The 288,358-nt window shown below is 33.1% G+C and overlaps 1 protein-coding gene and 1 pseudogene across 1 annotated transcript; both read left to right on the top strand.

Moving 5' to 3' along the window:
* Positions 1-73,392: 73,392 nt before the first annotated feature.
* SI (sucrase-isomaltase) lies at positions 73,393-179,265 on the top strand. Its single transcript, XM_074298125.1, has 48 exons — positions 73,393-73,451; positions 88,293-88,410; positions 91,193-91,302; positions 93,389-93,506; positions 93,602-93,711; positions 94,827-94,978; positions 97,635-97,806; positions 99,140-99,239; positions 101,174-101,286; positions 103,448-103,573; positions 104,262-104,393; positions 104,481-104,600; positions 107,270-107,383; positions 109,212-109,296; positions 110,624-110,741; positions 113,424-113,595; positions 114,412-114,528; positions 118,705-118,859; positions 121,676-121,760; positions 123,131-123,187; positions 125,478-125,602; positions 130,359-130,447; positions 132,717-132,766; positions 136,084-136,254; positions 136,625-136,777; positions 138,470-138,676; positions 140,832-140,986; positions 145,299-145,467; positions 148,396-148,492; positions 148,602-148,714; positions 148,817-148,942; positions 151,063-151,191; positions 152,670-152,780; positions 154,271-154,333; positions 156,948-157,064; positions 157,680-157,767; positions 158,516-158,654; positions 162,122-162,255; positions 165,715-165,749; positions 165,843-165,959; positions 167,758-167,906; positions 172,044-172,128; positions 172,211-172,267; positions 172,986-173,110; positions 176,434-176,522; positions 177,535-177,584; positions 177,903-178,070; positions 179,055-179,265. Exons 2-48 carry the CDS (start codon positions 88,293-88,295, stop codon positions 179,124-179,126), a joined length of 5,457 nt encoding a protein of 1,818 aa, XP_074154226.1. The 5' UTR covers positions 73,393-73,451; the 3' UTR covers positions 179,127-179,265.
* Positions 179,266-209,286: 30,021 nt separating this feature from the next.
* On the top strand, positions 209,287-209,989 carry LOC141564802 (serine/arginine-rich splicing factor 3 pseudogene; annotated as a pseudogene).
* Positions 209,990-288,358: the final 78,369 nt, after the last annotated feature.

Genomic DNA, 288,358 nt, shown 5'->3' with positions numbered 1-288,358 from the left:
ATATTCTGCAAACTTGAGCCTAATCATCAATGGGGGGAAAATGTTCAAAAAGAGAGCTTTTATATTATTCCAACCACTAAAACAAAACAAAATGAAACAACATTGTTACTATGTGCATCTGTAAGTCCCTAATTTGTTTGACTTATCTACTTTTCTATTTTTAAACTAGTATCACATAATTTTGTTGATTACTCTTTTGTAATATAGTTTTAGATCTGGTATTAGAGGATTCTATTCCTTTCTATTTATTTCTATTAGTTTTCCCTTGATATTATAAATCTTTTGCCCCCTTCACATCAATATAATTATGCTTTTCTAACTGTATAGAGAAACTCATTGTAATCTGAATGATAAGTCTATAAATAAGTTAAATAAGTTAGATAATATTGCCATTTGTATTATATTGACACAACTTGATCAAGAGCAATTAACATCTCTTTATTTATTTATTTCATATATTTTTCTATGAAAAGAATTTAGTAGTGTTCATATGATTTCTATATTTTGGTGAATACCCAATTATTTGAAATATTTTTTAGTTATTTGAATGTACATTTCCTTTCTAATTCTTCCTGGTGGGTTTTATTGGTGATATCCTGAAAGGCTGATGATTTCTATGGATTCGTTTTATATATTGTTTCTTTGCTAAAGTTGTTTAAATTTTTAGATAACTATAGGGTTTTCTAAGATCATTATGTCATCTGCAAAAAATAATACTTTTGTTATTCTTTGCCTATGTTAATTTCCTCAATTTTTAAAAGTTTTTTTTTTTAATTATAGCACCTTATCAAATAATAGTAGTGACAGTGGATACGCTTTAAAAAAAAAAGAAAAAAAATCTTATTTGTATTTTGACTTCCAAACTGTCTTCCTCCCTAATTTTAAAAAATTTCAAGTCAAATAGACACATAACTAAAGATTTGAATAATGAAATGATATATAGTGAAAAATTTATCCTTGGTGCTGCCATATTGTGTAGAGGGTCACAGATAGTGAGGAACCTGGGCAAAGTATATGACCTTTTAGTCCAGTAAAAGCAACCCTGCTGATATGTCTGGTTTGGGTCTCCATTCCCTTAGGGAAATCTTCAGTTCCTGAGAAGTCAGGGTGTATGATAACCTATGATGTAATTAAAGCAGAGTTATATTAAAGTGGCAAGGAAACATTTGCACACAATAGCAAGTTGTTTATGTGGTCCCACATGGGTAGTATATAGGTAATACATGCACAGTGTGCTATAGTTGTGTAAGTGTATGAGTGTATATAAGGTTGAAAAAATTTTGAATAAATGTTCACCTGCTTGACCATCTTGGTGAGTTCCATTCCTTCACTCTTTAGCCATGATCATTTTGGTTGGAACCAAAATCCTCTAGTGAGCAGGTCCAGATATGTAAGTACTAGTAAGTGGGCTGAAATAATTTAGGTTTTTCTGTGACTTCTGTTGGCCTTGAACAAGCCCATCAGTATTGCCATGGACTAGTAGGTACTCAGTATGATACTCACTGTGCAAGTCTATGAAGACATCACAACTATAGACAAGATATAAATATCTTTGTAAAAGCCACACTGATCATAGATAAGATACTGGAATTATTACATCCATTTACCCTGTAGTCAAATTGGTCCCAGTTGGTTTCTGTTTTTCATAGGTGATTTATGAGGAATAGTACCAAATTTGTATGGAGGTCCAGGCATTGCAATCGTTGTCAGTAATTATATTGTTTCATTCTCTTCAGAAGAAGGATGTCAGCACTCCACAAGACTCTATATGTTTGAAAATAGGACCATGGTTCCTGAAACAATTATTTAGCAGGCACTTATTGAGCAATGAGAAACACTGGTAGACGTTCTGGGAAAGCAAGTATCAATAATAAAATGAAAGCTATTTCACTGGGACTTTCTATCCTAGTGAGAGAAACATGTACATATAAAAATATGTGCAACATCAAATTCAAGCTATTAAATACAAACATATACAAAATAGCTAAATAAAAGACATTTTAAGAATGAAGGCATTAGCAGTGGTGGGAAGAGGAATCAGGAAAGGTTTCATGGGGAAGTTGGTACCTGAGAAGAGAAAGATTGTAAGACAGAAATAAGAAGGAAGAAGATTTTAGACAAGGAAGATGCTCAGAGCCGGGTGATAAAATGTTTATATGAGGAATGGAGAGGTCAGTTTTCCTGGATCCCAGAATGTGGGAGGGAAAAGTAATATCCATTAAGTCTGTAAAGACAGTTTGGGGCCATGTTGTGATGGGCTTTAAAGGCTAAATAAAGGTGTTTACATTTGATCCTCCAGGCAATAGGAAGTAACTGCACTTGGTTGAATAGATCAGATCTGCACTTAAGGAAAATTACTTTGGAAACCATGTAGGATGAATTGGAGGCTTGAGGCAATGTGAGTCTGACCTAAAATGTGAGCTGTGTGAATAGAAGGATGTATTGTGAAAACAGAATGCATAAGAGAATTTTCTTTAACTGTCCAGCTATGGAAAGTTTGATTGTTTGAGGGCACAGTTGGTATCAGTTTATTAATTCTGATTCTATCGCTAGTTCTGTGGATTGCAGGAAGAATTTAATTCTATCCTGTCTTTATAATCTTCCATCTCCATCACTTACTAACAGTGTGACCTTGCAGAAGCAGATTAACTTTCTTGGGCACAGTTTCCTCATCCATAAAATGAAAAGGTTAGACAAGAGAGCCTCTGAGGTTCCTTCCAGCTTGATATCTATGAATTTATAATCTCATGACCAGTTTTCTCCACTACCCCCAAAGAATCTAATCTAATCCAATCCAATATTCATTTGTTAAGAGACTACTATGTATATGACAATGTAAAAGCTAAGTGGTCAAGTGATCAGTGTTAAGCTCGGAGGTAAGAAGACTTCCAAATCTCTTCTCTGACAATAACTATGCTGTCCATCTAGGATAAATCACATAAATTTTATGTATCTAGAATAATTATCTAAATCCTAAATTGTTTCATCTGTCTAGGCCTGAGGTTTTTAATCTTTTCTTGCATGTGTGTTATGGGATTCTTTGGCAGTTTGGTGAATGGGCCCATTGTCAGATTTTTTTTGTTTGTTTGTTTGTTTTTCATTTCAAAATATTTTATTTTAATTCATGGAATAAAAAAAGAATTTCCATAACATAACATGATAATAAAAAATAATTGCATATGAAACTACAAATCTGTCATGTACAACTTGCTATTCCTTTTAAATATATAATAAAATTATCTTGGAAATTTATTTTTTCTTTTCTTTTTTTTTTCTTCCCCCCTATGCTAGAGATGGCTACCATTAGATACACATTGGTGTGTGTATGTGTGTCTAGATAGATAAATAGATAAAATCATTCTCTCACTATGCGTACATACACACACATATAAAATCATTCAAAACATACTTCTATTTATCAGTTCATTCTCTAGATGCAGATGTCTTCTTTCTTATTTCCTTTGCAGTTAATTTGGTTATTTATGAATTATTCACTCAAAGTTATTTTTCAAACAATATTGCTGTTCCCATGTATAATATTTTCTTGGTTCTGCTCATTTTGTTCTTCATTATTTCATGCAAATCTATCCAAGATTTTTCTGGGCTCATCAAACTCATTTTTTATGGCACAACAGCATTTCATCACAGTTAGATACCACAACTTGTTTAGCCATTCCCCAATTGGCAGCCATTCCATAATTTCTAGTTCTTTGCTACCACAAAGAGAGCTACTATAAATATTTAAGGACATATAGCTTCTTTTCTTCTTCTTTATATATGATATATAATATGTATATATATATGTGTGTGTGTATATATATATGTGTGTGTGTATATATATATGTATATATATATATATATATATATATATATATATATAGTAAGGCTACGACAAATTAAATATTCCTTGTTAAGGTGGAAGGAGTTTCACAATGAGTTCTTCAATATGAGAAAATAACAGAGCTTTTCTTATACACACACGTGTAAGACACTTTGCTAAGCCATGAAGATAAAAATATAAATGGAAAATGATGCCTGTTGTAAAGGAGTCAACATTCTCCTTTGAAATGTGTGAAGATGCAAGAGAATAAGAAGGACAGTTTTTCCTTCTCTTCACCTCTTAGAGTGCATTAGAACAGTGAAAACAGTGCGAAATTGTGAGGCTAGAGGGCTGATTGAATCTTGGCTCTGATGCTGACTGCTTGTATGACTTTGGGAAAGTAGCTTAATTTCTTTGAGTCTCAGTTAATTTCCCAAATGGCATGGTTGAACTAGATGTCCCCTGATGTTTGTTCCATCACTAAAGCTATGATCTGATCATCTTCAGCACCAGTTGCAGCATTGGATCTAGGCAGTCAAAAGCTTTCTATACAACAGTTATATGAATTCCCTTCCTTTGACATTTATCTCAATTCCTGTAGAAATGTTTTAAAGACTATGGCTCCACACATACACTCTGTGTGTGTGTGTGTGTGTGTGTGTGTGTGTGTGTGTGTGTGTGTGTGTGTGTGTGTAACTAGATCTTTGGATAAAAAAGGGAAATCAGCTAATTATTTGGATTTGTTATATTCCTGAGGCTAAACAATTTAAATTTACTCAACCTCCATATTACTTTTTAAAAAAAATGTTTATTTTAAATCTAGAAGTTTTATGTCATGCATATATACCCACAAGCTGTACAACTTTAATGCATTTATAAGTTGGTTTGATTTTCTTATACCAAACATTAATGCATTAAATCACTCTGCAAAATAGTAATTGACAAAATGTCAATTTGCAAGAATTATAATCACAAGAAATTTTGTGGGTTTTGCCCTTAATTCTAAATGAAACCTTCAAATGATTCTGTCAAATTTGAATGGTGTCTAGTACTTGTAAATTAGATTTTCAAACACCAGAGGGTACTGCTATCCACTTAACTGATTCTGTTAGTAAAGCAGAAGTACTAGCTATCCTATGCTTAACTTCAAAATTACATATGTTCTAATGATCAGCAAAGGATTCTCAGATAAAATGTCAACTTTTCTATGATTCCAAGTCAGCAAAATATTTAACTCTGGTCTTTTTATTGAAGACATCATTGGACTTATTAATTTAGGGCTCTGGTCTCATTGGATTAAATCAATTAATCTCTTGATTTAGCATCTGGCATTGGAAAACTCTGACCTATTCCCTTCATATAGATAAATAGATACATATATACATACACATACATATAGATAAGATATATAGATAGTGTGAAAATCATATAAATGTGTATGTATATGTGTATGTGTATATGTGTGTATACATATATATATATAAATAATTCTCCTCTAACTATATATATAAATACATACATATATATATATATATATATAAATAATTCTCCTCTAACTATATATATAAATACATACATATATATATATATATATATATAAATAATTCTCCTCTAACTACATATGTATATACATATATATATATATATATATATATATATATATAAATAATTCTCCTCTAATATATATTTTTAATCTTAATCACATAACCATCATATAATGGAATCAGTCACATAAACACCATTTGGCTGGATACAACTTTTTACTGTTGACCAATCAAGAAAAACTAATAAACAAAAATATTAAAACAATTAGCACATGATTTATGTGCTTCTAAATACAAATGATTCCAACAAAGTCCATAGACACATCAGGAGAGTTTAGGAAACAGTTTTTACCCCCTTATTTTTTGAAACTTAAATTTCCAATAACTGTTTCCATATAATACTGGAGAGCATCATCCTAATGTGCTTTTCACTCATGACCTAAGCTTTCCTCATTTACTTTTCTATGTAACAGCTCCTGAAGAGTCTGGGAAATTTGGAAGATGGCAACAGCTAATGATTCTGCTCTTCTCCATGTTCTCTCATCAGCAGGACTCTTTGCTCTTGTTCTATAGCTGACACCTGGGGAGTTGTTTCTTTTATGAACTATGCAAAATGTCTTTTAATTCTCATTTCCTTTCTATCATCTGGTGGAAATGTGCACAGGGGTAAAAAAAAAATGTAATGGGAATCAAAGCTGCATAAAAGTGACTGTCTAGAAAAGAATTTGAAATCTCCTGCTTTCTGTGGAACTCTGATTTCTACTGTTATAACCATCTAAATTTTACTTACCCAGATTAATACACATGCCAAACATAATGGGACAATTTATTAAGTATGGCTCTTTTGATCAACTATGTCTATATCTGGGGCTCAACCTCCCCAGCTATATAAAATGGGAACATTGCACTAAACAGTCTCTGAACATTTACCAGTTCTTTCTCAATGTCCAAATGCTTCCACAATTGTGTGTCTGTTAATCTTTCCTGGTCTCGGATTTTTTAATTTGTAAAATGAGGATTAGATGACAATTAACTTTGTGTTCACTCTAAATATCCATGACGCCCATTCATATAAGACATTATTAGTGTAGACCTTTGAAAGAATTTTTTTTTTCTACCAGTGCTAAAGTAAAAGGATCCAGATGCTCTCTGTTGATGTTAGTACCTTGTTACTTTAATTCAATGCTGGAATGACATGCAATACTTCTATTTTTCTTTTTTTTATTATTATTTAATTTTTATTTTATTTTATAATTATAACTTTTTTTTTTGACAGTACATATGCATGGGTAATTTTTTACAACATTATCCCTTGCACTTACTTCTGTTCAGATTTTTTCCCTTCCTCCCCCAACCCCCTTCCCCAGATGGCAAGCAGTCTTATATATGTTAAATATATTACAATATATTCTAGATACAATATATGTGTGTAGAACCAAATTTCTTGTTGTACAAGAAGAATTGGATTCTGAAGGTAAAAATAACAGTTTACACTCATTTCCCAGTGTTCCTTTTCTGGATGTAGCTGATTCTGTCCATTATTGATCAATTGGAATTGGATTAGCTCTTCTCTATGTTGAAGATATCCACTTCCATCAGAATACATCCTTGTACAGTATCATTGTTGAATTGTATAATGATCTCCTAGTTCTGCTCGTTTCACTCAGCATCAGTTGATTAAGTCTCTCCAGGCCTCTCTGAATTCCTCCTGCTGGTCATTTCTTACAGAGCAGTAATATTCCATAACCTTTATATACCATAATTTACCCAACCATTCTCCAATTGATGGAGATCCATTCATCTTCCAGCTTCTAGCCACTATGAAAAGGGCTGCCACAAACATTTTGGCACATACAGGTCCCTTTCCCTTCTTTAGTAGTTCCTTGGGATATAAGCCCAGTAGTAGTATGGCTGGGTCAAAGGGTATGCACATTTTGATAACTTTTTGGGCATAATTCCAGATTGCTCTCCAGAATGGTTGGATTCTTTCACAACTCCACCAACAATGTATCAGTGTCCCAGTTTTCCCACAGCCCCTCCAACATTCATCATTATTTGTTCCTGTCATCTTAGCCAATCTGACAGGTGTGTAATGATATCTCAGAGTTGTCTTAATTTGCATTTCTCTGATCAATAGTGATTTGGAACACTCTTTCATATGAGTGGAAATAGTTTTAATTTCATCATCTGAAAATTGTCTGTTCATATCCTTTGACCATTTATCAATTGGAGAATGGCTTGATTTCTTATAAATTAAAGTCAATTCTCTGTATATTTTGGAGATGAGGCCTTTATCAGAACCTTTAACTGTAAAAATGTTTTCCCAATTTGTTACTTCCCTTCTAATCTTGTTTGCATTAGTTTTGTTTGTGCAGAAACTTTTTAATTTGGTGTAATCAAAATGTTCTATTTTGTGATCAATAATGGTCTCTAGTTCTCCCTTGGACACAAACTCCTTCCTCCTCCACAAGTCTGAGAGGTAAACCATCCCATGTTCCTCCAATTTATTTATGATTTCATTCTTTATGCCTAAATCTTGGACCCATTTTGATCTTATCTTAGTATGTGGTGTTAAATGTGGGTCCATGCCTAGTTTCTGCCATACTAATTTCCAGTTTTCCCAGCAGTTTTTGTCAAATAATGAATTTTTATCCCAAAATTTGGGATCTTTGGGTTTGTCAAACACTAGATTGCTATTTTTGTTCACTATCTTGCCCTGTGAACCTAACCTATGCCACTGATCAACTAGTCTATTTCTTAACCAATACCAAATGGTTTTGGTGACTGTTGCTTTACAATACAGTTCTAGATCAGGTACAGCTAGACCACTTTCACTTAATTTTTTTTTCATTACTTCCCTTGAAATTCTCGACTTTTTGTTGTTCCATATGAATTCTGTTGTTATTTTTTCTAGGTTATTAAAATAGTTTCTTGGAAGTCTGATTGGTATAGCACTAAATAAATAGATTAGTTTAGGGAGTATTGTCATCTTAATTATATTCTCTCGGCCTATCCAAGAGCACTGAATGTCTTTCCAATTATTTAAATCTGACTTTATTTTTGTGGCAAGTGTTTTGTAATTTTGCTCATATAATTCCTGACTCTCCTTTGGTAGATATATTCCCAAATATTTTATACAATCGACCGTTATTTTGAAGGGAATTTCTCTTTGTATCTCTTGCTGTTGGATTGTGTTGGTAATGTATAAAAATGCTGAGGATTTATGTGGATTTATTTTGTATCCTGCAACTTTGCTAAAATTCTGAATTATTTCTAATAGCTTTTTAGCAGAGTCTTTGCGGTTCTCTAAGTATACCATCATGTCATCGACATGCAATACTTATAAAACATTGAACAGTTAACAAAAGTTTGCTTAACCCCAACAAAGTAAAAGTATGCCTGAAGCATACCATAGCACCTAGCTTCTAGACAATCAGTCATCATAGTCATTTCCATTTATAGATGGGTCTGGTTATCAATATAGTGATAGGTATAATGTTCAGATAATCCACTAAGTAGTGGAAAACTCCTGACTTGACATTTGAAGGACTATTTTATCATCTCCATTAACCAGGATACTGTCATTACAGAAGGACTAATCTATTTCCAAAGATAAATTTATTTTGTTTTAGGAAAAAACCCAAAAAACTAATCTGGGTTAAGGGAAGAAGAGGGGTTAGGGGATGGGATTGAGGGTGAGGGTTCTGTAGATATTGGTTCTATCACACTATCATTAGGATGGGTCCTTCAAATGTGCCCCTGAAGTACCAACAAAGATGACCATACAAAAGGGATTTGAAAATCTGGAAAAGGCAGACCCAAAACATCCTCTCTTTTCTTCAATCACAAGTGATTTATTTTTGGATAGTAGTTTTTCCTCTTCACTTTACCTTTCCCATATCAAGCCAGATGAAGAATTCTGAGTGGTGACGCTAATGTCTCTATATTGATGTTATATAAATAGTAGGAGTAAGTTCAGTAATATAGGTAGCAATCTTCTATCTTGGGAATTTTCTGGATAAGCGTCTGCGGGTTCTTTCTTTGGAGTCATAGAGATGATTTTAAAATTTTATTTTTAATTTATTCTTCCTCACTTTCTTTTCCTTTCTGTTTCTGGTACCTAAATGTCTCCAACTCCTGCTTTTGTTTATCAGCAATTTTAATTTAATTTAATTTTGTTGTTGTTGTTGTTGTTGTTGCAGAGTATTAAAAAAAAAGTTGCATTTTCTAAAGTTGTGTGATGGACAACAAGCTTTCTTTCAAATAGTGGACTAAGGATTCTTGTTAGTAGGCCTGGTACTCATATCAACTCATCACCCATATCACAAATAGGCATTTCTTGCACATTCCTATACACTGGGAATACAAACCCCTGCCTTCAGAGATCTTGATGATAATAATAATAAAAACTAGCACTTATATAGTATAGCTTTTTTTTTTTATATATTAGACACACACACACAAACACACACACACCTATAGCATTTATATAATGTTTTAATGTTTATAGAGTGCTTTATATATGCTATCTCATTTAGGCCACATAATGATCCTCCATGGCAGGTATTATTTATCTCCATTTTATTGATGAGGAAACTGAGTTTGGGACAAATCATCTCTTTTTTGCTGGTGTCAGATTCATACTCAGTGACCATAACTCCATTCTTCTATCCATTAGGCCACCAAGTGCCTACCAACTTAATTGCAGCATTTGATAAATTATTGTTCTCTTCTTGACTGATAAAATAAAAGAATCCACAGTCCCAGAAGTGGATGAGGTAGAACTCAGTTGCTAAAGCAATCAAGAGGCAATTAGAAGGGAAGTTCTGAGTCAGCTGCCTATTTCAGGGAAGGGGCTGGATTTGGATTTTAAAAGATCTTGATTTGGAATTTGGGCATAATCATTTACTACTATCTGATCTAGGCTAAGTCTTTTCAACTCAGCTGTAAAAAAATGAGGGGTTGTAAATGAGAAGGGATGGTCTTCATAATCCCTTTAAATTGAAATCTATGAGCCTATGAATATAGGACCAAGCTTGGTTTCCTTTTACCTAGAATCAGCAACATATTAAGACATTAGAATCTAAAGCACAAAGTCTTTCCCCTATTTCCTAAATTATTTGTTGATTGCCTAAACAATTGATAGGATTAAGGGTCCTCTTAGAACAACAACAAATACCCAGAAAATCTCCTGGAAAGACCACAAAATTGGATAATCCCTATCTACTCTTCCTCACATTGTCTCCTAGTCTTAGATCCTGGAAGTGTTAGTAATCAGTATTTTCTCCAGTGATAGCTGGGGTTGAAGTGTGTGCTAGGATTGAAGAACATTGATTTTTTGAACTTCACCATCTTCCTTGAAAGTTTTTATACTACATAAAGAAGACTTTCAGCAAAGAAGAGATTTGGATTTCCATTGCTCTATCTTGCTTGCACATGGCCATTGGGAGTGACTTTTTTGGGGGGGATCCAACACAACTCAGGATGACCTCCATTAAGTGACCCATACTGATACTTGTGACAGTTACTTTGCTTTATTTCCCTCTTCATGGAGATGTAGTCATAGGTTCATTGATTTAGAGGTAAAAATAGCTTAGAGGTCATCAGGTCCAAAGTATATCCCCTAACTTTTTTTTTTTTTTTTTAGCAAGTGAGGAAACTGAGGAACAGAAAAACGATGTGACTTATCCAGGCTCACATAGCTACTAAGAGTCTGAGGTAGGATTTTAATTCAGTTCTTTATTCCAGGCCAATTCACCATGCTATTGTTCACAGATGCGTTTCTCCTTCTAAGTCTGCATGAGGTCAAATTAACCACTCATGTACTCTCCAAAAAATATTTGAAAGAAAAGATTAATTATGATTCTACTCTAAAAAAGACCTTCAGCTGGAGCATCACTTTATGGCACAGTTATAATTATTAGAAATGTAGTAATTTACAAAGTTCTCTACACATAAGAATATGCTGATGATGAAATAAATGCATTTAAAGTCTAACTACTCTGAGAAATAAAATGTTCATTTAAATAGATTCAGTAGAAATAAATTATGAATACCAGTTCAAATTCACAGTTTAGATTATCTATATACATGTAATAGATACACATCTATGTATATACATATGAATACATACATGGACTGTGTGTATCTATGTGATTTCATGTATATATATGTGCACACATACACATACTCTAGTATTAAAAAGCCTGAGGTTCAACATAATTTAATGGGAGGGCTCAAAAGTATGATTAAGGACATAACTATTACTATTCCAATAGCCAATCTTTTGGCTTACTCTGTGCCTAAGACCTCAAACAGTTTACAGCAAAACCCAATGTATAACATTTACGATATTTAGAATGGAAAGAAACCTTAAAGGTAATATATTACAATCTTAACATTTTTGAGAGGGCAAAAAAAATATCAATGAGCATTTCCCAAATCACACAAATAGTACCAAAGATTGGATTTGAATCCAGGCAGTGAGTAGCAAAATTGGAATTTGAATTCATTTCCTCTGACTTCAGATTTAGTTCCATTTCCACTGTAGCAACATAAACAAAGGTGCAATGTAACTCTTGCTTAGGTAACCAAGGCCTCAGATCAATACAGATCCTCATCAGTCTCTCTCCCTAATATTTTATTTCATCCCCAATTACATAGAAGAAAACATTTTAGCATTCATTTTTTACAATATTTTCAGTTCCAAATTTTTTTCCCACACCTTCCTCTCTCCCCTCTTCTGAAGATGGTAGGTATTTTGTTATAATTTATACATGTACTTTCATGTAAAACACATTTCCATAATATTCAGAGTTGTGAAAGAAGAAACAGATTAAAGGGAAGGAAAAAAAAAAAAAACATAGGATAGAATAATATTTTGCACTTAGAGTCCATCAATTCTTTATCTGATTATGGATAGCATTTTCCTTTTTGAATCCTTTGCACTTGTCTTGGATCATCGTGTGGCTGAGAAGAGCTGATTTACTCATAGTTGATCATCAAACATCAAAGTTGATCATAGTTGCTGGTACTATATACAATATTTTCATGGTTCTGTTCATTTCACTTAGTGTAAGGTGGTATCCCAGAGATGTTTTAATTTGTGTTCAAAAGTGATTTAGAGCACTTCTTCATATGCCCATGGATAGGTTTGATTTCTTCCAATCCCTTAATGTTGAAGCTGACAAATCCTATGTAATCCTGTTTGTGATTTTATATTTGAATTGTTTCTTTCTGCCCACTTGTAATGTTTTTCCTATGACGTGATAGTTCTGAAATTTGGCTATAACATTCCTTGACATTTTATTTTGGGATCTCTTTGCTGCAGTAATTGGTGGATTTTTTCAATGATTTTGACCTGTGATTCTAGGACATCAGGAGAGTTTTCTTTGTTAATTTCTTTAAAAAAAAAGATGCTGTCCAGATAATTCTTTTTTTAGTATGACTTTCAAATAGTCCAATGACTCTGATTTTGTTTCTCTTGAATCTATTTTCCAGGTCAGTTGTTTTTTCCATGAAGTATTTGCTTTTTCCCATTTTTCTTCATTTCTTTTAATTTGTTTGATTCTTGATGAATCATAGAGTTATTAGATTTCACTCGCCAATTTGTAAGTTGTTGTTTTCCTCAGTTTTTGTATTTCCTTTTGCATTTGGACAGTTGAACTTATTAAGGAATTGTTTATTTCAGTGGATTTATGTATCTACTTTTCCATTTGGCCAATTTTACTTTTTAGACAGTTTTCCAAGCTGTTGCCTCTTTTTTCTTTTTTCTTTTTTTTCTGGATATTTATTGACTTTTAAAATTTTAGTTTTTTTTTTTTAATTTTCAAAATATATGCAAAGATAGCTTTCAATATTCACCCTTACAAAATCTTGTGTTCCAAATTTTTCTCCTTCCCTCCTCCCTCCCTTAGACAGCAAGTAACCCAAAATATGTTGAACATGTGCAATTTTTCTATGCTTATTTCCACATTTATCATACTACACAAGAAATTCAGATCAAAAAGGAAAAAAAAAATAAGAAAACAAAAAATAAGCAAACAACAAGAAGAAAGGTGAAAATGGTATGTTGTGATTCACATTCAGTTCCCACAATCCTCTCTTTGGGTCCAGATGGTTCTCTCCATCACAAGACCATTAAAACTGGCTCAAATCACCTTAATGTCAAAAAAAAAAAAAAAAAGAGCCATGTTCATCAGAACTGATCATCACATAATCTTGTTGTTACTTGTAATCAATGTCCTTTCTTAACTTAGCATCAGTTCATATGAGTCTCTACAGGCCTTTCTAAAGCCATCCTGCTGATCATTTCTTAAGAAACAATAATATTCCATGACATTCATATACCATAACTTAATCAGCCATTCTCCAACTGGTGGCCATCAACTCAGTTTCCAGTTCCTTACTCCTACAAAAAGGGCTGCTATAAACATTTTTTCACATGTGGGTCCTTTTTCCTTTTTTAACTAATTTATTTGGAATAGAGGCCCAGTAGAGACACTGCTGGATCAAAGGGTATGGACAATTTGCTAGCTCTTTGGGCATGGTTCCAAATTTCTCTCCAGAATGATTGAATCAGTTTACAATTCCAACAACAATATATTAGTGGGTTGACTTTTTTTTCCTCCCCATAATTTTCTTTCATCACTCTCATTTCTTTTCCTGATTTTTTCCTATGTCTCTTATTTAATTTTAAGCTCTTTTTTGAGCTCTTCCATGAGTTCTTTCTGAACTCAAGACCATTTCCCCTTTTTCTTTGGGTTTTGACCACAGGTGCTGTGGATAACAATCACATTGTTGTCTTCTTCTGAGTTTGTCTCTTAGTTTTCCCTGTCACTATAATAAGTTTATTTGATCAGATTCTTTATTTGTTACTTTTTCTTCATTTTTTAATTGTTGTTTTTTCCCCCATTTGAGTTTTGCTTCCAGAATAGGAGGAGTACTATTTCAGGTTTCTTGTCACAGTGACTGAAGACCTTGGCACATATCTTGTGCTGTACTAATAGTGCCCTGAGGCATATAGGAGACTCTTAGAAGAGGTGTTGTACTAAAGGGATGGGGTAGGGGTGGCTGGTGCTTCTAGAGGCTGTAGTGGTTTGTCAGGGTATCAGGTGCTGAGATGAGTTCCTAATGGTGGTGATTAGTGTATGTTGAAGCCCCACCAAAGCATGTAGAAGTCTGGCCACTAACTGATGTGTTTGGAATCAGTATCTCCTCTCTTTTGCTAAATTAGGACTTGCTGTCATCTTGCTGGGAAGCTTCCTGTCCTGGACTGCACTGCAAATCCTCCTCCCATTATCTGGGTAAGAAATACCCCTTCTGCTTATCATCTAAGTTTCCTGGCCTAGCAGATTATTTCACTTGATATTCTTTCTGGTTCCACTCTTGGTAGTGAATATGGGAAAGTTACAGCAATTCATTGCTTACTATTCCATCTTGTCTTCCAAAAGTCTCTTCTCATTTGATTCTCTTGTTCTCATTCCTCCAACTCACATAGTTTCATAAGATTAGAGAATCATGGAATCAAAGAGTTTGAACTAATAATTGTAATGTTATCATTAAGTGAAAAGATTCTTAAGTGTGGAATCATAATTAATCTTTCCTTTCAAATAATTTTTGGAATATGTATTAGTTTATTTTAGGATCTCAATGGCCAGCAAGGTCAAGTCTTTCCTTTGAGATATGGGGGGAAAGAGGAGCATGGGTATTAAGTGACTTCAGTGGTATAGATAGTAAGCAGCAGAGCCAAAAGTTCTTCAAATGCTGTTCTACATTATGACATCATGGAAATGGGACAGCCTATTCTCCAGTCCAGAGGGCTCAGCTCTTCCTGTTTGTCTTTGTCACATTTGGATAGAATGGGAGACAACTAATGCCCTCCTCAGAAATATAGCTAGCATCTGCTTCTTTCTTTGCTGAAGAGTTCAGATGGTTTCCCTCCCTCATTGAGGTAAATTTATTGCATATGGATGACTAGGGTAGACTAGAAAAGATGACAGTTATAGGTGAATATAGCTTAGAAATATGCAGAATAGGTTTTTGAGTATATACCATGTCATCAACCCTCATACTGAGTATGATAAAAAAGCTGATATTTATGCAGTACTTTAAATCTGTAAAATGTTTTGAATATAATATTGATCTTTACAACAACCTTGAGAGATAAGTGCTATTATTATCTTCATTTAGCAACTGGGGAAACTGAGACACAGAGAGGTAAAATGGCGTGCCCAGGAACCTTTAACTTAATAAGTGTCTAAATCAAGATTTGAATTTGTCTTCCTCATTCTCCTGAAGGCAGATTGCTTTGCCATTCTGGATGCTGTTTGGCATTTGTCAGACCAACTTAATTATTGAAATAAGTGGAGGGAAGATGACAAGAGGATAGGCCATCTTACAAGGTAATAGGTAATTGATTTAACCTTTTTTGTATGTCTTCAAAATTGTGGCATAAAATGAGTCAGAAGAAAATGTTAATAAGGTGATTAAAGATCTTAAGACTGAAGTCCTTGTTTAAATACCCAGAATTATTATATAAAAATGAAGTCTATATACAAAAGAGCTCTTCAACTAATAGGGCCCTTTATTCTGAATTCCCCAATGAGTATAATATTCAAATGAAGCTCACCTAACTCAAAATATTCCTAATAGTATTTATGCTATACTAGTATAATGTAGAAATGAAAAAATAGAAGCACTTTTGAAAAGGAAATAGAAACAAGAAGATGGGGAAAAGCAGGGTTTCCTTATCCGTGGAAGGTTTCAAGCATATTGTTTGCAAGTATCTCAGCCATTCTTGCTTTTTAGGTGTGCATATATTTTATTCATTTGATGTTTAGCTGAGAATGAAAGCACATTCTTTGTTCTGTGGCAACTCTGAAGAAACTGCTGATTGCATGAGTTAAACCCAAGGGAGGTCTGAAGCTCCCTAGCCACCAAATCCTCTGCCAGTTTAGTAAAGTCATTGTTCCTTGTCCCAACACTAACAGGTTCCCCAAGTACTTAGATCTTACTGATATAAGCATGAAAAACATATCCAGTATATTCAGTCGTGACTGGAGAATACATATAGTGTTAATAATGATTTTCTTTTTTAGATTTTGTTTACCTTCTTGCTTCCCACTAGTATATCTTGTTTTTACTTCCTCTTAATGATTAACTATTTTAGTTCAATCTTGATTTTGGTCTTACCCTATGACTTTGGTGAACCTATTTTTTGAATAAGAATTGAAAGAGAGCTGAAAGTGAGGTATAAGTAATATATCAGCAATAGTTAGGTAACAACAGTTCTCCTAATTACCTCCAATGTACCTCTAAAAGATCACATATTGAAGGATGCTGAATTGGTAAGCCTTGTGGTAAAGTGTGTGGTAGTTTGTTTGACATGGATCTCTTCATCAATATTCTTAGCTAGGAATCCACTTTTCTCTGTGAGCATCCAGACCATACTTAATGACCTGGCTGGCAAAGTTATTGTGAAATCTTTTGTTAAATGTCTTACAGAAATGCAGATACATTTCCTGCATCATTCATCTGACCTAATTTAAAAATCTACCAAAAAAAATATTACTTTGACAGATTGGTCCCTGTATTATTAATCACTGTTTCTCTTCACAATGCTTTCAAACTCTATTTAATAATCTCTTGTGAACTGATGGTGAACATCATGGTCTATAGCTTCTACCATTTGCTTTTATAAAAACTGAGGCAACATCTCAATTTGTATTTTTCTCTTCTCTATGATTTTTCAAAGGTAATTTTTAGTGGTGTCTGAGAGCTTAATAATTGAGGGGAAAAAGGTAGCAAGGAAAGCAGAGTGGTACCTATATAAAAAGATAATTATTTAAAGCCTTCTTGTGGGTGACAAGTTATCCATCAACAATGTTTTGTTCTCCCCCCCTCATATTCCTCTTATTAATTATGTTTTCTTGATTAATTTTCTTTGTCACTCAGGAATCAAGGTATTACCCACAGAAGTGGACTTGCAAAGGACTCCCTCAGGGAACATCTAGACTAATTCATAACCCTAAAACAGTTCTCATTGGGACATACCTAATAAATGGTCAAGCAACTTGTACCTGAAAATCACTCTATTCTAAGGTGGTCCAGTCTACTTTTAGATTGGGATCTCTAGTGGATAGAATGTTTTTCCTTATACCAAGCCTAAATTTTCTTCTTTGCAACTTGTACTCCCGATGGCCCTGCACTTGAAGACAACTTTCTGGTCTTTCCTTTTTTTTCTCTTATCCAAGAAAAAGGCCCCACTTTCTCCTACTGATTATCATTTGCCATTGACTCAAGCTGAGTTCATTCACCATTCTGATTGCCTTCTTAACATGTTTCATTTTATCAGTTGTGCAGCTAATAGTTCTAATTGAGTGACTTTATGCTTTAGTCAAGTCTGACTTAAGATTTAAAAGAAAATTCAAAAGGAGAATGGAGAGAGAAATGTACTCATATTTATAGAATAATAGGAATAATAAAGGATTAGATTATGGTTCACAAAGCAGTCTGGGTCTTATCTGTATCTACCTTATCTGTAGTCCACTTAATAGGTGGGTGAATAGAAGACCTATTTTCAGAACTTAACTGGAAGTTTTTCTGAAAAAAAAAAAAAAAAAAAGGGGTTAAGTTAAAAATCCCCAAACCTAGGGTATTTGTCTTCCTATAGAATTAATTATCCCTTCTCTATATGAAAGTAAAACATAATATCTTTTGTACCACATAGAGGATTAACCTATCTCAAAGATACTTTAAAGAGAGTAATGTTTTGTGATAATAAAATTTAAGTGCTTTTAAAATCCTATTGTAATACAGATAGTAGGTACGTTCCTAGAGTAAGGAAGAAGACCTGGGAGTCAGGAGCAGACATTAATACATATTGCCTGGGAGACTCTGAGTAAATTCAATAACTCTATTCCTAGGTTGCAGAGAAGGTGCTGGCTTATATTTATAAAAGATGTTTCCTCATGTCGAAGTTCAAGATATCAATAAAATAATGAGTCCGGCCTATTTCCCTATTATTAAATAACTGCTTTCAAGATCACATAGAAGTCACGTAACAAGGACTTTGATACTGATTAGTGCTCTGAGGTTCTATATTTGAATAACTACATGCCAAAGACAAGGATTTATTGTTATTGTTTTTGTTGCAATGTAGAATCATTATATAGAATGGAAGTCTTTAATTTCCACTTATTGATTTTAATTCTACTTCTTTGATTTTGAGCAAAATAGGTCCAATTCTTTTTTTACATGACAGAATATTACATATTATAAGATAGTAATCATGTTCCTAATGATTTTTTTTACTTCAGGCTATGCATGATGTTCCTTCACCAGATCTCAATATGACATGGTCTTCAATCCCATGACTATAATGGTTGCTTTCCTTTGGATACACTCTATTTTATCAGTATTCTTATATCATTGCAAGAACAACTAATCATAAAACTCTGAGTTTGTTCCGGTCAGAGCAGAACATGATGAGATTGTCACTTCCTTTAACTCTGGATACTATATCATTCTTAATATAGCTCTAATATCCAATAAACTTTTTATGACTCCACCCTCTCTCAGTTCTGACCTTCTTTTTTTTCACTTTCTCTATAGTACCATGCTACTAGGTTTGCATCTCCTTTCTGAACTGATAATTATATGTTTCTGTAGTTTTCTTTTTACATTGTAAATTCCATTAAAGCACAGAGTATTTTATCTAACCTTTGTTCCACATATCTACTATCATGTACTTCCTACGCAATGGACACTTATCTTGTCATAATCACACTTTCAAACACTGCAGTGTATTATGGGATGTATTATGGAACATAAAGAGGAGTACAAAGAGCAGTGTGAATTTCTAAGGAATTAAAGAGGATTTTTATTGATGGGAATCAGAGAAAGATTTATGGAAGAGTTGATATTTGCCCAGGAAATCAAAGAGCTTATATTTAACTAGTACTTTATTTAGTACTATTTCAATTTTACAATTTTATATAAAACAACTCTTTTTGGAAAAGATTAACCAAAAATATTTTTTTAAATAGTTGGCTAAGCTGCGGCATACTACTTCCTAAGAAGCGGCTACAAACCCTAAAGAATTTAAATTCTTTATATGTATATGTGTATGTATATATATATATATATATATACATTTATATATATATGTATATATGTATGTGTGTATATATATATATGTGTGTATATATATATATACACACATATATATATATACATATACATATACATATATATGTGTGTATATACATATATATATATAAAATGTGTGTATATATATATATAAAATGTGTGTATATATAATTTCCTCAGAGTCACACAGTTATTAAGTGTCTGAGGCCAGATTGGGACTTAGTTCTATTTTATTCATTTTGTCATCCAACTACCCAAAATTAAAGTATATCACTTGGACTGTTTTCTAGAATCACACAATACTTTATAGGTGTTATTTTATGTAATTCTTTATTTTATGTGATTCTTTCTCCTCTGAATTATCTGAGGAAACTGAGGCTCTGAAATGATCAGTGACTTGTCTACTATCACAGATGTGAAACTGTCCTCCCTAACTTTTCATCCAGTGTTCTTTTCACTAAATTATTTTTTGTTAGATTCTGACAATATGAGAAGGGGAAAGAATTTCACAAATAGAGTGTTGTCTTTAGGTGGTCCTTGAGAAAGAACCACATCATGGCTAAGGTTTTACATTTAGAAGTACATGGAGACTTTAGGTAATTATGTTAATATCTCAGGAACCGCACCCACCTTCAACAAAAATCCCTTTTCATTCAGATACTTGCTTGAATTATCTGGGTAATTGCCTTTGTGGATTAAATTTTATAAAAAGAGCAGACAGCTCTGTGCGTCCTTCCATATTATGAGGCTGCAAGTAGAGGTCAGTAAAATAATGGGTTTTGTTGGCAAAATAACCACATAAATTAAGTATGAGGATAGGTAAAGTCTATTATATCAATTATGAAAATTAATATCTATTGAAGTCCAAATAAAACAGATTAATCTTCCTGTCAACATAATGATAAATAAATGAGATGGTGAAATTTTTAGAAAACGAAAACATCTGTCATTGCAATTGGTCTGCATTAGCAAGGGACCTTCATTTAGATTTAAGTTTGTAAACAAATTGTTCAGAGTGTGATATTTTAAGCAAAAAAAAAATGTTCTTTTCATCCTACAAATGTAGATTTGTGTTCAATCAAGGGTATAGAGAGAATTTGTACTTTTCAAAAATAAGCATATAGGTGAAGAAAGTTAAAGAAGAAATGTCCTTCCTAAGGATGTAGACAATTGAATAAGTGCATTATTAGTCAAAATGACTAATCCTTTTTCTCAAAGCTTGTTTATTATTACATAGACACATGCAAATCTGTTTCACTGAGTTAAGGATTTAATGGATGACTTCCAAGAGGTGAATGTCAGCTTCTCTGATGATTGCCTTCTTCATGATTTAGGCTTTCTCTATAGGAGAACACAATTGAAGGAAAAGGGAAACAACTGTTATTGATCTAAAGAACTGGTATGATATCTACACAAAAGTGACTGAAATACTATATTAACTAGTTATTTTGATGACATCTAGACTTAGACCTGAATTAGGTAATTCCTATGCAAATGAGAATTTAACTAATTTATTATACCATATTTCCTCACTAAAATGACCTGTAGAAAAAACAAACTATATAGAATTAAACTCATCATAGCCTAATACTAATAATATTCTTCATATGCCGTTATGTGACTGGACATCATGAAACACCATGATTTAGAAGTAAGAAAATTGGAAGTGATACAAAGCACAATGAAAAATATATGATCGCTATATATGTTACCAAAATTAATTTGGATTCAGGAAGCAAAGTAAAAGGCATAAAAAAGAATGTGTACAAAACAAAAAATGGATTTGACTAGTCTTGAAGTAGGAATGATGTTTGATAGCTGGACAGCCTGAATACTTCATTGATATACATGAAAGATTATTGTTGTGTTGTTTGTTCTTCATTTTCAAAGAGGACTAATGACATCTTGGGGTGGTTTTTTGATTTGTGCGCATTTAAATGAGGCAAAAATTTCATCAAATTAAAAAAGAAAAGAAAAGAAAGAAAGAAAGGAGGAGGGAAAGAAGGAAAGTTAAAAAAAATAAAAAGGTTGGAAGGAAGGGAGGGAGAGAAGGACAAAGAAAAGAAAGAAAAACACAAATACACCTTTAGATCACTAGGCAGATAATTTATGGAAAATGTGAGATTGACACTGGCAAGAATTATATATGTGTGGTACGGAAATGGTGAAGGGTCACCATTTAATAAAAAAAGCTGGAGAGAGCTCTAGAGAAAAGCAAAGTTTATTGTACATTCTCGCGAGAAGGGCGTCCCACTCTTCGAGTAGACTATCGAAGAGAGGAAGCGCCTCCTGTGGGCAGGACAGCACCTTTAATCCCTAACGCAAAACGCCCCCTCCCACCACTGACCCTCATCCTCATTGGCTGAGAGTCTTACATTCTAAATGCGAGATCTACCCATGAAATTGAACTTGACCAATAAGTACATAGTTGCCCATATTTGGATGAAATAGGGAGATGTCATAGGAGGGGAAGGCAATGCCCTTCAGAGTCCTTCAGGCCTACTCGAACTCTGAAGTAGATGAAGCCTTACTCGATTTTCACAACTGTCTTGAAAGATCTCACCTCATCTCATTCAGTCCCTCCTCTTATTTTGTACACTGAGATCTCTTCAAATATTTTTGTAACATATTTTCACATTCCCTATTAATTCCTCACTTCCTTCTGATTCCTGTTGGCCTTGGGCCACCGGCTCCACCCTTACCCTTTTAACAGCATCTATTTAACAGACCCTTCAGCTTTCTCTTCCAACCTGATCATTCCAGATGATGAGTTTTGGACAATTCTGGTTATTAATCTGATCAAACATGGGATGTAGATAGGGAATAATATAACACCACTAAGGGCTATAAAGCCAAGCCAAAGGAGCTGCTTCCACCAGCTTCCCAAACCAGGACCATCAAGAAGTATTGAACAGTGAGGTCCAAGTTTATACAGGAACATGAGCAAGTTTCCTAATGTTCTTAGTGATTTCCTTCACTAGATTACCATTGTTATCAATCTTTATACAACATGTGGATAAATTTAGTTTAGCACAAACTCTCCCTTCCTCAGCCAACAAATAATCCAGCACAAGTCTATGTTGTAAAACAGCCTCTCTGGTTGAGTAGCTTCATCAGCCAAAAGATCTAGTGCCTCAGCTGTCTGATTGGTGATAATCTCTACAACTGCCTGAAGCCTAATTATCCTGTTCAATATGTATATTGGAGTTCTATATCCCCAATTTCCATCTTGAGCCCAGGTCACTGGCCCATACTCTTTGACTATTCTTTCTGGAGGCCAGGCCTCACCCCAACCATTTGCATCTCCAGTCCAAGTGATGGAGGTATCTAAACTCCGTTTCCCCCTTCCCAAATTATCATACTACTGAATCCCTAAATATTGGTTTGCCTGTTCGCAAAGAAAGAAAAATTTTGGCCTTATTAGTCCAATATAACAATTCCCTGTCCAATTGAGAGAGGCAGGTGATTATAGGCAGTTAAACCACAGATCCAATAATGACCCTTTAGAGCAGGTTGTTCCCTTTCCTATCTTCTGTCAATGACCACTGATGTTTCTCTTCTCAATTCCGGAAACCGGTCCCATTATGAGTTTGGGATCTGTTGCTAAGGATCCAGGCTGGGCTTAAGGGGACAGGTACCCATGGCCATTGGTTCAATTGTTGGGATCCACCACAGATCCAACAATTCGATAAGTTAAATGTGCTCCCTATATTCTGCATGAGCAGGAGAAATTGGTTCTCTAGAAGGTCATAAGGAAATAGATAAACCCAAAGCTTAGGGAGAGCCTCATAATGTTCAACTATTATAACACCGTGAAGTTAAGGTGAACTTCCCAAAGGAAAATATATCAAATCACAAACAGGCAAAGAGACCCAAAGTAAGAAAAGTCATACAGTTACAATTCCCATTCAGTGGAGGTCCCCTCCTCTTATGTAATTGGAGGTCTCCCCTGTCTTCAACTGTCTACTCTGATAAAGGTGGCGCCACAGGTCCTTTTGTCCTGGTGTGGTGTGTCCAGCCTCGTTCCTGGGTGCGAATCGCAGTATCTGAGGTCAGTATCACTTGGTAGGGTCCGTCCCAGCACGGAGTCAGCTTCTCGTCCTTTCAGGAACGGATCAGCACCCAATCACCAACCTGAATTCTATGAACAGGGAAACCTAGAAGTCTGAGCTATTAGCCCTTTTTGTTGAAGTCCTTGCAAATGTTCCAGCAATGATTTAACATATCTCTTAACAAACAAATCCTTAGTTTCTAAAATAGGGTCCCAGTTTCCTTTAGGATAAGCCTGGAAAGGATGACCATACAATAATTCATAAGGTGAAAGCCCAATATCTCTACGTGGCTTGGTCCTGATTCTAACCAGAGCGAGAGGAAGGCATTTCGTCCAAGGTAGTTGGGTCTCTAAAGATAACTTAGTCAGCTGCCGTTTTATTTCTTGGTTCATCCTTTCTACGTTCCCAGAAGAGGGAGGATGCCAAGGGGTATGGAGATCCCAAGTGATTTCTAAGGCCCTAATCAGATTCTGCAATACCTGGGCAGAAAAATGTGTTCCCTGATCCGAGTCTATCCTCTCCACCATTCCATATCTAGGAATAATTTGTTCTAATAAGACCTTACTTACTGTCGAGGCAGTTGCTCGGCCTGACGGGAATGCCTCCACCCATGAGGTCAGATGGTCCACTATGACCAGCAAGAACTCGACCCACTGGTGGCAGCTCAGTAAAGTCCACCTGGATGCTTTGGAATAGTCTGATTCCAGGAGGTCGTCCCCCTTTTGGAAGATGGCGTTGGGCAGCCCTGTTAGTCCTTCGACAAACAAGACAACCGTCCACCAGTTGTCGAGCCATAGTATATAGGCCGGGGGAAACATACCTTGTCAGTATAGCATCACACAGGTTTTGGACATCCCAATGGCTGCCCTGGTGCAGTTGCTGAAGGACTTGCCTCATACTTGCTTTGGTCAGTACCTCTCTGCCGTCAGGTAAGAGCCATCGTCCTTCCGAGTTCTCAACTGCTCCGAGAGTTGAGGCTTTCTCTTTTTCCTCCTGAGTAAAACTAGGAGAGGGTAGACTAGGGGGAAGTACAGGTATCAAAGCCATTATATGAGAGATTTCCTGATCTCCGGCTCCCTTGGCCTCCCGGTCTGCTAATCTATTTCCCCTTTCCTCAAAAGAATTTCCCATCTGATGTCCCTTTACATGTATTACTGCTATATTCCTAGGAGTCAGAATATTTTCTAGTATCTCTCTGACTAGTGTATGATGAACCAGTTCTTTACCTTTACTGTTTACATATCCTCTTTCCTCCCAAATCCTCCCAAATACATGCACCACACCCCAGGCATATTTAGAATCAGTATATATATTCCCATCTTGGTCACGCAATAATTTTAACACTTGATTTAAAGCATACAATTCACAACAATTCACAAGTTTGAGCCAACTAATGGGCAGGTAGACTGCCCTTGGTAACAGTGGAAGTTCTAACAAACCCATTTCTTTTCCCATTTACCATCCTAGAAGAACCATACATAAATTCTAAACAAATATTTATCATAACCTTGTGTTGATAACAATAAGGAATTTGTCCCAATGAGTTTATATCCAAGTAGATCTTTCATAAGTGAACATTATTCATACAAATCAGTTTGTTTTTAAAAACATCCAATGCAAATACAATCATATACAGAATGTCTAATGACACACAAGAGAATTCAAGAAGTTTTGATAAGAGATTCCCATTAACTTGTAATGGGAGAGACATTCTGCTATTCTGAAACATAAGGTCTTATCAAGTATTCTGATAAAGAGGCAGGGGGTTTTTTTTGCAGAACTAAGAGGCAAGGAAACTGAGGCAGGACTGAGTCAGGACAATAATTCAAAGTTAAAACATAAGCTAGCCAATCATAGTCTAGCAAATTTTCAGCTAGAGTCCCCTGTAAAGGCCTTTTGTCTCTGCAGCCTTCTCCAAACCCAGCATCTGCTAAAATCAGGTGTGTCTAGCTAGTGGACAGGTAAAGAGCTTTTTCAACTTTTTGCAGCCTCTCCCTTATCTGTAGAGACAAGAGAGCGAGACAAAAGGAGACCTTTTGTCAATCGCAGCAATTCTTAAAAGAATTAAAAGAGCATAGAGCTCTAACAACGATCCAGGCCAGAAGCAGCCTGGATGTCCGGTGCAAAAAAGAAAAAAAATCTTTTACCTTTTCCAGAGTTCCATTCAGTACCCAAATTATGTCTATTTTCGAGGTCCTTCATCAGGGAACCAAAATGATGAGGTAAGCAAAGAGTAAGTAGTTTCCAATTAGGCCTGAACTGAAATAAGACATCAGTTTTTCCCAATTTTCTGACCAGTTGAAATCTCAGTTTCCCTTCCCCCCTGTTTACAGAAATTATCATATTATACACAACAGACTAGTAAATTTCCCAAAATAGCAATAGTCATACAGTTTTATACAGCAATAGTTCTGTTCTCCAGGGGACAAAAAGGAAGCAGGATTAAAATTTTTGCAAATAACCCTATCAAATTACCAGATCAGATTAAAATAATCTTTAAACAAGGAGACTATCACGCATGTAAATAAATATTGAATAACTTGTTTTCAGAAAACTTCAGTTCCAACTCCTTAGAACAGTTATAGACTTGAAAAATAAAAATAAAACATTCAGTTATCAACACCATATAAATGTAGGCTTTTCCTTTAAACAGTAGAAATAATTAATATCTAAATCAGCAAGGAGGTGCAGTTATTAAAAACAAAAAAACCCCACTATACTTAATGGGAGGGACCTCTCCACGTGGTCACCCTTCCCCCACACCACCATGCTTCCCGACCCAATATATCATAGCTCCATTTAAACTATTAATTACTTTTACAAATCAATCTTTCCTGTCCCGCCTTTAAGTAAATATGTATGTATATATTTTTAAACTTTACACTTCAATGTTTGCACGTAACTGACCCAAATTTCATAAAACTTAATACATGCCCAACAGAGCTGACAAACACTTAAGGCATAACTCAGTTACAATTTACCCAATACCTCTAGCAAACATAGCATCTAAGTAGGGAGATACAACCACAACCTCCCCTAAGTAAGCTACCAGCATTGTTTTAAAAACCTATGTTTTAACTTAAAATCCCAAACACAGCTTTAAATTCCCAATAATATAAAACTACTTTGCTATCATATTTAAAACAATGAACTCCACTAAATAGCGGTTTCTTTCCCCCAGCCCCCGTGGCCCTGCTGCAGTCAGGACACGTGGGAGGAAGAGGAAGGAAGCCAACATCTTCACTGGCTCAATCCCACATACTTCCCCGTGTACAGGGTTTCTGATCCCAAATGGGATCTACTAACAGCTATTTCTGGTCAGCTGAACCGACCCCTGCTTCAAAAGACCTATTTCTCCTCCCGGCCCAAAGGCCCCTGGAAGGGCTAATGGAATTAAATCCTCTCAGGTCCTTCCCTTCAGGTACCATTTAATCCTTTTGGCACCACCAGTCTGCAACAAAACAACAATACCTTATCATCTTTTTCTTGCTTTTTATTTTTCCTCATATTTTGGCAGTTTGTTCCAATTACTTAATTTATCTCCCAAGGGACTATCTACCGGTATTTTCTGATATTTTTCTCATTTCTCTCCGCGAGGGCTGGCTGGGACTAGGCCACACCCATTGAATTTGGAAGGAGTTTAACAGACTCCTAAACGCCCAAACACGCTAACTGTCACCAGTTAACTCAGTCACCCAGGAAGGCCTAGCTCTCTTCCTGTCTACCGTCTACAGCCCCCTCCAGAACCTATAACTAGACTCAAGGGGCTTCACAGGATGCTTACCTCTGGGTTGCTGTGCAACAAATTACTTGACTGATCTGTCCTCCACCAACCGGTTGGGATTTTCACCGCGGAGTTTCCGTTGCTTTTCTCTGAGTTTCTCCACTTCGGGTCCACTCTACGTCAGGGAGCAAGGAGAAGCCCCTGGAAGCTGGCGGGCTGCCTAAATCAAGGCAGGGCGCCATCCCACTAGCACCCAGGAGTTCACTTACTCACCGAGTAAAGCATCCCGGACGAGCCCCCAAACTGTGTGGTACGGAAATGGTGAAGGGTCACCATTTAATAAAAAAAGCTGGAGAGAGCTCTAGAGAAAAGCAAAGTTTATTGTACATTCTCGCGAGAAGGGCGTCCCACTCTTCGAGTAGACTATCGAAGAGAGGAAGCGCCTCCTGTGGGCAGGACAGCACCTTTAATCCCTAACGCAAAACGCCCCCTCCCACCACTGACCCTCATCCTCATTGGCTGAGAGTCTTACATTCTAAATGCGAGATCTACCCATGAAATTGAACTTGACCAATAAGTACATAGTTGCCCATATTTGGATGAAATAGGGAGATGTCATAGGAGGGGAAGGCAATGCCCTTCAGAGTCCTTCAGGCCTACTCGAACTCTGAAGTAGATGAAGCCTTACTCGATTTTCACAACTGTCTTGAAAGATCTCACCTCATCTCATTCATATAGGATAAGAAGGCATCTAGATTGGAGATATTAAATTACCATCGATAAATCCAAAGCTATTTTTTTGATTGAAGTTAGTTATTTTTTTTAATCCACTGAATCTAAAATTTGTAAAATCAAAAGCCATAGTGATTTTTGGCTTCCTTCAATCTATGATATAACAATTTAACATTGTTTGTAGAGAAGCCATAAGGATATGAAGCCCTTACAATTTTAGTCAGAGTTTTTCATCCTTTTGTTACATGTACTCACAAGTTTTTGTGATATATTTGGTATTTTAAAATTAGTGCCTATATTTTCATATAAAAGCTCCTATATACACTGTGCTCCATGTGACATATACCCTCTCCCTCTCTCCCTCCAAAAAAACACCAGAAATAAGGACTTATTTTTTCATTATCTAAGAGACCACTAGAATCAATCCTGAACAATAATAATTTTAAAACATTGGAATTTCAACTTTGAATCTATTGTAAATAGAATGTAAAGCCAAGAACAATTTTCTTTTTTCTTTTAATCTCTATATCATGTACCACAGTGCTTTGGCCAAAGTAGGTACTTAATAAATGTTTTCTGAATTCGATTCAGCCCAAAGCTTTTAATATACACATATATTCACATATATGTATATATTAAATGATCACCCAGTTAGATATAGTCATTTTGTATAGAGTAGCTATGAACAAATCAGCCTGATTTGACACATTTCTTTATTTTTAGTTGGTAAATTTTGTTTTGACAAATCAACACCAATTTAATTTATACATAAATAAGAACAAACAGTTAAAGAAAACATTAAAAAGTGGTTGTTACTAATTAAACATTAGGCCTTTCAGTTTTATAGTATACTATTTCTTAAACAAACAACAAACAAAAACAAAAAAAAACAAAATAATGCATTTAATAATTAATATTATGAATAATTAATAAGTTTATTTATGCATTTAATAACAACATTATCCTGTGCTCTTTGATTTGAATTTTAATTCCATGGAACATTGTCTTCATTTACATATTTGTGATTATTATATTGATTGTTTTCTGTTTTTTTTCCTCACATGTGATTTTTGTATTCATTGTATCCTATTACCTATTTCTAATTACCTATTTCTAATAGATAGAAGTTCTTAATATCAGGAGTTTTTTTTTGCTTTTTTTTTGAATCCCTAGAACTTAACATATTCTAAACATTTAGTTAAGATTTGTTGATTGCTTTTGCTGCTTCATTCTTCATTCTATATCATCATTGTGTATATCTTAACCAAATCTCTTTGAACTCTGTATATTCCTTGTTTCTTTCAAGCCAATACTATTTCACAACAATTAAATATTGCAATGTTTTTACATTTTTTATTAATTTTATAATTATAACTTTTTTTGACAGTACATATATATGGGTAATTTTTTTTACAACATTATTCCTTGCACTCACATCTATTCTGAATTTTCCCTCCTTCCCTCCACCCCCTCCCCTAGATGGCAGGCAGTCCCATACATGTTAAATGTGTTATAGTATATCCTACATGCAATATATGTGTGCAGAACCAAATTTCTTGTTGCACAGGAAGGATTGGATTCAGAAGCTAAAAATAACCTAGGAAGAAAAACAAAAATGCAAACAGTTTACACTCATTTCCCAGTGTTTCTTCTCTAGGTGTAGCTGATTCTGTCCATCATTGATCAATTGGAACTGAATTAGATCTTCTCTATGTTGAAGATATCCACTTCCAACAGAATAAATCATCATACAGTATCGTTGTTGAAGTGTACAATGATTTCCTGGTTCTGCTCATTTCACTCAGCATCAGTTGATGTAAGTCTCTCCAAGCCTCTCTGTATTCCTCCTGCTGGTCATTTCTTACAGAACAATAATATTCCATAACATTCATATACCATAATTTACCCAACCATTCTCCAATTGATGACATCCATTCATTTTCCAGTTTCTAGCCACTACAAAAAGATCTGACACAAACATTTTGGCACATACAGGCCCCTTTCCCTTCTTTAGTATTTCTTTGGGATATAAGCCCATTAGTAATTATTGAATTTTTTTTAAAAACCATTTCTAAATTAAACAAATCACTTTTGCAACTTTATGTTATGGTTCATATAAATAAAAGATGAACAAATATAGAAAAAGATTGTTCCCAAGATACCAGAAGTAATTTTTTACTAGAATTATAAAGCTTATTGTTTTAGTAGGAGAGTCCAAAAGAGGTAGGCAAGAATTGATTGTGGCAGATTTATACAGCTTTAAGGATTCCAGCTCTTAGGGGGATATTCCCTATGTATCTGTGTTTGGATCATATGTGTCCTGGGAAAGGATTATTAGCTGGACTGACAAGAAGCCTGAAGTCTCAGGCCCAGAATATACCAAAGGATAAAAATGAAACTTCATGCTGGACTGTGAATGACAGCTATGTCCCTGATAATGCCTTCTAAATTTTCCCCTATTCTTCTAAGAATACCTGTATCAGAGGTGAAAGAACCTATACAGTCAATAATTAGTGAGCTTTGGTACAATGTATGTTTAATTCTAGGAAAATTAATTGAATATTCAGTGGGGAAATGCCTAAGTTCATATATTTCATCATGGTGAGAGTTGGGTAGCTAAAGGGAAAAGTGAGTTCATTTATCAGGTAGGTGAGATATTAAGGAGAAATAAGAATGGAGTGAATTGCCAAACAGCAGGCAAAATGGAATGGAAAAGGAAGATGAAGATGGAATGTAGATCAAGATTTTCCTTTCTTGTCATGAGAGAGTTTTTCATTTCTAAAGCTTTTGTTAAACAATTGATATATATGTACCTGTATCAGACCCTGGAGATAGGAATTTAAAAACAAAGCATCCCCTTTGTCTAAAGAATTTATTTTCTGCTAGACTGTTACATTTTCCCTTCTTTTTTGTCTTTTTTTTTTTTTTTTTTTGGTCAGGACAACAAAAGTTATTGCCCACCTACTGCTCATATGGCCTTACAATATAAGTGTCTATTTTGCTATGAAATATGAGACCCATTGCTCGCACTGATGCACACACACACACACACACACACACACACACACACACACACACACACACACAAAGGCAAAAGTCCTGCTTTTGCAAACCTTAGATACCACAAGCATATTTCTACCTTGTTGTACCATTAGACTTTCAATAAAATTTAGACCCTGAGGTAATGGTGGGAGATAGAAAAACACTCAGTCCTGAAAAAGAAAAGAATAACTCCATTTGGGCAACCAATGAAAATTAGAAAATGGTGGTACCAGGCTGAGGAATAAGCCTAAAGGTCATCAAAGGATTTTCAGGAATTCTGGGAGAGACCAAGTTACCTGGGATATGTAAAAAGTGTGTGAAATATGTGAGCAAGTAAAAAATAGAAAAAAAAAAATTTGGTCGGGAAGGGTGAATGTATGACAGGAAATGAAGATTAGAGTTCATAGGCAAAAGGGAGTAAAATAAAAAAAAAAGTAGATGATGAAGATAAATAGGAAGAGGAAAGTTAAAGGGGAAAATAAATGGTTAGGAGTAAAGAGCACAAGGGGAAATGATATGTATCTTTTTGTTTAATATATATTTTTCTGGGAAAATCTATTTGGGATTTCCTTCACTTCACATTTGTTTCAGAGACTGCATGTGAAGAACATTAGGTGTAATCATTGACAGAGTTGTTTAGGTGGGGCCAATATCCTCAACTAACCTTCTTATTCTCAATCAGATTCCTAAAAGAAGTTGGATTTCAGGATATTTTATGGCCCCAAGAGACTGTCATGAATGAAATTATGATCCTGTTTCTTAAAGGAAAGATTTGGAAATGGCAACATGGGCTCACTGGACCAATGTAAAAAGAGGAGGAAGATGCTAAAGATGGAAAGGTTTGGAACACAAAGGGAGGATGACTACTATAAAGAAGTCAGAGGCCTTCTAAAACTCATTGGACTATAATGTGAAAGTTCAGTGCAACAAGGAACAGGGAAATCTGCCAAGAAGTATCAATAAAAAGTGAGGAATTTATAACCAGAAGTAGATAAGCTTATATCCCAATATATTTATTCAATTGCAGAAAAATAGTACTTCTCCAATATTTGGAAGAATATTAATTATAAAAAAAAATTATTGAAGAATAATGACTTATTTCAAGACTGATTCTGTCAGAAGTCCATCAAAAATAAAAAAGAATGAGAACAGAATCAGAGCTCCCATTTACATGATGCTTTAAGGTTATAGTGCATTTTACCTTCAATGTGTCATTTGCTTCATGTAGTGATGAGGGTCTTAATTTTATTCCTATTTTTCTGATGAATGATCCATCAGGATCACATAGCTGGCAAGGGTCTTCAGCAACAATTAAATGCAGATTTTTCCCACTTCAAGTAAGCCAGGAGCTGAGTTTTGAAGGAAGCTCAATGAATATGAATAATTCTTTGTAGCAGGGAATAAATAAGAGTCTTTCATATCAAAGATCTTGATGTCTTGAAAAAGGATGCCACAAAAGTTCTGTTGACTTATTTGGCTTTTACTGATTTGCCACACAACAGGAATAGCTTTAGAATAGATGGAATTATTGAATGTTAAACTTGAGAAACACCTTAGAAGTCATACAGACTTGGCAATTTTCAAAATGTAATCCAAGGATCATTGGAGTGTCCTTGAGTATTAGATAATACTGAATATATAACATATGTATACATGTATACATATACATATATATGAATATATTATGTATTATTTATTTATTTATTATATATTATATGCATGTTTTAATTATATATAGTAATATTATATTTATATATAACAAATTTATGATTTATTACAAATCTTAATTTATAAGTTTACAAATACAGATATAATCATTATGAAACAAAAGCTCTTTGGGAATTTTTTGAAAATACAAATGGATCCTATGACCCAAAAAAAGAAAGAAAGAAAGAAAGAAAGAAAAGAACAAAGGAAGGAGGAAAGAAAGGAAGAAAGGAAGGAAGGAAGGAAAGAAAGAAGGAAAGAAGGAAAGGAAAGAAGGATAAAAAAGAGAAAAAGAAATAAGGAAAGACAAAAGAAAAAAAAAAGAGCCATTCATCAGCTTACCCTCTTCATTTTGTAGATGAAGAAAATGAGATCCAGAAAAATGATGTCATTTCCAATGTCACCTGCCTAGTTGGTGTCCAAGCCAAGATTACATGCTTCCCATTTCTGAAATCTGTTTGTTATAGGTATCAAGTGAGATAGCAAATGTTAAAGCACATTGTAAACTATACTGTTTAAATAAGTGTAAGTTATTATTATTGTAGGCAATTGAGATTGTTATAGTTTATTGGTATTAAAGTCTCACTGCTACCATGTGAAGAGCACATTGGCTCTTTCTTTTTGATTTGTGTTTATAACCTCATTCTAAATCTGGATTGGTTGAATTGGTAACATTTTATCAAATGATGATAAAAAATGTTTTGATAACTAAGATGCTATTTCATTTTATGGGCAACGGTTAATTGGTCCTTGAAGTTCAGGTTGGTTAAATTTTGCTTGTAAATGGCAGGCTTATTTTTAACCTGATATTTAAGTAGGCCATTTCTAAAAATTCATCAAGAACCAATATTGAGTTAGTTTTGAATGACTTTGGAGTTTGCTTAATTAAATTTCACTCAGGAATTAATTTAACTGTGCTATCCAAATATATCATTTTAGGCAAAGAAAGTGATTCTTTTCTGTCTTTTTCTTCCTCCTTTTCTTCCTCTTTTTTTTTTTTTTTCCCTTTCTCTCTCCCTCATTCTCTGACTATATAACAGTAGATTGAGAGCTGGGCCTGGTCTTAGGAGTTTAACCTCAGATTTGAACTAATTAAGGTTATTCTTATTAGCTATATAATCCTGGATAAATTAGTTTCCTTAGTTATAAAGTAGTGATAATAATAAACTCTACCTTTTACTGTGAAGAGCAAATGCAAGAATGTTTGGAAAATCTTAGCACAGTGCTTGACACTATAGGCCCCTTATTTCCTTCTCTCTGCCTCAATCTCTCTGTGTTTGTGTATGTCTCTTTCTATGGGAGTCTCCTCCCTCTGCCTCTCTCTTCACTCTCTCTGTGTCCTATTTCCTCTCTCTCTCTCTCTCTCTCTCTCTCTCTCTATCTCTGCTTCTCTGTCTCTGTCTCTCTCTTTTCCTCCCTCCATACCTCTCTGTATCTCTGTCTGTCTCTTTCTCTCTGCCTCTGTCTCTCTGTCCCTCTCTGTCTCTGTCTCTCTTCCCTCAGTCAAGGATATCTGGGTGCAAGTTTTATCTCTGTGTAAACCTGGTCAAGTCACTTAACTTCTTAGTATCTTATTCAATTCTACAGAAATTATAGAACAATTGAAAAACTTCATCCAGAGTATGTATTTCCTCTAGGAACTGCCTGTGATCAAATCACAGATTTTGTCAATATGATTTTCCAATATAGAGATCTATTGATGAGTAAGATCCTCAGCAAGCTTAAAAGAGTCCAAAGGAGGACAACTCAGAGCAAGAATGATACAGGCCTCAGTATCATGCTATATGAAGATTCATTAAAGGAAATGAGATTGTTTGGTTTAGAGGGAAGAAATCTTATGAGTGGGAGGAGAAACAGGACAGCTCTCTTTAGGTATATAATGAATTTCACATGGGTAACATAAGACATTTACTATTTGGCTCCAGAGAGAACTACAGGGGCTGTAGAGAAGCACCTCAAAGTTTGATGTATGAGAAGACAAAAGCAAAAACTGACACAAAAAAATTTTCCTAATTGCCCCAAAGTAAAATGAGGTCCCTTCAGACTTTGTGGGCTTTACCAAATGCTGGACTAACAAGTGCTCCAAGTACTACAAATATTGAAAAGGATTTCTGGTCAGGATTGTTGGTCTATACTAGAGGTATGAAGTCCCTTCCAGCCCCCATTTAGATTCTATAATTCTGAGAAGATGGTTGATCTTAGGTAGATCTAAATTTTCAGATGGTATATTAATAAGTTATAAATTATGTGTAATTATTTCTGCTTAAAATAAGCAAGGAACCTGTAGAAGTTGCTTCTCGATATTACTCTTTGGTTAAGGAGAGGGAATACATTGAGCTCTCAGGGGGAGAAAAGGTACGAGGAGTAGGGATTCAGCAAAGAAATAATTGATTGGATTTGTGGATAACTTCCAATAAATTCCCAGAAATAGAGCATATTCTGTTAATCATGAGAAATGATTTACAACTCATTAACACACAACAGGCATCTATCTCCATTTCTAGGTTCTTGAAAGGCCTGTTGTTCCTTTGTGATTGTGTTGGTGAAAGTTTTAATTCTAGGAAGAATAATGGGATTTCATCAGGATGGGATTTTAGAAGCTCAGTATATCTGGTGAAGCAATGTGTTGCAGCTTCATTAGAGAAAAACTCTGGATTGTTCTACAATCATGGCCCTAGCATCCTTAGACACAGGAGGCAGCTCTCAACAGCATCAATAAAAGCTAATCAGATGAATCTGCTGAGAACATGGAACCTTCAGATGAGACTGAGTCAGGGGCTGAAAGGAAGGAAAGTTACCTGTTTTGTAATGGATTCAAAAAACAAGATAATTCAGTATATTCATTTTGATATTAATTTATTTTTAAAATAGTATTGTATTTTCCCCCAGTCATGTGTCAAAATAAATTAGCATTCATTTTTAGAAGGTTTTTAGTTCCAAATTTTTCTCCCTCCCTCCTTTACCCTCTTTTGAAATTGATAGGCAGCTTGATATAGTTTATAAATATGCTATCATGTAAAACATATTTCCATATTAGTCATCACTGTAAAAGAAGAAATGTATCAAAAGAAAAAAAAAAAAAAAACATGAGTAAAAATAAAGTGGAAAAAATGCTTCAATCTGCATTCAGTATTTAGTTCTTTATCTGGATGTGGATCCACCAAAATTTGATTTCATATGTTATAGCAGTACTCTGAGTGCACGACAAAATAACTGCACTTATCATGCTGATATCAGTTGCTTTTCTAACCCTCCATCTGATGCATCAGTTGACCTGAAGAACACATAAACTGTTTTGTTTTTTTTTTAACTTAAAAATAAAACTGGGCAAAGATTGATTGCAAACACTTAACACTCATTTTTCTTCCTTTGTGAAACTAATATGTAAATTTTATTGATGCTCAATATGACCTTATATCGTGACTGAACTCAGATTTACATTTGGAACTCCTATCTAAGGACTGCTAAAGTCAAAGTCCTATCATGTGAAAAAGGCTTGATTTACAATTGTATATGATAATAAATCAGGCTTTATGACAGTTATTAAGCAAAAAAAAATCTCTTGAATGAAGATTGGTTTGAAATTATTAGCTTGTTTCTTCAGATATAACAATGTTATATGGTTGAATCTTTTTCCCATCATATTTTGAAATGTTTCACCTCTACATCTTCATACTGAATGGGTGCTCAGAAGTCTTTTATTCCAGCCCATAACTGACTATGAAATGTATCCATATCAAATGGCTGGAAGCTTTTTGAAGAATTTTCAGCATAAAAAGCCTTTATAACATTCATGGTAGTTTATAAGAAAATAAGTAGACTCGGAAAATAAGGAAGCCCTTCTCAAACTAGAAGAGCTTCTCTACTTCAAGGATCTCTGACTTGGTGGGTGATTATGTTTCTCATACCAATGCAACTTGAAACTCTTATTTGCTTTTATTTAAGTCTTTGGAAGTTCCTTGAGCCCAAGAATTCATTTCCCTTCAGCCAATTGGATGATGAGTTTCTTTGAACCCTTCTAAGCTAGTCTTCAGGTAATAGACACTAAAAGGGAAGAAAGAGAACAAGAATTCATTGTCTACCATGTTCCAAATATTATGTTAATCACTTTATAAATATTATCTCATTTGATCCTTATAACAACCCTGTAAGGTAGATTCTATCTCATTGACAGTTGAGGAAACTGAGGTAAAATAATTTGCCCAGGATCCCACAGCTAGTAAGTAAATAAGGCTGGATTTGAATTTAGGCTTTTTTTAGTCTAGGTACATTGCTCTATTATATCACCTAAATTTCCCTCCAAAGCTTTGGGACCTTAGGGCAATTAGGTGGGGAAGTGGATAGAGCACTAGTCCTAAAGTCAGGAGAACCTGAGTTCAAATCTGATTTCAGACACTTAACACTTCCTACCTGTGTGACCCTAGACTAGTTATTTAACCCCAATTACCTCAGGGGAAAAAAATCGTTGGGATCTAAAAATAAAGTGATGACAATGTTGATCAGTGAAGAACTGAGGAAAGGAGGTAAAGCTGGACTAGAGATCAGAGAGAGAAAGAAAAAGTCAGCAACTGGAAGGGGAGAGAAAAAAGGAGGAAAAGGAACAATTATAAAGAAAACTGACATTTTGAATGTTAATGAAGCATAATATTATAGGGCAAGTTGCACAAACATTAAAGACCTCCCCAGGATCTGTTATATATCCCTAAAAGCCCCTAACCCCTGCTTCTGACTGCTTGGGCAAAACCTTCAGAGGTCCAAGAGGAACACAAATCTTTGTGAGGAAAATAAATATTGAGGTAAATTGAAGATAAAAGAAAAGCTAAGCATAAGTCCATGCTGAACAGGTAATTTGAAAGAAACTTTTAGAGGTAGTGAGTGAGTTTGAAGCAGCTGTAGAAAAGATTCCCTACAGCTCAAGTCCTCCCAAAGTATGTGTTTGAAGCAATTCACCTGGTTTGAATCAAAGACTTTGGTCAGATTTTGGAAAAAAAGTGTTTTTCTTCCTTTTGATAGAAGAGAGAAAAACAAATTATTTTCAGGTAATTACCTGAACACCTGTTGTTCTAGTCTGGCCTCAGAAAACACAAAGAGACACAGGGAAGCTCCTTCAGATTTAATAATCACCACCTCAGCATCACAACAACCAGAAAAGTGGAAGACAGGAGACTTATGTTCCCCTTGCTTCCTGTAATGCCATCTGATTGGCCACCATCTCTCTCTCTTTTAGTACTTTTGGAGGGCCAAGTTATTTTTCTATCCCAAACTTTTCAAATTTTATTAGTCATTATCCCTTTGTGAAATTTCACTAATCATAGATGTTTTTAGCTCATGAGGCACAGAAAGTATTATAAGTAAGAAGTGAAATTGTGGATTTGCTTGACAAGACCTGACTCTCTTTCCTGAGACTAATATTCTTAATGGCCATGTTCTTGAGTCTTGCTATGCTTTTAGCACTTTTAAAGCTTCAGTATTTTATGATATTAGCTAGCCTGCTGTATATGATTGCCCAGTGAATTCCACATGTTTTCAAGGGTTAGTTTTTCTAGAATCCAAGACAATTGATTAAGAAGACAATATTGGGATGGAACTAGTCTTCATTTTGAGAAACTCTGAGCTTGAAAAGTTACTAAATCAAATACAAACCACTAAGCCTGTTCATCAATCACTAGTGTTAACAATTTTTTTAAGTGTTTACTATGTGCTAGACACTGTATTAATATTAGAAATATAAAGTGCATAATCTGTAGTTTTAGGAAGTTGTGGGGCTGTGAAAGATTAATAGTTCATATGAATAGAACTGGACCTTGGACCTTGAATATAGGTATTCCTCACTCTAACATTTAACCCTTTTTGAGTGATGTGATCACTCATTATCATCTCAAAAATTTAGATTGACCTCAAATTCCCTATTAATTTGTTCCATTTTATATTCTAGTAAAAGAGATCAATAGTTTCTACTTTTACTGAATTCCTCCTCTTCCTTCCTTCATTCATTATTGGGACAACAATAAGTTTTCAGGGATTGTTGCTTTGTGCAAGCATATTCTCTTTATCTGTGTTCCCACGGTTCTTTTAGGAACCAAATACAACCAACTACAATTCTCCAATTCACTCAATGATCATTGGAACAGCTCTCATTGATACCTGAAGGATACTCTCGTAAACTTGAGATGACATGATTAGAGTCTTCATGGGATTACTGGATTAGAAATTGACAGGTATCATCTGTTCCAAACTCTAATCTTTCAGATGAGAAAAGTGATTTAGGAATGACTTCAAAACTTTGCTCCTCAGCTATAAAATTGAATCATATCCATAAGGAATAAGCATGGTGCACAAGTGGCATGGATCCCTGTGACTATACAGGTTTGTCCATAAAAATGTTGAAAATTAATAAATAAAAAAGAAAATTTCCATATTTTTGTTTCTACAAAAGGAGATACTACAGTTTTGTATGTCGGAACAAAAAGTTTTTTTTTTTCTTCCCTATATTCATAACCCTATCAAAAAGTCTGAGCAATTATTTCCCTTTTAATAACATTTTAAGGGTTTTACCTAATGCCTTCTTAGCAAATCTTTGTGCTGAAATTATTTCCATTTTACACCCAAGGAAACTGGAGTCAGGAAGACCTGAGCTAAAATATTCCCTCTGATATCTTCTAGCTCTATGACCTGATATGTTCTAGCTGGGTGATTTGATATTATCCTTCTGATATTTTCTAGCCGTGTGTTCTTGTGCAAGTCAATTTACCTTCAGTTATAGAATGGAGATAATAATAACACTCTCTGCAGGATTGTTGTCAAGAGGATCAAATGAGATAAAAATTGCAGGATGCTTAGCACAGAGACTGGCTCATCATAGACACTAATAAATATTATATATTATTATTACTTTCTTTCTTTAGAAAATCTTCATAAAATTCCTTATTAATAAATTTGCTATTCAATTACGATGGTTCTTTAAAGGACATTTTGTCTCCACCAGATTTGGCAGATTGGATGGGTTTTGTCCTCCATGGTTTTTTGTTTGTTTATTTTTTGTTTTGTTTTATTTTGCTTGCTTTTGTTTCAATGGGCCAATCTGATTCAGAAACCAGGATCCAGATTACAGAAGTTGTGATGCGTCTCCCCCAAGCTTTTTGCCATTGGGTAGATTTGTCAATAGCAATGGTGCTTGATAGGTGAAGTGGTCCTAGAATCTCATTTGGTCAGAATTTTGGGAAGATTTTGTCTTTTTGTGTATATTTACCAAGATGGTCATCCAAAATAGTCTTCCCCTTTCCAAACCATCTTGTTCCAGGATTAAATACCTGTCTCTTAGAAATACTATCTATCAGGTACTTTGTCACTGGGGACATGAAGATTTAAATGGAATATTTCCTGCCATATTTGGAGTTTATATTCCATTGAAAGAAAGAAAAAAAGAGAGAGAGAGAATGAGAGAGACAGATAGAGAGATAGATAATTGTCAGAGACAGAGAACAACAAAGAGAAGAAGACAGAGTTTACTTTCATTTTTTTTTTTTTCCCTCTGAGGCTGGGGTTAAGTGACTTGTCCAGGGTCAAACAGCTAGAAAGTGTTAAGTGTCTGAGACCAGATTTGAACTCGGGTCCTCCTTTATTCAAGGCTGGTGCTCTATCCACTGTGCCACCTAGCTGCCCCCTACTTTCATTTTTTCATTTGTTTTGTCGTTTTCATTGTGCATATAGGTTTGTGGGTTCTACTTATCCCCCTCTACCACCATTCCACATGAATTTTCCTCATTTCTCAAAATCCTCATATTTTTCAATTTCCTACTGCATGGTAATATTCTATTCTATTCTATTATACACTGAGGTTTATTCAACTGTGGTATAGGAGCAATCAATAGTCCCTCACTTTATTTCTAGTCCGGTGCTACCACAGAAAGTGCAACTATGAATATTTTGGTGCGTATTTGACCTTTCTGTCCTTTAAAATATAATTATCATTATAATTATATTTGAGAACCTGTTTTTTGTAAAAAATACTTTAAGATGTCAAAGCTTGTTGGTATTTTTTCACTTGTCAATCACAATAGTCATGTGCCTTCATTATCACTGCTCTTTTTTAGATGAAGAATCCAAAGCTGAAAAAAGTTAATTGGCTTCCTCACAGTTATATAGATAGTAAATTTCTAAGACAAGATTTGGAATCTGTATATGTCACTTCAAGATCCAGTCTACTCTATCATACTTCATCTCCTGTCTTTAAAAAACAGGAGATAGGGAAAGACAGAGAGATATAGAGACAGAGACACAGAGCCAGACAAAGACACAGGGACACATAGAGATAGAGAGAGGCAGAAATGAGATATTTGGATTCACAGATAACTGTGGTCAAGTCCTATCTTTAACTCATAATGGCTATGTCATTCCAGGCAAAGTCTCTTACCCTTTCATTGACCTAGGCACCCCTCATACTATCTGCAGAAAAAAAAAATGCCCTTTTTCATCGAAAAGAATGGGTTTCTTTTCCCTTTTTCATTGATAAAAATGGTTTTCTTTATTTCTGCTCTAACCCATGAAAATCCAGATCCAGTCCTTCTACAAGATAATTCTGAGGATTATATTTATGTAAAGTGTTCCACAAATTTTAAAGCCTCATTTAAATGTCAATAATTCTTATTCATAAAAGATAGTGGGTGATAGGTAAAGCCAAGATTTTCCTCTCACCAGTTATCGAGATGAAAAGGTGCTCATCCTCCATTTTGGAGTCAGTGAGTGACTCAGGAAAATTTTCTTGGAGCATGCTTGGAACTAATGTATATTCTATCAAGGCTTCATCATTTTCTTTCTTTCAATCAATGTTTTGCAATGGCAGATTTATTAGTGGAAAACTGATCTTACTATATCAGGTGCTGTCATGCAGATGGTTCTTCAATAATCTTTGATGGTACTAAATAAGTAGAAAATTTCCTTGTAATTATTTGGATTCTTTATACCATGGGAGTCCCAGACACTGAGTTTAAAAGATTTTAAACAGCATTTATATCATGATTTAGATTTGCAAACTGTTTTACATTGGTTTTCTCCTTTGGTCCTCACAATAATCTTGAAAGGTAAGTGCTATTATTATTATAATTTTACAGATAAGGAGACAGAAGCATATTATTACACTCTTTTTATGAATGACAACCTGAGACCCAGGTTACCTGATTTAACCAAGATTGCCCAAATGGTAGGCTTGCATAAGAACGGAAGTCTTCTGATTCTGGGTTAGTGATTTTTCACCAAATTGACACCCAAAGTCATACAACAACATTGACTGAGGCAGGATTTGACCTTGGATCCTCCTGTTTCTAATCCATCATCCACTAAAGCATTCTTTGTTTTAAATAGAAGATAGAGAATACATTGCAAAAATAAAAAAAAGATGAAATCAAGTTCTAAAAAGGTTGGAAATCACCACTGTAAGGTCATAAAAGTTAATGCAATAAAAATCACTTTGACATTTAAAGAGTATTTACTTATACTGGTTGTGTTGTAATCATATCTTTCAAATCTCACTTATTGCCTAATCATGCTCATCAGAATGTCCATCCCTTCTGTGGTACTTTCCATTTCCCTTGATGGGCTTAAGAACAAGTATTGCTTTCTGTTCCTCTCATTTCTTTTTCCTTTTAATCTTTTGATTCTTTTTTTCTTTTTAAGTTTTTTTCCTCTACCCCTTTTTTACCATGTTGCTAGGGAATTATCTTTTGGGAAGTACCTCTTGAACACACATGTAGCTCATGAAAAATGCTGATGCTTTTGGGTGACAATTTGTTGAAAAATCACTAACCAAGAATAAGAAGACTTTCATTCTAATACCCAGATTGCCACTTTACTCATTTAAAAAAAAAAAAGGATAATAATTATTATTTATGGTGAAGCAGCATATCATGGGAATGAAATACCATGATTACAGATTAGAAGGCCTAAATTCATTCAGATCCCATTCTGAAACTTACTAGCTTTATTAGCTAATTTTCCCAGTTTTGTGGGCAAGTCATTTGCCCTCCTGAGCATCTATTTCCTAGAATAAGATTATTATGCTGTTCTGTGCTCTGGGCAGACTACATTTAGAGTATTGTGTTCAGTTTTAGGTATCAAAGTTTAGGAAGAACAATAATAACATGGAACACACTTGAGTAAGGTGTAATGGATGATGAAAGACTCTTAGTCTATGTCACATGAGAGGCAGTTGAAGGAAGTCTACAAGCTTAGCCTGGAGAAGAGAAGAGCTGGGATGGGACTGAGTCTTCAATTATTTGGGAGGATATCACTTGGTAGACTTCTCTTTGACCCCAGTAGGAGCACTAGAAACAATATATGGAAGTTGGAAAGAGTCAAATTTAAATTTGATGTCAACAAAACCTTCCTAAAACTTAGAGTTGTATAGAATTTAAATGGAGTGATTTGGAAGATAAAAGATTCCTCAACATTGAGGTTTTCTTGCAGTGATTGATTGATCTATTTGTCCAGTTATGTGAGAAAGAAGGTAGTTTTTTGGGTATCATTTAAATTTGGCGACTACTCAGGTCCCTTTTAACTCTTAAAATCCTGTGACATTTTTGCAATACTATTGTTCTATAAGAAATGATGAGCAGGCATATTTCAGAAAATTTGGAAAGACATATAAATTGTTGCTGACTAAAGTGAGCAGAACCCTGAGAGTGATGAGGAGTAAACTGAGGGTCTAAACTGAGATGAGTCAGTTCCTTTCAAGATGTCTAATTATCTCTCTCCTTCCCAAAGTCCCAATGGGCAGGTCCTTTAGTGAAAAATTTCGCTACTCAAGGCTGTGCAGAAACAAAGTCTTTATTGATTAGAATGGGAACACCAGAGAGTTGGTGGGCAAAATGGCTGCATGGTACAAGGCCAATTTTGCAAAGAATAGATTTTTGAGGACTCTGTTTTATACAAGAGCACAATCATTCAGATGCAGTGATGTAAGGGGGTTCTGGAGAGTGATGTAAATAAGATAAGGATTCTCTTGTTATCTTTTGGGTAGAGACAGAAGTCTCTTCCCAAAAAGGTATTTCCTGCTGGCATTTGGTTTATCTGAGCAGATTAGAATGGGGGCTGTAAAACCCCAGCCAGCTCAGATAGCCCAAACTAGTTTGACCAGATCTTGTATCAAAGGTCCAAGTCCCAAAGGAAGCTGGAGATCAAACAAGGAATATCAAGGGGCTACCGCCCCCATCATGAGCACTATACATAATAATAGCAACATGGTTAAGTAATCACCTATGACAGATTTAGCTCTTGCCAATAATATAGCAATCCAAGATATTTCCAAAATACTTATAATGGAAAATGTTAACCACATCTAGAGAAAGAACTATGATGTCAGATTGAAGCATCTATCTTGCGTTTTTCTTTCTTTCTTGTGTTTTTCCCTTTTGTTCTGATTCTTCTACAACAGGACTAATATGGAAATATGTTTAATGTGATTGTACGTGGGGAACTCATATGGGATTTCTTGCTGTCTTGTGGAGGAGAGAGTAAAGGGAGGAAAGAAATTGGAACTCAAAATTTTGCAAAAATGAATATTGAAAACTATCTTTATATGTAAAAGGTACTATTAAGAGGATAGGAAAAAGAGCCAGAAACAGAGGAAAAAAGGATAATATAAAACAAAATTTCAAAAAATTCTGTAGCATTGATGTTCACGGACAATGATAGATATTTAGAGATGAGTAAGCAGATGACAATGGGGAACATGGATGTTATGGTTTCGTTTTCTATGCAGGTTAATTGTAAATTTTTATAAGACTAATGAAAAACTTCATTCCGCTTTGTTGTTGTTCTTCATCCTTTGGACTTAAAAGAGGACAATGGTATCATCATTTGGGGTCAAGGTACAATATAATTGTGGCTGATCAATTCGATGTAAGCTCTGAGGATTCTATCACAGATCAGGCACAACTAGATTTGTTTGACTTTCTGTTTTGCTCATAGAGATAATGCCTTCTTTGATGTGGAAACACCACACTGGCTAGTCCTGTGTTAGTAACTCCCATGTCTCCCAATTGATACTGCCAGACTAATCCAAGACTTCATTCCTCTAAAAGGACCTTTGTAGGAGCTACTGAGGGCATCTAGCTATCTCACCCCAGAATGCCTGAACAAGTTGTAGCATAAGATTTTGAGAAATTGTGAGTTCAATGATCTTAGAATGTTGTGCTACAGTTCCCTTTTATTGTCCTGACTCACTTTCCCTAATTGTCTTGACTTGGTTTCTAAAGTATCCTGCCTCAGTTTCCCTGAATTGTTCTGCCTCAGTTCATAATTGTTCTATTCAATCCTGCAATACCATCTGTCTTTACTAATCATGATGATCCAGATAAGGAGACATCTATCTATCTTAGACATCATCAGAATGTCTGGTGCCTTTCCCCATCCCGACTTAACAGAATGTCCAGTGCCTCCCCCAAACCTGTCAGAACCAGATTGATAGTTTGTTCCTGCTCTCAGTGCTCTGACTCCATCCCTGTCTCGGCCTATCCCTGTAGCTGAGCCAAGAGTATATATGCTTCATGGGAAGCACACATTAGTGGCTGGATGCTTTGGATATCAGCCCTGGGGATGGCATGCCCCCAGCACAATCTCCATTTCAAATAAAATATTAAAAACTCTCTAATCTCTATCTTGCCTCAGTTTCTCCAGCATTACAAGAAAAACATAAACTTGCATAGAATAATGAAGTGTGAAATGATCAGAACTAAGAAAATGCTGAATACAGTAACAAAACTGTTTTCAGAACAACTTTAAGTGAATATGTCATTTTAACTGTTATAAATTCCTAAATTAATGACAAAGGACATATGAAGGAAGTACTATCTTCATTTGAATAGAGTGCTTTTTCATATATACATACATTCATAATATGTATTTGTGCTTAATGGCATCCATTTCTAGGATGAGGAGGGGGAGTGGAAAGATAATAAAGAAGACAATTTAAAAAAAATATTTAAAAGGAATAGAAAGTTGTATACAATAGATTTGCAATTTCATGTACAATCATCTTTTTTCTATTGTGTTATTCAAGTTTTTAAAGTTGGAGTAAAACAAACAAAACTAAAAATTATATATATCTATACATATATATATACATATATATATCTATACATATATATATATATACATATATATATATATATATATATATATATATGTATGTATATATAATGGATTTTCTTATTGGAACTTATTGAAGGTATGGCTAGTAAGTTCATAGCCAAAGACTAAGTATAGGGAAAACTCCTAATTCTTGATTTTGAAAACTTTTGTATAATCATGCCTTCTCTACTTCCATTAAATATATATGTTATATAACATATATATTTAATGGAAGTAGAGAAGGCATGATTATACACATATATACACACACACACATACACACACCTCTGTGTGTGTGTGTGTGTGTGTGTATAAAATGTTTCCAATTTCTAGGAATAAGAGACTTTAGGAGTAAAACTATCTTAATCATGGGCTCTTTGATCACAGTTTTGTCTCTTAATTTTAAAGTCATCATGCTATTTGGGACTGGATTATTTGAGCCCCTATTTAATAAGTTGACTTTTTTCATCTACATCAGAAGTTTCTTTAAAATGTATGCAGATTATCCTCAGTTCTATTTATCCAGCACTAAACTTCCTCTTGATTTTCAGTGTCATCATCTCCAACTACCTGTTAACTATCATGAGCTAGAGGGCCTACAGATGTAATAAACTTAACATGTCCCAAATTAAACTTAGATTGTTTTCTTCAATTCTCTCCTCTTCTTAATATCTCTCTTACTTTTAGGGTGTTTCCACTGTTCTAGTCACCAAGGCTATGATCTTCACTCTCACCATTCCCATTTCCAATCTATTGCCAATTATGTTGATTCTCTTTACAACTTCTTATATCTGCTCCATCCTCTGTGCCACTGCCCTGGCACAAACCATTATCACCTCATACTTAGACTGGTTTTTTTGTTTGGATTCTCCTCCCTTTTCACCTCCCCTCCTCCAAACTCTAGTATTTCCTCATTTCCTCTTGGATAAAATATACTATCTTATGTATTTTAATGCCCTTCCAAACTTGGCTCTTTCCTTATTTTCCAATATATCTTTTTATACCTTCTTTTCTCTTTTCCCTCTTTCTCCTTTTTCCCATATTTTACATTCATCAATTTTGTCACTCTGGTCTTTTTGCTGCCCTTTTCACAATGCACTTCATTTTCCAATTCCATGCGTTCTTACTGGCTATCTCTCCAGTTATAGAATGTTCTTCCTTCTTATTTCTACCTCCTGGCTTTCCTAGATATCTTTAAATTTCACCTAAAATTTCACTTTCTACTACAAGTATTTCCTGTCCCAGTTACAGCTTGGATTTCCTTGGGAGATTACCTCAAATTTAGTCTCTAAGAGTCTACTTTGTGTATCTTTGCTTGCACATGATCTCCACCTACCCTTGGGAGGCAGGAAATACTTTGACCTCTCTTTGTATTTCCAATGTTTAGCATATTTTTTTTAATCTAATAAATACTTGGGTAAAGTTGGCTGACCTTTTGAATTGATTGGTAGACTCTGCAGTCCTTGTAATAGTATGGGGAGGTAGGGGAAGCATAACCTGGAGTTCTGGGGTGAGTCTAAAGACAAGAGGAGTTAACTCACTCCTCCAGGGTTTCTTTGCCTTTGGAAGTTTCAAGATTTGAGTGGATTAAGTTCTGGGTTGGAGGTACTATGTCTAAAGGCCTAGATTTAGAAGGATATGGGTGCTGATGGGAAGGTATCTAGCCCCAGAGAATCATAAGATACTTAAGTCCTGATGATATTAAGCTGTGAAGGTATTGAGAACAGATGGATCTGCGGGTAAGAGGGACTTTACAGGTCATCTAGGTCAATCCCCATCTGAGGTGGTTGTGTTTATTCACTTATGTTTGACTCTCCTTGACTAATTTTGGGTTTTTTGGAAGACACTAAAATGGTTTGCCATTTTTTTTTTCTCCAGCTCATTTTACAGATGAGGAGACTGAGGCAAACAGGGAGAAATGACATGACCAGACTAGTAAATATCTGAGTCTGAATTTGAATTCAGGTCTTCCTGATTCTTGGCACAGCACTCTATCCAATGTACCATCAAGTTGCTATACATTAACAAACCAAAGCCTCATATAAATTAAATGATAAAGCAAAGGTCATTCACCTGTAAATAACAACACCAGAATTTTAACTTGTGTTTTTTGATTCTAATACAAAAAGGTTTTTACTGTCTATTCCAGCTGTGTCTTGTAGAATGTAAGCTCATTGAGGACCAGAACTACATTTTTTTTTTCCTCATTCTGTATTTGTTTCCTTAGAATTTGGTATAGTGCCTAAGACATAATTGGAACTCAATACATTCTTCTCAATTGAACTAAATAAGAGTCCTGAAATAGCCTTCAAGAAGTAAGAGAAACTTTTATTTGGCCTTAGAAAACTTTTCTAGTGGTTCTGATATGATCTATGACGTGGGGTTTGTCACCAAATGATGGCAGTCACCAAATGTTGAGGTTCATTCATGTGAAGAATTCCCAATGACCATTCTCTTTGACAAAAGATAGATTATTTAAGGAATCATTTACAAACAAAATAAAGTGATACAGTAGGCACAAGGAATGGAAAATAAGAAATAGAATTGGCTTAACTTGAATTTCAGGTTGGACCACCTCCCTCAAAGTTGAAGGATCATGGAGTTAAACTGGAGTTCTATCAGAACTTTCTGTCTGCCTGCTGGCTCAGGGATTAGTATTCAGGGTCTCATCAGTTCTGATATCTTGTCACGTGGAAAATGTGTGCTTCCTTCATGGACTCTATATTAAATTAATGAGAGGAGATAACAATAGACAAACATTACCTGCTGAGCTCAGAGATGTTGATCAGTAATGCACAGAGCAGATTAAATGTTTTGCCACCTGTGTGACATTGGGCAAGTCACTTCACTTTTATGAAACTCAATTGTCTCATTTTTGCAAGAAGGAAGATAATCCCTAAATTCTCAAAAGGGCCTTTTATTTTGGAAACTGATTTAATCAACACTTCATTCTTAGAAACTCCGATTGGCCATAAAATACTAGTTTTCCCAATTAAAAAAATACCTTAACTGCTTTCCTTGTCAATAAATCAGGAACCATGCTGCCAATCAAGAGTTTCCTGATTTTCTTGACACAGTTCTTTTTCATTTTCTTGGAATTATACTTTTTCAGCTTTCAGAGTTTTGTCAGATTTGCTTTTAAAAGATGACTTCTTATAAAGCATGCCCAGAAGTACAGGATTTTTTAAGGGAGTTGATTTGTTAGTAGAAGAAATACTTGAGTTTTTACCATGGCAGAAAAATCATCACAAGATAAATTTATCTGCTTTGTAGTCTGGAAATATCGAGAAATGGCTTGCCGATCTTCCATGCATATGTCTTTCTTTCTGTTTCTTAACTTGACTATGAGCGCCTGTGTCCCCTGATTTTTAGCCTTTGCTTTCAAAATTTCTGTTTCTCTCATCCTATTTTTCTTTTAAATTACTATGTGATTAGTGGTCTTGGGAATGAAAATGTAGTCTTATATAATTTCAAAACCAGCTCACCTGGGTTTTTTAGGATTATAGTTTCGAGTGTCAAGGTAGAAATGAAAGTAAAAATCTGCTCCAAATAAACAAGGTATTCTCTCTCCTTTTCTTTCTTCTAAGTTCTTCAAGCACTCTTCAAGGCTTTCACATAAGCTACTTAGTACAGGTTGGGAAAATGTTTAAAAGGGAGTTTACATTGAGGTTTTAATTGCAAAATCCCTGGCACAGAAAATAATTTTAAGCAACTTTTAGACCATCTCCACTGAAAAGTATTTAAAATCCAGAATGCAGTTCAAGATAAGTGACTTCCATTCCTGAGCTTTTTTGTTCTATATATTTTTCCTTCCTGTACTTTTCTTAAATTTCCTAGGCTTCATCTATGTAATCTTTAGAGGTTTTAAATAAATGTACATTAAGAAAATGGATTCAAATAATATGTTGTATTATGAAGATCTTGGAAATCCCTAGTCTTGCTTTCTTGAATTATACTCTAGGGCAAAAGTTGTTAACCCATGGAAAGAGTTAAAGGAATCTGTAATTAAAAAAACAAAAACAAAAATAAAAAAAACATAATTAAATATAAATGGTTTCTTTGTAATCTTGTATTTCATTATAATTCATTCAAAAATATTATTCTGATATAGAATATATGGGATTCATCAGACTGCCACAGGTGTCCATGAAACAAACAAATGTTAAGAACCCCTACTCCAGCAGTGTAGGTTACAGTTCTGAGTGAATTAGGAATCTCTCTCTGGTTGGGGTCAGCTGATCAGCTTGGTTGAGCTCTCTTTAGTCATAATCTGCACATTTAATTCTCATTGCTATTAATATCATAAGTATATCTGACCCACATCTGTGAGCTTCCTAATCTATACCATGTTCAAAGAAGAATAATAAGATATTATTGGTATCACCCTGCCCATCCCCATTCATTTTTCTTGATATTTATGGTAATTTTCTTTGCTTCATTTGAGATTTTAGATAACTGGCATCTCTGTTGTGGATATTAGACAAGACTGAAAAGGAATGGTTAGTGAGAATCATGGGTAATACAGAGAGAAAGAATTTAAAAATGTGGATTTCTGGTTATTTAGGGACAAAAGGAGGGGCAGATAATAGCACTTCTCTGAAAGAAGGTATTTTATTTAAATAGGAGTGAGTTTATTTAAATAGGAATGATGGCCAACTCAAATTAATAATTTAACCAGATTGCCAAAACATGTTATTTATAGATTCTACTTAAAAAAGGAACACCAAACTTTCTAATTATCTAATAATACAAGTATGAAAATAGGCAAGTTACATGATCCCTGACATCTAGAGAAATAATGAAATTTTCATTTATGCAAAACATTGTTTGTATCTCATTTTTATTATGTGCATCTTCTTGCATCCTCTAATTCAAGGTTAACTAGATAGATAAAAGAAAGAAGGGGGAAGGAAGAGAGGAAAGAAGGGGGAGAGAGAGAGAGAGAGAGAGAGAGAGAGAGAGGACAGAAAGACAGAGAGAGAGAGAGAGAGAGAGAGAGAGAGAGAGAGAGAGAGAGAGAGAGAGAGAGAGAGAGAGAGAGAGAGAGAGAGAGAGAGAGAGGAAAAGAGAGAGAGAGAAAGAGAGAAAAGGAAAGGAAAGGAAAGGAAAGAAAGGAAAGGAAAGAAAGGAAAGGAAAGGAAAGGAAAGGAAAGGAAAGGAAAGGAAAGGAAAGGAAAGGAAAGGAAAGGAAAGGAAAGGAAAGGAAAGGAAAGAAAGGAAAGGAAAGGAAAGGAAAGGAAAGGAAAGGAAAGGAAAGGAAAGGAAAGGAAAGGAAAAGGAAAGGAAAGGAAAGAAGGAAAGGAAAGGAAAGGAAAAGGAAAGGAAAGGAAAAGGAAAGGAAAGGAAAGAAAGGAAAGGAAAGGAAAGGAAAGGGAAAGAAAAGGAAAGGAAAGGAAAAGGAAAAAGGAAAGGAAAGGAAAGGAAAGGAAAGGAAAAGGAAAAGGAAAGGAAAGGAAAGGAAAGGAAAGGAAAGGAAAGGAAAGGAAAGGAAAGGAAAGGAAAGAAAGGAAAGGAAAGGAAAGGAAAGGAAAGGAAAGGAAAGGAAAGGAAAGGAAAGGAAAGGAAAGGAAAGGAAAGGAAAGGAAAGGAAAGGAAAGGAAAGGAAAGGAAAGGAAAAGGAAAGGAAAGGAAAGGAAAGGAGGGGGGAGGGAGATAGAGATAAAGACAGAGAGACAGAGAGAGACAGAGACTCAGAGACACAGACAGACAGTAAAAGAGACATAGAGAAGAGAAGAAAATAATAGGAAGATCTGTGAGAATCACCATGATAAACTTCAGGGTTGCAAATAGAAGTAAAGTAAAACTGTCCCTTGTCCTTAAGAAATTTACAATCTAATAGGGAAAGAAAACACAAAAGAGAGGTTGGAAAGGGATAGGTTATGTACAACATGACATGGCATAGGCCATTTCCCAACATTTGGGAAATCCATTGGAAACTTGCAAGAGAGTGTGGTAAAGTCAAAGTTGATCTATCAAAGCCTAGTATAGCTGAAGATAGGAAAAGAAATTCTAGTATCTTTATTCTTCATTGAAAGGATTTTGAATTTATGGTCAAAAAAATTATCACTTGGTGGCCAGCCATCTGGTAAATATCTACTTAACTTGACTAATTTGGCCTTTAATTTATGAGAGGGCACTCCTATTTCTCTCAAAAGTGATGAACCTAACACTGAACCATGAGTTCTGAAAAACACTGCAGAACTGGAAAGAGACAGCATTTTTCAAGTGAATGAAACAACAAAAAACACAAAATAAAACATTTTCTCCCCCCTAAAGCTTTTTCATGAAAGTGTGTTGGATTCCTTTCTTTTCTTCTCCAGATATAATGAAGATATAATACAGCATGTAACTGCTTGGCCCATTACCTTTTTGCTTTTTCTATATGATCAGAAAAGCTTTCTTTTTGATCAAAGATTGATAATATTTTTCATTCTTCCTTCTCCTGTGTAGTTATTATCATTATCATTATTATTTTTTTGCCATATATTGCAGTCTTTTTGTTCTTATTATATAGCTTTTTTTTTTTTTTTTTTTTGGCCTCTTATATGATCCTCAATTTAAAATCTTTAAAGATGGTATCAAAGCAGCCTGGTGTAGTATATTGAGTGCCTGATTTGGAATCAGGAAAATGTGCGTTCAAACCATGCCTTGGACACTTACTAGCTGTGTGACACTGGTCACACCCTATACTTCAACCCTCTTCTGCCTCCCTACCCCCAATCCCTAGCTACTTTTGACCCAGATAAAAATATAAGTAAGAACTTCAGTGTAATATGCTGGGGATATGAAAACAAAAATTATCATCCCAGGCTTTTAAGAATTTCATGTCCTGCTGTTTTGTGTACAGGTAGGTCAATATAATACAGGCACAGATAAGAAAAATCTATGTAATTGAAGAAAGTTTGATTAATAGAGAGAATGTAAGAGAATATTTCCTAAAGAGCGTGAAATCTAAAGTAAACTTTGAAGAAAAAAAATATTTTAAGTCAAGGAACAGTTAGAAATGTAATTTTTTACAAATTCATCCTAATTCTGATCTCATAAAATTTAAATCAATTTCAATAAACTGGAAAATTTATTTCCAATAAATATTTGTCAACAATACAGGAATGGTCACTGTGTATACCTTAAAATTTGCTCTCTACTCTGCCTTGTTAGATTCCTTTCAAAGTTTAAAAAAAAATCCAATATGGAAATATATTTTCTATATCTTCACATGTATAAATGATATCATATTGCTTGCCTTCTCAGTTGGTTAGAGGAGGGGTGGAGGGAAGGAGATAATTGGGAATTGGAAAAAAGGGAATGTTAAAAATAAATAAAATAATACATTGGAAAGGTTAAAATATGGCTAGCATTTTGTTTCATAATTAATGTTCATATTGGTTTATTTTATGGCAAGGGCTTAGGCTGTGATCTCCTGTTACTCTCTTACTTTGAAAAAAAAAATAAAACAACCCTGTAATAAAATATATTTAATGGATAAGAGAACATTTAGTGTTGTACTCTGGACCTCTTATCAGTCTTTACTCTGGGCTATTAATGAATTTTTGTCCTATACTTTCCCCTTCCTTAGGTCTGTTTGAAAGAACTACTGTGGCATTAGCTGCCTTATTTGAAACTTCATTTTGAGGAAACATGAAGTTAAAATGTTTAATAATAATATTGTATATAAAATAATTGCCAAAAGAAATAGGCCTGAATAAAAGAGATAATTAGGAAAATTACACTTTGCTAAAAGATACCATAGACAAATAATATTTTAAAAATTACAGCCAATTTCTCTGATAAAGACCTTATTTTTTCAAATTTATATTAGGTATAAAACTTTGTGAAATGTATAAAAACAAGACCAATCAAATCACCAAAGAATACATAAACGGTTTCCAGAAGAACTCAAAGCTATCTCTGGTCACATATTTTTTTTTTAAATGTTCTAAATGACTATTGATTAGAGAAATGTAAGGAAAGTAGCTCTGAAATGCTACTTTATACCTTTCAGAAAAGACAAATGCTGGAGGAAATTAAATAAAAATAGATATACTAATATACTGCTACTGGAGTAGTGAACTGGCTACAATCTCTCTTTTCATACAGATTTTATATTCTTCCCTATTTGCAATTCTATACTCTAACTAAACTAGCCTACTTTATGTATCTCATAATCAGAATTATATTTCCTATCTTTGTATCTTGGCACATGCTGTCAACCTCATAAAAATGTGCAAATAAAATAAAAAGGAATACAGACAATATTCCACATAATGTAAAAAAAGAAAATAAATACCTTGATAATTGATTTAGGTGGGGGAATGGTGATACTTGAATTATTTATATTTTTATTCTTTCCTCTTATGTCAGCAGCATCTGACTATAGTCTCTTTATTGTTTGATTTCGAGATATAATTTGAAATTATGTACATTTGTAATGTTTATTAGAAATAGCCAGAAGTCAGATTTCTTGAAAATAACATTTCTACTAAAAAAAAAAAATAATAATAATGTGGAAGAAATTACTATGTTAGCAAATATGAGATTAATTATAAAAAATCATTAATGAGAAAAATGGTTGAAATTTAAGAGTCATGCTTCTAGAAATAGTTCTTTTTCCCCAGTAGTGAAGAGAGCATAGTTTTTTTGTTTGTTTGTTTGTTTGTTTTCCTGAGGCTGGAGTTAAGTGACTTGCCCAGGGTCACATAGCTAGGAAGTGTTAAGTGTCTGAGGTTAGATTTGAACTCCGGTCCTCCTGAATTCAAGGCTGGTGCTCTATCCACTGTGCCACCTAGCTGCCCCAGAGCATAGTTTTGTTTTTTTTTTTTGTTTTTAATTTTATAATTATAACATTTTTTTTTGACAGTACATATGCATAGGTATTTTTTTTTTTTTTTTTTTTACAACATTATCCCTTGTACTCCCTTCTGTTCTGAGTTTTTCCCCTCCTTCCCTCCATCCCCTCCCCTAGAGGGCAGGCATTCCCATAGGTATTAAATATCTTATAGTATATCCTAGCTACAATATATATATGTGCAGAACTGAATTTTGTTGTTGTTATTGTTGCAAAGGAAGAATTGTATTGGGAAGGTAAACATAATCTGGGAAGAAAAATGAAAAAAAAAAAGAGCATAGGTTTTTTAAGAAAAATATTGCCTAACTATTGCTCATAGATTATCCCATTAATTGGAAATTGATGATTGAACAATGTTCTTATATACTATTCATGAAATCCAAATTCTTAAGGTATATAAGCAAAAAAAAAAAGTTCATTTCTGAAGCTTAAATTTTCTTTGAAGATATTACAAATTCATACAAGCAATTCCTGATGTGAGAATATATTTACATTTTGTTGCCCATCAAAAGTGGAAGTTGTGCAAAAACCATGACTAATGTAGTCATTCTGGAGTGATTCCATGTTTTAACCTTGTTTGATTCTGGGGAGTCATCCTACATCACAGGAAAGAAAAAGGATCAAAGAATGGAAACTATTAGGCATGGGAAGACAACTTGTGCAAAACTTGTAAGGATGGATTTTTGTATGTAAGGAACAGTAATGAGGCTAGTTTGGCTATACTATTGAATGTGTGAAAGGGTCTAATTAATATATGCCAGAAACATAGTCTGGAACTAGCCAGTGAATGCCTTTTAATGGCATACAGTAGCAGGGAAGCATTGGGATTTCTTTAACCAGGAAATAATATGGTCAACTATTTTAAGGAGGGATTATTTCATTCTTTGACATACTATGCCTAGTGCCTCAAATAGTATCTCGGAAATAGTAAACACTAAATAAATCATTATTAATGGGGATTGAAAGGGAGGGGAGAGGCTTGACATCCAGAGACTTTTGGAAGACTTGCAACAATCCTGGATTGAAATAAGGTAGTAGTTTTGTGAATAGAAAGAGAGGCATATATACCAGTATCATGAATAAACCCTTAAGAGATAAATTGATTGCCAGTACTTTCTCTTAGTAACCAAAGACCTCAAGGGAGTCTCTAAAACACCTTAAATCAGAAATGGACCTACTCAAAGGGAACCCTGATAAGTGAAACTCCACACTGATTGGTGAACCTTTAATGAAGAGGTAGACTGAAAATCTGTACCTCTTCTGCTGAAAAAGTGTCTTGATTGTGAAGCTGCAGTTTCAAGGCATTGGACAAAGGAAATCACTTCCATAAGGACTTCTCTGGTTAGTTTTCTCCTAAAAGAGTGGAATTGTCCTAAATTCTTTTTTTAAGGTAGAATTTGCATTTGTTAATTCACTTTTAGGAAAAAAAATACTAAATTTAAATTCTTGGATTGATTATTTTTCAATGGTTTGGAATGCATTTTTTGTAAGTTTGTTAATTTGTAATACATATTGCTTTATGAATCATGTTGAGAGGGAAAAATCAGAGCAAAAGGAACAAATCATGGGAGAGATTAAAACACAGAAAAAAAGAAGTGAACATAGCTTTATGTTAACTCTCCTTAGTTCTTTTTTCTGGATGCAGATGGCATTTTCTGTCAAGTCTTTTGGGATTATTTTGAATCTCTGACCAGCTGAGAAGAACCAAGATTTTCATAGTTGATCATTTTATATTCTTGCTGTTATTATGTACAATATATTCTTGATTCTGCTTGTTTCACTCAGCATCAGTTCTTGTAAATCTTTCCAGGCTTTTTATAATCAGCTTGTTTGTTCATCATTTTCTATAGAACAATAATATTCCATTATCTTCATATACTTGTTTAGTCATTCCTTAATTGAGGGCATTCACTCCTTTTCCAATTCTTTGCTACCACAAAAAGAACAGCAACAAATATTTTTGTACAACCCTTTTCCCTTCATGATTTCTTTGGAATACAGACCCAATAATAACATTGCTGGGTCAAAGGGTATGCAGTTTTAAAGCCTTTTGGGCATAGTTCCAGATTACTTTCCATACCCTAAATTCTAAAAAAAGGGATCAAGGACTGGGATTTCCTCCCCCAGGAAAGGATTTGTCCAGATTGGATTTTGTTTATTCTCTAAACAGAAATAAGTTTTCCAAAGTGGTTGAGTTGCAGCTAGCCCAGTTAAGGAGCATATTACTTGGGGCTAGGAGTAATTTCATTATGCAGACATAGCCTTCAGAGACTGACCTTTTCAGGAATTGAGTCTTAACAGAAATAGAAAAGGAAAATGCTGCATCAGAAATTAATAATTAACTATTAATATAATAGTATATTATTACTTTTTCTCACCTGAGAGATCACAAAGATACAAAATTGGAAGAGTTGTTTGGGTGAGGTAGTTGTGTTAATATATGTAAAATACTGAATACCTATGACTATTAGATCTTCATTAATTATCATTAATATTGCAATGCAAAACATTTTCACAGATTTGGAGTGAGAAAGTAAGGAAAGAATATCAAATACAATGTTATCATTTTAGAAAAGAGAAATTTAGGCCTACAAATGGCCTGTAGTGGATCTTCAGGAATGGTGAGGGGAAAGTTGAGATATTTTCTAGTTGGCCAGAAACTAGAAGGCGAGAAAATTTTGTGCAGTGTAATTGTTATTATGAACATCTACAGATATATTACTACCATTGGAATAATAAATTTGATAAGATGATGAATGTCAAAAAAAAAAGGGGGGGGCAGCTAGCTGGTACAGTAGATAAAGCACTAGACCTGATGTCTGGAGGACCTGAGTTCAAATGTGACCTCATATACTTAACACAAGTGACTGATAAGAAGGGATAAAGTCCTTAATTAGGTGGAAGGGGAAGCTCACCTCCTTACTTTTAATCTTCACTTAGTCTATCCTTTCTGTTCATTCAATAGGGGAATTATTGTGTCATCCCCAGAACTCTCAGATCTTTCAGTGTTATGTCATACAAGTGTAGCTCAAAGAATTTGGCAACCTTGGACTTCTGTAGTGTACACGCTCTTTTATAAGTATTAGCTCCCTCTCAACTAAACATTTTGCTCCTCATTTCTGTTTGTCTGAGCAAGGTTGAAGATCAATATTTAGCAAGTACAAAGAACATTACGAAAAAATGTAAAGGAGAGGTAAGCAGAGGAAAAAAAAAACAAAAGAAAAGATTAAAAAATGGGCCTTCTACTGGTAGGAAATAAATAATAATAAAGAAGATTGACTTCATCCAGGATTCTGTTTTTTTTGTTTGTTTGTTTGTTTGTTTTTTGGGTTTTTTTCCTTGTTGTTTTTCAATTTCAAATAAATATATTTGCTTTGATTCTCATTTAAAAGGTGAAATGGGGGATGAAGTTGATGCATTTGGCAGTAATTCAAAAAATGACCAGAAACACACTCATGTGATAAATGTACTCTAAGTGGATCCATAATTCATCATTTTAAATGCCTTTACCATTTAAATATCCATCAACTACTCAAACATACTCATTAGTTCCAATAAACTCTTTTTCTGGTCGATTCTGAAGACATATATTTGATCAGTTATGTAATTAAGTTGATCCTTTCATGCCAGCTTTTGAGAGAGCTACATTTACATCCTTCCAAGTTCTTTGTAAAGGGAAAAACTGCATAGGGGGAGAAAAGTAAATTCTTTTGCTCCAAAAAGAAGACTTCTTTAATGACCATATATCATCTTTCCTCACAAAAGACATGAGCTAATAGATTACAGATAGCTCTAGACCCCTTGCAGCCTCCCTTCAGCATATGGTCATATCAAAGAAGAAAATTCAAATTTAGCATATTCCAATCAAGACATTGTATTTAAGACATGGAAGATCATAATGACAGGATCATATATGGAGTGATAGATGGGACCACAGAGGTCATCGAGTCAATATTCATCATTTTACCGTTATGAAACTGAGGATGAGAAAGAGTTATTGATTTGCTCAATGTCACATGAGAGTCAAGATTTGAATCCAGATCCTGCCAGAGTTATGATCAAATAGTATTTGGAATTTGGTGGTTGCTTCCAGGTTCTACAATTTAGGAATGACATCGACAAACCTGACTTCATTTGGAGAGCAGAAAGAACAATGGTGACAGAATTAGAGATTGGGCCATTTGAATGTCATCTGAAGGAATTGAAGATGTTTGGGTTTAAGAAGAGAAGACCAGGGAATGTATGACAAAAATCTCCAAATAATATAGAAGAGGGATTAGATTAATTCTATTTGGTTCCAAATATTAGAAATAGGAGACATGGATGGAAGTCTCATAGACATTTTTTAAAAAAAGCTAAAAAATAGCTAAATACCTAAAATAAAAATTCAGGATGCTCAAAATTCCCTGCTAAATAATGAATGGTTCTGAATTTAAAATTTTTGGAGTGGGCGCTATCAGTTTCTTCTGGAAGAAAGTGGAAAAAGAATGCTGCTTTCATCTGCTCACTGAGTTTCTATTATTTTTAATATACAGGATAATCTATTGCTGAAGCACTCATCGATTTTCATGGGTCATCTGCAATATGGTGGGTTATATGAATTGCTTAAAGGTACTGATCTTATTTACTAACTTTATTTTCTTTGCTAAGATATTGGCAGAGCATGAAGTGGAGAAAACAAGGAGTTTGCTTGAATGGAGCCCATGAATCTGAAAATGTTCAATGGCAAATATCAGTTTGCTAAGCACCCATTAAAATGCATCCAAAGATGTTTAATTTAAAATGTTAGTTTGCTGAGATTTTGTAAAAATGTGGGTCCTATAATATTTCAAGTGGGAATGGGTATTGACAGTGTACGTGATTAGGAGTTAAAATGGACTGAAGTCACATTTATATTTTAGGAGTCAATGTCAAAGATTTCAGGGGGGAAATGTTATCATTACTAAGACTTCAGTATTCCTAACAATGTATAACTTTTTAGAAACACTCATAAACAGATGAAGATACTGGGAGTTCAGAAATACGTTCAAAGACAAAAAAACAAAACCAAAACAAAACAAAACAAAACTAGTATGATTTTGCTTTATTGGACCACTTTGGAAATTTCTGGATTGAGTGATTTAACTAGGCCTTCAAGGATCTAATTAACTGGCTCTCACATGTAGCAATGTTCACTTTGGCTGATCCAAGCAACCCCTCTGTATAACACACAGATGCCATCCTGGATGGCCTGGGAACAGTTTTGAGTTAGGAAAGTGATGGCTGTCATAAATCCATTGCTTTTGCCAGCTGGGGATTCACTGTCAGTGAGAACTATAATCCTTTTACAACTTGAAGTTTGGCACCAGAAAAATGCTGTCACTGAAAAGTTCCAAGATAATGCTTATAGAACATAGTTTCAGATCAGTATAGACAACAACATTTCAACAAAATGTTAAGAAAGGCTAAATTGGATATTACCAATAAGAATAAAAGATAAGCTGATCCAATGATAATTTAATTTTTAGTATATAAACCAGAAAAAAAAGCAATATGGATACAAATGCCTTTGTTCCTTAAAACTCAGGTATCTGGGACCATAGTAATTCTTAATAGAAGAGTAAGATATCTACAAAGAAAAATGTAGTAAAAAGTAAGGGAGATAGTATGATTGATAAGAATATAAAAAAGAGTTGTCTGAATTCAAATACTATTTCTGAAACTACTTGGGGACCTTATAAGTCATTTAATCTCTCTGGGCCTCAGTTTTCTCATCTGTGAAATGAAAGACTTGAACTATATGGATTCTACAATCTATGTCAGTGCTATTATTATATGATGACATGGCAAATCTTTGATATGTCTAATAATAATAAGTGATATCATATTGCTGAGCTGATATTCTATTTAGATTGAATGGAGATGACTAGTAAAAGATTCTTTCCTAGTATGATGATCTAGGATTTTTACTGTCTATCAAATGGGGGAAAAAAGGGAAACAAACAATGTAACGAGCTGTCGTCTCTAGAAGCTGCCGGATCACTCTCTGGGAAGAGATCTGCTGTGTCTTCTACTCAAATCTCTCCGACAGATTCTTCTTCCTGTAACGAACCGTTGTCTCCAGGCAGTTGCTGTTAACTCTTGTCCAGAGAAGTGACTTCCCTTCCTGCAGGGAGCCCCGTCAAGCCTGATGCAATGCAGAGTCTTCTTCTTGAATCCTGGCTCTGAATCTCCTCCAGCTCTTATCCTTCTCCAGGCCGATCTGCTCTCTGGGCCCAATGCTGTCTCTTTTATCCTCCCAGAGAATGGGCATGGGATAATGCAAGGGCTTCTGGGAAGAACCACCCCAGCCAATGAGCTTGCCCCCTCTATCAAGTCAACCTGAGTTCTCACCTTGTAATTATCCAGACAACCTGAATTCTCACCTTGTCACTGTCCAGACAACCCGAGTTCTCACCTAGTAATCCTAACAAAACAAAAAATGAAACCAGCAGCTTGTCTAAAAAAGAAAATTGAAGATTTGAATAGATTGCAATTTCCATGTCAGGGAACTGTAAGAAATGGTAGCCAAAAGCAAATGCAATTTATTTTTACTATATTAATAAAATCTTTGTTTCCATTAATAAGGAAGTGATAGTTACACTGTATTCTGCTTTTGTTAGAGAATATCTGTAGTTTTATTTTTACCATCGATACTAGGGACATTGATTAAAGATTGACAAAAGAAGGCAATCAAAACAGTGAGGTCCTAATGTTCATAACTTATGAAAATTACTGAAAGAAACAAGTTCATTTTGTACAGGAAAAGAACAAACAACATAACCTCACAATTATTAAGATAGATACTTTCAAGTATTTGTAGGACTGTCATGTAGAAAAGAGATTTGACTTATTCTTTTAGACTTCGAAGATAGAACCAAGAGCATAGTCTTAAAGTTGTCATTCAAATAGAATCACAATGGAAACTAAAACCTTGTTAAATAATTAGACTAATCCAAAAGTAGAGGGAACTGCCTTGGGAGATAGTGGGTTCCTCTCACTAAAGGCTCCTAAGTCAATTTAGAATGACTGCTTATTAAGTGTTTAAAATTACAATGTTTGCAAAATGAGGCATTCTCTAATGCAAGGATCCAATATGGTTGCTCATAATGAATTTGAGCTTTATCTAAGTGATGCTGCTTCTTTTGATAGTTTTTGCTTTTGTCTAGTTTTCCATTGTAAAATTAAAGGAAATAGGATATAATTTTGTAATATAATTTTGAATTATTTTCCATAATCATACTATAGCAACCTCTGAATTGACCAAATGTACCAATTTCAACAATGTGTTCAAAGTTCATATTTAAAAAAAGGATATTGCTAAACAACTTAGTCAATTCCAGTAATGGTTTTTAATTAAAAAAAAAAAAAAAACTTGTAAAGCATATTCATATATATTTATGTATTACATATTTCTTCCATTTAATAAATTTTATTTATGTCTTTTTATATCAGAATAAGGGGTGGCTTGGTGGTGTCTTGTGTTGGTCTTGAAGTCAAGAAAACAATTTCCTGAATCAAATCTGGCTTTAGACATTTATCTAGCTCTATGATCCTGGCTGAGCAGTTACTTAACCCTGTTTGCCAGGGTTTCAGGTCTTTGGAAACAGGAGGAATTTATGACCAAACAGGAAATAGAGAAAATTATGAGATGTAGAATGGATAATTTTGATTGCCTTAAATTAAAAAAAAAATCAGAAATAAAACTAATACTGCCAAAATTACATGAGAAACACAAAGCTGGATTTTTTTTAACAGCCAAAGTTTTTCATAAAGGCTTCATTGATCAACTACATATAGAACTGAGTAAAATTTATAAGAATATGAGCCATTACCCAATTGATAAATGGTCAAAAATATGAACAATTTTCAGAAGAAGAAATCACAGCTGTCTCTAGTCTTATGAATAAAAATACTCTAGAGCTTGATTAGAGAAATGTAAATTAAAGAACTCTGAGATGCCCACTCATAACTATCAGTTTGTCTAAGATTATAAGAAAAAATAATGATACATATTGGAGGGAAGAACTGGGAATCTAATGTATTATTGGTGAATTTGTGAAATGATCTAACTATTCTGTAGAACAATTTGAAACTATGCAAAAAAGTTTGTGGTATCTGCTTCAAATGGAATACTATTGTTCTATAAGAAATGATGAGCAAAATGATTTCAGAAAAGCTTGGAAAGACTTTTATGAACTGATGCTGGGCGAAGTGAGTAGAACTGGAAGAACACTGTACACAATGATAACAAGATTGTATGATCAACTATGATAGACTTAGCTCTTCTCAGCAATACAGTAACCCAAGAAAATTCCAACAGACTTGGTTGGGAAGGAAAATGCCATCTTCATCCAGAGAGAGAGAACTATGAAGACTGAATGTGGATTAAAAAAATTCTCATAACAAAAAATTTGTTCTGATTTTTCTTTTATAACATGACTAATATGGGAATATTTAAAAAATTATTTTACATTTATAACCTCTATCAGATTTCTTGCTATCTTGGGAGGGGGGATGGTAAGGGAGAGAAAAGGGGAAAAAATCTGGAACTCAAAATCTTTTTTTTTTTTTTTTGCAGGTTATTGAATGTTTATTTCCTTATCTTTATTTTATTTTTATTTTTATTTTTTTTAAATTTAATTTTTATTTTATAATTATAACTTTTTTTTTGACAGTACATATGCATGGGTAATTTTTTACAACATTATCCCTTGCACTTACTTCTATTCAGATTTTTTCCCTTCCTCCCCCAACCCCCTCCCCCAGATGGCAGGCAGTTTTATACTTGTTAAATATATTACAGTATATTCTAGATACAATATATGTGTGTAGAACCGAATTTTTTGTTGCACAGGAAGAATTGGATTCAGAAGGTAAAAATAATAGTTTACACTCATTTCCCAGTGTGGAACTCAAAATCTTAAAAGAAATGAACAGTGAAAACTATCTTTACATGTAATTGGAAAAAAATAAAATACTATCTGTAATGTTCGGGCTAGCTTTCTGGAGGTTCTCCACAAGGCCTTGATCTCAGCAGGATAGACACCACAAGAATGGACAAGAATAAAGATGAAAGTCTTTATTGTCTTTTATACAGTCTGCATCTATCATAGTCTGACCCAGTCTCTCTTTCAGTAATCTGCCAGTCTGCTAGTCTCCCTCATAGGGCAGGAGGTAGGTCAACCACCAGTCTGGTCAAAGATAGAATGTCTCTTCCAGTCCTTCTTAGCCTTTATATACCTGACTGTAATTACATAATTACAGCATACTGAATATGTATGAACTAGAAAACCATTATATCACTATGCTAAGTACTAAGTATATATGTGAACTAGAGAACCATTATCTCATCAATTCCACTGAGTTAACACCTTGTTTCAAGTATATTTCTTTCAAATATACTTCTTCAATGTTCATGCTCTCTACAAACTATTGGTTGAAAAAAATGATCTGGAGAAGGAAATGCAAACCATTCTAGTAATTCTGCCAAGAAAACCCCAGATGGTATTATGAAGAACAGAACATGACTGAAAACATCTGAATATCATAATAAGCTTTCTATTATAATCACATTTAATTGAATACTTCCTTGATTTAAAAAAAGGGTAATTTTGAACAAAACCAAACAGGTAAAGTAAATTTGTTTGACAGTGTTCAACAGCATTTAATACTTGTAGTCTTACAAATTATATTTGAAAATAAATGTATTGCAATTTAGAATAACTTCTATGAAGGGGTGATGTAAAGGTGACTGTCTCTTGAAGGTTTTGTCAACAGAGAATAAGCTATTTCAGATTCTACTGTGCTGAATAGATTTCAAATATGGACAAGGAACAGAATGAATTTGCTTTCTGAGGCTCAGTTGAACATCCTGTGCTCAGTTCTAATACTCAATATGATGAATGCTGAATAACAAGACAAAAAATGAAATTGATTGTTTTAATGGATAAGACAAATCTCATTTTTGATATGTACATCATCTCTGAATGAACTGTGTATACAGTATATTTGTTAAAGCAATGTCCAAAATAAGTAACACCTAGAAAACTTGTCTTTTTTTTTAAGTTTATGACTGAAAACAATTCAATCCTCATCTATTTAAAGAAGTTTGTTAACTGATCTTAAAAAATAAGTAAAAGAGAGCAAAAATCACATTTTAGTCAAGTGTTCTAATTTACACAGAAATATAACAAATGTAAATAAGTTGTTAGAGATGCAAAACTTAAAACCTACTTTCATTATCCAACTCTAAAATTGCTTGCCAATCAGATAGAGATGGTAGCCAAATGTGAATGCTTTGGAATATAAACTCAGTTGTAAATTATATAGTGAGTGATGGATGATTATATGCAAAAGAATGTACAATTCTGTGAGATTCCAGATCCAATGTAATTTTTGAATGAGAACAAACAGAAAACTCAAATGCATATAATTTGAATTATGCAAGAGAGAACAAACAAACCCCCCCAACAATGAAAACAGAAACAACAACAAAAAAAGGCTTCTTAGATTAAAAAAATTCAATTGTCTTTTGCTGAATACAAATGAAATTTATATAAATTATGAATTTATATAATTTATATAAATCTCATTATAAATTTAGTTATAATGAGAAAAATAAATATACTTTTTAATGCTATATAGAAAATATTTTCTTTTTTTTGGGTGTGGACAAATAATCCTTTTTAATAATAATTAATATTTACATAACATCCAGGTTTGCAAAGTCTGAACATGTTATTTGATTCTTATGATGACCCTGTGAGGTAGGTATCATTATTAGCCTCATTTTGCAGAAAAGGAAACTGAAGTTGAGAGGTTAAATGACCTGTTTAGGCTCTCGGAGCTACTAAATGTGGGAAGCAGGATGTAAATTCAGGTCTTCCTGAGTCTATGTCTTGTACTCTTATTAGTGCAGCACCTCACTCCTCAAATATCCCCCTGCCACATCCATCCTAGTTTCTTAACAGTTCAAATTAAATTAATCTAGTTTTTCTTGGAAGTCAGAAGGAAATGGAAAATAAATACCAGAACAGGAGTGAAGAGGCAGTAATTAAGCCAGCAAGGGGCAGAAATTTCTTTTCTAAGTAGAAAGGGCTCTGAAATCAGAAGACCTGGGTTTAAATGCTGGCATTTCGTTTACTGGTATGATGAATTTGAGTAAGTCATTTTTTTAATTAATTTTATAATTATAAAATTTTTTAGAAAATATTTTCTATGACAGAAGAGTTATTGAAGTTTAAATTTCACACAGGTATTCCTACTGCATTGGATTTTTTTTTTGGGGGGGAAGACAATTGGTTGAGTGGCTTGCTCAAGGTCATACATCTTTTAAGTGTTTAGTGTTTGAGCCCAGATTCCAATTCAGGTCCTCTTGACTCCAGGACCTAAATTTATCCACTGTACTATTTCTCACTGCTCCCACTTATTGATATTCCTAATTGCTACTGAAATAATAAAATGTGAAAACAATTGAAGATTATTTGTAGAGTAAAAGTTCCTTGGTTTAAATCCCTCCTCTGATATTAGCTGTATGACCTGAGTATGTCACTTAATATTTCTCTCCTTCAGTTTCCTCATTTCAATGAATTATCTTCAAGTTCTTGGCATATAATAATAGGTGCTGATAAATCTTTATTAACATATTAATATGGAAAACATATTTTTTTCTACTTCAGAGCAGGTGTATCAAAATCATAATAATACAATTAAATAGCTACTGAGTTGTGCTAGATTTTTTAAGCAAGGTCATAAGATCATATATTTAAAACCAGAATGGAACTCAGAGGTTGTTGAGTTCAATCCTCTCATTCTATAGTTGAGAAAACTGAGGCATGGAGAGATTAAAATGCCTGCCTAAGCCATATAAGTATTAAGGGTCTAAGCAGGATTTGAACTTTGTTCTCTCTGTTTTCCTTAAGATTGTCAGCTTTTTGAAGGCAGGGATTGTCTTTTGCCTCATTTTGTATCCCCAGCCTTTAGCAAAGGGCTTGTTAAATAGTAGGCATTTAATAAAATAATGCTGTCATCATTAATATAATGTTTATTACCCAGAAGTTTATATCTTTTAAACCTTTTTTAACCATCCCAATAGTTAGGAAATATAATATAATGGTGAAGATAATTTGATCTCTGAAAAATGAACTCAGTCATAGAAATTGAGATCAAAACTTAGCTTTGCCACTTGTCACCTGCATGATGTTGGACAAATAGTTTGATTGGACTTGATTGCCTTTTGAAGTTTCATCTATTCCAAACTTATGATTTATGAACTTTATCATTTTCCTTTCATTTTTCTTCTTGGGCTATAGTCTGAGATGAGAAACAAGATTACCTGATGTCAGGGAGCTAGGGAGATTAGAAATTAGTGAAAATGGTTTGAAGATGTGTCATCCCAAAAGATTTGTGGCAGAAGAAAACAGCTCTATTTTACACTCTGTTATAAATACCCTTGGGATGTGGTTCATTTCTCTTCATAGGGTAAGTTTTTATCTCTACTGTTAAGAAGCTCTTCATTGGAAAAGATCATTGGTCTTTCCCAGAGGACTGAAAATGAGATGCTAGGTTTGTTTTAGGGTATGAAAATTAAAGGTTAATGGAGAGAGGGACTTGGGGCTTGTGCTCTTTCCTGAGCTGGCTCCCATTTATTGATCTTCCTGCTTCCTATGAAATATGAAAACAATTGGAAGATTATTTCTAGAGTAAAAGGACCTTGATTTAAATCCCTCCTCTGATATTAGCTGTTTGTTTGACTTGTGTATGTCACTTCATATTTCTAATCCTCAGTTTCCTCATTTGAATGTATTACCCCCAAGTCTTTAGCACATAGTAGGTGCTAATAAATTTTTATTGACTAAGGGAGAACATCTTTCTTCTATTCAGAGCAGGTATATTAATGTCATGACAACACAATTAAATGGCTACTGAGTTGGCATTCTCTGATATAAAGAAGCGATCTCTGCTCCATGGTTCTCCTTTCTGTTGGCTTTAAAGTGTAAAGATGACTCTCTGATGTCCACTGGGGTGAAGCCTTTTTTCCCCATTTGGATCATTTCCATAAGCACATGGTTTGTATCCAGGGTGAGCTGCGCTTCTCCTTTTCTTGTGAACAAGGTCATGTAACATGTTAAAAAGCAGCTGTATCTTTCTCCTCTGTCTTTGGCATCATAGCAGCACTATCATGAGAAGACAGAGAGAGATAGACACACAGACACACACACTGAGAAAGGCAAAGACAGAGAGAGACAGAGAGAGAGAGAGAGAGAGAGAGAGAGAGAGAGACAGAGACAGAGAGACAGAGATACACGCAGAGATAGAAAAAGAGAGTTTCACTTGGTGCTGATTGATCCATGAAATCAAATATAAAATATCTACCTAGTGGCGCTGCAGTGGTCTTCAACTTTTTAAATAGGGGGCCAGTTCACTGTCCCTCAGACTGTTGGAGGGCCAGACTAAAGTATAAACAAAAGCTCATACTCTGTATCTGCCCCTCAGCCTATTTGCCATAACCTGGAAGGCCTCTTAAACGTCCTCAGCGTGGCCTGCAGGCCGTAGTTTGAGAACTCCTGCCCCACTGTAAATATCCCAATATTGCATATTAAATTGTCAATTGCTTATAATAACTGTGATATAATAATTGTTTGATACACACACAGACATACAAATCAATCCATTAATTATTTTTTTTGCTTGATATTATTTTTGTTGTGTGGGATTATAACCGGGCCTTTTATATCTAATTCATAGTTATGCTATAGCACCTTTTTTTACTTTCCTGCTCCTTTGCTGAAGAAAACTTCTTAGAGGGAATGATGATAATAATAACTAGCATTTATATAACTTTAAGATTTGTGAAGTACTGGACAGATGTAATCTCATCCCATCTCTACAATAACCCTAGAAAGCAGATGCTATAATTGTCTTTGTTTTACAGATGAAGGAACCAAGGCTAACAAATGTTAATTGACTTGCTCAATATCATACAGCTAGTAAGTACCTAAGAGCAGATTGATTTAAAATCAGGTTTTCATGACTCCTGGTCTGGTTCTCTATTTAGTGTATTAACTAGGTTCCTTAGATGAAAAAGAAAGGAAAGGAAAGGAAAGGAAGAAGGAAAGGAAATGAAGAAGGAAAAGAAAGGAAAGGAAGAAGGAAAGGAAAGGAAGAAGGAAGGGAAAGGAAAGGAAAGGAAGGGAAAGGAGAGGAGAGGAAAGGAAAGGAGAGGAAAGGAAAGGAAATGAAAGGAAAGGAAAGGAAAAGAAAGGAAAGGGAAAAAAAAGGAAAAAGGAAAGGAAAAAGGAAAGGAAAGGAAAAAAAAAGGAAAAAGGAAAGGAAAGGAAAGGGGAAAAAAAGGAAAAAGGAAAGAGCAAAGCAGTGAAGGGAAGAAAAGGAAGAAAGGGAAGGAAAATCTTTATTGACTGCTAAAAAACACCTTTCTTCTATTTCAGAGTAGGTGCATTAATGCTATAATAATACAATTAAATGGCTTCTGAATTGGCATTCCATGATATAAAGAAGGAATCTCTGCTCCATGATTCTCTTTTCTGTAGGCTTTAAGGTGTAAAGATGACTCTCCGAGCTCCACTGGGGTGAAGCCTCTTTTCCCCACTTGGCTCACTTCCATAGCACATGGCTTGGAAAGAAAAGAAAAGGAAAGGAAGGGAAAGGAAATAGAAAAGGGAAGGGAAAGGAACTAGAAAAAGGAAGGGAAAGGAAGAGGGAAAGGAATGGAAAGAAAGAAAGGAAAGGAAAGGAAAGGAAAGGAAAGGAAAAAGGAAAAGAGAAAAAATAGGGCTAAAAAGAAAGTTGCTCCTCTATTATCTAGAGTGAGAGAAGGTCCAGCTTCCTCTGTTCAGGAAATAGGCAAGCCCAGATCAAGGAGGAAAGGGATAAAGATCTAGTAATAAATTATGACCAGCAGCCTTATTTGCCACTGTATTAGATAAAACACTAAGGAGTTACCCTATATGGCCTCCGACGTCCTTTTCATCTCTACATTCATAATTTCAAGAAAGAGAATAGTACTAAAAATGAATGGATAAAAAGGATCACTAGTATAATTTTTCAAAGATAGAGATAATGATAAAAAGAATCAGAAATAGCAAATTAAGTGCCTTAAATTTTAAATGACCCAATGTTAGTACTGGTGTCATGGGATGACTAAAACCAAAGTGAGTTTCTTCTGAGAAACTAGAGGCTGAAGTCTTTAGCTGGCTGTACTTTCCCCTTGGGGTAGATTTATTTATTTATTTTTTAATGCAATTGCTTCAAGCCCCCAGTGAATTCTCCCTAATTTTAATTCCTAGTGACTAATAACCTAATTCCAGTTTACCAAATAACCTTGATTAATTTTTACAAAAGGGTATTTACTTTGAAGGTGTAGCAAGAATAGAAGTATAAACAGGATTCCCCATATCTGGGAGCCACATTCTTCTCTATACCAACTAGTACTTCTGGTAAAGAATGACAGAGGAATATAGCCTGTGTATTCATGGGCTACTACTGTCGGTTTCAGGTGTGGAAGAGTTGAATTCTCTTACCTTACAGCATTATCTCTCTTCTCTCATTGCAATGTAGTCAGGCAGGAAGGAGAAAGACCAAAGAGGGGCTCTTTTTTTATTTTATTTAATTTTTTTTTTTTTTACTATACCCGCTTCTAGCTACTCAGTCAATCCAAAGGCTTCTCTTCATCATGAGGTCAGCAGAACAGAATTAGTCACAGAATATCTGTGTGTATTCCTGATCCGCAGAGGGATTATGTGAGCCAAGCACTCTCTACATGCTCATAAGGATTGGGCTCCTAGGATAATCCTGGCTATGTACAGATAAGGAAACAAAAGTTTATTAAGGTTAAGTAACTTAGCCAATAGCATACAGGCAATAATATACTCTGATGTTCATGTTATCCTTTGAAAATTTCAAAACTTTCCCAGAAAAGATCTCATTTGATCCTTATCATAAGTCTGTGAGGGTAGTGTTCCAAGTTATAGTTTACAGTTAAGGTAGTAACTGAGAGAAGTTGCTTTAGTATCTTTTCTTGGCTCACACAACTAATGTGTCTGAGTTGAGTTAAATTCATGGGAATCTCAGGTGCCCTTCAACTTTTTATTCATTTCCCCATACTGCCTTTCTGCAGTAAAGTATCAAAATTCAGATGCTAGCTCCCCATCCAACTCTCTTTCTAAAACACTCCAGAGCCATCTCTCTGGCCAGAATTTTATAATAACTTAACCATTACTATGCTTTAGGGTAGCTAGGTAACTCAATGGATAGGGCTGGGCCAGGAATCAAGAAGACCATAGTTTATTTATTTATTTATTTATTTATTTTTATTAATAGTTTTTATTTACCAGATATTTGCATGGGTAATTTTACAACATTGACAATTGCCAAACCTTTTGTTCCAATTTTTCCCCTCCTTCCCCCGCCCTCCTCAGATGGCAGCTTGACCAATATATATTAAATATGTTAGAGTATAAATTAAATACAATATATGTATACATGACCAAACAGTTGTTTTGCTGAACAAAAGAATTGGACTTTGAAATAGTGTACAATTAGCCTGTGAAGGAAATCTAAATGCAGGCAGACAAAATTAGAGGGATTGGAAATTCTATGTAGTGATTCATAATCATCTCCCAGAATTCTTTTGCTGGGTGTAACTGGTTCAGTTCATTACTGCTCTATTGGAACTGATTTGGTTCATCTCATTGTTGGAGAGGGCCACGTCCATCAGAATGGATCATCATACAGTATTATTGTTGAAGTATATAATGATCTCTCCTGCTCATTTCACTCAGCATCAGTTCCTGTAAGTCTCTCCAGGCCTTTCTGAAATCATCCTGTTGGTCATTTCGTACAGACCAATAATATTCCATAATATTCATATACCACAATTTATTCAGCCAATCTCCAATTGATGGGCATCCATTTAGTTTCTAGTTTCTGGCCAATACAAAGAGGGCTGCCATAAAAATCTTGGCACATACAGGTTCCTTTCCCTTCTTTAAGATATCTTTGGGATACAAACCCAGTAGCAACGCTGCTGGGTCAAAGGGTATGCACAGTTTGATAACTTTTTGAAGACCATAGTTTAAATGAAACCTCAGACCCTTACTAACTGTGTGATCTTGGGCATATTTCTCAACTGGGTTTTTTTTTTTTGTTTGTTTGTTTGTTTGTTTGTTTGTGTTTTTTTTTTTTTTTCAGTTCATCTGTAAAATGAACCAGAAAAGGAAATGACAAACCCTTCCAGTGTCTTTACTAAGACAACCCCAAATGGGTCCTTGAAGAATGGAACATAACTGAGGACATAACTGAAATGACTGAACAAAGAAGCACTGACAGAGCCCTCTTCCAAGAGTGTTTCAGTCCAAATGTGAGAAAATCATATTCACTTAATAAGACAAATCTTTATGAAGCAATCAGTCAAGAAAGCCCTTATTTAGTACACACTGTATGTCATTCAATAAGTTGACAGGTAAGTACAAAAAGAGAAGCATACATAGCTCCTATTTTCAAGGAGTTTACATTCTCCTCTTCCTCCTCCTTCTCCCTCCCCTCTTCCTCTTCCTCCTCTTTCTCTTCTTCCTCCCCCTCCCTTTTCCTCATCCTTCCTTTTCCTCCTCGTCCCTTTTTTCCTCCTCCTCCCTTTTCCTCCTCCTTCTTTTTCCTCCTTTCTTCTTCTCCTTCTCCTTCTCCTCTTCTTCTTCTCTCCTTTTCCTGTTCCTCTTTCTCCTTCTCATGCTTTTGTTCCTCCTTCTTTTTCTTGTTCTTTTGGTTTCAAGTAATAGTACTTCCTTTTTCCAATTACATGTGAAGATGATTTTTAACATTCATCTTTGTAAGATTTTGAGCTCCAAATTTTTCTTCTTCTCTCCTTTTCCTTCTTTCCCCCAAAATAACAAGCAATTTGACATAGGTTATACATGTACAATTATGTACAACATTGGTCATGTTGTGAAAAGGCTCAGAACAAAAGGAAAAAAAACTAAGAGGAAGAGAGGAAAACAAAAAAAAAGGTGAATAGTATACTTTGATTTGCATTCAGACTCTATAGTTCTTTCTCTAGATGTAGTCGGTATTTTCCATCATAAGACATTTAGAAATGTCTTGAATCATTGTATTGCTGAGAAAATCTAAGTCTATCAATGTTGATCATCTTATAACGTTGCTATTGCTGTGTATAATGTTCAAGATGCTTACATTCAAATGAGGGATACAACATATTAAAGATATGTACCAGATCTGGGGCTAGGTATTTATAATATAAAAACAAATAGGAAAAAAAAAATTTGCCCTCAGGGAACCTATTTTCAACTACATGGTAGTTTGGTGAAGAAGAATCAGTTTATAACCAAGCAAGGACAAACTTAATTGATACCTGACAAATATCAGCTGAAAAGTAATTACTGGCAATAAACAGCGATCATGTCAAAGAAAGTGATTATTAATTAACTAGCTGCTCCCAGGTGGATATATCCATGACAACGCTTTTGGCTGCTAACTTGTTTTGCAATGTGTGTTGGATGCATTTCTGCTATCCTCCAATAGGCTGGTTCTGGGTGTCATAAACCCACAGAAATAATTCAATATATAAAGACAAGTGGTTTTGCTGGTTCATTACTGAGGGACTGGGAGCCAGCTTCTAAAGAGAAGACTACAGGGGAGAGACAACACAGGCTATGAGGTAAGTCTTGGGCTCAGCCTTGGTTTCCATTCTAAACTTTTTCATGGACAGTTCTGATGCAGTCCTTAGTTCATGTTAGTCTGGCTTTCTTTGCAACCATCTAGATTCAGGTTAATTAATGTCCAAGAAGGATACAACCTATGTGACTTTGAGCAGATAGCTTAAATTCTCTGGGAAGTCTCACTTCTGGTTTTGTGACCCTGGAGAACTTTATAACCCCTTTGAATCCCAACACTCTATTGACACGGTTCTATATAGAGGGAGTTTCCTCATTAGAATTCCTTACTGAAATTAAAGCACAATTCTTCTCCCATCCCATAATTAAAGCATAAATTTCACCCTTGTGAAAACTAAATTGGCTTAATGAGTTTTGACTTTTAAAAGCCTTTCCTTTCACTCATGAATGTTTCTTAGATAAGTTAACTGACAACTAATCAAAAGTCTTAAAAATGAAAATAGATATACAAATACATAAGGCAAAAAAGGCATTTGTTTACAAATTCTAAAATAACTTTCCCAATTCATTATTGTAAATAATAATCAATAGTATCAAAATAATTATAATGCCATATCACTGTAGGTACTTTCATGAATGATTCATTCTGTGAAGTTTGTTGATAGTATTGTGATTTTCCTACTCAATAAAGGGATTGTTTCATGGTAATTATTGATTTGTAAGGCTAAGGCATTATTAACATAATGAAAACTGTAGTGACTGTTATTTGATTAGTCTGAACCTGAGGATTAGTTGTATTGGAAAGTGAAATGTTTGAGTGGTATCATGTGGTTTTTTGGGTGAGATAAAAGTAGGTTGTTCTATAGATTTATATTCTAAACATCAGGTTTTTGATGGCTTAGTTCCCAAAGCTAAAAAAACTAATTTGCCTTCTTGCTTTTGCTTTTTCAAAAATGAAGAGTTTCTGCATTTCTAACAGCCAATGTGATGTCAGAAATTGACTGACCTTTCATTCATGTCCATAATTAAAGTGATTATGTATTTTGTACATACAGACTGTGCTTTAGTGCCTAGTGGACATTCCTTGATTGCAAATATATGCACCATTCTTAACTCTGACATAGTTTTCAAATCCACATCTGCTTCTCCATTACCTAAGTGCAAGTACTTATTACCATTTACCTCAAATGTTGAAGTAGTTTTGTAACTGCTCATTTGGATTTCGGCTTTCCAAAACGATTATGAAAGATTCTGATCCATTTATTTTATGCTTCAGAGAATTGATTTCTTTGCCATGTCCCATACAAGTCCCGTACTTTCTCTCCTCCCTAGCTTTATTTGCATGAGTTATTTACATGATTACCACAATACCCTCTTGCAGATATCTTAAATTGAGCTGTTCCTTCAAAATTGTGATCAAATGTTCCCTCTTTCTCCTCATTTAAGTATTTATTGGTTCAGTTAGAAATAAGTGCACTTATTATGTCCTGTTTCATGATATAAAATAATGTCTTATGAATAACACAAATTGCATGTTATTATTATCATTCTTCTAAGTTTTTAAAGCACTTCCTAAGATCAATTCTTAAAGTTAAGAAGTACTAGAATTGTCTTCATTTCACATATAAAGAAATCAATGATGAGATATACGATTTGTTCAATTTCATACAAGTAGCCATTAGAATATGTTCAACATACAATTTCTAGACTGTAACATTCAAGAGGTCAAGAATCATGGAATCTTCACCATGTTTATACCACATAGTCAATTTATATTGACAAATTGCACAATGCCCAGATATATTTGATTTCTAAAATAATCTTATGGAGGCAGCTAGGTGGCGCAGTGGATAGAGCACCAGCCCTGAATTCAGGAGGACCCGAGTTCAAATCTGGTCTCAGACACTTAACACTTCCTAGCTGTGTGACCCTGGGCAAGTCACTTAACCCTGGCCTCAGGGGGGGGAAAAAAATAGTCTTATGAAACTAAATGAAATCATCTATCAGTCATTCCTAGAAGAAAATGAATTGTGAAAAAGTTCTTCTCCTGGTACAATCAAAAATGTTTGCTTTAGTTAGTGATAAAACAAATTTTGAGTGTGCTCATGTTAGAGAATAGTGAATGATTGAGTGGATAGAACAAATCTAGATTGTACATGTCATTAAATCCTTAGGTGATTAAAGACATTGGACTATCACTGAGGCAATCTAGAGAAACTGGAAGTTTTGAAGCCAGGGGGTGATATGTTAAACTAATAGGAAGAAGAGTAGACAAGTCTAATGAACATTAAACGATCAAGTAAAGTTCATGTTTGGAGTTAGATTCTGACATCATCAACTATCCTTGAACAGATCATATAATCTCTTGACTTCTGCTTTCTCATCAATAAAATGAGGCTAATAATAATAAAATACCTTTATCATGAGCCTATCACAGACTTAGGGTGGACAAAATATTTTACCAGCTCCATATTTGTGATAATGAGAATTTTATGATCCAGGAAGACCAGTTGATCATTTGTAAGTATGACTATGAAAGGAAGGTGGGACTGCAAAGAAAGAGACCAAATATTAAGACAATAATCTGGGCACTGGGTTTGGATTAGAGTGGTGGCTGCAATTATGACAAAGCAGAGATGGTTGTGAGAGACTTCAAAGGAAGAATCTTTAGGATTTAATGCTGGTTTGACAGTGGAAAATCAGTCAAATAGCAAATACTTAATGAATTACTTCTAGCTCTGTATGATACTAAATATATATTTAATCTTTTATTTGAAATTCTTGATTTTCTTTACGATTCAGTTCAAGTTACCCTTTTTGGAGAAATTTTTCTTGAGGCCTCTAGCTGTTGATGCCTTCTCCTCACTGGACTTAAGGTTACCTTATATTTGCTTTCTTTGGGTCTATGCCCACATACTCAAATAAAAATACGTATATTCACAAACACATGTGCATACACACATATATGTATATATATATATATAATTATAAATCTACAAAACATCTATAAAATATGTAAAAATAAAAATAAACATGTATATATGTATACATGAACATACACATGCTTGCATACATATAAACACATACATGTATATGTTGTTTCACTCTTTACAGTGTCATCCCTTTCAGATCTAGAACTGTTTGCTTTTGTCCTTGTATTACCACCATTTGATTCAGTGTTTGATACATAATAAGTGCTTAGTAAATGTTCACTGATTTATTTGGGCATTCAACTAATTAATAATAAATAATTTCAAGATAGATCAATCGTTTTCTCACCATAGCCTGATGAGGTAAGAGATTACAGTATGATTTTTGCTCAAATGAATTTAAAATGAATATAATAAAAGTGAAACAAAAGTAGGAAAAGAACTACATTTAGAATCAGAGAATCTTGTTCAAATCCCAGGTCTTCCACTTGTTGTTTGATCATAATCAAGACATTTAACTAACTTGGGCTTCAATGTTCACATTTATTCAATTAGAGATTTGGACTTTGTGACTTTTGAATTTCCTACCTTCCCTACCTACAATATGAATCAGATTCAGGTCCGAGCTAAAATAAAACACCAATTGTGAAACAGAGACTAATATGTGTACTAGATGATTGAAAATGGAGAAACCAAGGGGCAGCTTGATGACGCAGTGAATAGAACCCCAAGCTTAGAGTCCAATCGATTTTCAGACATTTAATACTTACTACTAGCTATGTGACTGAACAAATCACTTAACCCCAATTGCCTCTAAAAAAAGAAAAAAGAAAACAAAGAGACCAATATGGTCTAAAGCTATTGGGGAAGATTTCAAGTAAGGTAATAGTAATTAAGATAATTCCAGCAGAGAAAAAGAAGAACATCATAATCCTTGTTTTGAAAAATTAATGGAAATAGATGGTGTGCAATTTTACCTGCCATAATGACCCTCATAAACCCTCATACATTCACTGGATCTCTGCTGCCTGGACAAGGACCTCCAAGAGATAGTTGTTCCTCCTGAGAAAACTAACTAGAATAGAAAGTTTAAGGCTTAATTAAAAGGTAAAGTTTATCTTCAAGGCTGCAGTAAATAATAACACATTAGATATTCCTGAAAGCTATTTTACTATGTGTAATTTCCTCCAAATCTTAAATATAATGAGCACATTTGTACAAATTAGAAGTTAATGATAGCTGCTAGAATATCTAAAGTAACAACATCACAGGATATATCAAGAACTCCTTACTGAGGTGCCAAATGAAAATATAATAAACAAAAAGGAATAGGCATTAGTTAAGTAGATGAGAATATTTCATAAGATACTAGTCAGGATAGAGAAATGCTTTTCTAAAAATATTCTAAGACCTAAGGGAAGAATGAGCAGTGGTAGCCTGGATAAATTTAATGGATGCTATGAAATAGTGTATGATCTTAAAAGAGAAATCATCTATCTTAAAATACATTAATTAAAATATTTTTTAAATTCATAAGAGTCAAATTAAGAATGTCTCCTAATACAGTTCAAAAACTGAACCTAGATTCTTTTTTATTGAAACTCAGTGTTCCATCCTAGAGTCTGGTTTGAACAAGTAAAGCCCATTAGTAAATATTTTTTGTATTATCATTTTTAAAATTCAGGATAACAATATCCAGCTCAACTACTTTCATAAAGCTGAAAGATAATCTCAGGGACAAGATCCAGGATTAGGCTAATAGAATAAGTTAATGTATTCCAGTAATTAATTAGATCATATCTTTAGAATTATCTTCCTCTAAGGGCTCTGTCAGGAAAGAAGAAGTTCTGGGTTCTAGAAAGTTATATCAAAAGAACATAATTTCTATCAGATGAAAAGCCTCAAAATCTTACCATATGTTAAAGAATGGTAACAAGACTTTCAGAAAATCATAATTTGTATTTTTATTCCCCAGTAGCCAGAAACTATCATTTAAAAATAGTGCAAATAAAAATAGATCTCTTCACCATATGCCTATTTTATCATATCTTAGATGGGCAGTAACCCATGACGAAGATAATTTGGTCATCCTGTTAATGTTTTTAAATTGTATGCTTGAATAGTAGATAATTTCATATATCCAATGTGCTATTTACTGCACTGGGCATATGTGTGATTTTGTTACTTAGTGAAGACAAGGTCATTGGGAAGATCATTATAACGTTAACTAGAAAAGGATAATGATGATTGAATAATGATGATAATGATTGATAGCAGTAGTAGTAGTTAGTATTAGTTGTCATTCAAGCAATAAACATTTTGAAAATACTTATTATTTGCTAGTCACTGTGTTAAGTTCTGGAGCAACTAGCAAAACATAGAAACTAAGGAAAACTATCTACTAAGTTGTAGAGGAGTTGTATTCAATGTTAGGAAGCAACAAGTCCAGTGGATGGAAAAGTGGACTTGGAATTAGGAAGTATCATCTTCCTGAATTAAAATCCTGCCTAAGATACTTATTATCTACCTATATTTCTATGCCTTCCTTCCTTCCTTTCTTCCTTTAAGATTTAATCATTGTATTGCTATTTTACTATGGGCAAATGTTCACTGATTTTTATTTGGGTATTCAAATAATTAATAATAAATAATTTCAAGCTAGATAAATTGTTTTCTCACCATAGCCCAATGAGGTAGCCTGCCCTCCCTCCCCCTCTTCCTTCCTTTCTTCATCCCTCCCTCTTTTCCTCTCTTTTTCCCTCTCTCCCTTCCTTCCTTTCTTCCTCCCTCCCTCTTTTCCTCTCTTTTCCCCCCTCTCTCTTCCTTCCTTTCTTTCTTCCTTTCTTTCTTCCTTTCTTTCTTCCTTCCTTCCTTCCTTTCTTTCTTCCTTTCTTTCTTCCTTCCTTCCTTCCTTCCTTCCTTCCTTCCTTCCTTCCTTCCTTCCTTCCTTCCTTCCTTCCTTCCTTCCTTCCTTTCCTTTCTTTCTTTCTTTCTTTCTTTCTTTCTTTCTTTCTTTCTTTCTTTCTTTCTTTCTTTCTTTCTTTCTTTTCTTCCTTCCTTCCTTCCTTCCTTCCTTCCTTCCTTCCTTCCTTCCTTCCTTCCTTCCTTCCTTCCTTCCTTCCTTCTTCCTTCCTTCCTTCCTTCCTTTCTTTCTTTCTTTCTTTCTTTCTTTCTTTCTTTCTTTCTTTCTTTCTTTCTTTCTTCTTTCTTTCTTTCTTTTTCTTCCTTCCTTCCTTTCCTTCTTCCTTCCTTCCTTCCTTCCTTCCTTCCTTCCTTCCTTCCTTCCTTCCTTCCTTCCTTCCTTCCTTCTCCTTCCTTCTTCCTTCCTTCCTTCCTTCCTTCCTTTCTTTCTTTCTTTCTTTCTTTCTTTCTTTCTTTCTTTCTTTCTTTCTTCTTCTTTCTTTCTTTCTTTCTTTCTTTCTTTCTTTCTTTCTTTCCTTTTCTTTTCTATCTCTGCTCTCTGTCTCTGCCTCTATCTCCCTCTCCTTCTCTCTTTTTATATGTAAGTCATTTTTAAGGATTTATTATTTACCAAATATTGTATTAAATGCTGGGAATACAAAAAGAAACAAAGGTCAGCCCCTCCCTTAAAGGAGCTCCCAGTCCAATGAGGAAGAAAAAAATACAAATATATTCAAATACATTATATAGAGGAGAAATAGAAGCTAATTAAAAGAGGGAAACAGCTAGATTAAGAAGGGTTGTGAAAAGCTTCTCATAGAAGATGGCATTTTTGTTGAACTAAAGGAAACCAGGTAAGCTGGCAGATAAAAATAAGGAAAGAGAGCATTCCAGGCATGGCAGGCAGAAAAAAAAATGCCTGGAGTTTGGAGATGGAATGTGGTTTTATTAGAACAGTAACTAGGACAGTGCCACTTAAACCAAGAGAACGTGGTGAGGCATAAGGTGAAAGGTGGTTGGAAAGTTAGAAAGGGATAGATTAGGAAGGACTTTGAATGCTATACAGAGGATTTTGTATGTATTCTAGAGGCATTAGGGAGCCACTGGAGTTTATTGGGAAGATAATATGATGGGATTTGTGCATTAAGAAAAGCACTTTCTCAACTGGATGGAGAATGCATTGGAGTGAGAAGAGACTCAGGGCAGGAAAAGCAAAAAATATCCATTGAATTTTCCAGGCATGTGATGATGAAGATCTACAGCAGTGTTAGAGAAGAGAAAGGGACATTTAGCATAGTACTTGATACTACTTAAATATTAGGTATGATTGTTGTTTTTACTAGTGCTATTACTGGTATTAAAAAATTGAGGAAGAGCATGAATTTTTCAATTCTAAACAAACATTTTTGCACATGACCATGTTGATAATGGTGTGTGCTTCCAAACATAGGCACTGTGCATATATGCATATACATACATGTGTTCACACACAAATATATTGCATTGAGATTGATTTATCACTTAAAAACATTTTTAGTAATGCCTCAAAATCCCACCCGGTGTTAAAGAAAGATAATAAAACTATCAGAAAATTAGAATTTGCATTTTTATTTCCTAGTAGACAGAAACTATCATTTAAAAAACCGTGCTAATAAAAACAGATCTCTCTACCATATCCCTGTTTTATTGTATCTTAGATAGGCAGTAACCCATTACAAAGATTGTTTGGTTATCCTGTAATTGATTTTAAATTTTATGGTTGAATAATAGGTAATTTCATGTGTCCAATGTTTTATTTATTGCATTGGATATATGTTGTTTTGTTACTTAATAAGTATACCATTAAGGATATATCAATATTGGAACATTAATATGCTGAAGTCCAGGGCTTTAAATTATTTTGGGTTTTATGGATATATCAGTTTTAAAAGTCGGCTTCCATAGAGCTATTTTAATGGATCCCATCTATCATATTGCTTATTGTCCTTTTCTGTGCTCTGGGAGAACATGTGTCATGAAGACCAATGAGATAAAATATGGAAAGTACTATACAAACCTCAAAGCAATATCTAAATGCTAGCAATGCTAGTGATGATGATGATGATGATGATGATGATGATGATGATGATATATTTATGAAGACCTCCTTAAATAGAATTTCCCCATTGTGTTAAGAACAAAAAAGCAAAACAATTACCTTAGAGATCATGTCTTTGCCAAGAAATTCATCTAAAGTCCAAGACTCTTCAGGAAAAGAAGTAGGAGTCGTTGCTAATCTATGTTGTTGCCCAGGCAAGCTCTGGTGACAAGGTGAAATATAAAGTAGGTGGTTCCCAATTCACAGATATATTTTTATTGTCATGATTGTCACCTATTTAGCATTTGATGCTTAATTTCTCATATTGATAGTGGCTTAAGCTGTCAGACTACCCCAAAAAAGACAATTTCTGCCCTATGCCCATTGCCCCCCTATATGTATAGTTTCTCCCATATGTATAACACAAATGGTATACATATGCAAACACATTTCCCCCATACTTTGCTTACTAGATAGCATCTGCATGATCTTTGACTGCTTTTCATGACTAATAAAATTTCAAGTACGTTCAGGGGCAATCAGTTTGGGCAGGGAATTGTCTTTTTTGAGGTAGTCTAACAATTTTGTGTTTGATCCTGAAATCTGAATAAGAATAGATTTATCTCTCTATATACACACTTACTGAAAATAAGTGACTAGTTAGAAGGATTTATCTCAAATTAGAGGGATAAATATATTCTTCATATTCCATTTTGAATGTTCAGTTACTAAATCAGAAAGGGTAATCAGTTGACTAAGTAATCTGTTTGATTGAATATTTACCTTTTATAACATAATGGAAGTTTAAAGGAGTTGGAGAAATGATTTAGAGTTAAGAATTTAATAGGGATTGAACATAATGGTGAGGTACAGTGAAAAGGAAAAAATGGAGGGCCATCAGAGTAGTAAGATGAAAAGATGTCATGGTTCGCCTATTTGCCTCCACTAGCATTGAAGGAGATTATGGAAAAGGTATACCCGATTGATCAACCTTAGGCTAACTGATAGGGAAATTGAGATTCAGGAGATGAGAACAACACCGCAAGGGAATAGGTTGGAAAAAGGAATGAAAATAAAAGGGTAAGAGAGGCAGTTAATACATAGCCTCATCAAGTGGGATGAGCATAGAGGACAAATATTGGGGAAAGGAAGGAACTATATTCTGGTGATTTGTGGCTTTTCAAGTTTTGTTGAATATATTTATAAACTACTTATGTGTAAGAGAGGATATACCTAAAATGGAAAATGGTGAGAATTGGATTATTCAGAAGTTACATGGTTTATTATTTCTTTCAGGCTGATAGGATTTTATATTTAAGGCAGAAATATAGAGAGTATTACCTTCTCCTTTTAGAGAAGAATGAAATCTCAGAGAGGTTGTAAGTGACTTGTCATTATTCCACAGCTAGTGAATATATGAGGAGGCTTTTAAAACTAAGCTTTCTAGATTCCAAGTCTAGCGCTCTATGGATATTGTACTACAAGTCACAGTAATAGAAATAACTGCCATTTAGACATACATGTTCTCCCTTCCTTTTTCAATTTTAAATAATTACAAATTTTCAGGATTCATTAGGGTGGTAAGAATTAAAATTGTTTCAGCATTTCCACAATGCTAAGAAAGGATGGTACAAACCTATAGAGGGGAGTTATGAACTATCTAGAATTTAATAAAAGATAAATATTACGGATGGTTGTTTGAAGGCTCCAACTTTGTTTTTTAGTAGTAAACCTTTATCATGGCAGAACTGAAATTGAGTGACTTGATATGAAATTACATAGTACAACACAAGCTGAATTATTTATAATAAGTTCTAGCTATTATTATTGTTAATTTTATTATTTTATATTTTATTATTATAGATTATATTGAATTTTTTTGTATGCACCAGGAAGCAATTTTAAGGATATTGTGGTGGGATCTCAAAGCAATGGATACTTGGTCTTATAGCGAAGGCAAAAATTTATCAATATCTTCCAAAATACTGATTCTTCTCCAAGTCCTCAGGTATATCTTCCACAAGGTTTCAACTTCTACACAAAGGCACACCTGAACAATATCATCTTTGGTATCCTTCACGGTACTACCAAACACTTCTAATGAGCATCACTATCCCAGATTTACCATTGACTTGGAACAATAATAATCAGAGTCAAAAATCAATTGTATCTCTCTGGTTACATGTTTCAAGGCATTTCATACAACTGTTAACAAATACCTGGTGAAGGGAAACTCTTTAAGATATTTTGATATATTAAGTCAAGTACCTTTTCTGTTTCTTAGTGAAACAACACAGTGATATCTCTTTTACTCCATTCCTTTCAGCCAATTTTATGATTGCAAAGGGATCATCTGTTACAGAATATTTATGAAAACCTACTAGTTTTTCTCTCATACTTCCATCAAATATGCCTTCAATAGTGCTATAGGTTAATCTCATGATGCTTTTGGAAAAATGAGGATGTAGCATATGAGTTTGTAATCTTTGGTATTTGGGACTCGTTTTTTTCATAATACTTATAAGACATTGAATTTCCCTCTCTACCTCCAAACTTTTAGCATTCCTTCTCCTTTTCAAAGATTTCCTTAATCCTCTTTAATCCTCCATTTCCTTAATCCTCCATTTTTGAAAACTTGTATTAGGATTCCTATCTGGATGTTCTTGTTCTAATCCATCTATTCTTCTAATTTTTGTTTTCTTTAGTGTCATTTCTAGTTGCTCATGCGAAACATAATTTTAGAATACAAATATGGCAGCCATTGGGAAGCAACTTTGTTTATAGATTTAAAAATATATTATGTATTATGGCCTCCTTCCAATTTTATCTTAAAATCTCCCAGATGGCTTTGTTAGTTCTGTTGCTAGGTTATTTGTAAACTTATTTTTTCTTCCTCTTTTTTCACTGTTTTATGAGTTGATATTGCTCACAAAATTCTGTTCCCTACCTCCATCTGAATTTACAAATGAGTTTCTATTCTATATTGGTGTTGCTCTTGGTTGCCATATCTTTCTTCTTGACTAAAGATCAAATGTTTACTGACTGTAGTAGTACTAATTTCTTTTGGCTTCCTCATTTACATTAGTTAAATTAGCCTACCTTAGTTAAACTTCCTCATTAAACCATGATCATCTCACTGTAGTGAAATCTTTTCTTTTTTGAATGTTTTTCAAAGTCAATAGCTTCTTTAAACACATCAGGTTTGATTCCCTGCTATTGTTAGATACTATGTAAATGTATATTCCCTTTCCCCTTCTTCTTATGAGTATTGAGGATATAAGTAAAAAGCAAAAAGAACCTTCTCACAAGGATCTAACCTTCTCATGGAAAAGTCAACATAAACATTTTAAAAATGGTGTATATATATATATATATATATATATATATATATACATATATATATATATATATATATATATATATATGTAGGTGAAAAGCAACCTTGGAAAGATGGCACTAGTTCTGTGGGGGCTAGCAAAGATCTAAAGTGGAAAATGCCATTTGAGCATCTTGAATGAAGCTGGTTATTTTAAGAGGCTGAGGGAATGAAGGGGAAAATTGCAGGCATGGTAGCTAAGTAGTGGGAAGACAAAGAGGTATACAACAAGACTGTGTGAAAGGACCTTCAGGTTGTTCATTGTGACTAGATCACTTTATGAAGACAAGAAATATTAAAAATATTAGGATAGTAGCAGTGTCACTAGCATACAAAAGTTTGAGGGATATCTATTTTTATTGTTGTTGTAGAGGAAGATAAACTCTGTAATGTGCTCTCCTGGCAGTTACAATTACTAGTCTGTCCTAGACCCACCAGAGTACCTTTGACCACTGTCCTTTGCAGTGTGAACTCTACCCGGCTCGCCTCCTCTGAGGCCTTCAAAGGTCTCTGGCCACAATCTCTTGAATCTATAGCTTAATAACTGGTAGTACACTCAAGAACAGCCACGTGTAATCTTAAAAGCCTTTATTATACCTACTCACATAATGCCCTGACTGATGCCCTGACTTGTTGGTTCCCAAGTGAACACCTGGTCAGAAGACCCACGTGTTCACTACCAAAATTCTTACCTCTTTTGGCTATCCATCTTGGCTAGGCCACCCAGGCTAGGGAGCCAGGGTGAAGAGCGCCAGGTTAAAGAGAGCGACTGCTGCCTGAAGTGGGCTTATAAAGGGCCTGTGAAGTCACACACACACAGCCAATCAGCGAGAGAGTCACCCATTACAAAGCTATCTCAAAATGGACAGGATCCCACCTACAAGGCAGTCCTAATATCCACAGAAATTACTTCTGGACCACTCAATCTCCCGATGCACTGTGGCGCCCATTTAAAGGGCTCTTACAAAACTCTTTTTGTGATCTATTGAGTTTGAAATGCCTTTAGGGAATTCTAATTAAAAATATTTAATAGGTAGCTAGTGATGTGGGACTAGTTGTCCCACATTCAAATATTGTTCACAGAATACTATGTAGAAGACTAGGGTAAGGGGAATATTAGGTGACAGAGCAGATGACAAGCTATATGGGCAAAAGTGGTTTCTAGTTGTTTGCTAGTTTGGATTCCAGGCAAATCTGGTGCTTCTTGTATACTATCTGTTAGATGAATTTGTACTCATTCATTTTATCATGTTAGGACTAGAGCCAAGGTGAATTAATTATTCATTGTTCAAAAGAAAGTTTTTTTGTCATTTATTTCTAAGATGAGGATAAAATTTCAATGTGTTTTCCAGCCCAGATGTGTACAGAAGAGGAAAGGGGGGGTAGATATTAATTCAGGCAACCTGGGCTTAAAATCTGACTTTGGATACCTAATGTTTATGTGTCCATGGAAAAGCCACTATATCTTAGAGTAGTGGTCCTCAAACTTTTAAAATAGGGGGCCAGTTCACCGTCCCTCAGACTGTTGGAGGGCTGAACTACAGTAAAAACAAAACCTCACACTTTGTCTCAGCCCCTCAGCCCATTTGCCGTAACCCGACGGGACACATAAGCGTCCTCAGTGAGCCGCATCTGGCCTGCAGGCCGTAGTTTGAGAACCCCTATGACTTAGAGCCTTAGTTTCTTAATAAAAAAATTAATTAAATGATAAATGATAATAATAAATTATATATTCATATGTATAATATATATTAATATATAGAATTTTGTTAACCTTAAAGTACTATAGAAATGTGACTAATTATTACTCATCTGATTTTATATCCTAATAACATATATTAGAAATCCAGGACTATACAGTGATACACTTCTTTTTATATTTCCTTGCTTGATTAATTTGTTGTTTCCTGGTTTATGACTTTTCCCCTTTTTAGATTAGGTTTTATTTAGTTGTCAGGATTGGCTTGCTATCTTATTCCTCCTTCAAGGTTAAACTCAAATGCTGATTCTTTCATAAAGACTTCCAAGATTTTCCCAGCTAAAAGTGATTTCTCCTGAATTTGTTCTCATAAACCTTCAAAGTGCTCTTATGTAATTGTGTGTTTTATAATTCACATAATACACACATGTATGTGTTTTGTATTTATACACATAAAATGCAAATTACTCTCATTTCCCCAAACAAGATATGAAGCTTTCAAGAGCAGGAATTATGCTTAATATTTCTTTTTAATCTCCTTTCATATCTACCAGTGTAAAAAGTAAATAGTATGCTTAATAAATTAAATGAGACTATATATGAAGAATATGACATACATAAGGTACTCTTTACCTATTAGCTATTATTATTGAGACGTTTTTTATTCTATGCAGGAGACTGTAATTCACTTTCATAGTACTCAAAAGAGAAAAAAAAATAAAAATCTATACCTTAAATAATTTTATAATGACAGTATAGGGAATCCTTATGAGAATCCCAGTGAGTCTTGAGCATGCCTTTAGATAAATTTGTTTTCTGAGAACATTGGAACATGTTCACAGTCATCTGATAGAATCTCAGGAAACATAAAAAAGATCGGCCATCCTTCTGGTGCTTTCATTCATGAGTATCCTTTATTGCAGGCCTGTGTTTACCCCCTGGACCTGGCCAATTTCTAGAGTAAACATAATCCTCCTAAAGGAATGGACACATATTCTTCTTGGTGATGGAATATTCTCTTATGATGGAGCATCTTGAACCTGATGGAGATGCTTGTATCAAATGAGAATACTTAGCATAGTGACTTCTTTGCTCTTAGCCTATAACAATCCCTTAGTGGAAAGGGATTTTGAAGATCTGGCTAAGAAGTATTATGCAGTTTGTCTAGCCATGGCTCCTACTTGAGACTCTGAGTAGCTATGACCATGTGTCCTTGCAGCCAAGGACTTAGGATATTTGTGATCCTTGGAGTACCATTGATTATCATGTGTATGTTGGTTGTTTGTTATAGTGTCTTTATGGGATCATTGTGTTTGGTAATTGTGTATTACTTTTATGCTTTGACTTTCCTCTTCCCTTGTGTCTTATTAAAATCAAGGTTATGAGCTTATTATTATATATAATTATATTAATAATCATTATAGCCATCAACTATTAATTATGTCTCATGATTAATAATCAACATTTTTAATTAATATAATATATAACATATCAACATCAATAATTAATGATTTAATTATTTATGAATACATGTTAATTATTGTTATATATTAATTTTATCACATGTTATTATTAATATATTAACATATGCATATTAATGTAGTAATATATAATATATATAACTATTATATAGTAATAATATATTATGCCAGTTGAAATGAGAATTCTAAACTTAGATTACTCTTACAGGCAATAATGATGAATTGTATCAAATTAATAAACATTTCAGGTATGCATGTATGTAATATAACATGTAGCTATCTTCTAGGACTGTGGCAAGTTCAGTATGGAGATCCAGTGCCAAAAAAAAAAAAAGTCTCTGCTCTCATGGAGTTTATATTTTTTTTGGAAACTTCACTATTGTTATGAACAGCGACTTTAAAAGCTTATCTTTTCTTTCAGATGGCAAAAAAGAAATTCAGTGGATTAGAAATCTCCTTGATCGTCCTATTTGCAATCGTGTGTATAATTGCTGTGGCCTTAGTTGTAGTATTAGCAACAAAAGGGCCAGCCATCAAAGGTAAGGACATAGACTCTGAAACACAGTATCTTTTTAAGCCTTAGTATTACTCCCCACACATGCAAACACATGTACATGCATGCATGTGTACACATACACATAGTATACAAATAATTTATTGACACAAGGTCCAAATAAAAAGTATACACAAGCATTAACATCTGTGTACTTAGGTAAATAAATGTCTTCTCATGGAACCATATAGAACATATTTGATCCATAATCAAAACATACAAGCAGATATATATTGAGACCTGAAGTTTGAGATGGGAGTTACAGAGAAACACACATCAGCATCTACAGTTGAAGTTAAAAGAACATAAACACACATCCATTCATACCTGAGATATGGAGTAGTTATGAAGAGATAGACACACATTTTGCTTGTAGGCCAGTTTAAAGCATACACATATATAAAGACAAAGTTCTTGTAACAATTACTTATCTGGTTTTGTATTCCAGTGTCATGAATAAGGGCCAAGACCACAGGCCTCTTCTTCAGTTCAAGTTAAAAGTTTACATATACACTTATAGACATACATACAAAAGACCCTCTACAGTCTTAGTCTGGTTAGTACAGACAAATGTAGATGACTACCTCTAATCCAAGTTGAATGGTATCTGAGTTTAAATGCTTTTATACAGACAAGCACACACTGTAAAGAGACACACTAAATATTGTGGTTCATGGATTGTTTAGAAATACCTGAAATCACCAAGACACATAAACAACACATCTAAGCCAATATATAAGACTTGGGTTTGCACATGTCGGTATAATAACTCCTTCAGTTAAAGATAAATGTATACATTGCCATACAGACAATTAGCAAAGGGTATTTCCCAAGTGACAAATAGTGTAAAGGGAGAGAAATGTGTATTTTGTGACAAAAGTTAATCTTTTTTAAAGTTTATTTATTTTTCATATGCATTGTTTGATGAATTTTGTTGGGAGAGAAAATCAGAGCAAAAGGGAAAAACCATGGGAGAGTTAAAAAAAAAAAAAAACAACAGAAAAAAGAAGTGAACAAAGCATAATGTTGATTTACATTCAGTTTCCTTAGTTCTGGATGCTGATGACATTTTCTTTCCAAATTCTATTGGGACTGTTTTGGATCGCCGAAACACTGAGAAGAACCAAGCCTTTCATACTTGATCATCACACATTCTTGTTGTTATCATGTACAGTGCATTCCTCATTCTGCTTGTTTCACTCAGTCTCAGTTTATATAAATCTTTCCAGGCCTTTCTACAATCAGCTTATTCATCATTTTTTATAGAACAATAATATTCCATTACCTTCATGTATCACAACTTCTTCTATCATTCCCCAATTGCTGGGCATCTACTCATTTTTCAATTCTTTGCTACCACAAAAAGAGCTGCTATAAACATTTTTGCACTTGTGGGTCCTTTTACCTCCTTCATGATTTCCTTGGGATGCAGACCCAATTGTGGCACTTTTGGGGCAAAGGATATGCACAGTTTTATAGCTCTTGGAAGACAGGCCTTTATTTAGTGTCTACTGTGGGATATAAAGACAAGCTGAGAGAGATCATCCCTGGACAGTCTCAGAACCATAGTTAGATGAATATGGAAACTGACTCAATAGTCAGATCCAAGGAGGAGTCATTATTATCTTGACTTCAGCTTAGAAAGAAAGTTCCCTTTTAGAGAACCTCAATGATCTCCCTGCTGAAAAATTTCATCAGTGGCTCAGACAACAGTGAAGGTAAAAGCCCTGTTAAATTCACAGATGGTGAAAAACTAATGACAATGTAAACGGAAATAAAAGGATTATAGCACTTTCTAAAGTTGTGACGTTCATGAGATAATGTTCATAAAGTACATAGTGTAGGGGCAGCTAGGTGGCGCAGTGGATAGAGCACCAGCCCTGAATTCAGGAGGACCTGAGTTCAAATTTGGGCTCAGACACTTAACACTTTCCAGCTGTGTGACTCTGGGCAAGTCACTTAACCCCAGCCTCAGGGGGGAAAAAAAAAGTATAGTATAATGGTATAATGTATTATAAAATTGTTAATTACTATTTTTTCATCTTATTTTTCCCTTTCTTATGTTCTCTTTTACCATCAACTTTCCCTCCCTCACATCTTCCAGCTTATACCAAATTGAAGGATATTGCAAGATGAAGTTAGGATGGATAGTGACTATGAGAAAGAACATTTCTATCTCCTTATTTCTTTTTATTTCAAGATCAAGTGAGGGGTTATGGGAGAAGCCCTTGAGGGGGCTCTGGCTATGCTATCAAGGGCAATTTATGAGTTGTATGCTACAAAAATCTGGACCTGGAAAAATTACATTAATTTCTCATCTTGGTATTTTTTGGATATGATATTTTGGACAAATAACTTACTTGTCTGGCCACAGTAGTATTCTCCTATGGAAAATAAATTTATAATATAGAGTATCCCCAAAGGCTTAGTATAATATTAAGTTTCAAAAACTTAAAATTGCTCTAAGCTTTTTTGAATACCCTATCATATAGTTTCCTTACCACAAAGAACTTTCATGACACCCAAAGCCGATCACACACAGAAAAAAAAAATGTCAAGACTCACTGTGTGATAGAGATATCAGTTAATTTTTGTCACTTCTTAATAATCAAAATATAAAAATAGAACTCAGCTATAGTGTATGCCTTAATTAGTATGCTATCAATTAAGTCAGTGTTTTCATTAATTTAAGATTATATTACTTAAAAACTGCCTTGAGCATGGCATATGAAACATTGGAATAACAAGGCATCTGTTTTTTATTTTAGAAATTGTTTCAGGAGATGTAAGCCCACCTACTCCAGGAAAATGCCCAAGTGATGTGAATGTCAATATAGATGGGAGAATAAACTGCATACCAGACCAATTTGCAACAGAGGTTTGAAAATATTGTTCTCTTTTCAATTTCATTTGTTCTTTCAATCAGGGGTAATCGTACTATTTGGAGGCTATACATTTCTTTATGGAAATATGTTATCTCTTTGGGCCTAGATCATAACATATCTTGCCTATCGTAGGTATTTAATATATCTGTGTGGAATTTATGACTTTAAAAAATGGCCAATTCCATATTTCATGATATCTGTATATAAATTAGGCTGCTTTTGACCTTTTACTGTGAGGTTTTTCACTAGCACTCTATCAAAAATATAAGAATGAGAGCAAGAAGGTTATGGTTTAACCCATCCATGATTGTCCTTTAAATTTCAGGGAAACTTCTGTCACTTAATTGGATTGTTGGACAGTGTCTATGTAGGAAAACAAATGAATTTTTATTGTGACATTTTTTTTTCCTGGGAAAACATTGAAAAGAATGCTAGCTAAATATCAGCAGACTGTTTAAATGTTGACTTTGAACAAGTCACCTTACCTACTTATAAAATGAAGGAATTGGATCACCTGACCTCTCAGAACATTTTCAATACTTAATCTATTGTCCTTTGATTTAAAAGATAGAATTCAGTCTTTACTGTTTGTTTGTTGTTGTCTTTTTTTCCCCATTCAATCTGACATACCTGGAAATATATTTAAAGCTCTCTTTTAAATATTTTTACATTTCTGATACCAGAATCTTGAGAGAGCTCCTCCTCAAAGGATAATAATGTTGTGTTTAATCAAAAGAACTCACTGATGTCTAATAAAAAGGATATTCCTACCTAGAAGTATGAGAAAAAGTATTGCCTTATTCCTGGAGTCATATGTGAAAAGTAATATTGGATATAGGCAGTGAGAGCTTCTCTGGAACCAAGCAAGTTAAAGTTTCTCACTTTAACTCTGAGGAGACTTTGGACTCTTTTTAGGTGATCATTCTCTAATCTTTTCCCCACCATAGAAATTGGTGTTTGAGAACCTTCAAATTCATTAATTTTCCTTTTTGTAATTTCTTTTTGATATACCTGCACTATATTTGTCCATATCATTAAGGAACATCAGTCCCATTCCTTTGCATCATTCCATAGCTCACCACTTCTGACAGATAAAAGTAATCCCCCTTATAAATAAGGGATTTGTATAGATAAGATAAAAGCATATAAATTGAAGGTCAGGTGCTCATGACTCAAGGTAAAGAGCCATCTAACAGCTTTTGAGCTAATAGTTCAAAATATATTAGAAGATAAATTGTGGAGGGATGAGCCATCTTCCTTGAAGCTGATCCATGACCTGCAAAATAAACTTGTAAAGGTTTAGAAATGTTTATACAGTTAAAATACAGCTTTGATCTTTACTTTTAAAAAATTAAAAGTGAGAAGCAAAAAGGAAAAAAAAAACAACACAGATTTTGTAAACAATCAGTTGTCTTTCTGGCTAAGTAATTAAAGTTATACAATTCTGCATGGAAACTAATCATATTCATAAAGGAAGTCATGTAACAATATAGTATGATTTAGACAAAGATGATTATTGTGTAAGAGATTTTTCCTGGCTTCAATTCTGTTATACTATAATATTACAATTTACAAGTGTAAGGCTATTTCAGCTCTCATCATTTCACCTTCCCCCCATAGCAAGCAGGTAAAGAAAAGACCATTATTATGGAATTCTATTTTAAATTTAACCTTGGAAGCATGTTCACTGTGACGAGAAATATTCCATATGCAATGCGATATTTGAAAATGTTCATCAGGAATGTCATGTAACATGTCTTTGTCTTTTTATCCTTAAGTCAAAACATTGAGAATGAATTAAATTGGAAGCATTTGCAAGGAAGGGAGCATCTTTTTAACCTCCTTGTAACTCATTGAAGGAGAACCTTTCAGTGAATACTATTGTCTAAAAAACAGTCTAAAAAGTGCTGAACTCCCAGTATCTACATACATCAGAAATCAGGGAATGAATTGAATTTATGCATAAAGTTATTTGGGGGAAAGAAGAAACTGGAATACTCTTAGGGAGGGAGTTGGACATTAACGTTAGAAATGGAAATAACTAACCTCACAAATGACATTTATTTGATGTTGGTCTAGACTTTATGTATCCAGCGTGGCTGCTGCTGGAGTCCACTGGACAGTACCACCCACCCTTGGTGTATCTTTGGGGACAATCATGGCTACAAGGTTGACCATCAGGAAGAAACTAATGCTGGTAAAGACTAGTTTACTTTTCAAGCTTTAATCTATTCATGAAATAGATAGTTCAATAACTCATAGTTTTTTTTTTTGTTTGTTTGTTTGTTTTAGGAATAGAAGTTAGATTAAGCAGGATACCTTCACCTACCTTATTTGGAAATGACATTGACAATGTCTTGCTCACAACAGAAAATCAGAAACCCAGTCGACTTCGGTTCACGGTCTGGTTTTTTAACTAAGCTTTGGAATTAATTTTTTAAAATTTTTTTTAAAGCTTTTTATTTTAAAAATTTATGCATAGATAGTTTTCAATGTTCACCCTTGCAAAACCTTGTGCTTCATTTTATTTTCTCACTTCCTTCTCCTCAACTCCTCCCTAAGATGGCAAGTAATCCAATATATATTAAACATATGCAATTGGAATTAATTTAAAAAGGAAAACAATAGACACGATACTCCATGAATAATTTTTTTTCTTTTGAAAAAAAAAATGAAGGTTATTTCCTAACAGAGAATTTAAAATAATTTTAAAATGAAAGATCTTAGAGGGCAGGGATTTTTTTTTCTATGCTATCTTTTCATTCTGAATGTCTAGTACTATACTTGCATCATGAACCTTATTTAATGAAATTTATTGTTGCATAGACTACAAGACCACTTTATCAAATGTTAGCTGTCGATAGATGCTGAGTCAGTTCAAAGTTTAATACATTGTTATTGTTTTAACTTGTATAATAATAGTAATGATAAGCTGTGATATAACATTTAAGCATCCTTTCAATTTGAAACGCAAATTCTTCTTAGAGTAATGAATAGTTTGAGCTAAACAGTCCTCTGAGCTTTACTTGTTTCATTTGTAAAATAGATGTAACTATACATTTATAGCTTTGTGCTTCTACCATTTATATGGAACTCTGTGGCTTTTAATGTTTTATACAAATGACCTTTGATGATGTTACTATGATGTTTCTGCTACATGTAGTATGACCCTCATTTAATAGACAAGGAAAGAGGTTCAGAAAAATGAAGGGACTTAATCTTATGGACCTACTGAGGAAGGCTCAGAAATAGGATTCAAGCCTCATTCTCTCATGAAATGTAATTATCCTATTCATTCTAATATATCAAATCATTTCTATGTATGTGTAGATATATGCCACAAATGACTTCAGAAAGTTGAAAATAAACTCGTTCTCTTTATTTTCTTAGTTAGACAAGACTTGTAGCTCATTATTGATTTGATACCTGGATCATCAGAAAGAGCATTTTCACTAAATCTTAATTGGTTTCATATCAAACAATTTTAACTTGATTTAAAAATCTTAAATCCTTTCAGATTACTGACCCTAAAAACAAAAGATTTGAAGTTCCTCATCAGCACATCCAAAAATTTACTGGACCAGGAGCAGTGGATACAAAATATAAAATAGAAGTGACTGAAAATCCATTTGCCATCAAAGTAATTCGAAAAAGCAACAACAGAGTTTTGTAAGTGATTTCTTTTGATATCTATATGTCTCCCTACAAGATTTAGACCTTTTTATTTTCATTACAAAGATCATGAACAGAAAAGACTTAATTTAATCATTTATCTAGTAGTTTTAAGCTTCTTTTTTTAAGTTCCATATGTGCTTACCTCCTTAATGATATTCATATCATGTTATTGGTATGGAATGGAATGGTACCATATTGTATTATTAGATTTTCTAAACATAAAGAGAATAAGTTCTTAAATGTTCTACATTCTATTATATTAGTATTAGATAACAAAGTAGTCTTGGAAGTAAGGGAGATTTGAGTTCATGTCTGATCTCTGCCCATAAATAGAATTTCATAACCCTTGAGAACCAGTTTCTTCTTTGTAAAATGGAGATCTGTGTTACCTAACTAATAGAAGTATTATGAGGGTTGAATAAGACAACATGGAAATCATTTTGCAAAATTTAAAGCACCATTTACATATCAGTTATTATTACTTTCCCTACTTTGTTATTGAGATAAGAACAATGATAATAATACTGATAAATAACCTTTATGTTGTAAACAGATTTACAAAGAACTCTATGTATATATTGTATACATAGAAAAAATCATTTATATGGACATGTACACATAAGCAATATATATATATATATATATATATGAAATATATAAAATCAAGATATCATGCAAGAAAATAGATGATAGTCTCTTTTGTGCTTTACAACTTTACAACTTTAAATTAGGTGGTATAATTATCTCCATATGAAAGATTAATAAGCTGAGTGATTTAAAGGGACTTATCTAGAATCATGCAGTTTGTTAGTGGCTGAGGCAGAATATGGAAGAATTCACAATAGGTCTCTCACTCCAGTCTAGTTTTCTAGACCTTATGGGCAGGCAACTGTCTATAATCATAAATATAAATATTGACTAATTCATATTCAATTTAAAAAATGAATTTATTTATATCTGTAAATTTTAAGTACTCCAAATCACTAATAGAAGTATTAATTAAAAGACTGATAAAGTAAATAAATAGCAGGTTATTAACAATATCTTAATGGTTCAGGATATGATTTTTATTGAAGAGATAGATTAGTCTATGCACACAAAGTAGCTATCTGTGACTGTGCCTTGGCTCCTTAATAAACTGTAACTCCATGAATGAATGAATGGCCAAATTTGCATATACATATATATGTATATATATGCATGTATATATATATATTCCAATAAGTGATTACTAGATACACATTTTATCTATAATGAGAAATATTTTTTCAGCTAAGTTAATTTATATAGCTAGCTAACTCTTGTACATATTTTATTTATTTATTTATTTTATAATTATAATTTTTTTGACAGTACATATGCATGAGTAATTTTTTTATAACATTATCCCTTTTATTCATTTTTCCAAATTTTCCCCTCCCTCCCTCTACTCCCTCTCCTAGATGACAGGCAATCTCATACATTTTACATGTGTTACAGTATAACCTAGATACAATATATGTGTGTAAATCCAATTTTCTTGTTGCACATTAAGAATTGGATTCTGAAGGTATAAGTAACCTGGGTAGAAAGACAGTAGTGCTAACAGTTTACATTAAATTCCCAGTGTTCCTTCTCTGGGTATAGCTGTTTCTGTCTCTTGTACATATTTTTTACCTAGGGATAGAGTCATGGTTTAAATGATATAAGGAACTCCCAAATGAGGAAATTTTCCCTCCCATTGCATATCAGTATCTTTCTATTTTATAGTTTTAGGAGCAACAAGTCCTAAGAGTCACCAGATAAGTTGTTTTTTGTTGTTTGTCTTTCATTCTTAAAGAGAACTGAGACTTTGGAAAGATGATATCACGACTAGCAAGTGGACTGAATTGAAATGAGCGAGGGCTATGCAAAATCACTGATGCTCGCTCCTCCAGAGCCATCTAGATCCAGTGGCTAGCTATAGATCAGGACATCTGGAGATGGTTCTAGGTACAATAAGCCTTGACCTTTTTAATCATTGTTCTAGTGAACAATGAAGTGACTATTCTAGGGTTGTACAGGCAGTATATCAAATACAAGACTGGAGCCTATACTTTCTAGTTGAAGCCATCTAGCTATCTACTTCATCATTCTGTTTCTATTTCTACTTGCTTTGTGTCTACTTGTGAGCACAGATATATGGCTCAAGTGACACAGTGAATAGAATATTGGATTTGTGTCAGGAAAAACTGAATTCAAATCCTAACCCTCACTAGTCATGAGATCCTGAGTCACTTAATCTCTGTCAGTTTCAATTTCCTCATCTTTAAAATGGGAACAATAAGAACACCTATCTCACAGGATTTTTGTAAGGATTAAATAAAATAAAGATTGTAAAGTTTTTTACAAACCTTAAGTTGATATATTTCTATCTCTACCTCTATTTTCTCTACACATCTGTCTATCTATCTATCTATCATCTATTTATCTATCTATCCATCTATCCATCCATCCATCCATCTATCTATCTATCCCTCTATTTTCTCTCTACATCGGTTATCTATCTATCTATCTATCTATCTATCTATCTATCTATCTATCTATCTATCTATCTATCTACCTATCTATCTTTCTGTCTGTCTGCTGGTTGATCTATCTGTCCATCTATCAACACTATTATATTTTTTAGGTTTGACACAACTGTTGGGCCTCTGGTTTACTCAGACCAATACTTACAAATCTCAACCAAACTACCTAGCAACTATTTCTATGGAATTGGGGAGCATATACATAAACGGTTCCGTCATGATACTTACTGGAAAAACTGGCCCATCTTTACCCGGGATGAACTGCCTGGTGATGTAAGAAATCATATTCTATGTCTTTCTATAAATAGTGAAAAGAATGTTAGAGAAGAGTACACATCTGTGGGTTTCCAAGCTTTATCTGCTGTTGTAAATTTCCAATGAAATTTCTTAATAGCCAATAATATCTAGCACAATCATTTAGACATGAGGAGCATATTTGCTACAAAATTATAGGATGGTAACCCTCAGCCTTTAGAGGTAGCTTGTTTTCTATGATTATGAGTTCTGTTGAAGTTTGATGTTTCGTAGTAATAATAGCCAGATTCAAGCTGATTGTGCTATAGAGAGATCATATATCACAGAGCCACAGAGGTAGTCCTACAGAGCTAAAAAATGTTAATGTATACACTCATAATGGACTATGTATGAGAAGCTCATCAGTAGGAGGGTGGATAATTTGGTCCTTGGATTGACACATATCAGCATTACATAATTCCTTTATAACATGTTGGGATCAATCTAAGTTAAATGGGCAACTAGGATGGCCTTCGAGACTCTAGACTCATTTTCATGGCATGATGAGGCACCTAAAAGAGGCATTTTGGGGACATAAAGTTATAGTAAAGGTTCTATGCATAATGGTCAGAGAGCACGCTAAAGTAGAGAAGACTTGCCTTCAAATTCTACATTTGGCATACATACTAGCTATGTGATCTTGGCCAAGTAATTTATCTGGACCCCAAATAGACATCATTTTAGCTTCTAGGAAAGCCCTCTAAGATTATAAGTTGCAAAAAAAATTGCTAAATTATAAAGGGAGAGAGAATTCTATAACATATTCTATATGTTAATAAGATTAGAATTAATTCATTATATATCTTAAATATACATCACAATATATAAAGAAAAATTTCCAAGATAACATGGATTTGTGCTTCAGGTGGGCAAAAGCTTATATCCTGCAGCTACAGAGGTTTGAGCAAAAATATTTAAAAAGCACAGTGAGATTGGAAGTCATTAAGCAAGGAGGCTTTGTACATTGGACACTGGAACTCTGAGCCCTTTCCTGTGACAGAGTTCCTTCTAGTCTCTGTCTTAGACTCAGCCTGAAAATGAAGCTTTTGAATCTTAAAGGGGATTTCCAACATATTTTCAACCCCTTGATTGTGGCTGGTGCCAGCTTTATGGGGATTTTTTTTTTGGATGAAGTTAGGGTCTAAATTGTAGAGTACCTGGGAATGAGGTAAAAAGACTGTAAGACTTTCAGGTCCTTATTATGAAAATTGAAAGAGGAAAAACAATGTTTTAAATGTTTCTTTAGCATGTCCATTTTTTTACTTTCACTAGATTCTAACATTCCATGAAAAATATTTTGGTTTTCTTATAGAACAACCATAACTTATATGGCCAACACACATTTTTCACATGCATAGAAGATGATACAGGACTGTCATTTGGAGTTTTCCTACTAAACAGCAATGCAATGGGTAAGGATCCTTGGTCTGAACACATGCACTATAAAATCTCTGATTTTATCATGGTGGACATTCTTTCCAGTAATAAAGACTGAAACTTTGTTAGGTTTGCTCATATTGATTGCCCTTGTCCATGTCCTCCCATATTTTAAGAACCATATGGAATCTCTTCAGCATGTAATGGGATTTTCCTTGAATTTTAGAATAGTTGAGGATGTCAACAGCCAGCCCTATCACCTATTCCTTATTCTAAAAATGTGACCATGCTTTCTATTTTTCTGTTTTGGTAATTTTGTAATGTACTGCACTTCCCTACCTGAATGTTCTTCAACTGCTATCCTTTGGATACTAGAGTGCCTTGATTTCTAAACATATTATATCTGAATATTGATACTTGAAAGATAGGGATATTTAAAAGAAAGAATTAAAGTAAGTAAAATAACCATGTAATTTATTAAAAGCAATCTCTATACTACATATTTGCTAAATAGTACAGTAGATAAAGTGCCAGGCTTGGAATCAAGACGACAAGTTCAAATTGAACCTTAGACATTTATTAGTAACGTGATTCTCAGTTTCCTCATCTCTAAAATGAATTGCAGAAGGAAATGGAAACCCCCTCTGGTATCTTTCTCAAGAAAATTCAAATGAGGTCATTAAGATTTGTACACAACTGAAAATGACAGAACAATTGAAAATATATATGTATACACATAAAGAAAAAGAATGTTCCTGCTCCCACTTCCACTTTCTCTCTCCCCCTCTTTCTGTCTATCCCTCTGTTCCTTGTTGGAATAAGGGAGCCACCTGCCAATGGCCGCTGGAGGTCTAACTCAGATCTGTAGAATGAATCTCTTCCTGTGAGAGGATGATGATACAATGAGACTAAGAGGCAGTTGCTGTTCTCTGACCTCTTCACTGAGAGGCAGTTACCTTGTCTGACCTCTCTCCTCTTCCCTCTACTTCCAATTTATTTCATTCCCAGTCCACAAGCTACAGCTGTGTAGCTGCTTTGCAACTCCTTCAGATGTTATGATTCACAGCTGTGGAGGCTCTCAGAGAATTGACCTGCCCCTTCCCTTTAGGCATGGTCCAAACAGTCCTTTTCTGTCTCTATCTCTTTCTCTTCTCTCTGTATATGTCTTGTTTTTCTCTCTCTCTCTGTCCTCCTATATCTGTCTCTGTCTCTCTCATATATATATATATATATATATATATATATATATATATATATATATATATATATATATATATGTATATATATATGTATGTATGTATGTATGTATGTATGTATGTATATATGAAATTATATTTTCAAACTGCACCTGCTGCTCTAAATTGTCAATAAAATCTCTTAAAATTCAATAATTTCTACTACAGAAATTTAGGTACTTGAAACATACTAAATGTAAAATCATGTGATGATAATCTTCATCTACAAGGAGTATCTTTTGATATAATGTATATCCAGAAGAAATGTATTTAGCCTAGATACAAAGTTTTGACTTTTATGTGAATATTCACAACATTCAAATGTATTGAATCTGTAGCCTTGTCCCCTTAAAAGTTCTCTATCACTACAATACTTGCTTTCAATTTCCCCCCAAAAAAAAGTATGTTTTGGATGTAGATAGGTTTTGTGTCATTTTTCTTTGAGGGATTAAAAAACAACCAAACCAAAAAAAAAAATAAACAATGCCAGAAAGAAATTATATGAGCAATGGTTTATTAGTGTTTATAGTTCTACTCTACATAAGTTGAAGTATTTGGTGAGAGGTACAAATTTCTGCTTTTTTTTTTCCTTAAAAAATATAATATGAAAAGATAGAAATCTATGAATTGCCTATTTTGCATTATTGTATTATCTAAATTTTATGTAGTGATTATTTTAGTTCTGCATATTATTTTACTGTTGACATTTGCTTTTTCAAATTTTATTTCAACAGAGATTTTTATCCAGCCAACTCCTATAATAACTTATAGGGTTATAGGTGGAATTCTGGACTTTTACATTTTTGTAGGAGATAATCCAGAACAAGTTGTCCAACAATATATTGAGGTATGTCTAAGGCTTCCTTTACAGGACATAGAAATATCTTCTTTTCTTTTTTTCAAAGGTATCAAAAGATTGTTTTCTCTCTGTGTGTCTCTCTGTCTCTGTCTCAGTCTCTTTCTCTGCCTCTGTCTGTCTGTCTGTCTGTCTCTCTCTTTATAAATATATATATATATATTTATATATACATTCACATATATATATGTATGTATGTATATATTTCAGATTTCTGCTGCCTTATAATAAATATGATAATATTTATAATATATAATATATAATATGTATTATATATAATATCATATAATAAATATGATAATAAACATATGATACCTCAAAACAATATTTTCCTGTAGAGTCTATAGAATGTTAGACATATATAAAACGGGTCTTAGGAAACATCTAGTTCAATCCTTTCATTTTGGTGGTGGGGAAATTGAAGTTCAGGGTCATAGATGTAGTATTATAGCAAGCCTTCAGTCCAAAGTCTTTTAATTTTCCCATTTCATTCAACAAGCATTTATTGCCTACAATTTGCTGGGTTCTGTTCTACGACTTAGAGGGACAATGACGAATGAAATAATCTTTACTATGAAAAAGATTACATTTTATTGGAAATCATATAGGTAGATGTAAATATATAGAGAAAAGTCTAGATAGTTACCATGTGTCAGGCTCTATGCTAAGTGCTAGAGATACAAAGAAAGTGGAAATATTTGTGATTTTATATTTCTTGCCTCTGGTATTACATTTTACTAATGTTGAACACTTCAGAGTTCTGAATCTCTAGTCACACTCTTTGAGCTGGCTTAAAATTGATCTCTTGATTGTGGCTGTGATTTCATCTTGTTCATTTTTGGGGAGAAATTCCCACATAAGAGAGAAATGTGAGGTTACTTTAATGCTATTATAGTTTTCCTCTTTTCCATTTTTTTACATATTCTATTCTCTACTTGTCCTTCCCTATTTGAAAATTTCCATACAAAAAGCCAAGTATCTGTAGGTTCTCTACATTTTCCTTACCAATAGATGATCCTTAAATTTTAGCTTGAACTCGGTGTTAAATAAAACTTAAGTTGAATATAAATCACATTATGAGCAATCAAATAGGAGTTTTCTCTACACAATTGTTAATCAATCAGGGAGCAATAACATAGTATGAATGAGAAGAAAATACTGGTTTAATTGGTTCCTCTTAATCAGTAATTCTTTTTACACTAAAATTATATGCCAATTTTTCTCCTTCTGAAATATTTTGGTAGTGTTTTATTTACATAGACTAAGGGAGATGGATATATTGTTTTGGAGTTTTCTTCTTTTTTAAACAAAATGTCATCAGTGTAAATGTGTGATCAGCACAATTGTACAGACTCTACATTTGTTTTCTGTGTGGGGTTTCCCTGGGACCTGGGGGTTAGAGGAACAAGAACTTCATTTGGATCTTAAGAAAAGAAATTGGGTCTTTGATCTTTCATAGTGACCTTATATAAGTAACCAAATAAATTTGGCGATCTCAGAATAAAACAAAGATGTCCATTATAAAATTATTCAACTTTAGCCATGATCCATATTATGACAATCATTGTTGAGATGGGATGGAATGACTGTCACTATTAAACATTTCTCTTGATTTTAACTTTGCAAATGTCTTCTTATGTAATGTATTGCTGTCTTCCTCCCCTAAATATTCTTTTCAATACTTTAAAATTATTGTTCTTTTTTAATTCTCTGTAGTAGTCTTTTGTTCTATTTACTGGAACTTCCTATGGTATCTTGTTCCTTTTCAGGTTATTGATCCTTGGTTGATTATTTTGGAAAGATGAAAAGGAGATAGGGATAGAGGCAGGAGAAAAGAAGAGAAAAAGGGGAGGGAAGATAGAGGAACTAATGGAATGCAGGCTAAACACTAATTTTTTCCCCATGATATATTATGATATATAGAGAGAAAACTTATGAATAACTTCCCAGAATATTTATAATATTTATGTTATACAGTAAAAGTTACTTTAAACACACTGCTTCCCTCATTTCCTTCTTCCCTTCTTTCTTTCCTCCCTCCTCCCCTTTATCATGTCTATATTTCTTTTAATGCTAAGAAAAAATAGTAACATTGCTGATAAAAACGAGACATCTTTCTCTTTATGACTAATCAATATTTTGCATGTCTTAGCTTATTGGACAGCCTGCAATGCCTTCCTATTGGGGTCTTGGATTCCAACTGAGCCGCTGGAATTACCTAACTCTTGATGAGGTAAAAAGAGTGGTACAAAGAAATCGAGAAGCAGGCATTCCTTTTGTAAGTAGAACAATTTTTTTCATATATAGATTCCTGATATATATATATATATTAACAGTCCTAAACTGAATGAAAATATGAAGAGTTTTATGATATTTCTTTCTTATATATCCTGGAAATTATACTCATTTCTCACATTTTATATACACTCTGAATTATAATACATTCATGCAATAATTTTACTATTTCAGTCAGCATTTTATGTGGTTATATGTATACATATATTTTTTTAAATCACCCAACATATATATCATAAGTTTTTAAAATTGTGCTGCATTGATTTTAAGTGATGACCCCCCAAAAGTAACAAGTGATAGTGACAATTTAATTATATAAAAAGAAAAAATAATATCAATGTCATAATGAACAAATAGAAAAAAGTTAGATTTTAAAAAGCATCATTTTAATTGGTAGATAAAATGATCTTAATGTAATATAGACAATTAAAATGGAAAAGTGAGATTTAGAAAAAAATTATTTACTTTTGATTATGTTATTGCTTATAAAATCATATAAGCAATTATAAAATTGCTTAAAATATTTATAAAATTCAAATATTCCTCATGAATGTAATTGAACTTTCAGTAATATTATTAATAAAAATTTTGATCTGTAATTTAAAAATTTTAGTGTCTTGATACCCATTCTTTTTTTACTACTTACTAAAATATTTTTTATTGATTTCTAGGATGTTCAAGTCACTGATATTGACTATATGGAGGAAAAGAAAGACTTTACTTATGATTTGGACAAATTTGCAGGACTCCCTGAATTTGTTAAAGATTTGCACGATCATGGGCAGAAATATGTCATCATTCTGGTAATGATTAACTACATATAATTTTTCATAATTTTGTATTGTAAAAATTAGTAGATTGCCCTAATGTTTCTTCTTTTCTGTTGTTAGGATCCTGCCATTTCTATAAACAAAAGACTTAATGGAGCTCCTTATGAGACATATGATAGAGGAACAGCAAAAGATGTGTGGGTAAAAATGGCAGATGGGAAAACACCACTTATTGGAGAGGTAACTCTTGAATTCATAGACATTAGGTCTCATTCTACTATCCCTTCATCCTATTATTTAATACCATAAAATTTACATCAACAGATACATCTGATTTCAATAGCAGATTATATGCTCTCTCATTCACAAGGAAATAATGGATAGTATCATAATAATATCTGAAGTTGGAGGGAATATTAGAGATTATCATGGTCTCACTTCCTCATTTTACAATGAATAAATTTCCAGGAATAGAACTGTGATGTCTTCTTGACCAAGATCACACCAAATTAAGTGGCAGAGATAAGGTTTAAACTCGGGTCCTTTTATTCAAGACCCCCTACTCTTTTTATCATTTAATATCATCTAAGTCTAACTCCTTTTTTAATGAGGAAACTAAGGTCGGGAAATTTGCCTTAGATAACCTAGAGAGTCAGGACTTGGATTTTGGTCTTCTGATTCATTCATTTTAATTTTTTTTAACTAAAATATAGAGCGATAACTAGTATTAACATTACTTTATTATAGTTTTACCTTTTACTTTCATTTATTCTCTGATGGAGAAATTAAAAAATATCATAATAATTCAATAACAACAAAAAACGGTCAACAACTAAAATAACTGATTTAAAGGGAGGAAAAGATAATTATTAGATCATATTGAAACTGCATTATTCAGAGAACTAAATGACAATATATGGTTTCACTGTTTTTTTTTTTTTGTGGTCATCCTCTGAAATCATAAGGATCAAATCACATATCATTTATAGATTTGCAAATACATGATTAAAAGTAGCTCTTTTATTTTGTTTTGTTTGGCTTTCCATATCTCACATGGACTATCTATTAGAGGGTAATCAAGATGTGATGGCTAGGTAGTGCAGTAAAGAAAACACAGGATTTGGAGATAATCTTAGCTCAAATCTTCCTTTATACACTTACTGGCCATTTGATCCTAAATGTGACTTAACTTAGCTTCATTTTTGTCATCTGTAAAATGGGTGTAATAATAACACTTGCTTCTCAAGATTTTTAGGAGGATTAAATGAGATGGCACATGTAAATGCTTTGCAAAACTTAAACTGCTACAGAAATGTTATTCACATTATTCATGGGCTTGAGTTTGTGCCATTTGAGGGTTCTTTAGAGACAATGAATTAATTCTAGACTTTTTCCACTATATCACACTGCCTCTAGCATTTGGCATGAAGCAAAAATGCTTTGCTCTCAATGGAGAGTGCACTGATAAAAATAATAAAAGTTACCTCAGTATAAAGTGGTTATAAATATCACACTGAAAGACCATGCAGCTGATCACAGAGTTAGGCTTACATCTTGGAACACATGGTTTTTCCTTTCTTTTTTTTGGAGAGGGATGGGACTATTTTTTATATCATTATTATCATTTGTTTGAATCATTAGATCTTCTGTCCTTGGAATACAGCAAATACTTGTCCTTTAATTGAATGGAAAAGTTCTAGAATGTAAAAGAAAAAAAATAAATTTCCTTGCTCAATGACCAGAAGATTTAATTTTTAAATAGCAAATACTGTTTCAAATATGTATCATGGTAATCATGTCAGTTGAGGGATTTTTCCATAGTAAAAAGTACCAGGTATTGGCTGGGCTTTTGCACTATTGAAAGGATACGGCAATGATAAAGCTATCATGGAACAGGTCAAGCAAGCTCATAAGATCCCCTTCTTAAATTTACACTGAGAATATTTGCATATTAGAAATCAGCAAATGATACAAACCAGAGCTTGATTTATTAGTCTGTTGATTATATAGATGTCAGAAGCCAATGGAGAAAATAATAATGTAGTTATAACTTAAAAGTGTGTCAATTATTTTTTTTGTTGTTGTTATTGTTTTGTTGTTTTGTTGTGTTTTTGTTGTGTGTGTGTTTTTTTTTTTTTTTTGGAGAGCTAGTTGTTAAACATTTACTAGAACATCATTTCTTGCATCCAATGACCCATGATCACTGAGCAGAGCTTTAGTGAGCTATGCAGACTGGATATACATGTTGAATTTGAATAAATATAGTGAACCAATTGGAGCAGGGGGTGGGATAACCACATTGTCAAAGAAGGGGTGAATTAGTTAAGATCAGAAAGAGTATCATTCAGAGCTCCAGGCTAATCAGCTTGGGTGAAATAGGGAAAGCCAATTTAAAACAATATTAAACAAAATAAAAGAAAACGTTTTTATCTTGTATTTGCAAATCTATAAATAACATGCATTTTGGTCCTTATGATTTTGGAGGATAATCACAAAGCATAGTTGAAATCATCTAGTGTAGCTAATAAGACAGAGCTATTTCTGGCCATACTTGTCAGATTTTTTCCTGTGAAAACAAAAAAAAATTTTCAGGGTTAAAGCAAAAGAAAGAAAAATAAGATACAAAGAAGATAGTTAGCATGTGTAATCTGACAACTAGATTTAACTGACTTCTACCAGATTTGTTTTGATGATATTGTTCTGTGTTCCACCCAGAAAATTTATCCAATGAAATAATAATGTGGAATAATATTTTAATATATAAAACCCCAAATAAGAGTTAGATACAGTATAATTATTATATATATCCTGGTTATGAACTGTTTTCTTTCCTAATATATCATAAACTCACTCACCCTATGTCTATGTATAGCTGTTAATAACTTCATCATTTAACCTTTGACATTTAGGTCTGGCCTGGTTTAACTGTGTATCCAGATTTCACCAACCCCAACTGTACAGACTGGTGGGTAGAAGAATGTCAAATTTTTCACAATACAGTGCCCTATGATGGATTATGGATTGTAAGTAATTAAAAAAAAAAAAACTCAAATATCTGAAAGTTAAGTTAAAGTGATTATTTAATCATAGTAAGAACTTTGGATTACTAGGACGTTTTTCACTAATATAGAAGTTTAGACATTTCTGTGATACATATTAATAAGAAAATTCAGGAATACAAATGAAAATATTTTTGATTCTACCAGTTTACTGGTAATTGTCATTTTTGATATGTCCATTTTTATTCTCTATATATAGTCTAAAAATGTGGAAACTGAGACACTGGCTTTTAAAAAGAGCAACAACAATAATCAATTTTTTTTCTGTTTCATTTTGTTCCCTTCTATCTTGGCTGTTTAAATATATTGTCTAAGTCATGAATCCAATCACCAAAAGGTCCAGAAATACCTTTTGTACCACAGCCATACACATACACCTCTGTTCTATTCTATCTGTTTCACAAGTATAGACTATTGATTGACAAGAGTAAGGGAAAGTTTATCCTCCTGAAACTTAGAGTCAAAGGGAGATAAGCTATACAAGAATATAATTTCCATACAGGCAAGCATGATAAGTGCTTTAAGAGAGGTATGGACAGTATCTCATTGGAGGAGAAAGAGAACTTTTTTTTCAGGTGGAGTAATAAGAAGAGTTTGTAGTGGTGATGATGTTTGGGCTGCACCTCAAATTATGGGAAATAATTTGATAGGGTGAAAAGATATAACCAAACACAAACTTGGGGGAGATTAAGTGAATAGGAAGGGTTTACAGAGGTAGGGGAAAGTAAAAAGTAACGTTTGAGGAAGGGGAAAGAGAATGTTTCCCTTATTCATTAATTAGTTTTCTCTTTTGGCTAATCTTTAGAAAGAAAATCAACAATAATCATTACATTTTAAAAGCTCTACCCATATCAATATTTTTTAATCGAGTTGATATTTCTTTTGTAGGGAACATCTAGTATGAAATTTCCTTTTCTACATGCTCATAGCTCCAGTTTTAGAGGACTGATTCAGATTTGGAAAGATAGTGACTTGTCAAGGATAACACAGACATTATTTATCAAAGACAGGACTTGACTGAACCCATGTCTCATTGTTTGAGACTATTCTTTTGTGCCATGTTGTTGCTATCTCAGTGGAATGTATCCTGAAAATAATTAAGCATCTACTTTTCTGGAATAATCACCAAAGCTCTTGTCTAAGTAGTATCTCATATCTTTGCTTTCTGTGATTATTTCTTGTTGGTGGATTACATATAAAATAAAATAAAAGTTCTATTCGATATTCATATGTATCTGCTGAACAGCCATTTGTAAAGAGAGAAAGGTTTGCCCAAAGGTCATATAACTAATATATTATCAGAAGCATGACTTGAACCTTGATAGGTCTTCCTGGATCTTAGGTTGCCCCCAAATTTACTGTTCCCTTTTTCAAATAAAATTAATGATGATGATGAGATGATGAAGGCCATAATATATAGAGAGTTTATAAATTTGAAAAGTTTTCTCATATTATGTCATTTTAACCTCACAATAACCCTGTGGGACAGTTGGCTCATTTTACAAATGTGGAAACTGAGGCAGTTAGAGGTTAAGTGACATGTTTAGGGTAACAGATTACAATAGAATGTTGGACCTAGAAGCAGGAAGACCTGGATAAAAATTCTACTTACACTTAAATCATTAGAACACCATTAATCACACTCTATAAGTAGACTATTGTTAGAGAATTCAAAAATTCTTCCCAAAACAATAAAGCAACCAAATTGCCTTCCTAAAATTGGGAATGTGCATTGAGGATCTTATGATAACTTTTACAATAAAAGATATTATCTTTTACTGTATCTCTTCAGGATATGAATGAAGTTTCCAGCTTTGTTAAAGGGTCAAAGGATGGATGTATGCCCAACAAATTGAACTACCCACCTTTCACTCCAGGTAAGTTTGAGACCTTTTATAATGTAAAACATAATCCCCCCCCCCCATCCCAAAGGAATTGCTCTGAATTAAAAACTTTTTTTTTTGGTTTACTACAAATCCATACCTATGTTTTGTTTTGTTTTTGCCTTCAAAGGCACTAGTAGAAGAAAGAGAAAATCTATTGGATTATTATTCAAAGAGATATTTTTTCTTATTCATAGTTGAGATGATCTTAACAACAGAAGCAATGCTTTTAATGTACTCTACGTACTACTGACTTCCCTTTGCCATAAATCTCTTTGCTATTATCATGAAATTAAAAGCCAAATCAAATGAAAGAATGTTTTCCAAGAGTACTTTAGAAGTTGCTTTAAAAAGTCTTACAATGTAGTCCATGCAAAATAACAGCATAGCTCATTGCATGTCATTACCAGAAAAGCTGGTTCTTCTTATTGCAGAAGAAAAATGAACTCTTGCTACAATTCATTAATGGAAAAAAATAGCACTATAAAGTTTACAAAACATTTTACAAAATTTATTCTTATCACTATTGTCTTCCTCCTCAGTAGATAAGAATTATTACTAACTTTATTTTACAGAAGAACAAATTGAGGCAAAGAGATTAAATAATATGCCTAGGATCACACAGCTAATAACTGATTCTTCGGACTCTTGGTCAAGCATTCTATACCCTGTGCCACTGAGTTGCCTCTGCATGAAGCTTGAGATGTCTTTGGCAATGATCTGCCAAGAGAGGCAGGGCAATGGAGTAGGCACATTGCTTTATTCCGAGTCAGGAGAGCTAGATTCACATTCTGTCTCTGACACAATCTCTGTGATCTTGGACCAGTCAGTTCTCTTGTCTGATTATCAGGTTCTTTATCTGTAAAATGGACTTCCTGAAATTGTTATGATTGAAGTTTTCTAAAGATTTAAAATTAATATTATTTCTATCTCATTGTTATTGAGATTAGAATGATGAATCATGCTATCATCTTCTCAACTAATCTAAAAGTCTATGAAACAACATAAGTTCTTAAAAGTGACAGCCATATTTAAAATTTAATTCCATGCAAACTTCTTATGATTTATGATTTTATATGTATGACAATGGAGGATGTACTATAAAAAGACGAAAGTCACAAAACAGTTTCATATTGGTATTATGCATGATGAAAAAACAAAAAAAAATGGATCTTCATCGAATAGAATATATGTTCTTTGAGGGTATGGACTGTTTAGTTTTTGTCTTTATAATCCTAGTACTATAAGTAGTTTATTGATATGAATTCATATTTTAAAATGAGAAAAACTTTTGTGAATAATTTTGTTTTGTATTTTTAAGAAATACTTGACAAAGTCATGTTCTCAAAGACCCTTTGCATGGATGCTGTGCAGACCTGGGGGAAGCAATACGATGTCCACAGTCTTTATGGATACAGCATGGCAATAGCCACAGAAAAGTAAGGGAGGAAAGCATTGTTTGCTGTCTTTGTTAAATAAAAATGAGAAAATAACTCATATTATCAAACCACACAATGAATGTATAAAAATTAAAATGAACTACAGTATAGGTTACCATTTACTGCCTAAAATTTTCAAAGCATTGTAGGAAAATTCATGAAACTTTCAAAAATAGAGAATTGAAAGATTCATCACCAATTGCAGGTTGGTATCTTCTCTGTAACTTAGTGAAAGTTGCATAGAACACTCCCAGGGTAATAATATCCAGAGCTCAATATATTATGCAATAAAAAAGTTGGAATATTTATTTGACTTTACTATTTACTTTTTTCCCTCTCCCCTTTTCTTTTCTCCCCTCCCGTCCCATTTCTCCTTTCTCTTTTCCTTTTCTTTCCTCTTTCCTTTCCTTTCCCCTTTCCTTTCATTTCCCTTTTCCATTCTTTTTCCCTTTCCCCTTTTCTTTCCCTTTCCCAGTGTAGCACATGGGATACTCTTTCTTTCATATTGGTTCGTAAAATAGAGGTACTTCATGGTTGAGATGCTTTGTCTGAGAATTTACCATATGATCAGCATTTGTTAAAATTTACCATGTTTTAGGCACTGGACTAAGCATTAGGGATACAGATAAGAAAAACCTTTCTTCCCTCAACAACAATCTAACAGGAAAAGCCAATACACAAAAGAAGTTGAAAAGTTGGTAGGAAAAAGTTGGAGGCAGATTGTTAGGGTGTGACCAGCATGTGTGGGTGCTTATTAGGATGATGGTGGAGTCAAAATCAGGCAGAAGTGCTGATGGCAAATGAGTCTTTTTGTCATTTTTAGTCTTTTATAAGATAAATTAGGGGAAGGGATTTTTTTCTTTGCCATCTAGCCTCCAATCAGAGAATTTGAAGAAACTGAGGATACTGATAAGCTGAAGTTTTATATATATATATATATATATATATATATATATATATATATATATATATATATATATATATATATATATATATATATATATATATATATATATATATATATATATATATATATATATATATATATATATATATGAGTTTCTTGGTTATGACATCCTGATTATGAGTTTATACCAAGTAGAGCACCATGAAGGTGATAGTAGAATAGAAACCCAGCAGAGCTGCTGGTTACAATCACTTGAAACTGCAGCTTGTACAGATTAGTACATTAAGAATTCCTTTGGAAAAGGGAGTTGGTGTAGTGATTGGTAAATATAAAGTCAAGTTAAACATAGTAGGAAAAAGCTCTGGCTCCTAAGTCAAAAGAGGTGAATCTTAAATCCTTCTTAGTCATTAGGTAGCCAAGTATTATTGGGAAATTCATCTCTTTGAACTTTAGTTTCATCCTTTGTGTATCAGGAGACCTCAAAGGTAATTTCTAGTTCTCACATTTTCATTGTGATTCTAAGTGGTTATTACAGTTGTTAGGAGGCTGGAAAAAAGTAGGTTAGCACTTATTTGTAGGAAAAGTAAATGATGATAGTAGATGGTAGGGAAAAGTCCAGGGATAGTCTACCTCTCCCTCATTTTAAATTATTGATACCATTTAATGAGAACTCATGTAGAAATGCAAATACTATTTTTGGTGATTCATCCTATGGAAACCACGAAGAAAGCTGCAGAAAAAAAATGATTTCTCATACTCAGATTTAGAAGAGTATACTACCAGAGATACAAGACAATATACTCCAAGAAATAAATCATTTCATTCCTTTCAACAACCATTAACTCTGAGCCAGGAACTGTTCAAGATACTAGAAAGACAAAGACAAAGACCAAAGTCTTTCCTCAAGGAGATTACATCCTATTAGGGGATATAAAATGTACACAGATAAGTAAATTGAAATTAAATAAAAGGTAATTAGAGAGGCACTAAAAGCTGTAAGGCATTAGGGAAAAGCAACAGCTGTAAGGGATTAGGAAAAGTATCTTTTGGGAGTTACCACTTTATTTTGAGCCTTGGAAGCAGATATTGGGTACTTGGATAAAAGCATGGAGATAGGAGATAGAACTTCACATTAGTTTTATGGCAAATAGACCAACTGGACTGAAGTACAGTATGTATAACTTGAAGTAATGAGTAATCATCTTGGAAAGTAGGCCTTAAATCATATTGTAAAGGGCTTTAAATGTTAAAAAAAATTACATTTTTCTTTCTAAGTTTCATAGCATCACTAAAGCAAAATGGAACAACAAAATGGTATGACAAAATAGGCTTTGTGGTTTTAGTGTATATGTATGAGCATATATGTGTGTGTGTGTGTGTGTGTATATATATACATATATATGTATATATATGTGTGTGTGTATATATATATATATACATGTATATGTATATATATGTGTGTGTGACATACATATATATGTATATATATGTGTGTGTGACACACATATATATAAATAACTTTGTTTCTGTATTACATATGTTTAAATGTGTTTTACATTTATACATATATAAATATATATGTATATATGCAATAGTATGGATTTCACATCTAGCTATCTATATAGAGTGGATGGGTACTAATGGGGATATAATTTGATAAACATTTTTATTCTTGATAAACATGCCTGCATGTCCATGAAAAACCTTCACCAAACTCATAAATTTCCATTGAAGTTTTGAAAATGTACTTATTCATTAATCTTCTCACATTTTAGGGCCATTGAAAAAATATTTCCAAATAAAAGAGGCTTCGTTTTGACTCGATCAACTTTTGCTGGCTCTGGGAAACATGCTGGCCACTGGTTAGGAGATAACACTGCTTTCTGGGAACACATGGAATGGTCAATCACTGGTTTGCTGGAATTTAGTCTCTTTGGAATGCCTTATGTAAGAACATTTTCCCTTTTTGCACAAAATATCCCTGAAAATGTTTTATTTAAGTTTATTGAACTAATGCCATCTTAATGGTTATATGTTTAGAATACCTGAGAACATGGAAAGAACTACAGAATTTGCATCCTTGTCCTTTGGCTCTAAAATGGGGCGCCATATTGAACTATTTTATACATTTTTACTTGTTATATTTATTCTTTCTTATTCAGAAGAAAGACACAGAGAAATAATTAAAGGAGAAAGGAGCCTAAGAAGAACATGTTTTAAGAAAAGCAGCTAGGGAGTATTTCTTGGTGTTAAAAGTTAAAGTTAATTCTTTGCAACTACTACTAAGAGCCGCTTTTTCTATAAAGGGCCTAATAGAACTAGTCTAATCCATAGCAGCAGCCCTCTAAACAATTCAAGACAGTAATTATGTCTCCTCAGGGTCTTTTCTAACTAACCACATTCATTCCCTTCAATAAACAGCAAGACCTTGAGGTCCTTTACCACCCCATTTGCCCTTCTCTGGATATTTTCTGATAAAATCAGTGTCTATACCCAAACATAATATTCCCAATGTGAGGTGACAAAGGGTTCAGCAGCACTTTCATAACTCCCTAGTCCTGGATTCTAAACCTTTCTGGATTCTGCTGAATACTGAATTTGGTGAAAATCAATATGTGGTGATATTAAGAGAGAATGAACTAACAAGGAGATGAAAACAAGAGGATATAAAACAATAACTCATTAAATGGAACAGAAGCTTGACATGGGAAAAAAGAATTGAGGAAATTTATAGCAGAGAATGTGAATATGTGTGTTTTTTAGGCTGGAGCAGACATTTGTGGCTTCATTTTTGATACCACAGAAGAGCTGTGCACTAGATGGATGCAGCTTGGAGCATTTTATCCATTTTCTAGAAATCATAATGGGGAAACATTCAAGGTAAGTAAGCTTCTGATAGTCATCCTTTGTCCTCAAAGAGAACCATGAAATCAGGAGGTTATACTATGACATGCAAGTGAGATTTAAAAACAGATTTAAGTGAGATTGGGCTGTGCATAGTTACCAATATTATTTTTTCTTCCAGAACCACCTGAGTCCGATGATAAGAGATGTATCAGGACAACTAGAGATGGTCCTGGATTCAGTGAAAGGCCTCAGTCATTTTGAGCATCTCAACTGACTGAGGCAATGACCATTCAGTGATTAGGGCTAAATAAGAATTGAGGGAAAGAATGGCTTCTTTTACCCAGTTAACAACATTTTGAGAGGGGAAGATTTCTGGCCAAAACAGAAACAATTGCTATTTACATTGATTCTTTGTCAATTGAGGACCAAACAATTAGGTCTTGATCTGAGGCCTGTTGTTGGCCAATCAATGAAACCCAGAGAGATTTCAGTTTAAGGCATGATCCTCAAGAAAGAAATTTAGCTGTCAAAATGCAACATATATTGGGAAGTTTCAGTGATCCTCCCAAGAAAACAAACAAACAAATCCAAACAAAAATATTCCTTTGGACATAGCACCCACAGGTAAGGCTATGGTATCTTATGCAGAAAGAAAGGAAGGAAGGAAGGAAGAAAGAAAAAAGAAGGAAAGGAAGGAAGGAAGAAAGGAAGGAAGGGACCAATGAAGGAAGGAAGGGGCCAATGAAGGAAGGAAGGAATAAGTAAAAAAGAAAGAACTGTGTTACTGAATTGATCAGCTAAGTTTTACCTCCAGTGGGCCAGTTCTACTCACCAAAGTTATTGTTGTCCTTGATTATTAAAGAGGACCATAACATCAGGGAGATGATGCTATGATATGCAAGAACATTGGATTTCATTCACTCTCAAAGTGAGGATGGGTCTGTACAAAATCATCATCCTCATTTTCTCCTCCAGAACCAACTGGGTCCTGTGACAAAATATAGATCAGGACAACAAAAAATAGTCCTGTATGCAGATTCTAGTGCCTTATTGGGTGACGTTTATTATATTCTCCCATCATTTGATGATACTGAAAATATATATTGCTTTCTTATACAAATATGAGGCTACAGAAGTAGTCTTCAGAACTTTTATATCTTTAGGCAAATGAATTAAAGGGGTAGAACTTCTCAAGTCAATCTTGAAGAGCTAGTGTAGAAGTAAAGTTGGAAGTCTTAAGTCACTTATGAGCTAATTCCATAATCTCACTTTAAAATGACTGTTCCTTAAAGTTTTGAGTCACTGCGGTACAATGGAAAGACCATTGAGTTTGATGTCAGAGGATATGAATTTGCCACTTTGACCCTCATAAAAGTAGCTTTGATACTTTCTGCTTGCATGACCTTAAGCAAACCACTGAACCTCCCTAGCCTCAATTTATCCTTCTGTCAAACAAATGGATGGGCTAAATGGACAATCACTAGGTTTCTTTTTAGATTTAAATCTCTGATCCCATGTCCTAGTTTAATCCCGTTTTTATATATGAACTGGATTTTACTGGAATCAAATGATTTCCTAAAAGTCATTCATTTATTGAGTGTCTTTACTAGGTAGATAGATAGAGTGTTCATAACGTGCTTAGTTTGTATCAGGCACCATATAATAAACACTGGGGATATAAAAACCAAAACCAAAACAATATCTACTGTCAAGCAGTTTGCATCCTAATATAGGAAGATAACATATAAAGGGCAGCTGAAAAGTTGATTTAGGCTGGGCCATCAACGGGCATTTAGAAGACTCTAGAGAATGAAGCAGACGATTATTATTAAAAGATTAGTATGGCCGGATTTTCTCAGGATACATAGGTTCTATTCAAGGCTTCATTGATCATAAAGTTAACCTCAATATAGAAATTCTTTGATTCCTTCTATCAAAACAAAATATTTTTTTTCTTTAGAGGAAAAAAAAGTTTATAAAATAAATCAAATATAAGAAAAGAGCAAATGTTTATGCATATTTGTACAAATGTGCTCACACATTTACTTACTATTAAGTCAGTAGGTGAAAGGTTTGGGACAACATTGGTGTGAGTACTCTACTGTGATTACAATCATTCCTCTCTTCAACAGAGTTTAATGAGTTTCGATAGTCCATTCTGTCAAGAAATCTGATGACTAAGCCATTAAGGCTGTCTTTCTATACCTAGTTTGGTTGGTCCTTAGATAATACGAGTTTAGTCATCACTGGGCTTATGTTAGAACTTGTTACAGATCAGTAAGACCAGCCAGACAATAGAATCTACTGGTTTCACACTCATGATTACAGTCATATCTAGCTCATGATGAGATAAGAGAGTAGGATATTAGAAATACATAGAAAATCCTTTTGAAATCAGACACAACCATATTTTTGCTTAAAGGTTTTTATCATCCTCTAGAGACTAGTAATTTTAATACCAAATTCTAATGCATTTAAGGAATATTCTTACTGTTTTCAGTGTCTTTATTGAATGAGGTCAATGTTCTATTTGAAAGTCATTTCAAGGATATTTGGGTATGTTCTTTATAAAGTCAGTGTTCTGTGGTGGGTGCAGGAAGTTGGGAGACAGGTATTAGTTTTTCTCTTCTAAAATGGATTTCTCCAATAGTTGAGTTTTGTATTTGACTGAAAAGATTCAATATAACAAGAAGACGGCTGCTGCAGAAGGTTGGGTTGCAACGCCCCCCCCCCCTTTTTTTTTTTTTTTTAAGAAAAGACAGTGTTTAATATATTGTTGGTGGAGTTGTGAAATGATTCAACCATTCTGGACAGCAATTTGGAACTATGCCCAAAGAGCTATCAAACTGTGCACACCGTTTGACCCATTAGTTTTTCTACTGGACTTATATCCCAAAGAGATTTTTAAGGAGAGAAAGGGACCCACATGTGAAAAAATGTTTGTGGCAGCCCTTTTCATATAGTTGCAAGAAACTGGAAACTAATTGGATGCCCATCAGTTGGTGAATAGCTGAATAAATTATGGTACATGAATGTGATGGAATATTATTGTTCTATAAGAAATGATCGGCAGCATGATTTCAGAGAGGGCTGGAGAGACTTGCATGAACTGATGATAAGTGAAATGAGCAGAACCAGGAGATCATTATAAATGGCAACAGCAAGATTATATGACGATCAATTCTGATAGACATGGTTCTCATCAATAATGAGATGATTCAGGTCAGTTCCAATGGTCTTGTGATGAAGGACTGTGAGAACTGAGTGTGGATCACAACATAGCATTTTCATTCATTTTGTTGTTTGCTTGCATTTTGTTTTCCTTTTCATTTTTCCCCCTCTTTGATCTGATTTTTCTTGTGCAGCATGATATTTGTGGAAATATGGATTTGCACATGTTTAACATATATTGGATTACTTGCCATCCAGGAGAGGGGATGGGGGGGAAGGAAGGAAAAAAATTTGGGACGAAAGGTTTTGCAAGGATGAACATTGAAAATTATCCATGCATATGTTTTGAAAATTAAAAAAAATCTTTAATAAAAAAGAACAGTGATAATTATTAGTGAGAATAGTATTAATAATAAACTCATTCTTTGGATATATTGAATATAATCTTTCCACCTGCATATGTACAGAACATTTTCAAACAGCATCCAAATGTCATGTTCAGAACATGCTACCATGTCCTGACAGAAGATTGGACCTTATTGGTTGAATCTTGGAAATATTGAACTTCAGATCAATCAATCTTTCTGTCTTATAGCTGATCTCTTCTAATGTACCTGAATTGTGCTTCAGGGCCACTTTTCTACTATTAGATACTCTCCCCTCAACTTTGAGAAATTTACTCAAACTTTTAGAAAACATTTTTTAATTTCACATGATGAAAATGTAAATGTTTGCGTGCATGGTATAGGTCACACTGTCTGTCTCCATTCCTTTTCCATATGTCTCTCTTTCCTTTTCTCCTTTGCCCAGCTCTAAATAGACTGTCCTTAAACTTAAATCTAAAAAAAATAGCTTAAAATGGAAAAGATTATGAGTCACCCTTTACTCATTGGTTATAAGGTTTTTGCTACATTCAGCTTTTTGTCAACTCTCATGATGAGATAAAGAAAAAAAAAAAGAGATGTGTTAGAAAGACAGCACATTCCCTCACTTTCACGCTCTAGCTTACTAATAACAATATTATGAACTTTTTTTCAGCCTCAAGATCCAGCTGTTTTTGGACAAGATTCTATTTTGGTCAAATCATCACGACATTATTTGTTAATCCGCTACACTTTGCTGCCCTTCCTCTATACCCTGTTTTACAAAGCGCATGTGTATGGAGAAACAGTATCCAGACCATTCCTTCATGAGTGAGTACATTATTAAAATATTTTAATTTGTTTTTAAAGCATTAAGGTAAGAGTTGGATTTGTTGTCTAGAGAAGTGACAATTTGTATATCAAAATTTTATGGAATTAATAACAATTATGGCCAAAATATGATCATCAAAATCATCTAAGAAATTAGAAAGATGAATCTTTAAGAACAAGGAACAAGCAGTATAGTATAATATTCAGAGGGACAAACTTTGGGTACAAAAGACCTTTCTTCAAATTCATCAATATGACTAGCTGCTTAATAACTCATAATAATAACTCATAATAGTGCCTTATTACATTGTAAGCTCTTTAAAACAGGGATTGCTTTTTTTGTATCCCAAGGACTTAGCACATTATCTTGTGTAGACTAAGTGCTTAATAAATATTATTGATTGATTGGTATATGGAGTTAACAAAGCAGTTGCAGTGACGTAATGGGTCCAGATCTTCACCCTGACAAAAAAAAATACTACCTACTCATTTTATATATGAAAAAATTGAGATCAGGAGAAGTTAAGAAGCTTGGTTGATATTACATAAGAAATAAAGAGCACAGTCAAGACTATACCTCAAGTTCTTTGACTTTAAGTACAATATTATTTATGTGATTCAACAAAGTTATGTGCTGCTGATCTCTACTTGCAAATCTCTCAGTGCTTGCCATAAGAAACATCTTAGATACTTATGTACAGAATATATAAGCATAAGAATTATAATTATAGGAGGTATAAAGCAACTAGTGGAAATATGATAACACTAATTTTATTTTCAGAAATACATGTATTTAAATTCTACTTTTGTCCCTTACTATCTGTATGATATTAGAAAAAAAGTCATAACTGTTCTAGGCCTTTTCTTCTTCTTCTTCTTTTCTTCTTCTTCTTCTTCTTCTTCTTCTTCTTCTTCTTCTTCTTCTTCTTCTTCTTCTTCTTCTTCTTCTTCTTCTTCTTCTTCTTCTTCTTCTTCTATTACTACTACTACTACTACTACTACTACTACTACTACTACTACTACTACTACTACTACTACTACTACTACTACTGCAAATCCCAGGATATTGCAATAGATACCCTTTAAGTTCTTAAGCTCTAGATTAATGATTCTATGGCTGAATTTCAAACTATAAATAGGATAAATAGTTGAAGAATAATGCATTAGTGAAGCTTCTGTTAAATGACAACTTGGACTTTAATTAATAATTGCCTAGATTGTTTTTATATAGAGAAAGGACAGAAAGAATATAATTAGGAGAAACTTCTCTGATGTTTCTGGTGTGAGAACTCCCTTCACCAAAACAGAGCACACAATTAAAGCCTTGACTCAATAGTTAAGTCCTAGGGCATAGCCCTAAATTTCATTGAAGTAAATTGACTGAGCCAAAATTCAAAAAGTTTGTAAATGTTAGGAATTGATCCCTGGTCTTTCTGATGTCAACTTCTGTACTCTTTTACATCAATCTGCCCAAGTACAGAGTTCTTTTTAGGATACTAATTTCTCACAGAACATTTCCTCCTAAATATGTAGTTGCCAGAAATATTTGTTTTTGTAGATTAAATAATAGATTTGCAATTTTTCCTTTTACATGTCATGTATCTTTAGCAATTTTAAAACCAGATCAAAATTTGGGGTCATAAAATGAAAAGTTGAAGATAGATTGGTAGAATTTAAGAGAGATATGGTAAATTTTTCCTTGAAAAAAATGCTGAACAGCTGTATTGTGTATGAAATATAAGTTGACATTTATGCTGTACTTTAAGGCTTCCAAATAACTTTGCAAACTTCTTCTCATTTTTCCTCCCCCAAATCCTGTGAAACAGATATGAATATTATCTATATACCAGAAAGGTTAAGTGATTTCTTCCTGATCAAATACATATTCACTGTTAGAAGAGGGATGTGAGCTCATGTTTTTTCTTCATTCAATATTAAGTCTTTTTCCATTACCATGCCGGTTCGCAGTGATGATTATATAATGCCATGCTGTTTCTCCAAGGGTTTTGCTTGAGAACCTTATTTCAGGAAAAAAAAAATTAAGGTTGTAAGAAATATTGCTCATTAGCATGTATGAGGAGAAAATAAAAAAATTAATAATATCACTAAGAAAGAAAAGTCTGATGTGGAGTCTCACCCAAGGACTGTATTAAGTCTTTGATGTAGTGTTCTTGTTGGCTTTCTGGAGGTCTCTGGACCAGTCTTCATTTCAGTTCAATAATAACCACGAGAATAGCCAGGTGTTGAAGTCCAAATTCTTTATTGTCTCCTTGCCTGGGACCCAGGCTAGCTTGGTCTCAGTGGAAAAAATGTAGTGAGATGGAGTTCATCTCTCTTCTTGGCTCTGAGAGCTTCAACTCCTGCCTCCAGTCCTCTGTCTTCTCCTAGTCTAATCCTGGCTGAGTTTGTCCCATTTATATGCTCTATTTTAATTAGATCATTTATAGTATACTGAGTATAAACCAATCATTATATCACTAGGGAACATTATTTGTGGTAAGATTAAGTCAATCATACTGAACTAGAGAACTATTAATTACCATGCTAAACTAGATAACTATTGTCTCATCAATTCCACTGAGTTAGCACCTTGCAAGAATCTTTGTTTCAATTACAGAGTTCTGGCCTATAACACTTTGAAATATAATTATAACAAAATTCCCATTCCTTGTAAAGTTTACCAAAGATTTTAATTAACAAATTGATGAAGTATGAAAAATACAATCTCTATTTTATCGATTAGGAAACAGTCATTTGGCTGACCTGGTATGTGTTATATATTGTTTTTTAGAAATTTTTTTTTTGCTTTACCTTAGGTTTTATACAGATCCAAACAGCTGGATTGAGGATACTCAGTTCTTATGGGGCCCCTCCTTACTTATCACACCTGTTCTGAAACAGGTAGGTTTTACACTTTGGTCATCAAAAAGGCTGACTGTTCTGCTCAGATTAAACCATCCCAAATATATTCAACCAGGTTATAATGAAAAGCGGAAATAATTAACAAAATACATAATAAAAATACAAATAATAAATACAAAAGAATAAAACTGTTAATATTTGGTTTTCTTAGTTAATATGTGATCTTCAGAGATCCTTATGTATGGTTTGGCAGTCCCATTTCTATTATGACATTAACATCACTAATTTAAAGAAGGTCTTTCATACATAAAGTTTCACAGTACATTTTTAATATTGTGAGCAATGAATGTTATAGAATAGTCTTAACACAATCTTTTGACTATCTCAATGATTTTTCCATACAAAATCTGTTATTGCCAGAGCAGAATATGACAGGAAATATAAATATTAAAATGATTAAAAACAAAAGAAAAAATAATTTTTATTTAAACATGTAGTGATGTCATAGATTAACTCTAAATAAAATAATTTAGAAATACAACACAATAATTGTTACAATATTCAATTTTTTTAAAAAAGTAAATTGTAGGCACAGAGATATTTTACCATTGATATTTGCTTTGCTGCATCTCTTAAAACATGCCAAGACATTTTAGTTGTTTATAAAAGGAAAAATAGGACATGCATCACATCTTCAGAGGGAAAAAAATCTCCTTTAATTATAATGATCCAAGTTAACATTATTCTAGGCATGTCTCTTATACAATTTCTCAATATATGATAATTGTGTGGGCCTCTCAAAAAATCACTCTCTTTTACTGTGGATTAGTATTTCCTGAAAACCCATTCTGGCTAATTTGCTTCCCTTTCCCTCGTTGAAGGTGATTTCAAATCATCCCTCATACCTAGTTCTCTGGACATTTGGATCAAAATGTCCTTAGTTTTAGAACAAATACTCTGCTAACATTGTCAATTTTGATTACAGAACCTTTCTTTTATCACATAGAATGCAAGGACAAAAGAATAGGACTCACCATAGACAATTAACAAGCAAAACAAAATGATGGTCCTTTCCCATCCCTAGTCGGTCTTACCTTTTTTTCAAGGGCATACACAGTTATACAGACTCATACCTTTACTTGAGCATTTAGTATTTGTCTCACTCAAGTGAGGGAAGAAAACTTCAATTATCAGAAGATTCTTTGAAGGCCAGAAGGGAAAATATTATTTTTATCTTCTTTTCCTCACAACTAGTATAGTTCCCAAATACATGTTGAACACAGACTGACTAGCCTTAGTAAGATTGTTGTGGGCATCTGAACATTCTTAGAAATTCAGGTTACCAACATTCCATTTATCTTTTGATAGCTAATTTTTTTTTTTTTTTGTCTTTTTGGATTTTCTTCTAGGATGCTGATAAAGTGAGTGCTTATATTCCTGATGCAATCTGGTATGACTATGAAACAGTAAGTATCATTAGCAGGTAATATTATACTTAGAGCAAGTCATGAATTTAAATAAAAAAATATGAGATTTTTTTCATAGTTTATATTCAAAGCAATGTTTCATGTGAGTAAAGTTGTTCTATTCAGGAACTCCCAAAGTTTGAGTATATATGAGGCGATATAACCTTGGATCACAAACAGAAGCTAACTTGTTGCTTAAATGAGTTTGGATACAATTTAATGAACCATGTAATGATGTATATTCTTGTCATTAGCAATTTGGATTAAGAAAGTGTCAATATTATATTTATGATGGAAAGATGCCTTAATTTCATGACATTTATCTGTTTATCAAATTGTGGTACTAGAGATTAACTTTCAAGGGCTTTTCTAAAACCTCTAATCATATGTTTCATTAAAAAAAAAGATTGAACTTTACAGAAAAGCATATTTTTTATTGCCATCTTAATGCACAAAAAAGCATTCTTGTCAATACTCTGGTTTTCCTTTTTTGGTATAAGCCAGTACTTCTCATTACTATATTATTTCTAATGAAAAGACTTTAGCATATTATTTTAATAAAATTGATAATACATTCTTCTTCAAGAGATTTTATACAGGAATTTTTTTAGTAAAATAAATATTTAAGAATATTTCTAAACTTCTAGGAGGAAATATAACACTTAAAAATTTTTGTGATTTTATATGAATTTATCTATATCCATTCATCTAATATACACACATATACATATACATATATATCCTCTAATCATGTGTTTCGATGAGATCTATTCAACTTCATAGTAAAGCACTTTTCATTACCTCATTTTCATTACTATATATATATACATATATATATACATATATGTATATGTATATACATATGTATATTCCTGATTTACAAGACCTAATAGACTATCTATAGAAAATATATATCTTTATAATACATATATACGCATATGTATATATAAACATACATGTTAAAGTTAACATGAGGCAGATATTTACTGTGCAAGCTTAGGCTTCACTCTTGTGGAGCTATTGCTATTATGCACAAGTAAGGACACACCCAGTCCTTCCTAGGGGGCCCTATACACCAATGATGTCACAATTTGGACTAGACCTGTGATTTCATTGGCTTAAGGGACTCTTAGTGCAAAAATATTTTCAGCAATTCAAGTCAGTCCCTAGGCTTCATTTAGAGATTTGTTTGACAATAATAGGTATCTTTTCCATGGTTAAACATGTAATGTATAAATTTATATAACTAATTAAATAAGGGACAAAATGACTTTCTGGATGGAAAACTCTTCTTGGAATCAGAAAGACTGGATTAAGAACTGCATCTGAACCATATTTGTAGTGTGATCATGGGATGAATACAACCTTTCAATGATTCAGTCAACTCTGAGTTTAAATTATCCAAGAAAAGACTACAAAATAATAAATCTTGAGTTAAACATATCGTTGAGGTACTCCAGATTAATTTGCTGATTTGTACTATCTTAGAGGATGTTTCGATACTGGAAGTTGTCAATGATAATATGACTTCTGTGGGACAAACTGCATAATGTCAATATTTTATGGAATATAATCTAATTGTACATTATTTGTAATAGGTTAATAATAATAATCAACTAGTTTTAATATGATCTTTATTTCTTTCAACTTGTGTTTTCTAAGGAGATTAGATCCTGAATTTTTGAATTTGGTTTTCTTTACTTCAAAATAAGGGAGTAAAATGGGAAAGTAACAACAACACAACAACAACAGTAATGATAGCAGATTTAAATAGCATTTTTGAGATTTTATATGACAACTTTTCATGGTCATATTATAAGGACTTTGTGATTTTAATAAAGAAAAATAAATTGAATTTGAGAAGGAGAAATTGAGGCACAATACAGAAAAGTAACTTACCCAGAGTAAGATAATAATTGTCAGAAGTGTAATGAACACTCAGGTTGTCTAGATTTTGAGTCTAGTGTTACATACAGTGCATTACTACTTAGAGAATTAACTTTTTCTACTTTATAATATATATAATTCGGATATTTTCCTTCTAGTTTAATTGGTTTCTTTGAGAGATGGATGGAACATAATCTCTTATTGGATGATAGCTTTGGAAAGCTCCTTCTTATAAATTTCAGATAGATGTATTTTGTAAATATTCACCCAAGTCTTATGGACATTTAAAATACCAATTGGTTTTTACACATATAACCTGATGCCTCTGCTATCCTATGAGGAAATAGAGATAGATTCTGCGTTACTAATGCCAATTTAACTTTATTTTATTCACTAAACACAGGGAGCCAAAAGACCATGGCGAAAAGAACGAGTTGAAATGTATCTCCCAATAGATAAAATAGGATTACATCTGAGAGGAGGCTACATTTTCCCCACTCAGCAACCCAATGTAACCACAACTGCCAGGTAATGTTGTGTACTACATTGATTTTAGTTTGAAGCATTGGAAGGACATGAATCGGAATGTTGAAGATGGAAATGGTAATAAAGGGGGAAATGGGAGGAAAAAAAAAACAAGAAACAGAAGTCAGGATGTTAGTGAAAGTAAATTATGAGTCAAACTATATACCATTCGATCAATAACATCACTGATCCACTTTTAAATTTTCTCTTAAAGAAATGAATCAAGTTTAAAAATTTCTTCAGGGAAATCAACCATGTCAATCATCTAGCTCTGGCCTAAATTTTTCTTTGGCATTCAAAAGACAGTTGACTTGCTTATTAGTAGACAATTTAGTACCATTTCATTCCATAGTACCTAAATGTTATCATTAAGATGTCTTTATTCCAATGTTCTAAGTCTTTTCCCCATCTTGTCACTTCCCTTTATAAATTAAGCATTGATTAGAATGCACTATGCTTGGAAACTTTACAAGCTTTTTTTTCCCCCTCAAATAGCTATACCACTAAAACAAGATTCAAGTACTTCATAATATTTTTTAGAATAAATAAGTGCCAAATCTTCCCTCTTGACACATAGCAAAAATAAGCAAGTATGCAAATAAACTGTAAGAAAATCCAGATAATAATGCATGAGAAAATTGCAAAAATAAGAATTTAGAAGCAAAAAACTTCATCATTTCTATGTGCTCGATATTCCCTCAACCCCAAATGAAGAATAATCCTTACTAAGGTGATGTTGGCAAGTTAATTTGGAAATCATAGCTAATAATAACTGGAAACAATAGCTAATAATAACAGCTAACACTTACACAGTGCTTACTATGTGTCAGATATTGTTTTAAACACTTTATAATTATGATTTCATTTGATCCTTATAACAATCCTGGGAACAACAAAATATTTGATATATGCTGGGATTTTAAAATAAATTATAACATTATATAACCATGGATGATGTTTGAAAGGAACTTAGAAGCCAGCTAGTGTAACCACTTTTACATTTTATATTTTATGGTTGAAGAGAATGAGGAAAAAGAGACATGAAGTATCTTGCCTAAGGCCAGACATATAGTAAATAGTAGCACTGTAATTGAAACTCAGATTCACTGACTCCAAATATAGCACTCTTTAAATAGAAGCAAATTTTAAAAATATGGTATGTTATATTGATAGACTTTTGTGAAGCAAAACTCTACAAAACAGCAAATAATTACAAGGATTTAGATCTTTAGGTTTCTAGAAACTAAATACTTCATCACTATTCTGATCGTTTATGTGTCAAAGGAAAAACAATCTTTGTTGTTTAGATTTGTCTCTCCTCTTTCATGAAACTATTTGAACAGTATTGGTGATGTTCTTGGCTAAAATCCATCTGCATATCTTGATACTCTTCCCCCATTATTTTTGCATAGAAACAAATATGGGAATTGGTTAATAATAGTTGTTGACAAAATGAAAATACTTGACAGAGTCCTTGACTTGGAGTCACTGGGTCAGTTAATAAAAAATTTATTGTCTCCCATGTGCCCATATGTTCATGTATGCTAGGGTCTAAAAACTAGGGATACAAAGAGAATTAAAAGATAGTCCCTACTCTCAAAGAACTTATAGTCTAGTGTGGGACAGAAATGAAAATCAAAATATATATGGTAAAAATGGAAGAGGTTAAACACCAGCATTGAGATAGGTCAGGAAAGGCTTGCTTCAGGATGAGAAATTTTAGCTGGGACTTGAAGAAAACTAAGTACATTAGGATGAGGTAGGGGAGAATTTTAGGCATTACAGCAATAAAATAAAATGTGTGGGGTCAGAAAATGGAATTTCTTATATGAGGAATAGCAAGGAGTCAATTACACTGGATCACAGAATACAAGGCTGAAAAAGAATGGATGGTGAGGGGGTGGAGTGGGGAGTATTAAAAAAGTTAGAAAGATAGTAAAAGCCATTAAAATTTTATATTTTTAATATTTGAAGCTGGATATAATAAAGAATAATAAAGGGAGGTGACAAGGTCAGATGTATTTTAGGAAGATTAATTTGACAGCTGAGTTGATAGTGAATTGAAGTTTGGAGAAATTTGAATCAGGGAGAGCAAGTAGAAGGCCATTTCAATGATTCAGGCAAGAAGTGATAACTGTATACTTCAGGATAGTTACAGTATCAGAGAAAAGAAGGGAGGAAATAGGAGATAGGTTGTAAGAGTAGGATCAACAGCCAACAGATGGGATTTGGAGGATGAGGAAGAGGGAAAAGTTGAGGTTGAGCTTGGTGCCTGAAAGGATGATGCTACTTTTGATTCTAGTAGGGAAGTTAGGAAGAATAAAAGCTTTAGGGGAAAGATCATGATTACAGTGTTGAACATAATGTAAATTCACTGGTCTAAAAGACTTCCACTTGGAGGTGTTCAATTTGTATTTGGAGATGTGAGACTGGAGATTAGGTATGAATAAATAGATCTTGCAATCATCAAAATAGAGATCATCGATGAGTCCACTAAAGCTGATGAGATCATCAAGTAAAATACTATACTGGGACAAGAAAAGATGGTATAGGACAGAGCCTTGGGAAATGCTCAGGGTTGGGATAAGAACCTGTATGTAGATCAAACAAAGGAGCCTGAGAAGTATATGTCCAACAGGTAGAAGATCCAGGGAGAGCAGTGTTACTATAATCTTGAGAAGAGAGACTATTTAAGCAGAAGTAGGAGAGGAGGCAATAAATAGTGTGAAAGGTTATAAAGGAGTAAGGAAGGATGAAGACTGAGAAAAAGGATTAGAACTGACAATAAAAGATCATTGGTATTTTTATAGAGAAAAAAAATCTGGAGTTGAATCCCGATTCAGTCATTTATTAGTTGTGTATGATGGGGAAAACTATTTATCCTTTCTGATTGTCAGTTTCTTCATTCATAAAATAATGGCAGTAGAATCAGTTATCTCACAGTAAAGTTCTTTGCAAAAGTTAAAGCACTTAAAGAATAGGTTGTTTTGGACCAGATCTGTGATTTAATTGTTTGAAAGAACTCCCACTGATGAAATTTCCTTTACCAAAGCAGATTTGCACTTTGATTTAAACTTACATTCTGAGAGATTTACATGAGGATATTAAGAAATTAAGTCATTTGACAAGGATCACACAGCCTATATATTTTAGAACAATTACTCAAATTTCAATTTTTGTCTATGTATCTATCTAAATCAGAAAATCCCAATTTTTCCTTCAAGAGCCATTCCTCCCCAGCTACTTTGTGTGTGTATGTATATATATACATATATATATGCATACATATATGTGTGTGTATATAGCTATATGGATGTATACACACATAATATACACAACACACATGGATATACATATTATTAAATGTTTTATATATACTATGCAATACCATACCCATATGATATATATATTTCCTATGTGAAATATACATATTATATGTGTGTGTATGATTGTGTGTGTATGTATATTTATCTGTCTTTTTATATATCTATTCATGTATCATCTTAAAAACAGATTTGATCACAGGTCCTCCTAATTTCAGGGCTGGTGCTCTATCTATTATACCAACTAGCTGTCCCAGAGGGAAACTTTAGAGAGAGAAAAGAAAAAGGCCTACTTCAAAACCTGGGAAAACATTCACATTTAGGAAGCAGGATAAAGGTCATGTTAGTCTACAACAGAAACAGAAGTATTCAGACAGATTAATATCATAAATTCAACAATAGGGAAAGTCTCGAATAGAAGAGAGAGGCAAACAGTAGGAAATTCAACAGAGAAGGATGAAGACAATAAAATTTGGCATTTAAGAGATGGTGACTTAGGAGAGAAAAGTAATTAGATGTGTGGTCAGGGATAAAGAGTTACTGAAAAGTATGAAAGATAGCTAGTGAAAGTACCTTATTCAAGGAGTTTGATTAAGAAAGAGAGGAGAGATATACAATGATAACATCAAGGAATGGTGAGATCTAATGAATATAGTTTTTTATAATGAATGCATATAGGATATATTTGAAAATAATAAGGAAAGGATCAATACATAAGGAAAGTGTAAAGATGTGAGAGAAAGGGGGGTTATTCAGATTGTAATGTGCTAAATCATAGGAGAGGGAATGAGATTATGTATACCTGTGGAAAGTCATATCTTTGAAAAGAAAAAAGGACCATTTCGCTGTTAGAGACTGAGGGAAAGGAGATTAGTATAAAAACTGAAATCAAGGAGTTTGAAGATAAAGAGAATGGATAAAGAGGGAGCTCAAATCAAATGTCCTCAATTTTCCCAGTTAAGCAAAATGCAAAGTCATCAGCTGAGAAAGAAGGAAGAAAATCTGCGTGAGACTTGAGGACAGAAGAGATGTCTTAGATTAGTTTATATGGCAAATGCTTAAAAAATCAATGATGGATGATTAAAAGGATTGCCTTGCTGTAGCGAGGGTCCAGCTGTAGTTGGATAATGTGAATTGATATTGTGTCTTTAACAGGATTATAAGATTTTGTCTAGCTTTATTCAGTAATATGCGACTAGGGCATAGGAAATAAATGGTGAGAGTAATCGATAATAGAGGTTTGATTAAAATAATAGCAGCAGTAAAACAAAGGAGCAAGTGAAAGATCAATTCTGAGTATAATTGGGTAACTATGGGTCCATATAAGAAAGGGAGAAAAATACAGTCTGAGTGAGAGTAATGACCTAACAACGTACTTAGAAGTTGAGAGTTTATTACTTTAAATAAATATTATCTCTAAAATTTTCTTGTTTTAGCCGTCTGAATCCCCTTGGCCTCATCATTGCATTGGGTGACAATAACACAGCCAAAGGAGACTTCTTTTGGGATGATGGAGAAAGTAAAGGTAAATGATAATGAGATTCCATGATGATAGTAATCGCTAACAATACAAAGACTTGATAAAGAAACATATTAATTGGGTTGGTGGTGCAGTGGATAGAGCACTAGCCCTGATATCAGGAGGATATGAATTCAAATCTGGCTTCAGACACTGAACACTCCCTAGCTGTGTGACACTAATTCCAATTGCCTCAGCCAAAAAAAAAGGGAATTACTAATTGTATGATTAAAAGACAAATTCAATATCAGATGATTATACATTGAGAGCTGGATTGAAATCCAGAAGCTATCTGGTTCAATGACGACAATTTAAAAGTAAATAATTTAGAACCCAGGGACATGGCCAAGGTCAAATTTGAAAAAGTTTGAAGCCAAGGTTGGACACAGGTTGCCTTCTCTATTTTTTCATGCTGTTTGTGTGAGAGCATGAAAAAATAATCCCCACTAAACTCTGCAATCAAGCTTTGTGCTTTGTTAACAAAATACGAAACCATCTAGATGATAATTGAAAAGAAATGTACATAAATCTTCATATTTAGAATATATGGAGCAAAGTCATGAAGCAAACTGAGGTTTTATTTTGTCTTGCATTTCATTTCTGAAAGACACTAGAACTTAGAAATACAAACTTGGAAATAATTACCATAGTTTTTAGTAGACAGAGATGGGAAGTGACGCAACACAATGAAAATTCATTTCAATTCAATTCAACAAAAAGCAATTAAGCTTCTATTACATTCCAGACACATAGATGCATAGACAGAATAAATAAGTTCTTTCATTTGATGCAATTATATTCAGCTGGAAAGTGCTTTGGATTTGTAGTTAGATGATGGAGGTTCAAATCCTTAGACTGCCACTTACTACCAGTAACTCTTGGATCTCCAATTTTATCATCTCTAAAAGGAGGGAACTTGTAAACAATTTAGGCCCTTCTAGCTCTATATTTATGATGGTATGATTAATTTTTAAGGACTTTTTTATTTTTGGTTTTGGAATTTTAGGAAACAAGACAATTTAACTCCTTTAAACAGGCATGATTTTATATATATATATAATATATATATATTTATATATGTTATATATATAATATATATATATTTATATATGTTATATATATATATATTTATATATATATAATATATATATATATATATATATATATATTAGACTATAACTTGACAATGAAATTGGAATCTTTGGTCAATAATTATTCAATATTTATCAAAGACATAAAGTCACTTTTAATATGTTCTCTCCCTTCTCCTGCCAATTGAATATAAGAATATTAGCTCCTTGAGGAGAGGAATTGTTTTGCTATTTTTAGTGTATCTTTAATGCCTAGTATTCTACAGATATAATTGGCACTTTATAAGTGTTTGTTGATAGCTTGATAAATGCTGTCTCTACTTTGATTCACTTTTGGTGGAATATGTTTCATTTAAAGAAATGGTACAGATAAATATGTGCAGCTAGTGGTGTTATAAGTAGAGCACCAGGCTTGGAGTCAGGAAGAGTCTTCAAATTTAGTCTGAGACCATTATCAGCTTTGTGACCCTGGGAAAGTCACTTAATCCTGTTTGCCTCAGTTTCCTCATATGTAAAATGAATAAGAGAAGGAAATGGCAAATCACTCCATTTCCAAGAAAACCCAAAATGGGATCATGAAAATTTAGATACGCTGAAAAATGTGTAAATAATAACAAAATAAAGCTATATCTCTTCATTGATGATTCTCTGCCATGTGCCTGCTGAGGCTATACAGGATCCAAGATTTATTCTAAGCCAATTGCCCCAGTTTAATGTTTCTTGTCCCTAGCTTTATGTAATCAATTTTAGTTGTGTCTGACTCTATGTGAGTTGATTTGTTTTTTTCTTTGCAAAGACACTGGAGTGGTTTGCTCTTTCCTTCTCTAGCTCATTTTAAAGTGAGGAAACTGAGGCAATTGGGATTAAATGATATGACCATGGTTGCACAGTTAGTAAATATCTGATGCTGGATTTGAATTTAGTTCTTTTTGACTTTAGGGCCAGCGTTCTGCCCACTTTACCACACACCTGGATATATTTTTAGAATCAACAAATTTAATTTAATATAAAATCTTTCTCTTATAGTAATACTTTCATAAAGGCTTCCCTTAAATTTTCTCCATATGTTTTTCTTATGCATTAGTAATCACCTAATCTATTGTTAGCATGATATTTTGTGGAATTCCAATGTGTTCAGGAATAACTCTATTTATTTATGCTTTCTTTTTAAAAATCAATTTCAGATTCAATAGAAAAAGGAAACTACATCTTCTATAACTTTTCAGTTGCTTCTGTAAGTATCTTCCTTGGAGACACAGTGAATGTCATTTTCTTTTCTCTAATAAGCATAGTGCTTAGAATTGTGAATTATTTGTGTCATTATTTTAAATTATCATATGCTTATCTTTCAAACTTTATATGAATGTAATAAACTAAGGGTCTAGGAAAATCTATATTTTGACCAGCTATATAATCAAATAAATGCAGAGACATCATGATATGCCGAATTGAAAAAAGGCCTGATTTCAAATTAGGCAAATAGTATCATATGACTATGGGTCAAATCACAAACTCCTTGAGCCTTAGTTCCCTTAAGTTCTCATGGTTATCAGCTGAGAATTGTTATGTTTGGAATAGCTGCCTCTCAGCTCCCAAAAAACCAACAACAACTGACAATTGGATATTTCAAACTTGATCTCATATCAGCATCTCAAACTAAATATATCCAAAAAAGAACATTTTCTTTATCAGATCTTTTCCAGATGCTCTTTTTCTGAAATTATTTCTTTCTCCAATGCATAATACCTTGGACTCACAACTTCCCATCAACACACATATAGTTGTTAAATTGTGTCATTTCTTTCTTCACAGAATCTCATAGGTCAACCAGTTCTGTCCATTCACAGAATCACTCTTCAAGTCTTTCACCAATATACTTTGTCCTATATACTGCTAGCAATTTTCCTCTAGCATAGATATGATCATGTTTCCCCCCCCCCAGTCAACAAACACCAGTAGCTTCCCATTGTCTCTATATCAATTTTAAACTTATACAATTTTCAGTTGCGTTTGAAAGTTTTTTCCAACCTAGTTAACTCCTCCTACTCCTCACATGCCTCATCCATTCTTTTTGTTACCCAATCTGCCCTTTTCTCTGTTCTTTATACTCCAATACTCCATTTCATACCTCTGTGCCTTTATATTGATCATCGTCTTATCTGAAGTCTACTCCCTCCTGACCTTTAACTCTGTGGGGTATTTTTGTATTTATACTCTTTCCATTTATGTTGTATATACATGAATGTGTCATTTTGTCTCCCTCATCATAATGTAAGCTAGAACAAGGCTTCTTAATTTTTTTTTACCTCCAACCCCTTTATACTTAAGAAAATTTTACATAACCCAGGGTATACAGGCATATAAAATAGTTATACAAATAAAACATTAATTGATCATAAATAATAAAGAAAATATTTTAAAACATTACTTTGATTCACAAATAATGTTATCATTTATTAAAGAGGAAAGCAAATTTGCATACTAGACAAATAGATTATTTATTTTAACACAGAATTTAATCTTGGTGGAATATTTGATACCTTTTACTATTGCCAAATTTTTTGGAACCCCAATATTGAGCTCTGTGAATCCTTATGGAGTTTTGACCTACAGTTTAAAAAGTGTTAGTCCAAAAGATTCCCTTTCTTCTTTCAATATCTCAACAAGTATTTTTATTAATCACTTACTATATAGTTTACACTGGGAAATACAAGTACAAAAAATGGAATAATCTCCATTAAAAACTAGCTTATAAGGGGGAGACATAATGACACATTCATGGAAAGGGAATAAATACAAAAATACCCAACAGAGTTAAACGTAATGTAATTTGAAAGAGAAGGAACTAGCAGTTAGGCAATAGAAAACACTTCAAAGAGAGAATGGAGCGTTTTCTAAAAAGAAGGAATACTCATATGAATAGCAATACTCAAAGGAAGAAGTTATTTTTAGACATGTGAGAAAAAATATTTTCAGTCACTAACAATCAAATAAATGAAAATTAAAGTTATTTTCTGGTTCTACCATGTACTCATATGATTAACAAGTTTGATTAAAAAAAGAGAAAAATGACAGATGTTGGAAAGTTTTTAGGAAAATGGACATATTGATGCACTGTTTATGGATCTGAGAATTGTGACTGACATTTTGGAAGGATTTTAGAATTTTGCCCAACAAATTATGCAATTATTAGACATATTCTTTAAATTAGTAATACTCAGGCTTATACCCCAAAGTATCAAAGAAAGAAAACGAGGTTATTGGTATGCAAAATAGGGATGTATACATATCTATACATATAAATATATAGATGTCCATATCTATAAACATACATAAACACACAATCAAATATACAGACACATATGTATTATATATGCAAACACACATACAAATCTATTTATTTATTTATCTAATCTACCTTTACTATAGCAGCTTTTTTCAATGATAGGAACTGAAAACAGAATATGCCCATAAATTGGGAATGCTGAATAATTGATGGTATATTAATATTAGAAAGATTTAAGATGAAAATGATTGTTTCAAAGAAATCTGAGAAGATGCATAAATTGATGTAGAATGAAATAAGCAGAATCTGGAAAATAGTTTATATAATTACAACATTATAAAAATGAATTATATTGAAAAAAACAAAGATTCTAGGAAATCTTTTGTGAAAAATTCTGCCTGCTTCTTGATAGAGAATGTTGGATTAAATATGCTGAATAGCACACACTTTTGGACATGGGCAAGATGGGAATGTTTAGCTTGGCTTGACTATGTATATTTATTAGAAGAGTTTTGTTTTTATTTATTTTTTTCTCCCCTGGTAGGGAGAGGTAGGGGGAAAAATTAAAATATTGACAACTGAAAAAAAAAAAAACAAAAACAAAACAAAGTTAGAGAGAGGATGCATGACATCAAAGGAAGAAGGAAGTACATCACAGGTGTGGGAGACAGTCAATTTTGAAATTCCTGAGATGGATTTGGGCACCAGCTTATACATGAAATCTTTCCTGATTCTCTAACTGCTAGCACCAATTTCTACTTTGATACCAAAGTTTCTTACTTTTAACTGCTTTAGGACCACTTTTATTTCTTCTTTTTGTATTTATTTTGGACATACGTAAGTGTTTGTCTGCTTCATTAGAACATAAACATTTTGAGATTAGGGATTGTTTTATATATAAGTAATATAACATAATATAATATGATATAATATAATGTGATATAATATAATATAATATGATATAATATAATGTGATATAATATAATATGATATGATATGATTTAATATAATTTAATATAATATAATATAATATAATATAATATAATATAATATAATATAATATAATATAATATAATATAATATAATATAATATAATAAATATAACATAATATTTATCTATCCTTAAATCTATATCCCTAACTCCTAGAACAATTTCTGGAATGTTGTAGGAGCTTAATTCATGTTTGTTCATTAATTATTAACCTTAAAGAGATATAAGAATTTCAGAAATAATTCATATTTATCCAATGCAATTTCATTTTTAGGATATGTTAGATATTACTCTTGTACATCCATCATCCTTATTCAACTCATTAGCTTTTGAGGAAATCAAAATTCTTGGATTTGAGTTTGATGCTACAGACATTACAGTGACTTATGCAAATAACACTGCATTACCATCTACCCATAAATGGAGTCATGATGCTTCAAACAAGGTAAATATAGCATTAGAACGAGTAAATTTTCCATCTTCTATATGGTTCCCTCTACTATGTGGTTCAGTCATCATTCATTAACTCTGAATACCATACGTACTACCCAGTATGTCATTCCTCCTAATTATTACTTATTGTACTTTGGCCATTATTTTTGTAAAAAGCATACTTGTAATAAAGGACCTTGTTTTGTTCGAATCAAGACAGCAATAAGATACCATTTTTAAAAAAACAGGATGAAAAAGAGATTCAGAAAGATAGAGGAAAGAAACTTAAAAGAGAAAAAAACAGGGCAGGAAAGAAAGTAATACACTTAAAGAGGTTCTATGTGATCAAATGTGGTAACTAATTATTTTGTTTGTTTTCAAAGGTTCTTCACATTACAGGCCTGAAACTTCCTCTAGGCAACTCCTACAGAGTAAAATGGACTTCAACCTTCCCTGTAAAAGAAAGGTTTGGCTGTTTTCCAGATGTTGGTGAAACCCAGGAAAAATGTGTAGCCCGTGGTTGTGTATGGAACCCGGTAATAATCACACGATTTTATATCTCATCCAACTGACTTTAACATTGAAATTTTAAAGGAAGGAATTTATGTGGGCTTAGGGCCAAGTTCAGTGGTTGGCACATAGTGGGTGCATTAACTGAAATAATATTTTATATAGATACTATAAAATATGATAATGTTCATGTAAGAATGCAGCTAGGAAGTTGGAATTGGGGACAAGTGTGTTTGATCTTAATAATGATTTGATAGTTGTTATTTGGTAAACCAAAGACTCTTCTCATTTCTCTTTTTAGGTTAGGAACTTTGGGAAGTACAGGATACTTTTAAGACAAAAGTGGTATGGAAAGAGCACTGATTTTGGAGACAGGGCCCTGAGCTCAAATCTTACTTTTGGAAAAAAATAATTAACTTTGAACAATGCACAACTTTTCCAGGTTCAAACTGAAGTTATCTCATATGTTAAATGAGGGATTGGTCTAGATGAAAATGTTTTACTCATAGGTTTGCATATGAAAGAGTACTTGCAACTAGTTCACTCAGTTTTGCAAAGTCCCATACTAACATAGTCAAGCAATTTTTCATGAGAGCATTTAGCACTTGGAACTTGTAGGAAGGAAATCCATGAATGGGTAGAGGAATAGGAAAGTGAAAGACTGCCTAGTATATTTACTGATTGCTCAAAACTTGGAGAAATACATAACAAGCACAAAGACAGAATTGGGATCCAAAAAAGACTAGAGTAAGGCAAAATCAAATAAGGTGAAATTTCATATAAATATTTAAACACCTATGTTTAAATAGTATATTACATATTCCTTCATTCTAAAACGAGGAAAATGAGGCATTAAGAAGTTCAGTGACTTGATTAGGATTGTATAATTATAAGAGTCAAATATGAGTCTCTCCCAACTTCATCTAGCTTTCTGCTGTATTTTATTGCCCTCTAAATGTAATATTTTAGCTTTTGGTTATAAACAATCAAAAATTAAATGGATGGATGAATAAATAAATAAGCAAATAAGTGGATGTAAATAAACGAATGAATGAATATATTATCAAGAAAGCACACAAATAAAGGGACAAAAATTTCACCAATATAAGATAGAGGAAATATGGCAAGATAATCATTCTGTAATCTACCTAAGGATTTTTCAACACAGGGATAACAGGTTTAGAGTCAGTAAAAGTGTTATAATTACATTATCCATTACTCATTTTACATATGAGGAAACAGACCTGGAGCGTTCATTTCATAAACTTTTTAAACATTTAATAAGTACTTTAGAAGGACCAGGATTTTAATTAATTGCATTATCCAGAATTATTAATCATATCTTTAGGCTTAACATACAGTTCTAAGAACAGCATTAATAACCACATGTGAAGAATTCTTTATAGCAAGTTGATTGGCATAGTGGAAATAACATTGGCCAAAGTCAGCAAAATAGGTTTTAATTCCTACCCTTGATGCTAACTACTGGTATGATCTGGCATCAGCCAGTTAACTCCCTTATTCCTCAGTTTTATCTTCTTTAAGATGGTCTTTAAAATCTCTTGCTTCAGACCTATGAACTTGGTCAATAAGTATTAAAGGTTGAATAATTATGAACTTAAGAATTGTGTCTAATTAAATGAATAAGCAAAGCTATGCTATTATTGTTTCAAAAATCTCATCGGATCTAATATTTATGCCATATTACTATTTTTCAGGATACCTCTGGAACTTCAGCACCTAGGTGTTATTATCCTAGAGATGATGATTCTTACACAGTCACTTCAGTAAGCTACACCCCAACAGGCATAACAGCTGATCTCAAAATGAACTCCAGAAAAGCACGTTCATTGCCATATCCTAATCTTATTTCCAACCTTCGACTGGAGGTGAAATATCACAAAAATGAAATGCTTCAGTTTAAGGTATGATCTACATGAATGTTAATACTATTAATATAGTTTTCCCCCTCACACTCATTGTTAACTAATTTTAAATTATCAAGTCTTTTCAGCTAAATGGAAAAATGAAACAAAACAAAACAAAAACAAAAAACAAGTAGCACACAACAAAAATCAAAAGACAAAAAAATAGCCAATCCACACTAGAAATAAATCTGTAAAGGGATCTCATTTTTTTCTTTGTTAGTTTTGTTGATTTGTTTTTTGATTATTTCTTAAAGGCTTTTATTTTTTTTTCTTTCAATATAATTTGTTTTTATTTTAATTAATACCAAGTTAGGTATTAAGTATATGTCATAATTTTGACTATATTTTCTTGATTCTGCACAATTAAATATATAATGAACAGATATTACCTAGAATTGCAGCATTTCAGTTTCAGAAGAGAACTCAATGGTTATCCAATCTCAATGAGACTGGTATCCTTTCTTTCATCAAAGGTCTCCTCAGAACAAGACCCAACTGCCTCCCTAGGATATCCATTTCATTTTGAGAAAAGTATAATTAGCAATCCATTTTCAATCCTTTGATTAAAAAATTGTTTGAAAATTTAGAATGAGGCCTGTCTGAAAGTAGGCTTACACCAACATATTGCATCATATTTTATACAGAATTAAAAATCGATACCTGATCTGAATTTTAAGACTCTAACAAAATAGAAAAGAAATAAATTATATAACATTTACAGCTATGAGGAGAAAATTAATTCTTAACCAAATTAAAAATATAGCTAATTACAAAAGTTAAAATACATAATTATAATTACATGAAATTGAAAAGATTTTATGCAAACAAAATGAATATGTTTAGGATAAGAAGGAAAGCTGTCAAATGGGGAAAATGTATTAATTTTTGGATAAAGGTTTAATATCTAAGTTATCTAGAGTAGTGAAGTCAACCTCAAATAGAAGTATAGCTGTGGGAACTGTAAAATGGAGATAATAATAGCACTTGTCTCTCAGTGTTGTTATGATGATCAAATAATGTATGTAAAGCGTGCACACATGTGTATATGTACACATACATGTATACACACAAACACATATACTTCACACATATGTTTGCATGTATGTATCTATATATTAGTTATTATTGTTGTGGTGGTGGTGATTAATACTTGGAAGTAGGAAAACCCAAATCAAAACCTAGATTCAAATACATTAAGTGTAACCTTAACGCCTTTGTGCTTCCATCTGTAAAATGGAGATAATAGCAGCACCTACTTTAAAAGTCAGGGTTTTTGTAAGGAACAAGAGATAACTTTTAAAGAGCTTTGTAAATCTTACAGCACTGTGCAAATTCCAGCTTTGTTTTTATAATCACATTCAGGTTATATGGATGAGATATCTGAGTATGGAAACTTTTTTCAAGCAATTGTCACTCATCAAGTACTGGTTGATATTTTTGCATTGATAACCTGCCATGACCATTTAGTAAACGTGAGGTTTTTTCAATCTATTATTGAATTTCAATCTATTATTATACAGCAATTAATTCTTAATTTGTATTCCACTATGTTGGATATTTGGATACTCAAATTTAGATTGGGTCTAGGTTTAGATAGGTCTAGCTTTACAGAGATATTTCTATTATCATAGATGGTGCCAGTTGATCTTGTAAACAAAACATCAGAGTTCATTTACATAGAACTCACAAATACTGTTCTATCGAATAATTAAAGTAACACTTTCCAATAATTCAGTAGCTAATATACAGTGTTCCCAACATCTTGTCTAATAAGTTTAAAACTACTAATTTTGGCAGGATAACCTGTATTTTTTTTAAATAGTAAAACTTGGTTGATTAAAAAATTGACAGTTCAGTAAGTTAGGCTTATCCCTTGTACATTCAAAATAGAAGCTTTCCTGTATTACTAATTCTCTTTCTCTGTATATAAAACCATTCCTGTAATTTATTTGAAAAAACAACAACATATAATTCCTTTCTTCTTTATTTGGCAAAGAGAGATTGGGGATGCATGTTGTACAAAATAATTCTCAGACCTGTTTCCCCTGTCCCTGCTTTCATCATTATGTAAATGATTTCATAGTGGAATGGAATAACAATGTTACATTTACAAAAATAAATCTTGTCCATGCCCATCTTTGTTGACAAATAGATTTATGATGCTGACAAAAAGAGATATGAAGTTCCAGTACCACTAAACATTCCTACTAGTCCTACAAGCACTTATGAAGAAAGGCTGTATGATGTTGAAATTAAAGAAAAGCCATTTGGCATCCAGATCCGAAGAAGGAGCACAGGAGTAGTCATGTAAGTGATTTCGGTATTTGGTGTGAATGAAATATAAATGATAGCTTATGTAAATGAAGAAAGTGAATAGACTACAATGAGCTAACTTAGCAGAATTCTACAGTGATTGGTGTGCCTGTCTTGAAATAATGAAGATTCGAGTTCAAATCCACTTCTTTTACTTAATAGGCTAAATGATATTAGGCAAGTAACAACTTTTGTGAGATTTACTTTTCCCACCTGTAAAATGGGTTAATAAATGTTAATAGTCCTTAATTTTCAGGGTAAGTGAAGCTCAAATGAAATTATTTGTATAAATTGTTGTTAATAAATAATTTATATAAATTTTAAGTGCTATATAAAATGCCAAGTTTCTTATGAGCATACAGTCTTGTAGGGAAAAATAGCTTTCTATATTTTAATAGATCCCATTCTTTCGGGGGAACTTTGAACAGACTTTAAGAAATCTTCTGATACAGTTGCTTAGATTTTCATTCACATTTTTGGTGACATTGATTTCCTTGCAAAATGTCAGCTTCTGCCTACTAATCAAGTTGAGAACCAAAAGATTAGACACATATCCAGAAGGATTATTACTGGGCCTATCAGCTATTAGAATTTAGATGATTTTAAACCTCCTGGATTAAGGATGTTGATAGATCTGTTGAAATTGGAGCTGATATGCAGTGATTAAATGCCAGTGATGAAGAACAATCAAAGCATAAGACAGAGAACAAAACTTCATCCCTGTGTCTGAACCAGAAGCATCCAAAGGATTCTTATTTTCAGCTAATAATAGGTATAAAATAGGAAAATACTTCAGAGGTCATTTGATCCAACATTCTTATTTTAAAATGAGAGATCAGAAGGCCACGCAAGTTAAGCAGCTTTCCTAAAATTATGTAGGTAAAGGGAGGCCCCCATTTTCATGGGGGAAAGTAGTCTGATCAGATGTGTATGTGTATGTGTATGCGTACACATACACAAATACATATTTACATGCACATACAGTATATATAAATATATTTTGTGGCTAATGTAAATCATAAACATTTTTAAGGAAAAATGTTTTCAGTCACATCCAAAAGAAACATTATGCATTTTAACTCTAGCCCTACTAAGTTTTAGCAGTTGGATACAGAACAGGGTATAAGATTCATGAATATAAGCAAAATAAATTATGTCTCCAACCAAATATATTTAAAATTATTATTTTGGCTTAGAAATGGACAATCTAAATACAGGGCTGCTAGAAGAAAATTAAGTAGTACAGATAAAAAAAGAAAAGCAACAGATATCACCAAAGTACCAATAGAATTGTTCCTCATGCTTTGCCAAACTCTTTTTTCTCTATATGTAAGAGGGATGCTCTGTAGTCAATATTTACATTTAACTGTTTTATGATATTTATATATCAAAAGCAAAAGATGTGAACAAAGTAAATCTATATTTCAATTTTACTAATAATTTGCTATCTTTGTTATGTTTGCTGTCATTTTCATCTTAAAAAAAAACTTACTTGGCCTACTCCTTTTTGCTATCACTTTTCACCCCTTCTGATTTGTGTGTCATACTGAATCCTAGAGCAAGGCATTAGCAAAAGATCATGACCTGAGAGAAAGCTTAAGGGGGAGAGAGAAAAAGGAAAAGGATGGACAAGAAATAGAGGAAGAAAAGAATGAAGAGCTAAGAGCTAAAAGCCAAGAGTGGGAAATCAGAAATATGGAGGGGAATAGAAAGAATTATGGGAATTTCAGTGAATAGCATTATATGCTCTTAATGTTAATGAACAAATGATTTATGGTCAATATAATAATTTTTGGAGTACTGTAAAAGCTGTGTGATAAAAGACTCACCATTTATATATATGTGTATATATACATAATACTATTAATAATGTGGATCATAAGAGAAAAAAAATTCTGTGACATTTCTAAGCCATCGTTATACATTGAAGTATATTCTGTAAAATATATTACAAAACTTTTAGGCCAGAAAATGTTCAATATTTTTACAAAAATTTCTAATTTAGTAGCTTTCTCATCTTAGTTAAAACTAGATTTAGAAGATTAAGAGATCAAGTAATCTACAATAAATGTATTCTGATTTCCTCTAGAAACACAGATTGATTTGAAAATGAAGTGAAACTCTTAGAAAAGTGTGTATTGTATTTCCATTTTGATAAGGTTTCAGCCTATAGGTCTTCATTTTCATTTATCTCTCTTTCCTTTAAGGTCTGGGGATGCAGACCAATAATAGTTGTCTTAAAAACCATGGTGGAGATGTAGGAAGTCTAGAGCTATGCTCTTTGATATAGGGGATTCCTCATGTAAAAATTGTCTCCATCATTTTATTCAGTTTCTGTGGTGTCTCATTCTTCCTGACCCCATTTGGGATTTTCTTGGCAAAGACATTGTAGTGGTTTTCCACTTCCTGCTCCAACTCATTTTGCAGATGAGGAAACTGAGGCAAACCAAGTTAAATGAAGGTCATACAAATTATAAATGTCTGAGGCAGAATTTATTTCATGTCTTCCTAATTTCAGATTTAGCACCTTAAGCACTACTCCAATTTAGCCACTTTTTAATCTATAAATTGTAGTTCTAATCAGATAATTGCTCAGGCCACTGAAAGGTAAGAAGACCAGCCCAGTATCAGTCAGTGAGTTTGAGAGACATAATTTGAACACAGATCCTTTCAGCTCCAAGGCTGTCTCTCTGTCTACTGGGCACACTGTTACTGCTATGAAGAATTTGAGTATTTCAAGTATTGGAGCTAGGTAGGATAATGTATAGGTTTTTGCATTCATGGCCCACAACATTTCTGAGTTAAATGTGAAGCTGTGAAGCAGATTAAAATGTAATTGGGAAATACTTAACAATATAAATACAATAAATTCTAGATTGCATCAAAATTTATAAGTCAATATGCAGTCCTCAAGGATCCTTAAGTATGAATTCCTACCTCCCATTTTTTATTTGAGTTCAACACTGATAAATTGCATAGCAATCTGGATCTGCAATCAGGAACACCTAAGTCCAAATCCAGCCTCAAACGTTTATTAGCTGTTTGTTCTGAGTAAGTCACTTAATCCCTGTCTGCTTCAGTTTTTCCATTTGTAAAATGAGAATAGTAACAGCACCTCCCTCCCAGAGTTATTACAAGAATTAAATAAGTTAACATTTGTATAGTATTTTGAAGATCTTAAAGTACCATATAAAATTCTTACTATTATTAAATGCACAATATTCTAAGATTTCAAAGTTTTCCAATCTCATCATGTGGAGAATGAGATTTTTACCACTTAGTAAATGATCAAGACTCACTCAAATCTTTATCACACTTGGCCAATCTTCTCATCATTGTCTTCAGAAATAACAAGCTGGTTCTCAGAGAGACCAAAAGGCTTGATTTCCAAACTTTTACATCTTGGCAAATGTTATGGTAGCTCTTGCTATGGTAGCACGTTCACTGACTTCAAATGACTGATTTGAACTTAAGCATTGAAAATCTTAGCCATTTGGCTGGCTGGACCGGTAGATAAATGGACAGATGGATGGATGGATGGATAAGGGGATCAGATGAATGAATAGTTGGATGGATGAGCTTTAAAAATAGAGTCATCTTTGTGAAACATGAAAAGAGCACCGTCTCTAAAATCAGAATACTTGATTCAATTCCTGCCTCTAATGATTACTGGCTTTGTGACCTTGGAAAAATCTCTCTACCTCTATGAGTTTCATTTTCCTCAGATGTAAAATGATGGAGTCTGACTTGTATGGTATCTGAGCTCACTTCTAGATGTGTTATTCTCTGAGGTATCAGAGCAGGTCTTTAGAGGAGACATAATTAAATTTCCGTTAAGCAATAATTTCATTTTAAGAATAACTATTATCATTTTATATCCTTATTCATCATATTAATTCTATCTTACATTTCAAAGTACTTTGGATACTTTGTTATTTAATCCTCTATTTATTCTAGGTGATTAGAAAAGAAGAATAATTTCTATTTTAATTTAGTTTGAGTTTAAAAAATGTCAAAAAGATTAAATTATCTTCCAAAGATGACCCCCACAAAACAGTTATTTAAACAGTTGTTTTTTAAATTTAAAATTTCAATATATTTCTAGAGTCTAACATTATATATATAAAATGTCCTATGCTAGAATTTGGAAGAGGGAGATTATATAAGTAATTAAAGTACTTTTTATTAATATGATAATCATAATGTTGATTTGGTGTAACAATGCTTGATACAATGCTTGATGGGTTTTGGGAGGAGTGAGGTATCACTAAGAATATTTGTACTAATTTTTGTTATTTTCATTTAGTTGGGATTCTCAGGTGCCCGGATTTTCTTTTTATGACCAGTTCATTCAAATAACAACCCGTCTTCCATCTGAATTCATCTATGGATTTGGGGAAGCTGAACACACTGCTTTTAAGCGAGATCTGAACTGGCACACTTGGGGAATGTTCACTAGAGACCAACCTCCAGGTGTAAGTGACTTGGTTCTTCTCTCTGATCACACAGACCTTTCCACAAAGCACTCTACAACTTATGGCTACTTCTTCAATGGAAGTGATGCATTTTCAACAGTCCTTGCTTCTCAAGCAAACATGATCATTTTCTACTGATGCACTTGAAAAATTTTCAAAAAATGATCTTATCCTAGATCCCAGACTCCAGATTAGGAACTTTAAATACACAAACACATATATGTATGTGTGTATACACAAACACATATATGTATGTGTGTATACACACATACATACATACATACATATATATACATACATACATACATATATATACATACATACATACATATATATATATATATATATATATATATATATATATATATATATATGAGTTGGTATAGATAATTCCACTTTGTATAATTCAGGTATGAAACTGATCTTACCATGAGCCATGGCAAACTTCTGAATCATATCTTGATTGTTTACATTCTGGGTCTATATTTCATTGAATTGAGATAGATAAAAGAATAGATTTGTTTTTAAACAAAATCAGAAAAGACTCATTTTAATACTCACTTTAGAATAATTTCAAACCTGGGTTTGAATCCAGTGACTGTGGCAAGCCACTTACCTTTTGAACTTTGCTTACAGAAGAAGGTTTATGCTCCTCTGGACTTATTTAGTCATTGTGGACTTTAGATATGAGAGTCAGTTAGTCCAAGTCCTAAACCTTATTTCAGGGAACAAATGTGCCTTCAGGATTCACCTTCAAGTTCTGTCCTCAAATCAGAATTTAGGAATTAAAATCTTCCCTCTATAATTTCTCCAATTGGGGCAGCGAGGTGGCACAGTGGATAGAGCGCCAGCCCAGAATTCAGGAGGATCAGAGTTCAAATCTGATCTCAGACACTTAACACTTCCTAGCTGTGTGACCCTGGGCGAGTCACTTAACCCCAGCCTCAGGGAAAAAAAAAATAATTTCTCCAATTTCTCCAATAACTTGATATTTTTAGACAGAGGTTTCCCTTTGTTAACACTAAGCATGATTGTGATTTAGGCAGCAGTACCCTAGCTATTTATGTCATCAGAGAAACTTTGCTTTTCAACTTTGTTAGAGACCATAATCTGTCTGTGCTAATGATGCTGATGTCCAACATATATGTTTCTGTGGTACATACTAGAATAATCCAAATTTAGGTTTAATAGCTATCCTTTTTTCCTTTTGTTCCCTTGATTTTTTTTAGATTAATTAATTAAAATAGGTGTGCTTAATGAAGGGTTTATGAATTCTTTCTTTAATGTAATAACTTTTAATATAATTGGCTCCCTTTGAAATACTATGTATTTGATTTTATACATAATAAAATTATGTTTCTGAGAAAGCTTGCATAGCTTCCTCAGACTGCCAGTGCTATCTATGACATACATCTAAAAGGTCAAGACCCTGTATGTGAAACAATAGTTGATATTATGACTTGGTGTGACCTTAATTGACTAATCACTTTCATGGGGAATTCCTATTTTTGATGTTCTTTTTCCTTTTTGAGATGGAAGTTTTAGTTTGTTTTTTTTTTCTTTCCAAAAGAGTAAATGCATGCTCTGTACTACAGATATTTCACATTAGTGAAATATCAGAGCAAATGCTTGGAATAGAACTCAATAATTTTCCTTCTCACCACAGACATCTAAAGAAGCAGTTTTATTATATTTATTTTATTTTACTTTTTAAATGCACATATAATGGATTCTAAATTGTTCATTTAGTTTAAGACATCACCCATGGTTCATTAATAAAAGAGCAGCCATTTCACCTCAAATACCAGAATATACAAGTTATTGAATAGCAAAAATTAAAATTCTACCTACTTTCAAACAAAATCTAATTCAGATAAAATGATTTCATTCAAGGTTATATTGTTATACAGATTTTCTTTTTTTTTTAAGTGCACAAACTAATGTAAATTTTTACATCCTACATATATATATATATACATATACGTATATATATATATATATACACACACACACACACACACATACATATATATATATTATATATATATATATATATATATTTGGTAGAGGTAGAGTTAATTATATAAGTAACCAAAGTATTTTTTATTAATATTATAATCATAATGTTGATTTGGAGTTGCAATGCTTGATGGGTTTTGAGAGGAGTGAGTTATCACTAAGAATAATTGTACTAATTTTTGTTATTTTCATATATATGTATATATATGTGTATATATATATATGTATATATATATATATATATATATATATATATATATATATATATATATATATATATATATATATATAAATGTGACAACAGAATGTTAATCATTGCTACAGAAGCAGTTTTAAAACATGGCTAATCCATTCTTAAAATTATTTTCTTAGGGATACAGTATTAGATTTGAAATCAGAAAGTGTCAGTTGAAATGCTATCTCAGGCATTTACTAGCCATGTGACTCTGGAAAAGTCACTTAGGTTTTCTCAGCTCTAGTTTCTCATTGGAATGCATAGGATAGGGGAGGAAGGTGCTGCAGCAGATAGTACACTGAACGTGGAGTTAGGAGGACCTGAGTTAAAATGCAGCCTCAGATACTTGACACTTGCAAGTAATGTGATCATGAGTAAGTCAGTTAAACATGATTTCCTTGAAAAAAAAAAAGATAAAGAATAACAGCCCCTATTTTACAATGCTGGTTGTGAACTCCATATGAGGTAATGGTTGAAATACTCTGCATACTTTATAGTGCTATATATTTACTAATTATTATTACTATTGTTATTGAGATTATTATTATATGGAGAATCATAGGACTCATTGATCCTCTAATTGCATAGCAAATTCTCAGGCTACATCACACCAGCCCCTTGGAACATAGAAAACTATCTTAATTAACAATTAGATATACTATTTTGTTTTTCAGTATAAACTGAATTCCTATGGCTTTCAGCCCTATTACATGGTTATGGAAAATGAAGGCAATGCTCATGGAGTCCTTTTGCTCAACAGTAATGGAATGGGTAAATATATGGAAAGGCTTCTATGTATTTTTCTAAAGTGATTTTGCTCCCCAAGATTTCTAATGAAAATGAAAATTTATAAGATGATGAATATGTAATTTCATTCCAGATGTGACATTTCAACCAACCCCTTCTCTGACTTACCGCACCATTGGTGGGATCTTAGACTTTTACATGTTTCTGGGTCCAACTCCTGAAGGAGCAACTAAACAATATCATGAAGTACGATTGCTTACATATCTTCTTCAATGACCTAAATTTTTTTTATTTATATTTCTTTCAAATAACAGTGAAAAAAAACATGCTTTTCCCTGCTTTGTTTAGTTCATTGGACGGCCAGTTATGCCACCTTACTGGGCTATGGGATTCCAGCTGTCTCGTTATGGATACCGAAACACGTCTGAGATTATTAGTCTCTATGAAGAGATGGTAAAGGCCCAAATCCCTTATGTAAGTAATATCAATTAGCAAAGACAAGTTTGTTGTTTAAAGGCAGTTGAAAACTAAAAATGAAGAAACTTCAGAATCTATTGTGACTAAATAACTCAGCTTCCTCAAATATATAATGAGGTTCTTTGACTCCAAAGCCAGAATTCTTTGCTTTATAACACTCACTCTCCATCATTCTTTCATTTACATTAAATAATGAAATAGATAAATGAATCCTGGTGAAGTTGCATATTGAAGAAAATGCTTAAAGAGATATTTTTCCATAGATACTGACAATAGACAAATTGTTGACTCATGTTACTGGTGGATGCATATCTGGGAAGATGTGAACTTCATTTTCTACTTTTTTTTATGACTTAGCTAAGACTAGAGTTCTCCTGTTATTCATCTCATACTCAGTCTGAACATATTCTTGAGTGTTCTATTTTGTCTAATGGTAGCCATCTTTATGGCAGGAGGGGGGGAGGAAAGAAAAAAATTGCTGCTTCACATACAATCATTTTTTTAAAATTCTACTTTTATTGAAATGCTTGTGTTATTTAATGTTTTTAAAAAAGAATTGACCACATTTCCAGGAATATATTTTGTGTTTAATAAATACTTGTTGGTAAATTATCTAAAAATTTGGAAAGCAAAAAAAAAATTGGAAAGCTTTTCCCTCAAAATTATAATATGAAATAATTTGATTTGGTTTCATGAACTTTGATTATTTGTAAAATTACAAAAAATCTGTAAAATTATCTGCAAAATAATTATATTTGTACTACTTAATTAAATTTTTATAAAGAAAAATTTTAAATTAAAATCAAAATTTATATTAAATATTAAAGTTCTATGGCAACGTGATTTAATGAAAATCATCATTTTTCTATAATTTTTATCATAGTCCACATATCACTTAGAGTGCTTACTAGTAATAAGGAAAGAAGAAACCAGAAACCAAAAAAATGCACATTCATTAATTGGGTTCCTGTTTTCAGTTCCTTTGGGAAGGACAATCATTTTTAGCTCAAATGAACACATTATCTCTTGCTGACAGTTAAGAATAGTGACAAATTTAGGATGCAAACTCAAACAAACTGATTAGAGTTGACAATTGAAGAATATTAATGAATATGGTAATGCTTTTCCCCTTTCAAAAATGTTATGTAGAGTTACATTAGTCTTCATTTCTTTATTTTCTGGGGAGATAAGAGGGAAAACCTGTTAATTCAGAATATAGAAACTTGCTATCCAACTATTATTTTGTATGGACAGAGGATAAAAATAACTTAAAAATTTGTCAACCGTTTTGTCATAGCATCAAAAAAAATTTTAACCTTTTATCCCTATTAGAGTGTATACTTCTTTTTTTTCCTTCTGATTTTTCTTTCTTTTTTTTTTTAAGCCTTTTATTTTCAAAACATGTGCATGGATAATTTTTTTAGTATTGACCTTTGCATAGCCTTGTGTTTCAGATTTTCCCCTCCTTTCCCATACCCCTTTCCCTACATGATAAACAATCAAATATTTACTATATATGTTAAAATAAATTTAAATGCAATATATGTAAACATATTTATATAATTTAGAGTACATATTTCTTGCCTTTTTTTTGTATCTCACCCTGAGCATGATTGCCAGGAACGGAGTCAGCTTTTGATAAATTCTTATTAACTTGTTTAACTTATATCATTTCATTTTTTTTTTTTTTTTTTTTTTTTTTTTTTTTTTTTTTGTGGAAAGTGAAAAATAGAATCTGTTGCTCAATTTTTGTGAGATTTGGCCTTGAATTACTAGCCTGAGTTAGAAAGAGCTCAAAACACAATTGAGATGAATCTGCTTATTTCTAGTCCTGTATCTTTTTTTTTTTAATCTATGTCCCTCAAATAATAATGCATTTCTTAAGCTTAAAGCAATGAGGAAAATGTGTTTTGGACTACTATTGTTATATGGGACTCGACACTACTGACAGCATGACAACATGTATAACTGAGTGTTTCAACATGTTGGCCTATTTCCTCCTATCTTTGAATGCTAGATACATTTAGCCCAACCATTGGTTCACAATAACTATCATCTATAGTAAATTTCATTATTTGAGATTCTTCCTTTGCCGTCATGATTCTTGTATATTGTAGGATGTACAGTACACAGACATCGACTACATGGAACGGCAGCTTGATTTTACCCTTCGGGACAGATTCCAAGATCTCCCAAATTTTGTTGAAAGAATACATCAAGATGGAATGAAATACATTATTATTCTGGTTAGTGTTTATCTTAATTTTGTCATAATTGAATTTCATTATCTCCTTATCTTTTTCATAATTAATTTTCCCATCTTAAATAAAAGATCAACAATAATTCCAGAACCAGGGGTATACTGTTAAGAGTTTTAAGAACTGACTCTCTAAGCTGAGTGGGGGAGTACAGATGACACAATTAAAAATTTGGTTTGAATTATTAACATTTACTCTATCATTTCACATAATTTAGATAATTAAGAAAGTAATCACCTAAACTCTAATTTGTAGCTTTTATCCATTTCTGAAGTAGAAATATTGACACTGAAAATTTAATGATTAGCTTTTTCAAGATAGTATTTATTACCTAGCTCTAGCACACCACAGTTAGAACCCACAATCATTTTTAAGTCCCTACTACTCATCTTTTCCCTCTGAATATAAATTAACTCTAATTTAGATGTATCTAACATGGGTTTTTGGATGTTTAAAAATAATATTTAAATACAAATGCATTTTTGGGATCCTCCATATTTTATTCTCTGCATTTATAAAACAATTTCTTGAGAAGCTTCATCAGCCTGGGAAAGTATCCATGACACAGAAAAGGTTAAGGACTCCTACTCTAAATTCTCTTTGGGGTACTGATTGAACTCCAGAAAGGTGTTCCCAAAAGTATTCCCTAAAGCAAATAGCTTATTACAACAACTAAGCATTCATGAGAAAAGCCAAAAACAATTCCCTCTATGTGTCTTTTGATTTAGAGATGATTTTTGAAAATGACTGTGTAATGTTTATATATCTACCAGTTCTAAAATCAAAACCAGAGGAAGTCCTTTATTCTGGTCAGAGCAGCAAATAAAATTTTAAATTTGAAATATAGGCAAAGAGATTCAATTTTACAACTTCCAAAAGGCTCTCTTTCATGAAGTGTATTTCATGTGTAATTTATTAATGTATTGAATAATATTTTTGTGCCAATATAACTTATTTTATGAGCAGGGCACAACATTTATTTTATTATTAATGATAATACTGATTCCCTTGCTTATTGTACAATGATAGTTTCTTGCATTTTTCTATCTTCCCCCCCCAAAAATTTTCTTCCTTGACCCACACAGTTAAATTATCTTCAAGGAAGGCAACATTGAACTTGAAAGCTTATGTGGATCCCTGCATTGAGCATGGGAATAGGAGGGAAATATGGGCAATGGATATTGACAGAGAATGAGAGCAGATAGTTAAATGGTGAAAAAGAGAAGACACAATGACTTCTTGACAAAAAGACAGTTTATGTCATAAGGATTGCCGATGTCCTTCATTAGAGTATACGTTCATTGAGAATGAGAATCACTTCTTTTTTTATCTTTGCATCTCTAGAACCTCAAATTTGGCCTGTCACATCATAATCACTTAATAAATACTGATTTTGATTGATTGTTGAATAATAACAACTGTACTTTTTCACATACTTATTTGATATGAATGAATATTTAATTCAGGATCCTGCAATTTCTGGAAATGAGACAAAGCCCTATCCTGCATTTTCCAGAGGAGTTGAGAAAAATGTCTTTGTCAAATGGCCAAATACTGATGAAATTTGTTGGGCAAAGGTATGACTTTAATAGATACCATTAAGATAGCCCAGAAAAAAAAGGAAGGCAGTAAAACAGAGAAGCAGGAAAACAAGGAGGAAGGAAGGAAGGAAGGAAGGAAGGAAGGAAGGAAGGAAGGAAGGAAGGAAGGAAGGAAGGAAGGAAGGAAGGAAGGAAGGAAGGAAGGAAGGAAGGAAGGAAGGAAGGGAAGAAGGAAGGAAGGAAGGAAGGAAGGAAGGAAGGAAGGAAGGAAGGAATCAAAGAAAAAAGGAAAAAAGGAAAAGAAATATTTTTTACATGCCTATCATGTGCCAGACATTTTGTTAAATGTTTTAGAAACTATGTCATCTCAATCTATTTAGAAACATGTTGAATTGAGTTTATGTCTGTTAAAGTTATTTTCTCTATTTTGGTTATAATATTTATATTTTTCATCTGAGTTCTAAAAACATTTATTAAATTTAATTCATAGGATAAGCAGAGATTTATAGTATTAAATAATAATGATTTTTGATGAAATGATTTCAAGGATAATGAAGAAAGAATTCAAATTTTAAATGAAACTGAAGAAATGATCCTAATTGTCCCTTTCACTTCTAATACTAAGATAGTATGGGACTATTTGCTTATAAAATATATTTTCTATAATTATTTAAATATATATCTACTAAAGAAAGAAAATTGATTGTCAATTAGAGTGAGTGATTTGTCTAATGACTTTCACTTCAGAATATATAATATACAATTTTTTGTCAATTCTATCCCTTGAGTCTAATTTAGATATTACCTGGAGAACAAGTATCTTCATGCTTCATTTAAAAATCTGTTAGCAGAAACTCCTCAAAGATCTGATATCATATCCTTGAATACCATATTTTCTACCAAATTTCCCTTACTTTCAATGAGGAGAGAAACAGACAATGCTTTGGTATAGTCATACATTAATATTAAGGATTATTAATAACATTCATTATTTCATTTGTGTGGATATTCTCATGATACAGATTACAGTCTTTCTAGTCTTGGCAGACAATTTCATAGAAAGAAAGAGATATATATTGCCCCCTTCCAATCATCAGCTATTGGGCTGTTGAGTAATGTTCTGCTTCAAGATCACTTCAAAGTTAGCTAGACTGTTCTGAAGAATAGTTCTGCTATAATGATAACATAGAGAATTGAGAACTTGTACCATGATGAAGTATCATAATACTCTAGTGGAAGAAAAATATAGTATATGTCCAATATCATACTTTCCTAAGTTTACCTTGTGCATGGCAATGGGATTTAACTTCATTTATTTTTTTAAAACAGCTTTTTTTTCCCCTTTCCTTCTTTTTTTATTTATTTTTTTGCTTGAGGCAATTGGGGTTAAGTGACTTGCCCAGGGCCACACAGCTAGGAAGTATTAAGTGTCTGAGATCAGATTTGAACTCAGGTCCTCCTGACTTCATGGCGGGTACTCTATGCACTTCACTACCTAGCTGTACCTCTTTCTTTTCTTTCAATAGGTTTGGCCAGATCTGCCCAATGTCACAATAGATGAATCTTTGACTGAAGATGAAGCTGTAAATGTAAGTTCTCTTTGATTTGTTCCAAAATCTAATAATGATAAGCAAGTGGATTCCTTGATCTATTATAGAATTGCTGTTTGCCTAAGTGACTAAAATGCTGTGTGAGGAGACAGAAAATCCATGGTGCAAATCCATTCTTTTACACTTAGTTGTAAAGCTCAGTTTACTTCTCTGTGATAATAATTATGGTAGCATTTATTTCATAAGATTGAAAGGAGATGGCCTTCATAAAGTACTCCATGAACTTTAAAGTAATATAGAAAGTTAGCTGATAGGCAGAATGGAATAATAGGTAGACAAGCATATTAAGAGTCAGGAAGACTAAAAGTCAAGTCTTTACCTTACTACATAGAGGCTATGGGATCTTATCAGCTCTTAACTTTACTACTCAAAACCATTCTTTAGACTATAAGTTTCACAGATGCTACTAATAAGGAGTGAGGCAGTGAGCTTCCTCATTGAAATTTCCCGGTGTTGATGAAAACTCAGCTCTGTATCAAGTAAATAAATAAATGTAAATTATTACCAAGGATAGCATTCTTCTAGAAAACACAGCCCATCAATATTAGTTAAAGGTACAGATTTAGTTAAGTAAAATTATTGATTTAGATTTGAATTATAATACTCTCTTTGATCTCAGTCTCTAAAACTTCACTAAAACCATCAAGATAAATCTTTACATATTCTGTCTAGTAGCAATAGAAGCACTGATTTAATTATAGTTCCAGAACTGGAAAAGGGGGGGGGGGAGGAGTGACAGGAAAGGAAGATAACATGAAAATACTTGGAGTTCAATAGAATCATCTAAGCATTCTTGCCCAAGTGACACATTAACCAATACGAACAATGCATGACTTGGGGCATGAGTTTAAGAGTTGAGAATTATCATTATCATTATTAAGAAGTAGAATTTATAAAGTACTTTAATTTTTGCATATTGTTTTGAAAATATTTTCTCATTTAATCTTCATAACAACTTTAGGAGGTAAGTACTCTAATAGTCTCATTTTACAGATGTGGAAATTGAGACAGACTAAAGTTAAATGACTTGCTTGGAATCACACATCTCATAAATGTCTGGGACTACTTTTAAATTCAACTCTTTTTGACTTCAGGTTCCATGCTCTTTTCACTATGCTAGCTAAGTGTTAAATCCCATAAGGCATTATCTCTAGGTATGGTGTTCATGAGGGCTTAACAACATGGTGAATAACAAGAATATGACCAGGATTAAATGTCATAGTGATAAAGGTCAGGGAGTCAAATGATTTTTGTCCTAGATTCCGCAATCCTGACTCATTACTACTTCTACCTGGAGAATTTTCTAGGGCATGGTGAAATTCTAACATGGGAGTTCAAAGAATTAGCTTACTGTTCATTTGAAATGAATAGTCAGTCAATGAACAAGGGCAGGGATGAGAAAGTCCATATCATAATTCTGGACAGAAACAAAAAACAAAACAAAACAAAAAAGAAAAAAAATAGAATTCGAGAAACTCACAATTGGAAGATACCTCTGAGACCAAGTGTTCCTTTTGTTACCTGAACAAAATTCTCTTTATAATGTCACAAGGTGGTCATCTAGGTTTTGCTTGAAGGTGTATAGTGAGGAAATTCTCTATCTTCTGATTCTGTCCATTCCATTATCAGAAAAACTGAGGGGCAACATGCTTAACTCTACTCCAAATCTCTCTCTTCACTTTATACCTGAGCTTTCTAGATCTGCCTCAGAGGACCGAGCAGATTCTATTTGAAACTCATCCAAATACCTGAGAACAGTTATATCAGCATGTCTTGTCTTCTCTTGACTGAAAAGTCTCAGCTAATTCAAATATCTACACAGCTATAGATATTTCAATATGATGAATCAGTTTAGGATCATCCACAGTGATTAGAGCCACAAATCTAAAGCTGCGAGGAACTCTAAAAGACAAATTAACACCCTCATTTTATAAAAAGTGAGGAAACAATACAATTGAGTTTCAGGGAGGAATTAGAAATCATGTAAAACAGTCCTGTAATTTCATTTCAACTTTAGAGACCATTTGTATTTGTCTTTTATCTCTACTTTCTGACACAGAATATGTACTTTAGAAGCTAGGTGGTAGAGTGTGACCAGACTGTTAACGTTTGTGAGACCTGATTTCAAATCTAGCCCTAGACAGTTTTTCAGTATGTGAATTTGGGCAAGTCACTTAACATTTCTGCCTCTCTTTCCTCATCTGGAAAAGGGGGATAATAATAATAATAATATCTATTTTCCATGGTTATTATGAGTAGAAAAAGGAATTATTTTTGGATTTTTTCATAATAAGATTACATATATGTGTGTATACATACATAATAAATATGAGTCATATTACTATTATTATTTTTGCTATATAGCTGTTGAAATAAAATTCATGTAATTAAGTATAAATGAGGGAAATATTGTTAGGGTAAACATTCAGGCTAATATATATATATAGCCATATTCATTCTTGCTTCTGAACAATTTTTAAACTGAAAAAAGTCTAGGAAAATTCCCTAATTAATTAAATTCCTTAATTCTTCAAAAAATGTCTCAATTAACCCTGTTTTCCTTCCCAATTAATTTTGTATCATTCTTTTATAGGCTTCCCGAGCTCATGTAGCTTTTCCAGATTTTTTCCGTCCAAACACAACTGAATGGTGGGCAACTGAAATTGATGATTTCTACAATAATGTGATGAAGTTTGATGGTTTGTGGATTGTAAGTGAATGGAAATTTTAGAAAATTCATGTAGAAGATAAAGTGAGATATGTTAATCTTTAGCTATTTAGTCTGTTTTTGGGAAAGATTTTATTTGATTACCAAAGCATTAACAAAATTGCCAGGTTTGTTGGTTTCTCTTTCTGAAAATGCATGATTATTCAAATTTTGCCTTACCAAAGGGGAAAAATAATAATCTCAAGTCATTTCTGACAAAGAGGATAGAATGGTACATCTGTGCTAAGAAAGACCTCTTTTCTATACTATATCTAACACTTACTAGGTTTGGAGCCATAGGCAAATCAAATTACCCTTCCTTTTTCAAAAGCAATAGCCACTCAATCTAGAAGCTGTGATACTTAGGTGAAATAGTGTACACAAATAATTTAAAAACCTTTAAATTATCATACAAATGACCAAGTTATTGTGCTATATTTTCATTTATACATAATTATAAATATAATGTCTCTGTAAAGACATTGCTTTATAAAATTTATGGTTATTTAAAATCTATTTACAAGGATACAATAGCCCAATTAAATTATATGTAATCTTCCATTGTCTGAGTTATATAATTTTCAAAAACCAAAATTTTTTGATGTGCATTTGTTTTAGGACATGAATGAACCTTCTAGCTTTGTCAATGGAACAACTTCTAATGTATGCCGAAATGATACACTGAATTATCCACCTTATTTTCCAGGTGAGAATAAGTTTGATGGCATTATTGTGAAATGATTATAAAGTAAAAATGAACCATAAATATCAATTATGTTAAGGAATAGGCTTGGGATCCTATTAAAGGCAACTTCCCTTTTGGAAAAACATTTTTCTTATTGTGTCACAGAATCTCAGATTTGGAAAGTCATCAAGGGCCATTCATTTTTATTGTTGTCTGAGTAAATATTGCCAATAAGTATTCATCCAGCTTCTTCCTGAAGCTCTCAAGATAAGACTCTTTTTTTCACTTTCAGATAGCTTCATTTTTAGGAATTTGTTTGATCTATATCAATTTTGATTATTGGCAACTTCTACTTACTACTATTAGTTCAGTCCTTTACAATCTAAATCATGTTTAAGCAAATCTTCCACATGACAACCATGCAAATATTGGAAGAAAGCTATAATTTTCCCCCCCTGAGAATATTGTTTTCTTCATTTTAAGTTTTCTCTCTCCTTTTTCTCTCTCCCCCTCCCTCCCTCCATTTCTACCCCTCTCTCCGCCTGCCTTCCTTCCTTCCTTCCTTCCTTCCTTCCTTCCTTCCTTCCTTCCTCCCTTCCTCCCTTCCTTCCTTCCTTCCTCCCACTTTTCCTCCCTCTCTTCCTCCTCCTCCCCTTCTTCTCCCTCTTTCTCCTCCTTTAACACTAATACACTATAAGAGATAAAATCAAATTAATACTGTTTTTTTCTGATAAGATAATGGTGTTTCTTTTTAATTGTTTATTCTTAGACCTAACAAAAAGAGGAGAAGGATTGCATTTCAGAACAATGTGTATGGAAACAGAACAGATCTTGAGTGATGGAACTTCAGTATTGCATTATGATGTTCACAACTTATACGGATGGTCCCAGGTGAAACCAACTCATGAGTATGTCATTTTTTTTTACAATTGATCCTTTTGTAAAACTATCTGAGGCTTTATCCTTTTAATATAATTTTATTACATTATTTTAATATAATTTTATTACTCATTAATATATGCCAGATTAATGTAGTCTTTTTGAATTTCACATTTTACATAGATGAAGAAACTGAATATTGGAGGTTTACTATTTTCCTAAGGTCATATAAATTGCAAGTTTGCATAGACCTCATGTGAACTTAGGTAATATGATATCATTTTCTACCTTACCATTTTGCAGCCAGGAGGTACAGTGGAGAGAGCACTGATCATAGTCCAGAATAGTATAAGTTCAAATCTAACCAGATATTTTCTAGCTTTTGGACCCTTGGCTAGTAACATAACTTCTGCCTTCTTCAGTTTTCCCTTCTGTAACATGGAATAATGATAATAATAATTAAAGTTGTTGTGAGAATACAATGCTATATTATTTATAAAATGCTTTATAAGTTTTAAAAATCTAAATAATAATAACGATAATATTATTATTTATAGTATCATTGATATTATTATTACTCTATAGGAGAAGTCATATAAATAGATGATTGACATTTAAAAGGCATTAGGAATATTTAGTGTACATCTCTAAATTAGGATGATAATATACAGAAAATTTACAGTGTTTTTCTATTAGAATACCTTGATAATACTGAGACAAAGAACTAGTTTGAATGGTCCAAAACCTAATTTATAAGAATTTAGTAATAATAGTAGTTAGTTTCAATATAATTGCTCTGTGTGCCAGGCACCATGCTAACTGCTTTACATTTATCTTATTTGATCCTTACAACAACTCTGGAATGTAGGTGCTATTATTATTCCCATGTTACAGATAAGGAAATTGAGGCAAACAAGGCTAGATGACTTGCTCAGCATCATACAGCAACTACATGTCTGAGGACAAATTTGAACTCAGGACTTCCTGATTCCAAACCTGGAATTCTATGGTCTGGGCCAACTGACTGTCAATTAACAAATTGTCACATTAATCACTTGAATTAACTAAGATGATTCAATTTTTAAAAATTCACTTGAACAAATCCATTGAAACATAGTTATTAGGCTTTTTATAAAAAAAAAATGATTCAGGAAAATTACATGTCTAGTTGTCTTTAAAAAAAAGGTAGGATTCTTAACTAGACATGTTGAAATATATAATAATTATAAAAAAAGTAGGGCAGGTAAGTGACACAGTTGGTAGAGCATCAGGTCTGGAGTCAGGAAGTCCTTTGTTTAAATCCAACCTCAAACATTTACTGGTTATATGACTCTGGGCAAGTGACTTAATCCTATTTGTCTCAATTTTTTATTCATTTGTGAAGTGATCTGGGGAAGGAAATAGAAAATGACTTCAGTATCTTTGACAATAAAACCAAATGGGCTCTTGAAGAGTTAGATACAACTGAACAACAACAACTTATAAAAATAGCTCCAAAAACTCAAGGCAGTAACACCAAAATATTTTTAATGACAATTTTCTCTCTAATCCAATTGAATTAATTAATTTATTAATTAAGCACCCAATTTTTGGGGTAAAATGACAACAGTCCTTGCCATCAAAAAAAAAACCAAACAAACTATTGGTACACTATGACTTGTAAATAGTTAAAATATTATTACTATCAATGTCAAGACAACTTTAATGATTATATTTGAAAATCACATGGGAAAAAAATTCACATTCATCAAGTAAATAATTAAGGTAGGATGAAGAACACAAAATCAATGTTTTCTTTATTTGAATATAGCTTAACAAACTTTATTGCCTTCCAATTTAAATAGTTTATTTTAAATCTTTGCTATTAAATTTAATTTTTTTAATTTTTAGTTTTTCAGTTGTTCCTTGATAGTATGTTCATCCCTTCATATCATATTTAAATGAAGGTTAAGTGTTTCAATGCAGAGTTTTTTGTGAAAGGTTCATGTTCTATTTATATAGGAAGGATAACATTTATAGCTAGGTCTTTGTTTTTTTGATGGATACATTAAATACTACATTAAATACATACTGTTTTGTCAATACAAGTACATGTTTGTACATATATCTAATATAAAAGCATATGCTTATATTTTATATGTATACATTATGCACATATATATTTTTATGTATATAATATATGTATATATATATATATATATATATATATATATCTGTGTACACACATATCACACACACACATACACATACCTGATTCCTGCTTAGTACAGATAACAACTCCAGGAGTAGTCACATTATTTTAATTTGCTATGCATATTTGAATTCAGAACTAATATCACATTTTAGATAATTTGTTTAAGTACTTTCAAATAGATTCAAATACTCTTGTGTATTCAAATTACAAATGGTGTATGTTCATATTATTTCTATGAATTTGAATAAATACAACCAATTTGTAGGAGTTCTTATTTACACTAATCAGAACATAGCTTTTTATATACATACATATATATATATATATATAATTAACACATATATCCAAAAGTATAAATAAAGATGCTCATTTTCTTTCATCTTCCATAGCAAGTCTACTCAATGTCCTGGAGACTTCTTTTAAAATTTCCTGATACTATATACATTATACCAGAATGGGGAGGACTCCACATTAATTCTCTCTCATAATTACTGTATGACCATTCTCTCTATCTCTGTCTCTTTTTGCTCTGGTAATATACTATATATGTTTTCCTGGACTCTATAGATCTCTTAATTGCAAGACATTTGTTTCCATTAATTTTCTCAGTGTCACTGGGATGATCAACATCACCATCTTCTTTTATATATTTCATATTTTGTAGCGGTACTAGATATTTGATTGAAGCTGTTGTATTTGCTTGAAGTTTTTTCTAATTTTTATTATTATCTTAATTTAGTATTGATTTTGACCTTTGATCTAGTGATCTTATAGTATGATATGATATAATACTCAAGAATTTTCTTCCACAAAAATAACTTATTCTAAAATTATTTCTACATTAGTAACCGATAGTTTTAATTTAATAAACTACAGTCATATTCTTTGCTGCTATTGTTTTTTGTCATTACTATTGCTTTTCAAACTGAATGTAATACAATATATTTGAATGTCATCATTTCTTAATTTCAAGCCATATTTTCTGAGAAAAATGAATAATTTTCTCACATTCTAATTAAGCAGATATACTCTTGTTAATATCTTTAGAAATCTATAAAACTACTAGTCAAGTGAATACTGATGGGCACTTAGTTCTGTTAATTGAAATGCAAAGGAACTGAGCATAAAATTTAAACTTGGTTAATTTCCCACGTTGTAATAATATAATAATACTTTTTAAAGAAAATATTTTATGTTAGCAAATAGTTCATAATTTGAATGGTAAATCAAATGTTTCCCATGTATTAAACACATACTTAATTTTTTTTTTTTACCTTTTTCATTCTTTTTTTACTATGTTAGTGCCTTGCAAAAAACAACAGGCAAAAGAGGAATTGTTATCACTCGTTCCACATATCCTACTGGTGGTCGATGGGGAGGTCACTGGCTTGGTGACAACTATGCAAACTGGGACAATTTGGACAAATCCATCATTGGTATGGAGTGATTATTAACTATTATAAGCCATTTATATTTAGATAATCATGGTTAAGATTTCTGATTTTGTTTTTAAAGATAATATTAGGTATTTTCAAATACTTTGCTGAAATCAAACAAATATTTAAAATATTTTCTTATTCAATCTGTCCACTACGAATTTGAGTACTTCAAAGTTCTGTGATTTCATCTGAAGATACTTTTCTCACTGCCTCTGAATACAACCTTTATATAACTGTCTGTTGTATTTTGAGATGTGTGCTTGAAGAATTCATTAATTTACAGCAAATAAGGTGATGAACAATTCTCCTTTTCTCACCTAACTAGAATTTCAAGGGCCAATCACATGCATAATCCTATTATTGATCTGTACAGAAACTTTGGCTTTTCCTGTTTCTGATTTAAATCTGTATGCCATTCCTTATGCAGCCTGGTTTCCTAAACCCCACTCCACAATTCTTACTGTGTTGTTGATTGTTTCAGTGCAGATCCCTCATGGTTTTTTTGGTGTCCTGCAGTTTCAAACTTCTGAACTCAAGTGATCTGCCACCTTCAGCCTTCATAATAACAGAGATTATAAGTGCATAATACCACACATGACAAATCATGGTTATTTCTGGATTTGTCTTGGTTCATATTTGAATAAGGCATCTTTATGTCATTGTAGAATCGATCCTCAAATAATTCTAATTTCAACGAACCTCAAAAAACTTTGACTCTCAAGATGTATAACATGCTTTACAGAAGCCAGGGTCTATGTGTTATAATAATATCTGAAAGACCAGTCTAGTTATGAAAGAAGGAAAGACAAAAAAGAAAATGGAAGAGAGAAAGGAAGAATGAAAGGAAGAGATGAAAAAAGAAAGCGAAAAGGAGAAAATAAGGCAGAAAGGCAAACATGAAGAAAGCTAGATGAAAATTAGAAAAGAGGGAAAGGGGAAAAAAGAAGGGAATAAAAGGAGAAGAAAGGGAGGAAGGAATAAAGAAGTTTCACTGACAGTTGATTAGAATATGTATAATGAAACAGTTTCTTTGTAGGAATCTCTATAAACAATAGCAGAAAAAAAAGATTTACATCAGTTTTAGTTGAAAGTTTCAATATATGCAGTTTTTGTATGCACAGAAAGCATTTGCTAATAATCATTGTACTGACAGGTATAGATTGTTTTTAGATACTTTCCTATGGTAAATTAGAACCAAAATATTTATTTAAAATCTTACCATGTACAAAATCTTATACTGTCTAAATGTGTCATTGTGGAGCTAGATAACAGGACTTCAGCACTACGTGGAAGGGAAAGTTTATAGGAGTCTGTGTTAGAGGAAAATAAGAAATGTCATTGGAAATTAGGACAGTGCTCTATTCAGCCCATGACTTCATTCTGGAAAAAAAAATCACCAGGAAAGCTTACTTTCTGGAATATAGAAATATCTCCCATTGTCAGTGTCCCAGTAATAAACCATTACAGCTCTGACAGTCAGGGTTTTTTCAAATCCCCTTTTTAAGATTGCCTATATTGGCCATCTATAAGATTTTGGATTAACAATAGAATTGCATATATTAAATTATGAAGAAGTCAAGGCATGTTATACTACATTTCTAGATCCAGTAAGACCCACTAGAATCCTTACCCAAGATCCTACTGTAACTAAACAAAAGGAGTGGGATTCACACTCAGGTCTTCATGCTATCTCAATCAGCAAGCATTTATTTTTTAAAATTATTTTTAAATTTTTTTATTATAGCTTTTTATTCACAAGCTATATGCATGGGTAATTTTTCAGCATTGACAATTGCAAAATCTTTTGTTCCAACTTTTCCCCTCCTTTCCCCCACCCACTCCCCCAAATGGCAGGTAGACAAGTATACATGTTAAATATGTTAAAGTATATGTTAAATACAATATATGTATACATGTCATATAGTTATTTTTTCAGCAAGTATTTATTAAAGCCCATGTGTCAGTATCCAGAGATAAAATGATAAAAATGACAATGCCCTTTGTGTTGTCAGAAATAATCCAAACATGCCTAAATAGATATACATATTTTTTTTTAATTCACAAAATTTTTCAAATCCAACTAAGGTCCTGTGAAATACATTTATATTCCTTATTTGTCAAATAAACAGACTTTTTTTTTCAATAACTGCTGTTTTATTCATAGCACTTCTGTCTCTCTGAGGTTTTTCCCTTCCATTTTCTTTATTTCTGTTTTTTATTCTCTGTTCATCTTTCTCCTTTGATGACCTCCCTCTAATTTTCTTTCCTATTTTTCCAAAATATGCTTCATCAATTACCTCCTCATTTTTTTTTTAAATTGAGGTTCAACTCAATAAGGTTTTACAATAATCTTTATAGGAATTATGGCATGTCTTGTAAACTTCGATAATTTTTCTGTTTAATATAGTATATTAAAATATTTCAGTTGTACATTTCAGAAGGTGTTATATTCAAGAAATTGTGTTGGAAGTTACCACTTACTATTTTAAAGACAATTTCTTTTATCTTTGCTATTAATGGATAGAAGGCAATGTTTACAGAATTCTAGAGTGAGAGATCTGCAAAATTAAATTCAATTTTAAGGAAATAATCATTGTTCTTAATAAAGTTATTTAAATAGTTGCAAGAACTGTTTCCACAAATGTATGTTCCATATTTAAATTAATCAGAAAATCCTCTTTAATTTCAAAGAGTACACCTTTTAAAAGTACTTTAGTTTTTTTTTTTCTCTAAAAGCAATATGTATAAAGCTGAAATATATTCCAATACTATCATGTTTCATAGAATCCAACTATTTATGTTTCTTATTATTGTCATAAGAGAGATATTACTTTCATGGACATTTAAATGCTGTTGGCTAAATCTAATACTATTCCATAAAGAAAACAATATTGTTGATTGATTTATATATTCGATACAATTTAAATAATACAACAGTGTGCATATTTACATGGAGACTTAGATTTATAGTCAGAAAGACAAAAGGTTGGATTTCACTTTTAATATCAACTGTGGTAACCTTTCTAACCACTGCTTCCTCATAAAGAAGAAATAATAATGGATCATCAAGCACTTATTTAGTGACTACTATTTACTGTGCATATTTGCTTTTAATAGCTACCTCACATGGATTTTGTAATTCTCAAATGTAACAATACAAGGTTTCCCAAAAATTGTTATTGCTGTTGGTGCTATTACTGCTATCACTGTTACTAGTACTGCTGCTACTATTATTACTATTGCTGCATCTGCTGATACTTCTACTCCTACTATTTTTATTACTGCTATTATACTACTAGTAGTACTATAATTGTTGCCGCTGTTGCTGCTACCACTCCTACTGATACTGCTACAACTATTATTGTTATCATTTTTGTGCTGATAATAACATAGGAAGTAAAACAAAATGCATAAGGAATCTATAGCTTATTAAAGTGATTTTTCTTTCTGTTTTAGGCATGATGGAGTTTAGTCTCTTTGGGATATCATATGTAAGCATCATTGTTTTACACATTTTCCTATTTTAGTGAAGTTTTTAAAATAAACAGAATTAACATTGGATTTAAAATGGCAATGTGTTACAGACTGGTGCTGACATCTGTGGCTTCTTCAACAATTCAGAATATGAGCTATGTGCCAGGTGGATGCAACTTGGATCATTTTATCCATTTTCTAGAAATCATAATATTGCATTTACTCGGGTATGTAGTCAGTGTATTCATGTTTTCCTGACTCAGATATCTTAATTCCATCCAGTTTCCTTAATTGGGTCTGTAAAAATCCCTCTGTAGGGAAAATGGCTTTAACCCAAGAACACTTAATGCCAAAGGAATAGCAGAGTTAATCTTATAAATGGATGATTGAATGAATGGCAGTATAGAATATCTTGTGAATTTATATATAAAAAAGATTTGGTTATATTCTATACATGATACAATTGCACAGTGCTTTAGAATGAAGCTAGCTTATGATAATAGTCTTTTATGTAAGAATAACTTATAATTTTACACTTTATCTTATTTTTCCTCCTCTGTCACATAGCACTAGTGTTAATTTGGCCAGCTTAGCTTTAGGTGTTCTAAAACTATAAATTCTAGCAAAAATAGAGATCTGAATGTAAAGGGAGTGTCCTTTCTTGACAGTCACTTAGCCATTGCAATGACAGGGTCATTTTCTATCCCTATTTTTATTCTTTTTTTTGTTTGTTTTATTGTTGTAATAACTCTTCAAAACAGGTCTTGTGGGCATTTTTACCCCCATTTTACAGATGAAGAAAATGTCTAGAGATTATGATGTTCCCCTCAGTCACACAGCTAGTTAGAATCAAAGATAGAATTTAAATCTAGCTTTGTTTGACACCAGGATTAGTAGCACTCTTCCATGGTACCCTGCTTTGCTTAAGTTTGGTGATGGTAATATGCTCACATTCAGCAAAAAACTGGATTCAAGTCACACAGCTGGCATTGACGAACTGTTAGGAAGTCACTAACTTCATACAATAAGAACTTCATACAATGTAAGAGAAAGATGGGGAGGAGATGATACAATTTATAAAAGAAAGATAATTCTTACCCTTAGGGAGTTTCTTCTAATGAAGAGATAGGTCACAAAAAAGTGAGGAAAAGAAAAGGGAGGAAAGGAGGAAAGGAGGAGGAACACTGTGGTTACCTGGTATGGAAGCATTTTATTCACAGGGCTGAAAAACACCACGAGCAAGGTAATAGATACAGAATAGGGTGCAGGAGTCCAGTTTCTGCCCTCTATAAAAGAAGATGGTGGCAAGAGTAATCAGAGAAAGAGGAGAGTGAGAGAAGTGATGTCAATCAAGGCTTAAACTAGCAACAAGGTGATTAAGAAGATGCTTTCTTTTCTTTAGATGCATGAATAAACATATCTCAAACTCAGTTGCCACATCTGCAAATTGCAGAGGTTCAACTAGATGACCTTTAAGATAAGATGAAAAGCCAATGGAAGTCTTTGCCAGTATAGGCACATTGCCTATACAATCATAGACAATTTTTTGAATCCTCCTCATTATTATTATCATTATTTTTAGCTAAACTCTAGGTATATAACCCTTACCATTTAAACTGATACAGTAACCATAGAAATACAAACTGAACTTTATGTCTAATATGTTCATGAAATTGACCATATTCTGAATTTAATAATATCAATGGAATTAGATTTACATAAAATTCATCCGATTCATTTCTTGCATTTATAAAAGCAAAAATGACAATTAATTTATCTAGCCATTTATGTGTTTATTTAAATTTTTTGTTTGTTGTTTGTTTTCAATAAATAAAGTTCTTTCTATATACATGACTTGGCGGTTGACATTAGAAATCTAAACAGGAAAAAAACTTTTTGAGGGCAAGAAGTTTGCCTTCTAGGAGCATGCAATATATACTTTATGCCATGATTATTGGCTATTGTTGGGGTTAAGGGGAGAACAAAGTAATATGATTATAATAATGTGCTTTTCAACTTGTTTAGAGACAAGATCCTGTTTCTTGGGATGAGGCTTTCAAAAATATATCCAGAAATGTTATCAACATAAGATATACTCTACTGCCCCATTTCTACACACTAATGCATGAAATCCATGCTAATGGTGGCACAGTCATCCGTCCTCTCCTACATGAGTAAGTATAAATAAAGCTTAGATATATTGCTGTGTAGATTTAATTTTAAACATTTAATTTTTTGCTTCTTCCAAAATCTTCAATTATGACTTTTGAAAGCCATTTTTGAAAAATATATTTTTTTTAATATATGAAATTTCTAGTCACAGTTGATCATCTCACCATATGTTGTTACTGTGCACAATGGTTTTCTCGTTCTACTTATTTCACTTATAAGCCTTTTTAGGTTTTTCGGAGAGCATTTGGTTCATCATTTTTTTTTTTCCCTTAGGGATTTCATATATAGTTTGTTCTGTTTCTTTTTCACAAGATAGGCTTATTTAAATGTGCCATTTCCTCTTCTATTGTTCTCTATATATTTGAGAAATCAAATGTATATATGTGTATACATACATATGTATATATATATATATACACACATAAATCTTCTTTTTTGGGGGACACAGAATATTGTTTCCCAGATCTCTGCTTTTCTTATAATCTTGATTGCATTGGTTTTGTTTGTGCAAAGCCTTTTTAATTTAACATAATCAAAATCATCTCCTTTACATTTCATAATGACTCTATCACTTGTTTGTTAATGAGTTTTTCCTTTTTCCATAGATATGACAGGCAGATTATTCCTTGTTATTCTAATTTGCTTATGGTGTGCCCCTTCATGTTTAAATCACAAAACCATTTTCATCTTGTCTTGGTATATGGTGTGAAATATTGATCTATACATAGTTTGGGTCTGATTATTTTCTAGTTTTGTCAGCAGTTTTTGTCAAATAATGGGTTCTTACTCTAAAGGCTGGATTTTGGGATTTCTCAAGCAATAGTTTACTCAAGTCATTCACAATTGTTTCTTGTATCTATTCTACTGATTCACTGCTCTTTTTCTTCAATAGTACCAAATAGTTTTGATCATTACTGCTTTATAATAGTTTGAGATTTACTTAACTTCCTTTTTTTTTCATTAATTCCCTTCATGTTCTTAATCTTTCCTTTCAGGTAAATTTTGTTGTTTTTTTAAAAAATCAAATAACTTTTTTTTTTTTTGGCACTTTGTGCCAAATTTTACTCAGGAATTGCCATTTTTATTATATTGGTTTGATCTAGCCACGTGAAAACATTTTCACAATTGTTTAGATTTGATTTTATTTATTTGAAAAATGTTTTGAAATTATGTTCATATAGTTCCCAAGTTTGTCTTGTCAGGTAGACTTCCAAGTAATTTACATTGTTTGTCTTTACTTTAAATGCAATTTTTAAAAAGTCTCTTTTTCTGGACTTTGTTGATCATGTTAACACTTGCTGATCATTTATGTGGATTTAGCTTATGTTTATGTAAGTTTGCTAAAGTTCTGAAATATTTCAAGTATATTTTCTAAGGTTCTCTAAGTATTTCATTGTATTGTATCATCTTCAAAGAAACAGTTTTGAGTCCTCATTGCCTACTTTATTTATTTTTCTTTCTTATTCCTATAGCTAGTATTCATGGATTAATATTGAATAACAGAAGTGATAATGGACATCTTTGTTTGAACCTTGATCATGTTGGGGAAGCTTCTAGATTATTTTCATTACTGTTTATGCTTGCTGATGGTTTTAGCTATATCTTATGTCATTCCCTCACATCTTCCTTATACTTGTACTCTTTATATACCTTAATACTAGTGTTCTAATTTTTAAGAATTAAAAATATACGTTTTCCATGTTGGGTTGCTCCATTAAATCCCTTTTTACTTTTTTAGATTTCTATTAAGCCTTGATATCAGGGATCATTTGTTGTTGTCATTCAGTTCTAGTCTTCTTATGAAAGATTGAAATCCTTCTATATCATTAAATGAACATTTTTCCTTTTGAAGTATTATACCTAATTTGGCTGGAAAAAGATTTGTGGTTGTAGTCCAGGTTTCTTTGACTTCCAGAATATTATGTTCCATGATCTCTGATCCTTCAGTGTTATAGCTGCTAATCCTGATTGTGACTCCTCAATATTTGTTTTTTTTTTTTTTTTCTGACCACTTAAAAGTTTTTGTTTGCATTGTTATTTACCTGATAGTTCTGAAATTTTGCTATAATGTTGCTTGGAATTTTCATTTTGTGATTTTTTTCTCTGAAGTTATCAGTGGATTCTTTCAGCAACTATTTTGCCTTCTGGCTCAAGGATATCAGGGAAGTTTTACTTAATAATTCCTGAAAGATGGTGTCTAAGTCCTCCTTATGTTTATGACTTCCAGGTAGTCCAAATAACTCTAACATTATTTCTCCTGGATCTATTTTTCAGTGAGGTATTTTAAACTATCTTCTATTTTGTAATTCTTTTGAATATGTTAAATTCTTGCTATATCACTGAATCATTAGCTTCTACTTGGCTAATTCTACTTAAAGTTGTTTACTTTTTCAAAGCTGTAGACTCCCCCATAATTCTTTAATTTCAATTCTCATTTCTTTCCCCATTTTTCATTATAATTTTCTTATATGATTTAAAGTTGCTTTTTGAGTTCTTCCATGAGTTCTTTCTGATCTTGAGACCACTGCTGTTTTTTTGTTTTGAGTTTTGCCTGTAGGTATTTTGACATTGATGTCTTCTTCTGAGTTTGTGTCATGATCTTCCCTGTTGCCATAATTACTTTCTTTGATCAGATTATATTTCCTTGGTGTTTATTTTGCTCATCTTTTTTTTTTTTTTTTAATTCTTACAATTTCTTTTAAGTTTGAGCTTTGCTTTCAGGATGAAAGAAGTCCTGCTCAAACCTCTTGGGCCAGTGATTACAGATGCTGGCTAATTACCTGGTGCTGCAGTGATATGGCCCTGAGGCCCACTAGGAATCCTCATATCTGGGGCTATCCTGAGGGAATTACATAAGGGTGACTAATGCTACTGGATGCAACAGGGGGTTTTGCAGCTCATCTAGGGTTGAATCAGGGTCCTAGTGCTAGTTTCAAGCATATTGAAACAGGTGATATGTTTCTCTGTTTCCTTGAGGCTCTGGTGAGGGTGATCTGGCTACTGGAAGCTGTCTATTTTCCTAGAGTATATGGAAGTCTGACAGCTGTTTGTTTGTCCCAGATCATGCAGAAATACACTATAATTCTGGAATATACACATTCCCCTGGCTATGATGAGGCATTTAAGGCATCTCCTTGGCATTTGCTTTCCCATAATAGGGTTCAAGATCTCCCACTGGTTGTGGCAAATTACCTTGCCCAAAATAATGGTAAGAAGAAAATAGTACACATATTAGTCCCATTTTACTGATGAAATTGAAATTTGAAGATGCCAAATCCCTTGCTTATCTTCACGTGGGCAGTGGGTCTAGAACTTTGGACCCAGGTCTTTTGGCTTCAAGTCCAAGATGCATTAAACTCTGTCTATCCAATCTCTCCAAATGGCATAATGTATTGTATTCTAATGATAAAGCAATGGATAAATTCCAGTGGTCGTAGTAATTAGTGGTTAGGCTGGCTCTCTTCTCCCCTTGGAACATCTCACCCTTTCTGAGAAGTTGGTGGGGGTGGGCATGACCATCTGTGTTCTATATGAAGTAGGAATACTTACAGTAAAGAGAGGTATTTAAATATTAATAACAGGGTGCTTATAGTTAGCACTTGCTCAGTATGCTGTGGTGATGTAATTGTACTAAGGGATTTAGGGGCTGAGAGGACTTGAAATAAATGGATTCCATCTTTGACCATCCATGCATCTCCTGCTTCATCACTCCTCCATGAAGATCAAGGACTTGGGCTGCTCCTGAGGTCCTCCAGAGAACTAGTCCAGATGGTATAATTTGGTACCCCAGTGTTGGGGCTCTAGAAAGCATAGTACATTTTGACACCCCAACTTGAGAGCTCTATAAAGCACACTACAATTTTCACTACTTACCTCTTTATTTTTGGATAGTTTGGGTCAATTTTCAATGTAAATGATGTGTGTATTTTGTATTATGTACTCCTTTATTTTGTTTTTGTATATGTTTGTATTCATGTTTATCATGCTTTATATGATCTGTCAAATACAGTATGTTATATATATACATATATATATATAAATATAAATAAATAAAAATACATATATGAATAATTTCTCAGAATTCTCTTAATTTATGCAAAAAACATATATGTGACTAGTTACATGTTTACTATTTCAAGGTTCTTTGATGATCAGGAAACCTGGTACATTTTCAAACAGTTTCTTTGGGGCTCAGGCTTTTTGGTCAGCCCAGTTTTGGAGTATGTAAGTATAGAAACATCACTATTTATTTAATGGCTATTTAAAACTGGATTATGTTTGATACTCAACTGCTTTTAATTTTCAGGGTTCCACAAAAGTAGAAGTGTATGTACCTGATGCCCGCTGGTTCGATTACCACACAGTAAGGAATGAATGTACTTTTTCTTTCAAAATCTACTTAAAAAACTTCTAATGTAGTCATAAAAAGGAAGGTCATAATGCAAAAAAGATTAACACATGCATGACAAGTAGGCCCAAGTGTGCAAAGATTTTATGAACTACCTTGCATAAATAGAAATGTTAGTATAATGATGCCTTTGATTTTTTTTAAATCTTATCATTGCTTGTTTTTATGAAGAAACACTAAAAACTCACCCTCACCACATTATGTCAGATGCACTGAATGGAGATAAATAATAATCTTAAGGAAGGGCAGAAAATCACATAATACTGCCAGAGATAATATCTGTGGCTGCAAACCCTACCTATTTTTCTACATTGAAATCCACAAATATAAATATAAAGCTAAATCATAATGAAATAGATACATTAATTATATAGATAATACTGTGATAAGTCCTAGAAGATAGTGAGATAAGTACTTTGCAAAACTCAAAGTGCTATATTAATTCAATTTATAGTTCTTGTTATTCAACTATAGAGATTTTTCAAATAGCTAAAATATTAAATTACTCTCTTCTATTTAATATCGAAGTATTCATTCTAAATTATTAAATGTTCTTTGAAATTGTATTTATTTTATATAAAAATATTTTATTCATGTGTGATAGGTTCTTGTGAATATTCTCTATGGTTCCAGTTATTCTTGCTAATATTATAACTCAATGTCTTCCATTCAGGGACTTGATATTGGAATTCGGAAAACATTTGCAAGTTTTGAAGCTCCTCTGGAGAAAATCAATCTCCATGTCCGGGGGGGTCATATTCTTCCTTGTCAAGAGCCTGCCCAGAATACCTTTCTTAGGTAAGAAAAAGTGAAATGAAAAAATGTGACATTTGAAATCTGCTATGTCTAATGATTGGATGCCTCATATTCAAACAAGAAACCCTCAAGTTCTAAAATATATATGAAATCTTTAGGCACACTTTATGTACACTAAATGTAGCAAAAAATACACTGAGTTTCTTGCTTATGAACAATACTACTCATGATGAACAAAACTTTACTTGTGAAGCTTTTTGATTTACCACAGGCTATTACAGTTTTCTTTTTATAGGACCTCCTCTGCCATTTCTATCATCATTGTTTCTGGTATTCTCTAAAATATTAATTCTTAACCTCCATTGTTGTTCAACTTCTGCCTCACTTTTTCCCTAGATCCTAACTTTGTGATTAATTGCTAACCCCTTGCTACCATTTATGGGCAAAAGATCCAGAGCACAACTGCCACCAGCAATAATTCCTTCATAGTACTACTTCATAAGGTTCAAAATCATCATCTGTCCCATTTTTGGTGGGACTGACTCCATTTGATAGTCAGTTCTTTTCTTCTTTCATTCTAAGAATTGGAAGTTCCCATTAGACTTCTGATCCAAGAATAGGAGGGGGTTGGAGATGCTACTTTTCCTTCCTGAAATTACAAGTTTGGTATGGAAACATACTTTCTTAAATATCATCTCAAAAACTATTTTTTTCTTCTTGAAATTACAAGTTTGAAATGGAAACATATTCTTCTAAATATCATATCATATTAAAGTAACATTTTTACATAATATTATAAACACTACAACTCAGGTACATTCCTCGTCAAATGCACTTTTGCAATAGCCTAATTATAACATGATTTTTATGGGAAAATAGGTAACAAGTTCTAGGTAATCAACTAATAAATGAACTTTCAGAGAATGACCTGTTCATAAATTGTTGCTCTGTAATCCCATAGTCAATAAGGATCCATTAAGCACTCATTATGTCACAGGCATTTTCTAGGCTGTGGAGATGCTAAAGAAAACAAAAATATGGCTCCTGCCCTCAAGAAGGTCACATTGTAATTGGAAAAAATAGCATACCAACAATTATGTGATAAATCTATATCTATATCTATCTATAGAATGCACATATAAATATAAGCATATACACATAAACCTACTTACGCCCATTCATGCATATATACATCCATCCATGTCTGTATGCTTGTGTGTGTGTGTGTGTGTGTGTGTGTGTGTGTGTGTGTAAAATATCTACAGAAGGTATTGTTTAGAAATTTGAGTATAATCTTTACAAAAAAGCAAAAAGACTAGGAGGTCACCTTCTTTAGTAAGGAGTAAATCCTTTCTAGGCATGAAGGACAATATAGTAGTGAGAAAGGGCCCATTTTCCCCATTGAGAAGGCAATATCATTCTTCCAGTCTCCCAGTCTTATAAGCTAGAGGTCATCCTGAAATTCTTATTTCTCCTCCCCTGCTTCCCATCTAATCTGTTGTCAAGGTCTGCCAATTTCACCTTTGTAAAATCTCTTGGATACACCCCTTTCTGGCTTCAAACACTGCCATCACTCTACTGCAGACCCTCATTGCCTGATGCCTCATCTATTATGGCAGCTTGCTGTGCAACTATCTGACTTGTCTCTTCCCTTTCTAATCCATCCTCAATTGATATCACTTTTCACCCTAAACTACTAAGTGTAATCACTCCCTATTTCCACTAGGATCTAATGCAAACATTTTATTTTGTATGAAAGCTTTTCATAATCCATCCCTTTCCTACTTCTCAAGTTTTTTTTTTTTTTTTTTTTTTTTTTTTTTTTTGGCTGGGGTTAAGTGACTTGCCCAGGGTCACACAGCTAGGAAGTGTTAAGTGTCTGAGACCAGATTTGAACTCGGGTCCTCCTGAATTCAGGGCTGGTGCTCTATCCACTGCGCCACCTAGCTGCCCCCTCAAGTTTTCTTATACCTTATTCCCCAATATACATTCTAACCAATGCATTCTGGCCATTCCAAGATACCCCAAGTCTTGGTTCTGGATGTTTTGACTACTTCCCTTGTCTGAAGTTCAGATGATTGACCTCCCTAGATGAAAATTTAGACTAAAATATCACCTTCTACTGACCCCTTTTAATTCTAGTATCTTCTCTTTGATACTATTAACTATTCTCTATATAGCTTGATTTTGATATATTTGTTTTTATATTGTTTCTTCCACTAAATTCTGAGTTCTTTAAGAGTAGAGATTGTCTTTTGCACCTTTACTTATCTTCAGTGCTTAGCACAATGTCTATACACGTAGTAGGTGCTTATTAAAATTTATTGATTGATTAATTGAAATTGATATTATAAATAATACATATATAAATTGTAACACATATATAAATTGTATATCAACGTATTTTCCTTTGTAACCATGTATGTTCCCTATGCATTTTTTGACAAATAAAATTATTCTGAAAAGGGTCTTTGGGCTTCACCAGATCTCCAAGGGATTCTGTGACCCCTTTCCACCCCCAGCAAACCAAAAAGGGATAAGAAACTCTATTCAAGATAGAGAAAATATTGGATAATGAATGATGTTGGCCTTGGCATCAAAAAGACCTGAGTTCGAATCATTTTTCTAACATGTACTAGCTGAATAACTTAGGACAAATCATTCTTTTGTACCAAAGAATATTCCTAGGATTTCACTGATATATTATCATAAATCTTTTTAGTCTGTTTCTGGGCTAATATTAATTTAGATTCATTTAAGAGTTTTCAAGATAAAATGAGTCCCTCATTTTAGTTCTTTTCCCCATTCCCTTTCATCACAGGGTTGTTGTAAGGATAAAATGAAATACCTAATGTAAAGCCCTTCCAAAAGTCAAGACTTATCAATACTGTCTCTCACTATGTTCATCATTATTAACCTTTTTTCAATGTTAACATTTTTATATTCACTTCTGATACTTTCCTTCCCTAATAACAATTTCTTGGTTATTGAAAAACACATCTCTTTCCATCTTCTGTGCACATTAAATATCAAGATCATAATTCATAATATGGTTTGGAGGAGAGGGTAGCAGGAAGGGAGGATAATTGGGCAAAATATGAAAATGAAAATTTAGTTTTCCTTTGATCTATACAATGTTGTTTTTATTTGTTTGGATTTGTACACAATGGCACTTCCCCAAATTGTACTCAGGTTTTACTAATCAGTGTCCTTCTTTTAAAACAAATAAAATGATGATTCATTAGATATGGTGTTCAGCAGAGATGAATTAAATATCCATTGCTTATATATTTTGCATTGTTATTTTTTTATAGCTTTTGGTGACATAATTAAAATTAAGCATTTTGGAAATGTTTTTCTTACAGTCGAAAAAAACCAATGGGACTTATTGTTGCTGTGGATGATAACAAAATGGCTCAAGGGTCATTGTTTTGGGATGATGGAGAAAGCATTGGTGAGTCTCATCTTGCTACTGGATTAGTATCTCTTGTATCATTAGTATCTCTAATATTGCCAGGATGTTAATTATTCTCTTTCTTCTCTCCCTTTATTCCTTAGACTTTTGGGTAAAGTAGAAATTTAGTATTGTTACATCTCACATGACTGAGTATAAAATGAGCTTCATCATGCTATCTGATCCCACAATGGGATCATATAAGAGGCTATATTTTCTGACTAACCTTGTGTGTATTGGAGGGAGGGAGTACAATCACTAAATCTAGAGTATACGGATTTATACATAAGAATTGAGTTTTATGGAACATACAATATTTTCGAGAGAAAATGCAAAACTCTCACCCTTATAAATACATAGATATATAAATAAACAAAATATCCATATATTCATAATATACACATATGTATTCATGTGTATAAATGTATATTCACACACATGTGCGTACAGGCATATATATATATATATATATATACAGGCATATATATTGTGTATATCTATTTTTCTATATATCTATATCATATTTGGTAAGGTCTGTTATCTAAGTAAGGCTTATCATTTAATCCAGTCAGCAACTGCTCAATGTAATGAGCTCCACCATTCTGTTTCTAATGTAAATAACGCCAAAGAGAATAACAAATGATCTTTATATAGCATGTGTAATTGTAAAAGATTTAATAAAATTTTCTTAAGTTATTTGAGTCTCACAAAAACTTCATGGTGGTAGATAGTACAGGTCTTTTTTTATCCCCATTGTACAGATGAGGAAATTGAGTCTAAGAGAAACTAAATGTTTACCACAATAATACAGTTAATTGGTGTTACCGCTGAAAATCAAAGAGTTATTTCCTTAATTCCCAAGTTTAGCACCTTATCCTCTAAGCTTTGCTGGAGAAGTATATCCATGTGGATTTTTAACTATTTCAAGTAATTCTTAAAGGGTGGAGAAATAATATTTTTGTATTCTTTCATGCTTTTCTATTAAAAATGTTTTGTCTCTTTTTAAAAATAGATACTTATGAAAGAGGCCTATACTTATTAGTACAGTTTAAGTTAAATCAGGTAAGAATGACTCTAAAATTATCTTTATTATTTTCTTGATTTGGGGGGGGGAAAGTTTGTGTTGTCACAATATTCTGCAATTGGTAAGGTACACTTCTTTTTCAAGGTAATAACCATATTACAAATTTCAAGGTTGAAAGAACAAATGCATGTACCCCTTTTATTTAATCCATTTGGTGACATACTTTGTATTATAAATATATTCTAGTGTTATAAATATATTCTAATATGTATATATAGTGTATATATTTCATGGGTGTTCAGCCCATGTTAAAATTATTGCAACTTAAATATTGTCTTTCTACTACAACTTTTCAGACTACTCTGACAAGTACTGTCACACATAATGGGTATTCAAACCCCAGTGAGTTGAAGCTTGGGTATATCAAAGTATGGGGAAAAGATAAGACTTCAGTTTCAAGTGTGGAACTCAGATATGATGGCCTGATTGAAAACCTCACCTTTACGGAAGATGCAACCAATGGGGTAAGCTCTTAATGAAGACTTCAATTACATAAAATTTCCTTTATGAATTTTTATGCTTCCTAAAATTAAAGAGCTAAGTTTTGAATGGAAAAATTACAGTTTTTCATTCCCCCTTCTTCTTTCATTGTTTTTCTCCTCTTCCCTTTTGTTATATTCCCTATTCTTTCACTTCTTTACTTCTTTCTTTCTTTTTCTGTAGCAACAGTTAGTTGTCTTTGAGTTGGAGGGCACAGTACTACCTTGCTTTTAATTGATCGATCCTTTTAGCAAATTTTCCTGAAATGAATGTGGTCTAGTTAGGTTTAGTTTTTTTTTTTTTTCATTTTTTTAAAGTATTTGAATATTTTCTTATGGAAGAATGATTAGTCTTCTTATTCCCAAAGCACAGAACTAGAAAGAAGAGATACAAGTGGTAGGATGGGACATTTAGATTCTATAAAAGGAAAAAAAAAAACTTTTTTGATGGAAATATTTCAAAAGAACAATTGGCTTCAAAGGGAAGCAGTAACATCAAGGTTCATGGTTTTGGAACAATGGAGAAAGCATTAACACTACACTCAAGAATGTGCTATCTGTTAGAAAGTAGGTGTCTCATATAGGACCATGTATTGCAAATTGCTCTTCTTTCCCTCACTTCTCATTCCTCTGGGAAACTGTCAAACAAAGACTAAATCATGCCTTTAGAACTGATAGAAGCCTTCAATGTCATTGATTCCATCTGCCTCATCTTAAAGACATTCTATTTGTCTTAACTACTTTTGTGGCTTTAGGCAAGTTTCTTCCTTCCTAATCTTTTCTTTCCTCATCTATAATGAGAAGGGGGTTGGACAAGATTATGAATGTCTCTTCAAGCTCTAACAGACTATGTTTCTTTAAAAGAAGGATATTGATATATTTTGATGGTATTATTGTTCATTATGATAACCTAGGAATATAAAGTTCTGAATGACTACTAAAGTTGTATGTTTTCTTTAACTCCCCTAGATATTAAACATTGATCTTAGTAATAAAAATGTCATCTTGGAGAAAAACATAGAAATTTCTTGGAAGACATGAGAACCAAATGTCAACTTCGATTTTCAAAACAAAGGATAAATCTACTACAATTTCAATTAATGTCTATTTTTTTTGTCTTAAAAATTTCCCCCCCATGTAATATAATTAAATATTGTGAAATATATTTAAAAGAAATTAATTTCTGTGTTGTTTTTTTATTATCCCAATTTAAACAGAGATCTAAAAGCCTATTTCTTTGTTGAATAGTTAGAATAATTTCAGAGATATCATGCTCAGAGATGACTGTCAACTATTTACTGAACATGTCAATTGAAATTAACCAAGTGGAAGTTAAAAAAGCGATATTTAATTTTCTTAGCTATTTCAGAAATCTTCTCTCAATTACTATATCAAGTATTTTTCTTACATCTAAATATAGTGTTTCTACTCCTTCATGTTTTGCAAAGCACATTGCAAATATTATCTTACTTTATTTTCACAACAATCCAGAGAGGTGTTAGTATTATCCCCATTTTACAGGTGAGCCTGAGAAAGGTTTCATCAATTGCCCAGAGTCATACATCTAACAATATCTGGATCAAGATTCAAACTCAATAATTCCATACTCCCAGTCCTGCCCATGTTCCATATACCACCTTTCAGACATGGAAGTCCTGGAATTGTTAAATAGGAAAGCAAGAATTCAGAGCAGGATGCTGCTCTATTATAAAGCACAAGAGAAAAAAAAATCTTTGACATTTCACTTTTATCCAAATATTTTAAAAAGATGAAATAATGGTCATTCCCACTGATGATATCTCTTTTCTTTTTCAGAATTATTTTCAACTGAGTAGGGTATTTTTACTTTGTCCATAGTTATACATATGCACATTGTATCCTCTTAAATAATTTAAGCTCCTTGAATACAAGGAATACATAATTTTCATCTTTTCATCTCTAGAGCTTATCATAATGCCTGACCTATAGCAAGTCAGGTTGTTGATCAGTGGACTGATTGATTGGGACCCTATAAGGAACTGAACACAAAGAAAGGATTGTACAAACCTATCAGACTACTAGAATCTTATTGATTGCTTCACTGAATTTGGAATTCTTTCCAAATCTGACTCACTTTCTATTCTTCTCTAACTTTGGAGCGATATTAACTGGGTGTATAAGAGCCATGGCCTTCATTACTTGTTAAATAACTCAGAGTTAATTGCCACCTGCATAGAAGTGTCCATTCTAAGATAGCTTCCCTGTCTGCATACAATTGTCTTCTTATTCATACTGTGCAGGTTCTCAGGGTTTAATGTCTGTGCTTGATGTTAATAAAAGGAATTTCTTTAATTTTGTATGAATAGGTCCTAGGATGGCTCCCTAAAGAAAACACATCTTCCCAGAAGAGTAGATACTCTTTGAGTAAATATTTATCTTCATTCTTAAATGAAAAATAAAGGGGGGAAGTGGATGGGATGCATTTTAAGGTTTATAGTGAGATATCTACAATGTTATAGTTCATAGATAGAAGAAATCTTGTTCAGGAATAAGGAAATAGGGTATCAGTCCCTGGGAATCCTCTTCATGATATCTCTGAAGAAACTACATAAAATAAATAGTTTGCTTATCTCAATAAAGTTTAATGGGGGGAAGGAAGATGAAGAAATAAAAAAAGAGGAAGAAATGAAGGGAAGAAGAAAGGAAGAAGGGAGGGGAAGGAGAAAGGAAGGGAGGAAGAAAGGAAAGGAAGGAAGGAGAGAGGAAGGTAGGAAGTGAAAAAAGAAAGGAGGGGGATGGAAGGAAAGAAAAGTGTAACCTCACCGAAAAGTTCTGTCTTGGAATTAGAAGAGAACAAAATTATAATTTTCTCTGAAACATATTCTTGGGCATATGGTGAGTCACTTTATATCTGTGGACCTTATTTTTCACTTTTTTTTTTTTTTTTTTGCTGAGACAATTAAATGACTTGCCCACGGTTATACAGCTAATGTTGTTCTATCATATTTTCATAATCTACTCCCATCCTTCATTCATTTTACACACACACACACACACACACACACACACACATCTCTTAAGTAAAGGAGGAAGTATTTATCAAACCAAAATGCACAGTGAAACTATAGATTAGCTACTCTGGGAAATTTTCCCATCAAAATCCAATGAATCCATCTAAAAAAAAAAGCAAGTTTGTATCTACTGTGAATTTGATATGAAAAGGAAATATTAAATATTTCCTATGACAACAAGAATAGAAGGATGAAATAGATTATAATGGTCCACAATTCTCATGTTTGCATTCCAGTTTTTAAGGTCTAGAGTTTTAGAACCCTAAAAAAAATCAGGGGAATGAAATAGCAAAGAAATCTGTTATAGCTGAGCCTAAATTTCAAAGTTCATTCTTCCATGTCAAAATTTACATGTTTTATTTAAACTTTACATTATAAGTCATAGACCTATTCTTCTCTTTCCCCTGGTTCAACTGTTTTTCTCTTTCTTTAGTGAAATATTACCTTCCTCAAAGTCCAGTCTCAACTGGAGATAAAAATTATCTTCCCAGACAATGGAAAAATCCATACCATTTTTACCTCCTGGAGTACTCACTCCTAAGAATTTTTATTCCAATTTAGACCTCTCCTGTTAGTCTAAACCCTTTCCCATCCTACCTCATTGATATTTGATTAAATATGTGAGTAAAATGCTCTTAAAAGTAATATTGCTCTCAAATCACATGAGATAAAACTGCTTTTAATCACTGTTAATAAGTTAAAGCAAAGTAAACAACTTTGATGTCTTAAATCATGCCCAGAAATTTAACATGTGTCAAAAAGTAGAAATAATCACAGTTGGAGAAGCAATAAGAAGATAGCAATATATGATGTATGGATTTATGAATTAGGCAAATCAATATAAAAAATAATTTATAATTATGTAAGAATTATTACTCAATTGTTCATACTCTTTGAATCAGAGATCACACTACTGAATTTATACCATAAGGAGGACAAATATAGAATTAAAAGCACCATATATAGCAAAATGATTTTTGTCTGTTTGGGGTCTTTGTTTTGTAGTACCAAAAAAAAAAAAAAAAACAACAACATAAAATGTAACTGGCTGCTTAAAGAGTTGATGAATGATCCAACAAGCAATGGTATTTATATATAATAAGATATTATTGTGTCATATATACACAAACACATACAAAGGAAGATTTGTACCATCAGATTCACAATGAAATAAGCAGAAATAGGAGAAAACTAAATCTTTCAAGGAATTAAACAACAAAAACTTATTAAAGTTATTTATTAAACATAGAGGAAATTTCAGATCCTTTCTTAGCATCTGGGATAGAGGGAGAATGGAGAGCCAGTGCATGTCTTTAAACACTTTAATTCTCTCAGATAACTTGAGGATATTTTGAGCTTTATGAAAAATGGGGAAAAGTTACAATAATGAAAATAAAAAGAATATTTAAAAGAGACTTAAATATTGTACATATCTTAATATATAATCTAGGGGTGCTGGTAAAGGGATCATGAAATGTAGCTCCTCCTCTTTTGGTAGAAAGTGACTTGGGTGTGGGATTTTGCTCACCATATTAGATAAGGTAATTTTGTCACTGGGTTTTATTTAAGTGCTTTTAAGAGTTTATGGATTTGGGATGAAATGGGTATATACAGAAACATATGTGATTTAAAACAAAAGGTGCGATTGAAAAACTCTTCATGCCAGTTATCTATTAACATGTCAACTAAGTAGTCATGCAAATTATATTTTAGAAATAGATTCCATATTTTTGAAACTTTGGTATCAACACATCAATAACTTTGCTATTAATTTCATACGTGAAATTAAAATAGTTGGACAACCTTGATTAGATTAGGCTAACAGGCCTAAGGAGATATGAACTTTTTGTGACGATTTCCCCAAAGGATTAATTTTGTCATGGGCCTTTTCTTCTTAACAACTTTTGGCACATAATTTTCCATCTTGCAATTCTTAGATTAAACATCTTTTAACAATTCTTCAGACTGAGACTGTTTTACTTAGTTTATTTTTGTCTTTTCTTTTTAAAAATTCCATTATACTAATGACTTTTATTAGTATGTTATAGTAATTTCCTACCAGTATGCCCTTCCTATGAAAGACAGACAAAATCATCCTATACAGAATCTTTAGGTATGACACCTGACATGATACCTAATATACTATCTTAGTAACCAACCACCTCTCTGTAGTGAAATGTAATAATATTTTATTTTACAGTTGCTGGAGCTCAGTACTTATACTTCCTGTCACTACTTTGAAAATAGGCTTTTGACAATATCCCATAAAAAAAATTCTGCTTCCTGCTCCTTGCTTCCCATCCTACCCTCATTTTATCTATAAGTTAGCTTCAAATATATTTTTCTTCTCTTTAATCTTAATTTCTTTACTATTCAGAAAACCACTATCCAGGTATTGTTTAATAATATTTGTTGCATAGAATTGTTACTTATGCCTCCTATTGCTATTTTATTTCTTTGTATTTATACCTTATCTAACTCGACTATAAATACATAAAGGGCAGATGTAATGCATGCCCTATATTCTCAATATAATGATATGCACAATAATAAAAATAAGTATTCCTTCTATCTAGCTTGTGTTAGTCTTCAGTGGGCTTTAGATTTTTTTTTCTTTAAAGCTGTCTTTCTGCTTCTATCTTTATCAATTTATTTTTATTACTATAGGTTTTCTATTTTGTCTGCTTCAGACAATTACTATTGCTATTTTTGCTTTTACTTTGCTATTACTTTTGCCTTTAAATTTGGTTTGTATAAGAAAATGATTTGTCTTTTCTTTGGTACTTGAGCTTTAATTTTAATAGAATTACTTCAAAATCCAAGAATAAATTTATGAAAATTAAGCATGTTCATGTGTCTATTTATTTTTTTGCATGACATATTTAAGTGATATAACTAAAAAGTTGAAGAATATTTACAAAATGTTCTGTAAATTTTTTTTAAATAAATAGTTTTGAGCTACCTATGTAAGATTTTTGAAAGTTGAAACTTCATATACATTTTCTCTGTTAAGACTTAAAATACTATGAAGTGGGTAGAAGTATTTTTAGTCCCAATTTTATGCTTTTGGAACATAAATCTTAGATAGATTTAGTGACATGCCTACTATCCTCATTCAGGAATCTCTGACTTTGTTGATGTTCAGGAGCAAAACTATACCTTAATATGGATTCTTAGATGCTTACATGAGAAATATCATTGTTTCTCTAAGCCCTAAAAGAATGTTCCTTGAAAATAGTGGTTGTCTCTGTTCTCAGAAATTAAACTAGCAGAATGCTTGACATATAATAGTCACTTCTTAATTAAATAATTGATTGAAGTATATAACCATGGGCTCTGTCAATAGGGACAAGCCACTTAATGACTCAATGCCTTAGATGAAGATTCAAAGGACTTACTGATCAGCATTAGTAGAAAATACTTGTTCACTGAAATTCTTTGACACTGATATAATCAAAGATTCTGAGATATACTTTTCTTCTCTCAAAAATACAAACAAAAGCCAAAATCACCCAACTGCATATTTCACATGTATACATGTATCACTTTCAATAAAACAGAGTGAATAAAACAAATGGTGTCATCAACTCTCTTTTAAAATCATCTTTTTTCTTTCTTTCTTTCTTTCTTTCTTTTTTTTTTTTTTTTTTTTTTTTTTTTGCTTTTCCCTGAGGCAATTGGGGTTAAGTGACAAATCTGAGATCATATTTGAACTCAGGTCCTCCTGACTTCAGGGCTGGTGCTACATCCACTGGGCCACCAACTGCCCAAAATCACCTTATTTCTAATAAAGATTTATATGTAGGCTCATTGATCACCAATATGGTTCACTGTGGTAATATGATCAACATTCTAGAGTAAGTGTATTTTCCTCCAGTTAAACTTTTTTTTTAAATCAAAATTACATTTGAAAATATAAAATGAATATAAACAGTTGCTATTCTTTAAAGATACCCATATCAGAAAGTTAACCATTAGACACATTCATCATCCTTATCTAAAGCAATGTATGAAAATATTAAGACAAAATTGTAGAAAGAAGAATGACTGGTTTTTGTATAACAATATGAAATTCACAAAGAGATTTAAATGCATTATGTCATTTGAGCCCCACAAAAATCTTATGAAGTAGGTGTTACAGGTACTTTCAGTGTCCCTTATTCCAGTAAGAAAATGAAGAATTATAAATGATTTGCCCGTGATCAGAGAACTAGTAGGTAAAGAGGGAAATTCAAACCTCATTCTTTCTTACTCCAAATAAAAGACTTTATTTTCCATGATACATTAGTTTTGTTCAGGAGGAATTTTTATTTGAAAACATTGTATATTAACATTTGGGGATATAATTTACATATAGCAAAGAGTTAATCTAGATATATACAAAAAACTGAATGAAGGATAAGTACAGATACTTTGATGCCTAAGAAAAAAGTGAACTAATGTTCTCTATTATTGTTAGAAGCAGAAATAGAAATAAAAAGCAATATGTATATACACACACACAAACATATAACCACTATGTGTCAGATACCGTGTTTAAGTTCGAAATAAATATTATTTCATTTGATTCTCATCTCAGCCTTTCAAGGTATATGTTTTGATTTTTCCTTTGCAGTTCAAGAAATTGTGGTAGACAACTTAAGTCAATTTCCCAGGGTCACATTAGCTAGTAAATGTCTGAGGCTGCATCTGAGCTCAGGCCATCCTGATTCTAGATCCAGTACTCAAACTATGCTGCTTATACATTTTAGTTCCTAAGGAACTAATGTCTAAGGAAAATTAAAGGGTAAAGGTATATTATTATATGTTATTTCATTTAATTCATAATTGCTCATCTAATCAATTCCTTTGGATTCAATTATCAACTCTTTGCAGATAATTCTCATATTCAATTATCTAATTCTAACCTTCCATCCTAATGTCTAGCCTCACATTTCCAATTGCCTATTGGGTATCTTGAACCGAATGTCTCATAGACTCAATATTTCTAAAATGGAATTCATTATATTTAACCCTAAACCTTCTTTTCTTCAGAACTTTCCATTTACTGTCAAAGGCACTGACCTTTTCTGACATCCAGGTTCCCAAGAGAACTATTATCTTTTATTCTTCATTATCTTCCACACCAACTATCCAATCTATTACCAAAATACTATCACAAAATCTTGTTTATATCCCCTCAACTTTTCTCAAACTGTCACCATGCAGATGAAGGTCCTTATTACTTTATCACTCCCTTGCACCAGGATAATTACAATAGCCTGCTGGTTGATTTCCTCCTATTCCAGTCCATCTTACACTTAACTTTCAAATTAATTTTCCTAAAGCTTAGATCTAATCATACCGCTTTTCTATTCAATTAAATTCAATGATCTTTATTCCCTTCAGAATCAAATGTAAAATCCTCTCTTTGGTTTTTAGAGTCTTTGATAAGCTATTCCATTTTTATTTCCTAGTATTCCTACATATATGCACATACTCCTCTCTATGAATTCTAAAATCCAGTGACATTGATCTCCTTGTCATACTTTTCATATGACTCTCCATTATGGAACTCCATTCTCCTCCCCTCATCTTTGTCTTCTCACATCCCTGGCTTCTTTTATGTCTCAACTAACTCACCTACCACAAGGAATCTTTTCCATTCTCATCTGTTTTTATTGCTTTTCCACTGATATTTTTCTATTTGTTCAGTATTATAACTTTCTTTTACACAGTTATTTTCATGTTTTTTCCCACTAGAGTTGTGAGTTCTTTGAAAAAGAAGAACTGACTTTGTCTTTCTAGATCCCCAGTATTAGCACACTCTAGCGCAGAATAGGTACTTAATGAGTATCTATTGTGTAAGATCAGTCAATCAATAAAAACAAAAACTAAATACATACTAAAAAGCACTCTTGGAGGACAAAAATAGAACAAATTAAGAACATTCTTGCCTTTGAGGAGGTTAAATTTCATTAGGGATACGGATGTGGAGGTACTTCTTTATGTATTTACAATATATAGGTAAAATAATGTGGGAGAGACTAACGACTTACCAGCTGGAAAATCTGAAAAGAAGTCATAAAAATTAATGTTTTATACGAATTGATTCTTCATTGTATTGAATAGCAATTTATTTTTCTACTAACTACCCACTTACTTGACATATTTTAAGAATGCATGTTTAATCAGTTTCAAGATGAATATATTGCTTGTATGGTAACTGATATTTGAAGTACATTACAAAGATAATAGTACTAGTTTGCATCTTTGTTATCTGAAAAAAAAGTTAAGATAATTCAATCCAAAAGAAAAACAACTGTAATTTATAAGTTTTCATTCTTTTATTAATTTGTTTTTTTTTTCTTTTTAAAAAAATTGCAGAAATCTGTCTTTTTATAGAAATAGCATTTGATCCTTGATTCTTTGGTCCAATTAGAGAGGTCAATTTGAGCTTAATCACACAACTATTGATTATTTAAAAATAGTCAGCTACTAAAATACTATTTCATCTAGAAAGTACACTCATATTAGGGAATCTTCCATGTTAGCAAATTCGAGGTAATAATAATAATACTTATTAACATTTAACAGTGCTGTAAGAAATGATGAGTTGTTGCGAGCTGTCGTCTCTAGAAGCTGCCGGATCGCTCTCTGGGAAGAGATCTGCTGTGTCTACTCAAATCTTTAAGACAGATTCTTCTTCCTGTAGTGAACCGTTGTCTCCAGGCAGTTGCTGTTAACTCTTGTCCTTAGAAGTGACTTCCCTTCCTGCAGAGAGCCCCGTCAGGCCTGATGTAATGCAGAGAGTCTTCTTCTTTCTCTGAGAGTCCTCTCTTTTATTCTCCCAGAGAATGGGCGTGGGATAATGCAAGGGCTTCTGGGAAGAACCACCCCAGCCAATGAGCTTGCCCCCTCTATCAAGTCAACCTGAGTTCTCACCTTGTAATTGTCCAGAAAACCTGAATTCTCACCTTGTCACTGTCCAGACAACCTCAGTTCTCACTTAGTAATCCTAACATCTCCCCCTTTCTTTTGATTTAGAACATAGGACAGTCATGACCTTGAAACATAAATCCATCAATATGGGAAGTATTACAGATAATTACATAAATGACCTTGAAACATAAATCCATCAATATGGGAAGTATTACAGATAATTACATAAATTACATAAGCATATAGTAACATAGTAACATAACACATGCTAGAAGTATATAACATAATCATAAATTGAAAATTTATAAATGTCCATAAGTCCATTGTCCATTAGTCTCATCTTGTGTGAGGAAGTCCAATGATTCCTGCTGGTTTTAAAGTTCTTTAACAGTCTTCTTATTATCCATGCTCTTTCAGTATCAGATGTTTCTTAGATCTTCTCCTTTATTTTGAGGTCTTTCTCTTTTTCTGTCTCTCTCTGATGGACAAGGCGAATATGACTCGTTGGCACCCATCTGATTCCTTCTCCTGCTGAAGAAATACAAGCAAACCCTCTCCCCCAGGCAGTTAACCTATCTGGTCCCTTCCATTCACCACTTTCTGGATCTCTCCACATCACCTGGCGATTATCTAAGGACAGTGGAGATGCTCTCACTGGACACTGCCCTTCTGGTGGGTTATAAAACCTGTCTGCTGGAGCCAGTGCATCTTTGTCAAAAATTAGAAAATTAATGGTATAGAGAACTAAATTTAGAAGTTCCCTAGGGCTACCTGTGGCTCCCCCTTTCTTTTGTTTTTGGAGGAGTGTCTTAATATCTCTGTTTCTTCTCTCTACTATTGCCTGCCCTTGAGGATTAAAGGGTATGCCCGTGGTATGTAAAATCTTATACTGTGCACAAAAGTGTGTAAAATGTTTGGACGTATATGCAGGTCCATTGTCTGTTTTTATTGCTTGTGGCACACCCATAATTGCAAAAGCTTGTATAAGGAATTCAGTGACCACTCGGGCTGTCTCTTTTGCTGCTGGCATTGCAAATGTGAATCCTGAAAAGGTGTCTACCACGACATGAATAAAAGATAGACGACCAAAAGATTTATAATGGGTCACATCCATTTGCCAGATTTCATTGGGTCTCAAACCACGAGGATTCTTCCCTGGAGGGAGTGTAGGAGCATGGAAAGGAAGACAAGCTGTACAGCTTTTTACTATGCTCCTAGCTTCCTCTCTTGTGATTCCAAATTGTAAACGTAAAGCTCGAGCAGCCTGATGATATTTAGAATGAGATTCTTGTGCTTCCTGAAATAAAGGACTACTAGCTAACATGGTTAGAAGGCTATCTGCCTTTGAATTTCCATCAAAAATGGGACCTGGAAGTCCACTATGTGAGTGGACATGCAAGATATAAATCTTGCCTGGATGTTTTCTCACTTGCTCTTGAAGTTCTTTAAAGAGCTGATAAATATTAGAGGCTGCAAATTTTATTTGGGCTGTGGCAATTCTTTGTACTACACCTACTGAATAGGCTGAATCAGTAATTATATTTACGTCTCCTGGATAATAAGTAAGAGCTAGCATGATAGCAAATAATTCATTCTGTTGAGTGGATTGAAAAGGAGTCCTGATTACTCTCTTTATGGTTAAATCATGAGAGTATATGGCACAAATATTTTCTTTGGAGGCATCTGTAAAGATTGTTGGTCCTTTAAGAGGAACCTTAGAAACCTTTTCTTCAAAAATCCATCGCCAATTATGTAGTAGCCGGGTAATCTTTAATGGAGATCCATGTGCAAAATTTGGAGCGGTGGCCAATAAAATTTGCCATTCTGGGATGGTCTCACAGCATACATTAATTTGTGCGTTAGTATAGAATGTGTATATTTTTTCAGGACTTATTCCAGATAATTGTGTTACTCTCTTAATAGCCTTTAATAAAATCCTAGCCACAAGCACTGGGTAAGGTGTAAGGCTTTGTTCTGGTTGTGCTGGGAGGTTCACCCACTCAATCACTCTGTCTCCTTGATGAAGGACTGCTGTGGGTGCCTCTTTTGTAGCAAAAACTGATATTTCCAAGGGTTTTTGAGTGACTCTTTCAACCACATTGGATAAAGCCAGTTCAACTTCTCTCAAAGCCTTTTGTGCTTCTTTTGTAAGCTGGCGTGGTGAATTTAAAGCACTGTCTCCCCTTAAAATATCATATAGCGGTTGTAGTTGATTGGTAGTTAAGCCTAACACTGGACGCATCCATTGGATATCTCCTATTAATTTTTGAAAGTCATTTAAGGTGTTCAACTTCTCTGTTCTTAAAGAAAGCTTTTGTACTGTGAGTGTCTTAGGATATACTTCATATCCTAAATATTGAAAAGGAGCATGCCTTTGAATTTTTTCTGTAGCTATATGCAGTTTGTAGTACTTTAATGTTTCCATGGTCCTTTGTAGACATGCCTCTAACATTTGTTCCTCAGGTGCACATCCCAAAATATCATCCATATAATGTAACAATATTACTTTTGGAAAGGCTTTTCTTACTGGAGCAAGAGCAGCTGCAACATACATTTGGCACATAGTAGGGCTGTTTTTCATTCCCTGTGGCAAAACTGTCCATTCATATCTTTTATAAGGCTCAGCCAAATTAACACTAGGCACTGAAAAAGCAAATCTTTTCATATCCTCCTTATCTAGAGGAATAGAATAGAAACAATCCTTAATGTCTATAACCCATAGAGGCCATTCTCTTGGCAACTGAGTAGGAGATGGAAGTCCAGGCTGAAGAGTTCCCATAGTTTCCATCTGTTCATTTACTCTTCTTAGATCAGTTATCATCCTCCATTTTCCAGATTTCTTTTTCACCACAAATACTGGGGAATTCCAAGGACTTAGAGAAGGCCGCAAGTGTCCTTGGTCAAGTTGTTCTTGCACTATGTCTAATAAGGCCTGAATTTTATCACTTCTTAAGGGCCACTGTTCTACCCACACTGGTGAATCAGTCTTCCACTGAATAGGAACTGGTGAAAGTGCAGGTAGGCCTTCAACAGCAGCCCTGCCTAAAAAGCCGAAGTGCTTATTTGTAATCCTATCTGCTGTAAAATGTCTCTTCCCCACAGATTGATGGGGATTTTTTCAACCACAAAAGGAGTAAAAGCTCCTGTTTCTCCTTCAAATACCCATCTCAAAGGCCTAGCACTAACTTCTGCTGCTATTGATCCTCCCACCCCAGACATATAGGTGTCTGCTTTAATCTTTGGCCAGTGACCGGGCCAATTGGCACCTCTAATAACTGTATGATCTGCACCCGTGTCTACCAATCCTTCAAATGGTATTCCGTTTATATAAATAGTAAGCATAGGTCGGTCAGCTGTCACAGCTGCTGTCCAATATATTCCTGGATTTTGTTCATTGGAGTCAAAATCTAGGCGACTATCACTAGGTTGCTTATTAGGGGTCCGTAACAATAAGTCCCTGTTCGGGCGCCAAATTGTGAAGATCTGGTCTAGCTCCTCTTGTCAGGATAAGCAAAAGTCCTTGCCCCACGTTGGGCGCCAAATGTTGCGAGCTGTCGTCTCTAGAAGCTGCCGGATCGCTCTCTGGGAAGAGATCTGCTGTGTCTACTCAAATCTTTAAGACAGATTCTTCTTCCTGTAGTGAACCGTTGTCTCCAGGCAGTTGCTGTTAACTCTTGTCCTTAGAAGTGACTTCCCTTCCTGCAGAGAGCCCCGTCAGGCCTGATGTAATGCAGAGAGTCTTCTTCTTTCTCTGAGAGTCCTCTCTTTTATTCTCCCAGAGAATGGGCGTGGGATAATGCAAGGGCTTCTGGGAAGAACCACCCCAGCCAATGAGCTTGCCCCCTCTATCAAGTCAACCTGAGTTCTCACCTTGTAATTGTCCAGAAAACCTGAATTCTCACCTTGTCACTGTCCAGACAACCTCAGTTCTCACTTAGTAATCCTAACAATGAGTAGGTTGATTTTAGGGAAAAATATATACATATATCCCCCCACTATATATATATATATAACCCCACTTATCTACATAAGTGACCTTCTGTAGTTCGAGGTGGGAAGGAAATTTGGGAGACAATTCAAAACATATAATTAAAAAAATAATGTTGGATATAAAATATCTGCTCCTCAAGGAATATATCAATCATTCATATTTCCTTTTTCTTAATTGGAAGTCTGTGTTTTTGTTGAAAACAATAATAGCTTGTGTTTCTGTAATATTTTGCATTTTCATAGAAAACTTTGCCATCTCACTTTGTCATCATCATGATTTTGTCATTCATGTCACCTCATTGTCCTCACAAAATACAGAGGGAAGTGAAATATATTTTCCTTATTTTTAAAGAGAAAAATGGGATTTGAAATGGTTGAGTTGCCCAAAGTTAATCCCACTAAGAGCCAGAGGCATGATTTGAAATCAGTGTCAAGTCCAGCATTCTCTCCATTATGCAACAATGGGTCTTACTAGGCAACCAATCAATAACAATTTATTAAGCTTTCCTTTCACCAGGGCTGTACCATTATATTAGGGAAATAGGATGATGTGATGGAAAGAATACTGAGTCTGAAGCCAGAAAGATGTGAATTCAAATGCTGCCTTCAGATACAAGCCATGTGACTCTGATAAGTCATGTAAGGTCTGTTTGCCTTGTTTTTCTTATCTACAAAGTGGGGGTAATAATAGCACCTAACACCCAGGATTGTTGTGAGAATAAAATTAGAAAATTATAAATACTTAATCTAGTGTCTGGCGCATAATAAATGCTTTATAAATATTACCTATATCATCACTACTCCTAAAGAATCCACATTCATAAAAAGTTTTCATAATTCTGTATATAATAAATACATATGTAGAGAATTGATACAGAATATTTAAAAACAATGAAAGAAAGGCATCAGACTGAAGATGGTACTTGACTTGTGACTTAAAAAGAAAGATCAATTCAATGAGGTGGAAATAAGAAGGGAGAACATTCTAAGATGGAGAATAGCACATGCAAAGGCATGGCAGAATCTAGATGCAGTGTTTTATTTGAATTATAAAGAGAAGTTTGTCTGGATCACAGAGGGTGTGAGAGGAGAATGATGTCTAGTGAGGCTGGAAAGATAGATTAATGGCAATTGTATGGATCTAGGTAAGAAAGTTTTGAGTTAGAATATATGGATTTGTATTTGATTTCAGAGGTAATAGGAAGGAACTGGAATTGGTTGAGTGGAGAAGTTACATGGATAAATCTGCACTTAGAGAAAATGACTTTGACAGTGCTTCTTTAGATGGTCCAGGTTAGTAAGAGACTAGAGGAAAAGAAACTAATTAGGAGGCAATTGTAATAATTTAACTAAGTAGCTATGTGTCTGAATTGGTGTAATCTGAACTGTTTTTGAGGCTAGAAGGAGTGCTCTAAAATTTGTTGAGTTTTTATTTAAAGGAATTTGTTTGGGGGAGAGGTTGGGTAAATTCTTACCTTTATTTTGATATCTTGATTCCATCCCTGCTTAAAAATTATAAATGGAGTCAAGTGGTCAAATCCAAGCATCAAGTCCCATCCAAACAACTTTAAAATAATGCATCAATTTGAATCTGCAGGGGCAGAGTTATCAAAAAAATCAAGGTGAGGCATTTGTCAATCTTAATACATCTGAGGAGGTCCCAAGGAGAGATCTATGACACTGATCTAGAGGCTGACCCTAAGGATTGAAGGTTTGAAAGCAGTTGCTAACAGTAACAGTAGTAGTTTTGGGAGCTATTTGCCCAGAGACAGTAAAGAGGTCTCTTATGTTGAATGAGAAAGATGAAGAGGAAAGACTCTTACCAAATATATGGTATTGTAGACATAATATGGAGGCAAAGCATCTGGATTTAAATAACATTCAGCTTTACTGGTCATTGATAGCATCTCTCTGGTCCTCATATGAGCACCTTGGGAAAATACCAATTAAAAAAATGATTATGCAAATTTCCCTTGTGAGATTATTTTCCTATTTCTTTTTGCTTTCAAGCCTTTTTTTTCCCCCAATTTGCTCTGCCTAAGTCAAATGATTTGTCTATTCTAAAATCTTGAATGGCTGGTTCTTACTTGACTTTACATATTTTCCAATCATTTCAATTATTTCCTCTGTCATCATCACTTGATTGTATTTGACACTTCATGACCTCATTTGGGGTTTTCTTGATAAAGATCTTAGAATGATTAGTCATTTTCTTCTCCAGTTCGTTATCAATCTCTGTTTAATTAGAGACATTCTAGAAATATTACAAACTTATGGATGAATGATATTCAAGGCCTTTTCAGTTCAACCCCCCCCATGCACCAATTTTATATATAAGAAAATGCAGCCTGAGGAGGATACCTGAGTTTCATGCAGTTCATGTGTAAGAGGTAGAGAAAAAAGAAATGGTCTCATAACACAATGTTTGAATCTCCAAAGTTTTTTTTTTTTTTTTTCTGTAGTACACTACTTCCATTATGATCTGTAGGATTCTGTCTAGTTCTAAAGCAACCAAACTAATGATAAAAGTGGTGAACTATGAATGCAGATAGTACAACTAGGTGGTACAGTGGCTACATAGCTGGGAGTCAGGAAGACCTCAAAAACTTACTAGCTGTGTGACTCTGGACAAGCCATTTAACCCACTGGAAAAGGCAATGACTTACCATTCCAATATGTTTGTCAAGATATCCCCAAATGGGTTCATGAAGAGTCAAATACAACCAATGACAACAGGAAATAATTGAAATGATTGAAAAACATGTAAGAAGAAAATGAAATAATAATCATATACTAAAGAATTTAAAAGAGAAGAATGGTTTGATTTAGGTAGAAAAGATTAGGGGGAAAAAAAGGCTTGAAATCAAAAAGAAATGGGAAAATCCTTCCTAGCTGTGTGACCCTGGGCAAATCACTTAACCCTTATATCCAATTGCCTCAGGAAAAAAAAAAAGAAAAGAAAAGAAAAGGGAAAATAATCTTATAAAGAAAAATTTACATGAAAGAAGATTTTTTTTTAAATTGCATTGTCCCAAGTTCATTTTTATAAAACTAATTTATTTTTATAGTATAAGCACACATAAAAACTAAGTTGGAATTAGAGATGTTGGTTTCAACTATGAGCCACTTACTTAATTGATATTCTTTTAAGAAAGTCATTTAAATATTCTGGATCTATTTTCCTAATCTGTGAAGAAGGGTAGTTGGACTTGTCAGACATAAGTGAACATAAACATCAACAACAAAAACTCACAATTTCTCCCAATATGTGATTATTTACACAATCAAAATTCTTTTTTCAGAAACACAGAACTGAGAAACAGTTCAATTAATTTAATAAATTTTGAGTAGAAAGCAAAAGCTTATATTATATTTGGGAAGATATTTGAATTGTATGTTATGGGCCAAAATTTGAAACAAGGTGCTAAGTCGGTGAAATTGATAGAGATAATGGCTGTTTAGCATGGTGCTTAACAGTTCTATGGTTCAGTCCATGTACTTAGTACTTATTATAGTTCTACAAGATTCACACCCTTGATAAGAGACTATATAAGCTCAGACAAACTCAGCCAGAATCAGAACTAGGGAAGACAGTGAAGTGGTGGCAGGCTGTCCTCCTTCACTTCTCCACAGAAACCAAGATCCAGAAGGCCTCCAGAAAAACTAGCCAAGCCCCAGGTGAAGGAGATAAGACTTTGAAGGAGACAATAAAGGATTTGGTCTTTAACACCTGGCTGTACTTGTGGTGGTTACAAAGGCTGCTCCCACAGACCCCAAGAAAACCTCAACATTTCAGAGGGAATACTGCATTGTATTTGTATTACAGCTAATCTTTTTGCCTTGGTAAAAGACAAAACTAACACAAACTTCCCTACTGAAGTTCTGTAACCACGGAATGGGTTACCAGGGAAAAAGAGATGCTGACTAGAGTTCACCATCATTTCAAACAGAAGCTGTAGGACTGCTTGGGCATGCTGCTGAAGGTATACTTCCTTAGCTTGCCTCTTGTGATACCTTCTAGTTTTGAGTCTAAGATATCTTTCCATTTTATTGAAGCTTAATCTTGTTAGTAGAAGTAAAGGTATGTGCAAAATATAGTCAAGAGAGCACCTTCAAAACTGATTCCAAAGTGCAATGCTAGTTTGATTTGCCAACAAATATAGTAATTATTTTGGAGATGCATTGGATATTAAGAGCTGTGATGGATAAAATACCGACTTTGTACTCAAGGGAGTACTGGGTTCAAATCCTGCTTCTTAAAATGATTTATGGCTATGGGGAAAATCACTGACCCTTAGCTTTATCATCTGCAAAGTGAAGATAAAACAGTTTATAATATTTAATTCAGGTATATTTAGAGAATAAAATTAAATACTACACCTTCAACTTTAAAATGCTCTGCAAATTTCATTTATTACTATTTTGAAGAAAAAGGAAATTTTCTTAATTATGCTAAAATTATTTTGTTTTGGTTATTATAACTTGAAATTTTAGCTGGAATGATTAGCAGCATATGAATAGGTATCATTTCACTTCTGGATTTATATTCTCAAAATCTTTCACTGTGACTAGTCCATAATTAATGTTTAATCAATGCTTTTGGATTAGATCACTACAAAGTCTTCATTTCTAAATTCTAACTAGAGTGGAGCAGGCAGGGTTTTCACTAGCACCTAAAATAGTGGGGGAAAATTACTTATATTACATACAGGTGATCTGAAAACAGATTTTCCTGTGTCTCTTAGTTCTCTTTTGCTTTGAACCCACAAGGAGATTTGAGGAGATGAGGTCTGTCTGTGGGACTAGAGTCAAGTAAAGTTAGAGAATGGAAATCATGCAGAAATCCACCCACTGCTTGAACTAACCTTAAGCAATTGTGTGGCAGACTGGTTTACCACCTTTCTCTCTTTTTTCTAATATTCTTCACCGAATATAATTCCTGGGATTCTTAATTATAACTCTGCTTGGAGTGACCTGTGGGATGACACTTTAGCTCTGAGGAGAAACCTGAGGCTCAAATAGTAACATCTTCTTTCTTCATGGTCACATAGTATAGAGTGAGAACTCAAATCCATTTCATCTTATTCCAAGTTCAGCACTCTTTGCACTCTTTCTATACATGCAGAGAGACAGATTGAATTAGGAAAGAAAAGTTCCCAATAATTGGAAAGATTTTTGTGATGTCCTCAGTCTCCTTTGAACAGGGATTGGTACAGAGATAATAGCGTCTGTCTTTGGAATATATGGCAAAGCTTTAGATTTCTCAGAAAATCTGGCCGCCTGTTTGAGGAGGAATGAATACTGAATCACTGCTTGTAAATCAGAGTTCAGGCTGAAGTTTTATGTGTGATTTATGATTACTTTATTTTCAATTTAATTTGACTGTTTTACAGTCCCAGATAAAAGGGTTTATTTAACTACAATTAAAATTATCAGATTAGCATGCTATTGACATAAAATGAAAAGTCTAATGATGTTTATTGAACTATTCATATAAAAACTGGATATTAGTTATTTGTATGACTTGTCAAATGAAAATTTTAACATTAAATAGAACTATGGCAATCTTCAAATAAGATTGGATTCTTGACTTTGTAAGTTTATCCACTGTAATCATCTTTGATAGCACAGGACTGAACTTTATAAAACTCCCTTTTGTCTGTGGAAGATGGGAAATCAACAAAGAGGATGAAACTGCTTTAGTATGATAAATTAAAGTCTAGAAATTAGGCTAGAAATTGTATTTTCATCTCCTTAACTTAAGATAAATGTCAGAAATGAGCACATATATCCTGTGGGCAAATTGTATATCAACAATTAAAAAAAAAAAAAAAAAAACAGGACAAAATTTTAATCTAAAATTTTATTATTTTTTTGGCTTCTTCTTTTTTTTTCCTTATACAAAGCCCAAAATATATATCAGCAAGGCAAGGAGGAATAACAGAAGCCAGCAAAGGTGATCATCATGCTCTGGAGCTGGGCTCCTCTCTGCTTTTGATATACACTGACCATGTGAGTAGGTAAGTCATTGAATCTGCCCTGGTGTGCTGTACAAAATGAGACATATGCTCCAGGAAGTAAGTGAATTGATCTACAGGAAAATAGACCTAGATTTTCCCACCCAAATTTAAGAAGGTAAGTTCCTTAAGCACATGAACTATTTTTATTATTTACTCAATCTCAAGAAAAATAATAATAATTTTAAAAATCTTCTACTCAGCTAATCATTTATTAGCATTAACAATTTTTTAGAAATTCAAAATAATTAAAATTTTTTGAATGGTTCTTTTTATTTTCATTTTTGAAAGATACAACCATGCCTTATATGGCCATCATATGATTTTCTTTTCTTTTTCTTTCTCTCTCTCTTTCTTTCTTTCTTCCTTTCTTTCTTCCTTTCTTTCTTCCTTCCTTCCTTCCTTCCTTCCTTCCTTCCTTTCTTTCTTCCTTTCTTCCTTTCTTCCTTTCTTCCTTTCTTCCTTTCTTCCTTTCTTCCTTTCTTCCTTTCTTTCTTTCTTTCTTTCTTTCTTTCTTTCTTTCTTTCTTTCTTTCTTTCTTTCTTTCTTTCTTTCTTTCTTTCTTTCTTTCTTTCTTTCTTTCTTTCTTTCTTTCTTTCTTTCTTTCTTTCTTTCTTTCTTTCTCTCTCTCTCTCTCTCTCTCTCTCTCTCTCTCTCTCTCTCTCTCTCTCTCTCTCTCTCTCTCTCCCTCCCTCGCCTCCCTCCCTCCTCCTTCCCTCCCTCCTTCCCTCTCTCTCTCTCTTTCTTTCTTTCTTTCTTTCTTTCTTTCTTTCTTGTCTTTCTTTCTTTCTTTCTTTCTTTCTTCTTTCTTTCTTTCTTTCTTTCTTTCTTTCTTTCTTTCTCTTCTTTCTTTCTTTCATTTTCTTTTCTTCTTTCTTTCTTTCATTTCTTTTCTTCTTTCTTTCGTTCTTTCTTTTGTGCTTTCTTTCTTTCTTTCTTTCTTTCTTTCATTTTCTTTTCTTATTTCTTTCTTTCATTTCTTTTCTTCTTTCTTTCGTTCTTTCTTTTGTTCTTTCTTTTGTTCTTTCTTTTATTCTTTCTTCCTTCTTTTCTTTCTTCCTGTCCTTTCTTTCTTTCTTTTTTTTTCTGTATGTGTACACTGAAGATATCAGTAGATTATCATTTGCTATTTTCTTAATGAACAGTAAGGTGATTGGTAAAAATTATTTGCCTGAAAAGAAATCTAAATGTTTGTTTTATGGTGCCTTGGTGAAGCATTCTAGTTTGATTACTCACATTTTGCTTCAGAGGAAACTATGTTTATAAAGGGGATGTCCTCTTTTTGTATGAGTTGCTTATGAATTCAGGAAAATAATTAACGCATTTTGCTGAATTCATGGCACATTTTCCAACATGAGATAATATGTACTTTACTAGAATTCAGAAAGTAGTATAGTCCAGTCTTTCAAATTCTGTATACTTGAGAAATATAAGTTTTAGATAAGAGATAGAGAACTTGTCTCAGTGCGAGAAAGATCAGGAGGATACAAGTCCTGTCTTTGACACATACTAGTTATGTGACCTTAGGAAAGTCATATAGGCTTTTAAGTCCTAGAGGAGATAAACTTGGTAGATGCAGTTCCTTAACCTTAACTTCCTTTATGCCTGTGAAATCGTAAGTCTAATCTAACTGTTCAAGACACTGGGGATGGAGAGGTGAAGACAAAATATGTCTTCCTTGAAAAAAAATCATTTTATTCACAAATGGGAATGGAGTATCATGTTGGTTTTTGTTGGTTTTGTGGTTTTTGTTTTCCAATAAGACAATATCATACAACATAATTGGACAAACTCAAGAAGCTTGACAACTAGAAGGATTAGAAACGACTTCTTTATAAAGTATCACTTGACTTAAATATTTAGCATAGTGGCTGGCACAAAGTAGGCACTAAAAAATTCTAGTTGATTAATTGATTTAGACCTTTGAAAGAAGCTCATATTGTAAGAAGCAGAAGAGATAAAGAGGGAATACATTGGGGATAGAGGAAGAAGAGGGAATATCCACAGAATAGGAAACTCTTCATGAATTTGCATGTCTTGGAATTTTTTCTGGTATAATTTTCACCTACAGAATGTTTTGAAATCTTGTATTTGTTCATTTTAGAAGAACTTTCATATTAGGAAGAGACATTTTAAAGAAAACAAAAACAGGTAATTAACTAGCTTTCCAATGCTGATCTTCTAATGAAATGATAGTATAATTATAGCACCATAATGACTTTGTTCCTATGCATCATTTTGTATTTAACTTTCCTTATTCTTTTCTCCTTCTTAAACAGTTCTCCAAAGATTTTTTAGCTAGAAAACCTCAATAATAACTTACAGGATTACTGGTGATATTTTAGTCTTTTAAGTACTCGAGCAGAAATAATTTAAAACTCTGTAGAGGTCTGTCTAAATTTTATATTTTAGAAGATAAATTTATAATGTCTTTCCTTTCTGCTGAGGCATCCACATACTTAGAAATACTTATTTCAAGTTGAAGAGGTCAATAAGCCACTTAGCCCAGTGTCTAGAATCTTTTAAGTCACTGAATAAATACTATTTGTCCTATTCATGTTTGGCAATGATTCATCTGTACATATTGTATGAATGACAAAGAGACAGGATGACATAGATAGACTTGGAAGTTGGAAGACCAGTTTAAAAAATCTAATTGTGGCAATAATTAACTATGTGACCTTGGGCATGTCATCCTTGGACAACTTCAAAAGACATGTTGCATGTTGCAGCCAACATGCAAGATATGTATGCTCCCATAGATATAAAATGATAGTTCCTAAATAATCTAGGTATAAATTTTATTCATTTGTTGAAATCCATATGTCAACTAGAGGTTAAGGATGGAGATTATTCTCTCTCTCTCTCTCTCTCTCTCTCTCTCTCTCTCTCTCTCTCTCTCTCTCTCTCTCTCTCTGTCTGTCTGTCTGTCTGTCTCTTTGTTTTCCCTGAGGCAATTGAGATTAAGTGACTTGCCCAGGGTCACACAACTAGGAAGTATTAAGTGTCTGAAATCACATTTGAACTCAGGTCCTCCTGACTTCAGGGTTGGTGCTTTATCTACTGAGCTACCTTGCTGCCCCAAATTTCTGTAGACTGCTTCAAAACTTTTGAATATTAATTTCAAAACATTTGAAGTATATTTATATATTTATATTACACACACATACACACACACACACACATATATATATATATATATATATATATATACACACACACAAAACATATTTATATATCCTTTATTGGACATATAACATCACTATAAAATAATTATAATCACAATTAATGGATTAAAATAATTATAGAAATTATAGAAATGATTTAAAAATCAAAGTAAGGAGGCATAGAATATTTTCCCTCTCACCACCAGACAATATCTATACTTACCAAGTGATTAAATATTTGTTGTTATTAAACCAGCTTTTGGTGTTATATATAACATCAAAACTTCTTTTTTGCTGGCAAGAAAAGAAATAAAGTGGTGGCCTTCTTTTCAAAGGAAAATACTTCAGTCAGTGTTCTGACATCTTTTAACACTCTAATAAAGTGTTAGAGATATCTACCTACAACTTAAACAGAACTGCTTAAAGATAATTGCCATAGGCAAATATTAGTGAGTATTGGGTTAGCGACAATAAATTTCATTATAAAAACTTCCATATTCTGGTCAATCTACTCAAACTATAGAAAATTAGCAGAGGAGAGCAGGCTACACAGGGAAAAATCAGTTCAAGTTTACTTGAATACTTTAAGTGATATAATTCTTCAGTTTTTAATGAAATATGCAGTTTAATAGCCATTCTGATAATTTTCTTTTTCCAAATCCCACCCCAAGGTAGGACAGTGACCCTTACGAAGATCAATTTTATATTTTTGTCTTTTTATGTAGCTGTTAGGCTATTGAGATGTAAGATGATTTATCCATGATCATGCAGCTAGTATGTGTAAGATTCAAGATAGGAACTCAAATATTCTTGTCATCCAGACCAATCATCTATCACTAATTCTGGAAAACTTATCCTCTTTATTAGTGAATTTAAAGTGTAAAATTGCATTGTACATATTTAATTTTCTTCTCTTTAAATTTTTTCAAAGATTATTTGGTGTTTCTTTGATTTTTTGAACCTTAATGCTTTTATTTTATTGTGTATAAAAATGCTTAAATGAAATAAAAGAAAAATCACAATATTATGCCATACAATGAGTGAAAAGAACTAAATCACCCAATCATTTTAAGATCATGAAAATAATTAAATTCTTTGAACTTTTTCTAATTTTAGTGAATTCTATCTTTAGAGGTAATTTATGAGTAAATATTATAACATAGAACTCACTGAAAAAAAATGGGCTCTTACAAGTAAAATGTGTAATTAAGAAACTCTCCTCTCTCTGTTCTTTAAAACGACTAATGATCTAAACACTTGAGATAGAAGAGCCTAGTGTACTTGGCATAATTGCCACTAAGTACCTTAAGCTGTCATTTATAATTAAAATTATTAGTCAATATTTTCTAAGAACAGCTGGTGCCATATCACTTTTTTCTTACTGTCAAGGATCTTCTGCTTATATGCCTAATTTATAGACTGATTATTTAATGGAAAATTTTCTAATAACTGCATATATTATAATCTTTCAGAGGACAAACAAAATTAAGTGTTCAAACTTATATGGTAAGACATTAATAGGTAAGAGTACTCAACATATTCACTTTATGAATCCAATGGGGGCTATTTTTAATTTTTAAAATTAAGGCTTTTAATTATTGGTTAAAATGTGAATGGAAAAAAAATAGTATTGAAACCTATTTTCTAGCAATATATCAGGAAATAAAAAGGGAAAGAACTATGAAAGTACTAAACATTAAAAAGGAAAAAAAAAACCTTACATAAATAATATGGGAATGACCTTAATTGTGTAATGTGTATTATTGTGTATGCATCCTACAATGATTTGTAATATCTACAATGTTTTGTTGTAATCACCCTCAATATATCACAAAAATAACTTCAGATTATAGAGCATTACATGTAAATGTGGTAAATGTGGTAAATGTGGTAAATGTAAATGTGGTAAAAGTCAACTTTAGACTAAAAGCCTCATAAGGGAATTAGATTTCCCTCTACATTTGGTAGAATTCTCTGTACAAAGGAAGTACTTAATAATGATTTTTAAAAATTATGAATAGATATGCTGTAATATGTGGCTGGCACATATTACATGCTTCATAAATGTCTACTGAATAGAAATATTGACTTTTGAGTCAGTTCGTAAAATTGTTCAGATGTAAATCAATGATGATAAAGTTTTTTTTTTTTTTTTAAAGTTTGTTCTATTGTGGATTAATTCTTAATTAATCAGCAAGCACTTATTTCTGTGGGTTAGTCATTTTTCAGTCAAATCCTATTGTGAATCCATTTTGGGGTTTCTTGGTAAAGAAATTAGAGTGGTTTGCCATTTCCTTCTTTAACTCATTTTACAGAAGAGGAAACTGAGACGGACAGTATTTACTGACTTGCTCAGTGTCACACAGCTGGTAAGTTCTGAAACCATATCTAAACTCAGGTGCTCTTGTCTCAAGATTTAACCCTCTATTCACAGAGTCACTTAGCTCCTCAAACATTTATGAAACATATACAATTTGTCAGTCACTATGCTAGCCACTGGAGATTTAAAAAAAAAAAAAAGTGAAACAATTACTCTCTTCAAACAATTTTTATCCTATTTGGAAACCACATACACACCTATTAGTATATTCACGTATACAAAAATACAATGCATGTGTAAACATATGCTTCTATAGAGATATGAAAAATATACAGACAAAAATACAAACACACATAAGCATAAAAGTGTACATGTGCACAAAGTATACACATATGAATAAAAGCATTATATAATATACACATATACACATGATATACTATATATGCATGTAAGCATATGCACAAATATGTATATTATATACATATATATATATATATATATATATATATATGTAAGTATTCATGTATGTTAGTCATCGTTCATCTAGGTAATGAAGAGTATAGAGCTCTAAATCCAGAACAAAGAAAAACTAAGTCCAAATATTGACTCACACACTTACTAGCTGTGTGACTCTAGATAAGTAATTTAATTCTGTTTGCCTCAGTTTTCTCATCTGTACAATGAACTGGAAAAGATGACAAACCATTTTAATATCTTTGGCAAGGAAATTCTTAATGGGGTCAAGAAAAATCAAACAACTAATAACTGAATAACAACACGCCAATCATTTCTGTGTAATGTGTAAAGGGCTGAAACTCTCAGTTGATGAATTGGGGTCAGACAACTGAGCACTTAAGGCTAATTACCCATTAGACAATACTCTATTAGAATATGCTGGGAAAATAGCACTTTCCGCTATCCTGTGCTGGCCCAAACATTTGGTGTATACAGAGAATTGTAGAAGGGACTAGGGGGTGGAGTAAGACACGCCAGAGTCATTTTGGTGGTAGAGGAGGAGAGGAGAGGTCGTGGAGAGCTTTCATTCATTCCCTTCACTTCTACCCCTAAAGATCAAGAATAAAATCCAAGGATTTTTGCTTATCTTGACTCCGGCTGATTCTAAAGTATCCAGGTGCTAACTCGGTCCTCACAGTAATGTATATTACATAATCATGCATTTACAATATGCATTTATATGCACACACGATCACATATTTATATGTGCACATATAGATACATATATATATATATATATATAGATAGATAGATATATAGATATATAGATATATATAGATATATAGATTCATATACATATATGCATGGATATATAGCTACTGTGTGTACCAGAGTGCTAGGCTTTGGGTGGTTGAGATATGAACACAAATATTTACTCTTACACATATCTGCAGTATCACCAGGGACCTGTCATGTAACTTTTGGATCTTAGCCATCATTCTATGATGACCATCCTTCCAGTGAACTGAGTCATTGAATTAATATAGAAAAAAAAATCTTGTTTGACAAATGAAGAAATTGACACTGGGAAGTGAAAAGTACAAATGTTCGATAAATACCTGATATTTCTAGGGGAACTGTTTAAAACATTTCCCAAGTGTTATCTTGTGTGATTCTCACCACAAGCCTGTGGGAAAGAATCTATTATTATCCTCAATTTACAATTTACAATTATTATCCTACATTTTACAATCTTCTGGGATCATAAAACAAGTGTTTGTCTGAACACAGATTTGAACTTAGATCTTATTGATTACTGGATAGGCCTCTGTCCCTGTGCTCTCTAGCTGCCAAGATTAAGGAGAGATTAAATGTTCTACAAAACTTTCACAATTTAGTCATTAACAAACCCAAGGTGTCAGACAAAATTCTCTGACTTCAAATCAAATGTTTTCCAAATTGCACCACATTTCTTATCTCCATCAATGAACTTCTTTCATAGTCAAATTTACAATTGCATAATATTATATTGTTTATAATGTTAAACTCAAAGATTTTGAGAGTTATTAGAGACTATAAGCACTCTAATACAGGGGTTCTAAGGAAGCTAAAAATGGTTTGTTTTTCTTTTTTGTTAATACTTTAAAATATAAACCCCATTCTTGGTTCCCCAGATATGCAGAGAAGGACAGAATTTATTCATCTGTCCTAGTTTTGAAACTTCTGCCTCTATTCATCTATAATGTGTATATATATATATATATATATATATATATATATATATATATATATATATATATATATATAATCCTATTCATCTAACAAATGTAGAAAATGAGGCAATTAGAACTGGTTGCCCAATTTTTTTTCTCAATGTCCATTTTTAATACACCATGGTACTTATTGAAAATAAATTCAATAAACTCTCGATGTATATAGCCACATTTTCACATATTTAATACTTATTAGGCCACTATATATAGGCCTCTATACTTATAACTATAACTATAATTACATATATATATGTATATATATATATATACACACATATACATACACATTTAAAACTATAACACTATACTTATAAACATATGTTATACTGATCAGGCCACTTACTAAAAGACTTGACTACCACTCTTCTATAGATTTTTCAGTGATTAACCTGTGCTGTCACTAGGAGAATCCCAGTGCTGGGCTTCTTCAACTTCAAATTAGCTTTCTTGGACAAATGATAAGAAAGTTGAATTCAGGTAATAGACCTTTCTTCTGAGCTAAAAGTCTGCTGTGGCTCATAGTCTTGACTAAAGATTGTAATTATCTGCACATCCAGGAAAGAAACAAAAAACTTCCAACTGGGAACAATCAGAGAGTCACATTCTTTTCATATTGTTAATGTAAAGATGAACTTGTGAATAACTTAAACAAAGAAACAAACAAAGAAATTGTAGGTCAGTTTGGCTTGAATACATAGTAAATGAGAAATGATGTAAAATCAGTCTGTAAAGGTATGTTAGAGTTAAATTATGAAAATTTTATTTTTGTTCTAGCTTTTCAAAATCTTTACTTTTAGTATTGATCCTTTAAAATTAAAAGGTAAATTTTTCCTAACGGTTATTCTTTTTTCCTTTGGAATAAAAAGGATAAAACCAAATTCCTATACTTCTATGCACCCAAATAAAATATTTTGAAACTGGTGATATCTTAAATATACATTTCAGTTTTGTATTTTGAATTAATTACATTTATCAGAAGGTAGGTGACATGCTTCATCATTGGTCTTCTCAAATCACTTTAGTTCAGTTGATTGATCCTTGTTTACAAATTAATCCAAATTGTCTTTGAAATGCTGTTATTGTATATACAGTCACCTTGTTCTGTTGCTTTTACTCTGTCTTCAAACAAGTTAAGTTTTCTTTGAAACATGTTCTTTTCATCAATTTTTAGCTATGATGATAATCAATTACACTCGTATACCATGATTATCTCAGTTTATCCCTAAAACTGATGGGAAATCTCTTTAAGTTCCAGTTCCTCATAACCAAAAATAAGTTACTACAGATATTTTTGTATATATAAATATATTTCCTCTTTTTTTTGTGTACAGGCTTAACAGTGGTATAACTGGGCCAAATATATATGAAGATTTTAATCGAATTTCAATCCACTGACAAATCAGAGCTTGATTTATTGTTGTCCTTTCTTTGTATAGAAGTGATGAAGAAAATATTAATAAAGCAGATAAACTTAAAATATGCTTCATGTACATTTTTTGTTTTGCTTTGTTTTCAGAGAGGCTCTGAAACATTTAGTAGCATGCTACTTTTTAGTAGGTACTAAATAGGTGATTGTTAAATTGAATTAAACTTATAATTGAATTGAGGAGCCCCTGAATAACACCTAATGAAGCACAAGCTATGGCAGATATCATCATGATGGAAAAATTAGATCTATAGGTAAAATGACAGACCTATGTTCTCTATTTGTTCTTCACATCAAACTAAGATATTGAGAGATAAAAGTCTAACTCAATGAAAGGAATACACACAATGACAGAATCACAAATCCTTGACACATTGAAATGCCATTCAGTGGTTAGGTAGTTATGTGCCTATTTGGAAAGGTTCTCCTTTAATGATTAAACTGCTGTTTTTAATACTTAATTGAAATTACAAATAAATTGGTTAGCCATCTGCTCAAAAATCCTGCCCCTATATAAATAGTAACTAAAAATGTCATCTCAGTAGAATTTTACATTTCTATAACAGAAAAAAATTATTACAAGAAAAAAACGGAGAGGAGAGAGAGAGGAAGAGAAAGAGAGAGAGGGAAAGGAGAGAGAAAGGTGCAGAAGAAGGGAAGAGAGGAGGAAGAAGCAAAAGGGAGGGAAGCAGAGAGGTAAAAGGAGGGAGAGGGACAGAAGAAGGAAGAAAAAGATAGAGAGACAGAGATAGTGACAGAAAGAGATACATAGAGAGAGACAGAGATTGTCAGAGAGACACACAGGGCAGAGAGAAATAGAAAGACAGAGAGATAGAGAAACAGAGAGAGGAAGGAAATATAAGAAAAGAAAGAAGGAAGAAAGGAAAAAAAGTAAGGCAAGAAGGGAGGAAAGGACGGAAGAAAAGAGAGAGTAAAAGAGAGATAAAGAAAGTTTAAGAAAGGAAAGAAGGAAGAAAAGAAAGGAGAGAGGGAAGAAAAGATTAAAAGAGAGACAGAGACAAAGAAAGAAAGAAGAGACACAGAGAAAAAGAGGGAGGAAGGGATGAATGGAGAGAAGAAGGAAGAGAGAAAGAAAGGGGACAAAAGGAGGGAATGAGTGAGGAAGGAAAGAAGAAAACAATTTCAAATACTCTTTGAAGGGTTTATGCATGAAGGAAAATAGAACTACCAAACCAACTTTACATTTTACCTATTTGGGTTACAAACCCACTGGCCTGTTTCTTGATCTGTTCCAGGCAAAGCAGAAGTGATTTAAATTACAAAGCACCAGCTAAAGTGTTAAGGCAATTTCTCCCTTGGGTCTGTCTGTGAATTGAGCAAAAGAGTCTTTGGTTTGTGTTAGGATTACAAGGTGAGAACTCAGGTTGTCTGGGCAATTCTCTAGCTCAGAATTCACACCTTTGGTTCGGGCCTTTAAGGGGAGTTTACACCTTTAGACTTCAGAAAAGGACTTTACATATTTAAAGGAGTTTACACCTTTAAAAGGAGCAAGTTCATTGGCTGTAGGCGTTTTCACTAGCCCAATCTCTGCTAGGATAAAAGAGGCAGTCAGGCAAGCAGTGTCAGGCTGGGAGATTGCGTTGAGAAGGCAGTCTGGAAGGATAACTTAGAGACTACTGGACCTTCACATTTTGGCGACCAATGTGGGGCAAGGACTTATTCTAGGCCCTTCAGAGGAGCTAGCCTGAACTTGACAATTTGGTGATTACAAGGTGATAACTCAGGTCGTCTAGGCAATTCTCCACCTCAGAATTCACATCTTTGGTTTGGGCCTTTAAGGGGAGTTTACATCTTTCAAAGGAGAAAGTTCATTGGCTGTAGGAGTTCAAACCAGCCCCAGTGAGTTCTCACTAGCCCAATCTCTGCTAGGATAAAAGAGGAGGGCAGTTGGGCAAGGAGAGTCAGGCTGGGAGATTGAGTTGAGATAGCAGTCTGGGAGGCTAACTTCCATTTTTTGTGGACATCAGGGGAGTAGCACAACAGCTGCGCAGAGACGGAGCCAGGAGGAGCGGAAAAACCCAGTCAAGTGGTGGGAATCATATCCCTGCCTGTTAAACCACAGCAAATGAGATGCATCATGACTCTTGTCCACTGGATTGTAAGGTTTATGTAGGTAACCTTGGTAACAATGGCCACAAGACAGAATTGGAGCGAGTTTTTGGATATGGGTCACTTCAAAGTGTGTGGGTTGCAAGAAATCCTCCCGGCTTTGCTTTTGTTGAATTTGAAGATCCCAGAGATGCAGTTGATGCTATTAGAGAATTAGATGGAAGAACACTTTGTGGTTGCTGGGTAAGGGTGGAACTGTCGAATGGGGAGAAAAGAAGTCGGAATCGAGGTCCTCCACCTTCTTGGGGAAGTTGCCCACAGGATGATTATCGGAGAAGAAGTCCTCCACCCCGTTGCAGATCACCATGAAGAAGAAGCTTTTCTCATAGCTGGAGCAGGTCCCTTTCAAGAGATAGAAAAAGAGAGAGATCACTGTCACAGGAGAGAAATCATAAGCCTTCTCGTTCCTTTTCCAGGTCTTGCAATCCCTCTAGGTCAAATGAAAGGAAATAGAACATTGGCCTTCAAGAGGAGTGATGTACAGAAAGCAGCCCTTCATTTGACAGGAGCATGTACAGAACATTATAAGTTTTGTTTGAGCCTTCATAAGCTCAGTGCATTTTTAAAATATTTTAGCTGTTAAAATTTGTTTATTGTCTTGTAACAGTGACACATGTAAAGATGTGTATCTGTATGGTTTAAAACAGATCATATAAGACATGTAATACCAAGAATTTGTTAACTTTACAGTGTTCCCTTAAAGGAAATTCTAATTTTTATTGATGTTTATTGTTTTGCATCAATTTGCAAATTTCTAAAACCTGCAATGGCCAAAAAATAATATCTTCACTTGTGTTTTCTGGGGGAGGAGATGACAGACTACATTGGAGATCCTTGATTTTTGTCCACAGCAGAGTTATATGTGCAGCATCAGTTAAACAAAATGCAATGTTAAAGCTCCTCTTACAATACTGCCTCTTCCTCTCTTCCTTCTTGTTCCACCCCTGAAGGGTTAATTGAGGGAGGAGATGGGAAATGCTCCTGTTGTTCAGAATTGTACTTAACAACATTGTTATCTGATTCATCCTCTTCACCTAGTTAAGTTGGATCCTTCCCCTCTGGCTCTTTCTTCTTTTCCTTTAGTCTAACAATTTTTAAAGCCACTTGGATTAAATTGTAGGTATGAAGTGTATCTTTGGAAATTGTTTGGTTTGGAATTGTAGTATTCTCCTAGTAGCTCTCCTACTAATTCCCATTCATCTAGATCCAATTCTTTTTCCAGAGAAAAACAAGGACATATGACCTGCACAGGTTTTAAAAGTTCAGTAATCTCCTCCAAAATTATAATCAATCCTTGGCTTTTCATAACCTTGATAATGCTCTTTAAGCATTTTCTTTGAACAGAAATAGAACACATTTGCCCCATTTCACTGAAATTCTTCTTTAGCTCTTGAACAAAGTTTCCTTGTTACTCACGCTTCTGGGTCAGCTCTCTGATTTTTCCACTGGAATCAGGATCTTGTCTGTCCCTGTTTGTGCGCCAAATTGTCAAGTCTGGGCTTGTTCCTCTGAAGGGCTCAGAATAAGTCCTTGCCCCATGTCCAAGGCATCCCTAAGTTATCCTTCCAGACTGCTGTCTCAACTCAATCTCCCAGCCTGACTCTCCTTGCCTGACTGTCCTCCTCTTTTATCCTAGCAGAGATTGGGCTAGTGAGAACTCAGTGGGGCTGGTGAGAACTCCTACAGCCAATGAACTTGCTCCTTTTAAAGATGTAAACTCCTTTAAATATGTAAACTCCTTTTTCCAATTGCAGCAGGTGAAAAAAAATACTGGGCCCCATCAGAATGACACAACATCCTATCCCACTGATATAATTAGTAGATATAGGGAGAATGAGTGCTTTTTTTTTTTTTTTTTTGAAGCATCATTTCAAGGAGCTACTCATTTTCTCTGCTGAAGGACCTTAATAATGTTTTCTTGGTTTTCTCCTTTATTAAAACTAGTTCAATATGGCCAATTCCTTGAAAGCCAGTTGGTGACTAAGTGTATTGTGCCCTCTAATTGTAGCTTTAATATAAGGAAAAGGGGATTGGGCTAAGATCATTTTGTATACTCCTCTACTACAAAATTCAGAGAGTGAGGAAAATGTAATATTTAAATTCAAGTACATTTAAAGTTATCATCATGAATAGAACCAAATTTGTAAAACACACACACACACACACACACACACACACACCCACACACACCCACCCACCCACACACACACACACACACACACACACACACACACGCTATCCAGATGGAATGTTATTGAAAAGTTTATGGGCATCCAGAATCAGTTAGTCAGTCAGGGAAACATTTGCTTAAGGCCTACTATATGACAGGTACTATGAAAAATACTGGAGACACAAAGAAAAATGTCCCCTAAAAAGATAAAACAGCTTCTGCTCTCAAAGAACTCTTAGTCCAATGAAAGAGACAATATGCAAAGAGTCTTAATAAATTCTTCATTCTTTTCTCTCCCTTCTTCCCTCCCTCATTATTCTCTTACTCCCTCCCTCTTTCCCTTCCTTTCATCCCTTCCTCCCCTTCCTTTCATCTCTTCCTTTCATCTCTTCCTTCCATCTCTTCCTTCCATCTCTTCTTTCCTTCCTTCCTTCCTTCCTTCCTTCCTTCCTTCCTTCCTTCCTTCCTTCCTTCCTTCCTTCCTTCCTTCCTTCCTTCCTTCCTTCCTTCCTTCCTTCCTTCCTTCCTTCCTTCCTTCCTTCCTTCCTTCCTTCCTTTTTTATTGCAAACTTTCTTCCAGATTTCCTTCCATGTTATAGATATAAGTGTTATATTTGATTCAGCTGCCTTCCACTCTCTGTGCTTGCAAAAGAAATCCATTTCCGTTTGTGAACATACATTTCCTGAATAAGATGCCTTAGGCTATGTCATACCCATTTGTCTTCCCTGAAAATAAGCTAGAGGCTACTGCTTAGTCCCTCCATTACCCTAAAGTTCACATACAACTTCATACTCCCAGGACTACAGGGTTCCAAGAATACCAGTTGTAAAACATTGCCTAGAGAACACTGATGTAAAAAACATGGGTTTTTATGTTGGGAACAGCCTGGAATTATTTAAAATGCTATGCAATTTCTCAAATGCTGTCTTCCTGCTTTTTGATTTCTGGACCCAGCTCATCTCCATCTGTAGAACATATTCTGTGTGTATCTAGTAGTTTTTACAAATGTATTATTATCATTTATCTTTATAAGGCCCTATGGTAGGTGCTGAAGCATAATAAATAAGTGTCCCCTATCCACAATAAAAGATGATAAAAGTAACATAAGCTAAATTGTATTAGAACATCAGTGAGATTTCTAGTGGGAAAAATAGTGAAGAATGGAACAGGTTCAATTTCAAGAAAAAATACCCCTCATGTTCAAAAAGGACAATCACAATTAAATTAATGATGGCAAATGAGGGGTTTGGATTTTTGGTTTTAATATGGTAAGAAAGTTCGATTATGGAAAACTTATCCCATTGACTGAGATCTGTTACTCTTTCTTACTGTCTCATGGAGCAATCTGAGATACTGGTTGGGGAAGTGTTAAAATGACCTTCATAGAGACACAGAGCTAGTATGTATCAATTGTGAGAATTATCTGTTTTGATTCAATGAGTAGGTCTATTTTGATTTTGTGTACAATAACTTTCATCAAATCACATTTTTCCTAAACTTATGGGAATAACCAATAAGAAACTATGTGACATATTGGACATAATGCTGCGTTTGGAAGTTTAAATAATGCTTCAGGCAGTTATTCAATATATAACCCTAATAAAAGATCAGTCTCTGTCTGCCTTAGTTTTCTCATTTGGAAAATGGGAATAATAATGTATATTGGGTACTTTGGTGGCACAAGGAAAGAACTGAACTTGGAGTTAGAAAGAACTGAGTGTAAGTCTAGCCTCATATGCTTATTACTAGTTGTATGACCCTGGGCATTACCTAAACCTGTTTGCCTCAATTTCCTCAACTGGTAAACAAACTGGAGTAGGAAATGGCAGATCATTTCAGTATCTTTCCCAAGAGAATCTAATATAGGGTCATGAAAACTGGGATATGACTGGACAACAAAAACCACAATAAGAGCAACCATCTCCCAGGAAAGTTACAAAGTTCAAATGAAATAATACTAGAAAATTGTTTTGAAGATCTTTAAACACATATAAATATTAGTTATTATTGTTCTAATCATTCTCTTTCTTTTTTCCTAGAAAAGGGAAGTGCGCTAATTTCTGGAAGTGTAATATTCTTAAGAGTTTTAATTTTACAAATTTTCATGCCAGAAATGAGATGTGAAACACATCCTAATCTAAGTTTACTAGAATTGGAAAGGTTCCAGCTGCCTCTCTTTTATTGGAAAATATACTATAATGAAAAGGACATGAAATCACGATTCAAATTCTATCTATGGTGTTTGCAGGTTGTGTGATATTAGATAAGTCACCTCCCTTCTCTAAAAAAAATGGTTGCTTGTATCAGCTTATAAATTTGATTTGACAAAAGCAATCCTGAAGATGCCATAGAGAACATTCCAATTTGTTCAGGTCTGTGAGAATCTGACCAATTTTATAAGGTTTTATAAGATGTTCCCTCCATTTTATATTTGCCTAGGATATGGATGAAGTCTCAAGTTTTGCTAAAGGTTCAAGCAAAGGATGCAGATAATAATCTAAAATAACCAAATTTTGCCCTCAGGTAAGTTTGATTCTTTTCATAAACTTTGGTTCTCCAGCAACACCAAATGCTTTACTGCCGGTGATTACTGGCACTCACTAGGCAACAGAATGACTGGAATACAAAATCCATCTTGAGATGGCAACTGATGTGACTCCGGTCAAATCATTGAACATTTCTGGGAGTCAATTTATTTGTGTAACAGGGCTAGTATTTGCACTTAGCTTAGTGGTTATAAAACTTAAAAGAGAATATACATATAAACTTTGAAAATATTAAGATATTGTATAAAACTCAATTATTATTATTTTAGGACTAATGTTCAAATTCTACTTCTGATGCTGTTTTCATGGTGTTTACTTTTCTGGTATTGATTTCAACCCTTAAAATAAAAGTATCTAAATTAAATGGATGATGTATCTGAGAATGGGTGAGCTCATCTGTAAAATGGGAATAAGGATGGTTTCCTGAAGCCAAGTAGTGGAAATAAACAACTTTTATCTCTTCTATCTCTAAAATCTATGAGTCTACCATATTTTCCTTTAATCAATTCTAGAAATAGCAGATTTCTCTTTTGGGTTTAGCTGTAATGAAAAACATAAACTTTTATGATGGAAATGCACAGAAGGATAATGTCTCTCATCTCAAAGGTATTTTTGACAATGTTATGAACTCCAAAATCCTCTACATGAATTTTCTATAGAATTGGGGGAAGAATGAGAGTATCCCTCACTTATGTGGGTATAACATCACAATATCCACCAGAAATCTGAGAGAATCTCTGGCTCGTTCATTTTATTTATTATATATAAAAAAAGAAAACAATGGCAATAACAAAACACAATGTGTATTTGTGTATTGACCAACATACAGGAGTTAGTTGAAACCAGGAAATGATATGTCCTTCCCAAATATTCTTTTTAAATGATAATTGTCAATTAACTTTTCCAAACAGATTTTTGTCAACAAACTAGCATAGATCCATCTTTTGCACAAATTTTGGCTAATATTCCCTAGAGTAGAGGAGTCAAACACAAAGCATATAAAACAACCCCAAAGCCCTCCAATGCTAAGCATTAGATTAAAATGTAATTAGCAAATATTTAATAAAGCAAATAAAAATCATCAATAATATTAGCTTGTGCTTTTGTGAGTCAACATGAAATTCAAAAAGATCTTTATGTAAATTTTGGTGGTTTCTTTGCTATTTCACATCATTGGGCTGGATTATTTTTATTAAAACTTGAAAACTTAAAAAAAAAAAGCTAGGTGTAAGGCACCTTGTGCAGGGTAAGGTTTCAAACAGCAGTTTAAGGAGATGACCTATTTATGTGTTTTGATAACCTTAGGCTATATAAATGCTAATTTCTATTATCTTTTTTGTATAATCTCAAAAATTAGTGTATAACATTTACATGATGTTTATACTCTCTCCTACAGCAAGTTTATCTCTGTATTTGATCTTCTCTTAAAGAATAAATTCCTTTAGTGATAAGACCATGTTTATGCAGCTTTAATATCCTATAGGATAAAGATTTTGAACAGAGTGATAACCAATGCTAATTGAGAAAATTCAACAGTGGACTTTTAAAAGTCAGTACTGGGTTTTTCTGCCCTTAGTATTCATGTGTTTTCCTTGATTTTGATTGTACTTTAATACAATAGATATGTCATCTCTTCAATAAGAGCCTCCCTTGGTTTTTTTCTGAAATCCATGAAATATTCTATTTCTGGGTCCAGTCAAAATTTTTGCACTATTTTTATTCTGTTGTTTCAGTCATGGCTGACTGTGATCCCATTTGAGTTATTCTTGGCAAAGATACTGGAATGACCTGCCATTTTCTTCTACAGCTCATATTACAGATGAGAACCTGATTCAAAGAGGTTTAAGTTACTTGCCTAAAGTCACATAGTGAGGTCTAAGGCCATATTTGAATTCAGGAAGATGAATTTTCCTGATTTCAGACCCAGCTCTCTATTCAGTGCATCAAAAGTAAACTTAATAATTGTTTAAAAATAAAAATAGAAAGGGGTATATAATAAAAGACATATAGAAAAATTTGAAAACTTTATACATCTATCAATGAGTCTCAAAATGGAAGGTAAAAATAAAACATACTTTTCAATCTATTTTTATCTTTGGGGAAAAGCCGTTTATTAAAAACAAATTTTTAACTCACCTTAGAGAATCCTATACATTTAGACCATCAAAAGACAACTATAGATAAAAAGATAAACATAAAATTAAAGTAAAAAGGAGAAAAATTAAAGGAATTGGAGTATCTTCATATAATCAAAGCTGAAATTTAGGATGTAGTAATATTTTTTAATTGTAAAGATGGTGATGACTTCTTTCTTTGCTTCTCTAGGAAAAATGTAGATAAGGAACCAAAGAGATTGTAATTGCTGCAATAGCTGTGATTTTTGGTCATGGATCAATCAGAAAAGCAGATGTTATTTTTTTTTTTTGGAAAATTCTTATTTCCAAGAACATAAAAATGAATAATGTAGTGGGGGAGAGACAATAGTTCAGATGCTTAGGCATTGTGTGATTGTGTACATAAATATATGCAAAGTAGTAATCAGCTTCAAACCATAGCCTTTAGAAAAAAAATGGTTGAAGATTTAAAGTTTTGGCAAAATAAAAAAAAAAATACTACCTCCTAGTTAAGCAAAGGAAATTCATAATGACCATCTCTATAGCTAAATAGAGATATAATCAGGTATTCTGAAATTTGAGGTGAATTCATATGAATATCGGTGGTGTTGGTGGTGGTAGTAGTAGTTATAGTTATGGTGGATAGATCTCAAGTCCAGTTATTCTTATACCTCGTTGAGGAAAAGAAGAGACAGACATCATGGAATTGAAGGCTAAAAAACTGAGAAGTCAAGTGGATGTATAGAGGAAGACTATGAGTCAGTACCACATCCCAGACCCTGGGCGATAATGACTTATTTAGGCTTGATGGGATTGAAACTTGAAGGAAATTTGGTTATTCAATGATGGTGGCACAGAGAGGGTTTTAAAGCATTATTGGGTAGCAAGGAATATGTCAACTCTTCTTCTGGCTCAATGTGTTGGTGTTTAACATGAGAAGATAAGTACTTGACAGTTAGTATGGAGATGTAGTCTCTTCCTGAGAAATACAGACATTAGTGATCATGAGAATTTAGAAAGCCTATGAGGGGGGAAGTGTGTAAATAAATAAGAAGGGCTACATAGGAAAGGCTAGTTGGAGAAGGATAAGGGCTTAAGGGTACTAGATTGAGAGTCTGGAAAACCTGATTTCAAATCCTACTTCAGATACTTTGTGATCTTAAGTAAGTACCTTGAATATAGGACCTCATTTTCCTTATCTGTAAAATGAGGGGGCTGGATTAAAGACCTCTTCTAAGTCTCAAAGAAATCAGAGGTTTAGTCCATATTCTTTCCTTTAGATTTTACCTACCTACTTTATATTTATCCTAGCAATACCCTTGTGAACATATCATTTGGAAGGTTTAGGGCCAACTTTATACTGAAGAGTATTGATAGATAGGGAAAGAAAGTGATGAACAGTGTGTTTTTTTCACAGTACTGATATTTAACTGATACCAGTCATTCACCAGGACAAATTATGTATTGAAAACCATGTTTTTCCAGAGAGAAGGCAATCCTCTCCTTGATGGAGGATTTACCACTAAACATATTGCAAACTGAAGTAAAGATCTGATCATGAAGGGCAAGTCCCAGAGGTGGGTATTTAGGTATGATACTGTGCTAATTGTTTAAGCCCATAAATGTTAAGAAGACACTCCAGTGAAGCTGATAAATTATATAACAATTCACAGAGAGAAAACAAAACAAATGAAATAAATGGGAATGAGCAAAAAATGCATTTTCACCCAAATACAATATGTAACTGGTATGCCAGCCTATTTGAACTGGTACTATTTGAGTACCAGCCTATCTGGTACTGTAGATGGATAATGAGTTAGTCCCAAAATTAGGTAGGAGGAAGAGAACAATTTAGATTGCTTTTGGGAATTTGGACAGAACTTTTAATGATCTCAAGGTGCAATGTGACACCAAAAAACAAACCACCTTTTACAAAAAAAATATTCTTCTGGAGATAGTGTATTAATGAGAAATTTAGAATATCATGATCTTCAAAAACTCAAAGATGGAAGTGATCAAAAGAACAATGGAAAGATGTTTGAAGACTGTCAATAGATCATATATTTTCACTAGTGATCCACATGCAATAAATAATAGGAAGAATTTATATTGTTTTTCAAGGATAACAAGGTATTTTATAAATATTATCTTTTTAAATTTTACAAATTCTTTACAAATATATGCAAAGATAGTTCTCAACATTTACTTTTGCAAAATCTTTTGTTCCTATTTTTTTCTCCCTCTCCTCCTCCTCTGGAGCAAGAAATTTGATACAGGTTAAATGTGCAATTCTTCTAAACATATTTCTATATTCATCATGCTGCATAAGAAAAATCAGATGAAAGAAAAACTTGAAAAAGAAAAAAGATGAGCAAGCAAACAACAAAGAAATGAAAATATTAAGCTTTAATCCACCTTCAGTCTCCATAGTTATCTCTCTGGATGCATATAGTACTTCCTTTCCCAAATATATTGAAATTGCCTGGAATCATTTCATTGTTGAGAAGAGTCAAGTCCATCATAATTGTTCATCACATAATCTTGTTGTTACTGTATATAATGTTCTCTTGTTCTACCCACATCACTGAGCATCAGTTCGTGTAAGACTTTTTGGACTTTTCTAAATCAGCCTTTTCATCATTTCTTATAGAACATTCCTTTTCATCAGTATACCATAATTTATTCAGCCATTCTCCAACTGATGGGCATCTATACAGTTTCCTTTTCCTTGCTACTATAAAAAAGGTTGCTATAAAATTTTTGCACATGTAGATCCTTTTCCCTTTTTTATGACCTCTTTAAGATACAGACACTGCTGGTCAAAGCAAAACTTTATAACCCTTTGGACATAGTTCCAAATTGCTTTCTAGAACAGTTGGATCATATTACAACTCCGCCAACATGCATATGTATGATCCTTATAACACATTAGGAAGTGCATTGTCACTATTTCTTTCTCATTTTACAGATGAGGGAGCTAAGACTGGTAGAAGCTAAGTGACTTACATAGGGTCATATTGCTAAGTGTCTGATAACCACACTATAATTCAAATCTTTCTAACTCCAAATCCAGGACCAGAAAATTTAGTCATTAAGAATGATCATAGAATAAAAAAAGGACAAAATCATGAGTGCTATCCTCAGGCCTATAGATGCAAATCAAACTAGAAAAAGTTCTTTACTAAGTAGCCTAGATCCTTTGTGCAGTATATGTAGGAGGTCATAGAAAATAGTTGACAAGTTGAGATAGTATTAGTAGGTTCCTATATGTATCAGTAAAGAGAATAGCCACATTTCTGATTTCATCGGGCCATTAATATACTAAAATATGTATTTCATTAGTGCCAATTCTTAGTATAGATTGAACTTTATTTACATAAAAATCTTTATTTCTGAATATCTTTCACATTTATTCTTATTAATGTTCATTTGGTTTCATTTTTCAGAGTTTTTTTGGAAAAAAAAATACCACCCAGTCAAAAAAAGTCTTCACACTTTCCCACTATATTTTTGATGGACTCGGAAATTGTGTTGCTCTCTTGTTGAGAGATAATAGTATTTTAAGAAAACACATGGTGTAGTCCATTAGTGGAACTATGGAATTCAATTTGTTTGACATCCCTTATATAAGCACACAATTCACAAAACATTACCTTTCAAGGTTAAAATTGTATATCTTCCCAACAATTGTAATCTTAATGATTAGGAATTAACATTGTTTGAAAGTATAGTCAGCAGGGGGGCCTTGAGAAGCTAACTATAGAGCATACAGACTTTATCATTAAGTAGCATACCGAAATAAACAGCTGGTAATGGAAGAAATAACTTTTTCCTAGTGGGGAAGTGTAGAAAAATGTGTGTCAAATTTGGAGTCAAAAGAATAACTGGCTCTATCTAGCATCTCTGTGAAATTAAGCAAGATATTACAAATCTCTATAGAATGTGAATGTGTTCCTTTTAACCTCTAAGGACCTTTCCACTCAAAAAATATATCATCCTATGATGTAGTGTTTTCCTTTTTTATTCATGTTCTATATTCATCCTTATTTGCAAAGAGATTAGGAAAGAGGAATAGAGGAATAAAGATCAGAGAGTAAATTATTTTAGGGAAGTCAAGGTGTGAGATTTGGGACAAAGTAAGGGGAATGGATGAAAGCTGGGCTGGGCCAGGTAGAGAGTCTTTGTGTTTAATTTTGAATAGGGAGTAGGGGAGTGGAGAAATAGAATAGGAAGGAGGTCACAAATCAGAAAACCTTTACCTCTGCACTCAGTGACCATTACTAAAAATGCTTCTAGATTAGAGCCAAAATATGAAACTTCCAGCAACATGATATAGACTAACTAAAGTTTCAGATGTTTATCCTTGTCTGCCATCAATCTCCACCTCACCATTTATATCCCTTAACAGATATTTCAGTCTTTGCTTTGAAAGCACCCTGAATATTCCTGGTGGTATATGTTTCATTGTAAAGGGCTGAAACTCTTGATTAATGTTCTGAGGTCTGAAATTGGATCACTTGAGGCTAATTACCAATTGGACAATACTTTATAAGAATATGATTGGAAAATGGTCCTTCCCACTATCCTGGGCTGGCCCAATCATTTGGTGTATACAGAGAATTGTGGAAGGAATTAGGGGGTGGAGTGAGATTAGCTAGAGTCAGAGTCGCTACTGGGCGGGAGATGAAGAGGTGAGGTCTCCCTTCACTTCTACCACTAAAGACCAAGAACATTTGCTTATCCTGACTCTGGCCGATTCTAAGGTATCCAGGGTGCTAACTTGGTCATCACATTCAGGGTGCTAAAGCAGTCATCACATTTCATTTTTAGTTTATATGTTGTTTTTGTGAAATTTATAATTGTGCTTTTTAAAATTGCCTTTGTCATTTGTAAGTTTCCTACACTTCTGATTTGAACAAATCCACAAGAAAATTAAAAATAAATAAAAGCAAGAAGAGAAAAAAAAAAAAAAAAAAGGAAAAGAAACTGAGAAACTGTTAGGCAAAACTAGCCAAACAATGGATGTATATGCTTGAGAAACAAATTTAAATTTAAGGTGATTATTCTTGACACAGTCATATTAATTTAAAAAAAATTGGGGGAAAGGGAGGTAATAAAGTTTAAATAATTGCTAAAGATCACTCAGCTATTAAGTGTCTGAGGTCAGCTTTGAACTCAGGTATTCCTGACTCCATAAACAATGCTACATCTACTGCACCATCTAACTGCCTCATATCATTCCACTAATGTACAATCTAATGTTCTGATATACATTTGGCAAGCTACTATTTTTAGAATCTGTGATATCCCAGATCTTAGGGGAAATATGAATGTGCTAGGAAAAATATCTTCATGTTTAATTCTCATATACATATATGTGTGTGTATGTCAAATACATGATATACATATATAGACATGTTTTTAAATTTAAATTTTCAAAGTAGTACCGAAAAAGTTAATGGTGAAATGCATTAAGATGTTCCTACTCAAAAAAGAAGCTACATTTTTATGAATTTAACCCATACCATAAACATTTGAATATGAAAAACAAAAACAAAAATGTGAGGAATATATATGAAACCATAACCTTTGGTTATACCACAATGGTCACCATTTCTCTTATTCTTCTATCAATAATTTCACCCCTACAATAACAATAACATGTTTATATTTATATTTACATATACATTTTCATACCTAGCATCAAGATCTAGTATCTTTTGGTCAATTCAACAAGGCACTATTTTACCATCTAATACAAGCCATTGCTTTATTTCTGTACTATGTTCTATAAAACTCCCATCTATAGGAATATAATTTCTTTTTGAGTCAGTATAGCATTTGCAAAATTTAATTAATTTTTGAAAGTGAATTCAGGTAAGAACTCTAGGTGTTCTTGCTATATACCTTGTGCATTTGCCAAACCAGAACTGAAATATTATATTTAGTTCTGATGGCCACATTTTAGGAAAAAGAGCAATTAGCTTAAGAGCCTACAAAAGTGAACAAGGATGGTGAAAATCCTTAAGTTCTTTCCACATCATAATGACACGAAGAACTGGATATGTTTAGCATGACCTAATGACATGGGAGGAAATCATTTATCTTAATTGTCTACAAATGTTCAAGGGATTAGGATGTAGAGTCATTTTATGTGTCCCTGTAGTCACATGGACTACATGATTTTAAACTACAAAGAGAGAAAAGTTCCACAAAAGGTAGAAAAAAAGGGGAAAAAAAGACTTTCTATGAAATAAAAGCTCTTCCCCTCCTGTGAACTGGATTATATGAGATGAAGTGATTTCCCCATCATTGAAGATCTTTCAATAAGTACACAGGATCATTTGTCTGGGGCTTTGATTAAATTGTCTAGATCAGAATTAACACAATTAATACCACCAGAAAATTATTGGTGGCACTTTTATTCTGAGAACAAGATGGCTGTGCAAGTGGGTATAATCAATATTCCTTGATTGTTTTAATTAATTCTGATTTCTCTAGTCTCCATTTTGTATTCTAGTTACCAAGTTTCTGAATCTGTATTGAGTTAATTGGGTTGAATTTATCTAGTATTTCAGCAAAATTTCTGCTTCTTTATCTTCTGCAACAGAATTTAGCACATGAACAGTAACAATTCTGTTTGAATACTTGAGCCCTACAAGATGACAGAACGAAATTTGTAATTTTTCAATTTATTTCTATATCAATTATGTACAACAAATCAGGAAAAGCCATCCAGTGGTCTCCTGCTGTCTTCATTCATGTTTTTTTTTTAAATATATATGCATATATATATATGTATATATATATATATATATATATGTACATATTTATTTCATTATGAAAAAAAATAATTAAATTTTTACTTTAATAGACAGCATGACTACTTTGGAGGACATCAAAATCAAAATAAAATTTGGAAGACCATAGAGAGCCACGTTGTTTCAATACCAAATGTACACTTGTTAAAAACATTTATTGAGAATTCACACAGAGCAAGTGCTCACAAGGTGATCAGAAAAGAGATACAAGGACACTTTCACAATATCTCTCAAGAACTTTAAAATAAATTGTATGACATGGGAGACACTAGCACAGCACTGGACAGCATGATGTGTCCTCATCAGAGAAGGTTCTGTGCTCTATACGTAAGGCAGAATTGAATTAGTCCAAAAGGAAAGATGAGATGCTCAAAATTAGAAAAGCTACCCCAAAAAGTTCATGTGGATTATTTGTCTTTGATCTTTCGAGTTTGTATTGGTCTTATCGGTCACAATCAGACACACTGTAATTTGACTGTAACATAATGATCTCTTCAAGAATGAAAAACAACAACTAATCATTCCCCTTTAAGAATTTAAACTACTTGTGGGTAGGGACTGGCTATATAATGGGAGATGGAGATTTATATTCTGCAATTTCTGTAGCATCCTATTAATGGAGAAACAGTGGATGGACTTGCACTTCAGGATAGGAAAAAATAACACACTACTTTCGTGGTTCTAAAAGTGTCTCTACTAACCAAGACAAGAATGAACAAATGTAAAATAAATATTGCTTACATTTATCAGTGAAGCAGTGGAGTTCATGCTAAGATTTTTGTTTCTTATGCAGAACAAAAGAAAACAAAACTAAAACTAAAAATAAGAAAATACAGTTTAAAAAATGTATGCTTTGATCTATATTCAAACCTCATTAATTCCTATGGAAAAAATCTCACCTTGGAGGTGAATAGAATTTTTTCATTATAAATATTTATAATTAAATGATCATATTTGAACATAGTTTAGTTCTTTCTCAAACAAAAAGCATCTGTTTTATTACCAGGATTACTTGCAGGGAAATCTGTGGGAAATAATAAAATACTGTGAAAGGGAAAATAGAATTTATTTTGGATACTTCATGTTATCTAGCAATGGATTGTTACCTGTTCTCTTCAAGTCTAGAGATTTAAGTGGGAACATTGAATGTTCACATAAAAGAGTTTATACATACACAAAACAAATTCGTATTTTAAGTGGAATGAAATGTCACTTAACTATGCTATATTTAACCAAGGTGCTTCATTTCATGAATTTGTGGAACTCTGCTTTATAATTTTATGTTATGTTTTACAATTTTCATCTGTTGCCTGAGGCTTTTTTATATTTGTTTGTTTTAAATTTGTCGTAGATTTTTTTCTTAATTCAAATATTAATTTAGGTGCAAAATATCAATATTTTGTTTTGTAATTTAATTGTTCTTTAAAACAATTTTAGAGTGGAATATTTTAACTTTAACTTCAATTCATAAAAGAAAATAAAAGGTGGCATGGTGTGTTACAAAAATAAGTTGGGTCTGGTTTCCAGAAAAAAAAAAAAAAAGATTAAAATCTGGCTTCTATCAAGATCTACCTGACTCTGGGCAAGTAATTTCATGTTTGAATGTCTTAAACAACTTCTGAGGATTTATTTAATAAGTCACAGATGAGCCATTATTAGCTTTGATGGAGAAACTTACTATTCAAAGTGTTTTCTATGTCGAAAGAATCACAGATGCTTTGAATGTTCTTGTGTGAAAGAAAATATTGGAACACAAATAGACGTGATTGTAAGATTTTTCATGTGGGAGCAGGAGCATATTCATCCATCTTAACAGGGACATGTACAATTCATCACTCAATAGGTACTAACATATTAGGTAGTAGAGTTATAATGACAAAACAATGAAATAATGCCTGATCTCAAGGCTGAAACATTCTATTGAAAGAAATAAGTACACACAAGAACAGCTACAAAATAAAGCCAAGGACAGTTGAGGTCAGGTAAAAAAAAAGCACTAGCAGCTGGGGAGGAAAGATGGAGATCAGTAAAGCTTCATATTTCAATGAAGATGTGTCCTAACAATAAGATTGACAGCATTTTTGGCCCCATTTCTGTATTCATAACTAATTCTGGGATAATCGGTAATTTTTCAACGCTTCCAAAGTAGTATAATTCAGGGACAGATATGTTCATTGCTCTAAATTTTGATTTTTTAACAAGAGTCCTTGAGACTTCAAGTACTAGTGTTCCTTTCTGCCCTGAAACTGTGACATGGAAATGAGTAATTGGCAATGCAGTAGCCAAATAGTGCTGGTCCTGTGCCCGGGTCCTATGCCCAGTCCTTTGCTTAGTCTTGTACACAATGGTTACATATATCTTACCTATAATTTCTTTCTAATCAAGTATCCAATCTTTTTGCCTACCCTGGTGTGGGAGACCCTTGTTCTATTGCTTCTGATGCTGTGCCACTGTTGTCTATGAGACCCAGAGTTGTGTAACCAATCTATTATGCTTTGAGTCTACTCCTACACTTCTAGTGTGACAAACCTGTCTTTCTGACCTCCAAAGCCATTTGGATTTGCAGAAAAAGCATTTCATTCTGACGTTTTGTTGGCTATGTTGCTCTAGAAAGCTATTTGCTATGCTATTTAACATTGTTTGGAGAGAAATGCAGGGAGAAGTCTCCTAGAAGGCTCCATCAACCATCACTACTGCATCCTCCCCATTTTAGTTTCAAGAATCTCTAAGTAAAAATCTTAGATAATATCTCATATTCTCAGAGCAATATATGAAATAACAATCTGCTTTCTTACACCAATTTTTTGACATGTATAATGACATTTAATTTTCCTATTTCACATTTATGGAAACTATTATTTTATGGTCAATTGTTTTACTCACAATCATCCAAGTAGAATATGTTCAAGGTAAAATTCAAACACAAGTCTCTTAAATCTATATTTAGCATTTTATCAATTGGAGGATATATTTTGGTGATCTAAAATTCACTTAATCCTAGATAGCTTATCAGCATTAAAGACAAATTGACTGTACAGAATCAGAGAACGTTAGCATGCACTACCAGAATAATTATTAGATTGTAATATTAGTCATTGTAGTAATTGTAGTAGAATATTGGCTACCATTTTAAATGGAGAGGTAGCATAATAGAGATGGGAAGAGGTGATTTTCCCAATGTTCCTGTTGCTGATGAGTAGCAAAACTAACGAGAGATATTATTCCACCCATTCCATTGTTTTTCTAGTCTTATGGCACCATTAGAAACAAAATATTTTCCAGCTATGGAAAGGATAACTTGTCTAGAAAATTCTATTTTTCTTCAACTTCTGCCTTCTAGGCAGCTGATAATTCCTTTGATTTAATTTTAGTTTGTTTCCGATGTTGCTTTAAGACATATTTAATCTGATTATATATGGTACAACATGGATAATGTAATAAGTTTAAAAATTGTAAAAGTTATAATTTGTTATATATTTTTAAATTTTTATACATTTTTTTGAATAACCTTGCAAAGTAGATAGTCCAAACATTATTAACCTGATTTTATTTTGAATCTCAGAAACAGAGTTGTAATGGTAAATATTTAATAACTGACTCTCCAACTAAACAAAAGAAAAAAGAAAAAGTGCTTATGATACACTTTTCAGTTTATTTTGCATTATTAATATTACTCACCACTTTCTAGAGTTCAGACAATTGACAAAGAATAAAGCCCTAAGAATTCATATTGAAAATTGAACAATTGATTTGTTTTAGTTGGCAGTAGCACATCCCTGTCCAGACAGAAGTAACTAATCTACAGTCAGATAAAATTGGTAAATATCAGAAATGGAATGTGAACCCGACATTCTGTGAATAACATCTAAAAATGTTCTAATACATCATCCCATCAGTAATTGGTTATTAAGAAAGTCAAAATGTGTTTCATTATGTACAAACAACATTGTTTAAGGTAGCAAATGAGGGCTTAAGCTAGGAACATCCAGACAGATATTGCCTTCAAGAACTTTAGGGAAGATAAAATTTGAGTTGATCAAGGTAGATAAAGGGTGATTTGAGGTGTGTATATTGATGACAAAACATTGACTTATTCAGATACCAAATGCAAATCAAGACATGATCCTCATGATGTTACTGGTTCTCTTTGAGAATGAAGAATGAGGAACAATTAATAGCCTTCCAGTATTCCAGCTTCTTTTTTTTTTTTTTCCTCCCTGTGGAGTGATGTCAAAAGACCTCTCTTCCCATTTCAAGTAAATTTATTTTAAAACGTGCTTACTCTGATTGCCAGAATGGCTACTTATAGCTGCAATTTTTAGTAAACCACACAAAATTGTTTTTTAAACATAAAAAAAAACCCTAATAGGATGGTCTAGGAAGTCAAAAATGTTTTTTTTTTTTGGCTAAACTTGATGACTTTCCAACCACTTAGCCCAATTATCTAGAATGTAGCTCACACAATAAATATTGATGAATTAATAAAAGGAATTTCCACTTCCATAGAAGTATTAGTAAAAATCCTCCAGTATAGAAGTTGCAGTGTGTAAAGGTCCTGATTGTCTCTCAGTTGTAATCCTTCTCTGGGAGGAGGTGTCTTTTCTCTGTGAATCATTTTCTCTGTGTGCAGTTTTCTTGGGAGGCTTCTGGAGCCTCCAGCTAGCCTCTTCTTCTTCTTCCTGAATCCTGGCTCTGAATCTCCTCCAGCTCTTGTCCTTCCCCAATCCAGACTACTTCCTTGGAGACTGCTTTTCCCTTTTATCCTCCCAGAGAATGGGCTTGTGAGAACTCCCAGGCACTTGTGGGAACCCCTACAGCTAATGAACTTGCTCCTTTTAAAGATTGTGTAATCTCCTTTTCAGAAGTATAAAGGTTTAAACTCCTAAAGGTGTGAACTCTGAGCTAGAGAATTGTTTAGACAACCTGAGTTATCACCTTGTAATCCTAACAGCAGTGCTATTAAAAAGAAGAAACAAATGCACATATGATAATGAGGAGGAATCTAGAAATCCCTTGAGACTTTAGTTATTATTTGCTTTTTGTTTATTTGTTCATTTGTTTGCTTTAATATTGTTTTGGGACTGTGTATCATTATTTCTCACATGCTGGAAGTACTTATGGAAGATATGACTACAAATCAACACAGAAGTTTTGATCTCATCCACTTCTGATCTGGCTTGGTCATTCCTCTTTAGTTGGTCTGGTAACCCTATTATTCAGAAGACTTACCATATTGGTGCCCAAATTAGTGTAGACTTACAACTTTAGTTATAGTGTAAATCAGAAATCATGCTCAAAAAATCCCTTCTAGATTCAACCTTATCAAGAGCAGGATCAGTTTTCCATTCTTATTTAGGCCTTGAAATAGTTAATACCCAATAGAAGCATCCCTTTCTGACCTATTTATATAATCCCGGTCATTTGACCTAACTGGGCCTCATTTTTCTGGTTTTTAAAATGAGGGGTTAGACTAGGTGCCTTTTGATATCTCTTCCTGCTCTAAGTCTGTGATCTAATAAATCTTTGATCCCAGGGTACTAAGAAATGTCATTTTAATTTTAGTTGAGGAAGGCAGAAAGAGGTTTATGATTTGACTCCATAGGATTTTTCTAAATTAGTAGACTGACTTGCTTGAAGCAAGTTTTTCACTTAAATTAAATGCCTTGCTCTTGTTAGTAAGACCTATTCTTTTAGGGGCATTATGAGCCTCCTAAGGGAATGTCTTAAGGCATTTCTTAGAATTTCATTAACAGTTTGAATGCTGATGATGTCATTGTAAAATGTCAGGCTCTCACTCTTAATCAAGTTAAGAGACAAAAGATTAGACCCAGATCCTGAGAGATTATTATTGTAGGTACCATTTCTCAGATGGTTATTTATTTATTTATATTTATTTATTTTCATTTGACCTTATAGATTAAGGATGCTGATGGAGTTGTTGAAACTAGATTTGATATTCAATGTTTAAGTAATACTGATGTAAAAAGAAGCTAGTCTAAACACAAAGTTTATTTTGCATGAAATATACCTAGAATCAAAATTGAAACTAAATTCCTCAGACTCTATTTCTCTTATGTCAGCTTTAATTAACTTCTAACCAGAGTCAGCATGGACTTTAATTTTTAGTTCAAAATGACTGGTGAATGTATTAGGACAGAAAGTATGGGAATGAACCACACTGACTCCATCTTGTGACTCAGTTTTGAAGCTAGCTCAGTTTCCTTTGTATTCCATTATAGTCGAGTCCAAAATTTGTCTCCTGTGAGAAAGCATTATTCAGTTTCGAGAAGTAAGATAAAAATATCGTATTGTTTGAACCTAGCCTTTCATTACTGGGAAACTAGACCACTTCTGTATAAGGCTTAGAGATCTTTAAGCAAAGGTCTAGTTTAGGCTGACTAGAAGCCTAGTAAGTAAAAGATTAATGCAAAAATTTTTTGCCACAATTGTATTCATCGAGCAATCCATACATTTTATTTGAAAAGTAGCCCCACTTCAATAAATCAGTTATTGTGTCCATATAACCTTGATTGATTACAGATACTTGGGAAGTGTGATATCTCCTTCTCTGAATTTAGGAAATTATATCTCTTCACCCTTCTCTCCTAACTTGGGAAGTCCCTAAAATTTCATCAAAAGACATCAGATTACCTATTGCATTGATTCATATTGACTAATTAGTCTTATTTGATTGTTTTTATTGTATAAAAGTCTGTTACTCCCTATATTCAGGATCCATACCTGAGCTATGTCTTGTCCTATTTTATTAAGTAATTGGCATGGATTGCTATAATAAATCAATATGATTGGAAGGGTAAATTTTTGTTTTCTCAGTCATTTTATCTTTTATTATCACACTGGTTGGCTCTAGTTCTTTAAATAACATGCTGAGGGACCCTGAACTTTTTTTTTTTCTATTAAATGAAAATGAATATTGACTTACTCATTTGTGCTCAACACTCCACCCCAATTTGTCAGTCCTATGTAAATGAGTTTCTTATATACAACTAATGTAAATGGCTTAGAGGTAATAGAATAATTTACTATAGGAAAATTAGACTAAAAGGTTTGGTTTTAAATCCTGGCTCAACCACATGCTAACTTTGTGACCTCAAAAAGAATAAGAGACCCTCTGTTTCCAGCCTCACACAATATAGGAAAGTCATAATTTTAAAAAAATTACATGCATGATTTCATAACCTTGGTTATTAATTGTAGTGGAACTGGAAATAAGGAGACTAGTCCTGAGCTATGAAAAAGAAAAGAAAGAGACAAATAAATCTGACAAGTGTTCAAATATTTACTTGGCTCAAATCTTGGTCCTCATATGTCTCTGTTTATATCTCTCATTGCAAATTCCCAGAGGTTTTTTCCCTAGGATCTATTTCTTATTTCTTTCCATGTCATAGAAGAGCCATAGTTTTGAAATTGAAAGGGACTTTAGAAGTTTTCTATTCCAATGTTTGATATCATAGGTGGGAAGTTGAGTTTTAGAGAGATTAGTTAGTGATTTTCAAACTCACATATATAATAAGAGCCACAATTTGAAAACTGATCCTTTGTCTGAAAGTCCTACAAATTGTTTCATTCTTCCTATTATGTATAATAGAGCCTCATCCACAGAGAATAGGAGTTACCATATTTAATTCAGGGCTGGAATGTAGAGGAGGGAGAGTTTTGTTGGTGTGGAAGAAAATCAAAATCTCCAAAACAGTTTATATATATATATATATATATATATATATATATAAACTAGGAACTAGTTATATATATAATATAATATATATATAATATAATATAATATATAATATATATATATATATAGTTTATATATATATAAACTAGGAAGTGTTAAGTATCTGAGACCATATTTGAACTCCGGTCCTCCTGATTTCAGGGCTGGTGCTCTATCCACTGCGCCACCTAGCTGCCCCAACAGTTTATATTCTTGTTGCATGAGACAAACAAGATGAGGTAGAATGAATAACTTGGAGCTAATAAGATATATGAGTTATGTCCCTACATCATACCTAATAGCTATATGAATTAGGGCAAGTTTCTTAGTCTCTCTCATCACCCTACCTCATTTACAAAAAAGGGAATGATGATGATAAAAGCTTACAGCACAGTTTATTGTGAGGTTCAAATGAGATAGTGTATGTAATATTTGATCGACATATAAAGTTATTTGTATAATATAAGATAAATTATAATGGTGATAACAGCAATTATGATGATATGAAGATGTTGTAGCTTAGTTTCTTCAACTGTAATCCAAAATGTGCTCTATTAATTAAATAAAATTCATAGCTACTTAACAAATTTTCACACACACACACAAACACAAAACAAACATTTTTATGTGAAGTAATTATGTTCTGGAGTACTTAGCTTTTGCTATAATAAGGTTTGAGAAGATTTTATATATTCTAGTCTATAAAGGCAGTATCCCTCCCTCCTTACTTCTGTATAGCATTGTTTCTATGACTTAATGAGATCCACAATTCTGAACATTCAACTTAAAATGAACTTTTGGAACACAGTGAATGTATAAGTGGGAATTATCATTACATAAATGTACAAGGCATTTTTTGTTTATGAAATCTATTTCCTACAATTTATGGATTAAAAGAAGTTTTGAACATTTGGGGGCAATTATCTGGACTATATTTCCTAAATGGCTGGGAGTGGAGCCAGAAACTTAGTGACTCAGATTGAGTTGGGGATGTTGTACAGTACAAAAAGTTTTAAAAGCAGAGAAAAGGTCTTATGAAGCAGCCTCGCTTGAACATTAGGTACTGGGAGATTTCACAATAGAGGAAAAGGGAGTCAAGTATAAAGCAAACAAGCAGATTGGAACTGTCCATGGTACTCTGATTGCCAATTGTGGAACAATAGGTTGAATCAGAGAACTTCTGCCTAGAGGTTGCAGGATTTATTGTCCTGACTATGGAGAGTCAATTCTATCCAACATAGGGCACTAACATTAATGGAGCTGATAACTTAAATCTTCCTTAGACTCTAGGCTTTACACTCTTTCCATGACTTTGACATAATTGTCCATCTTATTTATGTAGAAAAGAAGTAAATTAAGATTTGATTAGCATTCCTTCTAAGGGTAAGGACACTACAACCATTTGTGCCTAAGTGAGGCAAAATTTACTATTTGATTCAATTTCATATTTATATTTTCTCTTCATTTTAATTAAAAGTTTTTTCTTTTGAATTATGTATCTTTATGTCCTATTAAAGCTACAGCTTTAAATATGTGATAAACCAAACAATAATCTGCCTAAAAGCAGCTATGTGAATAAAATTCTGGACCCAGAATCAAGAAAAAATGAGTTCACAATGAGCTTCAGATATTAATTCTATGATTTTGGCAAATCATTTAATCTCTGTATTCCTCAGTTTCTTCCCAGAAATGTTGTAAGTATAAAGTGATATAATATTTGCAAAAAAACAATTTTCAGACTTTCAGGAGCTTTAAAATGCTAATTATTATTGTTATAACTTCTTTTTCTCCTCCTCCTCCTCTTCTTCTTCTTCCTCCTCCTCCTCCTCCTGCTCCTCTTCCTCTACTTCTAACTACTACTACTACTACTGCTGCTGCTGCTTAGAGGAGTGCTAGAGAAAAAAATCATAATTTCTAGACCTCTTCTGTTTTATGTGTCTTCTGAATATTCTAATAGAATTTGATGATCAGAGACTGAAGAACAGTGCCACATGAGCACACTGAAATGGAGGAAAAAAAGGAGGAAATAAGGGAAAGAGGGGGAAAAACAAAAACAAAATAGGAAGAGTAGAATAATCAGATAAGAAATTTAAAAAAAATATTATTTTCTTAATCTGAAAATAAAAGAATTCCCATGTAAATAATAAAACACACATTGTGTTTCAATTTTTTTTTTCTCTTCTTTCCCTGACTTCTTCCTCCTTAGGCAAGTAATCCTATATATGGTAAACATGTGCAATTCTTCCATACATATTTTCACAATTATCATGTTGCAGGAAAAAATCAGATCAAAAAGGAAAAACATGAGAAACAAAACAAGATGCGGGCAAACAACAACAAAAAGTGAAAATGCTACATTGTGATCCAGACTTAGGCCACACACTCCTCTCTCTTTGGTGCAGATGTCTCTCTCCATCACAAGACCATTGGGAATGGTCTGAATCACCTCACTATTGAAAGAGCCATGTCTGTCAGAATTGATCAAAATCTTGCTGTTGCTATATACAAAATTCCCTGGGTTCTACTCATGTCATTTAGTATTGGTTCATGTAACTCTCCAGGCCTCTTGGAAATCATGAAGCTGATCATTTCTTATAGAACAATAATATTCCATAACATTCATGTAATATAACTTATTCAGCCATTCTCCAACTGATGAACTGATGGGCATCCATGCAGTTTTGAGTTCCTTGCTACTACAAAAAACACATATGCTGTTTTTTTTTTTTGTTTTGTTTTGTTTTTTTTTTTTGCACATGTGGATCCCTTTCCCTGCTTTATGATCTCTTTGGAATACAGGCCCAGTAGAGATACTGCTGGATCATAAGATATGCTTGGTTTGATAGCCCTTACAACATAGTTACATATTGATTTCCAGAATGATTGGATCACTTCACAACTCCACCAGCAATGTATTAGTGTCCCAATTTTCCAACATCCCCTCCAACATTCATCATTATCTTTTCCTGTCATTCTAACCAATCTAAGAGATACCACTAAGATATCAAAGTTGTCTTAATTTGCATTTCTCTAATTTCTCAAATCATTTTTTCACATGATTATAAATGGTTTAATTTCTTTATCAGAAAACTGTATGTTCATAACCTTTTACCATTTATCAGCTGGAGAATGACTTGTATTCTTATAAATTTCAGTCAATTTTCTATATATTTTAGAATTGAGGCCTTTATCCGAATGCTTGGATTAAAAATTTCTCTCTCAGTTTACTACTTCCATTCTAACTTTATCTGCTTTTATTTGTACAAAACCTTTTAAATTTAATATAATCAAAATTATCTATTTTGCATTCCATAATACACTTTACTTCTTCTTTGACCACAATTTCCTACTTTTCCACAGATTTGAGAGATAAACAATCCTTTGTTCTTCTAATTTGTTTATTCTATCACTATGTCTAAATAATGAATGCATTTCGACCTTATCTTGTTATAGGATGTTTGGTGTGACTCAATGGACAGCTTCTGCCATACTAATCTCCAATTTTCCCTGTATTTTGGTCAGTAAGTTTTTATCTCAGAAGCTGGGACCTTTGGGTTTATCAAACACTAGATTACTGTAGTTATTGATTATTTTGTCCTATAAATATAACTATTCAACTGATGGCCTACTCTATTTCTCAACCAGTAACAAATGGTTTTGATAACCATGGCTTTGTAATATAGTTTTAGGTCTGGAAAAGCCAGATCATCTTCATTTGCATTTTTCATAAATTCCCTGGAAATTGTTGATCTTTTGTTCTTCCAGATGAACTTTGTTATTACTTTTTCTAGCTCTAAAATATTTTCTTGGAAGTTTGATCGGTATTGCACTTAACAAGTAGATCAATTTAGGTAGAATTGTCATTTTTATATATTCATTTGGCCTAACCATGATCACTTGATATTTTCCCAATTGATTAGATCTAACTTTATTTGTGTGGAAAGTATTTGTAATTGTGTTTATATAGTTCTTGAATTTGCCTTGGCAGGTAGACTCTTCAATAGTTTATATTATCTACAATAATTTTAAATGGAATTTCTCTTTATATTTCTCACAACTAGACTCTGTTGGTAATATATAAACATGTCAATGATTTATATGGATTTATTTGTAACTTTGCTAGAGTTGTGAATTGCTTCTACTAGTTTTTAGTTGATTCTCTGGGATTCTCTAAGTATATCATCATATCATCTGCAAAGAGTGATAATTTGATTTTCTCATTACCTATTCCAATTTCTTTATTTTTTTCTTCTCTTATTGCTAAAGTTAATATTTCTAACACAATATTCAACAGAAATGGTTATAGTAGGTAATCTTGTTTCATCTCTGATCTCATTAGGAATGGTTCTAAATTAGGAGAGGATACTTCTAATGTGTGGATTATGGAGGATGAACTGAAGCTTCAGGATGAAGATTTTGAGGCATGGTAGAAGTATAGAGTACAGCTGATGGAAAATTCTAAAACTGATTTCCATAGACTCTCTGCCCAAATCTGGGTAGCTAGGTGCCACAGTGGATAGTGAATCTTCTTCAAAAGTTCATCTTTACAAGTTCAAATCTGACCTCAGACACTAGCTATTTGTTTGAATCAAGCAAGGTTCCATTAGTCATCTTTGCCTCCACTTTCTCAATTGTAAAATGAGCAGAGGAAAAAAAATATGCCACTGTCATATCTTTGCTAAGAAAACCCAAACTGGGATCATAGAGTGTTACGCAGGACTTAAAGTGACTGAACAAATACAACTGCTTAACCTAGAGAGATAATGGGAAGAATAGGGTCTTTTAATAATCATCAAGAGTCAAATAAATCCACACTATGAACATGGACAAAATATATACTTTAACATCTCTCTGTTATCCATCATCTCTCTGCCAAGAGGTGAATAATACACATCACCAGCCTCTGGAGATGTGGCTGGGCAATTTTTCCAGGTTCTTAAATGTTTTAAAGTTGTTTTTCATTATAACATTATTTCTGTGTATGAATGTTGTCCTGATTCTGCTTCACTAAATATCAATTGAGATGATATGTATGATTGCTAGTACCTAGCATTTTAGTTTGGAGTTTAAAGGATATTTACCTTGCATCTTATTGCCTAGGATTCTCTGAAACCAATTATTTCACAATTTGTTAAAATGACATATCATTCTATTGCATTTGCACATCATAATCCTCTAACCATTTCCCTATTGTCTAAGACAAGATCTAAGGCACCTCCTTATATTCAAAAGTTGTTTTATCCTCCTTTCCTTTCTGCTCCCAATTCTCTCTCCCTTCATATTCCCTTTTGTGTGTTCATTGAATTTTTTTTTTTTTTTTTTTACCAAACTCTCTCTTCATCTCCCTCTCTCTTCCCCCCTCTCTTTTTCTCTCATATATAATTATAGGATAAAAATACTCCAGGGTACCATATGCATCACTTACTTTACGGCTTCTGTTAAGATTTTTTATTTTTATTTTCCTTTTCCTACCCTCTAAAACTGGTATAGAAAACTAATAATATATCAGTAGCATATATGCTGGAGGCAATATTAAAACACATCCCTTAACCCTGAGTAAATTCCATAACTACTGCATACAAAAAGCCTGGGGCACATGGAATAATCCCACTCAAATTCTTAAAATCAGATAAAAGAGGAATCAAGGGAGTCACCTTTGGACAATAAATAAAGAGCATTTCTTTTGTAATAATGATTTGTTGTTCAGTTGTATTTATTCATGTCCAACTCTTATATATATACCTGCAATATATATGCATACCTTTGAGATTATATATATATATATATTCACACACACATATGTGTGTGTGTGTGTGTGTGTGTGTGTGTGCATTTTAAATAGAAAAAAAAAAGAAAAAGAAAAAGCTAAGACTTGAATCACTGTATATATTTTGGAGGAGTGGAATCTCATATTGCTTTCTTACATGAGTTTTCCTGAAATTACTCCACATGAAAACATTCTTTTTGACTCATAAAAATATCCATTATTTCAGTGGTGGCCTCCCTTCTTGGCCATTCTATCCTCCCCTGACTGCTCCTAATATCACAAAGCTGGGGGCAACAAAGACAGATCCTGCAAGAAAACTAAGCTGATTTTCTCAAAAAAAAAAAAAGATGATTACTAAAACAAAACTAAACTAAACTAAACTAAATAAAATCCAGCAGGATGATTTGAGCATATTTCCATTTTCATTAGGTATGCTGCCTAATCTCCATTTTACCCTCCTGTGTATCTTTTAAGAAAAGAATTGGGAACATCAGTCATTTTTGATCCTTTTAAAGGATTTTAATAAATTAAAAAAAATGACTTTTAGACTCCATTTTTTAAAGTACTGGTGGAGAAGGATGAGAGAAATTTTCTTTTTCACTTGTGTTTACATTCTTCACACACTGACTAAAAACTCTTTTTTCAATAGTCCAAAGTTTCCTATTGAAAGTTAACTTTTATTTTGACTGGATTAGAAATGCAGATTTTACTCAGATTCATTTACAACATCCTTTGGAATTTTCACTCATTAAGTCATGTTTATAGATAGCTTTGAAATTCAAATTGCAAGCTGCAAATTATTTCAGATCCTGGTCAAAGATCCACATTTACTCCAAAAAGATCAATCTACCTACTCACACAGAAAAAAGAAAACAGTGAAAACATATATATTTCACAAACTATTTTAGATAGTTGAATGGTCGTCAACCCCATGATATAGTCTATAATTAAGATTACATCTGTTTATTTCTCATAAGTTGTACTATAACTACCATAGTACTTAACTTCAATACCTCTCTCTTATATTATTGCTAAAGCATTCCAACCTGTCTTCCTATTTGCACTCTTCTTTCTATATCTTTAAACCAACTTCTGCACTATTGATATTTTGGTATTACTAAAGCTCAGGTCTGACCATATCATTTCTTTGCTCAATCAGAGAATACTTCTTAAGTATTTAAGCTTCCATGGCTCCTTTTTGTTCTTAGGATAAAATACAAATTTTTATATTTGACATTAAAAACCTTTTACATGATTCTACCCTAAAGTTTATAATTCTTTCCTTCACTTTGTTCTAGCTAGGCTGCTATATATCTATTTTTCTTATATGACATTGTTTCTCTTACCTCTAGTTTCTAGAATTCTTTCTATTCTCATTTCCACTTCCTAGAAGCAGGAACATCATTATGGGCTTGGTTTAAATGTCACCTCCTTCAAGAAGTGTTTGCCAATTCATACAGCTATTACTATTCCTCCCATCAAAAGAAACATGCATTCATTTTGTACATATTAATAAATGAGATTAATGAGAGACAATGTGATGTAGTAGATAGAGAGCCAATCCCAGGACAGTGAAGATATGAGATCAAGTTCTATCTTAGGCACAACTTAGCTGTGTGACAAGTTATTCTAGTAGTCTTGGTAGAGTACTCAGTGCTCAAGGTCACTAAGACTGTGTCTTATACAGAAGGTATTGAGTTATGTGGGCAGATGGACTTTCCTCATTGATAAGTTCCTTTTAGCAAGAAATCATTAAATCACTACTTTTAGCAACAAAAGCACATTGAGTCTCTATCGCTCTGTCTTTGTTGATCAAAAGCAATTTATTGTTTTCTCTTTGCCAGACAATACGCTAATTGTAATTAAATAACTGAAAATATTTATTCCCTTAGTAGAATGTAAGCTTCTTGAGGGTAGGGTAGGCTCACTTTTTTTATTATTCCTTTCATGTTATCATTATATTGGATAGATATAGATAAGAAGGGTTGATTGACGAATCTAGGAAATTAAAGTTTACAATTTAGAAAGTGAAGATGAGTTCTGATTTAAAATATTCATGGAATTCCTATGTCAAAGAAAGCATGTATCTATTAGCACTTCCTTTATTTTTTTCTTTCCTTTTTTATGCAAGGCAATTGGGGTTAAGTGACTTACCTAAGGTCACACAAGTAGTAACTCTTAGATATTTGATGCTGAATTCAAATTCAGATACTCCTGATTTCAAGGTAGTGCTTTATCCATTGCACCATATATCTATCCCTTATGTTCAAGATGAGAAAACTGAAGGCCAGAGATGTCAAAGACTACAAAAGCAAGAGTGAGCAGATCAAGAATTCCAGCCAGTGTACTCCGACTCCAATTTCATTATTCTTTCTACAAATCTTTCATCATTATAATTGAAATTCAATACAGATAATACTTTTTTCCCAATGTTTCCCAATTACTACTGTAGAAGATAGAGTAACTAGGTGGATCATTGGAAAGAGAAATGGGAATGGAATCAGGAAGATATACATTTAAATTTGGCCTGAAACACTTACTAGCTGTGTGACCCTGGGCAGATCACATGTTTGCCTCAGTTTGATCATATGCAAAATGAGCTAGAAAAGAAAATGACAAATTACTCTGGTATATTTGCCAAGGAAATTCTACATGGAATCAAAAAGAGTCAGACATGGCTGAAAAATCAAACAACATCATAGTAGAGTATTGATAACACATTCCTTTACTTAATCTAAGGTAATTTTAAGTTTTGTTTATTCTTATTAAAATAGCAAATTTCACCTCTACCCTCTATGTGCTCTTACTGTTTCCACTTTGAAAAATTTTGGAAATTATTGGGAATGTTACACAACTTTTCCTTCTTGAGTGATCTCTTTAATGTTGAAGCTGTTGAAAAAATCAAAATTGATCAAATAAGATATTTTAATGTTTTTTAATGGAAGGATAGCTATTTAATTTTATTTCATTATGAGTTGAGGAGAGTAAGGAAATATATTCAAATAAGTGCTCAATTTTATTTCTTATTAATAATATTATTGTTCAAACCAAATCCCTCACCTCTTTCAAAGCAGGCTATTCAAGTCTAGAATGTTTTCTCAAGAATAAACAAATATATTATTTGTATAATGTTAAATATATATATATATGTATATATATATATATATATATATATATATATATATATATATATATATATATATATATATATATATATATATATATATATATATATACATATTTTTTTTTTACTTAGCTTTAGGGAATAAGGACTATGGATATCAAATTTTGTTCTCTAGAAATGGAATGAAGAAAAGTATTTTATTTGGACAAATGATATTACTGATTGTGATCTACTGTAGAAGTTTCCTCACAACATGAAAACAATAAAACTAAGCTTAGCATTCCCAAATGTGATGTCCTGAAATTTCTGACTTCACCTATTTCATCAATGGAGAAAAACTATTTATTGTAGAGCTAATGTTCTAGGTTCAAATATTGGGTCTTTTTTGTGTACTACCCTGGACAAATTCACTTCACTCATTCTCAGGTTCCTCATCTATAAAATTAAAGCAATGGAAAAACTGAAATCTATGATCCTAATTCTAAGTCTGTAATCTCACAATCACTCAAATTGTCACTTCTTTGTGGGCCTGAGTTAGCTCTCTGCATTTGGCTGAACTTAACTAATCAAAGGGGCAATTAGACAAGACACCTTTATTCTGTCCTCAGCTATGGATTCAATTATTTTTCTATGACATGATGTGACATTATGACTCTCTGGGTCTCTTTTTTTGCTCTCTGGGTATGTTGTACATACTTTTGAAATAGAACAATAAATGTTCTCCAATCCTACCCATCACATCCTTAGTCCCCAAGAAAAAAGAAAAGTCTCTAAAGTTCATTTTTATTATTTATCTCATTTCATTGAAAATAAGTTTGAAAGTAATCTTCAGTTTTTTTTTTAAAAGGGAAATGTTGATATTTTTAATATGAATTACAGGAATAAGGAAAGTATGGTATTTGGAAGTAGAAGAACAAACTTCAATACCAACTTTGTCACTTAACATTTTGTGTGACCTTAAATAAGTCATTTAGCTTCACTAAAATGTAATTTCCAAATATGTAAAATGAGACTTACTAGATGACATTAAGGATTTCTTCATGCAGTACATTGTTTTATCTAGTAATCCAATGCTCCTATGAACGCATTAAATATTCAGATATTAGAATACTACCCTAAATAGTTAATGTCTTTCCTATGGATGTTACCACAGGTTTGAAGGTAAACCACTTTTAAAAGTCATTGACTGTTTTGTGATGAGAGGCAGTCCAGTGTCAACCTTTAGAGAGAATTTAATCATTTTGCTATTTCCTTAAGTGTGTTAAATACCCCTATATTTTCTTGTATCTTTATAAATGGGCCACAGTGATGATGACGATGATGATAGATGATAAATATATAGTTCTTTAAAGTTTGCAAAATACTTTACATATATTTTAAACATATCCTGATTAGAAGGGATACATTAATTCTCCAAGAGTTTTGAAGAAGCCAATTGGATAATTTGCTGCTATGGACAGAGAAACCATAGTTCAACAAGACCTCAAAGGCTACTTTGTCCAAGCTATACATTAAGAGAGATCTTCTTTACAATATTTTTGGGAACCTCCTTTGGCATATCACTGGTAAGTGGGTTGTCTTACCCACTAGGCAGTACACTCCAGTTTGGTATGAATAAAATTGTTAGCAAGTTTACTTTACATTGAGCCTCTATTTGTCTTTAAGAAAATTGGAAGCTGCTTTATATATAAGTAAACAAATTCAATATAGCATTTTACAGATGAAAAACTAAAGCCTACAGAATCAAATGACTTGCCCAACATTGTACCAATAGTGAATTAAAAGTAGTAAGTTTTTAAAAAGTAAGTTAAAAGTCAAAACTTAATGTTAAAAAGTAGTAAGTTAATTTGGAATTAAAACCAGATCTATTTGACTGAATTGTTCTTTTTTTTTTTTTTTCTGCACATAATTCTGTACTCTGGTTAAAGACAAACAAGTATAATCCCCTTTTCCCCACATAACAGCCCTTCTAATACTTGTTGATAGCTGTCATATGTCTTGTCCTGGCCCCAGAATGAATCTTCTCTGTGCCAGATTAAATATCTCTAGTTCCTTTATCTGTTCCTCTGATTGAATGGTCTTTAATACTTTCATTATCTAGTGGCTCTTTACTGGACATACAATTAAAGAATCACAAAATTTTAGATGACCGAGGCCTCACTGGTGTTCTAGTATAAAGTTTACTTGAAAAGGATCTCTTAACACATGTTACTAACCAGCTGAAAACGTACAGAAAGGGAGACCTTGTTATCTCACAGGGAAGCCCTTTCTACTTTGGAATAGGATTTATTGCTAGGAAGATTTCCCTTACCTGAAGCATAAATTTGCCTGTTGGCAACTTCCATTTATTGCTTTCCTAGTTTTTTTTCCTCTGAGGACAAATAACTGCTTCTTTCATATATAACCTTTCAGATACTTATCTTCACACAGGATCACAGAATTTAAGTTGTAAGAAGACTAATGAGTTAAATTATTATCATTGTATAAATGAAGAAACTGAGGAAGTTTAGAAAATAAGTTATTTACTCAGGGCTGACCAGCTCCTAAGTGTTTGAGGTTACCTAATAGGGAGAGACCTATTTTACCATTAATTGCCTCCAGATAGTTTCTCCAAGTAATGGAGTCCTCTCTTTTCTAAATTAAATCTCAAATGTTTGATGTGATAAAAACGAGATCTTTCAACACTTTGGTAGTCATTTAGTCATCAAGCATTTGCTAAGGCATTATGCTAAGTACACATTACACCTAGAAATAAAATAAAAAGAAAACAAAAAAAGTCTTAACTCCTAAGGAACTCACCAATTAATGAGAATGACAACATGCAAGTCATTGTTTACAAATGAAGTATATACAGAACAAATTATAGTGATTTTCAGAGGAAAGACAGTAGCATCAAAATGCCTGGTAAAGTCTTCTTGTAAAACTTAGGACTTCAGTTACTACCTGAAGGAAGCCAGGGTTGCCAGGTTAATATTGAAGTGTGTATAAGAAAATAACTCTAGGCATATAGAACAGTCAGTTAAAATGCCTAGATGTGTGACATAGTTTCTTGGTCAAAGTATAGTAAGGAAGTCAAATAATATGTGAAGGGGAATGAAATATAAGTAGACCAGAACAATAAGAAAGAACCAGATTATTAAGGTTTAGAAAAACCCAAAAAGAAGATTTCATAAATGATCTTAGATGCTATTGGAAGTCACTTGAATTGACTGAAAAGGAAGGTAACCATATCACCTGTTCTTTAGGAGATCAATTTGAAAGTTAAGTACAAGTTAGACTTGAATGAAAAGAGACTTGAGGGGAAAAATGACCAGGCTATTATCATTATATATTATATATATTATATCTATATCTAACAAAATCATAATAATTTAATAATCATAATATTATCATAATCATGAAGTGATAAGTATCTACAAAGAAGAGAGAATAGGGGATATGTGAAAAAAATATGAAGCCAGAAATTTTTTTTTTTCCTCAATGGGAAGAGGGTGAAAAAGAATGACATATTGAGGATGACATGAGTTCTGAACCTAGATGACTGGGAAGATGTTAGTTCCCTTAACAAAGTAATTTTATTTGATCCTAGAAGTAATAGGGAGTCCTTGGATTTATTGGACTTCCTTCTTAGGATTTCAGGATTATCAATGTCCTTCCTAAAATGTAGTACAGAAGAACTGAATACAATTTTCCAACTATGGTCAGATTGATTGAGACTGCTGGGGACTGTCATGCCCCTTATTCTAAGCTTATGCCTCTCGCAAAGTAGCTGAAGATGACTTAAGCTGTTTTTGGCTGTCCTGGCTGTCAAGAAAGGGCTTTAATCCAGGATATAATATGTGTGAGGACAAAGAGTAACTCCCTTTTCTATCTGTCTTCAAGTATCCATATGTTCCCAAGCAACTTTAGTAATAACATACCCATTGATTTTAGTTTTCATCTAGCAACCTATAATTCCTCAGAGACACCATTATAGCATATCATACCACAAGGCCATATGAAGTGTCCCATATTGACATGACCAGGGCATTCTCACAAATTCACTGGCAATATAACAAGGTTCCATGGTACAGGCTCTGAGTGCAATATCATATCAGGATTCTATTGCAAAATAATATCACTTTTTTTTCAAAATAATATTATGTAAAGATTTTAAAAATCATGTCTCATGAGAGTAATTCTAAAATGCCATCATTCATCTGCTATTATTTTCTTCATAAATGTCTCTATCATTTACAGAGTTTAAGAGAAGCAATAAGGATAGTCATTAATTGGGATTCTATTTGAAGAACTAGTAAAGATAATTACTTGTTAGTTTAAGTCAACACATAACTCTTGCTGACAGGGGAAAAAGCATGTTAGCTCAAACAAACTTGATTGAAGTTGACAATAAGGGGATAAATATTACCATGATGAAGCAATTATTTTCTCTCTACTCAGCCTCTCCACCTTGATACACCTACACATTTGTCTGCATTTAGTATTTTACTACCCTGAATTACACTATTACAACTCATCAACGAAAAATCCTGGAACCAGTGTAGAAGGGGCAGATATGGAAAAATATTAGCAAAAAAAGCAATATGGACAGTTCCCACAGTAAACCCCACAGAAAAATCTTATCCATCCATATACCCTGTCCATTTTTTCTTCTCTATATACTCTGTGTGTATGTGTGTGTGTGTTATATGTGTATGTATTCTAGAAAAATATAGAAAAGAAAACAATAGATCTAGGGTTAATACGTTTTTACTTTAAATATATATATATATATATATATATATATATATATATGTATACATATATACACATGTGTATACGACACACACACATACACATATATACACATACATGTATGTAAAAGTAATAAATTTTTAACTCAATCTATTGTGTAATGTTCTCTTTCTCTAAATTATTATCATTCTCTTGGGGCAGGTTTCTTGGGAAGCTTCTGGAAGTAGCCTCAGCTTTAGTTCAGTTTCAATAATCCCAAAATGTAGCCAGGAGTTAAAAGTCCTTTATTGTCTCTTTCCAAATCTTATCTCCTTCACTTGGAGCTCTGTTAGTTTTCTGGAGGCCTTCCTCTCTCCTTGATTCCCTGAGTGCTCTTGTCCGTATATCTCCAGACAGTACAAAAGTTGAAATGGGAATGAATCTGACTCTGCCTACGAGAGTGGGATTGTGGGCTTCTGTGTTGTGAATCTCCTGGAAGTCAATCCTAGTTGTGAATCTCCCAAAGTCCCCTTTGGCCCTGAATCTCCCAAAGTTCTCTCCTTGACTGAATCCTGACTGAATCTCTTCCCAGAGAGTGGGCTTTTATATGCTCTCTAAAGATATGAATCTAATGTGTGGACCAATGAGTGCCTTTGAAAGTTTGAACTCCTTTAAAGGTGTGAACTAAGCACATAAGTACCACACTTCCATCTGCAATTTGTTTCATCCATTTAAAGGATCATTCATACCATAATTCCCTACCATCACCCTTTCAAAACAAATGAATTCATTCTAGGTTTTGGAATTTGTAGCTATAGTTCAACTTTATTTATATTGAAAACCAAAGACTATATCCAAATGACCAATTTGTAATATCTTAAAATGTGGGAATGTTGGGGCTTATGATGCTATTTTTATGTTCAGTATTAACAATCACTTACATATTTATGATGCCTAAAATTTTATGATGAATTGCTTTTATAGCCCTACGAGAGAAATGGGAAAATTTTATTATATTCATTTTACAAGATATTTATCACATTGTTTGAAGAACATGGAATACTTTCAAAATAATACATAACATTAAATAATATGTAAATATGTTGGGGATGATAAGAAAAAAGGAAACATTTCATTATCATCCAAAGCCTTTCTAGGTTCTAAAACCTTACATTTATTTCTCATGTCCTTTTGTATATGACTCAAATTACAAAAGGCAATGAGAAATAAATGTAAGCTGTTAGAAGCTAGAAAGGCTTTGAGGAGGCATTCTGGGAAGATGACAGAGCAGGGCAGAAATTTTCAGGCTCTTCAAATACCCTCTACAAACAAACAAACAAACAGAAACATTGCCATAAAGTAGACAAAGAACAAATGTGATATTATAAAATATATAATTTTATGTAAGAAAATAAACAGGTCAAACAGTTTCCTCTTAAGACAACCTGAGAGGATCTAAGGAAAGACAGGAGCTGCAGGGGTTGAAGTTTGGCCTGATTGAACTTTTTCAGGACAGCATGGCTATTGGCCCTAACTGTGACCATCTCATAACCACGAGTTTTAAAGTAGAATTTAAGTAAAGGACAATTTCATGTGTGAATTCCCATAACTGGTTCACTCTTTTCCCTCTTTAATTCCTCTTTGAAAACTAGTCTTCCTTCAAGGATAAACTCAATAATCACTCTACTATGAATCCTTCGTTGAATCTTTATGTCACCTAATACTTAGTCTTCATTACCTCCTCAAAGTATTCAGGGTGGTATTTTCTTAAATGGATGCATGAACTTGATGCATGAAGAGCAAAAACTAAGTTTAACTGGATCATCTAGTAAAGGAAAAGAATAATCTTCAATGAAGGTACAAAGATAAGCTGGGACAGAGTTGTATGGTGTTTTAAAAACTAAACAGGGGAGTTTACATTTTATACTAAAGACAACCAAGAGCCTCGGTGTTGATTGAGTAGGGGAGTAGCATGCTCAGATCTGTGCTTAAGGAAAATTCCCTTGGCAACAGAATGTAAGGTGAACTGGGCTATTAAGAAGTGAAAGAAGAAAAATCAATTAAAAAGCTGTGATAGTAAACTAATTGAGAGGTGACAGGAGTCTGAACTAAGGTGATTCTAAGGGAGTGAAAAGAAGGGTTAGACACATCTGTGTTGTAATAATATAAAAAACAAAATCTGACAATGGTTGGGTACATAAGATAAGGTAAAGTGTTAAGTTGAGAATAATGTCAAGGTTACAAATCTGGGAGATTGTAATGATAGTGGACTGTTGGACAGAAATAGAAGTATTTGGAAGAACAAAGAGTTCTAGGATGAAAGTATCAAGTTCAGTTTTGGTCATATTTGCTGTGTCTTTGAAACATCCAATATACGATAGGCAAGAATGAAGCTCAGGGGAGAAATTTTAGATGCTTATATACATCTGTGAGTCATTTTCATAACAATGTAATTAAACTCATGTGTTCTGGGCTGGGACTGACTCATGCTGATCCCCTGGTAGTTTAAGTTTGATGCTGGAACAAATGAGTCTCTTGTATGTCATTGAACAGTTAATAAAAAGAGATGTATTTGTCCTACCATGAGGATTCTAGTCACTAAGATAGACATTGAGGCTACTTTGAATTGATTCAGCTGAGCTAAATTCTTTTACCTCAGTACCCATCATGGCACCTAAGCTAATCCTAAGAATAACTCTAGAACTCTACTTGGCTGTTTGACACTCAGGTGATGATGAAATGATATCACTAATTTGAGGCAGCCAAGTCTTAAGGAAAATCTTAATAACTTTTAAGAAAAAAAAAAGAAACCTAAAATTGTATGCTGGGAAAAGATTAGAATATTCTGATCATATCATGGGAGCAAATAATTACCAAATTATAAGAAGAGAAGAAGTCTTAGAGAATTTTGAAAAATACATGATAGGGATGTTTAGCTGGCAAACAAGATAGAGAAAATATATTCAGACATGTCAAAGGGTAATCAGGGCAAAGTGATGCCATGGAAACTTTGAGAGGAGAGATTATCCAAGAGACACTGTGGTCAAAAGCAACAAATGTAATAAAGAAATAGACTGAATGAAAACCATCAGATTTCATCCACAGGAAATAATTAATAGCAAGAGCTGACAAAATGATTCTCATGTTCATAGAATAATGACTTTCTGCAGATTCTCCTTATCTACCTGCCCTCAGTAGCCTTTTAGTTCCCCTTCAAAGTAAAAGCAATAAAGCCTTGATCAAAGTGAAGAAACCTCCTGGGAGTTTCAGTATGGATAACAAATGAGGGCAAATGAAATAATGACAGCTAAAGACAGTGGGGATAACATGTCTACATTTCGAGGTACCAAGATTACTGCAGGTAGCATGGCAACAGACCTTGATTCCATATGTGCTTTTCATTTTATGGTCTGACACAGAAATATAGCCCTCTTCAGAACTAATAAGAAAGCAAAAGAAATTTTTGTCAAATGTTCAAATATCAGGGATGTTTATTGGCCAAAGGAATGTTTTTTGCAAATCTCCTTACAGATGAAAGGGATTATTAATGTGAAAATAGATATGGAGAAAACTTAAAACTTCAGATTTTTTATTGTGAATAGAAGAAAAAATTAGTAAATATTACCATATATTGTTCATTAACCTATTAAAAACTAGTTGCATAGAATAAATATGTCGATAATATAGATGTATAATGCTTAGTTATAGGATGATTCAATTCATATAAACCATATAGTTTCTCTGCAAATTAAATTTCATTTGAGGAGTGCTGATCTTCAAAAAGAACAAAATAAATGATCAAAATAAAAATCACAACAGTTTCAAAGGATGTCATTTTTTTTTCTGTTTCTGCACAGTCCTTTAATAGGTTCCTTCTCCATCTCTATATTTTCAGCAAAGTTAACTTATAATTGTTTCTGATCTTATAAAATGAATCAAGAACCATCTTGGGTCAATTTTAAATATATTTTCTCTCACTTTTCTATGCTTCTGCTCACCGTTTTAATTGAGGCAATTATTACTTCTCACTTAGACTATTTGAATATTTCTCTAATTAGTTTTCTTGCCTCCATCCACTCTTCTCATAGTTGCTAGAGTAAACTTTTTAATAAAAGCTCCATTTATGTCCCCTTCTTCAAAACTTTTCCATAGATCTCCATTGCCTACTTAATAGAATCTAGATTGAATACAACTGATTAGTATTAAAAGCTCAAAATTATAAGATAACTTCCCTGTCTTCCTCCTCATGGATCCTTTTCACATTACTTACATCCCCTTTGTTCCTTTACTAATAGTGGGTCAGAGGATATTGCTGTTAATAATTTTGGAGATATTGCTCTAAATCATTTTCCAGAGTGATTGATACAATTCACAGTATCACCTAACCATAAACCAATTAGCCTTTTCTTCAACATATGTTAATATGTGCAAATCTTCTATATATATTCCCATATTTATCATGTCACACAAGAGAAATCAAATCAAAAAGGAAAAAAAATGAGAGAAAAAAGCAAATGCACAACAGCAAAAAAGGTGAAAATCCTTTGTTGTGATCTGTATTCAGTCTACACTGTCCTCTTTCTGCATGCAGTGGTTCTCTGTAAGGTTCTGTTGTCTCTAGATTGTGATTCTAATAGTTCTCTCCACCACAAGTATATTGGAATTGGCCTTAATCATTTCACTGTTAAAAAGAGTCCTGTCCATTAGAGTTAATCATCACATACTTTTTTTTTGTTATTTTGTACAATGTTCCCTTATGTCTACTGACTCCACTCAGAATCAGTTCACATAATTCTCTCCAAGCCTTTTTGAAATGATCCTGCTGCTCATTTCTTACAGAACAATAATATTCTATAACATTTACATATGTATATATATATTTATATATATATGAATATATATATATATATATATATATAATATGTTATAAGTATAATTTATCCAGCCATTCTCCATTTAATGAACATAATGGACTCAGTTTCCAGTTCCTTGCCACTACAAAAAGGGCTGTTATAATTTTTTTTTTTTTTTGCGCACATAGATCCTTTTCCTTTTTATTATTTCTTTGGGATACAGGCCCAATAGAGTCACAAATGGAACAAAAAATATGCAGTTTGATATCTCTTAGGACATAGTTCCAAATTTCTCTTCAAAATGGTTAGATCAATTCAAAACAAGTATATCGTCATATCCACAGATTGATAATTTTGTTTTCTCATTACCTACTTTAATTCTATTAATTTCTTTTTTTTTCAATTATTGGAAAAACTAACATTTCTAAAACAATACTGAATAGAAATGGTGATAGTGGTTAGCCTTGTTTCACCTCTGATCTTATTGGGAATGATTCCAGTTAATCCTTATTATATATGATGCTTGCTGATCATTTTAAAGAAAACTCCATTTATTCCTATACTCTCTAGTATTCTTAATAGGAATAGGTGTTGGATTTTATTAAATGCTTTTATTTCTTTATTTATTCAGATAAATCATGTGATTTCTGTTTGGTTATTGATATAGTTAATTGTGCTAATTGATTTCCTAATATCGAATGAACCCTGCATTCTTGTTATAAATCTTACTGAGTCATAATGTATTATTTTAGGGATACCTTGCTGTATTCTCCTTGTTAATATTTTATTTAAGAATTTTACATCGATATTCATTAGGGGAATTTTTCTATAATTTTCTTTCTCTTTTTTGACCCTACCTGGTTTAAATATCATCATATCTGTGTTATAAAAGGAATTTGGTAGGGTTACTTCTTTCCATATATTTCCAAATGGTTTGCATAGTATTGGAACTAATTGTTCTTTAAATATTTGGTAGAATTCAATTGTAAATCCTTCTGGACCAAATTATTTTTTTCTTAGGAAGTGGATTAATAGCTTGTTCAATTTCTTTTTCAAAAATGATTCTATTTAAGTCATTTATTTTCTCCTCTGTTAATCTGAGCAATCTATATATTTGTAGGCATTCATCAATTTTATTTAGATTATCACATTTATTGGCATACAATTGGACCAAATAGCTCTTAATTTTTGTTTTAATTTTCTCTTCATTGGTGGAAAGTTTACCATTTTCATTTTTGATACTGGCAAATTGATTTTCTTTCTTTCCTTTTTCTAATAAAATTAACTAAAGGTTATTTTGTTGATTTTTAAATAAAACCAACTCAGTATATTTTATTATTTCAATAGTTTTCTTTCAATTTTGTTAATTGTCCCTTTTATTTTCAGAATTTCAAATTTGGCATTAATTTGGGGTTTTTAATTTATTCTTTTTCTAGCTTTTTAGTTGCCCAATACATTGATGTTCTCTTTTTTAATTAAAGTAAGCCTCTACAGATATAAAACTTTTACTAAGGACTGTTTTGACTACATCCTGTTGTCTCATTATTGTCATTCTCTTAAATGTAATTATCGATTGTATCTCTGGTTTATTTCACCCATTCATTCTTTAAGATTAGATTATTTAGGTTCCAATTAATGTTTGGTCTCCTTTGTCCTGGCCCTTTATTACATGTAATTTTTATTGTGTTATGATCTGAAAAAGATGCATTACTATCTCTGCCTTTCTGTACTTGATTTTGAGGGTTTTATAATGCTCTAATATATGGTTAATTTTGTGTAGGTTCCATGTACTGCTGAGAAAACAAAAGTATATTACTTTCTGTCCCCATTCAATTTTCTCCAAAAATCTATCATATTCAATTAAAAATATTTACCTTCTTAATTTCTTTCTTGTTTATTATATGGCTTGATTTATTTAGTTCTGATAGAGTATTGTTTTACTGTCTAATTCTTCTTGAAGCTTTCTTAATTTGTCCTCTAGCCACTTGGGTGCTATATCACTTGGTGCATATGGGGTTAGTATTTATATTTTCATATTTTCCATTATCTAAGGTACCCTTTAATAAGATGGAGTATCCTTCCTTATCTCTTTTAATTAGATCTGATTTTGCTTTTGCTTGATCTGAGATCAAGATTGCCACCCCTGCTTTTTTTTTTTTTTTTTTTTTTTTTTTTTTTTTTTTTTTTTTTTTTACTTCAGCTGAAGCTTAATGGATTGTTTAAGCCTTTTGCCTTTAATCTGTATATGTCTCTCTGCTTCAAATGTGTTTCTAGTATACAATACACTGCAGGATTTTGGCTTTAAATACAGTCTGCTGTCCACTTCTGTCATATGGGAGAGTTCACCCCATTCACATTCACAATTAAAAGTACTAACTCTATATTTATTACTATCTTATTTCTTCCAAGTTGTACTTTTCACTTTACTTTCCCCCTTTTACTCCTCACCAGAACTTTGTTTTTGCCCACTATCTCCCTCAGTCTTCCCTTTCTTTTTTCAGCCTGTTTTCCTTTCTAATCTATTTCATCTTGTAATTCTGTTCTCCCTTCTATTAGCCTCCTTCTTTCCTTTCCCCTTTCCTCTCCTACTTCCCTATAGGATGAGAAGTTTTTATGTCAAACTAAATATGCAACATATTCTCTCTTTGAGTCAATGTTCATCTCTACTCTTTCCCTCAACTATAATCAATCTTTTTGCCTCTTTGTTGATATTTCACCCCATTTTATCTCTCTTTTTTCTCTTGCAGTATAATCCCTTTTACACACCTGGTTTCTTTTATTTTATCATGATAAAGTCAAACTATATCTATGCCTTCTAAGTATAGCACTAACAAAGATACAGGTCTCAAGAATTATATATTTCGTCTTCCCATGTAAACATTTTAACTTTTAAAAATAGTTTTATCTTCTTATGCTTCTCTTGAGTTCTGTATTTGAAGATCAAAATTTCTGTTCAGTTCTGAACTTTCATTAAAAATAACAGATTATTCCCTATTTTATTGAATACCTCTCTTTCTCCTTATAAGATAATACTTAATTTTTCTGGGTGCTTGATTCCTGGTTGCAGTCCAAGCTCCTTTGTATATCTGGAATATCAGTTCTTTAAATTGGGACTTGCTAGGTCTTGTATAATCCTGATTGTGGCTTCTTGATATTTGAATTGTTTGTTTCTCCTTGGTTTGCTAATTCTAGAATTTTTGTGCAATATTCCTTGGAGTTTTTATTTTGGGGTCTGTTTCCATAAGTGAGTAGTGGATTCTTCCAATGGCTATTTTACTTCCTAGTCCTAGGATATGAGAGCAGTTTTCTTTGATGGTTTCTTGAAAGATGTATCTAGACTCTTCTTTCATTGTGGTTTTCAGATACTCAAATAATTCTTAGATTGTCTTTCCTCAATCTATTTTCCAGGTCAATTGTTTTTTTCCAATAAGACATTTTACAATTTCTTCTGCTTTTTTTTCTTTCATTTTTCTTGTTTTGTTTGATTGATTCTTGTTATTTGTTTGACTGATTAAGTTATTCTCTTCCATGTGTTCAATTCTAATTTTTAGTGAATTACATTCTTCGGTTAGCTTTTTTTTTTTTTTAACTTCCTTTTGCATTTGGCCAATTAAAGTTTTAAATGAGTTATTTTGTTCATTTGATTGTTTTTGTTTGTTTGTTTTTGTTTTTGTTTTTGTTTTTTCATTTCATCAATTCTGTTTTTTAGGGAATTGTTCTTTTTTTTTTTTTTTTTTTTCCATTTCACCAATTCTATTTTTCAAAGAGTTGCTTTTTTTTTTAATATTTCTTCCATATATATATATATGTATATATATATGTGTGTGTGTAAACATATGCATATGTATATGAATATATGCATATATATGTATATATTTCCATTTCACTAATTATGTTTTTAAGACATTTTCTTCTGAATATTTTTGTATTTTCTTTTCCAAACTCTCCTGCAAAATTCCCATTTCCTTTCCCCAATTTTCTTCTAATTCTATTTTGAAGTCCTCTTTGATTTCTTCCAAGAGAGCCTTTTTGAGTTGAAGACAAAATCATATTGCCACTTCATGTGCATATGTTTTGCCTTTAGTAATCTCAGTGTTTGAAGTCTGTTCTTCCTTGTCTTCATAATAGCTATCTATTGTCAGAGCTCTTTTTTTTTTTTTGCCATTTTGCCCATTTTTAAAGGTTGAAGTCTGCTCCTAGAGCAAAGGGGAGATTGTCTCAAGCTTCCTCCACAGGATGAATGAGCTTTTGTACTGCCCTTTTACCCTTCCTTCCTGTGCTGTATGGGCATGGATAACTTCTGCTTCTTATGCTGGGGTTCAGGGCTCACTATTTGCCTTTTGTAGTTGTGTTGAGTGTCTCATTGCTAGTCTGCTGATCCACTAGCTTCTGAACCAGGACAGAATAGCAAATGCTGCTGTATTTTGGCTAAGGGCCTCCCACTAATTTCCCCATCCATGGCCTCTCTGCTCTGGGCCTCCCTGGGCCATGACTGTTCTGTGCTGTATCCTACCCCCTCCTCCTGCCTGATTGGGACAGACCTTTCCTGATGCCCTTCCAAGTTATCTTCTGCTGTAAATTTGTTACATTTCAAATATTTGTGGCTTCTGTCACACCAAAACCCATTCAGAAATTTGATCTTGTATTGGTTCTGAAGAAAGCCAGAAAAAGCTCAGTCAAAATCTCAACTATCTTGAATCTTCCCCCTTATTTGCTGTTGAGAACCCAGCACATACAATATGTATGATTGTGATGATGAATCCATTATGTGTTTGGAAAGGTCTATCAGAAGTAAGGCACAAATTACCTTAGAACATTTGAGATGAAAATGTCTCTGGATTTGTTCAGGTCATATTTCTTTTCTACTACTACAAGTCTACTTTTTTAATGGAGAAAATCACCTTATTTGATATAAGAACACCATGATGGGAAATCCTATACTAGTGTTTCCCATGTCTCACAACCAATCTAAATTGCTTCAGAGGTCACTTCAGAGTGTCCTTGTACAGCATGATGTCTCATCATTCATTTAAGGACAAACTCAGAGGACATCTTCCTCTTCCTCTTTTTATCTCCTTTAAGTTTTAGACCATCTCTGCCCACTGGTAACACTTTCTACTATTCCATTGCTTCGTGTTCACATTCTTTATTATATCATAATTATTTCCATAATTGTCTCATCTCTCCCATTATATTGGAAAGATCAATTATACTTAATGCATCAGAAGAAAAGAATAATTTGATTGTCTTAGTAGAACACTAAAATGTTAGCAGAAAACTTCATTTCTCCTGCAGGCTCCTCTATTTCATTTTTCCCATCCCAGGATCAATACCATGCTTTGGTTTCTAAGTTCTTTTTCACAACTACCACTTAAGACTTGGGGAAGTTTTGTCTTATAAGCTATCATCCCAACAAAGAATCCATATATTTAACAAAAAAGCACCTAAAATGCCCTTAAAATGCCCAACTCCAAGAATTTAAAGAAGTGATTCTATAATAGTAGACTTTAGTCACATGAATGGTTAGATGGGGCAGATATTTTTAGGTGAGGTACTTTACCTTGCTATCATCAAAATGTTCCACATTGGTGACTCATAAAAATGATTCAGTAGTCATATAGAAAGAAAATAACCTTCAGCTGAAAGTTTATCTGATTCTGACCAAGATCTGGGAGAGAGTTCCTTTTGTCAGAAATAAACAAACAATAACAACAAAACACACACTTAGGAGATTAGAGATGAGTTCATGCCCTAAATGATAAAACAAAGGAAAATGTACAACCTTAGATGAGTCACTTAATGAGTCACTTAATATCTTTAAAAGTCATTTTTATTTTATTTTTTTTTAAATGAGAGGGTTGAAGCAAATGATCTTTAATATTCCATCACCTCTGGGATTATAATTTCATATATCAGGTTCTCTCCTAGTCCACAAATCTGTAGATATATTTAGAGTGTCTTACAGTAAAGTCAATAATTAAATGATGACCTCAAGATGGTCATGTATGGTACTACTTAGCTATGTGGTACCAGGTATAAATGATTATCAGACTTAAAATAATCTAATACCTTCATAACTGAAATTGACTTGGAATGCTTTGGAATAAAAATAACTCTAGGTCTTTTTCTAATCAAAAGAGACAAATTTATAGAGTTTAAGAATATTGATCAAGTATGTGGCAAGGAATTATAGGATCTATTAGAAAGCCCAGGGGCATTTACCTTACTATATTTTCAATGTCAGATACCCCAGACTTCTATGATAAGGTGCCCTGTTTTTTAGTTTTTAATCATGGAATGATTCCAGGAATAAGTTTCTGCATCAGATTATGAATTTATAACAGGATTCAAAAATGATAGATGTACTCTATTTTGGCATGCTTGAAAATAAATTTATGATCAGAGACATTCATTCACTGTGACCTATTTCAAAATATCTAAATATCTTTTTTTTGTGCTATTATCTATTTGTCCTAATTTAAGGAATATGCTTATATAGAAAATAATATTTATGATTTATTTATAATTTTTCACATATTAGTAGTAAAAATGACCTAATGCCATATGTGCTATTTTGCGTATTTGATACAAAATGCTTATATTATTAAAATAGGAAAGAAAGAGAAAATCTCTAAGAGATCAACTGTGGGCAGTTGGATGATTGGTGATATAAAATATTTCTGAAGTTTTATGTTAATAAACTTCCTTGATGAATGACAGTAAATATATTTTCTTTTTTGAATAAGAGCATGAAATAAATATATTAAAATATGTATACAATTCACACTTATTTCACTTTAAACTACAAACTTCTATAATGCTTTGAATATAATTAATGTAATCAAATAACTCATCCACTCTTTCCAAGTATTTTTGTTACTAATTATGATTTCTTGAAGAAAAAGCCAAATTTATTAAAGCTTTCTCCTTACTCTAATAAAAACACCTAAAATAAAAAAAACAAAAAAAACCTAAAATGATTTCAGCAATTAGGTAATGTTCTCATTGGCATGAATATTGTCTGAGATGATCAAGATTAATTATGAATCTATAATTATAGATTATAGTATGAGTTTCTTTGGAGAATTTAAAATTATCTTACATTTAAAATAAAATAAATTAACTTAGAGAAATTATAAAATCGTTGTTTCCATTTACTACCAATAAATGAGATCAAGAGCCAGGCAATAGAATTTTTTAAATTCCTGAAAAAGAGAACAGTGAAATTTGATTCATTTAGTTTCATGGAAATGATATTCAAACAGCTTCTAAGCAAACACCACAAATTTGATTTTTATTGAAATAATAGGAAAGGCATTTTGATTTTCCTTAATTACAACTGATAAAGAAAAGATCACTATTTTCTTTCTACCCATGGTGTTGTAGACAAGGTGGACTTCTGTCCTAATATCCTACATCACAAGACTCACTACTTATATTATCTTTCCTACTAGTGAATGCATATTATTTTCAATTAGACATCTGCTACATATAAATTCATTTTTTGTATTTCTCAAAGATGACCAAAGAAAATTTGAATCATCATTAACATCAAAATAGATATAATAAAATAGAAAGTATTCTGTATTTTGAATCACATTATCTTGGTTGAAGCCCTCGCTCTAACATGTATTTTTTTGGGTGATTTTGACTTCAGTTCACTTTAGTTCATTGGTCTCACTTCCCTCATTAGCATAATGAAGTGCTACTTTGTTTATCTCTAAGTTTCCTCCTAGCTTTCAATCTATGGTTTTTGCAGCACTATTTTCATGCAAAATCCAGAACATATATTAATAAAAGATAACAATAATATATCAAGTAAACAATTTGATTGGCTGAATTTTATAGTTATGAAAATGAACAAATTGGTTTATAAATTTATTGTTTTAGTCTTATTCATATATCATAAGCAATCATTGCTCTACCTTTAAATTCATATTTTTTGTGCAAAGTTTTTGAAAGAATCTAATACAATCAAATGCTTGAAAATGAAGTAAATTTCTGTTGCTCTAAAAACATATAAAACAAATCAAAGCAAAAATAGAATGTGGTCTGTTTGTAGGAGAGAAGACTATGCTAAAAAAAGAAAACAAAACTCTGAACCTGAGCCATGGGAACAAATACCATTTCTAGTCTATCCCCTCCTCAATATTATCCTGGCAAGTAACATCTATTTAAAAGGGGTCTGCCATGATCAGTAGCAACAAGAGCAACTATTGACCAATCCCAATCCATCAACAGGGTAAGCTAAAATAGATAAAACAGCAAAGTATGTCAAGAGAGTGAGAAAAGCTGGCATATGGGAAGCAGATTAATTTTTGAGTATTATCTTGATTGCCAGTTCCACCAAATCATGAACTTCCACTATCCAGGGAAACAACTATCATATTGTAGGATTTTAACTCTCTAAATGTATGGATTAAATTTCACTTTTGGTTTTTGATTGTATTATTGAAGTTGTCATATTTTAAATGAAGTTTTTTTAATAATACCTTTTTATTTTCAAAATTATGCAAAAATAGTTTGCAACATTTTCCCTTGCAAAACCTTATGTTCTGAATTTTTCTTCCTCTCTTCCTCCCATCCCCTCTTTAGACAGCAAGAAATCTAATATATGCTACACATATACAATTGCTGCACAAGAAAAATCGGATCAAAAAAGAGAAAGAAAATGAGAAACAAACAAAGCAAGCAAACAAGAACAAAAAAAGTAAAAATACTAAGACTTGATCCACATTCAGTTCCCATCATCCTCTTTCCTGATGAAGATGGCTCTCTCAGTATTGGAATTGGTATGAACAATCTCATTGTCGAAAAGAGTCATGTCTATCAGAATTGATCATCACATTATCTCGTTGTTGCCTTGTACAAAGTTATCTTGGTTTTATTCACTTCATTTAACATCAATTCATTCAAGACTCTCTAGTCCTTTTTGAAGTCATTCTTCTGATAGTTTTTTTTTTACATAACAATAATATTCCATAATATTCATAGACTATAACTTATTTTCCCCATTCCCCAACTAATGGGTATCCACTCGGTTTTCAATTCCTTGCCACTACAAAAAAGACTCCTATAAACATTTTTGCATATGTAAGTCCTTTTCCATTTTTTTATGATCTCGTTGGCATAAGCCCCATAGAGACACTGCTGGATCAAAGGTTATGCACAGTTTGATAGCTCTTTAGACAGTTCCAAATTATTCTCCAGAATGGTTGGATCAGTTCTCAACTCCACCAACAATGTATTGTTGTCCCAGTTGTCTCCAATATTTAACAATATCTTTTCCTGTCATTTTAGCCAATCTGGGAAGTTTGTAGTGATTCTCAGAGTTATCTTAATTTGTATTTCTTTGTTAAATAGTGACTTAGAATATTTTATATAACTAGAAATGATTTTAATTTCTTCATCTGAAAATTGCTTGTTCATATCATTTAACTATTTATCAATTGGAAAATGGATTGAATTCTTGTAAATTTCAGTCAGTACTTTATATATTTTAGAAATGAAGCCTTTATAAGAACCCTTAGATGGAAGGATGTTTTCCCAGTTTTATGCTTCCCTTCTAATCTTGCTTGCATTATTTTTATTATGTAATCAAATTATCCATTTTACATTTCATAATGTATTCATCTTTGTTCATAAATTCCTTCCTTCTTTACTGATCAGAGAGGTAGATTATCCTTTGTTCTTCTAATATGCTTATAGTATCACTTCATGTGTAAATCATGAACCTGTTTCAACCATCTCTTGGTAAAGGGTATTAGATATTGGTCAATGCCTAGTTTTTACCATACTATTTTCCAATGTTCCAGCAATTTTGAACACAATTAAGTGAAGTTTTTTTTAACAACTCAAAAATTATTTTCTATTATCACCTTCTATTTTATAGTTGTTCTCTGCTAAAGTTAGTGGAATTTAGAGCTTGAGGGAACCTTAAATGTCATCTTACAGATTTATATCTTCTAGTCAAAAAGGGTAAATTTATTTATTAGATAACAGCTATAGGGGAGTAGTCAGTCAACTAAATTTATTAAGCAATATGCTAAGTGTCAGGCACTGTGCTAAACATGAGGGGCATAAACTAAAATAATAAGAAAAAATTAAAAGAACAAAATTCAGTCCCTGGTAACAAAGAACTCAGTATTATAAAGGATAAAAAGACATTAAAATTAATTGATTAACTTTTGTTCAAATAATTGATGTTAGATTCCTATTCTTTTAAACTTCAATCAAGAAAAACACTTTTAAGATTTCCTTGAAGTATAGATAAAAGAAATAATGAATAGATGTTAATTACTTTTAATATTTGTTTTATTGCCAGCACATTTCAAGCCAGAGAATTTTTGTTGTTTTGTTTTTGTTTTAGTTATGTTTTTTTTACCTTAATAAATAATTCTTTTCTATTTTTTCTTGACTATTTAAAATGAGTAATGTTATATGTATTTTTCCCCTTCCATATTATCTGGGCAATAGAAATATGGTAAGATTTTCTAATGCATTTGATGTCAGAATTGGGAAGGGGAAACAAAAAAAACAACAACAATGAACTGCAAATTATAGGACAGAACATAACCCAAATCTTGCAAGATGTAATTTACCATGATTAAAGGAAAAGCAATATGCTTAAGTAAAATCCATTTCATAAATACGTGATGAGATGTTTTATATCCAAGACGTTAACTAAAAATAAGTTTACAGTGTAACAAAAAGTGTAACAACAAAAGTGAATAATATTTAATATTCTAATAAAAGTATGTAGAGTCCAAGAATAAAGAGACAATAATTTTCTCCTCTAGTACTCTATTGTGATCAGATCATAACTTTTCTGGATACTGAATTTTAAGAAGAACATTGGGAAGTCTATATTTATATAGATGTGTGATCAGGATGGTTAATGGATTCATGGCCATGCTATTCATATGATTCACTGAAACAACTTACAATGTTTAGCTTGGTGGATTAAGTCATGATAGTTGGCTTCAAATATTTGAAGGATGGTTACTTCTAGGAGGAATTGACTTCTTTTGCTTAACATTTAAAAGCACTTCTGAAGTCCTGAAATTTAGTGCCTGACTCATGAATCCCCTTCTATATCTTCACTATTGAGTTTTCCTGCATGGGAAAACATGATAAAAATTAAAAAAATATATGAATTTTAAAAATATGATAAAAAGAACTAGAATATAATGCAGAGATATCAATTTCAACTACACATAAGAAGATATTTTCCAACAATTTGAGCAGTCCAAAGGTGGATTGGGCTTTCTCAAGTTGCATCTCATTTCCATTAACTTTATAGATTCAAGGGAAGGATGGATAAATATTTGTTAGGTACAGGAGGGAAAACATCAAAATAACCTCATCCAAAATCTGTGTTAAGAGAGAGTAAAAGGTGTATACAATTCCTGAAGGTTAACAGATGGGCACCATTGGTGATCATACAGTGGTAGTAGATCAACAAGGTTCCAAGTATTTAGATGGATTTATTGTGGGGCATTTATAATAAAAATAAGAATATTAATACTGATGGCAACCTGAAGTGTTGAAGACACTATTCACACTATTTACATTACTGATTTGTTAAAAAAAAAAAAAAAAAAAAAAAAAACCAAGATTATTTTTATTTAAAAGTATCTTGAATGGATAATCTTTGAGGCCTTTAATACTTTTGAGATTATGCCAAAATACCTCAACAAAACAAAAAAAAATTAATATTTCATTATAGCTCTGTTATCTAAATCTCCTAGGTTTGTATTAGTATATCTTATGACATTTAAACTGTTTTCATTAATTTTAATTGTGAATGGCTTGTTGACCTTGTTAGATCAAAAGTCAAGAAGATGTATCTTCCTGAGTTCAAATCTAGCCTCAGAATGTCTGTGTGACTAGTTGGGAAAATTACTTAGTCCTGTTTGCCTCAACTTCCTTATCTGTAAAATGAGCCAGAGAGAAAGAAATGACAAATATCTTTGCCAATAAATCCCTAAAATGTGGTCTTGGAAAGTTGGACACCACTGAAAAATGTAAACTTTTTTCAGGCATGCTATTTTTTTATGCTGCTCATAGTGTGTCATTATTCATGTGTAAGGTAACAGGATGTTTAATCTTCCTTACTCTACCCCATTGCCCTTTGGTATCTTGAATCCTTGGACTTAGCATTTTTGTATTCTCAGGATTTTAAAGAACAGTACCAAATAGGCATGCAATCATACCCTTTACTGAACTGATAAAATTAAATTTAACTGAATGTAACTTTTTTAGTTCAACCTTTTATGGCCATATTTTCCTGGCCAATCTTCTAACTACAGAGGAATAACAAATTTCACACTAGTATAATAGGTCAATTTCTTAACCAAGATAGTAAAGCTTGCCTAAACAAGTCATCAAAGGGATTCCTTACTGGACAGAGGGGAGTATATCTAAAATTGTCAAAAAGTTAAGTAACAGCATAGTGGTAGCTCTGGAGAGCCATTGTCTCAAATTACTATTATATAGCTTTGGAGAGTAAAGTAAGGAAGAGGAAATTGGTCCTGGAGAAGGAAATATCTTTTACTGCTTCCCTGGATATCACTAATGTGCGTGTAACTATCTTTATATATGATAAAAAGGAATACTATCATATTTAGAATCCCAGAATTCCACAGACTAATAAAGGTCTTCTGAAGTCATACATTCTAACTCCTCTCTACATCATAAATTATCTTGACAACCACCATATTGAAATGCCTTTTTCAAAGAACTCTTATATAGGTAACAATTTCCATCAGCTCTTCTCCATTTTTTTTTTATTAAACAACTGTTTGGAATCTTATTCTTCATATTGAGACAAGATATAAAGAATTTATAGCCTAACTGCCCATTTTGATCACATTGGTCCTAAATCATTGGTTTGGTCCCCAGAAAATATTTAATATTTTGAAATAAACCTCAAAAACATGGTATGTATTGTATAACTTCAAATACTTTTTTCATCATTTCATCATCATCAAATACATTTTCATCACCTAAGTTAAGCTCTCCCAATTGCTTATTCCAGTCATTGTATAAAATAACTTCAGTATCCATTCAAATCAATAAATTAAATGCTTACTGATTATTGCCATAATCTGCAACAATTCTGCAAATTCTGCAAATACCATATTTTCAGTAACTTCATCATCCAACTTGTTTTTCTCTATATCCTCTTTAAATTGCCCATTTTCCTTCTAAAATATGGTATCCAGGGCTTGCCACAATATTTTAAATATAATCTGAAAAGAGCAGAACTATGTTTCCCTCTAAAAACTATAGTTATACAAATTCACTCTTCATTTTTTTCTCTTTCCTGCCTTTGCCAAGTGTAATGAATTAAAACTGGTAGCCTAAGCTTTAGCTGTATTATCTCTACATGTGACAAATAATCTCTAAGGTGGTGTTGTCATAAACTAACTTGACCTCTCTGGGTACTGAATAGAATGCGAGATTTAGAATATGGAAGATGGGGGAATCCCAACCATTACTTACTAGCAGTTTAACTCCTGGAAGTCTCTTTGTTTTTTTAGGTCCTAATTTCATCATCTGTAAAATGACTATTGGATTCAATGATCTCTAAAGAAACTTCCAATTCTAAATAGGCTATCTTGTCATCCTATAAAAATGGTAGATTCAGCATCTTAAGGTTTCTAAGACTGACCTTCCTGTATCTAATTTTATCGTTCAATTTTACTTTATTCATATAATCCTATTTTTTTTGTGTATAATTCTTTTGGTTTCTAAGCAATTCTTTTGGAAACTATCTGAAAGTCGACATAACTTATTTGCTTGATTGTTTTTAAAGAGTGAGCCACTCAACATTTGTTTTCCACTCAACACTTATTTTACAAGCATGAAAGACCAAGTGTGTTTCTTAAGGTATCTCCAGACACCACCCACATGAAGCAGCTCAACTTTAGATCACACAGTGCCAGAGCCTGGCATCTTCAGAGCTGCAGCTGTAGCTGGCCTCTTACAACTCATTGAGTAATTGCAGCACCGTGGCTATCTCCTGCATGGATGAGCACTTATTACAACCTCACAGATGGTGCTGAAGGATCACCACTGATTGAGGGAATTAGCAGAGCATCAGCTCACTGTGACTACTCAGAGAGATTTTTTTCCAAGGGCACTGAGCAAACAAATGGCCAGACACTGTAGTCATTTGAAATCCCAGGCTGGCATTGCAGGGCTTTGATTTTTGAAAGCCAGGGCTGTTAAAAATGGCTTTGATTTGGCAGCATTGAGGATCCAGAATGCAGCCAAAGCAGGAACAACTTCAAGTGTTTTGATAGCATCTGATCATTTGATGACTCATTGAAATACCATTTAGTTTGCATTCACAATACAAGAAAATTTATGCTTATGAATAGAAGCCACCTGGTGCAGTGAATAAAATGCTGAGTTCAGAGAAGTGGGTTCAAATTCTCACTCTTCTACTTGTTAATTGTACAACATTGGGGAAATCACTTAATCTACTGAGATTGTTAGTTAGGGAATTGCATAGACTCAAACAAATATCTATTCAATGCCTACTATGTGCCCAGTCTATGATATCTACTTGCTGTATGACTTTGGGCAATTGACAATCTCTCAGTCCTTTAGCCAACTCTCTACATTGCAAGGAAGTTTCTCTCTTTCCCCAGAGCTCCTTAATAATAATTTCTAATTTCTACAAAGTGATAGATTCTATTCTAGGTTGTCTAAAGTCCTTTCAGTGTCTAACTTTATAAATCTTTTTAAAACAATATTAGTAAAATGTAACTAGGAAAGTGACAAAAGACGGTAAGAAAAATGTATATATATAATGAACAATATTGAAATAATCTGAAATCACATTGTCATTTTATTAATATCCAAAGATATTTTAGTAGTTCAGTAAGTCATATACTTATCTATTTGTGTACTTGTCATTATTTGTAAAGACACCTGGGTCAGGTGAATAACTTTGAAAAGTGAGAAATGCTTCTTAGCTTGTCTGGCTACAATTTTCAGATTTATCATGTACTATCAAGCAGGAAATTGTTTTCTTGCATCAACTAGCTAGTTGGAAAAATAACCAGGTAAATTTTACAAGCTTTTTGATGTGGACTGGGAATCAATTTTAGAGAAAATTTTGTTATGACTTATTTAAAATTTACTATATCATGTTAGACTAAGAAATATTATGGAAACAGAATCATAGAAAATCAATTTCAGTCATTAGTTTAAAAAAAACTGTTTAGGGGAAACAATTTGAGTGACAGGACTTCATAGCCAAGACATACAAGTTAGAAAAACACTTTGCACTGTGGTGTAAGGAACTGTTAAGGAAGTATTAAATTGATCTGGAAACAGTTGCTGATTAGACATGAAGATATGGCATGAAGAGAAAACCCATGATTCCTGTGGGTTTCCAGAAAGAAAGAAAATTGACTTGTCATTTAGTATTCATTCAACTTTACATAGATTTTCTTTTAAAATTACAGAATAATTGTTATATTTTCTATTTTTCCTTGAATATGTTTGTAATAGGACTGAATAGAAAATACAAACATACACAGACACAGACAGAGATTGACACACACATACACACACGTGATTTTGCTTTATCAGTTTGATCCATTAGAGGGAGATTGATATAAATACAACAGATAGTTAATTGAGAAGTCAATATGAAATGGACAGTAAGATTATCAATTATACTTCAAGTTTACTGTGAACTTAATGATAAGAACTAAAATTGAATTTTAGTCACATTATGCTGTCATGATGTACTGTTCATACTTTAGGAAGAAAGTAAATAAAGTTCAAAATCAGCAGAAATAATTCACACTAATTAAGGAAATCTTAACAACACTTGGGATTTATAAAGTTCTTGCTTTAAATTTGTATCCCATTTCCTATATAATTTCTGTGAAGCTGGTCATGAGTAATATATTAAATTATATAATTTAGAAAAATCAATAAATATCTAAACATTCTATCTCCATTATAAACATGACATTCAGATCAAAGGTTTTTTACATGAATAGGGGGAAAATGAGCATTCATTAACAGTGAAAATGATTTTGAATGCATTTAGAAACATAATAAATAAATTAGTAGGAATGGAGTCCAGATGTTAGACAAAAGCCAGGAAGTTGCCTGAGATCTCCCAAATTTCCCATAGAACCATTACATCAAACCTCTAAATGGATTCTGGAGGTACAGAAACCACAGAAAGAGAGTGAAATAATTTTTTCAGACTAATATGTTTTTCTCAATTTTTAAATAGTTTTTATTTACCAGATATATGCATGGGCAATTTTACAACATCAACAATTGCCAAACCTTTTGTTCTAATTTTTCCCCAAAAGAGTTTGCAGTTTATCCCCATTAAATAGCACCAAGAATAAGCACCAAGATAAAAGAGCAAAGGCTGCACTATTTGCAAAGAACTTACATTTCAAATGGAAAGACAAAATGGATGTATAAGTAGATATGAAATAGCTATAAACCAAACAAAAATTTTGTGGGGGACTAGTCATGTACCCCTTTGAAGGAAGAGAGAGATTCTGTTAATTAAATGGGTTGCCTGCATTGCAGGCATGGATGATAGTCAATCAAATGACAGACAAGAAACTTGTCTTTCTGAGAAGAAGAAAGAGAAGGTCTGTTTGACAGAAATCATAAAACATGGACAAGAGAAGTAAGGGGCAATATGATTAAAAAGATAGGTTGCTACAGATTGCAAAAAAACCCAACACAACTATAAAATCTTAACAGAAATGTATGTATACACACATATGTGTACACACACACACACACACACACACACACACACATATATATATATATATATGTTTAATTGCAGGGGAAATAAGAAAACACTGATATTAAATAGGAGAGTGACATGGTCAGTACTGCCTTTATGGAAAACATTTTAATCACAGTGAGGATGGCGCAACTGAAGAGAAGAGAAACTTGAGACAAAGAGACTAAAAGGGACATTGCTACCATAACAAAAAGTGATGAGGACTTGAAGCAGGTAGGAGATTAATAAGTGGACAGAAGTGCAAACTTTTGAGAAATATCCTAGAGTTAAAAAAGGAAAAATTTGAATATTTTGGGAAAAAGGATGACAGGCACTAAAGAGGTGAGTATAATTCTGAAATTTTTAACTGAAAAACTCCCAGTGTGATGATGTTTTTTACTAGTTTGGAAGAGAAGGAGATTTATTGAGGAGGGGAAAACAAGTTCACTTTCAGACATTGAAGTTCTATATGAAGTTTCTGGGACATCTACTTTGATTGCCTAGCAGGTAGTTTGAGGTTAGACTGAATTCTAGAAGAAGAATTGGAAATGATTATACAGATCTAAGAATAAACTGTACAGTCATAAGAGTTAAAAACATGAGGGTTAATACATCTTTCTGTGATTTTTAACTATTTCTCTGAATTCTGTGTCAGGGTAGAGATAGGGGAGAACAAATACAATTACTGTTCTACATACTAACTTTTAAAGTTATTAAAAGCAGCTATCATATCTTCCCTTAGTCTTCTCTTCTCCAGCTAAACATCCCTAGTCACTGAAACAAATCCTTACCCCATATGGTCTTGGATTTCCTTTCCATTCTGTAGCCTATCTTTGGAAATGATAAAATTTCCCAAAATCCTTCTAACTTGGAATCCTTGTCACTATGCCACATTGTTTTTAAACTTACAGAAAATGATGTTTCTTAGGGGGCCTGCTTTACTTGCAATGAACAGAGGTAGGAGATATCATTTTGAGCAAATAATATCACCCAGTCAGTGACCTGAGCAAGTAGAAGCACAAAAGGTGACAGACTCCTTTTGGTTCAAGGTAATGATATACATAATAATTTAGCAGTTGCTGTATTTTCTGTTTGAAGAATGAATCTCAAATAGTAATAAGGCATTTTACTAAGTACAATCATTATTATATGTGACTGGATATAAAAATTCAAGGAAAAATGTATATATTTTATCTTCATATATTTCTATTGTGAGATTGAAGAATCTGATTATTTGGGGAACTTTTTAAAGCAATGATTCCCTTCTATTTTTTTCAATAAATATTTCTGTACAATGGTATATAGACTTTTGACCTTCAGGGATGAAAATTGCCTTACAACAATTTTCAAAGCCAAATTCAGTTGTCAAAACAAAATATGTTCAGAATATTTGTTGTGAGATTGAACTCTGGGTAGTTAATTTCAGGTGGAAACAGCAAGGGTAGTGGATAAAAAGCCATGTTTAGAGTCAAGAAAAAAGTAGCTTTAAATTCTCACTCTAGTATTTCTTGGTTATTTAACCTTGTGCAAGTAACTTAACTTCTATTTGCCTCAGATAGCTTGTGGGGGTAAGATGGGATGGGGTATAGGAATGGGGACAGCAAGATGGTACACTAGTAGAATTCTGGGCTTGTAGTCAACTGAACTATTTTTTGTAAGTTCAAATATGGCCTCAGATATTTATTAGCTGTATGATCCTGGGGATATTATTTAATACTGTTTGTCTCAGTTCCTCATCTATAAAATGAACAGGTGAAAGAAATAGTAAATTGCTTTAGTTTCTCTACTAAGAAAACCCCAAATGGAGGCACAGAAAGTCAGACATTACTTAAACTGGCTTAATAATAACAACAAAGTTTTCTAAGATTTATCTAATAAGTTCTGGAAATTATGTGATCTGAGTAAATGGAGGAAGTTATTATGCATCATGTCTTTTGGATTGAGGGAAATTATTTTTCTATTATATCAAAAAACAATAATTGGTTAGGACATACGTTTTTTATCTCCTCATTTTCGGGTTGTCAATCTCTGAAGGACAAGGATTACAGATGAGATTATATGTGTCTGAGTTATATGTTATATGTGCCTGGATCTTGAGAGGGACCCCACTTAACTAGGAGACCCTACTTATTTTTGGGCTATATACAGAATATAATTTAAGGTAATTCCAGCCTTCAAGCATTAAGGCCTTGTCCTTCCACCCTTCCACTGGCGATTAAACTAACCTTGCCATGAAGAAGAAAACATATCAGAGTAATCTGGGTAGAAATGAATTCCTTTGTTCAAATTGCTGGAGGCAGCCAAGTCTCATGATCAAGATCTTTCTCATCAGGAGGAGGTAAAGACTTTTAGCCCATTTCCTTATTTAAATGTCATTAATTGTTCATCAATCAGTACCGATTTCCCTTGTCAGGTTTGTTTCTTCCTTTCCGAAAAATACTTAAGGCATTCAGGGTCTCCATTAAATGTCTTTGATTACCAAGAGAAACAACTAACCATTGATTTATTATCAGCTAGCTTAATAAATAAAATGATTACTAATGACCCAAAACGCTGTCTTTCAGGATTTTCATTCATTTCAGATTCAACAAATCACAGCTCCTTTGTTTATTCATATGCTTAATATTGAACAAAATAATCCTACATAAGAAATTTTCATCTTAGTCATGAAATAGTGTGGAGGGCTGGAACTCTGGAAAAGTATTACTTGAAACAAGGATACTTAGAACCTTCTCTAGGTCTTTGGAATTCCCCTACATTTATTGTTTTTATTTTTTCACTTTGCCTTTGCTCATAACCTTGTTTTCTTTCAAACCCCTCTTTTTTCCCCCTTTCCATTTATCCAAATTCTACCCATGTTTTAAGGTATAATTCAATTTTTATATGCCAGACTTTTCATTTCTTCCTCCCTCACTCCTTATTTTCCTTCCTTCTTTCCTGCCTCCCTCCTTCTTTTTCTTCCTCTCTTCCTTTTTTCCAAAAAACCATGAAACTCATTAGTATATAAACATTAATCTACAACCAAGTAAAGAAATGAGTGTATATGGCAAGGTATTTAAGGGCTGAGGAGACTAGAGAAGAGATTGTGTGAGCTCGAGCTCAATCTCAGACTCAGATATTTAGACACAGACAGAGAAGAGACTCCAGACTCTGGACCCCATCTTTGACCGTCCTCCTGAGTTTCCTGCCTTCATCACTCCTCCACTAAGAACAAGGATTTGAGCTGGTCCTGAGGTCCTCCAGAGAGCTAGTCAGGATGGTATAAAATAGTAGCCTTCTAAAAAGCTCTTACTTGAAAGAGGCAAATCTAGAATTCCCCCACACACACATAAAAGTAAAAAAACAAAACAAAACTTAGAAGACTTCAAGTGAAAATGTAGTTAAAAGTTGGCATCTTTTTTTTTCTTATCTGTCTTCATTTTATTTTATATCTTATTTTCAAAATAGAGATTGGTTCATTCAGAAGGAAAATGACACTGATGTAGTTTAATTACAATTGATTTTATTAAAGGTGATGTTTATATTTACTTTGTTGAATCAATGAAATTTCACAAAATAATTGTCTTTTATGATTTTATTGTTTTCGCTGAAGTCAGAGTTAGCACACATATAAAGTCAGCACACAATGGAGGGAAAAGGCCTACTCTTGGAACAAGGAATACCTTATTTCAAACCTTGAGCAAAACATATTGTTTCTATGAGCCTTATTTTTCCCATCTAAAATAGGATTATATTTCTATCTTAACTCTTACTTAAGTCTGAAGTGAAAATTCAATAATTTTTAAAATTTATTGAATCTAACTATATTTATTGAGATATATTTACAAAGTTGAAAACAATGAATCCTGTATCTTACATTACCAATGTCATAGGTGACCTGATTGTATAGTGATATATTAAGTTTAACTATGGTCTCTTAGGCATGGACATATTACTTAAAATATCCTTATGAGAAAATCCACTATTCCTCTGTTTTATTTTTCTTATTCAACCTGGCTTAGGTTCCTCTTGGTGCTTTTGGATCACAAAATCATAGGATTAGTAGAGACCTGAGAAGTGAGCTCCTTTAACCTCTAGCAGATCTAGAATCCTCTACAAAATTTCTCTAACAACTGATCATTCAGGCCTCTCTTGAAAACTCTGGAGGAAGGAAAATTTAATATGGACTTGTGTTAGCCAATCAGCCAATAAGCATTTTTAAAATAATCTACTATCTTCTAGGTACTCTGCTTATGATACAAATAGAGTGAAAACAGTTTCTGCTCTCAAGAAGCTCTTGGTTTATAGTTAGGAAGACCTGAATTAAAATCAAACCTCAGATTTTCTAGTTGTATAACCATAAGGAAATAAATAATTATGTGCCTCAGTTCTCTTATCTGTAAAATGTGTTAATAATAGCTCTTACTTCACAAAGTTATTATGAATATAATAATAAGATAATAATGGTAAACCCCTTAATAAAGTGCCCGACACATTGTAAGAACTAGGAGTTTATTGTTGTTTTTATATTCAGTATATAGTTTCATAGAAATTCAGAATATTTTTAGATGAACTGACATGCAGTTCATCTTTTACATTAATGCTGATTTTTTTTGGGGGGGCGGTTTGAGAAATCAATTTAAATACTTTTAGATTTATCCCTCTTAAATTTAATTTAATTTCACTTATCTCAATTTTCTAATCTGTTTAGATCCTTTTGAACCATAACTCTTTCATCCAATGTGTTAGGAATTGCTTTTCTTCTATAAATCTTACATTTTTCCCCTCAATTTTTTCAGAAGAGCACTTTGGAGCAACAATCAAACTAGTTTTATCTTTGAAACTGCCTGGTCCAATATGTCTTCTCTGACATCTTTCTTCCTTTTTTTAGGAAGCCTTTCACTAATCAGAGTTTAATCTGAATATCAGTATGTAACAATGTCTATCTCAAGAACCTCTTTGAACTACTTCTTTTTCTCCTACAGAAATGCTTTGAGAAAATTTCTAACTCTCTTCTGGGAGCCAAAATGGCTGAGTAAGCAGTAAATCATTGTAACCCTTCCATATTTATCTCCAAACAATCATAATATAGCAGCTCAAAACAAATGCTGGAATAGCAGAATCAGCAAAAAGATGGGTTGAAAATCTCAAGTAAAGACAATCCAGCATAGGAAGGATTCCAGCAGCAAGCTTCATATCAATAAACGAGGAGGTGATGCTGATATGTGGAGAAGGCACACATCAAAATGAGGCTTCCCATGAGCCTTAGCATAGCCAGGGGAATGGGTGGAGTCTAGTTCTGAGAACTACCAAGTCCTTCAGCATAACCCTCAGGAAATGTAGAAATATTCCAGTGACAACACTAGGACACTGGCATAGCCCCTGGTAAACTATCAGACCCCTGTGGTCTCCAGTAGTTTAAGTCACCTCACCACATTTGTTATATCTGAGGATATTCCATGAGAATGAAACTTCCTGATTATTCTGGGCCTTTTGAGAACTTTTACAAACTTTAGAAGAAACATTGGTTCTTCATATTTTTACTTCCTTTTTATTTCAACCATCTTTATCATAGTATCCCTCATTTACTGTATTCTTTTTTTCTTTAGTAACATCATTAATATTACTCAAAAATTTTAGCATGTTTAGAATTAGTTTAAAATTCAAGTAAATTCCGTATCAGAGACAGAGATGCTTTAAAATATTTTCCCCAATTTCAAGTCAGGACAATTTTTGCCATATATTTTTACAGGATTTTTCATTCCAAATTTTTTATTTTTCCTTCCCTCTTCTCTCCTCTTTCTAAAATGTCAATTTGATATGCTATACATATCCTATCATATAAAAATAAATTCACTATTAGTCACAGTTGTGAAAGAAAAAAAAAACAAATAAAAAACACTAGAAAGAATAAAGTAAATGAAAAAGTTCTTGTTCTGCATTCAGGGTCCATCAGTTTTTTAATCTGGTTATGGATAGAATTTTCGTTCATAAGACCTTTGTACTGATCTTCAACAATTGTTTAACTGAGAACAGATGAGTCTTTCATAGTTGATCATCACAGAATGTTGCTGTTTAGGTGTACAATGCACTGCATGAAAAAGGAATCATAAGTCCATTGTTCTTTGAATATCTTACAGGCCAAGTCAATTTTTCTTCTTCTTGACATCGTTATTTCTAAGGGATTCCAAATTGCTATTAGTAAAATACCTCTCTATATATGTCTGTGTGTGTGTGTGTATGTGTATATATATATATCACTGCAAAAACAATATACCAGCAATAACTTTGCCCACACAGAGACATACAGACTGCAATGCTTGGCTTCCTCCAAGCTGCCTCTGAGCTGTGATGCTTCCATTTCCCACACTCTACTGCTTCAAACCTTCACTGCATACAAGTCACTGCTCAGGCGTCCCTCCCAAATGCCCTGGCTTCTTCTGAACCCTGGGATCAATTCTCATGATCCAGCGCTGCATGATTGTACGTGCTGCATTCATAATTTTTCATAATCGCAGGCAAGACTGTGCATATATGTATATAACTGTGCGATATGTACAGAATGAGCTTCAATGATGAATCATACATTGGGGCTTCCGGGGGAGGTCATCATGTGACTTGAAGCTGCACAAGTGTATGGGGACTTTAAGAATCTGGAGGGGGATAAAGCAGTACACCAGCTCTGCACCCCCTCATACTCAGGGTAAGTGGGGGGGGACACTAAGGTCAGACCCCCCCCAGTGATTATAAGGTGATGACATATGTTAGCAATATTCCATCTCTTTATGAAACTATAGAACATACACACAATGATAAAACTAATGACCACAATAGCCAGACATGAGGTCACTATGCATACAGGGCCACAGCCTGGTACCAGGAGCCTCACTCTGGGTGACAATAGCAGTCAGTACTGCAACATGTGCTAGAGAGGAAGCCTTTACATTGTCTTTACAGCATAATGACAATGATAGAGTCAAGCTGGGACTTGTAGTACTAACTGTTACTATACCTGTGCACCAGACACAGCCCATATATTCCCCCTTCAGTGGCCATGACATGCACAGCATGAACTGTACATCCGTCATGCCGGTCTGTTGTGGTGGCTTGCATTACTTTACAAGGCCATGGGCCGTCACTTCTCCATCTCCTGCATCTCTCTCCCTTCCCCACACCATACACCCTGGCCTGGGAACTCACCTCACCTCCATATCGCCTTACACTCTGTCTTCGCCACCTCAGCCTATTATTGTAAGTGTGTGTTGCTAACATGAGTTTAGGTCAAATATCACTTCCGGTCTGATTTTATCATAACCGTCGGGCCGCATAAACATCCTAAGCGGGCTACATCTGGGCTGTGAGCTTTAGTTTGAGGACCCCTCAAAAGATTGGGCCAGCACAGAATAGTGGGAAGGGCCATTTTCCAAGCATATTCTAATAGAGTATTGTCCAATCAGTAATTAGCCTTAAGTGCTTGGTTGTCAGATCTCAGTGCATCAACTCAGTTTCAGCCCTTTACAGATATCCAATCAAAATATTAAACTTTATCCAAAATTGAAATCATTTTCTTTAAATTTTCCCCTATTCTTGAATTCCTGTTAAAATCAATTTACCAATAGTCACCTGGACTGACAACGTTTATCATTGACTTCTGTTATTTGTTGTTTCTCAGTTACTCCAGTCTAGACTTGGCAAAGGAACTAGATTTTTTTTTTCTTCTCCATGTAATTTTACAGAAAAGGAAACTAAGGCAAACAAGGTTAAGTGACTTGCCCAGGGTCACATAGCTAGTAAGTGTCTGAGGATGGATTTGAACACATGAAGATGGCTTCTGTATTCCAAGTCTAATACTCTATGGTGACATCTAACCCTTTCCAAATTATGTTAATTCTACCTTCATGATATCTTTTTTATATGTACCTTTCCTCTTGTAATATTCCCACCATCTTAGTACAGGCCTTCATGCCTAAACTACTTCTAGAGTCTTCTATTTAATTTCCCTGCTTTGTTTCCCAAGATCAGTCCAACCTCCACTCAATTGTCAAAATGATCCTCCTAAAGTGCAAATTTGAGCATGTGGTCTCTTCCCACCCTTTTCAATAAATTTGTTTATTTCCTATTTTTCCAGGATCAAATATAACATCTTCCATTCAATTTCTAATACTCTGAAACTTTCCAGTCTTTTCATTTTTATACCTTTTCCCCCTTCACATAATTCTATGATACTACCATTCTTTCTGATCCTAGACCATGATACTCCATCTCCCAAATCTGTGTATTTTCACTAGCTATTTTTCCTCCATGTGCTCTCCCTGGGACTTTGCCTTCTCTGGCTCCAATGGCTTCTTTCAAATCTCAGCTAAATTTTCACTTTATGCAAGAAGCTTTTCTTAATCTTAGTGCTATTGACGACTTCCCCTTGAGATTATCCTTAATTATTTATATATATATATATTTTTAAATACAGAGATGCTTGCATGTGTTCATGTGTTCTCCCTGTTAAAATATGAGAAATTTGAGGATTGGACACACTTTCTGGCATATGATAGGTGCTTAATGAATGCTTTTTGACATATTTTGCCTTGTCTGATTCAAATTTTTAATTGGAAAGATGATTATTTCATATATTCATTGTTTTAGCTACATTTCTGATTGAATTGTACTTTTGTGGACTAATTTGAAAAGCCAACCACAATAAAGCAATAAATAACTTTTATTTCGTTTTTAAGATTTTCAAATCATTTAACATAGCATCTCATTTGGTGCTTACAGCTCTATGAGAAATACACTTTTATTGTTCTATTTTTAAGATGAGAAGCCTGAGGCTGACGGAGTTTATATGACTAGACTGTATCTGATGGACAGATAAGTTAAATTTTCCTGGCCCCCAACTTCAGGGCTCTCTCCACTAAGTTGTATCATATGTATAATATTGTGTTTAGAGGAAAATGCATTGCAAATTGGAATGAACTTATGATAATCTTATACATGTACAGCTAGCAGAACTAGTAGTGATCATTGAGTCAGTCAAATAGTCATCAAGCAATTAACTATTGTCTATTATTTACTAAATCTTTGGGTTTTGAAGAATGGCAAAGATCTGGTCCATACCCTCAAATTAATCATATTTTAATGGGGGTGAAAAATTGAATATCTGTGTTCAATCAAGATATATAAAATAAAAATTGAAAGTAATTTAAGAGGGAAGGCACTATGGTGTGAATGTATGGGAAAGCCTATTAGTGAGAGTCTAGGAAAAGACATAGAAAGTAAGATTTATTTTATTAAATTCTCTTTTTTATTAAAGCTTTTTAAAAATTTTCAAAATATATACATAGATAATTTTTCAATATTAAGCCTTACAAAAACTTGAAATCTTTTTTTTTTCTCCTTTCACCCCTATTCTTTTTACTAGATAGCAAGTAATCCAATATATGTTAAACATGGCAAAAACGTATGTTAAATTCAATAGATGCATATATATTTATGTAATTATCTTGCTGCACAAAAAGTCAAATAAAAAGAAAAAATGGAAAATAAAAATAAAATGCAAACAAACAACAACAAAAAAATGAAAATGCTATGTTGTGATCTGCCTTCAGTTCCCATAGTTCTTTCTCTAGATGGCTCTCTTCATCACACGATCATTGGAAATGGCTTGGATCATCTCATTGTTGAAAGAGCCACATCCATCAAAATTGCTCATCATATAATTTTATTGTTTCCATGTACAATGATCTCCTGGTTCTGCTCATTTCATTTAGCATCTGTGGCAACCACTTTAGCACCCTGGATCGCTTAGAATCAGCCGGAGTCAGGATAAGCAAAAGTCTTTAGCAGCAAAAGTGAAAAGAGTGGACACATAGTATCTCTGCGACATCACCTTGTTGTCTCTCTCACCAAAGTGACCCTGGCTAGTCTCACTGCACCTCCTAGTCCCTCCCACAATTCTCTGTATACACCAAACGATTGGGCCAGCACAGGATAGTGGGAAGGACCATTTTCCAAGCAGGTATTGTCCAATATGTAATTAGCCTCAAGTGCTAGATTGTCCAGCCCCAGTGCATTGACTCAAGAGTTTCAGCCCTTTACAAGCATCAATTTATGTAAGTCTTTCCAAGCCTCTCTGAAATAATCCTGCTGATCATTTCTTATAGAACAATAATGTTACTTAACATAAAATATAACTTATTCAGCCATTCTCCAATTGATGGACATTCACTCAGTTTCCAATTTCTTGCCTTTACAAAAAGGACTGCCCAAAACCAGTTTTGCATATGTGGGTCCCATTACCTCCTTTGAGATCTCTGGGATAGAAACCCAGTGGAAACACTGCTTAGAACAAAGGTATTGCACATTTTGATAGACCTTTGTGCATAGTTCCAAATTGCTCCACAGAATGGTTGGATCTGTTCACGGACTCTACCAACAATGTATTACTATCCCAGTTTTGCCACATCCCCTTCAACATTCCTCATTATCTTTTCCTGACATCTTGGCCAATCTGAGAGGTGGTGCCTCAAATTGTCTTAATTTGCATTTCTCTGATCAAGAGTGATTTAGAGCATCTTTTCATATGACTAGAAATGATTTTAATTTCTTCACCTGAAAATTATCTGTTCATATCCTTTGACCATTTATCAATTGGAGAATGACTTTAATTCTTGTAAATTTGAGTCAATTTTCTATATATTTTAGAAATGAGGCCTTTATCAGAACACTTGAATGGAAGTTTGATTGGTATGGCACTGAATAAATAGATTAATTTAGGTAGAATTTTATTTTTATTATATTCTCTCAGCTTCCCATGAGCACTTGATATTTTTCCAATTGATTAAATCTGGCTTTATTTGTGTGGAAAGTGTTTTTAGTTGTGTTCATATTAACTAACAAAACCGCCAACATCATTTTCTTCATTTGAAAATGAGAAAACCAAGGCCCCAAAATTACTCAATGAGTTTGCAATATCATAAAGATAGAACCTATTTGAGACAATATTAAAGTCCAGTTTGACCTAACTCCATCTCTAATGATCTATCCATTATGTTTTACCCTGTGTATTTCTACATAAATATGTTACACACCAGTGAACTGGAATCATACATTTTGTATATGTAACTTGGATTCTGCTTTTCAGTAATGTCTTCAACCAGGGGGAAGAAGACTACTTCTAGAATTGGGGGAAGGGACTGCTTCTTGCTCAACTAATTGCCACTTATCTGACTTTGGGTAACATTCTTTTCTTATGATCCTAGTTATTTCATCTGTAAAATCAAAGTAGTGGATCAGATAGCAGCTGAGGCCTCTTATGGCTCTAAATCTGTGATCCTGCTTGGATATTTTTTGTTGTAAAAAATAAAAAAAAATCTATACAATGAGGTCTCAGACTGCATCAGTTGTTTTTGAAATCAAATAACTTGATATTTTCTCCCTCCTTCAATAAAACAAAACAACGACACAAAATGAAACAAAAAAAAATGGCATTTCCTTGAAAAAAGATAAAAGAAATCCATCCACTGTATAGTTTGAGGGAATGAATGTCAACTTTTGAAGCTTGGCAAACAACATTATTTCATGGTCTAAATGTACTTTAGGTAATGAGGTAAGCTCTTTGAAAAACATCATCAAATATATACCCTCTTTCCCAGGCTTATATTTGTTGACATTTTGACAGCTGATACACCAGGAAAAGATCTGGTTGTAAAAATGAAGATGTGGCAGTTTTTCCTGCGCTAATTGACAGCTGTGGAAACAAATATATCTAAGTTACTACATTAAGATATTACTCTAGTGAACACATTCTGTCAGGAGATGAGGTGTGTTTATTTGTTAAAAATAAACATTGTTTTTGGCTTTTGACATGTAACATTAAATGGGCACCTATTATACAAATAAACATAACAGGAAAAATAATGACTTTCCATTAGAGAGACCAACAGGAATTTTAAAAAAAAAGATTTAGGAAGTTATTCCTTGAAGTAGTTACAGTTTTTTCCCCTTTTTAAAGTATTTATAAAAATTGAACTAATTACAAGGAAAGATATTTGAAAATTGGAGTAAAAATGTCATTACATTTTTCTCATATAGATAACATTGTCCAAATTTCAAAGGCCCATTGAAGAGCCCAAGATTTTGTTATTTCCCACATTTTTAATAGAAAGCCTCTGAATGAATTCAAAAGAACATATGTGTATTTCATAAAAATAATTTAGATATAATATTTGAGTACTAATATAGATATTTCTTTATTGAGTCCCATTAAAGATTATAGCATATATAGAAGCAGCAATCAACATTGATATTGACACCATTTCAATGAATAGTCAAGGAAATTATCCAGATTAGAGAAATTACTTGGCTTCCTCTAAATTATATAATTGATTTGAATTTGGCTTTGTTCATTGTACCATACCAATATAAATTTGACAATAGAGATTAATTTTGACATTTCCAATAGCAATAAAAATAAAATACATATATACACACACACACACACACACACACACACACACACACACACACACACACATATATATATATATATATATATATATTATATATATCTTTCAACTTTATTCAATTTCAAAAAGGATCTTTCACCTATATGTTGCAATAGTATTGATATCTCAAAAACAAATGTTTTTCTGATCTCCCCATGAAGTGAGGATGGTGAGAGAAATAAGTGCAGGTGATAGATGGAGGACTCACTAAATGTAAAGAACCAGAGCTCAGATCTCATTTTGATATTTTCTACCTATGCTGCCTTGAAGAAGTTGCTTAAACTTCTTGAAAAATAGTTTCATTAATTGTAAAAAAAAAGCTTTTGGACTAAGTGATTTTTGAGTACCATGAGTTTTAGATCAATTCTATTCTATTATAATGGCTCATACATTAGAAGATGGGTTTGTAATGTGTAACTTTCATTTCAGATTAAATTGCAGTTTCTATGAAACCTGAATACTATGGGCTACTGTAAGCAACTTATCTGTATTAATGAAAGGGAAGCAGTAAAGACAACCTAAAATAAATGCTAACTGAAAAAAATTTTTCTCTTTTTTTCCCAAATAATTTCATATGCACATACAAAAACTTTTGTAGAAACATATAACAATAACATCTATACAATGTTTTGCAGTTTATATATATATTAATAACTGATTTTAATATTATTTTATGTATGTGTGTGTTTGTGTATGTGTGTGTGTGTGTGTAAAACACTCATAAGACTATAAAGTAGACTATACATATATATATATATACATATATATATATATATATATACATATATATATATATATATATATATATATATATATATATATATATACTATTTTCTTTCCATTAAGTGATATCACTGTGCCCCTTACAATGTATGGACTTGCCCATTCACGGATTGAGAGATGAAATTTAAAAGCAGTCTCTATGTGGGATCAACAAACAGGATCTTGACAATAGCCCAGGGAGATAAGTCCTATAAATATTTGTGAATAGATTACTGGAATTGGAGTCAATCAAAGAATTATTTCAAATAGTGCTTCTATACTTCTTAGATATATAATCCTCTATAAGGATTAATTTCACTCAGTTTTCTGACCTATAAAATGGGGATAATTATTCCAGTAGTGCCTATCTCCCAAGATTGTTAAGATATATAAATGAAAGGAGGCATATAAAGTATTTTGAAAGCTTAAAAACACTTTGCAAAAGCAGTAATCATCATCATCAGAAGCCTTCATATTCACCATCATAATAATTCTTTTTGGTTAAGAATCTGAAATACAGAGTCAAAAAGAAATTTTCCTTACATCAGAATTGATAAGTAATCCACAATACAAATTTTCCTTCTGTATTCCATGATGGTTATGATGACTAGATATGAAGGTCTCAGCTCTTCTCAGCAACATGGTGATCTAACTTAAGTACAAAAGATTCACAGAGGAAAATGCTGTCCACATCCAGATAAAGACTCTGAGTACAGACAGAAACATAGTTTTCATTTACTTTTTTTCCTTTTCATTTTTTTCCTTTTGTCTGTTCTTTTTTTTCACAACTGTGACATATGGAAATATATAATAGCACATGTACAAACTATATAAAATTACTTACCATGTTTGGAAGAGAGGAAGTGAGAAAAGGATGGAGGGAGAAAAATTTGGAACAAAAACCCCAGTAAAAAGCAAAGCTAAAAATTATCTTAACAACTAATTGGGAAAAATAAAGTAAAATGTTATTAAAATACAAATTCCTTCAAGGTTCATTCAGTTATATCACACATTGAATATAGGCTAAATTTATGAATTTCTTATTTTTATTCTTAAAGACTGGTAGTCTTACTGTAAGAGATGTTATGAACATTAATTGTTAAGTGAGTCTCTCATCTTGGTTTATCTGTAAGTAGATACTGCCTATCACTGAACTCTACTTGCTTCCTGTCCCTGTAATACTCCCAATCTAGGATAGAGGAAACATGCTTTGTTTTCTCTTTAAAATGGTTTAATTAAAATTCCAGAATAACTTCTTTATTCACAGGTTGGCAAATTATTCATTTTTCATTTAGAGAAATGTTTGAATACAAAGACTTAACATATGCTTATCAAATTTGAAGGTTGCATTAAGAATTATACAATGACTGCTAAAATGGATGTTTGAATTAGTTTTAAAATGATTTCAGGAAAGATGTTTAGTTATGTTTTATATATGTTTGTAAAATTATTGATGTTAAAAATCCTAATATTCAATTAGAGTTATCTCATCCATTTGAATAGGAACAAAAATCAGACTAGCTCCCTAATGACAAGTAGGAAACTTATGAAGAAAGGTGCATTTATGAATACTGTTTTGGACATAATAAGTTTAAGATATCTCTGAGACATTCAGATGGGGACAGAGAGCACTGAGAAGGAGACACTGGATATGCTAATATGAAAGTAATCTGCATGGAGATAATAGTTAAAAACACAAGTGCTGTTGAGTTTACATAGAGAGGAAAAAACAACTATTCTAGGGAAAGGTGTTTTCATTATTTTTTCCTTAGATTTTAACAGTAGCTAATTTAGCTAGTGAGAGGGTATGTTTGTTTCTCTCAGTCTTCTTTGATAGCAGGGAGAGGGGAAATCTCAGAGTTTTACTCTCAGAAAAGACCCTAATTAGCCTTGTAGGAAGCCAATTTTTGACAGCAGCTACCACTCTTCACAGCTTGACCAGCTCAAATCAACTACTTTCAGACTTACACAGAGGGTCAAGTAAGGAAGGTTCCTTGGGGTTCCGTCAAGGGAGATTTGAGATATTTCATGAGAATCATAATCAACAGAATCATCTGCTCTCCATTCTGAAACCCAAACCCAAACAATCACAACAATAAGACCCATACTTTTTATGTAAGGATGATTAGGGGAGAGAGGAGAAATAAATGTCTGGTCGTGCAATTATTTTGCAAATGTCAGATTTTTTTCTGTGTTTGACATATAGAAACACTTAATAAATGCTTCATCTTACCCATCTATCAGCGAGATCTGATTTTTAACAAAGGCCAGGGATAATAGGTAACATTATAAGAAGCAGAAGCAGAATATTATATATTCATATAATAGAAAGAGAGAAAGAGATAATAGGTAACATTATAAGAAGCAGAAGCAGAATATTATATATTCATATAATAGAAAGAGAGGTAATATGATAAGAAGCAGAAGAATATTATATATTCACATAATAGAATGAGAGAAAGAAAGAAAGAAGAAGATCATAGTTTGAAAGAAGAGGGGAATTGTGGAGCTGAACAGTCATGGGAATAGTTTATGCCTCACAGCAATATGTCTCTGAAGCCCTACTGTGGGCAACACTTCCCAGATCCCCTAGAATACCAACACTCTAAAGATTTTCAGTTTTTAGTACTTTAATAGAAAATGTACATAACAGACAAAACCTCAAATGAAACATAAGAAATAAATATTTGGGTTTCAGAAATCCTGTATTTACCTTGAAAAATATAAATATAAATAAAGAAATCTCTTTGTGCAAATAGGAGAAAGAAAGTATGGCATCAGGATACTAAAGGGCAAGCTCTCCATGCCCAGTGGCAAAAAATAAATATAGGCAGAAAGGAGCACAACATAGTTTTCAGTAGAAGAGTACATTTTCAAAGAAGCAATATTCTAAATATTTAAAAAAGGAAAAAATATAAATGATAAATCATTTTATAGTCATGGAATTAGTTAAACAACAAATAAACTCTGTAAAGGCAAGATAGAATAAACAACTGCTTTCTCTTGCCTCATTGAATCTGAATTTCTTTTAACAGCTTATTCTATTATATACAATATGCAGGTATGCATTGTAAACTGGCTTTTGTTGCACACATGCATACAAAAACATGTGTTTTATTCAGTTGCTTCATTGAGAAAAGACTAAGTTTGGGACAGATGGGAATTCAGTAGAAAACTATGCATATTCCCTCATGACACTCATGCAAAGGTGTCAGGTTTACTGAAGCTTTTCATCATCTTTATTAGCTCATGTTTTATCTTTATTGGGTAATCCCAACAAAGTCAATGTTAATGAGATCATTTCTGTAAAGATGGAGTTTTTACTATGAATTCTAGTTCCTTAATCTGCTGCCTTTCTTAATTTTGCAGTGTCATCTCATTTTCTGTCCCTAATCTCTATTGTCAGGGAATCAGGACATATTTATCCTGAGCATGTCCCATTACACAATCTTTCTTTGATTCCTTATATATCTTTGAAAGCCATCTTGGGGCAGCTAGATGGTCCAGTGGATGGAGAGCTGATCCTCGAGTCAGGAGGACTGAAGTTAAACTCTGGTCTTACACACTTAATACTTAGAAGCTTTGTGACTTTCTTGATCTCTCTAGTTTTTCTGGGACTTCATATACAATATTATATTCCCCCACAACACTCATGGCCTTATATTGTAATACTGTGTATAACATTTGATCTTTGTTTCCCAATCCCTTCCTAGGTGGCAATATTTGTGAAATCAGGACTATCATATCTAAGCTTTGCAAATTCCCAGCTCCGAGCTCTTCTCAAAGTATATTAATGTTTAATGACTTAGTAGACATCCTAGTAAATGTTAAAGGAATGGTTCTCTCTTCTCATATTGTTTTTGCTTTCTCCTCTCCTTGGTTCGAGAGAACATGGTGTTATATTCTCATGAGAAAGAACAGAAGACTTAATGTTATAATATTTTAAAACTGGCAACTGTTACACATTATGGCAGATTGATGTGGGAAGTTCTGGATTTTTTTTAAATTAATTACATGAAAGTTTGTTAGCTGATAATATTTTAAGTACCACTTTCTGAAGTCTTTCTACTTTTTTTTTCACTGAAACTTAGAATATTCTGTAGAATATAATCTAATTGATGATCACTATTATTTTCCTTCTGTTTAATGTTTCCCCAGTATCTGGTACCATAAGTTCATGTGAGGCCCTTAAAATACTTACTGAGGATGACAGATTTAAATTGAGATAGATTATATGTACTTGAAATGTTTTTTCAGTTTTAGAAATTTAAGTTGCTTCCAACCCCCCCCCCCCCCCCCAACTGCTAGATGTTATTGTTTCTTTGGGCAGCTTGGTGGTTCAGTAGATAGAGTACTAGATATGAACTCAGGGACACCTGAGTTCAAAGAGGGTCAAATTTTGACAATTACTAACTGCGTGATCCTGGGCAAGTTTTTAATCCTATCTGCCACAATTCTTTGTCTGTAAAATGAAGTAGGAAAAAAACATGGCGAAGCACTCCGGTATCTTTGCCAAGAACATTCCAAATGTGATCTCAAATCTGGGATAACTGAAATGACAACCCAACAATAACCAAAGTGTTTCATCAATTTGTACCTAAGAATCATACCCTTATAATACATTTTCCTTTAAATCAAAATTAGGAAGAGTTAAGGGAAAAAGGCTATCTTGACTCCTACAAATATAATAGAGGAATGGATTTTTGCTCATAAGTCATTCAATATGTAGCCTGTGAAGAGAGGGAATCAATGGAAAAATCATTTTATGATTGCAAAGACAGTGCTTATAGATAGTACATAGTGGAAGTGAGCTACTACATAGTATGTGTCATGAAGGACGATGTATAGGCATTAATTAAACAAGATTACTAGGTTGTTACATGCCCTCCTGGCAGTTACAATTACTAGTCTGCCCTAGGCCCAACAGAGTACCTTTGACCACTGACCTTTGCAGTGTCAACTCTACCTGGCTCGCCTCCTCTGAGGCCTTCAAAGGTCTCTGGCCACAATTTCTTGAATAGTAGTTTAATAACTGGTAGTACACTCAAGAACAGTCACATGTAATCTTAAAAGCCTTTATTATATCTACTCACATAATGCCCTGACTTGATGCCCTGACTTGTTGGTTCCCTAGTGAACACCTGGTCAGAAGACCCACGTGTTCACTACCAAACTCCTTACCTCTAGGGTATCCATCCTCTTGGTTTGGCTTGGCCACCCCAGGCTAGGGAGCCAGGTTAAAGAGAGCGACTGCTGTCTGCAGTGGGCTTATAAAGGGCCTGTGAGGTCACACACACAGCCAACCAGCGAGAGAATCGTCAACCATTACAAAGCTATCTCAATATGGACAGGATCCCACCCACAGGGCAGTCCTATATCCACAGAGATTACTTCTGGGCAACTCAAATCTCCTGTTGCACTGTGGCGCCACCCATTTAAAGGGCCCTTACACTAGGTGCCAGCATATAGAATGTTTGATCAATATCAAGAAGATAAGATTTAAAATTTTGCCTAAGATAAAGTTTTGTCAAATCACTTAGTGATTATTTGCCTTAGTTTATTCATCCATAAAATGGAGATAATAATGACAAATATTCTAGAGGTTTGGGAAATGTATGTATATGTTATTTATTTTTATCATTAAATTCAAAAGCAACATATAAATAAATTACTTTGTTCTGTTGGAGAATAAATTTTCTCAATCGATAACATAGCATTTTTTTACATAGAAATTTAGGTCTAATAAAATCTAAAAAGAAAAGACACAAAATACCATATCCACCAATGACAAGAATTGCTTTTTGTTTGAATTCCTATTACTTAATAAACTTTCTTCCTCCTTTCCTCCCTTCCTCCCTTCCTCCCTTCCTCCCTTCCTCCCTTCCTCCCTTCCTTCCTTTTTTCCTTCCTTCTTTCTTTGATTTTTTTTCCTCCCTCCCTCTCCCTTTCTCTCTCTCCACCTCTCAGTCTCTTCCTGTCTCTCTGTGTGTCTCTTGCTTTCTTTCTCTCATTTTTTTTTTAAATAAGCAGGGTTAGATTGGGTGATTTTTTATGGTGTTATTTAGGTATAATATTCTGAGTCTGAAAGCCTAGGCAAACCATTACATTTCCAAATCAATTGTAACTTTATATAGGAGGAAAGTGAAATACAAGTTTCTATTCTGAAAACATCTGGGTTCTTAAAGCTCCAAGATTAAAAGAGATACTCTCATTCCAGAAGAATAGACAACAGAGAAAAGAGGATTCCCTACTCCCTTTCACCCTCCTCACATTTATTTTTTGAATTATTTTTGATGGATTTTTTTTCTGGAAATTTTTCCTACATTATATTTGATTCTCTCAGCTTTTCTGTGGAAGATTAGGACTGAGTGTGGAAGTGTAGCATTCACTTATCCACATTTGATATTGTTTTGCCATTTGAAAAGTGTTGAAAACCATGGCCACACTCATTCACATGAAATGCTGTCTTCTTTTAGCAATGACATCATTATCATCACTCCAATCCAATCACACTAAATACCAGTCTCTATATTGATTTAGTCTTGACTCTGTGGATACAAAATTAATGCAGTGAATGGCTCAAAAGAGGTTTTTAATAATTGTTTATTAGCTTGACTGGACCAAAATAAAAAGTTAGAATGAATGTGGATATTAATCAGTTCCTTTGATTTTTCTATTAAATGCTGTCCAAGTTCAATTTTTATATTGCTTTAAATCCTATTTTTATGCTCAGAATGCCATCAATTTCTTTTTTCATTTTCTAACTAGATATAGTTGAGAAAGTCAAAGTTTCTAAACCTCACTGTCCTTATCTTTAAAATAGTAATAAAACCCATATGTAATTCACGTAAGATAATGCATACAATGTGTTTTGTGAAAGTTAATGAACTAAATAATTTGCACTTGTTATCTTTAATAAATGATGATGATTATTAACAAGATGATCCTACCAGGAGAAACTCATCACTTCTAAATTTACCAGCCTTCTGGTACTTCAAATCTTAATTGACTCTACCTCCCTTAGCTTCTTTTCTCCTTGTAAGGATTAGAAAGTGAGATGTCAACTTCCTCCCAATGCCTTTCTTTATAGAGGTCAGAAACTGGACTCACCATACTACTTTCTAGCTATTGCTCTACATGGTTTCAACTTAATAAAAAAAAAGATGCCCTTTTGAGTATCCCACTCTCTACTTTCATGCATCTTTATATTTTTCTCTCCTCATTAGATTGTAAATTTATTTGATAAGTTGTAGGGTTAATATGTCAATACATATATTTCTGAAATAAATCGTGGATAGATAGTGGAGTTAAATGTGGAATTACATAAGAAGATTACAATCTGTATATGTTTATGGAAAAATCAGTTTACTTATAGATATAATCACTCATTTTAAATAATTGTTGCTGTATTGGACTTATGATTTCATTGGATTAGAAAACTCTTGCTGACAAAGTTCCATTATTATGGTGGATTGTCAGCATCTACTTTGAATTTTATAGTCTTTCATAATTGCATGGGTTATTAAAAAATTAAGTATTTTACCTAAGTTCACAAAGATAGCTACTATTAGAGGAAAGACTAAACTTAGGGTTTTCTGAATCCAAGGCTGGTTCTCTAACGATCACACCATATTTCAGTATCAGGATTATTAACCATGAAAATACTATATTCTCTTCTAGAGCATGGGGTGAGTACTTAAAATTCTGGAACAAGTATTCATAAAAAAGAATTAAATCATGGGATATAAATTGTAACCACCATGAAGAGATTGCAAAGTCTTATATTCATGTGATCATACCCGTGCATATACAATAACACTCATCGTTTCTATTTTAATTACTACTGATTTTAGAGAGATCAAATTTTGATGATCAACATTGGAACCCAAGTTAACAGATTGTCTCCTTCGTCTTATATTTCACACTTAAGAGAGTATTTTAAGCTGTCAAGGGAGTTTCAAGTCAACTAACACTTCGGTACCATCTGTTGCTTAGATAATATTTTCCCCAAAATTATAGTGATTGCTCCTTTTTACCTTGGTAACGCCTATGAAACATGGCTTTTCAGTTTGGTCCTGTTCTAGCTTACTCATTTTATAAGCAAGAGTTTTTTTTTTATTTTACATATTTTCTGATTTATTCTGCTTCTGAATATATGTGTATATGATATGTATGTACGTTTATATACATATATGTAAGCATATTTTCCAGAGACTGAACTTTTCCCTATTTCACCACAATCAGTAAGTTAAATATTAAATTGGTTTCAAAAGCACACAATGCAATGCACACATATACATATCTATATAAACAAATAAGTATATATGCATGTATATAGATGCATATATATTCACAGAGATGTATATGCAAAATAATAACTAGGTGAATTTAAAATTGCTCAACTATAGGTACTAGAGTACATCCTAATCAAAGGAGTTAATCCACATTGCCTTCTCTCCATGAGAGTTATTTGATAACAGATAGTTTGGTATTCTTCTGGAATCAAATTTATTGGAAAGGCGTGTCCAAGTATTCCAGAGAATATTTTATGAACCAGTTCATTTTCACAACAATTGCAACTCAGTAATGTGGGATTGAAATTTTTGGCCTTCTGGAATTCTGAACTGTACTACTTTTTATATGGAATGGAATGGTGGTTTATACCCTTAAATAGTCAAAAGAATAGATGTCAAAAACATTAAAATAATTTAGATTATTTTATATTTATATTTCACATTTTCTTAGACAAAAAATTCAGGATTAACTAATAATTTGGAGGACTAATATGGCTCTTTTATTTTACCTCCTTTTTTAGTGTTACATATCTTGTCTGTTCTCTCTTCCCAATAAGCAGGTTTCCTAGCTGTTTTCTGTACATGATTCTGTTTCCTTTCACTGAATCTTTGTATAAGTTATCACACATGTCTAGAATTTTCTCCATGCTTATCTTCAATTTGAATTTGTAGCTTCCCTTGAAATCCAGATAATTCAGTGATACCCTCTAAAACCCACCTTTCCTGATTTCCTTCATTATAAGCACATTTTCCTCTTATAAGCAATTCCCCCTCTGTTTTGTATTGTGTTTTGGTGTGTGTGTGTGTGTGTGTGTGTGTGTGTGTGTGTGTGTGTGTGTGCATGTGCACACACACA

This window comes from Sminthopsis crassicaudata, chromosome 3 (assembly GCF_048593235.1).
Source record: "Sminthopsis crassicaudata isolate SCR6 chromosome 3, ASM4859323v1, whole genome shotgun sequence".
In the NCBI taxonomy this organism is placed as follows: Eukaryota; Metazoa; Chordata; class Mammalia; order Dasyuromorphia; family Dasyuridae; genus Sminthopsis; species Sminthopsis crassicaudata.
Note: the sequence above shows the minus strand (reverse complement) of the source record. Positions and strands in the feature narration are given on the sequence as shown.

Coding starts and splice junctions, on each gene's coding strand:
- SI (XM_074298125.1), top strand. CDS start 88,293: ATGGCAAAAAAGAAATTCAGTGGATTAGAAATCTCCTTGATCGTCCTA. Junction 88,411..91,192: donor AAAAGGGCCAGCCATCAAAG/GTAAGGACATAG, acceptor TTTTTATTTTAG/AAATTGTTTCAGGAGATGTA. Junction 109,297..110,623: donor CTACCCACCTTTCACTCCAG/GTAAGTTTGAGA, acceptor TGTATTTTTAAG/AAATACTTGACAAAGTCATG.